The sequence below is a fragment of the Vanessa atalanta genome, chromosome 20, assembly GCF_905147765.1.
Source record: "Vanessa atalanta chromosome 20, ilVanAtal1.2, whole genome shotgun sequence".
Taxonomy (NCBI): Eukaryota; Metazoa; Arthropoda; class Insecta; order Lepidoptera; family Nymphalidae; genus Vanessa; species Vanessa atalanta.
Genome location: NC_061890.1, coordinates 8596723 through 8885080, shown reverse-complemented (window position 1 = coordinate 8885080; position 288358 = coordinate 8596723). Strand labels below are relative to the sequence as shown.

The window sequence follows — 288358 nt, the reverse complement described above, 5'->3', positions numbered from 1 at the left end:
TAAAAACAAGACGATATCAAGTAAATATATTCATATTGAACGATGTTTTTTAATAGTATTCAATAAGGCGCCTTTGACATAAAAAAGTACTTACCGCCTATTACACCGTAGCGTAATAAAATTATCCGAATATGGTTACGATATCGATATCACGGCTGTATGATAAATCGATTTTATTTACATTTATCGTTTTAATTTACATTTTCTTTTATCGATTACTAATATGTTAATAGTGTTAGTGATGTTTTTCTGATAATTAAATTATATCGGAATTTTATTGAACGATCTTTTACTTGTTAATACGTTTAATTGAATAGATGTTTTTTTTTAATTTTAATTAAAGTTTTTGTTATGTATGCATGCGTTCAAGTTACTTGTTAAGTTCAGCTGAAGTTTATCATCGTGAATTAAGCATGTATAATTACTTAAATGTTTGTGCGGCTAATTACCGAGGATGATTATTGTTTTTTTTTTAATGTTGTAATGGTAAATGGGGTAAATGGGCTAATTGATAGTTAGTTAAATCAATCAATCGATACATCGCCAATGCGTCACCAAACTTGGGAACTAAAATATTATGTCCCTTGCGCCTGTAGTTACACTGGCTCACTCACCATAAAAATACTGTGTTCAGCGGTAGAATATCCGATAAGGAGATTCCCAGATGGGCTAACATAAACCCCTACTACAAATTAAACCGTTTCTGAAACATTTTAGAAATCTAGGACTATATGATGTGATAATAATTCTAATTGAATATTTTATTAAGTCATGAATCCATTACTATACAAATTCAAACTAAAATAAAAAAAATAAAACTTCCGTGTTTCTTAACACCGAACAAAAAAAAACCTATAAAATAAATCTCAACATAGTTGTATCGAGTATATTATTTAAAAAAATATATTTCATAATCACATCACGGTGAAATGGCGGCGCTTATATTTAATGTCATTTCTATTGTAACATAATGCAAACGACAGGAAGACAGACGTCTAATTTGACATTTGACATAATTCCAGACAGCCATTATCTGAAGATTCTCTACTGTCATTTCGCTCTTTTCACTTAATCCAACGGCATAGAGTTCAATTTCCCGTAACGGAAACTTAGAGCAATTGGTCGCTAAGAATACCATAGGTAACCTTGTGAATTGTTTTTTTATCTGACAATGGCCGAGTTATGCAATACTAAAGTAATTTTGAGGGCAAAGATTTGCAAGGAAATTTTATCATTTGTAATTATTTACACATACGAATGTTAGTAGCGGTAATTGCGACTTCGCTTTTGGAAAGATAAAATATATCGATGCTGATGCTGATGGCTCTGTGACCAATTTTACCCATTCTTAGATAGAGAAGCTGAATCGAGTTGAGTTGGTGGAAATCAAACACGATCGTAGAGAAGGTGCAGGACTACAGCTCAGCTTAGCAAAGCAACATAAACCAAATTCATTTTAATTCCATTATAAACAGACCGAACAGCTCCTTTTTCCAGATGAAAACAGTATCAATCTATGCAGCGTTATCCCTATGAAAGTAACCAAAGAATACTAACCTAACCGGGTATGCTGCGGATTGAGTCTCCCAGTCCGGGACAATAAATGAAGATTCTGCTAAACTTCGAGTCTAAAGTGATTTTTGTAGTTTGAATTAGTCAAAAGGGCCGAGATGACCGAGTGGTTAGAACGCGTGCATAACTTAACCGATCTTAACCGACGATTTCGGGTTCAAACCCAGGCAAGCACAATTGAATTTTTATGGACTTAATTTGTGTTTATAATTCATCACGTGCTCGGCTGTGAAGGAAAACATCGTGCATATGTCTAATTTCAACGAAATTCTGCCACATGTGTATTCCACCAACCCGTATTGGAGCAGTGTGATGAAACCTTCTCCTCAAAGGGAGAGGAGGCCTTAGCCCTGCAGTGGAAAATTTACAGGCTGTTAATGTGAAATATTTTTTACATAATTAGCTTGTTTTCTGAAAACTTTAAAAAGTGATAAGGTATCTTCAGCGAACAACACAATATCATAACTGCCATTAAAATTAAAAGGAAGAACATTTATACATAACAAAAATAAAAGAGGACCAAAAATTAGTCCTTGATGTAAAATATTGTAAATAATATATACGAACTAGACAACGACGATATATTTCGCAAAGAAAAGTGTTAGATGTCATTAGATAAATATATTTTTTTAACAAAAGCGACCGCCTCAAACGAAAACATAGAATCTAAATCAAAATTATAATATTCTAAAATCATCACAAAATATTAACTTTGACATAATAGCCATTGAACTTGAGACGTTATCACTGTTAAACATCTCGTATCATTAAAAATTTTATATAGCATTACAAATGAACGACAGTTTTGCTTCTACTAAACCCAAGAAATCACCAATTAAATCTTATTCCGTAGATCATAAGGATAACTTTCGTAAGTAACGACATTTATAAATTGCATTTAATCGTGAACCTCGTCCATAATCACACATTATTAAGTGTCAACATTAGCGGCTCGTGAAATAGTAGATTCAACGTGAACGCTGTTCCACGGTTCCCACGACGAATGGTAGTGATTACAGAGATATTACCAGTTCTATCGCCAATTCGATGGTATCTTTAGCTGGAGGAGCGACTAAATGACTAATGTGAATCTAGATCACTTCGCTAATTACGAAACATGTTTTTGAAATTGCCTATGAAGCTGTTAAGTGTTCTTAAAACTACGTGTAATTAAAATTATATAAAATTGACATTTTGTAAATGTTATTCTATGAGAATTTACTCGTCGTTTGTGACTATGATGTTATTTCGAAATAAACAGTTTGGTACAGTTTATGTCTTCTTGTTTTTTTTTTATATTTAATCAAAATATATTTTATTTAAGTAGGCCCTTACGCTCACTTTTTAATGTTATTATTTTTGACCTCCTATGTTCTCCTTGAGGTTCTGACTATATACCAAATTCCATTAAATCCGTTCAGTGTTTTCGCCGTGAAATGACAGACAGACTGACAGAGTTGATTTCGCATTTATAATATTATAGTATAGATAGTTTGGCAGACCGCCAAATGGGCAGTTAATGGTAAGTCACCACTGCCCATCCACCTGTCACTGTAAAAAATCTTAACAACGTCAATCAACTTTGGAAACAAAGATTTTATATCTCTTGTGCCCTATACATTGGCTTACTCACCCTTAAAACAGGAACACAGCAGCACTAAGTATTGATGTTTGTAGACATAATATGTAATGAGTTGATGGTGTTGATCTAATTTAATCAGAGATGAGCTTCCCCAAATCATACACTCAAGTATTAAAAATCTGGACATTCTTTATTGAAATTTGCCCTTAAAATTTTCTATATAAAGCCAGATGATCAACTGTACATGGTATTGGAAAATAAAAAAAAACCTTGACGCATTAAACGATGAAACGTAAATTTCATTGACACGACGAAACGACAACTCTACAATTATAATTACGAAACAAATAATTTGTATATTAAACGATTTTCGTCCTAATTCCGTTGATTTAAGGACAGTGTTAGAAAATTCGGTGTATTTGTTAATATTGCTTGGCCTATGACTCACGGACTCAGTTCAAATGGTTTAAAATTGTCAGTTCCTTTTGAATTGACGCCAATTTGCATTATAGAGTTGTTCACACCGTTACATAGTGACACATCTTCTATCTGACCGAATTCCTGGGCTAGTCGTCTCAAAACACAAACATTTTTAAAGTAATCTTTAGCTGTCTGTTTTGAGAGATAACTACTATTCGCTTTGGATTCCATTGAGCGTTTAACGATAAAACTGTTATAATAATCGTTTAATTGTTTTATATTCTAAATAAAATTGTTCTTTATTCAAGTAGCCGTTTACAACCACTTATGAATCGTCTTTCACAGTATTATACTAAATTTAAAGTATCACCGGTTTGGAATGTAAATTCTACCGTCAACTAACCGGGTAGCCTTTTCCCCAGTAGTTGCTTCTTAATAAGCTCATAATAATAGGTATAAGAAAGTAAAATCTTGTTCCGCTACTAGGCTAATGGCTCATGAGTTTGGAGCATGTTCCCAATGTACCAATGCGGATTGGTAGACTTATAGCAGATTTCACTAAATTCATTTTAAACATATATATTAATACGGTGTGATACACTCAATAGTTACGTTGTACTATATAACTATAAAATTTCTTAGTTCATACTTGCAGATATAAAATACATATGAAAAAAATTAAGATATATGTTATTTTTTGCTTTATTTCAGGTCAACACAATGTAGGAGAAGAAGAAGTATACGAAGAAGAATTGGACGATTGACAATTTAAGAATTTTTTTTACCAATTCCATCGGGAGTTTTCGTTGGTTCATTATACACGTTAGATATCTTCAATACTTGATAGTTACGTAGGCTTAAGCAGCTTTTAGTTTTTTTTCATCTAACATCAGTAGGTAGACTGGCAAATGGTACACCAGATAATAACCACAGCCCATAAACAATGACGCCGTAATTTGTTTTAACGATTTTCCTCACAAGTCTTGAAATTTGAGATGTGAAGTCCCTTGTGCCTGTAGTTGCACTGTCTTACTCACTCTTTAAACCATAACACAACAATACTACGCATCGTTGCTTGTTGGTAGATTATATAATTAATGGATACCTACCCAGACGTATTTGCACAAAGCCCTAAAGCTAAATAAATATTAATTTAAGAAAATTTTGTACAGAACCAAAACAACTAAAACAGAGGTCACCCAAAGACAAGTGTTGAAATCTTACTCATACCGTAACACGATATTCGTCTCGAGGCAAATTGCGTTAATTCGATTACAGTTAGTATTCGGATGTGTCTTTTCCCAGGCTGTTAAACATGTTTACCTAGATTACTGTTCCAATGTTCCAATGTCAATTGAATGAAATCATTGAATAATAATAATAAATTAGTAAATGTAGAGACATTTTTAATTGGTTTAACTACTAAATATTTAAATGATGATGATGATGAATGTCCTATGTCCCCTAGATGGGGCAGAGGGCGTCCACAGATGTCCTCCATAGCGATCGGTCTTGGGCTTCAGCCTTCACCTCGCTCCACGTCATTCCGATGCTCGCCGCCTCTGCCAAAACGGAGCGTCGCCAGGTTTGACGGGGACGGCCACGCTTTCTTTTCCCTTGGGGATTCCAGTCCAAAGCTTGTTTGGGAATATAGTCGGGGTCCCTTCGGAGCGTGTGTCCAATCCATCTCCACTTACGACGCTTGATCTGACTGTCGATCGGGCTCTCATGGCATTTCTCCAACAGCTCTAAGTTTGAGATGGTCTCGGGCCAGTAAATACCGAAAATGCGACGAAGACAGCGGTTGACGAAAACTTGGATTTGGCGTGAGATGTTCTTTGTAACCTTCCACGTTTCGCACCCGTAAAGCAACACGGATTTCACGTTGGACCCGAATATCTTAAGTTTAATCCTTCGGGTCAGTTTCCGTGATTGCCAAACAGGTCTCAGCTGCGCGAAGGTAGTTCGGGCTTTGGCTATCCGTGAAGCGATGTCCTCTTCACTTCCTCCAGTCTCTGACACGACGCTCCCGAGGTATGTAAATTTGTGGACGCATTCCACTGCCTCTGTGCCAATCAGCAACGGTGAGCGATTCTTCAAACCAGTTCTCATCTCCTTGGTCTTCCGGATGTTGATTTTAAGCCCTGATTTTGCCGCTTCCTGACTTAGATCGTTTAGCTTAGCTTGCATATCGGCGTGGGTATGACTCAGCAGGCATATGTCATCAGCGTAATCAAAGTCTTCTAAGCTTTGGATAATCCCCACTCTATGCCGATATATTATAATATAAATATTTAAATAGGTTCAAGTATATGATCATGTCGTCTTGACCGATTTCAGCTCCAGCAGTTAATCTTATGGGAGTCTATTGGTAAACTCTCATAATCCAATGGAACATCAAATCTCACACAACCGGAAAAAATACAGGCGGAGGACCTACGTACTTTGAGTGTACACACTTCTGACTTCCAGAAGACTGTCTCTGAGAGTTTTTCGACAGAAAAACCCTACAACCTTTTATCAGGCCGACCCCATTCGTTCTACAATCCATTTATCAGGATTTCGAACCCAAGACCTTGGGAATCGCGACCTTACATCCAGATATTATATAAACGAAGCTCGTTGAAAAAACGTATAATGAATACCTTAAAAGTATATCTTTAATTAATTATTAATTATTAACGTAATCGCTTTCCATTTTGTATTCGCCTTTCTTGCTTCACTTTAATGTTTCGAGCGTTTCATCTAACTTTTGTTTTATAGTCAAAGCCTATAAATAATGATAAGGAAAAAGCCAGTCGTAACAAAAACCTTGACCTTGAGTAGTATCTTTATTATCGTGACCAACCGACCGACGCCTGATTTGTACACATCCTCAACTAAAGGAAACGATTACTGACTTGTTCTGTAAATGATTTGGAGCAAAATGTTGAACAAATGAAATGCATTGCTTTGTTAAGTTATTTTATAGTTAAGTTCTTAAATCAACACTAGTGGGTCGCCCGCGAATCTTCGCGTTTATTCAACCGATTTTTAGGAATTTCAAAGCCTATGACACTTTTTGTTTTTCATTGTAAGCTGACGACGTCTGTTCGTACGTTTTACATTTGTTTTTTTTGTATACAGCCAAAGCGCCGCTCTCTACCCTGCCAGTAACTATTCTGCTCTCTAAAATTAAATATTTGTTAAATCTTAACAATTCAGTAAACTGCAATCAAGAATCTTCTTTAATTTTCTGCACATCTACGATGTGCTCGCTGGAGCTCTTCAAAATAAGAACATAACCGATCGTCTACGTGCAGATATCGTCGTCATAATCAGGACAAAAATTGGCTAAAGGTATTAAGATTTATGAAATAAATGTGACAACAACCTAGTGGAAGCGTACAATTATAAAGCTTGCTTAATACAAAATTCGATTCAGTGGTTTAATCGCAAAAACGAAACAGATAAACAGGCAGACAGAGTTACGTTCGCATTTATAATACTAATAAAGATAAAAAGGCCAAAACCAAATATTGGGACAACTACTTTGCCAACTTTTCCTATCAAGAAATTTCCGAATTCCGATCCCATCGAATTATAACAGCGAGTTAATAGACAGTCCACTTACGTAATTACGCGCCAATAACAAGTTACTGGATGCAATAACCGAAATAGATCAAGAAGTCATAAGAGACCAGAACAATTAGAACCGCATATTGATTTATCAAAATAAGAATTGATAACATTAAGTACTTCAATATATACAAATATGAATTAAAAATAAGTCCTGTTTAAATCTTGACCGCGTGGAATGGTGGCAAGAATGCTAGCATTATAGATTAAACTAAACTTCAACTATTTTTAGAACATTACCTGCCTTCACTATTAACCAGTTACAAAACTCAGCCATTATATGGTACTGAGCAATTCCCGAATTGCTGTTCCATTTCGTTCAACTTTCATTTTTTAAATCATCCAATATTTCGCAACACACAAAACATCGAAACTCCATTACTTTAAGTATCTTTTCAAATATCTGAGATGTTATCTTTAAAGAAGTAGACAGGAAGGAAACCTATATTTGAATGGCGACAATCCCCATTATATCATCACGCCGCACCGACGGAGCCAGCGTTCCGTGTCGCCCTCCACGAACACTGTATTTTTGGTATATTCGCGTGTTTTATAGCTCAATGGCATGAGGTCTTTGATAATAATCAGAATGATAACAATAGTTTATATGCTATATTACCTATAGATAATTTGTTAATGTTTTTTGGAAATTGTTACAATTTTTAAAATATCTAAAACATGATTAGTGTTTTAAATATTGTATTTTAAATTAACTGAACTCTTTTGTTTAGAATAAATGTTACAAAAACTTTAATAAATTAATATAGATTCGAAATTAAAAAAAAAACTCGTTCATTGTAACATGACGTTCAATGATAATTGATATAAACACTTCACAATGTCGTAAAAAAGAATAGATTTTTAATTGATATGAGTAACTTTTTTCCTTCACAATGGATCAAGGTCTCCTATTCTAGGTTATGTGGCGTCTAAAACCCCATTAATGATATACCTCCGCACATATCTGAGTAGCTTACTTAGTACCAACCGCTCTCCAGATATTCCACCATTAAGCGGCAATGCTCATTATTTTTGTGTGACCATTTGGGTAGTCCAAGCGAAGGTATCTCTAAGGTGGGAAGATCCAGATCTTCTATGTTTTTACTTCTAGACAAAGGACTATTACAAAGCTTCGGATAACAATTTGAGTATGATCCACATGGATAGCTCGGCATATTCCAGATCTAAAAGTGTAACTTATATGACTAAGCACACATTGTGTATAAGCAACGAGAATACCATACGATAATTTATACCAAATTACAATAATACTTGCATACATTTCGATTCATTGCAATATTATTGAACGGCGGCACTCTTTACGTTTCTCTCAGCAAATTTTTTCTCCTCATTCCAGTTTATGAAATCCGTTTTTTTCATCGGCTTCCTATTCAACTTCATCGATTAGATCAAAGAGCCGCTCGTACAATTACGGTCAATATTCTACACTTCATTGCCTCCAATTAGTTGTTTTTTTAGTTCCACCACGGTCGGTTTCCCGACTAAATGATAATCGGTCGTAATCAATCAAACCCTCACCTTTGGCTGTGGCTAATGACACGTGACACCGCGGGACTTGGTTAGTTTAACATCAATATTACAATGGTAGGTGACGAGTTAACGATCCGAATCTATTGTTGGAAGTATTTGATAAGCGCCACGAGTATTCAAATTTAATTGTGATTGTTATCAAAATTATTATTCATAAGTGTTTTAATATCCGTAGAATGCCTTTTTGCGTCCCTTCTATTGTAAAATCGGGGATGTGGAACTGCTGGTCAAAAGCCAATAGTGGTTTGTATAGCGGAATCTAGCGCTGACACTTTCAACCCTGACTGAGCTCTTCTATAGCAGCAGGAGAAGGATATATACCGTTAAGTAGAAATTTGTCACCATTAATAAAAGTTACTGATCATTTGTAATCAAGGACACAAAGAAACGTAAGTATGACTTCCATTACATTATATATATTTTGTTTTATTTTGCCAGCCGTTTAAACAGTTGCACCTGCCGTGGTCTGAAGCTGATTGACTCAAGACGTATACAATGTACAAAATGGATGTACATTGCGAAAATTTTAAGTACAAGTAATGTATGTAGTTGAGAATGGAACAATGTAAGTCATGTAGTACGCCGCTTAAAATGCGAACATCTGAAGCAGTTTGCAGACCTAACCCTAACCTATTTGATGACTAATTTACCCCACAGCTTAAAATTATATAACCTCTTTTAATCAAAATATTTAGTGTATAGTATTGATCTTTTGTTCAAATCGTGAACGAATTACACGAAGATTTAAATCCGTGCAAGAATGATTCATTCTAATATGCCTCATAATATATGTTGAAATGTACATGTGATGCACATATACATATATAGTTATAGTTGAAGCCGTCTCCTGAAGAACAAAGGCACAAGATACAGAACATTTACAATCGAAATAATTAACAATACCAAAAAATCTTTGAGAATTATGAAAATAATCCAAAAAAACAACAGACCAAATCATCAAAACAAGCTTAACTATTTAAATAATACTAGGGGACCAGAATTGTAAAAGAGTTAGTCGTATGTAAAAAAAAAACTGGTATTGTTAAAAATAGCTCATAAAGATCAAACATCTTTCTACAGCGATAATATTACGCACAATTCCGCGAACGTTGCACAAGATGGCGTGGTTATAATGATAGTAATAAAAATAACAGTAACCGCGCTTACAAGAGGCAATTAAACATCGGTCGGATCGTGACAAACAAAAGACGTACGTGAAATTACTTGCCATTACTGGATCATTGAACTTATATTATGGAAGGGACATCTAGCGAAACACGCTTAATTTGACATGTATATTCTTATAAAATAACCTACTTCAATCACAGGAAGAGTAAAGACAACCTTGATATAAAAAATATGATTTGCTATATATATTTATATATAATAGGTATGGTAATAAAATTAATTGATCTTTAACTTTGAAATTCGCCACGACATACAACTACAATACATTGATAAATAAGGCTTAATATACCTTTCTCACTATTGTTTCTTTATTAACCTTAAGGTTTCCTGGGGGAGATCGTTGTTTAAGACTTTAAATTTATGTAAGTATATATTTATTTGTATACAATAAAGACAACTTTTTTAATTTGATTTGAATTAAATTTAATTTAAAATTAAAATGGGTAACCTACTGACATTCCTGTCGGTTCATCTAAATAGAATCTACACTCCAAACGAGTGGTAGTTTTAAATTTTATTTAACACTCTAACAAGACAATTCTAAAATGCTTGTATAAGTCTACAGTCTTAGGTACCTACTTAGAGTTCGTCGCAAATGCCATATCTACTGTACTATAAATTCTGTGAACGAAATCATCCGAGTGTGATATCAACGCGACTGATTCCAGATAAGCATTCAATTCTCTGATCTTACTTGATACTTGAAGCGGACGTGATTATATTATTATGTCATTAATTCAATTGAGGGCGCTATTGTCATAGGTGGCCATAAGCATCGTATATTATATTTTTTCTAGATTGTTCTACTGATAAGCAACCCTTTGCAAATCGGCCGAAAGTACTAACTTATGACTATGACCAAGATTCCTGCTATGCGTCAATTTTTTCAATATTTTCCCTTAACTCCTCAGAAAAATCATATCTACCATAATGATAATCAAAGTCACAATATACTCTTCTTCTTATCAATTATCAAACATACTTAATTTTATAAATTTCGGAATTACGAGTATGTTTGAGAAAAAATCGAGTATTCATCGATCAGATCGAGAAGGTACTCTCATAAAAGTTATATTTAAGTATAAGTGTAATATTAAGCACTGCAAGAAAATCGAACACAAAACTATACAAGAGAAGGTCCATTTGTTCATCTGCGACTGTGACCTGTAATATGTAAAACTTGATCGTCTTCTTGGTCTAATGGCTAGATACGGGGCTACGGCTCTTAAGGTTCTAGATTCAAATCAAGATAACGATATAAAGCTAATTTTCTGTCGAAATATTCAGTCACATCTCGGATTCTGGAACGGAGAAGAGTGTCTTAGTGCCTCGGAAATCTCGTAAAGCCATTGAACTGTTTGCGCACATACTATAATATATCCTGCGTAATTGCTTGGTCTCCTTTGGTCGCCGTGACCAAAATCGGTAAAGACGAGATCATTATCAACATTTATTAACGGATTTTTCGATTGTCAACAATCTAGATACTAATAACAATGCTACAGATTCCGATCCTGGTTTCTAACGGACAGTGAAAAACATTGAGGAAAGGATAGGAAAATTTAATGAAGTTACAACCTGTAAATATGTCTCTGCTGGACTACAACCTCCTCATCTTTTGAGAAGTTCTGTTGCTTACCACGCTGCCCTCATGCAGGTCGGTTCATGCAAATTGGACAGGATTTCTTGATAGGATCTGCCAAAACTTTAATTAAAGATTCACCACCGTGTTAAACCGTAAAAAATTCATAAGAATAAGTATATACCACCTGACAAAATTGACAAAGTATACATTACTTAATCTAAACAATAAAGTAAAAAAAAATTAAAAAGCAATGACTCCAATTGTCCCTAATGGGTGCACCGTTCAGCTTCCAAGTTGTGTTTTTAAAACTGATTTTCATTGGTACCCTTTGTAGCTGTGAAAGGCTGTAACAATCTATCTGTGTTACGAGTGTTACGACTTAAATAAATAAACATAAAATAATGATATTAATATTAAAACATTAAATAAAAATAACATAACAATAGTAACATAAATTAATAATAAATAAGAGTAATAACTTTTTGTATTGAAAATATGAACGGGCTGATTCTGAATTTTTTGTTTTAATTTTTGATTAAACGTTTGGTTCGCCTCGATATATATAGGGTCTCGACAATGAAATGATAATATAGCCGAACTCTACAAGTAGCGGTATTAAGAGGCAAACGGAACTACCAGACCACTAGTTTTTTTTCATTAGTATATCGATAGGTTATATCAGCTCTATCAGTAGCTAGTAATTATTATCGAAGATCTATTTTTTGTAATTGCTTTGTATTTAATTTAGGTACATTACACGTTCACTCAGGTGAAGCCACGTGAAAGAGTCAAGTTTATAAAAATATAGCACCAATTACGTGTACACAAGTATCATGATATAATCTTTTCCTGTTAGACCTAGGTCTATTGTTTCAGTCTAGGAAGGTGCAGTCTTGAGGCGGAATAATAAATATCTAAGCATTAATTCTTTAAGCATTCACAGGGTTACCAACGTAAAATATTCACCTGAACTTTGAAAAAAATAATTATATTATTTATCAGTAAACTTTGAAATGCTGTGTATATATAAATTCAGTAATTAAATTGTAATTTAATTTATTAAAAATTATTATTTAATAAACCACCCGACAAGGAGAGACGGCCCAGTGGTTAGAACGCGTGCATCTTAACCGATGATTTCGGATTCAAACCCAGGCGGGCACCACTGAAATTTCATATGCTTAATTCGTGTTTATAATTCATCTCATGCTCGGCGGTGAAGGAAAACATCGTAACCTGCATGTGATTGATTTCAAAGAAATTCTGCCAAATGTCTATTCCACCAACCCGCATTGGAGCGTGGTAGAATAAACCTTCTCCTCAAAGGGAGAGGCGGCCTTAGCCCAGCAGTGTGAAATTTACAGGTTGTTAATGTATAAACCACCTGATGGTAAGTAGTCACCCTTAGACTTTAGCACTGAAAGACGTCCCTTACACCATCAATGCGCCACCAACCTTGGATACAAAGATCTTTTTATGTGCCTGTAGTTACACTGGCTCACTCAGCCTTCAAACCGGAACCCAACAATACTATGTACTGCCACTTCGTGGTAGAACATATATATTGTTATTTTTGTATCTCCACAACAAGTTAACAAGTTATCCATGCCGATTGTATCTTATCTTTAATTTTTTTTGGCTGTGTGTATATTTTTTTTTACATGGCAACATCAAAATTTATAATTGAGGAGATGGTAGAATATCTGATGATATTTTCTCGTGTTTCATATTTTTATTGAGATTATTTTAATAATTTTGACAACCCTGGTGATTTAATACTACCTAATTATTCTACACTTTGAATTACTTTTTAAGACCACAATTTAATAGAATTGTTCTAATGTAAAATATTTTGTTACAGTTCACTTATTGTGTTAAAGTTACTAATGCAAGTAAAGGGTGGATATCTATCTATATAATGTATATTCATAAAAAAAACATCTCATACCTTAAAAGAATGATATTGATAAGAGCACATTTTGATTTTGATTTTGATTTGACACATCCATAGACATGAAGAAAATAAAATACGTAAGCATATCAAAAAAGACCAAGTACGAATAGAACATCACAACATCATCATCGATTACAAATAAATATTAATACATAAAATAATTCCAATTACAATTTGTTACTACTAAAAATATTAAAATGAACTAAGTATCCCCAAGAAATACCAGGATAAGGCCACTTTTGAGGACGCTTTAAGCTTATTCCACCACACGGCTCCAATGCCCGTTGATCCCTACACATGTGTCAAAATTTCTCCCAACACGTGCATGTTAAACACGAAATGAATTATAATCAAAATTATATCGTTTATAATATATTAATGGACAACATCACATACATTACTCTGATCCCAATGTAAGTAGCTAAAGCACCCAGACCCAAGACAACATAGAAAATTTGAACTTTTTCGACATCGACTCGGGCGGGAATCCGGTGTACACACTACTCGACCACGGAGGTCGTTGAGATCGATAGATTACGTATGTATTATTTTAAAATGAAAAAAAACAGTGTGGGCCACGTCTTCCAGGAAGACGACAAGCCTGAATTCCAGCGAAGATCTGCTGATGTTTAGTAAAAATATATAAAAGTAAAATGTAAAAAGGCACGGGCAACACGGGTAAAAGTACGAACCCGTGTATGTTGTAAATTAAATAAATAAAAAAAAAGAATGATAATCACATATCTTGAAGCACTTTAATTTAAATCGAGATATTGAACCATAAATGCTATAACCGAACAAGCAAAACTCGGTCAAATAACTCGTACACAATCAAACGCATCAAATCAGTCATTAGACATAAATAATAAGGTCATTACGAGCGCAGTCGTGTGAAATCACCATCATCGGTTCTCATGGGACGCACTTTCGAAGACAATTGTTCGTTTATATACCGGAAAATGTTAGTATAGTACAGGATCTAATCGCTGTCTTAATGGTAATCACGTGGTACCGCGGTTTTAATTATCGCCATAAAATTCGTACATGGCGAGAATTCGCTTTTCTTGGTCAAACATAAATTCTGAGTTCCAGTTTGAAGGATGAGTGAGACAGAGACAAAGAAATTTTAAAGTAAAAAATCGACTAGATCAAAAACCGACTTCACTCGGGTAAAATATATAAGACTAATCAAATATAAACATACTAACCACCGTACCTCTGCACGGTATTATTATTTGGAACACAATTTCTGAACGCACCCGTAAACGTCAAACATGGCCGCCCGTTGAACTGTTACCTATGTCGTTGATTTTCATGGATTTAATATCGAAATATCTCGATTATTTGAATTTTGCGGATATTTGTTATCGAGTAAAAAATAATGATTTTATAAACATCTATAATTGTGGATAGGTTTCGAACAGGTCTACCGTAGACCTGCACGAAATTATTAATATAGATACAGAAGCGTTACACTTGGTTGTCAAAATAAACGAATGAACGAACGAAATATCTTATAGAGATAAACTTTACCGAATACAATTTCGTGTTAAGTATTCCTAAAACTATAATTGGTAAATAAAAAATATTGATACGCCCACACCTAGATACAATAGCATCGATGAGACTCTTAAATTCCAAAGTACTTTATAAATATACACATATACAGACAATAAGTATGAAGATCCGAGATGGCCCAGTGGTTAGAACGCTTACATCTTAACCAATGATTGCGAGTTCAAGCCTATGCAAGCACCACTGAATTTTCATGTTCTTAATTTGTGTTTATAATTCATCTCGTGCTCGGCGGTAAAAGAAACGTGCATGTGTCTAATTTCAACAAAATTCTGACACATGTGAATCCAGCAAACCGCATTAGAGCAGCATGGTGGAATAAGCTAAGGGAGAGGAGGCCTTAGCCCAGCATTGGGAAAATTACAGACTGTTTATTGTATACTTTAAGTATTAAATATAATCGATCATAATTACTATGAATGCGACAATAATTTATCTCAGATCCAATGTATAGTCATAAGTTTAACAGTTTTGTTATTGTAAATCCGTAAACGCTAATAAGATTTAGTTAACTCACACTGTCTAAACAACATTTCGCTAAGAAGTTTAATTTCATACAGATAAATAGTAATCACGCGATTCTCGACCTTATTGCTTTAATAATAGCGCAAAGTATAATTTCGAGAGTTGATATAATTAGTTAGTGAAATAGCTTGGACATGTTAATCGCGATACGACAAAGTGATCTGTTATAAGGCTGCCTGTAAACAAGACAAGCGACATTTGTTTATTTAAAAAAAAAAAGAACAATGACGTTATGCTAATGACGTTTATCAATATATACATATTAAAAAAATTCATTCGTCAAACCATTTTTTTATCGTTACTTTATATTCGAAATAATCGAGTCAACCGCGGCATCGTGCTTCTTAGAGGTCATCCCTTAGAGTTCAAATTTTCTTCGTACGAAACATCATCCAATTCGATTCAGTGGTTTGGCCGTGAAAGAGCAACAAACAGAGTGACTTTCGAATTTATAATATCAGTATAAATTACAAGAAGTCCGGCTTAGAATTAAATCGACAATTCATTTAGAATACACACTTTTTTTTTTTAATTCAATCAGGTAATTTACGAAATATGAATTTCAATATCTAGATGAATTATAAATTGAGATTAAAATAATTTTATTTACACTTTCAATATCACTAACACTGCTTAAGCGTCGTTCCAAACGGTAACTTTAGATTAGGCCGCAGATTTGACCCCAACTTAGGTAAGTTACTTTAACCAATGAGGTCAATAATTACAAAAAAACAACATATTTGTTGCAAAAATATACCGATATACAATGTCAAGATTTTTTTGGACTATGATATGCATCTGAACAGCATTAAGACAATTGCAAGTCTGTAGTCAGCCTTATAACTGATCCTAATTAAATACACGGATGACAGTATCCCGGTGGAGCGGCGCTGAATGATTTAGGGTTCCGCAAAAACTAGGAATTATTGCCAGTTTCCTGGTAGGTGAGCTGGATGAGGGATATGTCAGGGAATATGTTCCACAATATGTTACCATGAGTTACGATTGACCAAACTCCTCTATTTGAGTTTAACATTAAGATAGTTGAATTTCGTGTAATTTTTATATCACAATTAAGAGATTATTTAAAAATACTGTCCAATTAATTTAATACCCTATACTTAAACTTTACCACGATCTGAAAACTGGAAGGAAAAAAAACACAGGTAACCAACCAAAATTTAAACTGCGATATCTTATTATAACCTAAAAGAAACTACAATATAGTTAAGAATCTAAACTGGTATATATACTTACAGATACTAAACACCCCCCTTCCCCTTTTTAACTTTATCTCGAAGAAAACACAAAGACAGGAGACATGTATAGTTTAACTTTAGTATTTGAGAGAATCCTGTGAATTTTGTGTTACCAAATATATAATATATTTTACTAGGGCAGGTACCACCTACTGCTCAGATATTTTTCCGTTAAGCAGTAATACTTCGTGTTGTGTTGTGTTGTGTTGTGTTGTGTTGTGTTTCGGTTTGAAGGTGATATTGATTATGAGTTTTGAAAGAATGGTTAATATTTGTTACAACGCCAGTGTCTATGAGCAGTGGTGACCATTTACCATCAGGAGGCCCATTTGTCCAATCTTACCAATTACATATAAAAATATAGATATATATTTCATGTAAATTAAATACAAAAAAATTGATATCTAAGATTATTTCAAATATTAAATCAGCTGATCGTCATATTGACATAGTACTCTGACAATTTTAATATATCTTACTAGCAATTAATTAATTTAGAGAGTAGAATGACTCGAGTGTATCAAGATCACCTCTACATCAGCTTACGGATGTCTCGTTTGAAATAATGGCTGTTTACCCAAACATATAAATCCATCTGCCGGTAGTGCCTTGATATAATGGACCAGAACTATTCCATACGGGCTATATTCGTCTTGAGAATTTCTTACTTTTAATATCTATCTTCTACTCGTGTAATTAATTGGTAATGGACTCTGTATGTGAATTATTTAACGAAATGATTAATTTGTTTGATTGTTGTCAGAAGAGATATAGGTATAATTTATAAATTAATGTCATTTTTTATTTGGAATTACACCGAAGTGTATTGTGTATGAGTGCATTTGAATGAAGTTTGGCATATATATTTTTTTTGGTTTATTATTGCGATATATATATATATATATATATATATATATATATATATATATATATATATATATATAGTGTTGGAAGTTTCGGGATATCTCAGTAGCTAATCCATATTATTTTTACCAAAGTATGCGGGTTCCAGTCGGACGGCGATTTTTGAAGGCACTGAAGGAAGGCTCATGAGGAAATCTGCAAGTGTACATAAAATTCTATCAAATGTGACATCACATCACAAAGACAATGCAGTGTCTTCGGCTCGATAGAGCATTTATAGGCCGTAACTAAATTGAATAAATAAAAACAATTCATAATTTAGATAATGAAATAAATCCGAAAATTAATAGACTTAATTGAAATGACTACATATTATGAATCACAATAATCACCAACAATTAACAAACAATTAAAAAACACCAGTCGATAATCAACGAAAAAGAAACAGCGATTAATTTAAATATAACAAAACATCAAGATGTCTCGATAGTTGAATAAAAGTTAACATCAAAACGGTTTCACAATGTGACCAGAGCAATTTCCTTTAGATAATTATTAGCTGTGAAGATTCCGACGATAAGTCTCACAATGTTGCATAGATCAACTTTAGATCGCCAATAGATCGATCTGTGGGCAGCGACGCGTACGCATTTCCTAGCATTGTTCTACCGCCTGCGACTACCACTGCCTGCATAATTACCTTTTAATAATACCTCTCATTTACCTTCCACATAGCGGTACTTATTTGATTATAACTAAATACAAATAACTCTAATCTTTTTTTAAAGGATTCTGTAAATAGCTCTACGCTTAATCAATAATATCATTATAAGAATACCATAGAAATAAGAATTTTACAGACATGATACACTAACTATAAAACTGAGGCATTGTGCCTTCTTTGGCACTTTTACTTCTCATTACATTTACATTACATTAGCAGCCTAAAATAATCCCATTGTTGGGCTAAGTCCTCCTCTCTCTCTGAGGAGAAGGTTTGGAGCTTTCATTCCACCACGCTGCTCAAATGCGGGTTGGTGGAATACACATGTGGCAGAATTTCGTTGAAATTAGACACATGCAGGTTTCCTCACGATGTTTTCCTTCACCACCGAGCACGAGATGAATTATAAACAAAAATTAACCACATGAAAATTCAGTGGTGCCTGCCTGGGTTTGAACCCGAAATCATCGGTTAAGATGCACGCGTTCTAACCACTGGGACCATCTCGGCTCCTCTTTACTTCTCTGTGTTGTTAAATTACAAATATTCTACAAATTTGAAATTGATTGTTGATTTGTTTAATTAAAAACAGTTCTTAATTAAATACAATCACTAGTAGACATTTATCTTTTACGATCTACGATGTGGTTTCCTACTTGTTTCCTGAAACATTAGCAAGTTTAAATTATAAATCTAATTTAGTATCTTCAATAGCTCCATAAATAGTGTGATTAGAATCTGAACGCAGCTTACTGGTGACTCAATAGAAAATCGGATGAGAATAGTGGCAAAAATTTTCAAAGAATTTTAGTAAGTCCACAAAGGTTTGTAATAACATTGTAATAGAAGATCGAATTATGATAAAAATAACAAATATCAGGATTGGATTTTAGATTATTATTATTGTTATTTTGAATAAGGAAGTGGTAGGTAGGCAAACAGATCCGGCGTGTCTTTAATAACACTGGCTCATTTGCTCTTACCAGAATACAACACGAAATGAATTTGTTTTTCTGTACAAAACCCTTCCCTCCAAAATTCGCATGGAATTCTGCATATAAGCAAATCTTATGTAAAATTCTGCAATCGTTTCTCAATCACCTGGTCTATAATGCTTCCGTTATTAGAACTAAATCAGAAATCATTTAAAGAGTCATTAAAGTCATTCAGCTTGCCGTTTCACCGTAAGCTACTCGAAAAGAGTGTTAACCATTTACATGAATTTATATTGTCACCTCTTCGGAAACAATCGGACAATTTCTATCACCACCATGACATCTTTGCCATCAATATCTTATCGTCGGCACAATTTTGAATCTTATCCCTGAAGTAATAAGGACAATGACAGCTTTTTAAACTTGAAATAGATTTGGCGTCGCTCCAAACGCTTGCACGTAATTTCGTTCTTCATTCTTTTGAAATAATAGATGAATAATAATATTGGATGCTCGTGTGTCTTTGCCACTGACACTTAAAATGTTCCTAACAAATAGAAAGGCGAAGAATTTTAAACTTTAATCCATTGGAATAAAGATAAAGTTCGATTTGTCAGCTGGCAAATATGTTTGTCATTCTAACTCTCGTTGGGGATAATGACGTCACGGTGCGTACTCTCAGTCGAATTAAAATGACATTACTAGTACTCCGGAACTCTTTTGTTGATAGTTCACGCCTCGATATGCAAAATACTATTGAGATTTAAAACTATTACCTATAAGTGCTAAAGAAAAATTTGAATCTAATAAATTGGCACTATTACAAAAAGATTGACCAAAATATACGTCATCAGTATTTCTCGTATTTTTCGATCAATTATGAAAATTATGGTTCTCGCGTATGCAATTCAGGTCGAATATCTTCCGACTGCAAATTTAGCTCATCATAAAACTAAATATAGTGGAATCAATGATGCATCAACTATGTAACGCGTAATAGACGGCCGGACAGCTGTTACGCTACCATCAATAAATGTCGACTGTCTATAGCGGTGTTAAGATGAAAATTGTATTATTCGTTGCATTTATAAGTGATGTACATGAATTTTACGACATTTAACGTATCATTTTACGTGCTAAGTGTAGTATTTAATTTATTAGTTGTTTCCGTTTTTCTCTAACTAATAACGTGTAACTTATTAACGATATTAAAGACAGCGCGCGGAATGTTCATGAGTTTACTATTTTTTTTAGTACCTATATGAAATTAATTCTTATAGAAATTAATTATAACTTATAAATCGCTGTTTATTTGCAGTTCGTTCTCGCGACGTTGCTCGCGTTTTAGGTGTTGGTCATCAAAAAGTGACCCTTCGGAATTCAAGTGTCGTCCATACAAAATTTCATCAAATTCAATGCAGAAGTCACACAGAGTTACTTTCGCATTCATAATATACGTATAAATTTTAATATCAAGTACTATCAACGCTTGCACGCTAACATACGTGCTAATATATTCTCTTTCTTTGTCACTGTCGCTTGTTTTATCATAATTACTTTGATCTTCATCGGTGTTATTAAGCAGTACGTCAGTCAGTTTAGTTCTATGTATTAATTCATTCGAATAACTTAAACTTTATGCTGCGGTAACACCATACGTTGACATCGAAATATTACAATTAGCGCAATGATCGGCTGAGTTCAATTTGATTTACATATTATGTCTTTTTGTTCCATATTAAGAATATGTTTCTCCATTTGACGGACAAAATGTATATTAAAGCATATGCTATCGATGATGCATCGGCAGCGCGTCTGATGATTTGTGTGCGACAGGTGCGCGCGGTGGAAATACACATCGGTTCCATTCGCAATTGGCATTTTGCTGATATTCCCAAACTTTAAGTACATTATTTCTGATGGGTTAGAGATTATATCTTAATCCCTAATGGAATTAATTTTAAAATATCTCTTATTTTAAAAAGAAACGTAAATTGTTATTTACTTGGTGTACTATTGAAGATCACTGATCACCACCCACTCATCTCATCTCTACTACAAAGCAGAAATATTTGGTATTTACAACGGTCAGTGAACCGGTGTGAATACAGGTACCAGCGCAATTGCGTTCTTGGAATAGTTAATAATTCTTAAATGATGTGGTCCATTTATGAATCTACCTCCATATTTATAATAAATTATGAAACTATGTTATACAAAGATATAAATAATACTTGTACAGCCAAAAAGTTAAAGACACTTTATACGTTTACAAGCGAAGTCAGATTCATTACAATTAATATTCTATTACAAACAGAAAAGAGAATATCGATCAACGTTCCATAAATTTGAAGATAACATTAAAATTTCAACAAAGTACTAAAATAATTATCGCGAGAAAGTTTTGGAAGCGCTAGTAAGAAGTTGCGTCGCGTCGATAAATCTATGAAAATGAACGCGTGTATAATGTTTCTGGAATGCTTTCATGATCTGACGTATACAGGGACGAATTCAGTTTATTTAAACCCAATTATTCCCCTATTTAATATATCGATCCCACTCATACTATTAATAAGATTTTTTTTATTTCTGACAATCATGCAAAAATAGTACACACATAAAAATAGTAGGAGAGATTTTTGGAAAATTTCGAAAAAAGATACTCAGCGGTATTAAGTCTCTTACACAGTGGAAGGTAGTAAATAAATTATATTTTGTTATAAAAAAATTTCAAAATAAAATTAGAAACAAAATCATCTACTATTGAAATAGTGGATTATTTGTTTAGTTTCATAAAAATTAAGGACGAACAAATTGAAAAAATCTATTTGCAAAATCCTGATTATATTTTTTATAAACATCATTTGAATACGATTATATGTCAATAAATATTAATTTATTTCTTTCTTTTAATATTAAATTTATTGCTGAGAGAATAATCGAGTTAAGGTCACTGTAAAGCTCTTTAGCTGAATTAATCTATCAATATAATGATTCAAAATGGAATGGTAGTGTTGACAGTTTATCAAATAGAGAGTTTACTATCAGACTAATTTCAATCGTGTTATTTCGCCTTCTATCCTTCAAAGTACTACAAGTATAACATAATATATATATAGCAAATTCAAAACATTATACAAGCCAACTCGATAGAATATCCCTTCGGAATTATTTTTGCAATAATTGCTTATTACTATTAAAAAGTCACAAACATTTAAACCCCTTAGGATGAATATAGATATACGTACTATAAATTATTCAACCGGTAGAGTCAGTCGTATTAAAATATTAGTAAGTAAATTTTATAGAAATTTCTTAAGGCCACCAATACTATCGTCGATATAACGACAGCCATTTTGTAAAGGTAAAGGTTAACTTGGAGGTGATGAATGATGATATACGACACTGTTTTACAACTTAACAATAACAATCATCAAGAGAAGGTTGGGTTTTATATGAATGTTGAAGAGAAGCTCCTCTTCCAGCTGCAGGTCCAGCTGGACCAATGGTGAATGGCTACGTCATTCATTGCAATTAATAATGTATGTTATGGTATACATAACTGTACAGTAAATATCCCACCGCTGAACAAATGTTATTGGATATAAATTAAGCACGTGAAAACTCAGTTGTGCTTACCCAGATTTGAATTCGTGATCTTCGCTTAAGATCTATGCGTTCCTTGCACCAGAGCATCTGCGCATAAAGATCTAAATCAAATCAATCTCGCAACATTTACGAAGTCCACCATTAATCATTGTAATATTCGAGTCAGCTGTTATTTTATCAGATATTTAATGATGTTATTATTTAGTCAAGTACGTTCTCCGAGTCATAACTAACAACTGCGACGGATCGAAGTGCGAGCTATATATAATCGCTTCTCGGAACATCGATGCGAGACGAATTAATCGAATGACTCGTTGGTGCACTACTCCCCTGAATATTACAGTCTTATAAGAGATTTATATAAATTATGAAAATTTTCCAAATACTTTGCAAGAAATAAATTAACAGTCTGTCTATACTCTTGAGGAAATGGTCAGGAGTTAATACCACCATGCTGCTTATTGATACACGTGGCTGGATTTAGTCTGACGCAGGTATCCTCACGATATCTTCACCGCTGAGCACGAAATGAATATTAAAGCTCATCGGTTAAGGTTCACGAGTTCGAACCATAAGGATATCTGGATGTAGAGCAATAAGGTATTCTTCACCAATGACCACTAAAGGAAATGTCGCAACGGCTCTATAAAATAATTATCTAGATTGTATTATTAATAAAATAATACAAAAATAACTTAGATTAAATTTCTGGTTAGTGGTAGGGCTTTGTGTGAACCCGTGTGTGTGTCTGTGTAGGTAGTTCTACCACCAAACAGTACTCAGTATTGTTGGTGATATTGGTGGCTGGTGATTGAGCAAATGATTTTATAAGTACCAGGATATCATAAATATATAAGTACATAAACGTCTTCAAAACAAAAGAGTTCGTTTAAACTCATTCAAGTGTCGCCAAAACGTCTGAAGATTTACTCAACAATTTTACTAAAACTATTTCAGATTTAAAAGTATAGTTAGGTACATTAACGGAGTCTATCTAGCACCTAGGGGGTGGCCACCCACCCTGTCGCCTTCGGAGTTCTTTTTTGCCGGCTCCTTCGTTCCGATATTAAGCACTAGGATAAACGCATTACTTTCCTTGGTACATTATAAATATTAAAAAAAAAATTACGCATATAATTTATACTTAGGTATATTAACATAAATATACATTTATACAACAAAGATTTCAATTGAGTATAACAATACAATAACAAATGAAACACATGTATACTTAATACTTACAAACACACCTACACTATATACAACAACTACCCACACACTGACAGAGAGAATAGATATAACCCATACATATACAGAAAATATTTCTTAAAATAGTTATATTGTGTGTGTTAAATGTGACCACAAATGCTATGTCAAAAACTGTTCAATACTAAATTGACAAGCAAATATATACGAAACATCATTCTAGATATTTTACCCAGAAGCTCAGTGGTTACAGAGACTTACAGTCTGAGTGAATTCCATACAAATTACTCTAAATATAATGTAGGGAATAGTTCACGTATGACGTTCCATGTAACGCATATTAGTGTTCGTAAAACTTCATTCTAAAAGCTAAAATAATACCTATTTAATTACTTTATATTCTTGCTAACATTTCATACGATATAAAATGTTTGAATAAAATATTAAACCTTATTCTGAAAATATTTTATTAATGAATACATGTTAAATTCAAAGTAATCTTGTATTTTATACTAACCAATACGTATTCCAGTCAAAAGGATTTCATTAAGAGTAGTTTTTAAAAGAAGATCGCGGGTACAAATCCGAACCGCAATACTGACTTTTCGTTTTAAAATACTTTTTTTTTATTGGTTACTCGGGGATTTGAACCCAAGACATATGGTATAGCTGTTGAGACATATTTAATATTGATAGATATCCAACCGTGGAGTGGAATTAAGAGGAGACGATCTGCAGTCGAGAGAACATTCACCTTTAAATTAAATAAATAACGAAACCTTACACCATTCCACAGAACAATTAAATTGACATTGGAAATAATACCTTATTAAATACAGGATTTTTTTTTTAGAATTGAATATTAAAAACATTTCAAATTTAGAATTCGAATTTTGATTCCTCATTTAAAGTTCGAATGCGAATTTCGAAACGAATAATTTTGATATTTATTTAAAATTAAATTAGTGCCGACGGGCAGACGCAACGATTTTTTTCACTAAGCGTATTACCGACGTCGCCCGTGCGATATTGCTTCGTAGTTGTATTTCTAGTTAACTTTGCCGTTAAAATTGAAATTCCATTAAGGAGATTGCTTTTTAGAGTGTCGACTATGTGGTGGGGTGGGGGGAAGACGGTCCTTCCTATTGGGGATTACTGAGTACATATATCATGCAATATTTTATTTATTACTACTTCACTAATATGAATTTAGCGTTCATTTTTGGGTCTTTAAAAATATAATATTTTATATTTAATGCTTTATGGATTCATTTAAGTTGTCTCTGCAAGGTAATTATTTAAAAATAATATGTACGTAAAATATTTAAAGCACAAAATAAATTCGAAAAAAAATATCACAAACAAAAAAACAAAGTTCGTTCAGAAGTCTATGTAAAAGGTCGTTGCCAATCGGCCTCCGTTTACGTAAACGAACACCCATGTACGAGAAAAAAGTCCTGGAAAATCTACGTGACGTAACACCGATAGCCAATGGCGGATCGAACCTTCGTTTTCCGAACACAAACTTCAATTGACCCCTCGAATCGACGTTAATAAACTTTATCCGTTTGAAATAAGAGCGAATTCAATAGCGGCAGGGATCATAATTATTTGGTAACAGTTCTATCGAGAACGAACGCGCGCTCGTCATTGGTTGATTGGTTCCGCGCGATTGGGCAGCACGGCGCACACTCGAACCGATACACGTTCGACGTTTGAATATGAGCTGAAACCGCCTTCGATAGGTATTTTACTGCGTCGCGATCGATGTAGGCACCGTTTGATTTGTGACGCGTCGTTACATGATCGGTCAATCAGACTGAGCCCACTGATTGGTGCGTATTGATAGCTAATATTCGATTTTCGAACTCTATTATTTTTTAAATATAGAACAAAAAAATCTTATTTAGAAATTAGCTATGAAAATTTAAATCTTTTTGTCATTGATTCTAAAAGTATGGAGTATAAAAATGTACACTAAATGACCCTTTTTTTAAGAAGAAGCCTATTCCACCACGCTCTTCCAATGCGGGCTGGCGAATACAAACGTAAAGATTTTTCCCACAGCGTCTTCTTTGGCAGCCAAGCGCGAGATGAATTATATTTACAAATAAAGTTGATGATTCATACTACCGCGTTTGGAGTCGCAAACTGAAGTTAAGATTCAGGTGTTTTCTTCACTGGGGCAACTCGGTATATCAAAAGCTATTGTTAACGCTCTTTCACACGTATTCCCTAATATTTAGATAAAAATATTCCATACAAGATGAATTCAATTCAAAAATGGAATCAAAACCAAAAGTTGCCAGTTTTAAAAATAAAAAATAAACCAATATCCATTCAGTTTAATAAGCGTAATGAATCCGAACCAATGAAAAATGGCGGGCGAAAAAAAAAAAAAAGATGGCGAACCCGCCTGAATGAATCCTCGCTGAACAGCCATTAATAAAAAAACCATCCTAGTTCACTGTAACCTAATATTTAACTAACAGATAAGGCAAATATATGCGCTTTTCCGTGTACTTATTTGAAATGTGAAAATATTTTTCCAACGTCGCTTGTAGGGTCTGAAAGACGAATGTTGCATGTGTAATTTATTTAATAGTGTCAAGTTGTAATGATATTATTGTGTTGCCATAACAAACGCTACATATGACAACTAAATAATATTTTGTAACTTTAACAAACAGAGTCATGTTTTTGTTTCTATTTGTGTTACATGACGATAACATTACGATTCCAGATCATTATGAATCGATTATCGAACACACATACATACATTCCGTAATTCACTCATTGCGCCAGCTTCAGACGACGAAACGATAGCCAGCTGCAATGACATTTTATCAACGCAAGTAATTTGGTTTGGTATAATAAATAAAATTAATAAATTACATAAGAATATAAAAATATCAGCAGCCACCCTTTGAAATCGGCGTCCGTAGCTAGATATTTGCCATTCGGTGGAGGCATCGCGCTGGTTCACTATTGATCTGACGATACACCGAGTTTTAACTATTAATTTACTCGTAGACATTACGTATTTATAACCAAGCAATACATCGACTGGTCCTGAACTATCAACCGATTACAACTGGTTCAATCCGGATAGCGAAACTAAATTTTCATTAGATTTTTGATATATTATCTTAGTTAAGTATTTTTAACTTGGTCTACTATAAAATATAAAGCTCATTTCAAAAGATAAATAAGGCATATTAATCAATACAAGACTATCTATACATATAATAACATAGGAGTGTCTGTTTGTAATATTAAAATAACCGCATATTACTAAATGCATATGTATGTATACACGGTACATACCTAGTTATATCTAAATAACATTTTTTACAATTTTTGTCTGTCTGTCTGTCTGTTTGTTCCGGCTAATCTCTGGAACGGCTGGACCGATTTTGACGGGACTTTCACTGGCAGATAGCTGATGTAATGAGGAGTAACTTGGCTACTTTTATTTTAGAATTATATGAAAAAAAAAATTAATAAAGTCACGCTTTTTTATTATTTTAAAACGCGCACGAAGTCGCGGGCACAGCTAGTATTAAATATAAAAAAGCGTGGACTTATTATTTATTTCAAGGAAAGATATATAAAAATATAACTGTACTTTACTGAGATGCTATGTAATTAAAATGGTGGAAAGGAATGACTAGTCAGTTTCTTGCCGGTTCTTCTCTGTAGAATCTACTTTCCGAAACGGTTGTAGCTTTACATTTAATTCAACATTCAAAAGTTATTTTATGAGCCTAATTGAATAAAGAATACTTTGAATTTGATTTTGAATGTATAGAATGAAATATGGTCAACCACGACCACCATCTGGCATGGTGAAGAGGATACCGTTGTCCAATAATGTCATATATAGGATTAGGTAAACACGTAAACAAAAATATGAACTAAACGGCAATAAAGTGTCAATAAAATAACAAGAAATGCCGCGAACGTAGATACAAGTTTTTTTTTTTTTATTGACTATGGTCAAGGTTCGTTTACAAGAGTTGGTGACTATGACCCGTAAGTATTCTTAATATCATTATTATCAAATGTTCACTTAAGTTATCGAGGCATACTCGACAGATTGATAATGTCGACCAACGACACATATGCTTAATACTATAAGATGTGAACCATAAATGTCGCATGAACCTGGGCTGAGGTCTCTTCATTTTCAGGTTTAAAGTGTAGAGCGTATTCCGCTTTGCTGCTCTTATGCAGGTTGGTGGATACATAAGTGATAGATTTACATGAGACACATGCAGGTTTCCTCATGATATTTTCCTTCATCACCAAGCACGAGATTAATTTTAAACACAAATTAAACACTTGAAACTTCAGTGGTGCTTGCTCGCAATCTTCAGCTATGGTTCAGTCACGTGTTCTACCCACTAGTCATAATATCACGTGACAACGTTACAATACGTTGCGTTTCAATCAAAGAGAATAAAGTTTTTTTTTAGATTTTTTTTTCGCTCGTTGTGTCACTATCACATACATAGAACCTCCGTCCGCGGTCGGTACACGCTCGATATACGCGTCGCTCCACTCGAACCCGCTGAAACTATGCTCGGCACTTGACATCGATATCGATGAAACTATCGATAAATATCTATCGATATAAATATACCTACATTCCAAGTACACAAATCTCTCGTAAGTAATCTGTTATACATGTTTTGTCTTGTAGATAATTAACAAAGAATTGTTATTATTCTTATAGAGTAATCTTATAATATAATAAATTTTTCGAGCATTCTGTAAAAAAAAAAAAATTATAAATTTTTAATGTTATTATATAAAATTTTATAAAAAAGTATATTATATTATAACACATCGATAAACTATTCCCATCACTATCGAACTTTCGATATTATATTTTATATTTAATGGTGATGAGATGCGAAAAATTCTCATGATGAGATTTGTATTTTAATGTTTTATTCGAATTAGTTTTTTTTTAATCTAAAATTAATATTTATAGTAAGTAGCTACTAGTAGTCAAACTTTATTTTATTTATAAACGGTAGACTGGCTGATAGATTAGCCAACTATTGTCACCGACCATGAACATTGTCTTGTAAGAATCACTCATTCCTTAAATCGCCAATGCACCACCAATCTTCAGAACTAAGATTTTATGTCTCTAGTGCCCGTACTTACACTGGCTCACTCACCTTTCAATCTGTAACAATAGCTCTATAGTCTTAACTATACAAATAGAGAAAAATCGAGAAGTTAGAACATTTTATTGCCACCTCTATTGCGCTTAGTCAATAAATCTTGCAGAGCGATTCTGTAAGATGTTGACAAGTGACTTAAGTGATACGTCATTTTAATATAATAATATACATACACGCTCGTGAGCTGCGGTGAGTTTCGACTCTCTTGTTACCGAATACCTCTGCTAGGTACATTTTTATAATAAAATTCCGCTAATAATTTTGACTTGGCTTAGATTGAAATATTTTATTGAAATCACTGTAAAGACGGTTAAAAGTGTCATATTAACATTTATTGATTTTGAGGACGGATGTAATAAACATCAGTTAGGTATACCTAAAGTTGACTGGACCCACTGAATAAAAATCTTCCAAATTCGGCACTCACATCTTGGTTTACACGAAGAAAAGGGACATAACTATGAGAATGAGTGAAATGCATTGGTTTCCTTAAAGTAAAGCCTTAACATTTTTTGATGGTAGGCTTTGTACAAGCCCGTCTGTGTAGGTATCACCCATTCATAAAAGATCCTACCGCCAAACAGTAGTCAGTATTGTTGTGTTCCGGTTTGAAGGGTGATCCGATGTAGCTACTGGCAAAAGGGACATATTATCTTAGTTCCCAAGATTGGTGGCGCATTGGTGATGTAAGGAATGGTTAATATTTCTTACAGCGCCATTGCTATGGGCAGCGGTGACCACTTATCGCCTATTAGTATTAATCAGCCAAAAATCCCGTCCATGTAGGACATGAGTGTTTTGTGAGGCCTTAGTGAAATAACTACTAAACCGCTATACATGAAACTTAAACAAGAAGACGTATTGCGTTTCAGAAAAGATTTTAGTTTTTAATATTGTTAGTGGTGTCATTTTATATTTTTTTCCGTTTTAAATTTATATTATTGACGTGGCAACTGTGCATTTAATGTTCTAAATGTATAAAATAAATGAACGCAGACAAAGTCGATAACAGCACACTATTCCAAAGTATTTTACAGCACTATATAATACGTGAGATGTTCGTAAAGAAAATTTTCCTCTTTATTTAAAGGCAGGATCGAGTTACCATAGCAAGTAAGGTCTGGAGCGAAATCGTAAATACAGCTATTTTTATGTAGTTCATAAAGAATGTGGAGTTAGCGGCGCACGTACACTTTGATTTTATTTAAAGGTAAGAGTGAAAATAAGTTTCACTTAGCGCGAGCGAATATTGAAAAATTTCAAATCGTGCTCGGATTTTCGGATAGATTTATGAAAATATAATTTGCTTAATAAGCGATTACGGCGAACCTATGAATACAAATAGAAGCATCTATTTGACTATGACACTTCATTCTACTTGGAGCTCTCCAAATTATAGCTATGTGACGTCATATACAATCCAACATGGCGGATATAACGGGGAAAAATGTGTCGAGAAAAAATATTGACATATATCAAGTTTGTTGTCAAATTAATGATTTTAATTTATTCACCCTAAAATGGTTTTTTTTGGAATAGACAAGACAGGAGAATTAGTCACGTATTGGTGACCAATCTCCATAGAGACTAAAGTAGCTGTAAATGTCCCAGTGTTGAGCTAAGGTCTCATCTCCCTTAAAGAAGAAGGTTTGGTGGATACACATGTGGCAGATTTTATTCTTTTCTTTCGTCTATCTCAAGGTTGCCTGAAAGAGATCGCTATTTTAATGACAAGGCCGCCTCATATGCACCGTTCTTGAATGTAATTTATGAATTTGTTTATTGGTGTATGATAAAGAGTATTTTGATTAGATATGAAATAGCCTTTGTTGAAACTTGGGGCTGCTACTGTGAATTTATTGACAGAAAACCCTCAATACCTTTACTGGTCCGTCCTGAGAATCGAACCCTGAGTTTCGCAGCTTCAAAGGGTACTCGACCAACAAGGCAGATCTGTGAAGATCCTGCGGCTACGAACATCGTTGATCTTCGATGTCAACTTAGCAAATAAGATCAACTACTACCAGTAATATGGTAGATAGTTAGGTTAGGTTAACTAAACGAGATCTAGTTGATTTTCCGTTATTTTAGTTAAATGTGTCAAAAACTGAAGAAATATTACACCTACCAAATTCGTAGCACTTCAGGATTATTTCATGAATTTCGAAATTCGAATCAAAGCTTTAATACTTGCTAGATAAAGCTTGACTTGAAAAAAAGATGGCGCGTTACAAAATGTTAATTCCAGCGCTCGTTATCGAATACACGTTGAAAATACCTTTTCACCTCACAAAGGACAAGAAGATCCACTAAATAACCCCCTTTGATAACGCGGAGTTTCCCGCGCTTCACTACGAGAGAATACGTTGCATTTTAACAAGTTTAAAATACTTTATGCATAGACATTACGGAGCTTTCTGTACGGGCGAAATTTCATCCGATGTAAAATACCAGCCGGCGGCAGCCAATAGCGACGGCCAATTTGAATATAGAACGCGCGCTCGGAATTCATAACGGACACACGACTTAAATGTTCCGTTTCGTTCGAATTTTGAAATTTTCTAGAACGTTTCTCTTGACGTTCGAACTACTTGTGTGTTCGAGTACGTTTATACGTTTTATTGTGAGTTATATCGATGTGTGCGTTCCGAGTAACGGAAGGCTGGGCGCGATTTATCTCTCACTCGGTTTTCTGTAAAAGATATGAAGGTAAGGTTTTATGTGAATCTTGAAAATAGAGATAGGGTACTATTTCATGAGTGTGCGACTTGGATACTGCAATTGTGATACACTACGATATCATATTATTCTATTATAAAACTGGAAACTTGTAATACTAAATTGCTAAATTCAAATGAAGTTTTATTTATAAAAGTTAATTAAGGCATATTCAATAACGCCGTGATAAAGTTAGTGTCGTAGATATAGTTTATGAGACAGTACATGAAATTCTGTTTAGCCTCTTAAAACCGCGGGTAGAATCGAATGTTTCATGATAGCTCTGTCTCATTCACTCTAAACTGCACACATCGATAAAAAAAACATTACGTACCATTTGACGGTAGATTAAGAAAGTATCCATTAGACTACCTTTAATCATAAATTCAGATATATAACATATAACGGAAATAGAGTAATATGAATATTAAAACAGTACAGTCATATTCCAGAAAAATTAAATTTCCATTGCGTTCACATATATTTTTTGCTGAACACCCTAATTACTGACCAGGGCATAAATCGCAGCTAAACGAGAAACTGTTGCGAAAATCGAAAAAAAAAAAAAAAAATTAAAACGCGAATTCTTAATAGCATATGAATATGAAATGTACATCCAAACTTACCTCGCCCTGTATACACCTTCCGTTACCACTACAAGCAACTAATAGTAAAAGGAGCACAAGTATCGTAATATAGTGCACCTGGTTTACCCCCTTAGGGAGAATCGTACGTGTGAAATGATTTTTAAAAATATACCGTGAGTTGAACGCTCCGTCTCCATTCGTTGGGTTTATAATTAAAGATTTTGATAAATGTGAAATAGGGAAATTTCTTTTATGAATTAATCTTCAGTAATACGTCGTGAAGTCTGGATGGTTGCTTTTATGTACTATATTTTACATACTATATTAATGTACTTATATATATGGGACGTTTTTTTGTGTTGCCTTACCGAAAAAACGATGTAAATAAATCTTAACTGAAGATTTACGTAGATATGATAATATTATATTCGTAGTTTAGTTTCGCAGTTTTGCTCGCTTTAAGTTTAGACTATCTTTTATTTGATCGTTAATTTTATCAAACGAATGTTTTAATATTCACTGTAGTCTTGTACTTCTATACTAATATTATAAGTGCGAACGTAAGTTTGTCTGTTTGTTGTTAACACGACCAAACTACTAAGCTGATTTTGATGTTTGGTGTGAAAGGAAGGTTGAAGTTGAGGAACGACATAGGCTAATTATTTATGCTAAGCAGTTGACAAGCAAATTTTTAAAACACGAGCGTATCCGCGGATGACAACGAGTATACTTTTGAAACTTCTGTAACTTCATTGTATTGAGTTAATATTAACGCTTAGACCATAAAACCTTAAGTCAATTTATTATACACTTTTCTGTACTTTATGTAAACCTACGAATTAATTATCAAAGATGTTTTGATAAATAATAAAGGGTGAGTGAGCCAATGTAACTACAGGCACAATGGACATAACATCTTAGTACCTAGTCTGTGGTGGTGACCGCTTAAAATCAGGTGGCCTATTTGCTCGTCCGCCTGCCTATACCATAAAAGAAAAATAAAAAAAAAAAAATCACATAACAGTAGATATAATTTCCGTAGAGGAATATGTGAGTTTATAATTATATGTATATCGTAGTAACGGCTTGTATCCCACAGCTGGGCAAAGACCTACCTACTCAGTGGTAGGGCTTTGAGCAAGCTTATCTCATCATTAAGTTTACAGTCAAAAATCAATAATTGTTATGGTGGTTCCGGTTTGAATAGTGAGTTAGCCATTGTAACTATATTCACTAAGGACATAAGACCTTAGTCACTATGGCGCATAAGCCATTTAAGTAATTTTGAATATTTCGTACAACGCCATGTGTTGGGCGGTAGTGTATGTCTGGGCGTTAGGGACCATTTCCCATCAGGCATATTTGTCCCGCCTGTCTATTTCATAAAAATAAAAAAAGTATTGATAGATACACTTGTAAAATAATCTTTCAACATATGAATAAATTATAAAAAATGTCTAAGTATATGAACATTCAGTGGTACTTACTTGTCTGGGTTTGAACCCGCAATCTTGCCAATTCGATAACTCTTATCACAATGCATGTACATAAAAAATTACTCATTAGTATATATATGTACACATAGTAGGTATTACTTTTGAATCAATTTTATGAGATAAATATATAAAAACATATACTATATAATAACGATGTCTTCTAGACAATCACAAGGAAATAGGTGCACTCTTTAAAATCTCACTCAGATAATCCAATGGGACGGTGAATAAGCCCGGAAAGAGATCAGGCGTATTACCCTTACGTGCTTTCTGAGGCACGGGGACGTATCTACACATTTCCAACTTCCTCTCTCTCAGCTGTTAAGGCTGTTATCGGCCCGATAACACTTGACACTGTCTTTATATATAGCTACTAGACCAAGGCAGTGAATATCATAACGATATATCTATATGTCATAGACATATATATATATGTTTAATATCGACTGTACCTCAGTAAGTAATTAGAAAATTCAAGTAATTAAACACGAACGCTGAAACAATACGTATACGTAAAAAAAAACGAATTAAATACAACAATGTAGAAAAACTTAAAACCCCGCTGGATCATAAGGTATTTTTCCGAACACACACATCCCTCCTCCCACCCGGCGATCTGGGAGCGATTGTGGGGGGAGAGTGGGGTAACAGAGCATTGATATTATTTGTAAAACACTTTTGTGAAAGAAATATATACACACATACATGTCTATATATATTATACTGAGCTTAACTGTAAGTCTATTTATTTAATCTAGATAACTTATATATATATACGTATAATGTATATGTTATATATTAATAATGTAGCTATTTCGTTGATAGTAAATTGCAGACGGCCCAATAATAAAAAATTGCTCAGTCATGTTTCTAAACAGAGAAATAATACTCTGCTCCTCAATCATTTTTAATAATACATATTTTACTTAAATACTAAAATTTTAATTTATTTTTATTTATTTAAAACAATTCAACCGAATATTTAAACACCCTTGCGCGTTTATATCAAACTACTCTATGCATGCAAAACTTCGACGTTAAAAAATTGTATAATTATTCGATTAAGCGTTCTCTATATTTCATTACACTGTACCCGTCCTGTGTTCCTTCGTCTCACCGATAGCCGGCGATGTGTGCGGCTTCGGAACGCTGAAAGATGCCCTGTGACGGAGCCTTCCTGAAAATGTATGCTCCCTCCCCCTCCCACCGGCCCCCACCACACCCAAGTGTGAAGCACACAGCTACGAGAAAAATCCACACTTAAAACTGCACTAGTGTGCGTCACGTGAAAGATTATTCCTATATATCTACAATAGATATTCAACTCGCGAAAGGTTCGACGTATGTGTGTATGTACAGTTACGTGTGTGCGTGTTTTGTATTTTTCGTCTAGATGTGAGTAGTATTGACATTTTTATATGAACTAGTGCTCGACACGGATTTGTCCGTAATGAATTCTCCGACTTCGGAGTGATTTCTTAACATGTTTGAACAACGATATTAAGAACGATAGTCCACGTTCCGTGTGTGAACTGAGATCTTGACTTCGCGTCTTTCTCGTCAAGTACGCTACAATTTATGTACCAGCAAGTATCTACGAGTACATAACGTAGGATTTTATATCGAAAAACAAGTTTACTCTTAATAAAATAAACTATTTACAATATTTATTGTATCTCGTATATATGTACCTATGTATGATCATAAATCTTTTTGTAATATGATTTCGACAACGTTTACGTTTCGCTGCTAGATGGCGCTGTAAAACATTAAGATCTATACCTTTCAACTGATCGCCGTAACAAATCTATATTAATATTTTAAAGAGGTAAAATTTGTATGTAGGGGTATCTCCGGAACTGATGGTCCAATTATAAAAAAGTGCTATAAGGTACAAATTATATTTATATCACATAAATTTGTTCATTGATTGCGTTCGTCTGAAACCGGGACAGGTCGCTAGTGGAAATATAAAGGCAGAGCATCTTCTGGATTTTAATATCATATCTCAAAACGGAGACTACATATATGTCCGAAGCACGTTATATTTATACCATATAAAAATAGATACAGTTTTGTCGACCATGTAGCTCCTATACCACTTAGTATATTTCGTACATTTTGAAAATTCTCGTTGTATTTTCTCTAACGGTCACTAAAGTATCGTTCCTCTCAAGACACCGCGAGTCTGGCTATATGACGTCACATTAAATTCAACATGGCGGATAAAACTTTTATTGACAGATATATGAAGTGCATCAAATTAAATTGGTTTTAATTCAATTTATGATTAATGCGTTTTCGTATTCTAGTTTTAAATTATGAATTTATTGCTCACCGTATACAGTTTATATGAACTGTCATTTGAATATGTATTAATTTAATTCCTATTAATAACGAAACGTAAGTGTTCTTATTTTAAAATAATAGTTTATTTTTAAGCATGAGTAATAACGTGAGCGTCGCAATATTTCGTTCCTTTATTTAGTATCATTTTACCGTTACTTATAATTCAATATGCAATCTTATTAACGAATACTTAAGGTCCTATTTAGCATTCGATATCCTTAAGGATGCCTTAGTAAATATATAGTATTATCTTTAACATATTCTGTGATATTCTATAAGATCGAACTAGAAATTACTAAAGAACACTTATATCAGGAAGCGATATCCGACTGTGACTATAATAATGAAAACATTTAGAGAATACGCGTATCGAATTAGCGTATTAAGAAGTCCACTTACGACACTTTACGATTGACATAACACAGCTCTGGTCGTTTGCAAAGGTCTTACCGAAAGGTGGGCAGCAAAAGAACAGTTCTTTATATATATATGTCATATGAAAGATTATGGAGAAAACTGCAGACTTTATTGTTGTGGAATGGATAGACAGAAAGGCTAAAGAAATATACGTAGCGTTAAAGTTACCTGTCAAATTCGATACGAACTTCCATGACAAGTTATTGTTATGTCTTTAGCTTTGCGCTTTTTTACCCAGCGCCCATAGTTCATGTGCTTAATTTAAGTCTAGATTTTAATTTTCTTGTGCCTTGCGATGTAGGAAAACCATCATGTGTCGGATACCACCAACCCGCATGGAGCAGCGTGGTAAAAAAAGTTCTGAACCATCCCTTTAAAAGAAGAATAGGTGTTATCTCAACCGTGGGAATTTTGCAGGCTAACTCACGATAACGTATTGATACTATTGCATTTTTAAATTATTAAGCTATAAGCTTTTAAAATGAGAAAATTTTATGGTAAACATTGTAGCAATTTTTGCCCTCAAACACGAAATATACGAACAAACAAAACTGACTCGTATAAAATATTAGTTTGACAAATATGATATATAATGATTTATATATGTATGTATGTGAGTTATATTTGTGTGAGTCAGATTACTCGCGATGCCTCCGATGCTCGGAGGATTTCAAATGGGTGTAATTAATGTGTTTCGAGTGCAAGTCCAATGTTTCTCGTAAATTTTTATTTTCCTTTGATATCCATATCTGTTTCGTGTATGCAATTATATTAATATACAACGTTACGATAAAGACTAAAAATATATATATATAATATCATAAAAAACATAATATCAAGTGTTTTACTTTTAAAAGAACTTTTTTGTCTACATTTTAGAAGTCACTTACGTCGTTATGTAATTTTTCTGGGAAATTATTTATCTGATTGAACAATCGTGAATTATCGATGGTCGATGGAGACTATCTATTTGCGTTAAAAATATTGTCGAGCACAAGTGAGTGCAAATAGGAAAACTCTATTTGCCTCACCCGGTTGGTCCATCACATCATGACACTCAAAGGCGAAGGCCATCATCGGTTTCCTATGTAGCATCGCCACCACAATTGCTCGCAGCTCGCATTCCAGTATTTAAGGTCAGTAGGCGCAATACTGACATAGTATTCCCTCCACGTTCGATCTTACAAATATGACAAAACACACAATTGTTAACTATTTTAGTAAATGATTACCAATTGTCAACAGTAATTTATACATAATAAAAAAAAAACATTAAAGAGCTTCAAACCCATTAAACAAATTTAATTCATATTTATGCTGTGAATTATTTAAATAATTATCCTCAAAATATATGAAATTCTATGTCATGGTTTTAAATTTATCCAGTTCATAAGTCCAATTTGAGAAGCTTTTATACGTATAAAACTACAAAGAGTGTACATATAGAAACACATAAACATGCATTCATTAGCACTTGACGCCCTCGACTTCGCTCGAGTTTTAGGAATTGGTTGTCAGGTGTTCGTCATAAAAAAGTGGCCTCTACCCTTCCCTGGACTTCAAGCTTGCTTCACAAAAAATGTCAACAAATTTAGTTCATTCGTTTGGCAGTGAAAGAGCATCAGACAGAATTACTTTTGCATTTATATTTTTTTTATGTTATCGTTAGGGGTAGAGGAAATGGGCCACCTGATGGTAAGTGGTCACCACCGCCCATAGACAATGGCGTTGTAAAAAATGTTAACCATTTCTTACCTCACCAATGCGCCACCAACCTTGCGAACTAAGATGTTACGTCCCTTGTGCTCGTAGTTACACTGGGTCACTCACCCTTTAAAACGGGAACACAGCAATACTGAGTACTGCTGTTTGGCGGTAGAATATAATTTTACAATATAAAATATTAGTATTACTAATTTACCTAGGGTTTACTTTTGGTATAAGATACTTACATAATAACATAGCGTTGTTAATGTCATTGTCTATACTTTAATATATCATTTAAAGTTTATAATGTGCAATGTGCACACTAATAAAAAAATATAAAAGCCGGGCTCTATACGGAATGAAAATAGTTCATGAATAATATAAAATTTACAACTAAAATTGAACGACGTTTCAAAGGTGACTAATTAAATTGGACGATAGAAAAGCGAATATATTCGCACGAGAATGTCATAAAATTGTAAATTTTAATACCGATAGCAGTCCGACTATATTGCTTGGAAGTGGGTCGCACCTCCCCCGGGCGAGGGGGGGTCGTACATCTCGATCCGGTACGTGATAATTGAGAAATTCCTACCCTTCTTAAGTACGGCATAATACGTCACACATAGGAACCTATTTAAATATATAATATGTTTGCTTGATACGTGGAGGTTTTTCAATGTATTTACTTGATAATACGACTCGTTTATTTAACAAATTATTCTTCGGACATAATAAATATATTAAAAATATATAAAATTCTATTATATTATTTTATAAAGTATAAAGCGATTGTGAAGCAAGGCACAAGAGCTCGTCGACATAGTATGTTGCAAGTATAGATAACAACAGATCACTAAATCTTATTACTCATTAAAATAATGCGTAGGAATAAGCTCAGGTCCCATCACATTCACCATTTTTTCAGCCGAAAGACGTCTACTGCTGGACAGAGATCTCCCCCAGAGAACTCGAGCCGCGACCTTCACCAGATCCTCAGTCTATCTTGTAAGGGGCCGCCCACGCTGCGTTTTCCATTTCGTGATCGCTACTCCAGAACTTTTCTGACCCAACGGCCGTCAGTTCTACGAGGAATGTCCAACGCAAGACTAATCAAGAACCATAATTGTGAATAACCTCATTGTAAATATGTTCAAAAAGGACCAATTATGCGAGTTTCTTCCCATTTCTTCTCACTGGATGCTGTTTTGCGAACTGTGGTGGTGCTAAAATATTTCTTTATTGATAAGTTTTCTTCAAGTAAAATATTGAGATAATTGATTTAATTGATATAGTGGTTTCTGAAATCTTAGCTTCAAACCTGAATCAGGTCAATAAAAAGTTTTTGCGTCGAAAAATTAGAAGAACTTAGATAGTTACTAATAGTCCCTTGTCTTGGACGTAAAGCCGTTAGTCCACTTGAACTTTTCCTAGTCTTATCGGAGTCGTCGGATAAAGGGAGTGAGGGAATAGATATGCTTTTTTGTAGAACATTAAAATCGATCGTAAGTTCACTTGAATTGTCACGAATAAAAAAAAAACGACGATTAAATACTGCAAGTAAGAGCCTACTTGAATTGTCTATTTTGATTTTTTTTTTAATCTATACGTTTGTGAAATAGACATCCATACTATATAGTTCTGATAAATTTCTGTCACTAAATCTTAACTATGAAACTTAAATCCCAACTGAAACTGCCAACAAAAATGACCATGAAGGGATTAGTTGCGTACTGCTAAGTGACCAGTATATGTCCCACTACTGGCATATAATATGCAACATATATTACATGACAAATTATTCGAAAATAATAAAGAAACCCTTGACAAATTAATGTTATAAAGTTAGTACAAATTTTAACCTTTATGAGTAAATAAAAAAATATATTGATTGATTGATCGACGACTTAAGCATTATATGAATAAATAAATATTGGACAACATCAGATACTCTGATCCCAATGTAAGTAGCTAAAGCACTTGTGTTATGGAAAATCAGAAGTAACGACAGTACCACAAACACTCAGACCCAGGGCAACATAGAAAACTAATGAACTTTTTCTACATCGACTTGGCGAACCCGGAACCTCGGAGTGGCGTACCCATGAAAACCGGTGTACTACTCGACTCGTAACATTTATAAATTTGGCAAATTACTCGTGACAGACTACGTATTGACAAAAGAGTTAGTGGAAACTGGTAACTAATTAACCCATTGTAAATTTATATAAAAAAATGAAATATTAAAAACTGTAAGAGTTTTACATGTAACAAGGCAATTATTTTTAAATACAAACTAATATATTATAAAAATGAAACTTTTTGATTATTTGTTATGCTTTATCAACCGAACAGAACAGAAAAAGTTGTACGGAAAAGGACATAAGGCATACCTAACTGTCTTGCCCTGATGGGGGGGGGGGGCTCGTGATACACACGAGTGAAACCGCGACAACTAGTATTAGAACATAATTAATTAAAAATAAGAATTTCATAGAATTGTATAGCATCCAGACCCGATCCCTAATAAGACTACCGTAGCAAATAAAAACATTGACGAATCGTAAAACAAAAGAGGACAGCCCACTCGAATCGTTGAAAAAAAAACTCTAAAACAATGGCGTTCGTCCGCTTTATCATAACGGAACAAAACATCTACCTAGGCACTCCTAACAGACCTAGGAGTCGTGACTCAAAGCGCGCGAAAGTAGAACCCTCTTTATCTAAGAGGCGTTGGGGGGGACGAGGGGGGGACAAGTGCATCTCAAAGAAATGCAGATTTTACACGTCGCTACACTTCGGATGTGTCGTGTGTAGTGTTGAGTTGGATGTACGGTTTGAAAAATAATATTTATAATATATTTAATAAATAAAATAAATATATTATTATTTTAATGCTTTTGTATGTAAACTAATAAAAAAAACATCAAATTACCGACAGCTAAATCTAAATATATATCATAAGCCGATATCTATAATTATAATTAAATTAAGTATAATAAAAATAATACATGAAAAGACAATAGACAAAAACTTAACAAATTTGATGGAAAAAAAAATCTTAACACTTCCTTCCTTCATATTGTTCTTCGTCTCCAATTTACAGGTCGATAAATCCAAAGCAGCATTCGATTTATCTAAAAACGAAACATCTAAGACCTATTCAAACATTAGGTACATATTTATTATTGTTACTGGAAAGATCACTATAATTTGTGTTAAATGAATTTACTATAATTCACTATAATTAAACAGATATCATCGTGAATTTCATCTCAGCTAATAGACGTCCTGCTGCTTTATGAAGACCTGAGGGATCTCCAGGATTGTTGATCTTGAATCAGTCTCATTCACATAAGAGCATGTTTAAAAACTAGCTAAAATATAAAAGTTTAGAAGCTAAAATAAATGTTCTTCTAAAGATCGTCTTGGTGGGGCAGACTGATATGGATTAGCTGCTTCCATAGATTTCTGGTGGTCAGGATGACCTGATAGTTTAGAAATTGGAATTCTTCAATCCGTATGACCATTTATGCTTGGCCTCGCAATCTTCTGTCCTGGAGAATAGTTGTCATATTGAGCTTAATGAGAATCTCGTCATCTCATCACTGGACATGCTCAAACTTTGGTACTATATTAAGATAGATATTTGGTATCTTTGCTGTGACAAGATAGACACGTTTGAGCTTATCCTCAGCGTGTGCTTCCAGCACCATAATCCAAATACTTAACTATCTTTGTTGTAATTGTCCATATATCCAGTATATAAATGGATTGAAATTATCAAGGAACGAACCAAGGTGACTCTTGCTGTTGGTGATAAGATCGCAATTTCTCAATATTCCGATCGAATTCTCATGGCACTTTTTAACATATCTCTCTATTTTTCGGTACACAGCCCTCATCGTTACATATATGTATATTTAGATGCGATAATACTTAATGTGTATAGATTGTATATCAACAATTTGCCAGTTAAATCAACTGTTATTTCTGTTTTTTTTTTGTTTCAAGCATTTCATGGATAATGGATATTCCGTATACGTAGAGTAGTATCGGATATAAGATGCAACACTGACGTACGTCCATACGTAGCAATTTTAATTCTACAGCTGACCTGTTGCTACGTAGGCTATATATATATTCTTATCTATACCGTCATTCCCTTATCAATCTCGCCACCAAGTCTTCACCTGGATTCCAGAGCACTTTCATGTAATTTTTACACTACATGTTTATATACGACAATTTATAACGCTTACATTTTAATATAGATCTACTCTATATAGTATTAAACAAGGATGCTTCCCGCCGTCTGTCCGGTTTAAACTACACAACGGATTTTAATGTTTTCATCAATAAATGATTCAAGAGGAAGTATAATACATCGATATTATAGCAGAGTAAAGCCGAGAATTTTAACTTTCGATGTTTGTTCTTCAATCTTGAGGTTGTGTAGGTATATAGATGTGTATACCTAATATGTAATAAATTACAATAACTGTAACAATTGTGAAGATCAACCTCCATAGTGAAACAACAACAACAAACAAACATAATATAATAATAATAATAATCAAAAAATTTAACAAAATGTACATTTATATTTCAGAATTGGCATCTAGATTTTACTTAGGATATTCTTCTCGCACTTTCGTCAAAAACGTATTATATATAAATATTATGATGTGACGCTACGCTCAAAGTTTTTGTATGTACACAACATGATAAGATTAATTTCACATAGTACTATATGCTATTTAAGACGTTCTTAAAATAAACAATGATATAAATAAATCTGTCACTCGTGACATAATAGAAAAATACATGATTGGGAGACATGGGTAGCGTGGCCGAGCGGTCTAAGGCGCTGGTTTAAGGCACCAGTCTCTTCGGAGGCGTGGGTTCGAATCCCACCGCTGCCAATAATATTTTTACTATGTACATAAACCTTTTATTAAAAATACGGAATATCATCATGATAATATTAATCACGACCTAAAAATAAAAAAACAAAACGTTTTACAAATTGGCTAAGCGCCAATTGTTACAAGTTACATAATTTTGTTTAATAAAAACAAAAATGACAGAAATGATTAAAACAAGCGATTTTTCACTGGAGGATGCGGGTTCAAACTCAGGCCGATACCGTTGAGTTCTCTAACATATTTTTGCCTATTCATTTCAGCGGTGAAAACATCGTGAGGCTACAGCTTGTATCGAAGATTGTCAACTGGAACTGTCCTAGAATAAGCTTCGAGAGGACCACTTCCGTGCCATCATTTATACACAGTTAAATAAACACTATTAACATATTCTGCCGACCGTCCGTTCCGAATATGACACTCATTACAGCGAGACGAAAGGATTTCTCTAAAATATTTCAAACGCGAGGCGACGTCGTGATTCGCGTCTTGCGTCTTTGTAATTACGTGCAAATACTATTATATGTTTTTTTTTTTTGTTTATTTTAAATAAACTATCATTATTCGTTAAACAACTAGTTCTTTTCCATACAAAATATTTTATAAAATCTTAAAGAAAAATCAAATTCCTTATTCGATTACAGGTAATACCTATGTCGTCTTATTAAGTATGTTTGTAATTAAAATTTTATTTATTAATCTCTATCGACAATAATATATAAATAATTAAGTACATACCGTGTTCAATACTAATTGTATAATATTTTTGCACAATTATAATATTTATTTGTGTATTTTAAAAACGGAGATGTCATATTAACTAAATTTAATGAGGTTTTTATTAAATTTGTTTTGAAGATTACCCCAAATAAATAGACAGACAAACAATTAATTGCAAACAGCCATTGGTATATTTGAAAAGACAGACACAGACAGACACTTCAATTGCGTTTATTCGAATAGATAACAGTAAGAAACGCAAAGGAACAAGTTAACCCGAAAGAGAATGAACGTGATATCAATTAGGTAGATGGGGGAATCCCCGACGCTGAGCGTATTGGAAATTTTCAATAACAATGAAGGCTGAACTTGGCACATTACAGCATCGTAATGTAAAACGATTAAAAGCAAAGTTTTTACGAAAGGGTGTGGTTAGTATCGTTACGTTGTTAACGAATTATACAGAGCGGTTATTACGGGTTTATTTTTGTAATTATTAAAAAAAAAAAAAAATAATATTTTTTAAAGTAGGGTCTTATGAGAACCTTTGTTTTGTTATTCTTTACAAATCGAATCAAATTTATTTTATTCTAGTAAACTTTACAATAAAGCATTTTGTGTCAATATTTTAATTCTACCAGCGAGACGAAACGGCATAAAATTCGCCAATAATGATTACAATGATGTTAGTGTTCACAGTAATTGTTCTTAATCAGTCCAGTGCTGGGACTCGAGCCTAAATCCCGGCGTCTTTATTCTATATATTTTGTCTTAATAACTTGACTATTGCCCAAAAACGTTCTCTGTACCGTATACAAGAGGAAAGCAGGGTTGTTTTATGTTTAGTATGAATAGTATGTGTATCAGCTTTTATGGAATATTTTATTTTCTTGCGTATGAACAAAATATTATCAGAACGAAGATTAAATATATTTTCTATCGAGTAATATATTTTAATAATCAATTTATTTTTTAACATTTAATTTTTAATTTTATCATTTATATTTCTAAAAAAGTCTTGAGGAAATTTACAATAGAAGCAAACACTTTGCCCGAGGACGAATGAAATGTTTTTCCGGAGACGGAAACCTGTTACAAGTTCGTCTTAACTCCACTATGAATTAATTAATCAATATTAGTATAATAATACATTATATTATACCAACAATGTTATCTGAAGAAATATTACCTTGGAGTTCAAGCTTGCTTCGTACCGAATTTTATCGAATTCGTTTGAAGAAGAAACCTTAGAACTTATTTCACCTCGCAGCTCCACTAAAGATAACGCATGGACCATATTTAGCGATTCATAGATATAGAGTTCTCGATGAATGCCTTCGTCATATTGGTAAAGAAATAACATAAAATTAAAAAAAATATATAAATAAAATACGAGACCAAACAGAAAGTATACCATCCAAAACAAAAACAAATTTTCCAATCGAAATTCTGACGGAACGAACTAAAAAAAAATCATAAGCGAATTGTCGGTTAAAAATTCAATATAAAAAAAAAACGCAGTGTATCTGCCTTGAACCGGGTTTCCTAACCTCAAATAAATACAAGACACGTATCTAAATACAAATTTCCAACTCTAAGTCGATCTACAATTAGACAATCGGCACATCGGCGGTCCGTGAGCCATTAGGGCTTTAATTGAAAATAGCGTAACGGCTGTAAATTGTGAGTGCACCCCGCTTGCACCCCGTCGCAATGTCCCTCTGTCCTCTCCCATGTAATTATTGCCCGAGGTTCCACTGTTAATATAAGAATGTCCGTATCTATCGTTTTAAAATATTTTCCTCGAGGACGTAGCAGTTCCCTAGTCTTATTTGACCGTGACTATCTGAGATGGTATTTCGGATAGATAGTGTTGATTTGAGATGCAGGTACGAGTTCCATAAAGCACCACTGTCTGCGTTCATGCGTGAAGGAAAATTAGGGTAGGAAACCTGAAAGAAAAACATAATTAAAAAAATACATATATGCACTCGTAAAGACATGAAGTAAAATCCACCAATCCGTATTGGAACTGCGCGATGGAAAACAGTCCAAAGCTGTTCCTCAGCAGGGAATACTTGAGTTAACTAGGCCTGACGGTTTCCTATGAAACGAAATATACAACTAAAAGGTAACAACCATAACAATTATTTAAACTCAAATTCTTTAACGATTCACTTTCACTACTCCGAGTACATATTAAATATGATAACAAAATCAACGACTTGTCTTATCATATTTAATAGTAACTACTGAGTTTCTTGATCCGGTGGTAGCTTCATTTAATATAGTTTTTAAAATGACTATCAAAAGTGCTTGTAAAATCCTATTATATGGTATATTTTGATTTTGATTTTATGCATCTAATTCTATTATATTCTACGATTACATGTCATGAGAAAGTCGCCTTAAAAAAATACGTTAAAAAGTTCATTCGACGTAACTATTTAAAAAAATGTAAATTAGGGTGAACGGCGCCTATTTGACCATCGAGGGTCCGAGGGTAGGGTCAATCGGTTGGTAATCGGCACTATCGCCCCGATCAGTTCGATTCCCGCGGGTTGTAATTAGATTGTTAGACACATGCGATATTAACGTGTCATTGAGGTGGACTAGACGATCTTGATACTTTTATAATAATTGATTTTTTTTTTTACATAATAAATAAAATTTGATACTAATAATAGCTTAAGCAATTCTTTTAACTATTTTTTGATGTTATCAAAGTAAACACATTTTAAATGTACAAGGTAAATATTATAATTATTTTATATTTTCGCAATAGGAAGTGTTTTATAAACAGACAATTCATAATTTAAATAATTTTAAAATTAAACAATGTGTTACTATGATTAAAATCATGATTAATATTTTATTTAATTATTTATACGAAGTCTAACATTTAGTGAGTTCATCTGGTGTTCACATACATATTCAATGCAAATATAACACAATATTTAATAAGTAATTAAAAAATAAATTGCTTATTGTATTTCTGTAAATTGCGCGGAAAATACTTTATATATTAAAATACATTTTTCAATCTTGATAGTTTGTATACTGGATCAACCTTATAGGATACTTCTCATCCCGAAAGCAATGAGTACGTCTCAGCTAAAGATCACATATGAGCAAATTTTTTTGTATTTTTAAATGAAACAATCAGTGTCGTTGTTATTATGTGTGAACCCTGAAGATTAACTTCAGATAAAATTAATTCTAAACACTGGGTTAAACTTAAATAGTTTCACTTTTCACCATAACTTTGCACCCGAATTCGTCATCTAACATTTACCTAAAGTATCAAAACTGTTCAAGGATCTATAACCACAATTTGATGTCGATAAGAAAGTCAGTTGAGAACAAACAGTATTACATACATAATTTCTTTTAACGTATCGTAGCGTGCCACACTCGATACAATATTAACAATAACCTTTATACAAAAACAAGTGAAAAAGACAATTAATTATTTGTAAAGGGCAATTACGATGTTTTATAATATAAATAACATTTAACAAAATGTGATATATCAGGGAGAAAGTTAACGGATACTCGTTGTGTACTCGTAAGTCGGATCTTAGTTTATGTTTATGCAACTTTTATTCCGATAGGAACGAACGCTCACAAATAAATAGCTTTTTCTTTTTTCTAATAAGTTTTTATATTGATTTATTGCGAAGGTTTTAATGGACTTTTAGTTTTTTTTTGTTTCCTGCCAAGTGCATTTTATACGGTCTCTAGTTTTAATTCAGTTCGAAATTCTGGACGACGGAACTAGGTAACAAAAATAATTTAAATATATTTTTGATATAGCACGCATATACTTTGATTATTTATATGTCTCGATAGACTGTCATAGCTGAGAACTCGTCTAAAAATAGTGGCCAACGGTTGGTCACTAAAAGTACACACACTAGTAAAGTACTATGACTGTCACGCTCACCAAAATAATAAAGTTGGCTTGTTGTTCAGTTCTTTTGTATTGCGACACTCTGTCTATACATGTGAATTACTTACTATGAGGTGTCCATGTGGAATAAAAATTTTGAAAAGGCAAAAGTATTTCCATAACATTGCCTTTAGACCAAAAAGAACCCACGAAGAGTAATCTTAAGAATTAGAAGAAGAAGAACGTGCTGACACCATCAATGTCTATAGATCACTCTCATAATGTTATACGACAGCAATTAGATCCATATGAGGAGTTCAGATGCAGGAGCAACGGGTTTAATTTTCGTGGCGTGAGGTCATTGAGAACTTATCGAATAAAAACTCACATTGACAATAACCTAGCTATATACATTGTATAAGAACGTAAAATACTTATTATGACGTCTTGACACCAAAATCTATCAAAAAAATTAGATTTCAAATTTGAAATAAAAATTGACTTTATTGCGTTTTCTTTTGTTTTAAAAACAATAATAAGTCAATCACAATATCAATTAATATAACGTAATATTAAAGCTAGTGCGTTAAATGTCATGATATCTATTAATAAATTACTACAAACGATAAAAAAGAACGCAACGTCGTCAGTTTTCAATCTAAAAATACACACCTACAAATTAAAAAGACTTCAACACCAATACCGATCACCGAGTAAATTGGCAAATTTATGCACTTCTTCATAGACAATTTGTATCATCAATTTTGGTACCTCGCTGTTAGAAGGCACTACCGGACCGTTACACCGACCATCACAACAATTGACATAAATTTATACAAAGACAGCACAGTATACCGGGCTCCGCTAATTATAAGTTAATCCACACGAATGTGTTCATCCGTGAATGCGTGCAAATGTTTTTCAATAATAAATAACAATCAGTTTAATGATGATAAACGTTTACAATAACACATAGGATTATGTGTTTTTTTTCTTAGGAGATCTTAACATAATACAAGATCATAGTTTGATTACATACATAATATAATATAGTTTTAATTGTCCGATATGTGCAAATGTATGCTATCAATAGCGAGACACGCTATTCATCTTGCTAATAAATTTTACTGCACGGTTTTAATTTTGACGACCTCCGTGGTCGAGTAGTGTGTACACCGGTTTTCAAGGGTACGCCACTCCGACGTCCCGAGTTCGATTCCCGGCCGAGTTGATGAAGAAAAAGTTTAGTTTTCTATGTTGTCTTGGGTCTGGGTGTATGCGGTACCGTCGTTACTTCTGATTTTACATAACACAAGTGCTTTAGTTACTTACATTGGGATCAGAGTAATGATGTTGTCCCATATTTATTTATTTTAGCGTAAAAGTAAGTAAATTTGGTTGAAGGCTTGCTTATCCTCTTAAGGAGGAAAGCGTTGGATTCAAGATTGTATCATATATATCAAATTTCGTACGTCAATGACATCAAAATTTTACTCGTGTTCTAAGCTCTAAATTAGTAATACTATTTTTGTTCTATTTTAGCGTCGCGTCCCGTCTCATAGTCGTCGAAATGCATACAGAGTTACATTTAAATTGAAATTTCAAAAAATATTTCATAGTTAACGTCTACGTCGCGAAATGAGTAACTATTAAAAATATCAATCGGTCTTATTGTAATAAACATACATTTATATTAATTACCTGTTTCATTGTTTTATCCTCGTTTTGGATAGGTACATTACTGTATTTTTGGAGCTTGAGGTTCTTGGTCTAATAAGACATAGCGTGAGATCTTTTTTTTAGGACCAGAAAAGTCTATGGCGATGGTGACTATTTACCACCAAGTTGCTACATGCAAAAAAAAAATAACTCTTTAGCTTTTTTTTAATATATATTTAGTAGTTCTTATTTTTATCGGTTATGATCTCGATTTAACTTCGTTGGTAGAAATACGGAAAACAACTGGACAGCAACGATTAAATTTCGAATCGATTTCGATAAAGTGATAATTTATTGACAGAATTCATGCCCTGGCGGTACTCACCATCATCCGCGCATTGGCGCTGTACATCGCCAAAGCGCCACCAGCCTTGGGAACTAAGATGCCGGAACACGATAATACTAAACATCGCTGTTTGGTACCATCAAAAGGAATAATATCTGATGACTAGGTCCAGATGGTCTTGCACAAAGCCCTGCCTTATCACGATCCCGACGGAGTTTCGGATGAAAGTTACGTCAATCGAATCGAAGTCGATAAAATGATGTTTCCATATTCATTACAAACGAAATCTTGTCGGTTATCTAAGTGAAATAAATTACGACGCTGTTAATTGATACAGTTTCGATTGTGGGGGAGTCGGCGATGCGTCACGCGTTATCGGAGGTTCGTCTGATGCGATCGAATTAATGAGGACCAGCAGATGTTACGGGCTGAAAGAAGACGTACATACATAAACACGAGCTATACGATTACATTTTACGTGTATATATTGTTAATTTTCACTATCAGCTCATTCTCTCGTCAGTTGCCATAATCTACATACTAGTTGTCGCCCGCGGCTTCGGTTCATGGGTTTGAAAGAGCTACAGACAGACAAAGTTACTTTCACATTTATAGTATTAGTATAGAAGTATACATAAAAGCGAATTAAACCACCAATTAATCACGAAATCTCAGATACAATAACAGCTACAAACTTGAAATTTGGCATGTAGGTTCCGTACATCGTGTAGACATCCGCTAAGAATTCTGAAACACCAGTTTTACTCCCTAGGGGGTTAAACTGGGTTTGGAAGTTTGTATTTAAGAAGCGAATATAGCCGTAGGTTATAGTCATAGTATATTTATGAAGCGGAAAATTAGTTTATTTTTTTCGGCTTCGAGAATAAGTAATCTGATTATTATTGTATATAATTAAAGGATAGACAGAGGATAACAATGTATGTAAGATTTGTTAATCTCTGAATTGTGCACAGAAAAGTTATGGAGCACATATTTTAGACTAGTTGTAGCCCGCGACTTCGATCACCTTTTAAGTGATGGTTGTCTGGTATTAGATACTAAAATAACCCTTCCTTGGGATTCAAGGTTGCTTCGCGTAATATTGAGTTCTAAAATTCAAGTTTTTATAAATTACTAGCTGGAACCGCTGCTTGCATGTCTTTATAATTGTCAATCAGTAAAAACACTGTTGATCATATTTCTTACAAGTTTTACTTAGGGGGCGCTCGTAGGTTTGCAGTCACGAAAAGGAGCCCTCCTTACACGTGGATCAAGCCGCGGACGTAGGTTTTAGTTATAAAAAAATCCAAAGTCCTTCTTTAGGTTAGGTTAGGCTTAACAGTAAAAGTGTAACAGACTGACAGACATACATACGATAACATTTATAATCTCAGTAAAGACTAGTTTACCTTCACGGCTACAATAAGGGTTTACAGATTAAAATGAATAATACGTAAAATTTTATTAGTTTACGCTCGCACACCAAAAAAAGCCAGGTCAGCATGACTTTTCTATTATATCTTCTATTCGACCATGTCAAATCCACAGCGCGATCTTCAAGGCATTTTCTGCCTCACAAAAGCACTCTGTAAAATCAGCTTCCGCCGGCGATTTTCCAAACCGAGACGACTTATGCACCTCCAAGAAAAGAGTCAACACATTCCTTAATCTACGGCAACGCAACTGCAACACTTCTGGTGTACATGAGCGGTGGAACTTTTCATCAGGTGAACCTCCTGTTTGTTTGTTGTCGTTTGTCACCTATTACATAAAAAACAGCCTATTTAGTAGTCAGTTCAGTTGACCATGCATTTTTATGGCCAATTTTTTTATTTAATTCTGCAACCATGCATTTGATTTAATTCTGCAACCTTGGCTCCAGACCAAGTAACTCAACGGTCAAGAGTATGGACACATTGACATGGAATTTTGATGATTGCGGGTTCAAACTCAGGCAAGAAAAACTCAATTGTCATGTGATTAATCTGCTTTTATAATTCATGTCGTGCTCGGCAGTGAAGGAAAAAATCGTGAGAAGTACTGCATGTATCTAATTTCAATGTAATTCTGCCACATGTGTAACCACCAACCCGCATTAATGCTGCGTTGTGTAGTAGGCTCCCAATCTTATTCTTAAAAGAGAGATGCCTTAGCCCAACAGTGGCACTACACATATAAAAAGCATATGTTTATTAATGTATTAACATGAAGTACTGACGTCACAGATATCAGTAAATAATACATAAAATTAATTACATTTCCCTATCATCGAATTGGATCTTTACCCACGATATTCTATTTTAACACAAGGTGTTAGGAATAATTTAACAATAAATTTCTAAACACAAACTCGATAATAATCAATACACGACATTTATACTCGTCAAAGTTCTCGTCTTTTGTTCGTAACTTCCTGAACGAAACCACAGTTTCTTATTCAACCGTACACACATACAGACCTCTAATTACATTCATATTGGTGACCACCTTAGCAGGTGCACGGCCGAGCGTAACGGCCGTCAGTGAAGTGGAACTACGACCCATTATCAACCTAAACAACATAAATTCAAGTTTCAAAATCGTCTGATAATTATCTTTTGATAGTCAAACAATAGTCGATTAATGTATAGGATTTATTGAGAACGATTTAAAGTTCAATTTCGCGTGTAATTTCGATTTTCGGTTGAACAATAACATTTCCCTGTAAGGTCAATAGCATGATGGGCGAATTTGGTTCGGTTAATTACTGAATATGTTTAGTGGTCGAAGCATTTTGGACAGACTATAAATTGATGGCAAAAAAGTGTTTACAATACATTGATGCTCATAAAGGCGGGTAAGGTAAATTATATGACATTTGATTGTCAATGCATGCTATTCATAGATGTAGCTGGATTCGACCGTCTTGATACATTGTTAAGAAAATGTATTGCGATTAAAAGTTATAAAGAAAAATTAACGGATCGTTGCGTCTCTGATAGGATAAGTACAAGATGGCACGTCAAGGATTTGAGTAATCGGTAAAGCGTAACGGATTCAAATATTAAATATAAAAGTTTTATATTTTTGATTTATTCCAGTTGTACATTTATTTTTACTCGGCATTTGATGAGAGTTTTCCTTCGATATTCAAATGATATATAAAATTCGGACGACGTTTTGGTATGTATATTCTAATCAGCGTTGCAGAACTATCGATAGTTTGACTATCGATAGTTGACCTCGAAAACTATTTAGGATATCGATAGTACTATCGATAGTATCGTATTCATCAGTACTATCGATACTATCGTTAGCTCTCCGTGAGCAATACTATCGATAGATTATCGATACTATCTCTAACACCTTAACTATCGATAATCTATCGATAGTCTATTGATAGTGGACTATCGATATGCAACACTAATTCTAATCTAGCTTTGGAATGCTGTTACAGAGTATTTACAGAAACCGTTGTAGATACAGTACATTATAGTTTCAATGATTGGTGACGTTTTGTCTCTACAGGTAGCCAAAGAAATTTTATTAATATAAAAAATAATAGCCTTTAAAAATAGATTAGAGTTTAGTACAAATCACATTTGATCACACACAAACACACACACACATAAACAGTTCACAGGGGATTTCATTTGGATAAGAAAACGTATGCACAACAGCTATGTACCAAAATCAATAGGTCGATACGAGTAGCTACAGAGTTTCTTACCGGTTCTCGATGAAATGAAAATTTCCAACAATATATTCAATACTACAACATTTTGAACAACAGTTAATCAACCATTGTTCAAAATGTTGTTAATTCGGTTTGATTAGCAGTTTGAATTTTGTGGCGTAAAAAGTCATGCATTATCTATGGAATATTATCATGGAACTGTTTATGTGGTACAAGTTGTTTTATCATAAGTACAATTAATCCATAGTGCAATTAGCGAGCACCTCCAGGGAATATCACATGTATAACGTCGCGTGTCTGTATGTAAATGGACAATTTAATCGTCGAGATGGTTTCGATGACAAATGGAAGTGTATATTAATGAACTTTAAGTTTTCATAGTTATTAGTTAAGCCGAGCTGATAGCTCAGAGGTTGGTGCCGTTGACGGAAGATTTCGGGTTCAAACCCAGGTAAGGGTGAATTCATCTAGAAGGGGCCGGATCTACCATATGGCTTTTTGTGTTTTAGCCTAGGGCTCCGTGGATTCAAGGGGGCCCCAGCTAAGTCAAGTCAAAGTCAAAAGTAGACGATAATGCGAAAGAATCCATAACTTTATTAAATTAAACAGATCGTATGGTTTGCAGCCCTATGAGTCCTGCAATTAATCAACACCATTCAAATAATTTAATTCAAGTCTACGTTCAGATATGTCTTAGGTGGGCCCCTAAGTAGTGTTAGTCCAGGGGCCCTACTGCTAGAGCTTAGTGATAAATTAAAATATTGTCAGGAAACCTGCATGTCCTCAATGCGCGTACATGTGTCATAAGAACTACTCAATGAAGTCGCTTGCTAAACTACCAATTCAATGTCAACTCGCTCGAAATAGACAACTTCCCACCTTATCTTATTTTTTTCCGAATTTAAATTGTAATTGATTAAATTTATGAATGATCTAAATTTGGTGATCAGATAAGTCACCTAATGTTATGTAGTCATCATCATCCCTTGAGTATCATCCCTATAGTTATCATCTTTCAAAACGGAACATAACATTTGCTGTGAGGCGGCAGAATATACGATGCCTGGTTGGTACCTACCCAGACGAACTAGCACACAGTCCTACCACCAAGTAAATATGTGTTGATTGGTTAATATATTAAAATATAAATGAGTTACACAATCTTCAGCCAATCACAGTACACACAGTATTTATATTTATTATTTATTTATTATTAATTATTATTATATCTATTATGTTACTGTAAAAGCTCGAAATAAGATAAATCTTAAGATTTTCCAGTAAAATCTAAGATTTACCGACATGAGTTGGTAAATGTAAGTATTTATCATAAAGGGACGACTTTTTCGGACTTTTACCATTCCAACCTAACACTTACCTAATACTTACATTTACCAACTCATGTCGGTAAATCTTAGGTTTTACTGGAAAATCTTAAGATTTACCTTAGTTCGCGCTTTTACAGTAACATATATACTTTTACTGTAGCCGTGTGAACCCGGGACGGATGGCTAGGATATATATACATAATAAAATAGTTTCATTATGTAAATGCGTGTGTGACAAAGCTATGCGTTTCCCCCCATCGATAATTAGTTCCTCGTGTTAAAGTATTTTTATCAAGTGACATGTGGCGTCCGAAACAGTTAATTACAATGGCGGGTTGATGGTGGTATCGATTTTATCGATGGCAGACGGTGGTAAGTGGTATGGTGGTGTTATCTTTTATATGGTATTGTAGCAGTTCTGTTTTATAACGTATTTAAATGTAACAATGACTTGCGCATGCGCTTATAAATTGTTTATGGTTTTATTGTTGTAACGTTAGATTAGTTTTTATAGTAAGTAACAAAACAATTTATAATAAATTAATAATTACAAAAAACAGTCAACCGGCTTTAATTTTTTGCGTACTTAGATATGGAATATTTTTTGTGTTGAATAAGAGTAACTACTGAGTTTCTTTTCGGTTCTTCTCACTAGAATCTCCATTCCGAACCGGTGCTAGCTTTACTTTAAATAGTTGGTTAAATGACGATTCAAAAGTGCTTGTAAAAGCCTACTTGAATAAAGTATATTTTGACTTTGTATTTAAATTTAAAATTTGAAATTAAGAATTTTAGAACAGTGATTTTTTTTTCAGTTCATTGGGATTATTCCTCGAGTCTTCCATCGTGATTATGATTAAATTTTCACCACTAGTATTTTAAATAGACGTTACAATAGGTGTCTGTTCGAGATACACTTCGATACTATTTGACTGATTACCATAAGATGTTATTTTTATGGAGTAAGTGTTCATAACATACATACTATATTTAAATTGATCACAGGATTTTGTGAAAGCTTATCTTGGTAGGTACCATCCAATCATCAGATATTCAACCGCAAAACAGCAGTACTTAGGATTGTTGTATTCCGGTTTGAAGGGCGAATGAGTATAACTACAGGCAAAAGGGACATAACGTCTTAGTTCCCAAGGTTGGTGGCGTATTAGTGTTGTAAGGCTTGGCAATATTTCTTACAGATATTTGTCAAGTAGCATATTTGACCTTCCGTCTGGTAATTCTATAAAAAGTCTATACAAAAAATAAATAAAACATAAATATATATATATACTAACATACTCTTTATTGTAATACGTCACTAGATGGCGCTGCTATCATATTCTATACCGTTCAATAAATGATCATGACGCTTGGTATAATTTAATGTAGAGATAGATTCTTAAATAAGTTAATCGTATAGTTTTTGCGAAAAACTCCATTTGAAGTCTTCTAAAAACCGACGCCATATTGATTTTTTACGATGTCTCTGTGACGTCATATGCCATTATTTTCTACTTATCCAATTAAGCTTAGCATATAAAACCATGTATATAAGCTAAATTCATCACACCTTTTAATCCGTTGCAGTCGAGTAAGAACAGATAATTTAAATGAATATCTAACAAATATATAATTAGAATTGACGTTAACTATGCGTGTGAAAGAGATAGCGAATAAATTAAAGATCGGAAGCCGATTGGCACGCTCCACTGCCAGTGACCAAATATGTTTTTTTATCACTAATTAAAAATACAGTCGATTTGATGAATGATATCCTGGTGTGGGTTCGAAGTCGGTTAGAGTTACTTTCTTTGTTTAATTTATTGATGTTATTATGAATACATATCTATATTCTATGCTTGGAAAATAGTTTTTTCTAACAGTCACCGCACCGCCTTAGTCGAGAAAACTGAAAATTTGGTATACTAATAGATTTATTTTATAAAGTAATGATTTTAACGCTTACGTTAACGTTAACGCTTAACAGAAGACCATAATACTTGGTAGTAGATCTTTGCAGGCACATCTGGTTAGGTACCACCTACACATCATATATACTACCGCTTAACAGCAACGTTTATTATTGTTGTGTTCCGGTTTGAAGGGTTAGAAACCAGTGTTATTACAGACATAACAAAATTCCCAAGGTTGGTTGTGCATGCAAGGAAAGTTTAAAATATCTTACGGCGCCAATGTCTGTTGGCTGTGGTGACTACTTACCATCAGGGGACCATTCTTTGTTATAAGTAGTCATACTTATAACGATACAACGCACTTACTGCATTTATACTACTCAGTCAATAGAAATTGTTACATTCTTTATTAAAAAAAAAACATCCGCGTAAGACGTAGAATACATTCTTAAATCAAGATACAAAATTTAAATTTCGAAAAGTTCAAATAGAATCCCCTTTTATAGAACTAAGTGCACTTTCATAAATCGAACCAAAAATAAACTGTAAATCACAATCATGCAAATGAACCCTTCAAATGCCATCGAAATTCAAATGACGGCCATAAAATCGGTATCCCAACAATATCTTCAATGTATTCAGGGACATTAACAAAGCAAACTTAAAACCTACGCCACTTACGCCCGGATTGGCTTTAGCGTCCATTAATGAGCTATTGAAAAATGATAGCAAAAATAATTCCCTGGAAAAAAATTATCATAAACCATTTTAGGGTTAACCTTTCCCAAGCTATCGTAACACGTGACGTTCGAATTTCAACTCTAATATCGAATAGGACGATTTAAAATCGATTTATTATTAACGTTCGATATTTGAAAAGAGCATCTAGCATTTTGCCTCATCTTTCATTTCATAATTACCTTCGAACTATCTTGAACTTTAAGTAATCGAAATAGAGTTCTAAATTCAATATTAAATAATCTGATGTAATCATATGATAATTTTTTTTAACCCGTAAATGGCGTATGCAAATTTCTATTCGGCTTGTATCGGATGCTTAGAGGGATTTATATGAGGGTTGAATTGGATTCAATATGGCGATGACAGATGTGAAGACGAGTTCAAAACATCGTATCGAATTACTTGATAATAATATGTTGTTATTTCAAACATTAGAAAGTGAACAAAACGTGTGAAGCATCGACATATCAAATCACACTGGATTAGAAAATAATAATACAAGTTTAATAACTAACATCGATAATGATGGTGATGCTGGTCACGGTAGCCATTCTTAACGGCAGCTACCTAACTATGCAATAGAGTCAAGTGTGTGTTACTCTCATAATCTGACGGTACAAGTATTCGACACGACCGGATGTCAAGTACAAGACTAATGAATACTTTCCAAGGTAGACCTGCCAATAACAAGGCAAATAATTCGGAACTCAAACCGTTTGTAAATATCTACAATCTCGTAAACGAGTCACTAGACCGCGACCGTTAAATCATATATAAAATAGTTTATATATTAATCCATAATTAATGTATCTGTGGAAAGTACGGTAAGGGTGTATCAGACGAAAAAGCAGGTGGACACAGCGAAGGTGCCAAATTAACGGATCCGAATGAAAAACATCTTGACTTTTATTATATTACGTTTTTATTTGAATAATATAATAATATATATTATATTTATAATTAAATTTATTATAATTTTATAATCAAACTTTCTACGTTAATTCAATATTTTTTAGAATAATATTACTGGTAATATTTATAAATACAAAATTATTATACGATGTATTTGGTTTTTTAATTTTTATTCGATTGTGGACGGGCGGGCAAATGGTAAGTGGTCATCTCTGACCGTAGATATTGGCACTTTGAGAAATATGAACCATTCCGCACATCAATGCGCCACCAACTTTGGGAACTAAGATGTTTTGTCCCTCTTGCCTGCAGTTGCACGTTACTCTTTGTCGGTAGAATATGTGATGAGTGAGTGGTACCTACCTACCCAAGCGAGCTTGCACACAGCCCTACCACCAAATAAAAGGTCTTCTTTCCATTCAGCAATCAGAAAGCTCTTGGGGCTTGGTTACCAGCTACCATGCGGATTGTGACAGTGCAAAGTGCAAGTTGTAGGTATTGATAAGTTATTGATGATTGTTAAGTTAAAGTTACTCTTTTTTCAAGCTGCACTTTTTGTGCCTTTAACACGCTTATTAAAAAAAAGTAAAAAAAAAAAACTTTAATTTCGTTTATTTGTATACAAAATCTACACTATAATAATTAATGTTTAGTTATTTAAAACACGTACTTACAAACGAACTTGCTTACAGTCGAGATTGACAGGTGGGTTGCGCTCCATCGACGTCGGCACGTGCCATCTGGCTTTCTTAATGATCGCCTTTATAATTTTTAACGGTTTGAATTTGCATGTTAACATTGTGTATTACTACACGATAATAAAACTTAACTGTATTTTACAAATGTTAAATATTTATTTTGTTTAAAAAAATTATTTGCCTCAATGGCAACATTATACATTTTGTTCAAACGTAGTTCGAAAACAAAAACAATAATTTGAAAAAAAGAACAATAAACTAATCGAAATAAAATACTATTTATAATTTAATTATTTTTAAAAATAATAAGAATTAAAATTATTGATATCAATACGAGCTTGTGTCACCTTGAAACCTTAATAAAGCCAGTTTTTGTTACAGAAATATTAATAATAAAAAAAGACTCTTTGCTACCGTATGTTGCTAACGTAAAACCGGTATAATTTAAACGAAGAATAGAATACGTTCGATTTTTTAAATTGAAAGTCGAAGATGGGACATGATTATTGGTTTCGAATAGCGCCCCCTCGAGACCTTGCACGGGTGGTCCGAGTCACTGACACACGAGGCTTTGGTAAGCACACAACATTCTGAGGAATATTTCGTCGTATGTCAAATTTTCACTGAAGATATTCTGAGGCCTGGTGCTGGACCCAAGTACATTTTTCAATATATTCTAAACCACATTTTTCTATTGGACATATTATTTAAAAATTAATAAATTTATTTGTGTTAAAACGGCATAAGCAATACCAAGAATATCGCTCAAAAATACACATATTTTATAAAACAATTACTATCAATTGCTTCTAACCTGAATGCCAATAGAAAGGGATATTGATAATGACCCTTTTAGCACCAGGCCACAGAAGTATTCGAGTATTGATGGGTTTCAAGGAAACTAGGAATACCATACACAAATAGCAAGAAAAGCTTTATCTATAGCAAATTGTGATAGATAAACCTTATCATAGTTTTGTCAACGCTAATATGCTTGCTTTCAATTCTAGTCTATATTTGCAATTAAAAAAAAATACATTTATAATGTCCGGTCGAGTCGTGTGTATTCCTCGCAGACGTGTTCATTTCATTATCAAAACGTCATTACATTTCCGGTAAGTTGAAAACGAAATTATTTTTTATGTAATGGAATAGTAATAAATTATTGTATTAACCTACCTCTATATAAAAGAGTTTTATTTATTTAAACAATTTTATTATAATGCAATAATAATCATTATATTATTAAAAATACTATTATACAATTCATTATTAAATACGATTATAAAAAAATAAATATCTTGATAAAATGGACATTAAATTCTATTTTTAAAATAATTAAAACGGAGACGGAAAATGTTTGGCAATAAAAAAAATTATTACTGTACATGGACCGCGCCGACCCCCGGTTGTCCACTGTACCCCATAATATAAAATATTTTAATAATAGTCTAAAACTAAGCCAAATGTATAAAAAAAAACTATTTATATTTTAGAATTAACAGAACATAACAAATTTATAATTTAATAAATTAAGCCAAAATCAAATTACTAAAGTTTAAATATTTAAATATCGAACTATCATTTACAGCGTGTTCTTAATTTAAATCAACGGTAATTAAAAGTATTCAAAAATAAAACATTCTTAAAATCGTTTAAATTTAGAACGACAATTGGCGTTAACTGTTAGAACGAATACTATTGTGTGGGATACCGTTCAACAATCAGCATGCAGATCCGTATCGAATATAATCATTAATTCACATTACAGTTACAAAAGGAACGAGTTAAATCGCTAATGGTTTAGTAATAAATGGCGGACAAATCGATAGGAAATCGGATCATCAATACGAATTACATGGTCCGATTATGAGGTGCTTTTGACATTTTATACGTAATATAAATGATATCTGGACGAATAAGGAATAAATTATGACAAAACCAGAATAAGGTTTGAGGGAGCAAAGTTACACAATAATTAACGGACGTATGTAAAAAAACAAAATCGGTAAATTGTTTAAAATAATAGGTGCGTGTACTTACATATATATCGGCGTAACAAAAATAGTTTTTTGATTTTATGAACATATATCATTAAGATAAAATTATTATTATTTATTCTCACTCATGTACACACATTTTTAAATATAAAATACAAAATATATAAAATATATTTAAAAATATAAAATACAGACGCCAACCAGTGGCGGGAACAGGATCCAAGCCACCGGTGTTCAGGGCCACAGAGAAAGAAACTTCCTCACAATACGCGCCGTGCCGAGGAGTACTACCTTCTGCATCAGGCTCTTGACCCAGCTGACTAACGAGAGCCTCTTAAGGTGTTGGTTTATAATTATTATTATGACCAATTTAATTTCTGCTCTTTTCTAACAATTACTCTAAGAATCAATCACAAATATAGATAACCTATAAATACAGAAGAAGAAGAACTCATTGGGCTTTTCTACCAGGTAATTCTCAATAGCAATCCGTCTGTGAAGTCTGGAAAATGACAGGATGTTAATCCTGTGCCTGAACTCTTTCCGGATTATAAGAGTTAGAGGAAAAGGAACGCACTTGTGTATGTACTTTCTTTTACCTATATCGTATTATATACAAGAAAATAAAACTCAAATATCATGTCAAAATAGTAGTAATTAAAATATATATACATCTCTATTTACAGATAAACATCTGTCCTTTCTTCTCTCTAAATAACAAAAAAGGACAATATATAACACTCTTCCTTTTTCCCATACATCAATAACGACAATCACATCGTACGCACGGTGTAAAAAAACAACGGAACTAGCATTCGAAATTCGAAAGTGGAGCATTCAAAAAACGAACCATCAATTAGAGTAACTCAATACGGTGTCACATTAAAATGACGAGTCGCACTAATGGATTTCCAAATTTGAATTTCAAATACATTCGAACGGTTCGCCATCGGCTCCATGGAGTATGACTTTTTTAATATTTTGTTTTTTAAATTGTTAACTGCGAGTTACAATGAATAACAAAGCAGATTATGGAATGAATTTAGGAAACTCTTTGAAAATTGATTTTATATTAAATGTATTTTTTTTTTAATTTATTTTAATTACAATTATTAAAAATAATTTTTATAATTATGTTTTAAACTTCATACTTCTTCTTACAAAAATAAAATATAGTGCACTCAAAGGTTTTTCAAACCAACCATTTTTTAACAAAAAAAAACGATATTTACTTTTTAAGAACATAACTTTATGAGTTTGAATGAATATATTTTTTCAAGTAAATCCATAAACAGGCAACCGAATAACGACCGCAGAATTGTAACCCTAATAGAAAGAAAAATTGTGTATAGACTATTTAAGGCCACCGCCCACAGACAGGCGAACATACAAACCGATCTCATTACTAACAATGCGCCATATATTACTCCGTTTCCGGTGAGAATTCGATGCGCTGTCTCGCTCTATCAGTCGAGATTCGTATCACCCATCTCTGTCACGATCGCTCGACGCATCAAGATCATTAGGAGGCGATACAGTGATTTGTTTAATATTTTAAAGGCATTGCTCTTTACGCTGAGATTGCGCTGCTTATTTCATTTTACAATTGTTAAAGTCCTTTTTTTATTACAAACACAGAACCTTAAGTAGCAAAGAAATATTGTATAAGGATAATATTTCGAACAAAATATTAATGTATTTATAATTTACCAAATAATATGCAATTTATTAAATAATAAATAAAAACAATTTAAATTTCTTGTTTATCACTATAGCATAAATAAAGACGATCGTCGTGTATTTTAAAAACAAACATCGAAAAATATTTCAAATTTCGAACAACGATATAAGAAAAATATTTCTATTATCAAAATGTTTAAAAACGTCACTAAAAATTCTAAAGCAATCCGAATTCAATTTAGTTGAACGCGAACCGTAAAACACAAAGTGACACTGCACCGAAAATCTGTTTAAAAAAATATCAAACAATGAGGCTGAATGCAACCCGTTCATATGCAAATTAAACCGAAAAATTTTGACATAACCATAAAAGATGGATCACATTATAGAATGAATGGAACGAATTCAAATATTTAAACAATGACTTCGATCTACATTCACGTTCGATTTTTAAATATTGAATCTTTTATCTGTGTGTTTTTTGTATACGTTCGAGTAGAAAGAGTTTAAGACGCGATTAGGGGCTAGATTAAGGTGAGTTTAAATCACATAGAAATAATTTATTATTTATGTTACAAAATATATGCGCGTTTGATTTGAAATGAACATTACTCAAGCCTCTCCACGTTAAATTATCGGTGCTTAAATAAAATAAATAAACAAATAAAATTTAATTTGTACTTTTTGCTCTCTATACTTTTATTCGTCTCACACACACTAAGACATCTTAATAGGTAATTCAAGAGTTAATATTGTTTTAACTAACTTGCAATAAATACTTAAAATTGCAAGTGTATAAATATTAAATGTATGTATAGTAGCTTTATAATCACTATTATTTAATTATAATTTTAAGTAAAAGTTTATCAAGAAACCTTACGTTGCGAGTTGTTGCCGTTGATTGATTTTAAGAAAAAAAAATTACAATACGACATCGAGCATAAATAACACTAACATCGTGTAATTTTTAATAAAAAAAAAAAAAAATCACCCGATCAAACTCTCACAATGGCGGGAATCATTAGAAGATTTGAATAATAAAAAAAAATAACTAGAGGGGAGTTACCCAGTGTTGCATAAGTAATTATAACAATTATTTTTTGATAGATAATAAATTATTTCTGACGGCGCGACGTTGTGTTGCCATTTCGCACCATATATAAAATCGGTTCAATAAATCCGAATAGGAAGAATATATTTTTCATACCACTTAAGAAGAATTACCAATAACTAAAAGAACACGTGAAACTGGTCCTGAGCCTGGGTTATTGTCACTCCAACTCCTAACACAAGCTTTTGGATTAATTAGGGAGAAAAAATAGCAATGTAATGTAAGTAATTTATGTAATGAACATATATCCTGAGGAAACCTGTACGTGCCAGATGAAAATCGGCCACATGTATCTCCAATCCACATTGGAACAGCGTGGTGCAATGATCTCTTAACTTTCCTAAATCGGAGAGGTGGCCCAGTAAAACATTTACCTAAATAACAAAATATTTAAGTATACCTATATATAATTGTTATATTTCAATTAGGTAATACCAAAAAAACTGATAAGTAAGAGTTACCTATGTAATAAATATTATCAATATTTAAACTTTGAATCTTATATTATTATTATGTAACTTTAAATTGGTATACATAAGTGTCGCCTGAGCCTTAATTAATATTTAAAAAAAAAACGAACGTGTTTAACACTTATGTAATATGTCACACCTTAACATAAGTCAAATCTTTGTTCGATCTGGTTGTAACTGTTTTTTTTTTTGTGGCCAGTTCGTAGTTATTAAATTGGAAGGAATTGTTATCTAAATGTTCGTTTAAGGAATTGAAACTATGTATCGATATATAAAATAATGAATATAATTAATGTTACAAAAAATATATTATCTAAACGATATAAACCGCACACGTGTGTTTTTGTCACCCCCATCATTTCCTCCCATTCTCAAGACAGATGCCTTTCTCATTCAAATCGAGTTATTATATTTAGATCTGTACTTTTTGTAACGACGCCATGTTGTAACAGCTGATTTGTGTTCTTTAAAAAAAGTTTCGTTCGATTCATATGCGTGTAGCTTTGATTTCGATTTTTAAATTTTACGAATTTATATTTTCGATATAAGTAATGGTTCAATCAAATTGTATTTTTAATCTATGCAACGAATTGTTGGGATTGGAAAAAGTTTTTTGCTTTAAGTACTGAGATTCTTGTCGGTTTTTTCTTTGAATGACATTAAATTATTTATATGTCCTCGCAGTCTGCTTAAGCTGAGAACTCGTCGAAAATATTGACCAACGGTTGACCACAGTCACGCACACTAGTAAAGTTTGACGTTTGGCGAGTGTCAAGCGTGAAGATAATAAAATTGGCTCGTTTCTTTTAGTTCTCTTGTAGTACGAAACTCTATCTAGATATATAAATAATCTAAGACATGTCATGTAGAGCACACTTGAATAAAGTATATTTTGATATAATCTGAAAATACTTTGTGCCTACATATTATGTTATTAATATAAGCAAATACCACTGTCCATATTTGGCACCTAGAAACAGATCGATATTCGATATGCTACATACTAAGTTAATAAATCATTGCGTTCTGTAGTTAGTCTCCATCCAAGCTTCGCAGTGTAATATCTTCGCATCAATTAAATACTGTCAAATTATAATACTGCAATACATATGTACATATAAACTCGATTGCCTTTCATTTCGTCGACAACAAATAGGAAACAGGCAAAACTTTATTTAGAAAAAAAACCAACCCATCTCTCAAGGTAAGACCTCAGCGGCGAACCTGGATTTGAACGTATAATCCCGGTTCATATTTCAAAGCCACTGGTCCATCTCGGTCCCATACCTACATTGGTGGAACCTACATTCAAATATAAATGTCAATTTATCAATGAAACAATGGTGAAGTGTATCAAGTACTATCGGATATTGGGTGCAAGATGCAGTTGCAGCGAGCGAGTGAGAACAGTGGACCCGCATCATCTACTTGTAATTATTTTTACGTACACACACTTACGAATGTATAGAATTGAAATTTTATTTATTTTATTTTATGCTCGTTAAGGATGCGGTAATTAATTAATTTATTATCAACCGTCGTGTTCTTTTTATGTATATTTAATGTTACGTGATCTGGTTTTTGTATATATTTTTTGTTTTTACTTATGGAGTTATTTGTTATAATAATAATTAAATATTGTACAACATAACATACATTACTCAGATCCCAATGTAAGTAGCTAAAGCACCTGTGTTAAGGAAAATCAGAAGTAACGACGGTACCACAAGCACCCAGACTCAAGACAACATAGAAAACTAATTAACTTTTTCTACATCGACTCGGCCGGGAATCGAGCCCGGGACTTCGGAGTGGCGTACCCATGAAAACCTTTGTACCTACACGATTCGAGGTTATTTCGATATTTTTAGTGATATTTTACTATCACATATTTTCTTTATATATTTTTAAGGCATAGGTGGCAAATCTGGGAGCCTCACCTGGTAGAAAGTCACTACCACCGGGAGTTTTGATTTATCTAATTATATTTCGCTTATGAGTGTAATTTATTGATTGTATTCTTTCATCGTTCATGAATTTCTAAGGGTCATATAAGTAGGCATTAAATTAAATTCACCATTTATTACAACACAGTTTTATGAGTGAATAAAATCCTTCAAATTCTTCGTCTGATCTCCATCCGTTCAGCCTAGATTGTAAATATTTGACTCTTTGAAAGTGAAGTCATAATGCGCGCACATATTTGTGAACTACAATATCTCCTGCAGTGATATTTTATAGACATAAGATCTTCGCGTATTGTTGATACGGGGTATGATTGAATGATTACTATCCCCGCAGTACCGCCTTGTAATGGCAGGTAGGTCACGTATGACGTAAAATAAAATCATATTTTTTTTTTTTTATAATGTCCTGTCTATCAAATTGTTAAGTCTACAAATACATTCATTAATACCAGAATCGTAATTTCTGTTATACATTTCAAGAATATAATAATGTCGATTAATTAATGATGGCTGATTGTGGTGAAACAATGACTGGCCTAAGAATTACTTGCATGGGGGCTCTGAGACGTTTTTCAAAAATGAACCTTATTTTAATGAAATACGAATCAAATTATTTCGTTATAAATTTGGTTGTGTTTATAATTACGAATAGTTTTTGACTATTTCCTTAAAATATATTCATACCGCCGAATGCAACGATACCTTGTATCGTAATGCTTAAAAAAAAAAGAAAAGAAAAATGCGCGCGAAAAAGTTTGGATGCATCGGACGTATAATTTCTGTGATATAGTTGGTTTTTGTTATTATTCATTTAAAGTAATTAATGTAATTGTCACATATTTATGAATGTATTCTTTTTAAGAAGCCTTTTTTATTGCTGGTACGTGTTCGGTAAGAATATTTACTCTACATATTATAACATCGAAATTATAATTGACAAGGAGGTATATGCAATATCCGAATCAGTTAAGAGGATTTTTGTAAACTCGTAAGCTTAAATAAAAAAAAATCTATATATATAAGACTTCAAATGGCAATCTGTACAAAGGGGAATTATATCTTTATTTATTTTCCTCTATATTTATTTATTGGTTTTCTTTAATTATTAATCCCTTCATCCCTTGACGGCTACATTTTGAATCGTAGGAAATCAAAGTTGTCCTCGTACAATGCTCTGTACTGTGCCGTCTTCTCATAAAGGCTTGGAGCTGATCGTACAATGGTCCTTAAATTAATGGAATGCCAGGTATATTTATGGAAGAATTTTCAAGGTTGGCAGCATTGGTGATGGAGGGAATGGTTAATATTTCCTGCAGCGCCAATGTGTAGAGGTGGAGTCCACATGGGAAAATTAGAGAGTCCGCCTATAAAAAAAAAGTATACAAATTAATCACATGAAAATTCTGAATTTTTTCCACTGGAATATTCATGACTATGACAAGATTTGAAGTAAAACGAATCATGATCCTGTTTGTATCTAGCTAGACCGTTTACACTACTGTGCCATCGGTAACTTCGAGCGATAATTACGAGTACAGCTTTGGAAAAGTGCAATAATGTTGGTAACATCTTGGATTCTTTGATGGCCTCGATTTGTATAGAACAATGATGACACAGAGCTTTTTAAGTAATATTATATTATTTTAGATGTATCTCCTTTGTAACATAACGTTGATATTTGAAATGTCAATATTAAAAAATTAGTTACATTTACATGAAATCAATTAAACTGAACGTTATCGTTATTCAAACCTGAACTTTTTTTAAGCGACATTAATTTAAAACTGTATAAAAAACTGTGTTTTGTGTTTATGGAAATTACTTATCTATAAAATAATAATAATTATTAGATATTTATTATAAAAAATTATAACAAATATAAGTTATATTTAGATTAAAGTTAAGTTAGATTAAAATTAAAAGACAGTTTAAGTATTTTTTTTTAACACAAACGAATATTTGTTTCCACGGCCCTCTATTCACATCTACTCTATCCCCTATTATCGAAATGCACATCGCGGTTTCCTAAGGGTTGAATATTTTCAGCTATTACTAACAAATTTGCACTCCATACCTCCCTATGTCGAAAGCAATAAGGTTCAGAATTGCTTATCTTTTATAATGTTGTAAATGTGTACAATCATGGCACCCATTCCTGGTCGCATTACCAAAATTGTTTGTATCTCCCGCGTACTGATGTTGTTTCATAATAATCCATATTCAATCTATACTAAAATAAACCTATATTTAGGTATATGGTATATATATCTAACCGTTGTAGATCTAGACTCAGTAGGTATCTATACGTTAGTCAGTCAGGACAAACGATTTCATAAATATATAAATAAAAGTAGATACATTTACAGTATATAATAATAACATTAATTTATTTGGGAATTAAAAAAATTATAACAATATATTTTAAATAAAATAAAATATTGATAAAAAAAAAACAAAAATCAAAAAAGTTTTTATTTAAAATTCAATAGAAATAATTGACAACTTAGAATAAAAACAGAAAATATATAAAGATAGGTGAATAAAACACTACACGTTACCAAACAAAGATAGTTTATTAATATGTAAGTATAATGTTATATTATTTCCTTTGACAAAGGATAGCTTGATTCAAAAAAACAAATAAAATTTACCACGCCATCTATTGATATATATAAAAACTAAATAAACATTAAAACTATATATATAAACTATTATTGAATTCCCAATTTTAAGGTAAATATATCGAATTATTTACAATGAATATTTGGATGATAAGATCTTTTTTTCAAGTTTTATTTTTATATATTCAAAACACAGTCAGAGTGAGAGACGAGGCACGTCTCCGCACCTTGTTGTTGACAACAAAAAACAACAACAATAGTTGACAAACGACAATCTTCAACGCACCCACTAGCGCGTATCTATAGTCCAAACATGTGTTCCAAGTAACCAGACGGTTAAGAACTATAAAATTACACTTATCTATACTAATATTATAAATGCGAAAGTAACTCTGTCTGTCTGTCTATCTCTATGTCTGTTACACATTCACGGCTAAATTACTGAACCGAATTTGATGAAATTTAATATGATTCAAGTTTGAGCCCCAAGAAAGGACCTTCGACTTAAAACTACTTACTACCTTTTTAGTTTAGTAAAAGTGAAAAGTCGTTACCTTTGCAAGTAAATATTAACATCAGAACTGTTAGCAGTGGCAAATCCAGGATTATCGTTCGGGAGGGGGTTTACCCTGCGGGTAGATTTTGGCGAACACTATAAAAGCTAACATCGTTTTTTTTGCTTTAGTTAGTTTATTCAAGGCTAAAATAAAATTAGGGTAATGGATGGTATTCCTCTTAACACCGATGCACACTGTAAGTACACTGGCACACTCTTAATAATACTATTGTGTTTGGCATTATGACCTCACAAAGTAAAACACTTTTGTACTATAATAATGTGTTGCGTAATTGCGTAGTCTTCCTAGAAATAAGTCGCTATAAATGTAATCGGTAAGAACGTCACAATTACAACCTTTCAACTGAATATCATAACAACAAACGCAAAACGCCAACGCTTCATCCTATGACTCGTTCCAGGAGATTCGATCAAAGCACCGCGACCGGCTTCTGGTACAAAAATATATAGTTCAACATAAATTATTTATGAAGGCTGAAGACTTTATTACGACTCGTCATGTTAATTTAGTGTTTAAATTATTTTTATAGAAGCAACGTCGCTGTGTTACGTTGAATATGTAAGGAACAACATGGACTGTGTTAACCTACCTAGGTTTTATATTTAGATATCAAATCGTTTGTAATTAGTGTACAAGTGTACGGTGTACCATTTATTGGGTGGATGGGAAGGTATGTCGATATGGCCGTTGAAAGATCAGGCGCGTAACTGAGGTCTATACTTGGTTTTCGTGTGTAACAGCACGTACTAACTCAGGATTGTTACAGAGAATTTATTGTTTATTTGTTTATTCTTAGTGCGATAATAATGTGTTATGTTATGGATGTATGAAGTATGACCCAAATCAAGTTAAATAAAAAGAAAAAAATGTTTTGGGTCAAACGCATTTATTATAGTTTTATAGTTAAAAGAAATAGAGTTCATTGATAATATAGACCCTTCGATTCCGACATATAGGTATAAAATAATTCACTTGTTAACATAAGATTCTTAATTTATGTTTACCAGTTATATATTTATATAAGTAATATTATATATTTTATTAGCATTCCATATGATCCATTTGCCTAATTATTGTCGCAAATCTTAAATAATAAAAAACTGAATCGAGGGAGAGCGTTGTATCTACATTAGAATTTAAAAAGTATCAAAATTAAGACACCAGCACACATGTCGAACGAAATTGTAAATTTAAAAAACGGATCTCATCGCTATAAATTGAAAACTTTTTGTTTAATTTAATATAAAATATAACCCCTTCACAATGAAAATCACGTTTACTTTAATTTATTAGAAAAAAAAATCCACACAGACTAATAAATCATTCGTAAATTAATAACTGATACCGTCATTCGGATGAGACGGTTCGTTGAAAACGAAATTCGAGTTTGCATAAGACACCCTCGCCTTGCTTTTACTTCCATTTCTTTAAAAAGTTTGCATTAAACAGGACATTCCGTTTGATTTAACGTTAAATAAAATCATTTTAATTTAATGTCAATCAAATCGATAAAAAAATGTTAAATTAAAACTTAATACGAAAGTATTCATGAACCTAATTATCTTAGAATTATTTTAATATTATATATTTATAAAAAATAAAATAAACAATTATATTTTAATCTGATCAATAAAACATTTTAACTATTTTATGATTTTTTTTATATTCATATAGGTTATATAGATATATGTTGTGTTATCCTTTAAAAACAAAAATTCAAAACTGAAAACACGACGCGACAGGAAGTAATATGCGACATTGACTATACACTAAAGGATATAAGAATCAAAATAGCGTGACGCGTAAGTCGACTTACGACATTTCACGAGTGACACACGATCTTAATTTTTACAACAAACAATGCTTGTCATTAAGTAATATATTTTTAAATATTTAATCATTTAATTGTGAATATGATTATTTTAATTAAAACGGCATATTATGGTGACATTTATATACATTTGATGGTACGTAAATCCATACTTTTCCGACTTAACCCTTCATTGATGGTATCGAACGGACCTCTACAGCTGTTTCGAGTCAAAGATACCCTTTTCTATTTGCACTTTTGGGATCTTTTTGTCGTCTTTGTGTTCTTTTATACATATTTTTTTAACGACAAGTAATTAAATCAAGATATTAAATAATGTATTTTTCTCGTGTACCATTTACTTGGAGGCTTTCGACTTAAAACCAACTGAGCTGATTGGTTGATTTTTCACCATCATAACACGGATTGGTACTTTGCAGCCATGGACTTTATTTGTGAATGCACTGTATACTTTATGATAAGAATAATAAAAAAAAAAGTCATATGGGTTAAGACGCTTAAGTCCACTCAACTCTGCCGAAAACACGCGAATAATAAAATCATAATTAAAATGATTACTACAAGCGGTTTTGAATCGTCATTTTTAAAAGAATTAAAGAAAATACCTACACGACTTTGTACCCATGCCCCTATAAATTTATTTTTATATGTTCCAAATTTAAATTTTCTAGAATGTTGTTTTGTCTGTGCATTGACAGTCAGGAGAAAATATTTTATACATAGATATAGTTGTAAAGGAATGCGATTTGGAATGTAGAATATTTATTACAGTAGTAGTAAATATTCTACATTCCAATAGTAATTTATAGTCGAATTTAGTAGCGTGGTGAAGTTACTACTTCGCTACGCTACTAAATCCGACTCAATTCGAGTTCGTGGACACCCATTTGATGGCTTAGCGCGTCCCAGACTTAAGGCTACTGGAAATTTCTCCGCAAAAAAACCCTATCATTAAAGCCCTATTATGATAAGAGTGAATTTCGATGTGTGTGTACAAATGAAAACTACACGATGAATTCGCTCGCGAAAGCGCTAATTAAGCGTCAACACGCTCGAAATAGACAAATTCACATCTTATATTATTTTAAAATGTTTATTTATTACAAATTTATGTTATAGCAGGAAGTAAAAAAAAGAAAAAAGTACATTTGTCATAATAATTATTGTTATTTCATTGCAAATTATTATTTGCATGCAATTAAAAACTATTACCAGAAATATATTAGATAATCCTCAGGAGAAGTCGTAGCCAGTACCCGAAGCAGTCGAACTTAAATATTATAAACACTTAGCTGAACCGCGACTTTATCCGCGCGAAATGTATCTAACTTTACCAATAGCATCTAAATAGGTTCAGTGATTTAAGCGTGAAGAGGTTAATGATTTTATGAGAATACACATAACATTAGTACAAGGAACACACACAACCTTGATACTCCTGTTACTCGACTGCATAGTCAGTAACTCTTTTGTGGGGCAATGTATACGGTTCTACAACAGGATCCCAGAAAGCGTTCAAAATGTGGCAACAGAGGTCAAATTTTAAAATTGTTAATAATGTTAAAGAACATTCGTGTGCGAAAGGTATTTACGAGGCTATTTTTTTATATTGAACATTATTACATAATTATAAATTTATTATAAATTATATTAAATAATTATAAGTTTCCAAATAGAATTGACCAGTTTTGTTCGCCGGTTCTTCTAAGTTCAGGGTATTTTCTTTTCCGAACCGGTGGTAGTAATTAATTTGACAATCAATACGTAAATGCTTCTATATTGAATAAAAGAATTTGATTTGATTTTGAAAAGAGGTAACAAAATTCTAAGTTTCATCCGCACCACCTGGATGTCCGAAAATTCACAACAGCGCGATTTTTAAGACATTTTCCGCCTCGCACAACCTCTCTGTGGAACCATCTTTCGCCAGCGGATTTTCTGAACTGATACGACTTAGGAACCTTCAAGAAAAGAGCGTACTCCTTCCTTAAAGGCACCCGCATCTGCAAGCCCCCGATGTTGCAGATGTCCAGGGGCGGTGGTAGTCACTTTCCATCACCCACATAAAAAATCCATCTACATAAAAAATGAAGTTACTTTCGCATTTATACCTAATATTCATATAGATGACGTCAAGAACAGAAACACGAGTAATTAATGCCAATTCAAAAGTCCATTTCGAAAGTGCACTCTGATTGTGAAACAAAGACACTAAATCGTGACGAATCCTAGCTCCGTTAATCTCTTACCCAACGCCATCATTGTACTGATATTAAAATTGCTTCAAAACAGTTCATTATTGCGGTGGCGATGAAATATTCGACCACCAGTGCAGTGGGTACTTTCGACTTTATTTTCTATAGGTAAGCATACTCCCCGATACGTCATAACCACCCATTGACAAAAGTACCTTAATTAAAATTATACATTAATATATTACAAATACTTTTGATTGGGTCTTTCGCAAGATTAAATAAATTATTACTGGCCAGTTCAAACTGCGAGTAAAGTTAATCAAATCAAATCAAAATATACTTTATTTAAGTAGACTTATACAAGCACTTTTGAATCGTCATTTAACAAACTATTTAAAGTAAAGCTACCACCGGTTCGGAATGTAGATTCTAGAAGAAACGGCAAGAAACTCAGTAATTACTCCTTTTCAACATCTAAAACTACAGTCATGTTAGTTAAATACAATTATATATGTATGTTATGTCTTTTGCCTGGAAGTCAAAAAGCATTAACGCCACGCTTTTTTTATCATCAATCAATCAATCTTGTATCGAATAATATGCCTTCTTTACCGATGTATTTTTTACAAATAACTTGAATCTATGAAACGGCAAAGTTAAAAATGTCTGCGGATTTTTATTATAGAAGTGTACTCCATTTATTTCTATAGTCGAAATTACGAAAAGTAATTTCTTAATAGATGCTTACATTACAAAACAAACCTTCGTTCCAAATTTGAAGTTTGTAAACTCAATAGTTCCGGCTGAGCGTGGTCAGTCAGTCAGGGCAAAGTATTCTATAACTAGAGAAGAATATTCGATTAAAAACGTTATCTGTAAACGTCACGACGACTTTCTGATATCGTTGTATGTTTTCACCGTCTATATTTCGTGGTAGAGGCTCACCTGATGGAAAGTGACTACCACCGTCCATGGACATCCGCAACACCGGTGCGTTGCCGGCCTTTAAGAAAGGAGTACGCTCTTTTCTTTAAGGTTCCCAAGTCGTATCGGTTGAAGGATTATGGAGCCAGCGTACAAGCACAAGGGAGATAACAGCTTATTTCCCAAGGTTTGATGCAAGGTTGGTCGTATAAGGAATGATTTCAATTTCTTACATTACAAATGCCTTTGGGCTGTGGTGCCCACTGACATCAGATGGCCCATTTGATGTCCATCAATAAATGATATAAAATACTATACATTATTACTATATATTATGACAACTATAAGAAAAACATATTTATTTTAGTAATTTAGTCCTGTGTTTTAAAATACTTTTGTTCCATATTTATTTCAATAAGATTTCCACTGATCTCATCCGCCGGGCGTCCCGTGCGACTTAAGATGTAACGTCCCTCGTGTCTGGAATTATGCTTGCTATAATCGAACGCAGTCACACAGAGAATTGATGTTTAGCGGTAATGTATGTGTACATACCCAAACTGGTAACACACAAAGACGAAATATGACCATAAAAAAACGACTATTTTTTTCAATTTGAATTATTTATTATACGCCTTAATAAAGATTTATCACAAGACTTATATAATAAGACTTTTTTTTAATTTAGTGTATACTTTCAACAACCTTCCTTGAAGCATGCATGATCTTTAACGTCACGTATCAACGTTCAATAGAATAAAACTATGTTTCTTTAAACAAATAAATGTAACCTAATTTGAAAATATGTAATAAAATAGTTTAAAATTATTTTCGATATTTCAAAATGTAATAAAATCAATTTTCGCGTGAGAAAATGCCGTGGAAATGTGAAAAGCGACGCGCAGCGCCATCTAGTAGCGAGAGGAGCTCTGCTTAATATTGGAACAGTACTACGGGAAGGAATTCGTGGAACATGCGAAACGAAATTTTTATTTATACTTAATAAATTATATTATTGTATTTGTATATGATTCTAAATTTAAAAATATTCAAAACGTTACAATATTATTTAACATGTTAGCTAGGTCATATTATAGTAATAATTAAATTATCAAAGTAAGATTAACTAAATGTAAAAATTGGACATTCAATGTCCGTAATATTTATCATGACGGTAATTATAATTGACAATCTTTTTTTTAGTTGTTGCAACAAAATTACATATCAATGATTTTTTAAGTACTTTTGTGTTTTCGCTGTAGAAAAATATAAGATAAGGTCATACTTAGGGTCCCTATTGTGATAAGGGATTCCCGATCGCACGAACAAACCTAGTAACCGAATTTCGGGTGGCGCAAAACAAAAACTGACCTACTTTAGCGCCCTACCGAGTTCAGCCACCCCTGCCGGCTGAGACGTCCCTACGCGTCTTGCCCTTTGCAACTCTGCACTTTCGATTATTTCAAGGTGAATTCCATCTAGTGCATTTGTTATGTTAATGTCATTGTTATATATTTTTTTTGCAATAAAAAAAAGTATTTTCGAAAGTATTCGTAACCTATCAAAACCACTCCAGTTCCTATCAGTATTGAAGTTAGGCAACGTTGTATTAGTAAACGTTTATTGTTAACAAGACGTTTGTGTCACTGATGTGTGTCAAGAAGTTCGCGAGATACATGTAAACAAACAAACGGCAGAGCCGAGGGCCAGGGCCGAGGGCCGAGGCCGCGGTCCGTGCGGCGGGCAGTCGATTGCGCTGCAAAAAAAAGCGCATCCTATTATCGACTACAACAAAAGGACTTGTGCAACGATACCTAAGTACACATCTCGATTCATCGTCTCGACTCGATCCGAACCGATCCTATTGGCGCGCCCCACTGTCGCCGCGAGCGAGCGGGACGGCGAGCGGCGACGGCGGAGCGAGCGACAAGGAGGGAGACGGTCATCTTAGCCGCCGAGTGGCGTCCCACTGGGCGGGGCCGCACCAAGGAGTGAGCCTCAGATGCGCGTAGTGGGGCCTCGGCCGAAGGATCGCACTGCAGTCGTCTGTCGCGGCAACGACGCGCGCCCGCGACCACGCGCCCGCTCGCGTCGAAGGATCTCCTTACGTAATAACTAATCTGATCGAACCGCTCATCCGATTATCGATTGTGAACAAGTGAACTTTACTTATCTGTGTGCGAGTTTCGTAAATTTTTTCGCGCCTCAAAGTGAACTCGTCTTGTGCGCTCTGTGTTATGTTATTGTTTTGTTTTCGCACAGACTCGAAACATTATTTTTGGGCGTAGCTGACTGTGTTTGATTTTGAAATATTTTTGTTGATGACATTGTGAGTGTTTCTCGAACGGCTCTTTCTTAAACGATTACAAAGTTTTGGTGATTTATTTGACTTGTAGTGTTATGTGGACGTCAAATTATCGTATCTAAAGTGACAGTAACTTTTGATAATTGTAAGTATCCCTACTTTTATTTTCTGAAATGTAGTGCACTTTGCGTAGATATCTCGATGTATTGTCTTATTAGCAAAACAAACACTAGAAAACAACTTCATTAAAACATTTTCAATCTTATTAGTAAAAAATATTAATTTATAAAAATTTACTCTTAAAATAACAAAAAATGTTTCACTTACAATCATTAATTTTAATAAACTGATTATAATATTACTTATAAATAATTGTTTAAAATATCAAACGTCTCAAATATAGTAACGTTACCATTAAATAAAATAATTTTGATTAAAAAGCACAGCTCATGATAACTTCATAAACTAATAAGTAATTTATTTTATAATAAACAAAACTTTTACAAATAAAAAAAGATAAAATAAAATTACAATATCAATAATTAAATAGATTACACGAAATTATATTCAGATATGAAGTGAAAGTATTTATAATAAACAATTTATTCGTTTTTTAATTGACGGAAAAAATATAAACGCGGCGGCAGAAGTATACGTGACATTGTTTTGTTAGTATCATTTAAGTGTTCTGTAATTAATAAGTATTCCGAATTGATTGATGTGATAATTTAACATATTTCTTTTTCTATAGTTAATTTCGTGTTTAATTAATTTCAAAAAAGTATATTTTCAAATGTGACGCAAACGCAAAATTAAATTAAGAATTGAATTTCTTATTCCGCGTAATTTATTATTTGTAATTTTTGTCATTTATTAAATTTGTTACGATAAGACGTCGGTTCGATTGAATAAAAAGTGATCAGTGCAATTTTTATAAGTTAAATAAATTTGTATCTCAAAATTCCAATTGGAATGGTTTACCGTAAAATTAAAATATTAATAAATTTCATTTGTAGTGATAAACACGGTTAATGTGTCGAATAAATTACAATTAAATAGTTTTGTAGTCAATTAGACATTGTTATAGGAACAAGTTACATACAAGCCGAATATATTTTATTATTTAATGATTACCGGAATATAAGTCTATTTAAAAAAATAAACGTTATATTCATTTCGTTATAAAATTAAATTAACGTTATTTAATAATATAATAATAATAGAATATTCTAATTAAATTAATAATTATTAATAAAGATGAATCAAATACATATATTAATAATTAAGAACGCTTGTCTTTTCGTAAAGTTTATTGAAATTCGTACAGATGGCGTCACGGGAGTTTCTTGACCCCTTAATCCATTCGTGTTATATCTATGTTTGTCTGTGTGTACTAAGTTTCTGGAAACAATTAGTTAGATAAAGTTTAATTTCGATCCTGTTATTTGGGACGCTGTATTTTAAGATAGTATTTTAATTTGTATCTAAATATTAATGCAAATACTCACATAGTATTTAACAAAGTTTTCTTTTTTAATACGAATGCAAATTTTAATACCGATAGAAAAAAAAAACATTTTAGAAGAAAACGTAACTAAGTGCGTTAATTATTGAAAGGTAATTACAATCGAGTTAACGTTAACACTGTACAATGTGTAATGCCATTGTCTTTAACTACTTGATTTCTTACTTCACTAAACATTATTACACACGTTAACGATTAGTGTATACTTATAAATTTATTAAATAAATAACAAAGTGCTTTGAAAAAATAATAATAGCAATTTTAAATATAATTTTATAAATATTGATAAATTAAATATTTATTCGTAAAAAAAAAACGGTTTTATATTTTTGTTTAAATCTCGCGTTAATAACGGATTTATTTTTAAATCAAATGGAACGATATAATAATAATTCAGTATGGATTTAAAATAAGATTTTTTATCGATGAAATCTAAAAACTGTTTAATACGAAATATAATAATTAATAAATATATATATCAATAAAAGTAATATGTTTAGTTAGTTATTATTAATAGAATAGTTTTGTAATATAACAATACCACAAAGAATAAAATCAGTTACGTTAGGTTAGTAATCTAGGTATTCATATCCTACCGGAGTATTCCACAAAGTAAAGTAATCAGGTACCTACTAAGGTACTTATACCTATTACATTCTATTTGAATTTATAATGTTTCATATAGAAGTAATATACCTACTTTAATACCTATCGAATTTGTACGATTAACTAAAGATCGTTTTATAATTATAGATCCGTGTGTTTGATATGATAAATTCTGTCAACTAGACACATGTTATCAATACATGTAGATATTTATGAAAACACTTAACACTACATTAATTTAACTTAAAAGGTATTAATACTTAATATCATTTTAATTAATCATTATGGAAGTTATTTGAAATGAGCGAACGTAATTTTTTTAAAGATTATCAGTGTGTCCGGCTGTACACTCAATATAGCTTGTGTTATTGAAAAACAACCGTTTCACTGACAAGCCAAACGCATTTGTAGATCGTTTTATATTTTTTATTATAGAATTAACGCGATGATAACTACATAGGTAGGTATGTTCAAATTCCGAATAAAAGTACCTATATTAATAATATCATAAAGAAACAAATACCGAATAAAAACAAAACCTTATAATGTATAAACATTTATATAAAAAATGGAATGCATATTAGCCGTAATAATAATTATTATTCAATAAATAAATTTGTTTATTGAAACATTGATTCTAAATTTGAATTCGAATTAAGAACGCAGTGATATAACTCACCTATATCTAAAAACGTATTTCAATTACATTTAATTCTTTTAAAATATATTATATTAATAAATTATTATTGTACAAAGAATTTACAAATAAATAATAATTAAAAACACGCAACATTAAAACGTGTCATCAAATTCGTTTCAATAACGACACACATGTGGACATAAATATATCTTAATATATAAAGTAAGTCATAACGCATATGGCGTTAATTGATCCACCGCATCCTGGACTTCCGTACATAATGATACAAGATTATTAAATACTAATATAACCCTGCCAAATATAATAGGTGGATATTTGAAGAGCTTATTAGCAAAATAACGATCTACATTTTTGGCTATACTAATATTATACATTCTTATTGATTTATTATATGGAATTTATTGTATGGAATATCATTGTTTTTGGTTTCGATATTTTTATAAGATGTAAGTCCAGTGGTTAGAAGTCATAGATTTAAAGAGTGTTGCACGGCTTCGTTGAATATTTCAAGTGGTAAATCTGTTCATTTAGATGTCAGATTAAGAATACGTATTGTGAAGTTATTGTATGTATCCGAATCGATTCTTAAGCTTTTTCCCAGCTTTGGGATATTTGCAGAATTTTACTATACAAAACCTTCTCTTATAAGTTTCTATACTAAACGATAGAAAAAAATACCTTCCAATGAAATTCAGTACTTGAACGCGCTACCTTTATTCTCTAAATTAACTCCACTCACTAACATCGAATATATCATCTACGCCCGCGGCTTCGCTCGCATTTACGGTTATAGGTTTAAGTTTAAAAAGTAGCCTAAGTCTTTCCTTAGAATTCAATTTTGCTTTATGCCAAATATCATCAAATTCGGTTTAGTCGTGAAATTAATATACTGACAGAGTTATATCAATATAGACCAATGGCGAAAGTTCGATCAAAATCGATACGTTTTATTCACAAGCGAAATAAAATTTATATTCATAATATAATCGTAAAATTTACGTTTATTGTTTTATAATTACACAAATAACATATTCCTTATCATAACTTAGGTGTTTAAGCTATTAGGCTTAATATATAAATAAGTTTAATTCACTCTATCTTAAGTTGAGATATAAGTATCAAGTTACAATGTTAAACAATCCGGAGTGAACCGTGAGACGAACTCAGTGCCGTAAGTCACATATTGACTGATAATGGTGGTATCATTTTGCTATAGTATTATATTATACAGAGTGTTCGAAAACATTTTATTGATATTAAAAAATTAAATTGGTTTTCGTAATTAGTGATAAAATCAGTCTAACAGTCGCGGCTTTGATTTTAGTCAGGTAAGAATTAATCAGTTTGGAGTGGATAGTGTTATTATGTATTTTTAAACTTTAGTAAAATAATTTGCTGACAATATAGTTTATTAATATCATTAACATTTATGAGTCAATAAAACTCAAAATCTAAATTTACTGTATTCAAATTATAATAATATATTACTTTATTAATTTAAACCTACGAACGGGTCTGAACTGACTTGAAAAATAACATACTTCTTTAACAGCGTATACGCTCATCTAGAAAGGATTTTTGAAAATTTCTACTTCAAGAGGGGATGGGGCGGAATTATTTTGTATAATGTTTATCCGTAAGAATACGAGTAGGACGACTTGTTAATATTTATGTACCTAATAAAAAATTAAAAAGTATTCGTTTCCAACGGTTTCATATTCGCTTAAATATCATAAATAATGTTATTTATTACCAATTTTAAATATAACGCCGATACTCCCATTTAATAGAATCGTTTCGAAATTTATCAAAGTATGTATAGATAGATATATAACGTAATTTATCTCTTAGGTATATATTTCTAAAGTTAAAACCAATAGAATCAAAGCAACAACCAACGTTTAATATTAAATACAATTAAATAATTACATTTAAATTAACGTTATAGTATGGTTCGCGGATATTATCGTTCAGACCGGTTAAAAATTACAGGCCTTACATCTTCAAACCCAAACCAAAAGGTAAATTCTTCTTGCGAGGCCAGTGTTTGGGAATTCGAGCACGTACAATAGCCCATTTGCTCTTTTCTTAATAAAATAAAATCTATAGGAACTAAGAGCTACATCAATATAGTTTTTGATTTTTCTTTACCGAAGTAGGAATATTAAAGTAAGACCTTCGACAAACACCGGTGAGCCGAGCCGAGCACTCTGTTAAATATTTAAAAACATTGGTACCAAAATCGCAATATTAAATCAAAATCATTTATAAATTAATTCGATTTTGTGCTATTTAAATTCAAATAGCAAATTTTTATAAAATAATAAATGTCAAATGAATAATTTACAAGTGTTCTTTTTTCAAAATTCATTAATCATTTTATATTAGATGACACTAGAAAGCAGCATAATTTTTTAAAATTGGAATCCTTTGGTTTGTTAGAATGTGTTCGAAAAATAGAATAAAGAAATTCCATATTATATTAAAAATTCTTGACAATACACATGTCGGTACATTTTTAATTACAAGAATAACGTTATTTATTATTAAATTGCAAATAAAATTTGTTTTCGCAGCTTGTCTCATTGAAAAGAAATTATTAACCGTTGATACGTAGTTATATTTTTGTCCTATTATAAGTATATCAGAGTTCTGAGTTTGACCGAGTTTACGGCTTCGTAAAATCAATCAATCAATTCGAACAAAGGATACGATTTGTAATAAAAATTCGCAGACATTATTTAACATTTGTCTGTTTATAAGTTTATAAATCAATAATAGAATATTATTAAATAATAAAAAATATTTATATAATTAACGAGACGATTATTACCAGTATAAATATTTTGATTTCGAGATATTACACAAATGCCTGCTACATTAAATATTTTACGGGTTATTTTCGGTAGAATCGAAAATTTGTATCGGCCTAAGGTGAGTAGCCTACTTCAATAAAGTAGGTATATTTTGTTTTCGTGTTATAGAGAAGAACAAAAACAGATGGTTGATCCGCCACCGCGATGGTCGTACCATTGTGACATTATGGGTAAGTCATAGTTTATTTTTTATATTTAAACAAATGAAAAATAAAAAACTATATTGCTTAAATTAACCATGTAGTACCTGTCGTTAGTAAGTGAGCCAGTGTAATTAGATTCGATTTAGCACTAGTATTTGTTCCATTGGTGATTGACGAAATTTATTTTATTTATTTATTACATAGGTCGCTAACAGAGCATACATTCATACAATTGTACATGCTAATAAACAAAAGAAGATCTAGACTAAATGATGCCCTAATTATAAGCAACACTGCATTCTAATAAGACAACAACATAATACTTAGTACTAATAGTTTAGTGAGCAACAAAAATTTTTTTTAAATAAAAGTTAGTATATGTACTCGAACAAAAATATAAGAATGTGTTTTTTAGTTATTACAATAATTAATTAACCATTTATAGAAGAATGAAGAATCAGGAATTATTAATATTTCATAGCACCTAGAGGCGATATTTTGCATATCCATTTTTAATTTAAATTATTAAACAATATATTGTACACGGAACATCCTGTATAAAATAAATAATTTTTTTAAAAGCTTATCTAAATTAAGCATAAGCACTAAGAATCTGAGACCGGATGCACTATCAATAACCCATACTGTTATAACAAACAATGATACTTAGAAGTACCTACGTTACAAGTCCTTGGGATAATATTGCCTCATATCATATAAGGTGCTGTGGCTCCGTGGTTAGATCCTCGATTAACCGAAGATCGTGGGACCAAACCCAATGAGGTTAGCGCTTATTTTTTTTATCATTCAGTGATGAACCTTTTTAGAAAACCTGGACGTGTCCGATTTTATGATGAATAATCTCCTAACCTGAAGTCTCTTTGTCAACTATGATACTTCTTCTATATATTGTGGTTCTGTATGGTTTTACTTGTATAGGATTAATTTTCACCGTAACAGACCGAATGTGTTATTTATTAAATAATGTAATTGAAAGTTCAATGAATTATAATATGAAGAAATAGATCTATCTACTGGTCAGTGGTGAGTCCTTATCGACAACATCCTTATCATCTCTTCGTAGTATAAAACAAATTCGCTTCCCGCCCTTCGTACGGTTAGATCTTTTAAACTATACAACGGATTTTGATACAGTTTTTTTTCAATAAACTCAATGATTCAAGATGTATGCTTCTTTGTATAATACGTGCATATTATAGTTGAGAAAAATTTAATTTTTAACCGGAAAAGTCAAGATTTTGTTATTAAAGGTATATATAGTCCCCTATTGTACCCGAGTGAAGCAGGGTCGAGTAGTTAGTATACAATTAAATACGCAATACTTTCGTGTGGTATCTTTGATAATTTTTATCTCATGTTAAGAACTACTCTATAAAACGCCACCCCTTTTCCAAATAATGACACTGACTCACTTACCCTTCAAACTGTAAGCAATAGAAAAAATTGATATTTCTCAGTACAATAATTGATATAACAGATGGACCTGAAAAAATCATTTATATTAAGCGGATATCTGTCTAGTTGTTTGTAGTGTGAACCTTAATGCTTGGTATTAATTGGTCGTATCGTCAAACAGATAATTCTCAAGCAATATAGCCAGATACTTCTTAATCGTACTTCTGGCTAGATACTCCTTGACTGTTATCAAAGTTATCAATTATGTGTTTATTTTGCTTCCACTACAGTTGACAAATGAAAAATGTAAAAAAAAAATTGTCATACTCTGTGTGCTCAAATAATTATCTGTACTTACTAGTAAATGAGATGTTGTTTAATATGTACCAGATGATGCAGCGCTGTTCCGTGAAGGTTTTAGTACATAATATGTTGTTGGTTCACCCGTTTTTAATATAGACTGTTAACAAGCGGGAAGTATGAACTTCTTGTAATTGTCATATTTAACATTGGCTATGTCTTAGTTTTTTTTTTACAAGAATCGATCTTGATTTTATGATATAGGTTTTAAAATATTGAGTACCAAATGTATTTTTTTTTTAATTTAGTCAAAGTGACCGCGAATTGTGTTTATAAGTCCAAAGATCAATAAGCTTAACATAGTGATTAATGACATCATAACATCGCGACTATCGTGTAACCTGACGCCATTAATTGATACACCAGAACAATTGTTTGCCTTTGCAATAATAACACGGTACACCGTGAGCCACAGGCGGACGGAATATTCACGTCACTCATTAAATCATTACGTCACAGTCACATATATAAATTTTGACTATGTTCAAATTTAATATTGCAGTACAGATCTATTCACTCACAAAGGCGCGCCCCTCTACGTTCATTTATCATTAGCGTGCATTAGTATGCGTGAGAAACGCTCGTCCTTATGAGGCGTCTTAGTGTGCGTGAGACGACTGAGAGTAGAGACAGCAAAAAAGTACAATTTGTTAAGTTAAACTAATTAATTTAACGCCATCACGAATGAATAGATATTTACATATATACTTATTGATAATCAGAGTTATAAGCATTTCAAGCTTGGAAAGAACCGGTCAAAGAAACTCGTGGGATGTCTGTGTTTTTTTTTTTCAAACTTTGTCATTGTTTGTTTTGTAACAATTTTTAATATTAGAATTAGTAGTCTGGAGACTCGTTACATTACCAAGTGTGTTTTTATATATAAATATAATTTATGTATCTTTGTTACTGGTTTCAAGGGCAAATGAGCTGGTGTAATTTCTGATTTAGTTATTTTTATTAAAACCCATAAAGTGTTTTATATACTCACTTCAATATATAGTAATAATATAAATATGTATTTATATTAGAAGTTCGGTCGCTCACGCCTACGTCTTATACCACGCGATTCTAAGCAACTAATTATAAAGCGCCATTCGGTGCTCTATGCGTGTGTATTAAAGTCTAATTTCGCTCGCAGAAACCGTGAGAATCTATGTCGAAAGCAATGATAACGGCCGATATGAAATACAATTCTCTATTTTTATATCGCTTATTTTAAAACTTTTTCCAAGTATTTAATTTACTTGCAAATTTATATTTTTATACGGCGCTGGAAAAATTTCACAATATTCGATGACGTTGTTAACATAACACCATGTATAGTGTCTGCTTTCAGATTTTTAAATAACAAACATTGACATGTTTTTTTTTCACTTACTTACGCATTCCTATTGCCAGTATAATTGATTAATCTTGGTTAAATTGAGAAATATAACAGTATTATTTTTTAAATTAAACATTAATAAAACTTATTGTTTTAATGCCCAAAACTACCGAAAATAAATTAACTAGTATTTTACTAGGCTGAATGATGGAAAACATTTGCCTCCATATGTAAAAAAAAACAAATCAAATATTTTTAGAACAATTAAAGTTATTCCAAACAGTTATTTTACAGCTTTCAAACAAACAACAACGTCTGTTTATTTACGAGTATATTAAAGTTCCCACACAATATAATATAAGATATCTATTAAAAACATACTGTTCCCTAGAAACGGAAAGTAAGTTTAAACAAATAAATACAACAATATAATTAAACTTTTATTCATAAAGGCCACCGATATAAACAAATAAGCCTAACCATGTGGCGAAATCGGTGCCGATGTCGGAAAAAAAAAAACAAAACATCTCCTTCTCTTTCCGCCGTATAGCCGCGTCCCTGTCTTACGTCACATGTGTTTCCCGCGTAGTTTTTTTAATTGTTTTTAATAGTTTTATCAACGGGTTAGGTTCATGGTGTTATTGAGCGAGACTTATAGAGGTTTTGTTTTGATTCAACCGTTGACCTTTCATTGAGTTGGTTCGACTAGGACTCGAAGTATTCTTGGGTATTTTATTTTATCATATAGACGATCAATTGAGCCTTATGGCAAGTGTAAATACCACCCATAGACATTTTCGCAGTAAAAATATTAACCATTTCTTAAGCAGCCAATGCGTCACCAACCATGAGAACTAAGATGTTATGTCCCTTGTGCCTGTATTGGTTACTACGTTTGAAAAAAAAGTCCACTAAAACTATTGAGTTTCGAATATCAAACAATTTCAATTACAATAAACGTCATTTTCTTTCAAATTTGAAATTCGAATATTGACAGTTTTAAATCTATAATGTCACATAAGTAAAGTTCTTTTATTTTTTTATTTCGATGACTTCTATGCTTTGTATAAGTATATCGACTTCAATTAACAGACTTATAAACTTTTCACATCTACACATTTTATTATTAATTAAAAAAACGTGACTACAATCGAATGATTATTAATTTCAACATTTATCTTCATTCATGAACTAAAGGTCATATCATACAAGCCTTAATGAATGAATGGAAATATCACATGTACACTGCTACTTGTGAAGATTGGCTCGCATTTTTGTAACAAAAACAAAAAATACATTTCTTCCTGAAATCAAAGTCAAAAAATTATTTAATCGTATTTTTTACCTACATTAAAAATATATAAATATGGATTCCAAAGCATTTTTTTTTATGTAAGTGGTCACTTCCATCCACAGACATTGGCGATGTAAGAAATATCAACCATTCCTGATATCGTCAATGCACCACCAACTTTAAAAATTATTAGTAACGTTGGCTCACTCACCGTTCGAACAGGAGCACAACAATACTGTAACACCCAGACATTCTAACATTCTACCAGCAAGAACCTGTGCAAGGAAAGCTCGCAGTAATTTGGTCATGTCTGACTCAGCCATAACGTTACTAGTATATACAAGAATGATTACGCTTAGCTCTGTATCACAGGTGTGTGCGATCCTTAAGTATTGTATCGACATAAATATGTCTCCAGAGACACACGATGATACGAGCACGCCATGACATTTCAGATCTGGCAAAGTATCAAGCAATCGAACCATTGGCAGCTGTCGTGCAGAAATATAACAAGTGACATAAAGTATTACTCATTTAGTTATATCGCACGTATAATAAATCATAAATAATAGATTTTCATCTATTCGTTATTATCTTTAAATAGATTAAGTGTAAAATAAATTATATCGTTTTCTAAACTTGGCATTTTAATTGTATACCATTGCTTGTTATTGCATTGCATAATTTAAGAGAAAAAAGAACATAGACATCCACAAAAACACACCAAGGAAGAGTCAACCTCTACTAAACTTAATTCGTTGGCGAAATAATCTGTGCCCTCTCGGCCCATAAAAAACTTAAATTTTTTTAAAGTGAATTTTGAAATAATTGACGTTTCTTTTTTTTTTAATTTGAATTTGGAACAAAATTTCATATTACGTATAATGTAATTGGTTGTTATAAAAAAAATAAAGTATCATTGTATAACGACACTGCATCTCAGTTCATCTGTTAACTGGGAACTAAATAACCGTCTTAAAATAACTCTGGGTTCATTATTCTAATCGATAAAAAACGAATCGTGAGTCTCCCCTAGATTTGTTGTGAATACGCCATTATAAAAATAGTGTCTCTCGTCTGACGATAGAAACATATCTTTGAAATATACAATTTAATTGATATATCTGCGTTCATTTGTATTGAGTATTTGGAATTTAGAATATTGAAATTATATTCGTGTATAGTGTTGACAGACCTAATAGAGATGCAATAAAATACGATTCTTTGAAGATAACTTCAAGGTCATATTTCATTTGTAACGTTTTCATAGCAAACGTTGTTACGTCACGTACGGTTTAGTTGTTAATAATAAACATTTAAAGCACGTGTTTAGTAACGGTTGTTTTTAAAAACCGAATCAACCCTAATTTAATGGATAGTTATTTAAAATTAATGTTAAAAAATATTACAGTTGTAGGACACTTGATGACCTAATGATAAAGTATATTAATTACACAAATATGTCTATGATACCTATTACATGTAATTCAAACAAATTTTGGGTCAGAGTTATAAATTAAAAAAAAAATTTCACCCAATAATTATAATACCACGATACCAATCTACGCCAACCCTACAAGGTGCTACTGCGGCCATAAACAATGTCATTTTTTTCCGTTCATAGACAACTTTTTTCTTTTCCGTTTTTTACCGCCATTATGTCATCTCACACGGTATGTCCCTAATGAATAATAAATAGTCTAATTACTCCTTGGAGAGCTTATTGATGTATTTATTACAATTAACTGTTAGAGGAAGTTACTTCTACGTATATTTATGAACAGTTTAATTATTATTTTTTTTAATTTAAGTCATACTTTAAACATTTGTCATAGATAATTTTTATGATTTTATTAGTGCAAATTACATCTAAGTCTTCCTTTGTGTGTTATTTAACCCGTGGTCGTTGCAAAACATCGTGAGGAAACCTGCATGTGTCATGAATTCTGAAAATAATCCTTAAGCAGAAAAAGGTCATTACGATAACATCTCTACAGTAATATTTTCAATTAATAAAATAACATATACAAAACGATCTTTTCTAATTCCTTTTTTTTTTAAATCTTTTATAGAATAAGCGGCCATCATTATCGTGTTATTAATAACTTTAAAGGCACACATGTGATCCTCTATTCCATTTATAAACTACGTCATTTTATTTCTGAGGACTTTTTTTATTATTATACTGGACTGAATACAAGATATCTTTTTATTATTTGTTTGTTTATTGATTTTTTTTATATGATGTATGTAGGCAGTCTGGCAAATGGGCCACCTGATGGTAAATGGTCACCACCATTCATAGATATTAGCGCTGTAACCATTCCTTACATCGCCAATACGGTATCAATCTTGGGAGCTCAGACACGTCTCTGTGCCGTCGTAATACTGGCGCACTCACCCTTCAACCGGAATACAGCAATATTAATTATTGCCGTTTGGCAGTAGAATATCTGATGAGTGGGTGGTACCTACCCTGACGGGCTTGCACAAATCCTCTTACCGGTGGTCAATAGTACTATTGACTATTTTAGATAATGCTTTCTTTGTTTTCTGAGCATTAGACAAAATCAAGGTATCTTCCAAGAAGCGCTTTCTGTCCTAGACTTCATCATTCAATACCTATAAATAACCATTAGATATAATTATGGTTACGCGTTAAGTTACATAACCAACAAAACTACAAAATACTATTAAAAAATTTAGAGCCCCTTCTATTCGATAATGATGTCAATCGCTTACAGACAGACCGACGGTAAATAAATTAGCGCTCTGCATTGTATGTTACAAATTAATATACATAAGCTCACAATCCATCACCGTTATTCCTAATCTATTAAAAAAAATGTCACATTTGACCCAAAAAGGGGTTTATTCTGATGTTACGCGGTATGTTATCGAACGTCCATCTGTTGTTTAATGATTTAAATTAAAAGGGTAAGTGGGATCACCTGCTTCTTAATAGGTCAAGAATAAAATCTTAGATTATGTCTTTTTATTACTTTTTTAATGGGGATTTTGTTATTTTTTTTTATGTTGCAACATTTTTATGATAAGACTCTTACGGTGTCGCAATTCAACGGTTATTTTTAACATACATAATATTTTATAATTATATAAGTACCCTAAGTTCGTTAGTAAACATTTCATACCCGAAATATTGGGGTTTCAGGGAGAAGAAAAATTAAAACCTTAATGTTGTATTTATTACTTAAGAATTATGAAGGTAATAGTCTCCAGACCCGTCTTAACCTAGTGTTCAGGGCGTGCAAAGAAACCTGGTCGGCTTTGACGCCGATTATGGTCAAGTCTTGGACTATAGGTGATGTGCCCTAGAAAGTCTCTAAATTATTTTTTAAGGCGAGGATAGATGGTCAGACTACTGTATCCAAATATATAACGTAATTTCATATAAATTCTCGTTTATTTATATCATTTATCTACTCAAAAAAACATAAAATCAAATATAACACTTCCGGATTAATTACCTTCCAATAAATTTAATTTAACGGCAAAATTATATTCGAATTCAATAACTATTTTATTGAACTCACATAACCATTTCCAGACAGGCAACCGGTCACTAATAAAAAACACGTGACATTTCTAATCAATTTTCGATATTCGAATATATCGTGTTAGATGGATATTAAAAAAAAAGTGTCGTCTTTATAGCACAATGAAATTGAAATTGTCAATTTCGACGAGTTAACATTTTTATTGCTTCGATTTCCTTTAATCGCCGCGAGTGATATTCGAGACGTTAGAATTGAGGCTTTATTGTTTTTTAGGTAATTTTGTGATATTTGATCTATTACTTAATTTTCTAGAAAAAAATATGATATTTGTTATCGATAAAAAAAATGTATGCGGTTTTTTTTTCATCGATAAGCTGGTTTCAAAATGAGAATAAGTCTTCCGTTTATTTAAAAAAAGTAGTACCTAATAAGAGATCAATACAAACTATGCGAATTAAAATTACAAATCCAATCCACGCTTAAGAAAATGTGCGCAAACGTTTATTTGAAATGGCGGTAAAAATTCTCCCTGTATTTATACGTCATGCACTTAGCACACGTTCAAAAAGCACTCGCGTTTGCAAACAAAGAGTAACAGACGACTCGAAAATCCATCAATCAAAGAACTGCAATGAAATAATCGAATTTCTGAACGTCGAGTGCAGTTCAAAGCACAAACGAGGAACCGCAACAGATTAAAAAAAGAATAAAAAAGGTACACCAAGTTCCGAAATATGACTAATATCTGGCACAAAGTTCAGTGTCGATAACGCGTCTATGGCAACAAAAGGAGGAAGGACGAGGGAAGGAATTCAAAAAAGGAACGCTCCGAACGCACGGCATTTGAATTTCGACGAGATAGATGCCGATTTCGATTTGGAATGCTTCCCATTCATACAACACAGATTATTATTGACATTTTGCAAACTGTCTTTAATATTTGTAAGGAAAATTTTCTGCATATCTCATATTAAATTATTCGAATAAAAAAATACTCAACTATTTAATAAGTCTTGTAGCGGTTTTTCTTGCGTTATGAAAATTTAGTTATGAGTAAATATATACGACCTCTTTGCATGAAAATAAATAATTATAACAGAATATAGGCCGTAAAAGAAACGTCGAACTAAAACGCATCGATTGAAAGCGAGTTCGCCAACTTTGTCACGAAACCTATGCACGATAGATTTTAACTGCCATTCGCTATTACATATACAAAATTACAATAGCTATCATTATAAAGAAAATGAGTCTTTACACGGTTGTGATAAGGTTCATAAATCTGGATGCGATTGTAATATTAAGTTAGGTATGTCTTCGATGTTTTAAAAGTTTACGCGTGCAGTGATCGGTCTGTTTAGTTATATTTATGAGTGTGATAAAATTGTTTGCGGCCGTGTTCAGTTCATTTCAAATCAAGCACCTGTCTCCGTTTTATCTTTATTGTCTATAAAATTATCGAAAGTATTCATATAAATCATGAACGTTTTAGTTATTGAAAACAAAGGTGTAGATACAGAAATATTGTGTACTTAAAATTTCATATTTGAATTTCGAATTTAGAAGAGAAATATAAGACCGTTTATTTATTAAAATATTCAAATCCAGATTTTAAAATATAATGGAACGTTGAACTTTCTAATAATTGTACCTACTATTAATGCTTCGTCCGTGTTCCATACACATATTCCAAAATTTATTTTTAATTTTAGTTCGTATAATCTTTGACTCCTATCAATAGAATTTCATAATTAAAAAAATAGAATAACACTTTTTAATTTTTCGAATTTAGAATAGAAGTCAATAAGAATTTTCAATCATGTTTACGAACACTTTAACACACACATACGCCTTTATTGCAATATTTCACAATTACGTCATTTGTAAATTTATCCACAAATGGCGGGAACATTCGAAAATGGAACTCGACGTCTAAGAAACGTGTTCGTAATAACAGTTACCAATGAAAGTGTCTAGTCATGCGACAATCGAGGAAAGCGGTAACGATCATACCGAATTCAATAAGGACCCTTCGCCACACGACAAATTTACAATTCTAATATATAAGTAATTTAAACGATTTATATTTCACGTATTACAAACACATTCGCATCGAAATATAGTTGTTAGGGCATAGTAGTAGTGACAAGCACGCAACTGGGGTTACCATGTCTTAGCACTATTTTAAGACACAATTAATCACTTTGAAATGTCAAGCTACTAACAGTAATGTTACATATTTGTGATTTATTCAAATTAAAATAAATTTGTTCGAAATTTGAAATTTAATTAGAAAATCCAAAGTACCTTGTGCTCTGATATGAATAAGTCAAATGTTTTGATTTCTAAGATTGATCAGAACTCAAACCACAGTTGATCGTACTTGTTTAATCGTTATACCAAACATTACTGTTGAAAGTTTGAATATTTATAACGGTTTTGTCTGCCCTTACTGCATTAAAAATATATATAAATCCTTCAAAAACGTATATAATGGTATCCCTAAAAGAACGCCTTCCTGATCTCTATCGATGACAAAATTACGACTTCATGTCAAAAATTCTAAACAATTGAAAATGTATTCTATTCAAAAAACATAAGGTCTAAATTATACATCCAAAGCATTATTACCGGTGGTAACTTACCCTAAGACGTTCGATTTTTAAACTGTCTTATTTAAGCGAAAGTTTTAAATTTTATATTTATGTAATCGACGTCGTATATTTTCATTCTATATTTTATTTAAATCACAAAAAAATATTTATAGCATGTCATTAAAATCTCAAGAGGATATATATTTGGTTGAGACCTTGACAATCAAAAACGATTGACAAATGGCGGGAAATTCTTTCAACTGTCACTTTGAGAGCCATCTTTGTCCACTTGGCCTCGGAATACGTCTTTATTCTTTGGGTCTGATATTTAATTTTGTAAAATAATATACTAAATCACTTTAATATTGGAATAGACATATATTTATAATTTTTACGCTTTTGAAACAATTATGCTCAAAATAAAGACGAATGCTAAAGGAATAAAATGATTTATTTATTTAGACACAATTTTACTATTAATTCATTTTCTATCTTATATCGATTGGTAGCCTGATAGATTCCTCTGAGATTGTACCAGAGGTATATACAAGTTATTCTAACGACAACAAGGAACTTTTTTATAGCTATAATGGATTCAGCCCACAATCATTCAGCCAAGACCATAAAAGGAATGGATTTTATTAACAATTTCTATGATCATAATTAAGTAACTATTGTCTGTCGACATTAAAAAAAGAACAATAAATTGTGTTAATTCAACGTAGAAAGTATCAATGTTTTAATAAGCGACCCACCCGTCTTATCTATCGCATCTGCAGTCCCCTACTAATGAATATTAACTAATAACAAGTTGAAGCGAGTGAAGTGGGAATTATTACTGTATGACTCACTTTTTTGATTATATAAGTAATTTTATATATAACCCACATGGCAGAGTGGTTAGGACATATTAATTTTGAACGAAGATTTTGAGTTCAAAGCTACTAAATTTCTCTTCATCTGGTGGTTGAATGTAAACATCGTGAGCAAACCTGTCGGCCAAATATAAATCATATATGTATTTGTGTCTATTATATGCTGCTTGGTACCAAAATTGGAGTACCGTGGAATGAGCTGCATGCTATCTCTTAGAAGAGAAGCCTTAGCTTAGCAATAGGACTGGCTGTTACTTTCTGAGTACGATATCCGTAATAATAATTTAAATTCTTCGCACTACCATAACACTTATTTAAAAAAAAAATATCTAAAACTCGAAATTCAAAATTAGAAATAGTCCTGAGTGACCACAAGTCAGTCGATAGACGGAATCGATCGGAGGCGGTTCGTGCTTGTAATCCTGTTTGCATATCGCCGCACGAAACTCGCACTTATCATGTTTATTGATTGACACGCCAGTAATTCACCGTTTCACCCTCGTGTAGTGTAAATTAAAGGATATAGCGAATAACTCATTTTGGACTTAGGCCTTAGAAGGAAGTCAATTACGAGCAGCCTGTATAAGCCGTACGATACATGGCATTTGAAAATATTTTTGTAGAAACAATTACATTGATATGATATCAACTATATTGGCGTGATGTAGGATGTTAAATCAAAATGAAATTCTTTATTTAAAAATGAAAATCGTAAATCATTTTGTAAAAAGTATTTAATTTTTTTGTCAAAGGTATTACCACCATTCAGCCTCAACTACAAAAATCGGCGATAATTATTTTTTAATTATGTATAATTCTTAGTTCATACTTATAATCTAGGTGTAACTCCTCCAGCCTGTGCCTTGCGGCCGGTGTCCAAGTTTTGAAATTTACAAGTGACAGTTTTACAACTTTTTGTTCGTGGTAACTTAGTTTTAGGCGTGTCCTTCTCACTAGTGTTTACTTTATTATAAATTAGTGTCTCGCGGCGCGTGTGATAATATCAAAATGTATTAAAATCAAAGGGTTTTAAGTAATTACATTTTAAAATTTAAAATTTTTAAAATTTAATTTTTGTAGTGCCTATGTGTAGGTTCATTAAAATTTGGAATTAATTTTTTTTTTCTATAAATGACTATTAAAAAAATTATAATTCCAAGCCTTATGTTAGTAATATGTTAGAAAACAGAACCTTTCTATTTTAATATTATACAGTTAATTATATATACATACTTCTTGCAAGCTCCATGTACCTACTTATGTGTACTTGTTCACTATCCATTTAGAAAGACTTATAATATATTCAGACATAATTATATTAAAATTCGAATTAAATTGATTCTTAAAAGTAACCCAAATTGTGACCCCTTTCATTTTCCTTTATAATTTAAAAACTTACATATTATAATAACTTAAAATGTACCTACTATACCTACTAGTACCTACTTAGGTATAGTGTTTTCTCTACGAAACAAAAGCTTCAAAAGCGTTCTCAGATCTAATGTCTCGGGAGTTTCAATAAATACGACCTAAAATACCTAGTAAGCAAACGTTAAAACGGCAGGCAAAAAAACGATTAAGGGCGTCGAAGTCTTGGCGCGTGTGAACCGACTACTCCTTTACACCGACCTGTCAATTTCCTTTCTTTTTCTTCGCGATATCAGCCTGAGCATCGAACATAACCAAATTAGTTTCGACACGAACACCCCAGTGGCCGATTGTCTGCCGGTTCACAATGGAATCGATATAAAACTTCCCCTTTCAATATTTCTTTTTTTCTATTTCAGGTCGTCGTCGTCAACACAATAAGAAACTGACGTTAAACAAAGAATCGGCACGCGAACGAAAAAAAAGAACAATTCAAATTCGAACATCGATACTGGCAATCGAAAAGTTTGATAAACTGGCCGCATAGAGAGAACTGTCGTCTATTGGTATGAAAATGTGGCGTTCGATGTTTGAATTAGGCGTATGCGCCTCGAGAGGGTGACGGGTCATTATGCGCCGGGAGTGAGCGCGGTGCGGACGTCCGGATGCACCCGACCGGCGCGGCCAGCCTGCCCGCCGCACCCGAGGCGGAGGTGCAAGCTATGCACTCGATGGACTGGCTCTTCAAGAAGGAAAGGATATATCTCCTAGCGCAGTTCTGGCAACAGGTAATTAAAAACGAAAAATATAACTAATCACTCGACTTCTAATTACAGATACATAATCCGTAGTCATTACAAATAATGGAGATACCGCAGCCCATCTCCATATTACGGCAATAACAAAAAGCAGTATACCCACAAAATCAATTAATAGTAACGCATTAGAACCGCAATTAACCTGTAACCGAGCGGGTCGGGCATTACGCGAGCCGATCTGAGCCTCCAAACAATTATGTCTATTGTTACAACAACCGTTATGCAAATATCTGATCGACTTTGAACGGACAGATACGATGTTTGCACACTGACGCACTCACAATAAATACAATATAACACACACATACAATAATACATGAATAATACTTTATATTCAATTTGTACACCAGACTTTTATAACATTTTCAAAACTAAGCCAAATGAATAAAATGCACAAAGATAGATGATGCACTGAGATAAACAGACGTGGCTTATTTTGAAACGAATGGAAATTCGAAATTTAAAATGGAATAGGAAATGGCGAATCGGTTATTCTCGAAGGCAATAGACACGGCTAATGTATTCATAGATAATTATCTCACCTCGATAGAGATGTAGAGGATGTTGCGTAACAATGAATAAGAGGAACTGAGCGTTTTAATAGCATCGAATGAATTTTTCAAGGTTCTGAAGATAAGATTTACATTCACTTTATGTAAGCATTCAAGATTCTTAAAACTGCTTTGAAATTTGTATAATATACAGCTTAGCTGGTTGTTGTTGTTTATTGAAACTTTAAACATTACATATTTTTATATTTCCTCATTACATAATTATTACATAAAATTTAAAGCCATATTTGTTGTCTAAATAAAAGCAGAATTCACTAAGAGTACTATGTTATTTGTTAAATAGATCTCGTAATGACCTCTGTGAGCAATTAAACTTGATGCCATATCTGCTAATCGCTGATCTATGACATCGCCATTGATTTCAGATGCTGTCAACTACAATTATGCCATTAAATGGCTGAACTCTAATAATTGCATTAAATTGCATTCTCGTAACATTATAAGATATAAACAAGTCATATTATGATTATATACAAACACGACCGAAATATCTACCTACTCATTTAAGCTTAAGGGTTTTACACTTGTGTCAAAATACCTTCTAATTAAAAAAAAAGACATTCTATATTTAAATACATCAACGTCATAGTTATTTCGTCTTCGTATCATAAGAGTAAAAACATTGCAGCAACAATTACCCGCACATTAGTTTTACAAGTACTAATCAGAATGCAAATTTGCAATATAAAATTCTAAAAAAAAAACAAGTAAATAGCTATAAATTTAACATTCAAAGCAGTAACTCCGTCTTAATTACATCATTAAGAGTTAATTGTTGTTTTCCAATCGATCCTGTACAGATATTTGGAGCGGAACAATTAGTGAGGAATCATTGGCAACGATCACCACTTAAACTGCCAATAATGCGTTGTGTCCAATGTTATCTGTGACTAATAATATCCCTATACAAATTAATAAAAAAACGCTAAGCATTACGCATCGACTGTTCCAATTTCAATTAAATTCGAAACATAATTATTTTCCCCGAACTAAACTTTCCATTTAAATTTCGAACATCAACGTTCGATTTTTAATTCGAAACAGCCATCCTATTCTGGAGCGACGCCACAATATTATTCGTAATAGCAACGAATATGAACAATAGGGGCCCATATTAAAATCGCGATGCGAAATAAATATTCATCCGCGTTCAAGGAACGGACCCCGGCGATGCGTCCCAGTGATACACTGCACATTTGAATGCTGAGTCCCGATAGTATTGTTTTAGTATTACTAGCAAAGCACCCACTAAGCCTTATATTGATTAAAAAGCATATTTACATTTAAATTTACATATGCCGTGCCTCGAATCGCACTTATCGATTACAAGTCGCAAGGACGTTTTGTTTTACCGTGGATTAAATACTGCTTGGAATTCTGCGATGTTTCTCGCTCGGAAAGCTGGGAGTGGGTGTTTCGCTGTAATGATTAACGCCTAATCGAAGACTCATTGACTTCGTAATGAAAAATCGCGGTTCGCTGAAGTCTGTAGATAAATATCTGTCCGCCGCAGGATGCATAAATATACTTCTTAACTTACGTTAATTATTACGTCATTATTTTTATTTACTTACGTATTTTCTGGTTTTATATACATAAATAGTTCATTTAAATTGTATAACATGAAGGATTTTGTACTGAGTGTAGGAGTCAAGTATTTACAAATGTCAAATTGATTTGAGGAGCTATTAGTAAAGATAAAAGCATATTAAAAGGCATTCGTAATTGCGACACATTTCGACCAGACAAAACAATTCTTAATTTATTAAAAAAAGTTCCTCAAAAGTGAATAAATTTATCGTAGCTGTCAATTTTTTTTCTGTTACAACAAGGACTTAGCAGATTGGTTGAGCACTTTCTATGTGATACGCGAAGAGTGTGAGTTAGGTTAGTGTTGTCATTGCAAAAAATATAATAAATAGAACAAAATCTTTAAAACTTATAAACTATACACCGATTGCATGAATTGTATGTGTAGTACGTCATTGCAATACCTTTAAATGAGGCAACCCCGAGTCAAATTGCAGCATGAACGTCGGTTTATAATTCCCAATTAAAACGAGTTCATACGTTTATTGTTCTCAGCGGTATCAATCGTTATGAAGCGCTCGTAAAGCGAAGTATCGCTTCAAAACCAATATCAATAAACGCGCCATTAGCCACCCATCTCGGGATGGAACGTTTAAAACCGCATCAAAAGCGATCGGCCGTTGAGGTAACCCGTTGGAGTTTAGTCCCTACTCGATTCTTCAGACCTTGTCGTTTAAATTATCTCGATATTAATAATGTTTGTAAAAGTATATTCATTGCACATTAAGAATATATTTTATAATACGGTTCATCAACGCCACACAGCAATACTTGGTATTGTATGTTCCGGTTTGAAGGATGAGTGAGCCAGTCTAACTACAGGTACACGGGCGATGACATCTTAGCTGCCAAGGCGCCCAAGGTAGGTTATTGGCGCTGTAAGAAATGATTAACATTTATTACAGCGCCTATATTTCTGGGCGGTGATGATCACTTACCATCAGATGCCCCATTCTCCTGTCCACCTACTTATAACATAAAAAAACACATTAATCAGACATTACAATTTAAAGAAAAATTTGTTATAGAATTTCGTATACGGTATCAATTACATCATAAGTAATTGATAGTTATATTCACATTGTACAAATCATTAAAACCGGTTTGTTCCGGAATAAAATAAAAAGATAACCAGCCTATAAAAAAGTACTAATATGAATAGAGCGAGCGGGGAATAATCCTTCGTTGATAAAACTAACAATTAACGTCTATAAACCGATGCGCCGACGTCGATCGTTTATTTATCCTCAGAATATGACCGCCGATAACATTCGATCGATTTTAAACAGTTCTAATTATAGCTATCGCTTTACGATCAACGGTAGCGAAACTTAAATTTGGAATGGTTTATTTCGAAGTGAGAGTTTTTTTTTTATTGTTGACGTGGTGGCGCCAGTATTTTGCTTTAATTTTAGAAAAACATACCTACAATAAGTGGGTTCTGTTAGTATAGTAGTAGTAATATATTTCGAATAAGCAATGTAAAAAGAATTGCATGAAAGTGCGCTAAAAAATTCGACATAAAGATTAAAAATAACGGACTTAATTAGGGCTGAATTCGAACCGATTTAATTAATCGACTCGATACATCGGTATCGGTTCGCATCGCACGCATTTCCCTACGGAATGCCATCGGTTACCGTAGTTCCCACAGCCGTGGTATGGAATGTGTACCATTCACGGGGCAAAGGGAAGGTTTTGGACAAAAAGTCCGCAGCTTTCCCATGCCGTGTCCCAAGGATAGACAGGCAGATTGAATTGTTTTCTTTTATTATTGTTTATTTTGGATATATATTTCGAGTTATTACCGTTTCGATATTACGAAATTTCCAGGAACTTAAAATCATTTGAAATATTTCCTTGAATCGTCAATATTTCTGCTGCATTTATTGAGCTTCATTACGATTGAGACTTAGAAAGAGTTTAATTTCAACTTTCTTCGACTATTAAGAATAATCTAAATATATTGCGTAAAGATACATTTATATCGGAAATGTTTGTTAAAAATGTAAATACAAATTTATTTTAAAACGTTAATCATCTAAGACGAACAAAAACGATGTAACACAGAACGTGGAATCCACAGCCGTGATCTCGGCCCGTACCAAAAGAACTTAACCTGTATTTAAAAATCGATTGCAACCAAAAAATTGTCACTGACAAATGATTCGAACGCCTTGCGGTTGAAATTACGAATTCAAATCTTCGAATTTCGAACAAAAAGCTCCATTAACCGTCGGTTGTTACCTTTTTTAGGCTGTCGATGATTTCGGGGCTAATCGTGTTTTTTGTCGATACGTTTCGACTAATCGATGCATTGGCCTCACTAATTCGATTTGCGCTCCACCCACCGCATCTATAAGTGGGCGTGACCTATCGATACTTTATCCGGATCATTACCCAACTACTCGACCCATTTAAAAAGTAAAAACTCGATTCGATAAATGCGAAGCACGAAATGCATTCGATATTTAAATACGGAACTATTTAACTACAACATTGAAGCCGAAGTCGACGAACTCGCGAATAAAAAGCGGACATTTCGAAGTGACACACGTCATTGTTACTTTTGGGATGTCATTTGGGAAGCATTCGAATCGATTCGGATAATCGAGCGTTCAGAATACCTCTCACTCGATAATTTAATAAAAGAAAGAAAAAATATATAATAAAATCGATTGTGGTCGGCGGCTGGTACAGTCGAATCATCAAGCGCTGATGGTTTTTTAATGATATTTTTCACAATCGGCCCGATCATTGATGGTTGTTAGGAAGGCGACGCGGACGCCTCGAGACACGGACGTATGCACGATACATTTTTGTCGAATAGTAATCTTTATGATTATTGCCTTGAGAACTTCAGCCTGTGAAGTCAATTACGACTTAGATGTTTATAAGCGATTTACGCCACTATTACGAGCAGCATTGCTATTGTTTTTGTTTAACCGTGAGATTAAAAATAACCGTGATTCTAATCTTTGTCAGTAGTAAACTAGTTCGGTAGTTAAATTTCTGTTCTTAACACATCCAGGTCATTGTAAAGAAATAATATTTATTCAATTCAGTTATGATTCTTTATATAAGTTTTTTTTTTAATGTTAAGCAAAGATCGTATAAACAACTACCTAACAAATATTGACAAACGATCCAAGGTGAAAAAAAAAACATTAACATTTAATAGAGAGATCATTAAGCGAACAAAGGAAACCTTCATCATTATTTAAGGACTGTGCCAAAAATTACTTCAAAGACAATTATTTTTTTTTTTGTTTTTTATTTACCTACAGCAAAAACAATCCTTACGTCGCTTCTAAGTTTTTACAAATCGCCTTAGATATTGTAAGTGGGAAAATCTTCAATTTGATTTTAAGCCAATGTAATATCACCGTCAGGTGTTCGACTAATGGTAAGGGAACAACTTCAACCATAGTCACTGACAGCGCTAAAAATATAAAGCACTACTAACTTTGATACGCTGACAACTATGAGACGTCAAATATTACAACTCGTATAATTATTAGACTCATTCGATACAATATGTAAGTACATAATACTAGTATATAACAGTATTATAGTGTTTTTCCAAAACTCTGTCAATAAATTTCCAAGTGTGAATAGTAATTTGAAAAATACTAAAAGATCATATTAAAAAATAAAAAACAACATCGATTAGAAAATCGCTATAGAAATAAAATCGATTAATTGATAGATCGTACATGTTCCGTGTGATTTACGATCGCGTTACAGACGTTCGAATTGATGTCTCGTGCAAAAGGTTAATTGGTCTTGAATTAAATATAAACTGAAATAATTAATTTAATCTTTATTTATAAGTTCAGTTAATTTAATTTTAATTTATTTGTTAATTATATTGAGCTAGAAAAGTATCTATTCGAATGCAACGATTTATTTTGAAAATAGAACACATTCTGAATTACCAAATCTAAATTTATTTTTCTCTTTATTCATTCACAATTAATTCGTATTTAATTAAAAAAAAAAAAAACTGGACAGCTTCAAGTACTAATACATACTAATTTTATATATTATAAGTAGTAAAAATATTTAATTTACAATGGAGAATAACAAGAAATACAAACTATTACCTTTCTCTGTCTCAAACACGTTTCAAAACTTAATAACTAAGTTCAGAACGTAGAAGCGATTATAGTCACAAAAGATACAAGCTTAATATTTACAATTGAATTATATTTATCAAACAAAATTATACCTTATGTCCTTTGATATAAGATGATTAACAGATTTTTAAATACGAAATTGTTTTTTGCAATTACTTAAATTTATTTGCGGATGGGAGATCAGTCGTTGAATTGAAATGCACTTTACTGCACGGTATTAAAGTTTTGAATTATATTTTAATGTTTAATTATTATTTGTTGTAAGTTTGTTTTTCATTGAAATGTCATCCCTACTGCGTGCTTTGAGTGATCTCTATCGAAAGTACAGTTCGCATAATGTAATCAACGAATACTTACATTAAATTTTTAAGAGAAACTTTATCATGAAAGTCTTTTAAAAACTGAAAACTCAATCTTAATCGAGAGTAAGTCAAATGACAGTTAAACGTTTCATTGAGTAACGTTCGTTCCTAATCCAAAGAAGACTTTAAATATTTTAGTATGCTGTTTAGCTTAAGTCTTTTCTACATATGAAATTAAGCCTATAGAGTTGAATTAAATAAAATAGAACACAAACCATGTTAATATTAATTATGACGACCGCCGTAGTCGAGTAGTGTGTACATGGGTTTTCATGAGTAGGTACTTTACTCTTAGGTTCCGGGTTCGATTCCCGGCCGAGTCGATGTAGAAAAAGTTCATTAATTTTCTACGTTGTCTTGTGTCTGGGTGTTTGTGGTACTGACATTACTTCTGATTATCCATAACACAAGTGCTTTAGCTACTTACATTGGGATTAGAGTAATGTATGTGATGTTGTCCAATACTTTCGCCGGCGGTTTTTCCGAACCGATACGACTTGGGAACCTTCAAGAAAAGAGCGTACTCTTTCCTGAAAGGCCGGCAACGCACCTGCAAGCCCCCTGGTGTTGCAGATGTCCATGGGCGGTGGTAGTCACTTTCCATCAGGTGAGCCTCCTGCTCTTTTGCCAACTTTTGACATAAAAAAAACTTATTTATTTCCATCCTTAATCGGTTCAGCGTTTTAATCGTGAAGAGGTAACAGATAGAGTTACTTTCTCATTTATAATATTAGTATAGATTGAAAAATGTACGGGCATCATAATAGTGCATTGTATTTAAAAACAAGCCGTCGCAATAAAATACGAACGACACTGAAAAGCGTTAATGAAAATTCCGAGCGACGATAATCGTCACATCAACACCTACAAGTTACGGGTTCACGAGGTTCATCCATAACATTAGAACACACTACACTATAAAAAAAAAAACACAGGTTAGACATAGGTCTGAATTTTGTGGTCGCATTTGTATGTGACGTAAATGTATAAAATTTTGTAATTATTAATTCTATCGTTTTTTGCTGACGCTACAAGGATATGGGTAAGGTTTAGTGCACATGTTGGTCGTTCCACTGTTCCGTCGTGATGTGATATCAGAGTTGCGAATGTGTTATCATTATTGAGACACGATTTTGCCTCGAAACGTTTAGTCGTGTCATAAAATACTGCAAATAAACGTTTACTCCGATTAAATAAAACACTAAATGACCTAAATCATCATTCAAAGATTGTATTTTATGATCTATCCGTTTGTATCACATAGTAGTAAACAGCGACGAAAATACAAAGAATGATGTTTAAATATATACACAGGGTGCATAATGGCGTGAAAATAGTTTTTTACGAATATTAAATAACACTGCGTTCAATAAAAAAAAAAACAATCCGTTTTCCACGATGCCAATGACATGCCCCAGCAGCCGTTCGAATATCGAAAACATTTCAAAATTAGAACGCGCATTCGAACTCTTTCAAAAGACGTTCTAGAATCGAAAACAGCGATTAGTTTTAAGTGTCGCTGTTCGAACTTTTAAAAATATGTCGCTCGTTCGGATTTTAAATTTAAATATAAACCGGGAGAATGCGTTCTATTTCGCCTCCACTTTACGATGTTTGTCAGTTAATGATTATCGTTACGAAACTTTAGTGTTGTGATATGAATTTATGCTCTCTGATCGGGAGCCGGTACTCACTACATAAAATCTGGACCGAAATAATATCAAGTATTTCATGTTGATAAATACCAATTCAACGTAAACATGTATTAAACGGTAATATATAAGAGATTCATAGAATTTATTTGATATTTATTGACCTTTTCTCTTTTAAATTATCAACGTTGCTCTGTTAATTAACCATCAAATTAAATCAAACTCATATAATAGCGAAGCTCAAGAGAGCAAAATTCCTATCTTTCATCTCGCTCATCGCTATATATCTTCTATTCCTGTTTCATATAATGGAATCACTAAGGAATACCTAGTTGTTTTGTTTTTTTTTCATTTACATGAAAGTCTTGATTTCCGTAAAAAGTTATATCAATTAAAATATATTCGTAACAAGCGGTTAATTTCACAAGGAATGCTATCCTGAACTTATCAGCTTGCTTGGGGTGACATTTTAATTCCGATGTCTTTGACATATCTGAGCGGCGGATTTGTATCGGTGACAGTTGTCACTGTGACAGTTGAAGCTATGAGCGCTATGGGTCCGTTAATGTAATCGGTTGAATTATTCAGTTTTAATTAGTTCGTTAGTGAATTCGATTGATATATTTCGGTCGTGGAAGATTATATATATTAAAAATAAAAATCGTGCCTACTTCATTTAAATATATCGAAACGAATTTTATGAATTTTCTTCCATAATTATTATCATTTTTACAATATAAAGTTATTTGTGCTAGTTGCGAGATGATAGAAATACATTTATTTCAAATAGCCATGACTGTCATTCATAATTCAAACGTCGGTTTTCGAACACAATGAAAGAAATAATAATAAATTGTTTTTGTTCCATTGACACTCACCCACTTGGCACGCCGGTTGAGCTATTACTATAATGTTTGTACAGAAAATATTAAAAACACGCTAGAGAGACGTAAATTACAAAAAAAAAAATATATATACTAAATTCGCTCGATTGGTGATAACACTTATAGTGCCTTACTCCGTGTGTACGTTTTGTGTAACCTTGTTGCTGCGTAAGTAACCTATTCTATGCTACGCACATCAATACTAAAGTTTATACTATCTGAAAATAAACATTCGAATTTTAAAAAAATGTTACATTTAAAAAATAGCAGAAACAGGAACAACACAGGTGCGTATTCCACGATGCGTTCTAAATTCGAATGTGGCGATAGCCCGCGGTTCGATGGAGTTCGATTTTCGAAAGCCAAAATGCGTTCGGAAATAGCGCGCGACAGCTGAGACGACATCGGACTGATTTTTTATTACCTCCTTCGTGTTTATGACCACTTTATGAGGTTTTTTTTCCATCTTCTATCACTTTCTCATCGGATATGCTCTTCTATTTTCAAATCACGGTATTAAGAAAGTTTACGATTTATGTCGAGGTTTTTAACGATTACATTTTCCGAACAAGTCTTGATTAAAATATTTTAATTTATTATATGTTTTAAAACGCGAAAAAATTAATTAGACCTTTTAAAATATTACTCGCTTACGTATTTACTGAAAAGTTATTTAACCAAATAAATATTAAAAATATAAGTGATTTTTGTAACCGTCAAATTTTATCTACAGTAACATTCACAATTTTTTTTAATCATAGACAACATAATATTATAATCTCAATAATATATTCATAATTCCAATAAAGTGTTTAATGATATTACTAGTCGTAACCAAATGTATACTTCCAAGTTCCAATATAAACAGTCGATAACAATGAAAGAAACACGTGAACGAACTCGTTGAGCTTAGGAATGGTTTATTCAGTCGGATCCATTTGATTAGATCATTCAATTCCCGATCGATAAATAAGCGATATCCTTTCCAAACGAGGTCACTTATCGAATGAATCTATAATCGAAATTCGAGCCTACTATATTTGAATTAACGATCGAGTTCCTTGCCGTATTGAATTTATTCAAATTAAAAAAAAAATAAAAGACGCCTATTTGCATTAAGAACGGAAATCAACCGTCGCGACCGATTGTATGAAGTGTGAAAGGATCGATTCAAAATGGGGTAGTTTTTTAATCCAGCTTCTGTTTATTGACATTTTATAAATTTTTTTTAAAGCGTCATTGTTTTAAGGCCAGTCTTAGTTTTTGGGCTCACACGATGTAATATTACAAGTGATTTAGACCGAGAAGTACCTACAGTCGGTAGTGAATTTGCTATTTTTTTTAATTTTAGTAATAACTAAACTGTTCCTAAATTTGGTTTGCTGTAGGTTTATCGACGAAAATTAATTAAAATACTTTTCAGTAATTAATATATCAAATAAAGTTTTAGTTATCTGCGTTTATTCGTGCGGATATTGACTGCGCTCGGCGCCCGCCCACACGTTTGACGTTTGTAATTACGTTCAGAAACATTTAATTATTTCCTATTAGTTATTTATATACCCGTCGTGGGTGAAGATTTTGAGGCCTTAAACGGTAAAACATAATTTTATTGTTTCTGGAGCGCGTAATGAAGTCGAATTAGGCATTTTCGTCGAGCCATCAGCGGGTCATAAAATTGTAGTAGAGGTCGGTATTGATCGGGCCGAGTAAAACTTATTTTATTATCTTTTTATTGTTATTTATAGTCAAATAAAATGTTTTTATTATTGTCATTGGTTCATAAGAGCAACTCGGATTCGGTGGTTCGTGTCTATCGCGGTGATTAAACCTTTGTTTTTTTAAACCATAGTTAAGTAAGAATCCACAAGCATAATTCTCATTAAGCGCGTCTCTGATGTATTTAATAGTTATATTAATTGCGTGGACATAAAAAACGAAGACATATTATTAACTAAATTACATTTTACGTTATTTAATCTCGACGGAACCGAAATAAATACAGTCCGTGGCTTGAAGCCAAAAGAAAACAATTATAATCCAGTGTTCAATTGAAATTTTATGTGACGTAAAATAATTCAAAAACCATAAAGTCGAATGAGCGTCACGGTATGAAGTATTAATTTTATGGCAAAGCCCGCATTATCCCGAACCATGTTGATTCTCAATACTTACGATAATCTTATAAAATTCATTTATATCTGGATTAATCCCGATTTTATTTTCAGGTAATTAAATATACGACGGAGCCAATAAATACAGTGAGTAGATTAAGAGAAATTATGTCACGGACGTTTTACGTTCTAAGATCACACGTGCTTTTTTTTTGAATGGCTGTCTAATTTGTCTCTTTCGCCCGTGGACACTGGCAATGAAAGAAGCATAGGATGCTTGTTACGTAGGATCCTTGTGCCTATTTTTGCCGAATCGAAAAATTGTTTGATGATTTATAGTTTAAAACAATGTTTAAATGTAATGTAATTTAAATCACACCAAAAAGTACCGATATATCGAAACACTGACCGCAATAGAAATAAATAAAAAAAAACAAAATGAAATAGCAACAGAGAGACAATTTTTTAACTTTAGTACTCCCCAGATGAATTTTGAATTTAGAACAAAACGAGATCGAACAAATGCCCCCAACTTCGTGGGCTCGCCGCGCGAAAATTAATTATTAATTTGTTACCATCGGCCGCGTCTCCAGGGGAGACGTGTGTCTCTGCCTTTTTATTTTCACAATTTATTTTTAACGCTTCAATAATAGCTAAGTTAATCTGTATCGATTGTGACTGTTATTTTTTTTATACATTTTTTTAATTCGAATTTCAAAAATGTCGATATCAATCAGCCATCATTAAGGCCATAATTATTTTTATGGTTAATAAAAATGGATGTCGCGTGTATTATAGTTTACTTTTTAATTTATCTATGAACACACGTAAGAGCACTTAAGATATCGAGCTATAAAATATATGTTAAAAGTACCCTACTGTGAAAACTCGATAATTATAAATTCAGGCTCTGAGATAAAACTAACGGACGTACCACAATCCCGCGGCCTAAGTATGTATTTCACTTAACGACAAAAATTGACAAAAGGTGACGCGGATCCAGTCACTCAATTCCGTCCCGGCGGGATTGTAAAAACATCAAAGCTCGGGATAATAGTGGGGAAACCGACTTTATTGACTCCGTGTGATCCTTTAACAGGGTGTTGCTGCTTTATGGAGGAAATTCCATAAAATCATAGACTACTGAATCATAGTGGCAGTTGTTACGGGTTATGTGATACAAAAATAGTATATGAATACATTGGGGATTGAATGGTATGGATTTTAATGTAACTGGCATGGTCAATTTGATTAAAAATAAGAAAAAAAAAATCTATGAGTAACCAGCCAATTCCTTAATTTAATGTTGTGTGTACAATGACAGACAGATTAACCTTCTGGGAACTGTCAGCAGCGACGTGAGTTTCTAGCTTTACATTTATTTAATATCGTAGATTTACTTTTACAAAATAAGAATGAGTGTTAATTTAATTAAATATATTATTATATTGATGATAATACAATAAAACATATGTGACTTCGTCTGCTTATTCCTTTAAAAATATTCTACGAATAACATACAAACAATGTCCTTTAAAACAAGTATAACTTTATGAAAAGTATGCAAAAGTATATTTTAATTATTTCAATTACCGTCTAAAATTACTCAAATGTCGCTTGACACGATCTTAATATCACACCTTTATATGGAGTCACTTAAGAAAAAGATAAACATTATTAAAACGTAAACATTTCAACAATTTTAATTCGATTCGTATAAAGACTATAAAATCTCTTTACATCTTTAATACACTGTATAAACACAACGCTTCGATTGAAAAACCGTGAGATATGTTTGGCATTAATATAATGAGTCTTAGTTTACATGGTTTAATAAAAAAAAAATTGCAGCAATAATTTTATTATCTGCCAATAAAAAAAAAAACAAACAACATAGACAATCACAAAACTCGATAACAAACACAAAAGAAATAAAAGTCAGAGGGAGGGCGAACTTCGAAGCGATTTCTTGAACCCGACCAATGTTTACAAGTTGAAAGGGACCCTCTTACACAGGTAAAGAGGTACTTAAGATGTTTTTTTTTTCGCAAACTGATCACGTTCGATGTCTTAAGTGAGCCATCTTTGTTTCCCGCCCCTCAGCGATTTACGCGCGAAAATTTCATTCCGCTTTATTGATTCTCGTCTTTGAGTTCGAATTTTAAAAGGGTTCCGAGGGATTTGAAAAAGTTTTTTAACTTTGTGGCATTTGATTACAGATGTTGTATATCTGTGCCCAGAAATGATCGTAAAATGAAACGCTTTTTTGTATCTGTGCATACCTAGATAATCCATATTTAAAGTTATATTATTAATTGATGAATAATATCATCTTTTGTCACTAAGGTAAATTAATTTTTTATTAAAAAAAAAAAAAAAACAAATGAAATCTTGATAAATGTAATATATTTTGTGACGTATTACGTAGATGATGTAAAAAAAAGATGAATCATTTAAATTTTAGACAATATTCGATATTATGATTTTATTATTACGTAGTGAGGAACCAATCACGCGGTGCTCCCGTGGCGTACGGCCAGTCAATTGGAGGCCTATTATCAGATAACTGATCAATCCGTTCTGATTGCAAAGTCGATAGTTAGCCAATTGAACCCGATTCACCGACCGACTTACGAACGAATACAAGCAAATATAACATTCATATGACTTTTTATATGTCATTAATGAACTAAAGTGTCGTTCATTCCGTCATTTGGTATTCGCTTTCACTGTATCTACTAAGCACCTGTTTGCTTGTAAAAAATATAACACTCTTTTTTTTTAAGAACGCAATTGACAACGAGGCAACGACGCATCGAATAGTGAAATTGTTATTAATTTAAAATGTTTTTATTAGTTTCCTATATCACAAGCACTATCGTAACAGAAATTCGTATTTACGATCGTTAAAAAAAATATATATTTATGTTTTCATTTGTGACAAAAAACAATAATTATGTGAGTTTTTGTGTCGTAAACTCACATCAATACGAAAACTGAGTTTAAAATCGATCGTTTGACAACAGATAGAGGCAACTACCGATGGGGTCTTAAAATTTTATGGGCAATAAAAAGCTGACTTATTCGGACACCGCTGGCACTTGCCACGTTTTCGACTAAAATCAAACATTAAAATTCGATATTACGACCGATAGTTCTAATTTTACGACGTTTTAAAACTGAACGATGTACCCTTTTTTAATAAATTATTCGATGAAAACAGATATAAAACGATGGTATTCCATTGAAATATGATTATAATTACTCGATTTGAATATTAATCGATTATTTTAATTATCCACGGACATAATTAACTGACATAAAGAAACTGTTGACAGTTGTTAAAGGAACTTTCATAAAACTTAAAATTCACCAAAAAGTATATATTTTATAAAAAAAAAAAACAAAGTCGTCTGAAATAATTGTATATCTTAAAAGTGTACAACTTGAGACATGTTAGGAACATTCGTTTGTGCGTAATGTTCAAAGAAATTAAAAATTAAACGCGGCATAAACAAGATCGCACAAAAAAACTGCAACCGAGCACAAATCAAACCGGTTCCGAATAAAAAGGAGGTTCTGTATTTCAAATTCCTGCCAAGGACACGCGGTCTCGAGGAGACAATGTGCGCGATGCGTAGCGTTTTAATTGTCAAAATTGTCGCTTTGAAGTCGCCGCCGACGCGCTCTCGTTCGAACGATCCGCAAATTCGATTTTCGATCGAACGGCGTTTTTGTACCGATCGTAAACGCTTCGTAAATTGTTTCATTAATGATCAGCTACCTGTTAAAAGCGTTTAATCAACTCCGGCACATTTTGCGAAGACAAAAACTATATAATTGTAAAATTTACTGCAGCTGATCGGCAGTGAAGCATGAAAATACAATTGCGAATTGCATTTCTTTAATACGTGTCTAAGTATCTACAAACAAACGAAAACGTTCGTTGCGAAATAAATGCAACGAGCAAAAAACTGTAATATTAAAAGTAATGTATAAGAGCATCGAGATCGACGCTGGATCATTACTCAAGGCGTAAAAACAAAGACGTGTAACAATAAAATTCGTGTAAGATAGAACGAATCGCGATTGGATAGGAGCGGAAGTGGCGTGCACAATTCGAAGATCATATCGGCCATGTTTGAAAAAGCAATATTTTTACAATGCGCGACTAATTCTCGTTTAAACGAGACACTGGGAAAACAATCGTTAGTCTAATATTGTAAAGATACAATATTGCTTGAAAAAATTTAAGGTTTACAGCTCACGGACACCGTACAATGTACCAAGCAAAATGAACATCTAAAACCCGCTGTAGCGAATGGCTCTAGCGACTCTCGAAACAGAGTGTATAATAGCGTGGCAACATATACAGTTATGATGTCATATAACATGTCACGTCATACAAGTCATACGTGCAACAGACGCTAGCGTGAGCGCATTTACTGTGGCCCTGACCTCGCTGCGCGCGCGCAGAGGAAGTGGGGGCTTGATCGATCGCCGTCTCGGATATAATCAGTTCTGCTGTTCGACTTTTAACTCTGCACGAATGTCCAACGCTTATGTAATGGCTCCCCGGATCCTCGCGAATAGCTTTATAATCACTTCTGGCAGACTTCAGATGATACTTTTATTAAGGAAAACATTACACACGACATATTTTTTTTATGTTTCATTCAATTATTGAAATACTTTCGAGATATTTTATCTCTATAATCTTATTTCCGTCACAATCATCACCAGAAAAGGGCTTGAATAACTTGTCACGTCATGTTTACCAAATAGTCTTGTGAATATTCCTAAGCGTACTACGTGAAACATAAAAACTGCCAAACAGACAAAAAGGCGGCTGCTGCCGCTAAATTTTGTTCTTTTAAAATTAACTTTAATCCCGAGAAAATTCACTGCAAGTTAAACAACTTTACATCTTCGCCCCTGCACGCTTTAGTTTTTTAACTGTGAAACTTAGTACGCAGTCAGAAGAGTCTAAATAAAGGGTCAATCGAGTTAGCCGAGTTTGAAAGTGTTCGTTAATTCGTCCACAATCTCGCACAGCGACGACTTTTTGTACGAATGCCGATTATTCTACGTGACGTTCCCACAGTGGCCGATCGTAATCCAGAATAGGCCCGCAGCGGAATTAAGACGAATTCCTTTTTCGAATTAGCGAATCACCTGTCTAATTACGCGCGCTTCTGGCTTCGAATTCGGAATTCGATTTTTAAACGTTCAATTTTTGGTCGACTTTTATGTTGCTTTACGAAGTTCGCCTTTGATATAGCGACTTCTTAATGTTCGTAGAGAAATTCTCCGCTGATTATTATTACAACATTTAATTTGTTTAAATTGAACTAACGACAAATTTCTCTCAAATATTGGTACGGCATTCTTACCGTTCAAGAGGGCTCCACTGAAACCGCCATTTGCAACGAAGATAAATAATACAAACAGACTATAAAAAATCACATCTCACATTAGCATAACAAAGTGTCAAAATCGTTTTCGGATCGACAATCTGACAAATTCGCGGCCGATCGGCACAAAAGTGCCCCTTTCGCATGCAAATTTCTTTTCTTCGACGATTTTTTTTCCCGAAACTTCCGCCTATTTTCCCGCTCGACGCACTTCCGGCGGGGCGCATCGTTCGGAAATCGGATGAGTTTCAAAGATACCTTCTCCCCCATTGGATCGTAAAGTGGTCATATTTTGTATTTTATATTGTTTATTGGCTTATAAGAATTGTATTGTTGAATTTATTCTCTGGCATCGTCTGTAATACTGTCGTTATGTCGTCTAACGCTATTGTGGAAATGAAAAACAAGTGAGATTCTTGCCGGTTCTTCTAAATTCTGAACCGAGTTGAGAATTTAATATAATCATACAAAATGACGAATTCAAAAGTAATCACGAAAACGTACTCGAATAGATATCGTATAGTTCTTTACGTAGGTACTTTGGTTATATAAACATGTTGGTTTTTTTTTTAATATCAAGTAAATGAATGCCTAAAACCCAATAATTTAAACGATGGCGTAAAAAACATAAACTTTCAATTAATAAAGTGATAATTAAAAACAAATTAAAGCATATACATTAATATTCATCGATTCGAAAGCATAGACTTAAAATAGAGCGATATAGCAGATGTCCCGTGTAACCGTCAGTGGGTTTGATTCCCGGCACCTGTTGTTTTCAAACTCTTCGATTACGCGCCATTAGCGTCAAACCGATATTTAATACGATTGAACTTTCTTCTTCCATTTATTTTAATATTGACTTTGGAAATTTATAAACTTAAAATATATTTGTTATATTAGAGAAACTCTGAATATATCATATTTGAAGATAAAAATAATATATTTTTAACTCGTATATAATAACAATTATTAAACCTCATAGCGATACGACAAAAACGGCATTTAGCAACTTCAAGACAAGATATCGAACCTGTGACCTTCGCCAGTCTCCACAATCATTAATCTCCAAGTCTTACTTCTCATAAACAATAAAGCAACAATACAAGTCATTACTTAAACAAAATAACGTTTTAAAACCATTCAAATTAAAGAACAAACGGACAGCGGCTTCCAACACAAACAGACAAATTATTTCACTTACTTACGAAAACAACGCCAATTAATATGACTATAACACCTCGTACATCACTCGAGAATTAACCTTATTGTAAACGAATAAAGTTCAGTATTCCCTGTCGTGTAGCAACCGTCTGCAGAAAGGGTCTAACTCAACAATAAAATACTTTTGGTTAGCCGCAACTCAATAAATACTTCATAGTATCGGTTTGAGGGTGCTGCCCGGATGTCCGGCCTTCGATCTCTTGCCCTCCGGGGCGCCCCCTACAGGCTAGGGTTACGTGCGATTTGAATTTCGAACTTAGATACGTTTCAATTTGAAATTATTACTCATTTCTAACATTCCATTGTGAAATTATTTCTAAAGGACCTTCATCAAATAATTTTTCATATACCGACTTATATATAAAAAAAAAAAAATTGCGTGTGTTTATTTTTGATTCAAAAGCCCTATAGCGCCATATTGGATTGTAATAAAAATAATGACAGACAGCTTTAACAAGAAGCATGACCTTGTCGCTATAAATACAATTTTATAATTTTCTTTGTCAATGTATTGGTTTGTCTACTTGAAGATGCTTAAAACTGTTTTTTTTTTTATTTTAAATTTATTATCGTAATAAAAACAATAAAGGTAATAAATATTATGCCTAATAAAAAGCTTTCATTTTGCTATTATTGTATTTTATTTAATAATTAAAATCTATGATTTAAATAGGTAGGTAAATAGGATTAATAATGATCGCTTTAGTAAGTACTCGTGATCGCGCTTAAAGTCATCCCGGGTACAAGGGTAAGATGTCCACTAAGAGGTGTTTTATCGGAATGATCCCGGATTACTTGCGTATCCCGTCACGGGCCATCGCCTTAATTGGGGTCAATAGTTCCCGGACAAGCAGTTAGTTTAACTACCGACTTTGTTAAATAAGGGTTTTCTAATTTGCCCTTCATATTAACCATAATATATTGCCAACTTAACCAAAAATCTTTTTAGGTGAACATCGTAGTTCCCTTAAAGTTATCGTTTTATTTTATGTCAAATAGCTTTTGCCCTTGGATTCGCCTGTATCTAGAGCGAGGTATTAGGTAGCTTTTAATACCCCCTGACAGCGTCTATGCAAACATTCACAAAGATCGGTTGAATAGTTGAAGCGTAAAAGCGGAACAAATAAACAAACTAACATCGCATTTATAATATTAGGATAATATTTACTCTGAAAAGTAATTTCTCATCTACCTATATTTTTTAAATCAATAAAAAAAAAACTAAAACGCGATTTATTAACTCGTAACATTTCCATTGATACCATTCCCGATACAAAAGGGCTTAACTATAAAAATCATGAAAAAATTCAACACATAAATTTATATCATCCGACGTTTAAATAAAGTTGATATTCGTCTAAATATTCGTAAACACGTGCAATACGTATGAAAGGTTACCGGATATCGCTTATTAATGTCGACTGGTCCGAGCTATCGCCAATAAAGATGATTTGACCTCGTAATGTGACAGCTATGACAATTACAATGCGATGGAATCAGTTAAATATATATTCTATTTTCAAATCGAGGATATGATATATTACAACGTCATTTTTCCACTGTTGGGCAGTAAGATGACTTTATTACTTTACAATTTTTTTTAAAACTTAACTAGTCAGTGATCGTTCGGATACAGCCGGTCTGGCTCATTTCAAGCTGAATTTACAAGACGAAAAACCTATTTCTAAATCCAAAAAAATATCAATTAGTATATTTAAGTCAAAATAAAACTTAAGATACCTAAGTTGTTGTACATTAAACTAATTAGCAATTCATTTAAAATCAAGGACTAACTTATCTTATGTGTCGAATATAAAAAAAAATGGCGAATAAATACATACAGTTTCGAATCACATAATAATTTGCAATTATACCTCATAATATCAAATTAAATTTTGATTAGTAGTCTGTATTTGTTTTATATTTTTCCATTTGAAATCTTTTCTTATCACGAGTTCTATGAAACAGTTAATAGAGTCGTTAGTGGAAATCAAAGCGATGCGGTTATAGTCTTAATTATGTGTACATAGACACTACATTGGTGTAAATTATTTCAGTGAATGATGTACGTGGAGCATTTAAAACGTTATTTAATGTTAATCAGTCAACACTGTGTCTGGGTGTGTTTCTATTGAGTCGTGTATAAAGTTAGTAAAAAATGTTTGTGTATCTTGATCGGTTTCATTGCTACATGCTAATGTTTTTTGTCTGTCTGTCTGTACGGTTTTATTACTCTTGGTATTGTTATATCTGATTCTATAATAATTAGGCAAGGGATTTTATACAATTGTATGTTTTAAAAAACAAATTTAAATAGCAAAGTCATGTGCTACTCTTCTTAATAGATTTTGTAGATCCGTTTTACTATGGTGGTAGGGTATGAAAGAAGAGTGGTAGGAAAGTCACACAGAACAGCGGACACGGCATCATCTCATGGTGACTGTGACCGTTGAAAAAAAGACTTACAGTTCTTGCAGTTTCAGTTTCTATATCTATATCTCTGTAGAGGTAGGTACCACCCACACTCATCAGATATTCAACCGCCAAACTCATTACTCAGTATTGTTGTGTTCCGGTTTGAAGGGTGAGTGTGCCAGTGTAACTACAGGCACAAGGGACGTAGCATCTTAGTTCCCAAGGTTGGTGGCGCATAAGGAATGGTTAATATTTCTTACAACGCCATTGTCTATGGGCGGTGGTGACCACTTACCATCAGGTGGCCCATTTGCTCGTCCGCCTACCGCTATCATAAAAAAAGGTAACCACTAAGGCGGCTATGTTGATCTGATGTCTACCATCACCGATGTTAACTTTATCCTTAATTTTTTATATTTAAATTACGACTTAAAAGTATTCTTAGTTTTTATTACTAAATTAAGTTTGTGAGAATAAAGTATAATTGAATGGTATTTGAAATAACTGTCATTCCAGAATCTAAAAGTTTAGTAAATAAACTTAGGTATATTAATAATCTGTTCTATAATATCCCCTAGAAATTGCAGCCTACACCTGTTGAAACATAGAGCCATTATTTTTAACTTTCTAATATTACGACAATCTCTTTGTGTCCAAGAATATCTGTAGTCTTAAAACGGCTCTAGATATATTGGTAACTTAAACAACCACTTTTATCCACCATACTAGTCTGATCTTCAGCAGCATCACAACTGTTACCCTTATCGTTCAACACTTTAGGTACACCTCAAATATCCAAATGTCAATATAACTTTAAAACTCATTACAACTCTGAGTGAACTTTTTACTATAACTCAAATATCTTTTATATGTGTTTTTTTTTTACTTTCTAAATAGCTATAAAAGTCACATATATCTATTATCAAAGAAATGTGAGTTCGTCGATATAATTAAAGTCCATATAGGTACACCTTTGAATTTATTTTACGATCGTCATAAACTTCAGAATTGTAATGTTATTTTTATAATTGTGTGTCCAGAATCAAAAAATACATTTTCTGTTATAACTAACGACGCGGACCGACTTTAAAATCGTTTCATCTCATAATATTTGAAGATTGTTAGTTAATTAGGTTCCTACTAACGGTAGACTATATGGAAGACTATTTATGTATGACGGTGGCAGCAATAGCACTAGTGCTGTTTAGTATGAATCCCTTAAAATATATCAAAAGTATGAAGTAAATATCACATAAATTCAATGAAACCAATTTGTAGTTATGACTACTTACTTTTTTTTAACTCTACTATGTCTAAATCCAAGTGTTTGAAACTCGAATTAATACACTCCGCCGTCAAATGTATCATTCATTATTTACGTTTAGAGATATTTCTAGTTCAGAAATAACACGTTGAGCTTTAAAAAAATATACGATACGATAAAGACGACATAATAAAATGCATCTGTGATTAAAAAAATGATTTATTTGTTTTTCTTAATTTCTGACTTACACCACTTCCGTCTTCGGATTGAGGTATGTTACAATTTACGAGCCGTTGTTATCTTAGTTTAGTTTAGACGTTATGGATTAATGGATAAAATATACAGACAGAATTATACTGGTGGTTATCGAAGTTAAAAATGAATATACTTAATTATTACTACTAAACATTTTCGTGTGGAAACATCTCAATTTAGTGAAAAGGATTCGTTCCAAACTGCGTTGCCTTCGAAATATATTTCATTGTCATATTTAAGATACCGTAGAAGGCGACCTCTAGCGAGCGAGTCGGGAATATTATTGCTTACAATTGAGAAAAGAATGCGCAGATATTACAAAGAAAACCCTGTCTTCATCTCGCGACGACAGGGACGCGTATACGCGAGGAGCATACGAGTGAAAAGGACAACGGCATACCCGATAACACGTCAATACATTCCTTGCTGTCATAACACAGGAATACTAGCCTTATTCACGATAAGTAAGGTTCAATTTCGAGTGAACTCGCTAATGGAAAACCGATACCGCATCAATATATTTTACCGCGCATACATACGAGCGATATTCAGAGTTGTTGTAATGGAATAAGGTTGAGAATATATTTTTTTGTGTTCTTAAGAAGGCGTTCTCGATATCTTGTAAGATAGTGAGGGCGTTCGGAACCGATCGAAGGTCGATAGATGTTATTGGAAACTGGTCTTTATTTTATCTGTGGAAGAGGCGACAAGGCGTGCCCGGGACACGCCCATGTCTTATATGACGTGAGGTTTTCTTCCAACTCCGATAATAGCCTTATTGGTTGATATTTTTATTGGTTCGAGGACTTTTTTATTTTACGAGAAAATGTCTAATGGAAAACCTCCTTTTTCAGGTACGTTATGAGGATGCTGTGTCTCTTTAAGGTAAATTAGATTATATGGCTTATGATATTTGTATTTGACTATTATCAAGAGGAGACCTAAACATTTCGCTTTTCAGTATATATCAGTATATATCATATATTATTTGTAATTAAATAGACATACATCTACTTACAGGATGGTTCTCCTATAATAGGTAGGTATAATCGAAAAATGTATGAGTCTGAATCGAAGCTAGGACTTACAAATCGCAAGCCCTTGTGTTGTTGCACTAATGGGGTTATTGAAATCCATTATAACGGTGTTCGAAAAATATAATCCGAAATTCAAATTCGAAAAAGGAACGCTTTGACATTTCATTTCAAATCGCTCTCCGTTAATTCGTATTGAATTACAACCGCTAACAATTCCTGCCAAAACAAAGCTATAAGCGAATAATCGGGATAAAACAATAAAGTACCTACTACATTTTAAAATAATCAAACATGCCTGCATTCTAGTTGGTGCGAATATGTTCTAATTTTAAAATTGAATGGCTAAGTCCGAAGCAGATTTCAAGCAGGGATCTTGACAAACACATTTTAATGGAATTAAAATGTATGTAACATACGTACCAATTTACCTAGATATTGGATCAATCGCAACACTCAATATGTATGTACCTAAGTACCTACCTAGCTAGGTACTTCCAATTAGAGGTAGTCTACGGTAGTCAATGGAATGACATCGAAATTTGTATAAGTTTAAATACCTATACTTAATAAATAAAAATCCGATTTCATCGATTTTGTAAAGAACCCTAACCGTTCGAGACTCAAATGAAGTGAAAGACGCCGATTAAGATTTTCGAAAAAAGAACGACCGTTCATTATGCGTTCAGATTTTAAAACAATACAGCCATTCAGGCATTGGCCTGTTTGAATATAGAATGTGACGGACAGTTCCGGGCAGGTTTTTAACAGTTTATTTTTTTGACAGTTTATTTTGGTTTATGGTCCAATTCTCGTTACCCTCCGGTATCGCCTGTTTTATTATTTAACTACGAACATCTGACCGATATACATATTAAATAATTGATAAAGCAATGCCCATTACGTATTACTTGTGATATGATATGATATTCGACCTATTTAAAGCCTTCGTAATATTATGTTTAATGTAAGATATGCTGGCGAGCTATACAAAATTAAAGGTAAAGCCAATTTTAACTGGTAGACATTTGCTTGCTCATGATTGGTTAAATAAATAATTCAATTAATGTTATCTTACTACTTATTAGTAAAAATAATATTCCTAGGTATTAAAGACTTAAGAAAGACACTGACTCTATGAAGTGTTAGTAGGTAGGTACTAATTGTTTGTGCTTCTCAGTACTTATATTCCTAATACAAAAGTAAACCTTTAAAAGTTTACCTACTTGTTTATTTTTATTAATAATTATTCTATTCGATCAAACTCGATCATTCTAATAAGATCGTGATAATAATAAATTTATACGAAGATATAGATAAAAATAGTGTACACATACAAACATATAGAACCGAGTGTGTCTTAGTAAAACTACCTATAGTGCTGTCTTAATATGACAAGTTTCAAACAATAACAAAGTGCCTTCATTTGTCGTCCAATAAATAGTTTAATAAAGATTTATTGACAACAAAAAAAAAATATCTCAGAACCAACAGTCCTAGGACTGAAAGATAAGTTATAAGTCACAATTCTACAACAATAGCAATCGACAAAAGGTGATCGTAACGCGTATTCAAAATGGAGTCATTTATTCGGATCCGATATGGCGTCGGAGCAATTTGTGGGCAACAGTGATTGATCCCGGCGATACATCACTCGCTTTTTTCTATGAAAAATTGCCATAATCGACTTTAAAACTCATTAGGGCCAAGACAAAGGAACCCGCCATTCGTCTAATTTGTTCCTCGATCGACTTGATTGAGTTTTTTTTTTTTATTAATAAAAAATTGAGCTATTTAATCTGTAGACGTTATAATGTTATTAATTTAGTTATATTTTTTTTAATAAGATCCGTGCATTAAACTTTTTAGGGATGTTTTTGTGTTTCATTGACAGATGCAAATTAAAAAAAAAAAACAATATTAATAATTGTCATGTATTATAACACCCGTAACAATGCAAGCGGATTGAGCTCTGGACTTTGACAGCTCATGCCACACTAAAAAACAAACCTATGCATTGTAGACTCGCGCGCATTTGTCCTCCATCATCGGCGCTACATTCACAATCGCTGACAGCAGGAAACGGCAATAATGCCGCACGGGGGACAGAAATCATAAACAATATTTATAATTCTTAAAAAAAAATGCGTTCCAAATTTGAATACGAAGCGATTAAAGGTGTGCTCCGACATAAAAGGGAAGTGGAAAAAAAATCGAATCCGTCACAATGCCTTCGATAATTCAAATTGGGATAGAAAAAAGTTTGTCGCCGTCACCATTCAAATTAGACGACGAGATAATTAGGGTTCCGTAGGTCAAGAATCAAAACTCGATGCAATTTTTTATTTTTTATTTCTTAAACTTGGAAATACGATACCTAAGCAGATGCGTGGAAAGATGCTTGATTATTCTTAATAATGACAAAAATTAAAAGTAACATTTAGGTACTCATCCCGTCAGAACCAAACCGACTCTTACTTATCGATATTTCGAATGTATCGCTTTGTATTTGAATAAGTGTTACATTAATATTCTTTTGTGATAATTTTGAATTCGGAACGCCCACGCGCTATTGTCTCGCGAGTTATTGGCTCATTAGTGACATGTCGTTTTGTCACGATTTGAATTTTTGATTTTCGAATCGAACGCAATTGATTCATGTACAGAGAAGGAAATGGAGTGAGTGAATGATCTATTTGTTTTGGGCGTGTGCCAGTGCGCGATACTTGGAGGTCACACGGTCATTCAACGTAAAGTTACATTGAACGAGCTTTTATGTTACGAAATGTGTAAGAAAAAAAATCTTTGTTATACATTCAAAGAGACTGTTAGCGAAATATTATTATTCATTGTTGTGATTGTTTCAATACTGATTATAATTTTGGTAACATTGATATTCATAAATAATCGTTAATATTATTACAAATTTAAAATTAAAAACTAAACATTGCAATCGACTCTCGAATATAATCGATCGACTGGATCCAGGGAGGTCTGACGGAAGGATCATCTACATTAGCATACGTAATTCTCGTCTTCCCCACGTGGGCGAAGGGCATTGTTCAAATATATCTCGGTTTTTGTGACCCTTCGGGAGATATGCGTAACACGGTAGGAATGAATGGATCGACGCTTTTGATTTATAAAAAAGTATAAGATTATTCGATACAAAGGGACATGTTCGTATTTTGAAATAAGAAATAAGCGTATTTTTTCTAATAATAGCGTAAGTACAAAGTACTGTTTTATAAGTGGCTTTACAAACGTACCAACTTCATTGCCTATGTTATGACGATTTAAAACTGTTTAACCAAATACTTCAAAGACTTGAAGTTTTAACTTAACTACTAAATATAAAGACAACGTTAAATCTATAAATATTAAACAAAACACAACATTTCAAGTACATTTCGTTAAAAATATAATATAAAAAAACAAATGTCGCATTCCCACTAGAGACATCATTCAAAATAAATCGTACTCGCGTTCCCCAACTCCCAAACAATATTAAAAGAACGTCAGGAACGAATGAACGAATGAAACCATGACATTACCGGTAATCATGCTTTATGAGTTCCCGCCAAAATAGACAATATGGCCGCCGTTGACACGTATCCTTGTGAAAAGTTAAAACTGTCCGACTCTCGTTATTGGCATTCGTATAACGTCATTAATGTGTTCATTAAATTTTTTATCGTTTCTATTCCGAGACGGCAGAATCTGTTATAAGAATATTTCGTTTACTTTTTACATTAATTTATTTTTAAATTGCAAGTTATTTTGATGTCGGATTTAGACTAGGAATTTTAGGATTCTGTAGCTAAACAAGCGCCATTGTTTCAGTACCGATCTGTGTACCCATGTAATGCCCTCGGTTGAGTTATTAGTTATTATTTATAGTTCATTGTCAAGTTATTTATTTAGTCTAGGAGTCGTATATCAGATATTTCCAACGTTATCAATGCAGACACAGACGTCCCATTATTAGTCATTATCGTTAATTTCCGTTCAATATAATAGCGACATTGTAACCGTCACAAAATATTTTATCAATAGCAACATTGCGATATTTCGTTTGAAATTAGAATCAGTACCGTATCCGTTTCCGTTCGATATTTAAACTGCGTGTTCGAATTAAGAACGCGTTCCAAATAGATGATAAGCGGGAATGAATTAGAAACAATTGAATTCCGCGGATGCGTTCGAATTTCGAAACACGTTTTAAAATTGGAATTTATTAAATTAGAATGAAACATTGTTATGAAGCACCTGAACCGTAGTGATTTTTTTTCGTTCGGAAACAAGATAGCAAGGGAAGAAGCAATAACCATTAAAAGCTTGCGGAGGGCCGTTCAAAAAGTTTTCTTTTCAATAACGCGTCTAATATTCAAATGAGAGGCACTAAGGCGAGGAATTCTTAGCGATATATCATCGAAGCTAATCAGATTTTTCCTTGCAACGTACATTTCGTAAATTTTCCGGAGATTAAATGGGGGGTAGTTATGGAGCCGGGATAATTTAATTGTTCCATTAAATTTTAATACAAATTATATATTGCATATACTTGCTAATCAATGTTATAATTAATTCCAATATTATAAGTAGGTAGGTAGGTAGTATTATAACTCACTAACCGTTTCATTTCATAAGTCACTAATATATGAAAAACCCTTTCGTGTTCCGACTCTATCTACAAAGAACAGCGCAAAAATAAAAATAATCGAATCGTCTTAAATTCTAAATTCGCTATCGGTAATTCAAAATACGAACACAATATCTGAAGCAATCCCCGACCAATCCCGCGTCACTTGGCGAACTCTCAATACTCCGGAGCGCCATAAAAAATAATTTAAATTGCTCTTACAGTGACTTCGGTATCGCGGAACATTTGCATACTAAAATAATGCAAAAATCTATGCGCGGAACGCACTCGCCTCGTTTCCTTTCTCACCCGACGACCGGCGCTAACAAATGTTGCTATGCACTTTGGAATATTTTGTCTTTATTTGTTCATTTAAATTGTAGATTTTTGTCTAAGCTGCTGTAGTTGTGCGATATTTAAATATTGCTATACATTTTGTAGGCATTAGTTTTTTTTTTTTGTAGATCAAAACGAAAGTTATGTCCAAATATGTATACTTTTTTTAGATACAAACCTATTTACTGCTAAGTTCTGGCAATTATTCAACTGTATATATTATCTAATATTTTATTTAAGTAAAAATTTAAAATACTAAAAAGTTATTTAGAAAAATAATTTAAATTTTGCTTTGATGTAATTCATCATTAAAAAGATAGATAAATTGACGCAATCTCTATCTATCGAGCAATGGAGACGAGCCTAAGCATTAGACGCGTGGGGCAAAGAAATTTTATGTGTTATTTTTTTCTTGTTTTGAAATATGCGCGCCGTTAGGTTATTTATGGCCTCCATAGAGGTTATATTTCGGGAAGTAATGAGGTTTCGTTCGGAAAGGGCAATTTGAATGTGCGTAGATTGAGTCGTTAGGCGCTCATCGGTTACAGCACTTAGGAGTTTCCTCGTTCCTGAACGTTCGCTCGATCGTGCGATTTAAAATGTGGCAGAACATTAAATTTATATTTTTCGAAAATAGAACGTTATTTAAAATGGATTCATTCGGTTAACGAATATAATATAATAAATAATATTCAATTTTATATAAACTAATAAATATAATTGTAGGTAGGTTAGGTATAATCTGAATCTCTCGGGATTATTCTTTAAAATAAGAAAACGTTATTTAATTAAACATTCATTATTGTCTAAAATGACATGGAATTATTTATTATTGATGGTAATAGTTATTATAACAATAATGATTCATTAAATCCAGTTATAAACTGAAAGTCATTATATCCGGACACGGTAGATAAAACACACCAAACCCACCAGATGAAGATCCGATAACGAGTTATAAAAAAATAACTTCAACCGTTATTTATTTTTATTAATTTAACAATTAAACGTTGCTAAGTGTACCGTGACAAGTTCAACGTACGCTTTCGATACCAGAGGGCCAAAATTTCATATTTCGAATGTTCGAATGTATTTTGAAAAAAAATACAAGTGTTCCGTATGATATTGTTTTATTTTTAAATTCGTTATTTAATTCATTTATATTTTCTTTAAAAAATAATTAAATACTGAAATTAAAGTTTAGTTTCTATTAGAATAATTTTATAAACGTAATATTTCGTGATTGTTTCACAGCCGTTTATTGAAACTCCACGCGGTATTCTAATCATAATTCGAATGCGTTAATTTAAATTTACGCCGCATGTAATTCTAAATTCAAAATTGTATTAATACGAACAATAACCGCTGAGCGCATTGAATGTCTGAAACAATAATTTTTCTCATAAAAAAATTGATCACTCGTTAACCAATAATGAACTTTAATTACAAAGATGTACGTCTTAAAATTGTTTAACGATGCGCTTCGTAATCGCGATCATAATACAGATTAATGATAATTAATTAAAAAATATGTATTCAAAGAGCTGTTGGTTTCCAAACTTGAAGCCAACGAATCGTTTCGCTTCATATAGAATTAGGCTTTTTTTATAATGTCATATTTTAATTAATACAATCACCTCATATAATATATATAAAATTATTAGAAATTATCTTTAAATTAAAAAGAGTTATTGACGGGAATATACTGAAAAAAAACTAAGTAAAAACACGTTTTCGAATTAATAATAATCTTAATTCAGTACCAACTATTAATCTCTGACGCATCAGTTAAAACTTCAAATCGATCCCATACTTTCTCACGTACAATATTAATATGCAAATAATTAAAACCGATCAAACCCTCACCTTAGCATGTAGGTCAATAAATTTAAAAAAAAAATTAAAACCAGAAACCAGTCCGAGTATCCGATCGTGCATAAATCTCTCACCCCCGATTGTTCTATGATTTATTCTCGAACTTGCATATGCTAATGCGGGATAAATATATTTTCTCAATAATTATTCGATATTATTTTCGAATCCGGTTCACTTCGGGTGTTTAATATGCGAATAATAATTAGTGTTTCCTCGTTTTTCTGTCTGTTTCTCACGAAAGGGTGCCGGATCAGTTGGAGCTCGTTGTTATCTGGGGTCATGTCTTGTCTAATTATTCAATAATATATTTAATATATGCATTTATTTTATATTTTAGATCCAATTCAATTAATGTTCAAATTTGAAACTTTTTTAATTTACTGGTTATAGTTAACATATTAAAAATATAAGAACTTAAAAAATATCGATTATTTTACAGTTCTCAAGTTCCTTTTTTATTTAAATAACAACATACACAAGCTCGTAGTGATTCTTATATTTACGTGCTTAGTATTTCGGAGACATTAAATTATTCCTGACACTTCATCTGCTCACGATCTATCGTTCTGTATCAAAACGCAGACATGAATGAGAAACGTCCCATTATTCATTCTTACGCTAGATAAGTAAAGGTGCATTATGAAAAAACCATTTCCGATATTCGTATTATTCACGAGACTAAACATCAATACATTGACATCTGGCCTCGAGGGTGAATTAACCCTAATCTTATCTGAGATGTATACAAAGACGCATCATATATTTAAACCTGTTTTACCGATTGATTCCGATATTAAATGTCGTGAATGGGGTCGGTTATTTGCATATGATTTCTTTGGCTATGCAAATGTTAGTTTCGAAGGAGGCACAGAGCTTGGGAGCGTTATGTTAATTACAGAGATAAGGAGCTATGCGTTTATCTGTGCGTCAGTTGCTCGCGCGCGTCTGATGCGACGAGGTGTTCGAATTTTGAACTTGTCAATCTTGACAGCGCGCGCTTTTCACAACTTTTTTTTACAACTGAAAATTCGGATACGCATATAAATATTTTTAAAAACTGTTACTTAATTAATTATTAATTCTCATGTTAGTGTATAAAGTGTAAATGAATTTAAAGTGCTTCGTACTCGAAAATAAAAATTATGAAAATTCGGAATTATTATATGGAGGTAAGTTTATATTTATTTAAGGTAATTCTGATTACATAAAAACTAAATTATTTTTAAATACAGCTATTGTGTTGTTTATATTTATTCTTATTACTTATTTTTTAAATTAAATATATTATTGATACATAGCTTTCATTAAATATAATTTTTTAAATTTTTAGACTGTGAAGACATGAAATCTTTATCTAAATTGGTTCACTAGTTTTTCAGGTCAACCAAAAATTAAAAAAAAAATAATTAAGCAAGTTTGTGTTTACACCGTTTAACATGGATATATAAAAATAAAGTCGATTGATAATTGAATAAATTTTTATATACGAAGTATTACATTATAAATAAACTTTTTAACTAGATGAATGCGTGATAATAGACAGATAGACCAATAAACAAACGACGAACGCTTTATCGATACTTATAAATGCGAAAGTACTCATGATTTTTCACGGCCAAAATCAAAATATACTTTATTCAAGTAGCACTTTTAAATCGACATTTTACAAAACTATATTAAAGGATCAAACCATTGAACCGGATTGTTGGAATTTGTTTTGAAGCAAGCTTGAACCACGAGTAAGGATATAAGATCCAATTTTGTATCTAACATTTAGAATCAAAGAAGTATCCATTAGTATCGATAATAATATAAAGTACGAATTAATGACACAGACACAAACATAACATGAGACTTATTCTAGGTACACACGATATTGCGACGCAATTATTTATCTCGAGATTTTATAAAAAATAGAAAATTATTTCATAACATAATATCAAGACATTATTTCGATAATAAAGCTTTACACTTTTTATATATATGTTATTAAAATCTTAACATAGAGTATCCTATGATGTTCTTGCTGGTTCTGTTCGATAGATTCTACATTCCGAACCGATGGTAACTTCACACAAACTTAGACATTATTTTTGTTTATGAATAAGAAACTTGAAACTAGAATCTATAAATCTTTTTATAAAGTCTAAAGCTTCCGTCGCGATGGTAAACCAAATAACTTTATGAACAGAGATAGAAATATATATAACTTAAAGTAAAGTTTTTCACAACATTATTACGTTACAATGAATTGTCTGTTGGTAGTGTGAATGTTAGAATGAGCAGATAGAGATTTGAATGAGTGATTGAAAAATTTAAGCAACTAGATAGAAGCTGTAACTTGTTAGTTTAGATCCTATTAAATACTTTTCGTCTTTACTTTACTTAAAATGTAAAAGTAAGTAAAATAAATCTTCTTTACTTATTTAATTTAAAAAAAAATCTAACGATGTATTCTAATTTTGAATATAGAACCAGGAAATGTGTCTCATGTTGTTGCTGTCGGTACAGCACGCAGTCAGCACGCATTAAAATTGATCAACACATAACGACGTTATCCACATAATGCGGACCCTACTCAGCGGTCACTTCGACAGCGGTTGCCAACCTTTTCCAAATTTCCTTCACCCCCCCTCTCATTTTCAACCCACTTTTTACGTCAATGTTTTTCTATAGAAGCCACGTATAAATGAATGCCGAGGGATATCAAAACATCTCCTATCGGGGAGGGAAGTTTTTAGGGAAAAGGATTATGTAGCGACAAGGATGCCCTTTAGAACGTGGGGTGGTGACTCGCCTAGTTTGTTTTTGATCGCTCGTTAGATTTATTGAAGCATAATTTGGACAAGTCATTAACTTACGATTTCGATACATCGACAAACACATACGAAAATGTATTATATGCTTATATAAATAAAACTTAATTTATGTTTAATTTTATCATTATACCTTATGCCCTTGATATTATAAACTGCTAGGAGATATAACGTCTAGGTTTCTTGCTGATGCCACTGGTGACGGTAGGGCTGGTACATTCTTGCCCAGGGAATTGGAGTAGCGGTTTATAGGGGAAAAGCTGCTAGTATTCTTGTCACCATTTCACGTAGTCTAAATATAAGTACAATTAATAAAAGTCTTTAATTAAATGAATTTAAGATATTTAAAATTGCAATTTGTATATATTCAAATCATCGAAGTAAATGATACAATAACAAATTAATATGAATATACTTAAGTTTACAACGTCATTTCTAAACCTCACTCTTTCAAACCTTGAGATTTTTCTGCTAATATTAATTCTTCATATTGACGTACGCTAAACTCGCCTCCGGGGTTAGGGTGTGAAAGGGTGACCGATGGGGGGGTGGAGGGGGTCAGATAACGCGGGAGACATAAAGCGTAGGAGATCGCTAATTCATCATAAGTTAAAGGGTTTTTATGTACGCTCTCTCGGACGATACTCTTTGTACGGTGTGCAAAAAAGGTTGGCGATGTCTGGAGCGATAGCATTCGGGATTAAAAAAATCGACGCCTCTCAAAGGCTAAACGTAGATGAGTTATTAATTAACTTTTAGGGAAATTTCAGGTCTAAAGGATTTAAAGGACACGGCAGAACTCTGAGTACCTACTCTCAGAGTGCATTGATCATTTTTTTACTGAAATTAGTAGCTCTTCCGGATTTTTTTGATAATCACCGATTAAACATACTTAAAAAAATAAATATATTTGAAATATCCTATTATTTCTTATATCATTTCAACTAAAGTCACTGTCAAGAAGGTATATACTAACAAGTGTCAAGTCAACATTTCAAAAGTGTCAGTGGTCACGTGAACTGATACCAAAAATTACGGTTCCAAGCCGGGCAAGCACGACCGATCTTTCACGAGCTTAATTTAAGTTTATAGCGCGTCTCGTACACACCGTTAAGAGGATATTCTATATGAGTTGACCAGCTAGCAAATAAGTCCCAAGCCTTCTCAAAGGGGGGGACGCCCTAGCCCAGCAGTGGAGTACTAACAGGTTGTTACGTAATATATACAGACAATTTGACTAAAACGACTGTTTCCGGCAACGTATAAATTGGCTCAGCCCCGTACACGACATCCCTCTCAGATCGAGTTTAAAATTTAATTTAATAAGTTTAAAAAACGTGAAAGTTACCCGTGTTGAATTGTCGACGTTCCCAATATCAAACGCACGGTTAAAGTTCGTACAGTATTCGTTTTTTTAAGTTTCAAACTTTTGCAATGCGAATCATTTCATTATTGCATTTCCGATACAAAATGCGACTGTTTTAGATATCGATACGCTGCTTTAGTTACGACTATGAAAATATTGCCTGAATCATGGTTTTTTTTTATGAATTAATGTAGAGTCATATGCAGCCTCAGGCGAATTTTAGTCCATGGTCCGAGGGGGAAAAAAACCGTCGCGCTTTGGGCGCCTCGCCGATATTGGTCAAGTCTTAGACCATTGATAAGGCCCAATAGCTCTCTTAAAAATCTTTTTTTTTTGGTAGATATCCAAAATACTGCCTATACCCCTTTGTTATGCTTAAGGCTATGAAGCGTACTTAATTATTTTCGTTAATATTATAAACGATGACTTAAACACCACCTCTTGTATGTTGAATATCTAAAAGTTTACGTAAAAGTACTCTAATAGTGTTAATTCAATCGGTTGAACCGATGAATCCAAACACAGATAATAAAAAAACTACATTAATAAAGTAGAATATCTTATCTTATATTTTGATTTTTATAAAATGTGACTTATTGTGAATTAATTAATGATCAAAATAGAACTAGCATAATCGAAGGTTAATCTTAGTTATTAATCAGGTATGTACAATAACCATTACACGACGGATGGTTTAATAAGGCCTGTCGTAAGTTCAAACCGTGGTGTGTCATCGATTCGCGCGCCGTTAGGAACGCGATCCGTTTCTAATTGGGTTCAGATTCTTGACTCAGTACGATACGAGAATAGACGGATTCTTTTTTTGTTCGACGCGTCTAGATGCTGTGCTCTTGATCTCTTTCTATCACCTGATAGATTTACTTAGATATTTGATTATCGATGTTGGATTTATAGAGTTTAAATAATTGCCGTTTTAAATTTTCGAATATACGATGAAAAAACTAAATACTGTGATATAAATCTGGTCGTATTTCGAGTTTGAATCATCTTCATTGTACGAACTTATATTTTTGAGATATATTTAATCATAATTAAATAATATATCATCACCCAAACTTAATACAAAATATCTTAACTCATCTTACTTTTACATATTCTCAAATATATCACACCAGAGATCGCCCCTTCCATTTAAAACCTTTAAGTAAGTCCCGAGTCGGCGAGTATTTATCAAAATCCATCCTCAATTAATTCTATTTTGTTAAAATCCAAAACTTCACTTTTAATCCGATCGATCCCCATTAATACCCCTTTCCCTACCCTTTTACGATACTTATAATTGCATCATAGTATATTGATTTAGTTACGCGAATCGTGTTCGAAGCAATTCGTTAGGGTGTGAATAGCTTGTGAAATTCATAATTAAATATTGTTTAATAAATTGTTAAATGGATTTGCATTTTGTCGGCTCTAATAAAGTTTAAGGAATACTTTAAAATGTGACAGAGAACGATATCTGTGTACTCAAATGATCGCTTTTAAAAAGTCTGTTTCAAATAGATTTGTCTGAAAACACTTTTCAAGTTTAGTGAAAGACATATCATATTAAAATATGTATAAAAATTAATTAGTAATACAATATTAAATAGACGATAAAAATACGTGTTGAGTTTGTTGATTTACATAAAATTCTATATAAATTTCATTGATCAATTATTTTTGGTTCGCTTTTAATATACATATTTGGTAAAAAATAATTGGAAAATTGTATTAATTTTGAAACAATGTGGTTTTTATTACCAGTAAATATTCTCAGAATTTTAAACTTTCAAGCCAATTCTCTGCCAAGCGTAAGATAAGAATCTAATTGTCTTATTATTTTTACCCTTCGTATAGAAATGTAATAATAACCGTCAATGCAAGGAAACCCGCGTGCGCGAACCAGTCTCGAGCCGAACCGATCTCCACCTTTGGGGGGGGATATAATTAAAAGGCTAACAGAAAATCGTGAGTAACTTAATTCTGATGCCTATTTGTATCTCATCGGCGCGCCCGAAGTTTCCGAAAGTTTACTCCAAGTTTTGAACTCTGTCGTTCGGTAATATTTGCAGCGTCGACTTTTAGTTCGTTTCGTTAATTTATAATTACACTTAATTGGTTATCTGTCTGTTTTGAGATTAGCTCCGGGGTATCAACGTCCCGTGACGTACACTGTTTCAATACGAATATTGATAAAATTGTCGGATTTGTTGGAATAAATGAAAAATATGGTGAAAATCGGATTTTCTTAATTTCATCGATACTTAACTGTACCCCAAGTGTGCCCAAGGAAAAGTAGAAATATATTTAATTTCTTCAGTAAGTATATAATTTTAAGGAAACGAAACAATAACTTTCTAAATGCTAATTCATAGTCACTCAAACAAACAAAAGTTTCATAATGTAAGTAAACAGATTAAGCATCGTTAATAAGTATAATACGGAACGATACCTAATCACCCCCTCTAAAACAGTACAAAACGCATACTCAATCAAAGGGTTAAAATTCTAAATAAATTCGACGATCAAAGAAACAATTAGTCGAGACGAAGACTATTTATTTCAGTGGATCGACATGCAGACGTTCGACCGTGGTGATGTATAGTGAATGGGATCCATTGATGCGCGTGCGCCGACAGCCGCGCGCTTGGACCGCTGCCATCTTTGTTTCAAATGTCGAATCCATTTGATGCGGTCGTGATTCGATTTTTTTTTGTCGCCCGTTGATTTAATGTAGGTTATCATAAAATTAGAATACGTTTTGATTTACTGATCATTCATTAAAGTGTATAGCTGTCATATTGAGTTTGTTGTTGTAATTTGAATTTAGAACGTCCTGAGATAAGTGCATACGTTTTAAGATTCGCGCACATGCAACTGCGACTAACCAAGAGCTTCAACATGTACTGTGCCTGTTATAATTATATATCGTTTACTTGGAAACTTAGGCAATAATAAAAATAAAAATCTATAGGTATAAATATTTTTTTCTTTTAGCTTATTATTTTATTATTGTAAGTAATAATGTCATTCCAATTGCTCATATAAAATATGACAATATTTCTCTTCCCTCAAATATTGCAATGTCGCGTTACAAAGGTGTTTCACAAATCAAACACCCCTGTGACGCGACATATTAAGATTGACACTACGTCAAATAAAAATCACCTTAGACATTCAAATAAAAAAAAAAACAAGAAAAAATATTAATAACATAAAAAATAAGTTCAAATGATATTATTTAAATCCTTACGTGACGATTTCTAAAGCCGCGTAAAGAAACTCAATCCAAGCAAATAATTTATAAAATATTGCCTATAACCGTAGACATGATTTGGGATAGTACAGAATAGTTAAAATTTTGAAATCAATGATAATAGCAAGTCGATAGAAAGTTATTTGGTGATGCCAACACTTGCTCATGCTGATTCGCTTCCCACCGAGCAGGTGACTGCTCGAAATAAGACGAATAAAAAAAGCAAATGACCTGTCAAGCCGACAATTTGCCTTCCTCAAATAAATAAAAAAAAAACAATGAGGGTTAAGTGCCTAGATGTAATTCTAAAGTGGGTTTAAATTAAATGTTCTAATTTGTTTAAACAAAAGCTTTATCAACAATACATTAGAGACTCACGCGCAACCCATGATCATTCTCAGATCGCATTTAAACAATATTTAAACCATCTCATTAAGATGCGCATCTTTTCGCACGCATTGTCTATGTACCGTTGCCTGGTTGGTCCAAGATTCGAATCTATCTAGCTACTCAATGTTACGCCCCGTCTGCCAGTCGAAACTTTATCAGATACAGCGCATCCGATTAAGGTCGGAAACAGTTTGTCTTGAAATACATTAATAGTTACAAATGTTTATTTTATTTTTAAATATATACCCATTAAGAACAAAGCTTAATCCAAAATATATATTAATTGTTATACCTAATATAAAATACACTGAATTTCAATGCTGGACGAACAAATTGATTAAGATTTAATTATACATCGATAGAACTCCAAAATAAAATCGATAAATGACATCTGTCATGTTAGAATTCGATAAAAAAAGAATCGCCAATTAAAATCTCGTTCCGTTCCCTCTATCGAGTAAGTTATCGTTCCAATATGGCAACATTTCTAATAAAACAAACAAACCTCGAATTTCGGTTATTTCAGAAGTTCTAACAATCAAATGATTGTCCCGCTGAGCTCGATGCGGCAACACCTATAGATTTCTGAACTTTGCCCGCCCAACCGATACAGCTATAGATTAGTATTATGTAGATATGGCAATGACAACATTAATACTAATGATCTTTACCATTAAAATAAACTATGTTAATAAAATTGCCCTAAAATCCAGATGCAAGATTAGTCACAATTAAAAAAGATGGGAATTAGGAATTTTAAATTTCGAACAAGATTTCGTTTCGACGTTTCTTAAGGTTTTGATGTTGTATTTTCCTAACTCTCGATTGTTTTATTTTACCAATAAAATTGTAACTTTTCGCACCACATTGCATACGTTTGCTTATCTCTTTGTTATGATTTTTTTTTTTTAAATGTCTTTGATTATATCAATTTATAAATGATTATCGAATTTCCGTTATAATTAATAATTAATTTCTTCTAATTGAACACATTATTTATTTTAATTGATAACAATAAATAGTTTATTAACTTAAAACGATGACTCCCAGAGGCAAAGGGTTTTCGGTACAAAACTAAACCCTCGTTGATCATTGACTTTATGCCAGCAGGTGCGAGGTTCGTTCGGTTTTATTGACTCGCCTCCACTCCACTAACTCAATATTTGCTTGTTAATGCACTACACCCACGCCTGCTCCGAGATTTCGTTCATATTTTGCATGTCGAACTATAGATCAGTATAAATGTGCAGATATACTGTTAAGGCTGTGTAGACTAATTTAAACGATATTGGCAATGATTTATGACTTGTAATGTTAAGTAAATAACATTTATGTTATTTACAAACTTAATGTTGACAAAGCCCTGTGACAACTTTTACACTAGACATCGAGTATCTCGCCATTACAGAAGGTGACATCGGTCACACTACATCAAATACAATGGCACTATTCCGTGCCGAAATTCGAATAACATCCGATTTCATTTTGTAATAACACATAAAACAAACCAATTCCAGAGATTGAACGTCACTAGTCAAACCGCGCGCGAAAATTACCGAAAACACACGAAAATTCAAATGTGGAACGCCCGAATCACCAATCGGATTATCGTTCTACATGTATAAAAGACGAAAATTCGCGCGAGTTCTTACCCCTTCCGTCCCCCCGTGGGGAGGCCGGGGAGCTAATGGCAGCGCCACTCGGATTCATTAGTAAATTAGAAAGCGGATGAGTCCAAAGTTACGAAAATTCAATATCTAATAATGATTAGCTCCGCTCTCCTAATACCTGTCTATCGCCAATAGACGCAAGTTACAAAGCGCCCGTTGAGTTTGTCAATCCGAGTTTGAGTTCGTTCCGAATTATGCCGAATTGAATTATTTAGTTTCCGATTGGATTCTGTTTGGATACTCGTTTGGGTTTTGTGTTTGCGATCTACCTGACTCCGGCTGACAAATTCATGCTTCGCGGCATTTGTTTGTGTGAATCCGAACGTTGTCAATGGCCCGAGTCCGTCGTGTGTGGAGCCGACATTAAACCGTATAGAATAGATGCGGTCAGCCCGTGTGCAACTAGCGCTATCCGCCTCGTATTTTTCATTCGATTTTCAAATATTTTACCGGCAGATTATTTCGTTCCGAGGCTGTCGAAACGCGTTTCCTTTGCGTTGTCTACGAAATGAGCTTCAAAAATAAAACTCTTGGAAGGTAATTCGATGCCGGCAGTAAATTAAAACTGACATTGAGAGATTAAGAGCTCGTACCTTGAGTGTGTTGTATCGACTGGAGGGAAATAGACAAACATTATTTTTTAATATCGTCCGAATTTACGGTAATTTGATTACGGGTATCTTTTCAATTTATTCTAAATAAGAAGCAGGCTTAGCTATTTAATTTGTGTTCGAAATTTAAAAAAAGAATAACGGTGATACACGTGTACTTTATATTGAGATATTTAATAAAAAGAAATATATTTACGGACACAGGATAATCAGAAATATAAATATAATTTAATATCTCGATATAATAATATAAAACCCTCTTATGATTCTTTTGAACGTATCTTTTACGATATTCCTCGTAATAAAGAATAGATACAGATATAAAGGATGGTCAGAGGGGAGCAGACAAAGGAGATATAGGTAAATAAAGTTGACGAAACATTTGTTGCGCTAAGAACATATAGACAGGACGTGACACCAATAATATTTATTAAAAAAAAAATACGATTTTTTTACAGCAGCTTATCGAAAATCCGCCAATCGGAGAGATGATTCAATTTAAAATTAAGAAATAAAATAAATTAACATGCCAGTGAAAGATGTTTGTTACGTCATTACGTCTAAAAACATAGTATTTTTATATTAAATATAAGCGCAAATAGATGCACTCATAATAAATCGATCATTAGTTAAGAATAATAATATAATATTAAATAAAAATATTCTTATTAAATGTGTTCAGTTCTATTTCGTCGTTACGTTGGATCGTGCTCAGTAGACCAAAACAGAGTCCCTTAAGCCTTAAACGATTTCAGCTAATACTTTAATAAAAATGTTCACAAAGACAATTGGAAAATTTATTCGGAATAACAATGATGGTTGTTTACTTTGCCCTCATATTATTTTATTTATAAATTCATCTTCGTTCATTTAGAATCCCATTTGTCACAGAAGTACATATGTGTAATATATCTCTTAAATTTACGGCTCGAAAACTCAAATCGGAATTACTTAGAAAGTATAATTTTAAATTTAATAGAATATTTAGTGCATTATAAGTACCCATCCATTACTGTTTTACATGTAAGAAGAGATTTATAAAAAAACAAATCAAGAGTTCATTGTTGTTACAGTGTAGGACTGAAGCCTATACTCGATATTAAAATAAAAAAAAAACGTATCGCGTATATAAGTACCTACGAGACCTGAATATTGGAACCCCAAGGGATATTTTTACCACAACTGTAGTTAAACCTTCGATATTCGTACATCAAGGCAAATAAAAACTCAATTAATGAAGCCATCGCCGGCTAGGTATCGAGGGTCCCTCCGGCCAAAAAACATCCTTCACGCCCAAGCACCATCCTTTATCATATTTATTTTATTTCAATTCCGTACAAATTTAATCCTTTTCCATTAATTAGTGACCGCTCCCCGTATAATGCGGGCCCCATCCTTCGAGCGTTAATTTTTCTTGGTTCCAAGGGTTACGTCTGGACGTCGAGTGTGGCAGGTCTCGTGTTAACGGTATCGCTTTATCTCGTCCATTGTGACAGTCTTTGGTGACTGACGAGTAATTAATAAAGCACAAACGCAATCAAGAAGAGTTATTTATTAAGCATTTCGGACTGAAGTGTAGTTGCATTTACAAATATTTCCTAGAAATCTCATTAATTATATAAATATTCGTCTCTGTCTGTTTGTTGCACTCAAATCTATTAGATTATTGATACTTTAAGTAAACTTTTATTTAATGGAGGGCTTTTTATTCAATTCCTTACTAATTCCAATCAACCTATTAATATACTTGGTGCCACAATATAAAAACAATCCAATACACTAAAGTTTATTCGTTTTAGTATAAAAAAAAAAACAAAAACTTGCTTTTAAGCTTAATTCTTTTTCTCATTCATAAACGAAAGCTTTTAAAGAACATACTAAAATCTAAAAAAAAATTTCTAACGTAACTCAAAGTACTATCACACGTATGTGTGTGTAAGCATTATGTTAATTAATCCAACAGAAATCACGAGAACGCAACAACGTTTTCATACATAACTGTTGCCCCGCTAATGTACAAATGTAATCTAAAAAACGTAGAGCCGAAATAAAAATTACATTTAATTAAGAGCGATGCGGCTCACCCAATTAATATGATACATGAAGATGGCTTCTGATAACGGTCTAGTCGTGAATTTCAATGAAACATCCGTTTCTAAATCATAATATAACGCTTTACGGCGATAATGGGGGCGATCGGATTTGGTGAGAGCAACGTAGGTTAGAATAATCATTGTAATTGAGCTGAACCGTGTCAGCACGTAAACATTTTTTTATAATTTTATGCGTTGGAAGACAATGTTTGAAATTCGCGATGGTAAAAGGAGCTCGGAGAGAGTCTGTCGTATGGTGATGGTCTCGAACGATTTCGGCCACGGTGCCCATTTTCAAACTTGAATAATCATAGATTGGAATGATACTAAAGAGTTCAGGTGTAACATTGCAAGTTCGTTGAGTCTACCTACGTGCTTTCATATGAAGTGTCAAAAATTTCACATCGGACTGCCAGTATGGCTATTGAATTGTGAGTATAGTTAGGTTTCATATCAAAGTCGAATATTTTTGGCAATACTAACGTATACGAACCAAGCTACAGGATATAAAAAATAAATATTTGCTTAATATTACTGACTAACTGTAACGTAATATCTGGACGATCCATAATGATTAAACCTCAATTTTCCCGATATGACGAGCATTCCTCGATAAACAACGTAAACGTATCCGGATCTTACCGATGGTCATGTATCGTTATTATTTAGTTACAAACGAGGATGTTAGAACAACATTTACAAAGTTCTAACAATTGAAGATTCTTTACCCGTTTGTTTTATTTATTGTTTGAAATGACTCACTCGCTGAAACGATGCCAATTCTGCGACGTTTATTCCGTTGAAACGTTTTATATCAAATAAGGAAATACTTCAAGACAAAGATACTGTATTGGGTGATGGTCTACGTTTACAATTTGGAGAATAGTATCTTCTAACTCTAGTTGCTCCGCCCGGTTTCACCTACATTACTTTACTGGCAGTAAAAATGGCACAGACAAACAAACACTTCACTAATAATATTAATATAGATTTGAGTTTTATACTGTGTTCAAGGTTACCGTACAGTGTATAAGAATTTACAATAGCTGAGGTGGATGAGTAGTAGTTTAAGTCCGAACACACACACACTTACAACTGAGTCTTAATAACCTCATTGTTTTTATAATTCATCTCGTGCTTAGAATTATACCATATATTCCAACCCGGACTGGAGGTCAAGACATAACAGACTTGTTCTGGATCGAACCGAATCTTCAGCTAATTTCGGTGCTCTAACCACTGGACCATATCCGCTCAGCATAATATTAGAAGCGAGTTAATCGCGTTAAATTCATTGAATCATTAACCAAATATACCGCTATTGTAACTACATCGTGAGAGTCTAATCTTTGGCTCAAACCGTATGAATTCCGTGATGGTTCATATAGATAACAATTCTTTGTTAAATTCGTAGCAAGTGAACGAATCTTTGAAGATATAATTGCTACTTATGGAACATTATTTTGATCTTCGCGTTCAATTTTTGTCTAAACTCGAACCAACACACGTGAGTTGAATATTGTCTAAACAAAATATTTTCACCGCGTTTATTGCCTTTGTATTATGATTTGAATAAATTAACGATTAATTTTGTATTTAATTATATTCTATTGTTATGCGTTATGACTTCGAGTGGTTGATGATTATGTATAAGTTCTTACAAAGTTAATTAGGAATCTCGTATCGACACAGACTGGAAAATGAACCACGTCATCACTGCCTATAGACATCGGCACTGTAATATTACCCCTTATTTCGACAATGCGCCACTGACCTTAGGAACTAAGATGTTATGTCCCTTGTGCCTGTAGTTACACTGGCTCACGCATCCTTAAATTATTGCTATTTGCAAAGAGGTTGTGATCAAATCATATTACAAGGATATATTTAACGACAGCTGACAATCGACAGTCTGAATAAACTGTGCAATCATGACAAAATAATAACGAAACCTTCGACGATTGAATTAAATGTTTGATTTAAACAAAGTGAAACGAAAACAAAACGAAAACGACGAAAGTTTGATTAAGCTATCCCAAATTTATTAAATAGAAGTTCGATTGATGAATTCCGATGAAAGGACAGAAATTAACACAGACGCCACGAGATCGGTCGTCGTATTGTTGGGACGGTATTGTCTGCGCTAATCGTGTTTAATTTATTTGCGCTACGATAAATGCACCCAAGCGCACCTTGAGATCTTAATTCGTATTTAGAAACATAATAACATTTCGTAATGACATAAAAAGCATGCTACTAAGTAGCACATGGCCCATGAAAACATTTTTGCATCAGAATCGTTACAACATCAAAAATACGTCCCAGGTTGTAAGTCACTATGTAAGAATTACAGTATATTTATATTTAATGAATATATATTTAATTTATAAACTGATTTTCGTAGATTTGAGGTTATCTAATAATAATTTCTATAGCGATTGATATGATATGATATTATTCAAAGTTTTTATTGTTATTCGCTAAGATTTATTTAAATCTAGAGATTAATTTGACGATGAGTGTGTGTATTCTCTACTTATATAATATTTTTAACAGAAAATAAAACTAAATTAATTATCTTAAAGGCTCCTAGATACTAAACCATAAGGGTTATTCTTATTTATTTCTCTCCCTTCTTTGCATCACTTTTTATTTCTTTACGGAAACCTTACCTATTTTTGGCTCTAGACAGCGTTCCCAATAATCCTGACTTTCGAGACGTATCATATTTATTCTTATACAGAATTAATTATGTTCCCTGTATGATATAGATGTAGAATATTGACATTTTTTTTTTTTAATTACAGACGCAACGGTCGCTCCGGATGATTCCGCATTCGGAACTATTTCAACTAATTCAGCCTCATTCCGGTCCGAGAAATCACTATTGTTTGTTAAAACTAAAATAAATCAATGTCTAATTACCATGGCAGTACTTTCGTCATTGTAATTTAATTCTCACATTAAACCAGCCGGAGGTTGTCGCCACCGTTATAATAGCAATTATAAAATTTCTTCTAATATTTGACGTTTCGGTTATTTTTAATTATCCGAAATTATTTTTATTGCATCTTTATGTTACAGTTCACACAATTAAACTCGCTTCTCGATCTGGACGTATGTAATTGAATGGGCATACTTGATTCTTAATGAATTACCGCTATCATTACTTGACTTTCGGACATTTTCTAACTTTCTAGTTGTAAACACGGAATTATTCGGTCGAAAATTATAAACGGTTTTTTTCTTTATAAGTGGATTAGAACGTATGCATTAACCAAGAGTGATTGTATTTTTTAATGTTTTCTCTCAAATATTATTTTGGTGTTATTAACGATTCGTCTGCGCGTGTGTTGTGTAATGTTACACGACTTACGTGTGATTAATGTCGTTGGTTTAGTGGGTGGCTTATGAGCTGCAGATTCGAACAGCCAGAGTTCCAATCCCGGACAAGATTCAAGACATTGTAAATAGTACTCCTGATGTCTTCTTCATTTAAATATCTTTGTGTCGGACTATCGTCCAACCAACGTAATGAGAGCTATGTAGAGAATATTTGTTTTGTGCTCAACAATAATACAACCATATCTTTTATTCGATTAAAATGATGGAAATTTCAATTCTACCTCCATCTTGCTTTTTTTTACTAGGATGAGAAGCATCTAACTCTTGATAATTCAATTAATAATTCAACATAGTAATATATGTAATGATAATTGCATGATTATAAAATGATCTCAAATTCCATCCCTCCCACATGACCAGCGGTATCCACGACCGTAGGCTGGATATTGTAGCACTTACGTAATTCTGATTCGCTAGACCAATTGTCTGTGATTGATCGCTGCTGTCGCCGTTGTCTGAATCATGATGATCTGCTTATGAGTTAAACGTGTCTCGAATACTCAGTCACCTCCGTAACTGACTATTAAACAATCTTCAAATACTGAATATGGGCCTTTTTTATCGAATTTCGGAAAGCAGTCAAGCAAATGGAATACCTGACAATGAAAGTCAACGCCCGTAGATTTTGGTACTGGACTGGTTGACATTACTTAGTCATTCGTGGTCGAAGCAAACTTTGGAACTAAGATTATATCTCTTGTATAATAACACTTAAATCAAAACATTGCATTGTGACCTTATGAATCTTTTGAAATAGTATACGTATAAATATGAAAACTTATTTAGATTATCGTAGAAACGAACAGACATTCACGATATGAAATAATGTCATGTAGAAAAAACAATCTCGGAATACACAACCCTAGAAATGTAAGAGAACACTAATTTCCTTATCGCCGGTATATTTTATTATTTAATATCTTCAATTTACATTCGCATATGGAAAGCGGAATTCCAATCAAATCATACAGAATGATACAAGCGAATATGATCTTAATGGTTTAGAGTTAAAGTTTATTTTTAATTTCAGTCCAAAAGATACGATGTAGCCTTTAAAACAAAGTAAGGAATAATCAAACAAATGAACTGAGCGATAAGACGCTAATTATCGAGAGAATCTCAACCATTAATCCGACAATCGTTGATTTCATCGCAACACGTGAAATGTGCGTGGACGCAGTGTCTGTAAAGCTTCATACAATTTACACACGATATTCCATAAATATTCCAAATTTAAAAATACAAGCTGTATTAGACTAACTGCTCCAGCTTGATGAGCTTTCAGGTGCAGCTAACTTCTTAACCCTGATTCATACTCTTACTTATTTATTTCTTCCAACGATAAATGTTCTCTTTTCGCTTATTTTCTTAAGGCTTAATTATATTTCATCTTGTCTGCCAGAGCAACGTTCTTCTCCCTTTAAAAGATCACAATTAAAATCTAACAGCCTTAATGTAAAGTTTAAACACAAAAAATTACGTGGCATTCATTTAAAAAAAAACCTTTAACCAGTCTACCACCAGCCTAACTAGACAGTCAGAAAGCGATACAATCAGTCAGCTGTACGCACACACGCAGACTGCTTTTAATATATTTTTAATCATTCACTATAATTACTGAAATCTGTTCTATACTCCGATCAAGAATTTCACCAACTTTATTGTTTAGACTAATTACTGTAACTACATACTGTATACGTAAAATGAATCTTAAGGAACAAGTAGTAGAATCGACTAATTTTGAGCCAGGGAAGCTGCAGGTTTAAGCTAGCTAGATATAGATATAGATAAAAGTGGCATTGTAATAAAAAACAATACAAATGAAAATGCAGTTTTAACCATTAAAGCAGGCAGAACTAAAACGGTCGAGTAGTTAGCGAATAAAAAAGAGATTTTTGTGCCGGCCAATAATCAACTCCACGCATCCGTTTTAATGAGATCCAGAGATTACCAAATGAACGGGCGATGAATGGCACAGGATGTGGCACAAAGGATTCTACGTCACCGGCCACAAGAACAAATAGGCTATGGGAACTGATTAATAATTAGATTAAACACAACACGTGGAAAAGCGAATGCGAATCGATGTTTCCTCTATTGCACCGCTAACTGTTTCAATCAAACCACGGCCTTTCGTTACGTGGTCATTAGGCTTAAAGTCCGATGCGTCCGCTTGCCCTGAAGCCCAGTAGCGTGAAGCCTCCGCAAACTGTATTTATAATGAGTAGTGACTTGCATTTAATTAAATTTTAATATTATACAATACAATGTCAATACTGGATATATTAGGATAATGATCCATGTTCTTGTTACATCACCAAGTTTATGATGAATCTAATATCATTTTCTCTTTGTTACAGCGAGCTACCCTAGCAGAAAAGGAGGTGACGACGCTGAAGGAACAGTTAGCCACAACCAGCCCGACGCCACTCCAAGCCACAGTCCCTCCTAAAACCAATGGCTCCCACATAGAGTCGACGAGAGACCAGGCAACAGAAACTAGAATACCTGAACGTTTTAGTCCAGATATTAAAGAAGAGAAACGAAGATCGCCAGATATTGATGAGGATATAGAACAAAAAATAGAAATGGCGGCAACTGCGAGGAGTAACAGCAACTCCTCCAGGAGCAGCCCCGTGGTCAATCAGAGCAGCAGTTTGGAGAATGAGTTGGCTGCTAAAGAAAAAGAGGTAACTATTGACAATATTACTTAATTTATAGATATTTTTTTTTTATTAAAAATAAATAGGACGTCCTGCAAATGAGCCACATAATAGCCGTAGACATTTACAAATTTACAAAGAAGTTTACTATCCTTTCAATAGTCATCGCGCCACCAGCCTTAGGAACCAAGATGTTACATCCCTTGTGCCTGTAGTTACATTGGCTCACTCATCCTTCAAAATAATATGATATAAAACCTATACAAATAGGTAAGTAGTATCAACCAATAAAAGTGACACTGGAAGATATTATCAAAATGGATATATCATTAGTCCTTCCCGTATAGGAAAGGATGATTTGTGTCTATGAGGTCACCCGGTTAACTGACTAGAAAATTACAGTTAAAGGATGCAATAGCCTTGCGGTTAACTGGCTGCGCCCGCGCAAGCCATCTCGTATCGAATGTAACGTACGATCAATAAATCAATTACATGTGCGGGGGCATCGTTGAATTGGATTTGACAGTTGGTTTGATCTAGGGACGTTGGCGTATCGATATCAAATTATCGACTTTCTATTTCTTAAGGAATTCCTTAATTATTTTTTACGATTTCTTAAGTGTATAAATAATAAAGCTATAAAATAACATACTAGATTACATATTAATAATAAAAGTTTACCAAAACGAGTTCATGAGTTTATTCTAAGTAAGTAACGTTTTGTAAATGTTTCACTGCTGGGCAAGTACCTCTACTTGAGGAAAAGGCTAGATAGAGGATAGAAGACAGACAAGAGCTAAATCCGACTTATACCGGTTTCCACACAATGGTTTCTTTCGTCTTTGGTTGGACTTAACATTAAAAAAAATACTAAACCGATTATTTGTCATCGATACTATCGACAAACAATCAAAACAACACTATCGTGGAACAGGATACATTCAATGGAATGATTGATCGGTACCGAACGGTAATCCTTGCACTAAATAAATATCACGTTGTCCGTTTGTACTCGCTACAAGAGTGTATTGTATATTATAATTAACACGATGTTTTGATAAGCAGCCATTCAACAGAGAAACAAATAAAACATTTGCAATTTATTCGGTACATATCAGAGATATGTAAATATTGTACTATACTGTAATTTGTTCCTTATGTTTCTAGAAAGTATTGCTTCATAAAACTTTTCTCTGTTATCTTGTTCTGTGTTTCTGATGACAGACCTCTGTAAGTCCTTAATTCCATGGTCGTCATATTTCGGGGTCAAGACTAAACAGAGGTGAACTCCTGTGTGAACAAACTCAAAACTCGTCTTAGAATACAATCGTGAAATGTCGTAAGTGATATGCGAATTTGAATACAATAATTATTACATATCAAGAACACACGTATCAAATTAGCATATCACCTTACGTCGTTGTTCGATATATCAATAGTTCAGAATAGCACTTTTCGTTCAAAATTTGTATTAAGCTAAATAAAAATATTTCGTAGTAAATAAATCGATCTTTAAGTAGAGTTAAGTACGGTAATTTATTGATAGTGGTACCATCAATCAATATTAACGATAACGCTGTATCATTGATTTATGTGATCACATAGTAGTCAACGCTTATGTATCGCTTATGTAACATATAAGTGATTATTCATATGACAATCTATGACAATTATAAATACGGATTTAGTCGCGTGTCCAGTATACTTCTACAATTATGATATGAACGCGCGTGTCTTTTAGTTTTAAATGTGCATTAGTCATTACTTCGAATCAATCTTCTCTAAAACCTTTAGATCGATTGATATTTTATAATATAAATATAAGTTCGTTGGTAATGTCTGCCTAGCAGTCCGGTGCTGCTTGAGGGCCTCGCGTTTCAAATATAGTTTAAATTTACCTTTTTGTTTTACAAAGGGCTTAGGTTTTTTTGTTGATAGTGGGAACATTTTTATTGTTAGTAGTAAGGCTTTAATACTGTCCACCTGAACAAGGGACGACGAGTACTGAGACTTGATTTGCAACGAGCTACCTATATGGTTTTTACGAAGACGTATAATGCACACTAATGAAAAACGGATTTTCCATCGCTTATATAAAAGTTATCTGCAAACGTATAATAGTATCTTGGTTATATTTATGAAGATGGATCTTCAATTACCGGAGCTTTACCTAACTAAAACATAAATGTTAAAAGGAGTTTGAAAATAGTCAAAAACGTCCGACTCATTCAAGCACCGCGTACGCCCTATAAAAGAACCGACTGCAACTGAATTCTTCCATTCACGGTCCGTCATTAGTGCATTCAATCGCCGAAATCTGCGTTATAGTGAATTGGAGGCTTTATTTCTCTCAATGGACTATTTTTGAATCCGTTGAATTCGTGAATGGCGAAGTCTTCACAAAATCAGTTTAGGCCCTAATGTAAGCTGAAAAATTCTTTTGGCTTAATTTCGTATATTGAATATGTTCGCGTACGTTTGGATTATTTTCATTTTAAAAGTCTTTGTAAAATATAATTTTGAAAATATTTCTTTTATTAAATTTTGAATGGAAAAGCATTTATATTGACTTTGTTATATTTACAGATAAAAAAGACAAATTATTTAAAAGGTGCGAAAACTAAAACATTGCGAATCCTAAATTCAAACGAACTCCGAAAAACACGAACCGACTCCAAAAAATTTTTCACGAATCATGAGATCAAGATATCTCTTATAGAACTTTTTCCTATCGCATCTACGAATAGTGACCAATGAAACAATGTAGTAAAACTATTTTGCTAAGCACAAGTTCCCCCTTTTTAAGTCAGATGTTATTTATTCAAGATATATAAATTGAAACCATAAATTCGAAACCAAATCCAATACATTGGTCATTTTTTTTATTTACGTTGCATGGCGTATTACACAAACCTTTATAGGTTTTATAGGGATATAGTTTGCTATTTTCTGACCCCATCCTTCTTGTAGTTTATGATAAGATTTAAGATAAAGAATGAAGGGTTTTATGCTGGTTAGTTTACTCATTCCTTGAAGGGCGGCAACATACCTCCAAACTCCAGAAGTTGCAGATGTCCATGGGCGGTGGCAGTCACTTTCCAGGTGAGAATCCTGCTCGCTTTTCACCTATGCCATAAAAACTAAAATGAACTGCCATCTCAAATTGGTTCTATTTAAACTTTATGGATTGGCATTTGAACAGAAAAAGTTCTATCGAAATATGTCTAGTACTTTGCTTGATTAACGTAAAAATAGACAATTTGCAGTTTTTATTTTGATTTCGAATTCTCATTTGTAACGAGTTGTCATAACTTTTCATAAACCTCATCGAAGTGACGAACTTTAGCTCTGTGATTTTTTTCCTTTATTTTCCCCAATCTCACTCGATTTTAATTAAGTTGGCATAGAAGGGTTGAAATGTTATTTCTTTTTGATGACAACCGATAAACGATTCAGTTATAAAAAAAAAACTTTTGTGATTATGGCTTCGTTGAATTGGTTTTGATTAGTATGAAAGGATTTTTGTTTTTTATTTTAAGTTTGACATTTCGAAAAGTTTCATAAAGTAATTTTAATGAGTTTTTTTTTTAATTCCTTACCTATAAGATTGGAAATTTATTTACATCTCGTGCACATAGATGGCGCTTTACTTAATACAGTACTAAATTCTTAATGTCACTCCGGCGCAGGACATGAAAGAGTGATGACGCTATTTTTGTACACTCCAAAAGGAAAACATTCGAAATTAGTTTATGACGACTGTCTGTCGTTCGATTTATTTTAATTTTGTTATTTTTGGTCGACGCACGCGTTTCTCTTATTATGTTTGGCGTCGTAAACTCACTGTCGGTTCGGCAGTGAATTATATTTTGAAATCAAATGACAAATGATGTACACGTGAATGGATTATACGATAAATTATTTTAATATTCATCGACAGGCCTTTGATATATATAAATACACAAAGTAATGAAATCCCTGAATTAAATGTAACCTTTAAATATTCTCGCAACACCCACGATAGTATTCAATTGCATTCGCATTTTGAAATGGAACTGATTCAAGCGAATTTATAACTTGTTCGTACGGAGTGATTGCCTTTGACCTCATAGACGTCAAACAAGACAAACGCGCATTTAATCGCAGTCAATCAAAGAGAAAGCAACGGATTCGAAACGTCGACAAGAGATGCAATCAGTCGCCCCATCAAACGCAAGCTATCATCTCTGAAATCGCCACGCACGATAATTTAATAACAAAAAAAAGGCTACAGGAAAACTGCCGAACGAATCGGAGCTCTAATGCCGAAGCGATAAGACCTCCGAATACCATCGATCGTCGTAATTACACACGAAACATGCGAGCGTACATGAAAGCAAATGTCAAACTTACATATTTATTTCCAAGTATTGAATACTGGGGTCGGTTTCTCAGAAGATGCGAAGTAAACATCATCGTGTCGATGATGAAAGCGATGTGATTCTTTGTACTCGATGCTGATTAGTCTAATTTTAACTTCTCCAAAAAAAAGTCTCTGTAATTTGGCCCAATCGTGACAACATAGCGTGTGTAACGTCGATTCTAAATTGGCTTTTTCCTATCTCTATCGGTTGTTGATACGTACAGATGAGAATCTTAGAAACACAGACGTTTTTTTTTATTGAACACACACAGTGCTTAAATTATTATTCTATTTAATGAAACAAAATTGTTGCTCATCTCTAAACACGTTTTAAGATATTGGAGACGTCATATTCATTGAATTTCGGTATAACGTAAGCAAGTTCTTTAATAACCTCATAATTAACTAAAACGAATTCGAAGCTCGCATACAACTCAAATTCGTTTATTTATACACACCGAGCGTCGATATTCAGAAGCCAACTCGATAGATTCATAGCAGTCGACATCAAAGGCTCGACATTAATCATAACTCGCATCAATCGCCGGTGAAACAGTTCTGTTTTTATTGTAAATCAGTATTAAAAAGCGACAGCGCGGGCGCATGAATCAAATGAGCGCCTCGAGACGTCAACATACGCGATAAATTCGTGAAATGTAAACAAAAAACTTGCGGCCCGAATAGACCACCCTGCGGCACACCTGTTGCATCTATTAGCAGAACGCGACGCTCGCGCACCGTGCGATCGTCGCGATCATATCGGTACTATCTACGATCTGTTATAGGCCAAGAACATTTTTCTGTCATATATTAAATCATCTGATGCGTTGAGAAAAATCATCACGATCACTAAAGTCGAACGCCGCTCACGTCGAGATTACAGATCAAACGAATTGGTCTCCTCGCAAATTGTCCGTGGAGTTTCTTTTTTAATTTGAACGTAAGTACGGCTCTAAGACGCGAAACTAATAAAAGTTATACTTCCTACGAAGTGATATTTATGTATGTACTACGTCTGGCTTCCATCTTTTACGATCGTCAACAGTTACATATTTAATGTTCGATGTTTATCAACATTTCTTTCTTATGCAGGTTTTAGTGGAGCAATAAATTATTTATCTTCAAAGACTCGCTTATTTTCAAACTTTTGTTTCTCTTTCAGCGTAATTCTCGGTTTTACAGCTGACGTCACTGGCGTTATTAATTAAACTTCACACAGGTCGATAAATAGTTAACAATATCTTGCTCATAAGAGTGAAATCGGTGTTCTTTAAATCACGTCTCCGGCGAGTAGGATTCAAAGTATTAAGAGCGACCTATAAATTTTAAGATAACATCATAAAGATAAGAGATTCGTCGAAGATGAAGTCGATTAAAGTATTCAAATGATATCATAATGTAAACTTAAGTCACGTTGTTAGTCAGCCGTTTACATAACTGAGTCAATCTGAAATATCTGAAAATGTGACACATCGTTTTAAAACAATTTAAATTACTATTTGATGTAAACAATCAAATATAAAGATCACGACGCTCCTCTCTCGTTCTATTGACTATTAAAATAACTCTAATACTCAAGAAAAAAACGTGAAAAAAGATGTTCTGTTGAAAAGAAAAAAAACGAAATAAGTTTACATTATAGAACATCTGATTTATATTTTATATTAAGACTTCATAGAACTTAAAATTGCATAATTTAAGTTAAAAAATGCATTTATATGACTCGTTCGCTGTGCGAAATTCAACGAATTGATACATCAATCACTTTCAACATTTTAAGATTTCTATGACATTTAAAAGATACGGGTAATATTGGCATCGACTCAAAAATAACACAAATTGTAGTCAAATGAATCTACAAGTGAAAGAATTAAAGAGATGAAGTATTAAGACGCTAATTAGAATAGGTATGAAGTGACTGTTTATTTAAGAATATTATAAAAGGTCCCTCAATCAATATATTCATTAGCTTTCAATTAAACGCATCAACGCCTCCTGGAACGTCGGCGGCCATTTATTGTAATACCTAATTAATATTGATAGACCTAATTCTAATACAGACGAGAATCCATTATATAGCAATACATAAAACATTATGGATCAAATATCATGAGAAAATATTTAACGTCTGACCTTATACGAACTTTCTATTAATTATAATATGAGACCCGATACTAATGTTATATTTATTGTTTGAAATATAATGACCATTGGACCTAGATATAATAAAAAATACTTAAAAGCAAACAAGCATCAATAAATGAACTCGTGCTGTTGATCGAATGCGAGAAATACTAATATTATTAAACATCTTGAAGAAACTTAACAGTGGAAGCATTAAGCGCCGATCGAAATAACAATCACTTCACATATTACACCTCTTATTAGAATACATAATCCACACGATAATGACACTTATAGTTTACAGCAAATTAACCGAAATACCTCTTAGGAATATTCCAATAAGACCTAATATTCGATAGCCTAGCAAATCTAATATTATCACCGGTTTATATAAAAGTGAACTCAATGATTATACAGATAAGGTTCAAATTTGTTTGAACGTAAATCACGCACGCTGTCATATGTCGGTACGCGTTAGTTCGTAGCAAGCAACACGTGTACAGAATATGTCAATTCATTATAAACTTTGTGTAGCGTAGAAGATGATTTGTGACATATTATCGGTATAATGCCCTATCTGTTTCTATGTTTCCATTAAGAGGGTTATTGTGTGATCGAGCGAATTCTAAGTAATTGACAAATTTCAATGGCGCGATATGAATGATACTACTGTACTCGATATTGGTTACATTTATCTTCTTCTTGTCCTTATTGTTATTTTTAATGTAATCAATCTTTGCCCAAGTATTGAACGTTGTAAGTACCCAAAAACTTCCTTAAATTCTTAAATCTGACATTTCTATATAATTCTTAATTTCCATCGTAACAGGCGATCGAAATTATTTTCCATTAAATAACAATGACTGTTCTTGCAGCGCCAAACTTCCTCTAACGCAATTACCCTGTCCGAAACAATAATTCGTTATTTTTATTGAAATTAATGCAAAAATCAATCAAACCGAACTTCCTACCCCCCGTTTCCTTTGAATGGTGGTACATTTTTCTTCGCACCCTCGAAAACCTTAGACAATAGGGATGGTTATTAATATTCCAATATAAAAAACATCGGTCCTAAACAATAGATGCTGTTAATTTACTCATTAAGGATTCATGGGGAGTCTCCCAGAGGGGGGAAACAGTTGCAAATTTAGATATAATGGAATCCTATGATACATTTATGTTACTGATATAACGTTGTTTATTTAAAATTATTTTTGTATTGTATACATATGTTTTGATCGTGTTATTTCTTAGCCGTAAAGTGTATTCACAGAATAACTAATTATTTTTGTATGAGTGATATATATATAATAGTAACATCCTGTAAATTTCCCACTGCTGGGCTAGTCTCTCCCTTTGAGGAGAAGTTTAGGAACATATTTCCACACTGCTTCAATGCGGGTTTGCTCAAGCTTAACAATACGATTGTTTTAATAAAGTCTTTGACAATAAAAATTAGTTTTTGAAGTATTCGGTATAGGTACCTATTGCGAAAGTCAAATTTTTCTTCGTCTGAGATTTCCCCGGAGAATGCCTGAAGCCATACTCCACAGAGCTGGCATGATTGATACGCAACTTGTTCCTTATTGTCTTCTCCTAGGTTTGGCGTAGTTTTGGAAACATTAATTTCTAAATATAAATCCACGTCTACAACCAGTTTTTCTATATTAGTTTACTGAGGCATCTAGCTGCCTCTTCATCAGCTGCCGATGAAAATAAATCATCAATTTTAAGGACATATAATCGAATATAACAACAAAGAACATGACAAAAACCGATAATTTTAATAGTATGAATGACAAAAACTTTCTGACCACGTGTCGTGGGGTCCGAACTGGTTGTAACCGGTTCCTCACAAAATACCATTCAAACAAATTCGTAATACAACCACAGAAGAATCTTTGCTAAAGGTTTTTTTTTTATGGAAACAAATATAACATTTATTACGTGTATATATGGATCATAATTCTATGATATATTTTTTTTGTATTATAAGACTTGTATGGTCGCACGCGTACACCCGTTCATGAACAATGCAAATTCGAATGACCAGCTGCCTTTAATCGGAGCTGATCTATTGATACGGGATTTTAATGGTTATCGCGCATTAGCAATAGCGAATACTTTTTATTATATCTTTTTAAATAGATTCATAGTAATAAAACCATTGATGTGTTTATTTTTAAGTTCAAAGAAACTTTGATTAACTCTCGTAACACTAAGTTTGTAAATAATGGACGGTGATTTCGATACGCTTAACAGAAGCCCGTGATCGACAGGCTCGTGTAATCGGTAATCACACCGCCACGATCAGACTTACTCACTCGAAGTATAGTAAAAATAGTTAGAGAGAAAAAAAAACTTACAATACAACGCGCTGATATAATTCAATTAAATTGAATATTCTCGCTTTCGAAAACAAAGGCGTCAAAAGAATGTCTCGCATAAATTATTCCCTTTTTTTTTCAACCACTTCATCGTTGAAGAATATCGTTAATATTAATTTTTTGACACGGAAACAAACGGATTTTAATATTCGAGTTATCCGAGCCTTTGTTATTGTAATTGTTTGTGTCGATCCATCAAGTGTCCTCTGGTTTGCAGTGGCGCTATTCAGAGGGACGGCTCGTTAACTCGTACTATCTGTGTACGTATGTTCGATTACCGCACCTGACGGATTGTATTGGTGCACATAAGACAGTTATTTGTTCCGGTCTGGGTCGTCTGAATCTTAAGATGATAGTGTATCGCAGTTCTCTATTGAGTCACCAATGTCGAACGTCAGAGTTCATAATTCGAATATTTAAAATAAATATATTTTTTAGGCTGAGATTGAACCGTATCGATCCTTACATCATTTATTTCCGTAATGACGCAAGTGATAAATATATATTAATCGATTTTGCCAAACATCGATCTGTCCAAAATATTCGAAGTCAATGGCCCACGTTATCGATACGGGGTCAAACATAACCGTCCACGTTAATAATTACGATAATATCAATGATTTTAAATATAGTAACATGTTCTCAAACTTATGAAAATATTTATATTGCAACATTTCTCTGTGACAAAACTTTGGGAACGAGTTAAGTTACAATATATGTTTCAGTTTTTTTTTAATTGTTTTTGTTAGGGTTTTTTTTGTTTAAGATACAAAGCAATGAGTTCTTACAAAACAATCTATTATTTCCTGAGAATTCACAAATATATTTTAAAAGTAAACGAACAATGTAATGGACGTAATGGTTGATCTTCTACACTGTTCAGTGAATACTTCTTCGTCACGTAAGAGTAGATGCTCATATGAACAGTTACGCACTTTTCCATTTAATTTATGAATATAATTAAACGATAAGCATAATTATATTTGAAAGTTTGAGAAGCAATTGAAAACAAATCGATCGATCCACGTGTAAGCACTAGTTGTGTACAGATAACTGATTACACAACAAATTCGCTTGTTGTTTTTTTTTTAATTTTCGGCACATCCAAGCCGACTGCCGTCGATATCGCCGGCTTCCTGCGATACCCCGGGTTAATAGGAAGTCGATAAATATATCGATAGAATAGTGTTGGGACGTTGGAGGTAAGTGTATCTATGTTTAAAATGATTCATTAATTTATGAATCATTTCTTTAAATGTTAAATCAACGGATGTCAAGTGACTAATAAATTCTTGAACAGCTTTTACAGTAAGGCGTAAACTGTAGGCCATATATTTTTTTTATTAAATATTGCCTCAAGTGATCTTTAATGTGTGCTCGTCTTTACCCGCTAGCTCAGTACTCAATATTAACTGAACCTTCCCACTTATTACAATTTTGCCGGTTCAGTTGAATTGTTACACAATTTTAGATTTGATTAAACAACCGCTTGCCTTAAACTATTTTAAACATATTATAATATACGTGAAACAAATTTTCTCTGCGAAATAAAACCTATTAAATAAACATATGAAGCTTATAACAGTATTGTTTAAATTATGAAACCAATTCAAGCAATTGAAACTTCAGTATCGTCTTCAGTAATAAATAAATAAACATGTATTTAAATTCCAAATACACAATAGCTGTACTTACCCCGAAACAAAACATTACTACACCATCCGTTTAGATGGCATTAAGCAATTTACCTAATGTTCTTCCCATCACGAACAATCGAATTCGAACCCTGCTCCCCTATCGATAAGATTGATATTCGATCGAAGATATTCCACATTAATTTCTTAACAGAACCCAACAACATAAGTCGCAACAAATACAAACGAAATCGAATTCTTTTTCCATGCTATTAAAGGTTATTTTCAATTGTTTATATTGTGATGTTAATACATTCTCAGCGTTATCTAGAAGATAGTTCCCGAAGGATAGTAGTATCTACCTAATGGTTTGCCGTTAAATTAATGCTACAATTTATGACAGTCGGAATTAGCCGAATGGATCTACGAGTTTCATTGATTGATGTCTTGTGATACAAAGGTTTACTTGTAACCATTTTAAGTTGATCTCTGAGCTCGTTCAGCTTTTCAAATGACACAACATTCTTCAACTGGTAGTCTGTTTGTTGTCATTGAAGCCTAAACTATAATACTACTTGAGAAAACTAACTTTTAAACCAACATCGAAAATTTTTCACACATTTAAAAAAAAAAAAATATTGTTTCTTTTAAAACTTTTGTATAAGTTTTTTGTATCGAATTTGTAAAGAGTAGTATAAAAATATGGTCAATTTGCTATGTTCGGTTCGCTTGAGTGCGAGTACCGTGTAGAATGACATGCCGTGGATAATGAGTTCGGTTCCGAGGGAGGCAATTTTCTTCAATGATTCGCCGATAAAAAAATAAAAATGATTTTGTGTGTTCTGTCGTGAATATATCTAAAAATCTCTGTTCTCTATGATTCATTTTATTTAATTTTTTAACTATACAACTTAGTACTAAGATATATATATATATATATATATACATACATATGTCAAGGTACAATCAAATTTGTACAAATCTCTCTATTGAAAGTCTAGTTCCCGCGAAATACATTTTGAGAAAGATTTTTTACAAACATTGGTCCGAATACTCATTGTTGGTTCCAATGCAAATTATTCAGTAACAAACAAGCAAAACCTTCGGCAATGAGGGACTTAATACCATCGATTATTTATGTAAGACTTTCGCCACCTGAGGCTTTGGACAAAAAACGAGTCAAGTGTTAATTAATTATTCCTAAACGAAACAATATTTCAATTTCGACCTTATACCAATAACAATAGTGCTGAAAATCGCTCAACGTACAATAGCAACCAATCGGTTTGGGATTTGTGGAAAAGAAAAAACGCTTTTCATTCGAATCAATTTGTTTTAGTACAAATATAATTATATTTAATGTAAGTAAGTTTTGCATGTACTTGTTATGTATACGCAAGACCAAATTACATATAACTTACTTGTATAATATGTTTTGTTTATATACTAATTGACGTTGATAACGCAGATAAAAAGAACATAAAAATATGAATTCAACAAATCTTGTAAAAATTTAAGTACACATATAAGCCAATCAAATCAAAACGACAAAGAGGCGACGCGGGTAAAACGGTATGTCTAAAAGAGGCGGTCGGGGCGAACCGATACACAATTAAAGGAAACACCGACTTGTACTACTAATGCTAAGACGAATGTTGCGGAAAATCGAACCCCCTACTCCCCGTCTGCAGGGACGTCTGATTTACGATATACCCCCGAACGGGGTGGGTTTTTTTTTTAATTTTAATACTCCTTGTTTTGTTAATAAAATCGTTTGAAACGAAACCAGTCGGCGTTTTTAATATCGCATCGAAGTTAATTATATCTGATTAGCGTGTGATATGGTGTTTAAATATTTTATTTTTATTTTGACAAAGGAAATTTTAAAAAGCCTAAGCTAATGTAAGTAACACGAAAGGAGGTTATACGTTACAAAATTTAAACAAATAAATAATAAAAAGTCGTTCTATTGTATCGTAAATTATAAAGATTATAAATTACCCATTTTATTACATTGACTACATAAATAATAGCCTTTAACCCACTTAGTTAAAGGTATAGGTATAAATAAATATATATTACAATTAGTGCCTTCGCGTGGACTTTAGGTACTATTTCCTGTTTAAAGCTTCGTTTTTTATATAACAAACAATATCCTTTGTTAAACTTAATGTTTATTAGCCTTATATGCGCCGACGCATCGATTGTGTAACTTTGTACAGTTGACATTCGCGTGAAAGTACTAGAACAGTATCAATGACCAATAGACATTTGCTTAAAAAAAAAACATTCTTAGTAAATTATATATGAATGATTTATATGCCCATGTATGAAACTGTTTTTAAATCTTTTAAAAAAATCTTAAAATTAACAACACCGACATTGCTCGGATGAAATTCAGACCCATACTGAAATATCGTGTTGAAATAAGATATTAATTTTATCATTTAAAGGTAAAGTAGTAAGCAGTTGTGAGCAAACTCATGGTCTGTTAATATATTTCAAACTATATATTATAAAGATACAAATCAACGCTTTACTAATAATGGCGGCTCACAATCAAGAAAACACCCCATACGATAATTAAAAAAATGCTTGTATCAATAAAAAAGACCCGAGTCACGTGACAACCCTGTTCCCTCAGAGGGTTTTCTTTCTCTAATTGATAATTCTTCCACGATCCCTCATCTGCTAGAATAATACAATTAATTCCCTTATGCCGGGCCTACTTATAAATTTCTTAGCTCAACCCTTATTAGGGACCCTTCACATGATCTAGAGGCCGTTGACAGATCGGTGGGTAGCGTCGAGTCGTGAGATGATTTAGTAAAGAAATTCTACCTTCAGATCACATTACAATACAAAACATCTTCAAACTTTATGTAATTACACATGTAGTCAACAAATTTAGATAAGTTATCCCATAGTGGAATTAGTACATCAAATATACGACAATTATAAATTGAAACCATTTTTAATTTTAGGTATAGGTTCATATCATAGTTATCATTTCTAAGAGTTATTAACACTGATATGATAAATGTTTAGTTGATTGATTACAATATGATCGGCAGATACGCAAAGGTGCTTTTGTTAGCTCAGATTCATTCGGAGTTACTTTCGAGACATTGGGACTTGCCTGGATTGGAACCAACGATCTACACATTTAAAACCCACGTGTATCTATCCAATATATAAATATATAGTATTGACGACCTCCGTGGTCGAGTAGTGTGTCCACCGGTTTTCATGGGTACGCCACTCCGAGGTCCCGAGTTCGATTCCCGGCCGAGTCGATGAAGAAAAAGTTCATTAGTTTTCTACGTTGTCTTGGGTCTGGGTGTATGGGGTGCCATCGTTACTTCTGATTTTCCATAACACAAGTGCTTTAGATACTTACATTGGGATCAGAGTAATGTATGTGATGTTGTCCAATACTTATTTATTTATTTATTTATAGTATTCCCGTGCATCTCGGCTTTATTATATAAGCTATAAAATCAGCGCGTTCCTTACTCCAGTGTGCATTCCCCACGCTCACCCTTGACACCAGACACTTGTAATTGCTCTCACAATTCGAGCCTTGTATCCTTTGTTACATGAAACAAACAAACATGCCCAAACGGTTACCGGTATGTATTCTTTGTAATAATTACTCGGTACATTTTAACTTTTTTTATTTCCCATCGTGTTCAAAGTTTTTCTATTTCCAAGGAAGATTTTTCAATTTTAAGCTGACTGATTTTTATATGGCTGTATAATTATTTCTGTTGTCAAATTTACTTTTTTTTTAAATTAATTTTTATATGTTAATAAGTCGTGGCAATACATATATTACTACGAGTATAAAAGCTAGCTTGTCAGCCGTAAGAAAATCTCATTACGCAAACGAATTGTCAGTTTCGTCTTACAATGTTTATATTTTATAGAAATCGCTCAATACCCATACAATTTAAATAGTACCCAGCTAACAATAGAAAGAGTTACATTACCGATAACGTCTTGTGCAGGCGCCTATTGTCCGGGTCAACTTTAATCGGGCGGGTTATTCGGTAATCGCCACCCTCTTTACAGATGGTTAACCGTTTTAAATATGGCCGCCCTGTTTAAAGTGACGTCACCAATCCAATCATTTAATGTACTAAGAATTTAACACTGTCTTCGTAAGTAATTTGTATTAATTTTCATATTTTTTTTTATTTCAGGTAAGAATAGCGTGTCTTCAGAATTATGTGAGTTATAATTATAAGTTTGATTAATTCTGTCAATTACTTATCGAAATACGTTACTCAGTGTGAGCATTAGACGTCACAGCTCCTGTATCAGTTGGAGGGAAACAATCGACAGAAACACTTAGCCATCGACTAATGGTTCGAATTTGTCAATATCTCCGATTGTCTAACCGCCGCATTAATACGAATAATCTCGAATGTCAAACGATTACTCGGAATCGCGCGCCTATTAAAAGGTTCCATTTTTAAACGGGCCATGTCGTATCGACTGTCAGAACACAGATAAAACAAACGGCCCACGAAACTCGTAATCCCTTAATATATCTTAGGTTAAACATCTTTAAATGTACATTATCCGTCGTTAATGTTACACGACTGGATTAAAAAAGTATTCTTTACCAGTGAGATGAACAAAGCGACAAATATCGAACCGTACTCGAAAAGCCATTCCCAGTTTCCGAACCATAAAGTGTCAATAAAGAAAACGTAAAACGACTGGCATCTGCATATTTCCGCCATTAAAAATCGCGAGAAAAAAAAAAACAAAATAGTATTTAGCAAGGAATTAATAACCCGTTCAGCGCTCAAGTATTTTTGCTTCGTTTTATTCCGCCATAACTGTTTCACGAGGATTTATCGATTTCGCATTATTTTGTGCTGTCATTAATAATTTTAATTAATTACGAAACGTGTAGGGTGTGTTTATAGAGCCGGCTATTGTCAGTACATCGTGTGAAATGATTTATGCGACGTCTCCGAACGTGCCTCGAATTATCTTACGACGACGCCTCATTGATTTTTGATGACGTTGGATATTTGTTCTAACGTATAATTATTCAAATAGCTTTCATTTCCACTAAGGACGAAAATCGTGATAGTGTTTTCTTTTACTTTTTGAGACCTCATCAGTGTATAGACATACATAGGTAGGTACCTACTTACATGTATTTTTAACTCTTGCAAAGAAGATTTCGTTTAATTCGCTTAAAAAAACATTGTTTAGATAATTTATAATAATAATATATCATAGTGAAATTATATTAATTTTTGTAACAAGATCCCTTGAACAAATATTTACGAACTCCACTACCCATATTCCAATGATTAATTACTCGCATTTATTAGTAATATTTCGGCTTCAATTTTACATACGGGTGGGGTTCAAAGGGTAGTTTTGGTAATGCATGCGCTATCGTGGTACAATCAAAATTATATTCAATATATAAATCGTAATAATTATATAAAAAAGACTTGTATATGACTCACAATAAGTTATAATTTGACTATTTAATTTATATTTTATAAACTATCGAAACATGTATAAAGTCCTCGATGAAAAGGTTCGACTACACGATGCCGACTTCGTAGGCACAAAACAAGATAACGATCACTAATTGCACTGCCGAAAAGCGAGACGGTAAACGAAAATTTGAGTGTGAAAACTACAGACAATTCCGTGTCAAACACAACGTGTTTCGGTCACGCGAATCCGGCTCGCGTTTTCCACCAGCGCGCGCTCGGCTGTCGTGAGCCTCAAATTTTCTTAGAACAAGTAACACCGTGCCGATTGTGTTTTTGATTCGAATGTAAATGTTATCACGGACCGCCATTTTGAATCTGCTAAATAATCGCCTGACGCTGTATAATAAAAGTGAATTATAAACTGACTATCGCTTTGTTTTGAGTTTTTGTTTGTCTAAACGGAGCGTTGGCTGGGTTAAGTTTAGTTTCCAACTGGGGCATCATATTAACTATTAATAGATACGTAATTATATATATTTTTTAAAAGTTAAACTAGACATCATTTATTATCTGTTTTACATTTTTTTTTAATTTTTTTTTTTTGTAATAATTAAGAAAATTTCGATGTCCAGCGGCTACTTATATACATTTGATAACATCAGCGGCACCCTTTGCAATATTTTAAGCAACCCTTCTACGATCGCACCCTTAGCGGCTCAGATCAATCGATCTGTCCACCCCCCATTATTTACTGATTTTTGTGTCACATACACACTTCAATATAATCAAATCAGACACGGGGCTTAATTTTATATAGGTCTAGTAGTGACACAACAAATTGTATATATGACGTGTTACATTCAAAATTACGTAAAAAAAACTATTTACTTCATAGTAAAAACCGTATTCAAATTTAGTCAAAGATCAAATTATTATTCTATTACCTAACTTGAACGCAACTTTCTATACAATTTTCAAAACCCACGTGGCAACATTCAAAAGGAATTCATACTTTTTAAAAACAAACTCCCTTATTTGTATTCGAACAAAACAATTCAATTAAAATTTGAATTTCGAAGATTATACCAAAAATTGTGTGACGAATAGATATTGTTTAAATACTGAAATATAACTTCATTTCTATTGTATAAGAATTTACAATATTTTTTATATTCGAAAATAAAAAGTAAAAAACATTATTTGAATTTCGAATATCATACCGATCAATTGTGTAAACAGCTATTCGGTAAGAACTCATATCTTAGTCTTAAAATGCTGTATGGCGACTGACGGTGATACGCTATATTGATGCGTGTATCATTTAAATGTTATTAATTATCATAGTCAATGTCGCATATCACGTTCTGACAATTTACATACAAAGAGAATAATGTACTCAACTTATATGTCCTACCTTAATAATATTCATATAGTGATATATACGTTAACTGTCATTAAAACTAAAAAATTTCTAGTCTCGAGAACTTGTCAAAATAAATGCACTCATTATCATTCCTATTTTTGTCCCAAGATTGCTATTATATGTATAATTAAAACATTTATGCTATTCATAAATACATAAAACATATAATTATCAGAAATATATATTACATCGTTAGAAAATCAGATTACAATATCTCCATCTATTTATCGATCGATATATAAATACATAGTTAATTATATAAAATTTTGACCCCTCCAAAGTTAAAGGGCTACATTGTGTAAGAATATCATTCGATAGGGTTCGATCCTTGATTTTTGAACGCCCCCATCTCAAATTTGGTCCCCAGAGATAATACCCTTATAATACGCACACAAGACTTGCACATTGCATCTGAATTATATATAAAGTTAAACTACCCCCGAGGGTAAGCCGGCTTTTGAGTAGGTAATTAAAAATATAAAAAAAATAGATTCTATATAAACAGGTTTTCATAGATCTTATATCACTTTTGATAATATTTGCTCTTTGTTTTATTTTTAAAACTAAAAGCACTTTAATATTAATGTCTATATTTTAATGGCAATATTGCAATTAATTAACTAAATAAAAACATCAAATAAAATGAAAATTACCAAAATCGACGATAAACGGCGATAACAATCTTTTAGCCTTAGTAACTCACTAAAGATATTTTAAAGAATTTGGTTCAAATTAATAAATAAAAACAAACGGCATAGCTTTAATAAAAAAATTAAAAAAAAAAAACAACTAAATCATTTAAATAATAAACAAAATATTTTGAGAAAAACTAAAATGTATCAAAAGTAACGAGTTAAATCATAAAACAATTTCAAATTGAGAACATCAAACAAAACAATACATACCATAGACAACGCAAAGCATTTTTAGCCCAAAAAAAAAACAAAGACATTTCTGGCACGCAATACCTCAAACGAATCGAATATATACAATCATAATCACGCAGTCGCTCTGTAATAACCCTTTCGTATAGAATTAACCCTTTGGTACAGCAAGGTGAACAACCCTGTTTAAAAAGGACCCTTCTTAAACTGGGCTTTAAGTTATAACGTCATAGCGATTTAACATCTTAAAAAAAAACAAATATTACTTACAATACTGATTTTTTTATATGAAGTGTGTTCTCACGTCAATCTGTTTAGATCACCTTCTTTGTTCTATATTCTGTGGCCGTTTACGGACGCAAAATTTCGCGCCTTTTAATGTAATTATGTAGGTAAGATGACATATATTTTATTTATTATTGATACCATAAAAACTAAACATTTAATTATTTATTATTCAGATACGTTATTTTCGTTTTATGCCCATTCATATAAATATCTAATATTTATCGTAACAATGATCGTTCATCGTATGTCCTTGCGCCTGTAAGTACTTGGCTCACTCACCGTTCAATTCTATGAAGATTATGGTGAGTGGATAATATCAAAACCGATGGCGCAGCTCTACCACCAAATAATATAAATCGTATGACCGTAATGTCCACAGATAAAGAGTTGAACCGCCGTATCTCATAAACTCGGCGCTACTCAGCAGGGCGACATGACGCGTGCTATCGAATATTCATAACGTGCTACTTTTTCATACTTTTCATAAAAAAACGCGTTCATTAAAAATTTGGATCAAAGCCAGGTTTCTTTGACGCTATATTTTATTAGTTTTAACATCGTTTGATTCGATTCAATTTTTTCAGTGTCGTATTTTAAAATGACTATTGACTAATTTCGCTCATTCGACAAGATATTTTTATTCTAAACTATCACGTTTTATTATGTATCAAATATCGTGAGCTAAAATAAAACATTCCTCGAAAACTGTCAGGGTGTACGTGTTAGTATTTTATATATATATATTTCAGAACACGGACAACTTTAGATTTACAGACGTCAACTAAAATTATTGTAATTCGGAATGTCATCTGTCGGGAATCGGGATCGTCTGATTGCTCCGGCTAGGGCTGTGATTGATTGAATATTTATATTTTATATACATATATATTATTCAAACGGTTAAGAAATATATAATTTCGAGAAATATTATCATTGTAAGTACTATAAAATTATGTACAATAATATAATCTCTAATTATACAACAGATAATAGTAAAATGGTTATTTATTAGAATGATCTCTTTAACTCTAATATATAATCGCGAACGAGATCTGCAACAACATTAATAAACGTTTGTAACAAATCAATAAATGCTTAAGATGAAATATCGTCAACACATCCCTATCCAAGAAAAGACACTACATTTACGACGTTTGACTTTGACAGCCCATTAATGATGGCTGACAGCGCGCCATAGACGCGAGCGCCATCTATACTCTGTGCCAATTCGATTCCACTCCGCGTCAATCAGGCGAAAATAGATTTTTGGACGCAATTTGTTTGCCGTTCATTTGTTAATTTCATTAGAAACATGACAGTCGGCATTTCGATCATTACTTCGACGTTTTATTAAAAATGGGAGTTATTTATGTATTTGTAATACTAAAAAAAACGAAACGAAACGAGAATTGTCATTTAATATACGTCTATTTAGTTAAAAGAAAAATTCGAACGTTTGAAAACTTATTTGAGAGCATCGTTAAAATTTAATTTTGGATCTTTGTATTTGTTTTCATTAAGAGACTTATCAAATGAAATGGGTTTAATTATATTTTACACGAGCCTGCATGAATTTAATTATCGAAATTACTAATGAATAAAATATCATGTTTCGCACACCGTATGTTCGGACGCAAAAATAATTTATGATTTCTAAAAAACATCCGCTGAATATTGTTTCATCTTCAACGCTTAATACATAAAAAAAAATTATAGCGACAAATTAAACAGCGCGTAGCGTTTAAAATTGGTGAATACTCCACAAGATGAATGCGTTAGTAAATAAGTGTTGACTTTGATTAAAAACCGTGTCATCATTTGATTTTGGAATACTTTTTTTTTTATTAACTCAGCGAAGGTGGTACACAAAAGGTCGCTGCTTCTGATAGCTAAACATAACTGAGAGTAAATTAATTCGGAAGTTGGCAAACAAAAAATAAATGGAACGCGTTGAAAACAATAAGACGAATTTTATGAAAGGAAACCTCACATCGTCGGAATATCGTTCATTAATTATTCTGTGCCATCAAGCGGAGAATCAGCCGTATTTATTATAAGAGCGAATAATGGGACACGTTTCCTACAACCGAACATGCGACGTTTCCAAAGATTAAAACATATTTCAAATCATTCGATATTTAATTTTCTATTTCGAAAAAGTTTAATTATCGTTCAACCTTCTTCGTCATAAAAAGTGACTTGTCTATGACCTTACCAGTGAGTAGTGACGCGCTCTTACACACCCCGCACGCACACAAGCAGGTATAGAATCGCACACAAATTTTAACGAAACTCATGCATATTTATAAACTAAATGTGTATATTATTTAATGTGTCTGTGTGCGGGGAGGGCCTTAATAACAGATATTCAATCAAAATCAACCCCTTTCCAGTCCGATATCTTTTGCCCGATGCGTCTCCCCTTGTACGCTTTGTTTTGTAATGGCCGATTTTATATGTAGATAAATATCATATTTTTAAGGTTTCCTTGTATCATTTTATTTGGAATAACTTTCATATTGAGGAAGTGTAATTGATAACAAATCAAAACTTGCAATACGAGGAAATCTCTTTGAACGGCCATCTTGTAACGAGAATTCCATAGTGCATGAACCACGGTTCAATTCACGTTAACTCTTCGAAAGTAATAATTACTTTTATAATATTTGTAACTAATAACAGACGAAATTCTTTTGTGTCGTTTGAATGGAATCTTAGATTTGGGGTTCGATTCGAATGGTATTTGCATATGAATCGGAATCGTGTTAAGGAACTATTATTAAAAAAAAAATTAGGTCGGAGATTATACAGCCAACAAAACTACTTTTTTTTCAGTCAAATACAAAGTAATATATTGATTTGACACACAACGTCTAAACATTAAATTCGAGAATAGTTAAATTGAAATTAATTTTAATTTGATTTATATCTCGATTGCCATTACACTGGAGTAGCGATTAAAACGTTTGTAACAAAACATAACAAGCCAGACATGAAAAAAAAAGTATTAAAATATAATGCATCCGAGTATTTGGACGGTATCGCGCGTGAAACGGGTGTAAATCTTGCGGCGTGGTGTGAGGCCGTCTGGGCTGGACCTAGCCCGTAGCCATGTTTATGTATAGGTATTTAAAATATTCCCTTTGATACGGATGATAATTTCGTTCGCAACACGCGCCACCGTCAGCAAACGCGATGCCGGAAAACCTAGGAGCAGTGACCCCTTCAAGAACGGTAAGGACATTGGAATTAATGACATTTTAACATAACTTCTATAACCTAGTATAAAACAAAATGCATATCTCTGTTTATTGCGGTAAATTCATAAGCAAGCGAATACAGTGAGCGATATAAAAACGAAATAGAATCAAACGTTGTAGGTTTCGAAACGTCTAATTTGAATTTCGAACGCATCAGTTCCGAAATGAATAACCGTTGACACGAAATTGAAACGTCGAACAATACATCGACAGACGAAGAGTCGGCAAACTTTTTCCAGCAAAGTTTTACGTCACAATCACGATTTGTAAGGATGCGTCGCTGCCGACCGTACTACGAATTTCGAATCGCTTTGATTCCAACTTTTAAGCATCTTTGACGTGGAATATTGCATTTCTGTGTATGTTTAATACGATATTTGTTTTAGTACGAGTGGAGAGTGTATTGGATTTAGAATTTCGTAATCGTCGGTCGTAAGTGCCGCGGTATCGCGAGTCCCCGGTCGACTATTTTCAAATACTGCCAAACAGTTCCGAGTTGCTTGTAACAATATAACTTTTAGCTTTGCAATAAAACTTGCTTTACGTTCACGAGAAATTTAAATTTTTACGTTATTAGCAACTGTATTATCGGCCGCGACTTCGATCGCCTAAAAATTAAAATTATCTATCTAGTTTAGGAAATGCTTACGACGATTAATTTAGGCGTTAAGGAGCGAAAATAAACATACATATTTAATTTTTATTATTGATTATGGGATACGATTATGCGTTATCAAAACCTACTAAATGTAGATGAAGCATGAAAATGTAACAGCGACGCGATCAAGCCAATAACACTCAGTTTCTAGTTATGCCCATTGTATCTCACCCCACAAGGGTAACCCTCCGAGAAAAAATAATAAATTATTTTAGTTAGTATGCAAATAAGGCCCGATATTTTAAGCTACACCCCATTGGAATCACGTTTTTTTTTTTAAATATCAACTCCGCAACCGAAAGATTTTGCGTCGTATCGAAATCAGTCACTAGGAAATACCCATATGTTTTAAAATATGAGATAATGGGACTGTTCTAAATTCAAAATTTAAAATAACAACTTTTCTTACCGCAACAAGAAGAATTTACTCAATTTTTAAAATAAAAAATGACATAACAGGACCGCTCCAAATTCAAATTGACAAAAATATCGAATCGACCCTTCTCCGTTAATCTAGATCTTAGCTGTGTGCTGCGGGTTTGCTTGTGTTGTGTGAGACGGGGCAATGATATTTAATTCGAAGGGTAGAATATTTCATCGATTTTAATTTTATGCGCGCATCCCATCTCGTGTATTATTTGTTTTTTATGTAAATACATTCGGATCTCTTAGCGGTGAGCGGTTGTCGTTCTTTTTATGAATTTTAGACGCGTTTAGATATTCAATTATGAGTTTTAAAATTCGCTTCGATATTTGAAATGTGGTTGCGTTTATACGTTATTTAAATAAAGTTAGTCTAGAAGTTTCGATTGTTATCAATCAACTTAATTGAATTTACAATATTTTGTAATATCAGTATGTTCAAAATATATGACGTAATTAATAAGAACAATTAATATGAACGCACATGTCATTAATACAAGTCTACAGGAATACCTTTCGATATTTCAACCCTTATAATACGGCCCACAAAATTAATATAACCGAGAGCAGCGTCAAAAATCATTATATTTTATGAGCGGACGAAATAAATGGTGCTTATATGGTATGACGGGAAGTTTACATTCAAATTTCACCTCGGTCCAGCATCTCTAAGGATCAATTTACATAAATTCACTGGTTTTCGTATTTAATGTTACATACATACATATCACTAAGTATTTAAGACACATCCTCTCTGCCGAAGATTCAATCGTATGGATTAAATTTTCCCGGCACTCGGGCTTAAATGAAACAATTTGTAGCTGATTTCGATAAAATCATTCATTACGATTCATTAAAATGCCAACGGATACCTTTTTTATTCAAATTTTCATTCGATATAATATTATCGAAACGTGACAGAAATATGCTCACGTAATTAGAACGCATTAGCATTTTTTTTTAGCATTAGCAACCTGTAAATTTTCCCACTGCTGGGATAAAGGCCTCCTCTCCCTTTGAGGAGAAGGTTTGGAGCATATTCCACCACGCTGCTCCAATGCGGGTTGGCGGAATACACATGTGGCAGAATTTCGTTGAAATTAGACACATGCAGGTTTTCTCACGATGTTTTCCTTCACCGCCGAGCACGAGATGAATTATAAACACAAATTAAGCACATGAAAACTCAGTGGTGCCTGGGTTTGAACCCGAAATCATCGGTTAAGATGCACGCGTTCTAACCACTGGGCCATCTCGGCTCAAAAAAACAAAAATAATTCGATTTTTAAAATTTTGACGCGTTCCATATTTACTAAATAATATTACGTTATTACGATTGACAGTTAAAAAAAATACGTTAACAGAAGCAAGCATATAGCAAAGTAACATTTTTAATTACGCCGCACAGACGCAAGAATTATTTACGAAACCTTCTGCTTTCTAATTACACGTGTGTGAACAATGAAAATTCCAATTTATACTCGTAACAAACTAAACGTGTAGCGACAAAGAAAAACTTGGTATATGTGAAAACGTTTGTTTGAATTCGAACCGCAAATTAATTTTCAGGAAGTCAAACGAACAAATTGAGACAAACAATGATTCCTATTGTACACACACACATATAAACGTATAAAACAATATATCATATACTTTAAATAATATTTGTTTTAAATATATTATGTATTTACTAATGAAGGAAAAATAAACTCATATCAATCTCACCCCTGTATTGTTTTCTCCCGATCGAAGTGACCCAGTGTAATCACAAGCACATCATGACGTTATCTCGGTGTAAGCATTGGTACCTATTTCCCAGTGCCAATATCTAGGTGAAGACATACTTACTGGGTATGTTTGCCACATGAATAAATAAAAAAAATTCTCTGCTCAATGGAAATTTTCATTGTAAGATTAAATATTACAAATTTTCCAAAACCATAAAATCTTCTTACAATAAGTTCAAATGTCCCTCGTATCTGTAATTAACGTTAACTGACTTTTGATATCTGGTCTTTTTTGATTCTCAGGCATACTAGGTCACTTTTTCAACAATTCTTGAAAATTTTATCGAAACATTCTAAAACACAAATAACATATTAATAACAAACGTAAACAGACACAATTGTGAGAATTATAATTCAAATAAACGTCCATTCGAATATCCTCGTCAGAAACGTATAACATTATATTAGTTATTAAAAGCGACCGCAAACAAAACTAGAAAATGAATTCCCAGACGAATCGAAAGCATTAATATTACAAAATTTGATTATCCCATAAAAGATTCGGTCCATAAAATTCTCTAGTTGCTATAGTGTGCAGCGAATGTACGAATTAGGAACCCTTTTGATCGTCGCCCCCCTCCACTGCCCCCCTGCCATTCATTTTCATAATAAAATCGTAACAAACGGGCCAGGTAACGAAATATGGAGAGCGAATAGAATTTATGCGAACGCGATATGATTTATCCGCAAGTGATGAAGTTGTGAGAAACAACACAAGGAAGGAATACCGGCTAGTTGTCTATCTCGGAAATAAATTATTTGAATTTAGAATGTTATAATGCAACAAAGGAAAGTATTTTATGGATGATGCATTGTGCATTCGAAATTTAAATATTTTTTTATTGATAACTTAATATTAATTATTCTATTTTTAAAATGAGCTGAGGACACTAAGTAGCATTACGTTATAGCAGAATTACGTTGTATAAATAATTATTTTATAAATCTCATTCCACACTATTCAAGATAGCAAGAGCCCAATCAATCTGTCTGTACGAGATACAAGCCTCTAAAATCTAACTATTGTTCACGAATAGGAAATTTCCATTTGGATTTATTCATTTGTCTAACTATTGTCGGGTGCCTTTCAATTTTGAGGCGCTTTCATAACACATCTTCGCGCCGTACTTTACTTGTAATTTATGTAAAAGCACAGATAACATGTGTAAATATCATCAATTGGTACAGATTAAAAATAGAGTCACTAAAAAAGTATTTACGTAACAGACGTGAAATGATATCTTAAGATGAAATTTATGGGCATCGATTATAGATTAAAACAGGCTTAATTGAATCGTAACCCAAAAATCCCGTTCGTTTTCACGCAAAGCGCTCCGGCATTGTTGTAATAAATTTAACGGAATACCGATAAGAATCGACTCGCAGACGCAATTTTCATAGATATAGCTCAATTAACAATTGGTTTCAATCGTGAAGACGTTCGGATATAATAAACTGCCTCCACGGGGGTGGCTTCGGGCAATCTTATATCTGTTTGGAATATTGTGGTGTCAATTCCCGTATTGAAGGAGAACGTGCAAAGCGGTACTCATATTGTATATTAATTTCTCGCGATCGAATACGGAATTGTCACTCCCTTTATGAAAGACGCAGTCGAGCGCTTTATTACGATGTTTTAATATAAGACATGCTATAACGATTTATTAAACACGCATTTCGTTGAACACAATTTGCCCTTTAAACAATATATTAATAATTTCCAATTTCCCGATGGATACGAAACCACCCTCGACTCGAACAATGAACAAACATACTCAAAAAAAAAAAAGATATACAAATAAAACTCGCAAACAAAATCACAATATAATCATGCACAATGGAATTACAATATCCGATTGTGGTCCCGTCAATTGTCGTATAAAAAAACCGCTACCCCACAACATTGAAACGCATTAATATCAATCTATCAATAATCAACAATATCGAGGCGTGATCAATGATCTTGATCAATAATAAAAAATTGCTTTCCTCCCCTCGATAATCGAATCGACGATTACCGATCGGCCACGCTGCGATGTTTTGATTGTAAACGACATTTAGAATATTGTATTGAGTCGTTGAATCGATTTTATTTATTTTGATTAGGGATCGACTTTGTGGCGATTGAATTGTAAACTTGATTCGATTAAAAAATACGTCATAAATTAAATTGTTGTTTACGTTCGAATAATTCGATTGAAATATCGTTTGATGAATTAAAGAGAGCGCTAGAAGTCGTCAACGTCTTATTCATATGTATTTAATTACACTCGACAAATACAATGAGCATCAATACGTTTCGACTGGTGAAGACGGGGGTAGGTAGGGGAGATAGGATCGTATGTTTTTGGATTAATTCGTTCGTAAAATCGTCTCCACCGATAAGAATGGCAACTGCTGTGTACTAATTGAATCTACAATTGCGCCGGGATGTCTGATTTCATTAGATGCCGATGTGTGAGTGCGGGGGAAGTAGGTATTGAGAAATTACTGCTTTAAGTACCGGCGAAAAATCACTCGTGTGACATAGAGGGATAATGTATTCTGTTAATTAACTCTGTATTTATTGATTATACAACAATATACTATTAAAAGAATATAATTAATTATCAGTTTTTTTTTTTAATATGAAAGCGGCATTTGTCGTTTTTTACTTGGTTTGTATGTGTGAAATAAAAAATCAATACGCAACGAAACATTCGAATATTCATGAGGCATTTGAAGTTTCTTCAAAACAACGCGACGGGGGCGAAAATGTGTATTGTTTCAGAATAATGGTATTTATATGCTACATTGGTTTCAAGGGAAATCACTCTGTGAATCGTCCATAACGTCTGTATCAGGCTCTTGCGCGGGTCGGACCGAAAGGTCCTATCAGCCAAAAACGCCAGCGTCTTTTACGACTTTGTAAATCCGAATGCGGTTCCAGAATTCGATATTACTTAAGCTCGTATTGAAATTTAGAGCCAGAGAGCGGCGAAGATTTGGTGGAATATTAAACATTCACGTTTATTAGTTTGTCCTCGGTGAATGTATTTGGAAGTCTAAACGGGGTAGTTCTCGATGGGAAACTTGGGAAGTGTGTTAACGAGTCCGCCCTTAGCGAATGTAGTTTATTTTCCTAATGGGGATTACGTTCAGTCAATTGTGCTGGTGTCGATAAGTTTGTTGCAAAACCATAAATCACGAAGGACAATTATTTACTTAAACATCAAAACTTTACAAACGCCAATGCAACCGACGACAAAGTTCCTACGGCAAAGATCGAGATATGTCACAAGTTTGGTGATGAGCTTCAGCGACACATCAAAGACGACAATATCATCGAACTCCGAACGAATGGTGATCATGTAAAAACTAGAAGAAAATTGGTATCGTGTGATCTACTTTTTATACAGATAAGTAAAGGGACCGCCCCACAAAGGCAGCTATCGGAAGGAAAACGAAAGGGTAATGCGGGCATAAGATGCGCATCGTCACACACGGCCTAATCACGACAACCCCCCACCCCCCACCGCCACCCCAACTTTTGCATATTGCCCAAAGTGCCCACGCTACCCCAGCCGGGTATACATTTTTGCTAGCGGGATCATTCTTTACCGCATTTTCCCGCGATCCGAAAACGCCATTCGATTTTGGTTTTTGTTGCGACACAATAAGTTCCTTGTTGATATTTACGAGTGATGTCCCGGGCAACGTTCCTACGGGATCATTCTTACGACGATTGCGTGTGGCGTGACGAACGTCATTCAATTTTGGACTCTACATCGTTATGATAAAGGCGATGATTATTCTTGCGGTCGCTGTTGCTCTGTTTAGAGCAAGGGTGCTATGACGTTTGAGGGATGCGTCTTAATTGTGAGCGTGTTCTGTTCTAGTATTGATTTTTTAATGTGTGTCTCGTCTGTAACTGTTGTGTTTGCTGCAGGCTTCTCGCTCGACTGGTTTTACCGCGAACGTACAGAATCGTAATTAGCCCTATTAAAAACATTTTTTTCTTCAATCTTTGACCTTTGTTCGAACAGATTAAACAAAAATAAAGAAACGAAATCATCTCGGTGATGATTAAACGAGTGATGATTAAAATTTTAATTAATCGAGCACATATCGAATAACAAGACAGCTGTTTGTTTTGTTTTTTTTTAATTGTAGAAAAATAGCTCTACACCGAGACAACAAACAGTCTTATTATTGCGACATTAAAAAAACACAGTTTCATTACGCGTTAAGGGAATTATTTCTAGAAATCGCTAACCTACTTTGAAAGCGCACGAGTAATTAATGTCAATTTTATTTATAATTACGCAGTGGTCGCAAGATGGGAATTCGTATGAAAAAAATGATTTGCGCATAGGACGGCGCGTCTCGAGCTATGCGAGTGTCAACATGCCTCGAGAATTCGCGGGCTTGTCCTGGAATGATAACAACTATGACGGCGGTCTCTTTCTAGCTCGTAATTATATCGCATACAGCCTTAATATCCTTTAAAACGCACGGCTCATAATTCGAGTGCCATTTTGTTCGAGTCATTAGGAACTGTTTATACTTAGACCTAATTGGTTGTAAGTGCAGGTCTATCCAATCAAGTGAGCCAGGAATCTCGGAGAAAGAATTGTTAATAAGATTATTATAAATCTATTTTAAGTTCTGTAATAAACCGTTAATGGTTCTCTGGAAAGTAGAGCCTTTATCTTAAAGTACAATCGATTGCCAAAGTATACACTCGGTGGTAGAGCTTTTTGCAAGACTTTCTGGGTTAGTAACACCCACTCATCACTTATTCTACTGCCAAGCAGCAACACTTTGTGTTCCGGTTTGAAGGGTGAGTGAGCCAGTATAACTATAGACACGAAGGACATAGCGAATTAGTTCCCTAGGTTGGTGACAATAATTCTGACAGTGTCATTGTCCATGGACCATGGTGACTTACAATCAGTTAACTGGCCTGCTTATCTGAAATAAAAACATTTATAATTGTAACTTTTAAAGTATCAGAATATTACAACAGGATTACTATATGACTAAGTCTCAATCAAAGGTCGTACACACTAGCGACAAAGAGAGAAAAGATAGCTCGCCATAGCTTCGCTTCACGTTTAGTTGAATGTTCCGTATAGCGTAATATCGTTTTCCATTCTCTTTATCTTGTCATATTATTTGCTTACGAAGCTTGCATACGGGTTGTTCACAAAGAAACAGGATACATGGAAACGACATGAGCGCAGTTTCTTACTAATATTACGCACGTTCAACACAATAATATATCAGATCGGCAAAAGGATAAATGTTTGGAATAATTGTTGTCATTCAACAAACAAATGTAACGCTATTCGATATTGCCGAAGCCTATATGTTTTCAATTTGAATGTACATAATGCTAAATTGAACAATATAAATACAGGCAATACATGGTAATATTTTTTAAAACAGAACATCACATATACACTATGCAATTGAGATACGTATATCGAGTCTTAAACAATATACATTGTAACAAATAATATTAAGAAGTAACATACGTGGTACAAATATGGATTTATTTTAAATAACTTTCAGCTCCAATCCTAAACATTTTAAAACGTCACATCCAGTGGCTCTACGTGCCCGTTTAATTCCCCTTCTTCATACTATTTGCACAACTCCTTAATGCTTTATTTCGTCTATTTGTTCAGTCTAATTAGAAAAGTCCGACTAATTACTAATATCGAATTTTGTCGCTTTTTCCGTACTTTCCTTTTATTGGTAGCTCCGTTTGTAATTATGTTATCTAACTTGGCTATTATATTATCACATGTAGTATATATATGTATTTAATCTGTACTACAACATACTATATGTGTTCATTCGTCTTCACTAGTCGTTGGGATTCTTCAGTTATATAATGAAATTATTACCAAAAATGTTTCCATGATTCCTACGTATTGTTAAATGATTTAGTGGTAATCTAAATCAACACTACAAGGGAGTTCGGTAGATTTACATGGCAAAATTTCATCCGACACAGACAAGTATCCTCACGATGTTTTCCATCATGAGCACGAGGTGAATTATCAACACTATTTCGTTACTATCGATGTTCTATCTATTAGGTCATACAATATGTATTCACTTCACTAGAGTAAAGGATACTTTAAGTTCAAGAGATTTGTCTCGAATTTATCGTGATCTGAATATTATCATCAAATTTTGTCCCGAGATGATCCAATCTCCGGAACGCGTCGGTTACGTCCTTCGAGATCGAAGAATATGTCTGAAATAGAGTCATTTAATTTACAAATAATATCTATTATATTTTAGTGTTTATTCATTCTATAAGGAGAAAACAAAAGCAAAGGAGATAGACATACATATCACGAATTGATTTATAATCTGTGTTGTTTCATTCTATCGTTATTAATATAATCTGTGACAAAAATAAAACGCAACTACTACAATACGTCATCTTCATCGTCGTTGTCAAAAATATGAATAATTAAAAAAACCCATCAACGAACACAGTATACTATTTGAACGAACAAACAAAACAAATATTTATTCATCTCAGCGAATCCCACAAAAAATTAAGTCTAATGGAACTTCAATTATTAATTCTACAAATTATTATTTAACTTTACAAATATATAAATAGAACTGTGAGTAAATCTCGAATTGGCCCGAATTTCGATAGCAGAGGAGCAATAAATACGAAACTGAATTAATATAATTACCTAGATTGCAATCCCGGACGAAACAACCGAATCAGCTGTTTATATCCGCTTTGCATTGTATTGTAGAATAATAAATACTGAGAGAATATTTCGAATTATTTCATTGCCAGATCTTATCTATATTTATAAAAAGCTGGAGAGTTTGTATGGTTGAAGGCGCTTATCTCAGAAACTGTCGAGCAGATTTGGGAAAATTATTTTAGGTTAGATTGCTACCTATATATAAAGCCATCATTGTGGCAAACTGTTGACGTTATTAATAATTATAAATATTATTTATAATTATATTAACTTATAGTTGTCTTGATTTCTACACCCAGATAAATGTTTTAGTAGATACATACTTGGTTTTCACTTTCTTAGTATCATTCGAAATACTTAGAGGTAAAAAGAGGAAAATATAAGATGAGTTTTTATTAGATGGAAAGATGATCTTTATTACCAAATAAAATGTATGTGCTTTAAGTAACTTTTGTTCAAAAGGCAGAGATATACAATATTTCCATATTTAAGAACAAGGCCCGTAAGATTCCATAATTAGAACCCATGTCAACGATATTATCTAATGTTATTAGCATTTACACCTTCATGACAAGTAACTAATTTGTTTGATTATACTCACTTATTGTACAAACTTAACGTTACCTGAATTAGAAATTATCAAGAAGCATCGGGCGCGCTACACAGTGCACCTTTTAATTGCCCCAACAAAACGATATTTTATAGTCGGCCGTACTTTTTTCCCCATTGCCGTTACTCAAAATAATCTAGACCAGATATCTTTGCGAAAACACCCAGGCAATGATGTATGCGCTCTGAAAACGTAAAAGAATAAAACTTCGCGAAAATTCTTTAAACAACCTCCACAACTGTGCCATACTAGCGTGTTGTACTCGCGTGCGGTGCGCTGACGTGTTAAGAGGTCTGTTACTGACGAAATTGGATCCTTCTGAGGTTATTTATCATGTCCTTATTTACTACTTAATAATCACCTACGACTAATATATGAGGGCTACAAAAATATCTCCTATTCGTTAAAAAAACCTTTGCAAAATGCGATGAGAAATTTCCTACGTAAATATTATGAATTTATAATTCGAACACCCAAACGATGCATACCGGCTTCCATAATGAGAACTTTATACCTATGAGAGAAACTTAGTTTCCTATTCTGTTTTATAACACAAACGATAGACAAGCAATAAATGAGGTTCCACAACTTATAATTGCTTAATTTTGTTGTCTGCCTCAAAACTACAGACAATTGCATTCCAGTTGTCTATGATAGCTCGATTTTCGTATCGGATCATGTCGAAAATAACCAGCTAACCAAAAAATCAAAGAGCATCAGCTGTCAGCGATGAAAACTAATCGCTGAACCTACTAATGGCTTGTCAATGCCTCTCAAACACGAAATCCGAGCGACGTCGAAAGTGCATAGACAAACTTCCCGCCAATTTCGCTGTCAACGTCAAATATGACACCATATTTGCAAAATTCGAATACAAAAATCGTCATCGAATTGTATGCCTTGTGTCGGCGCAATAAACGGCTATCGAACACGAGATCCGTGTCGGCTAATTTTTATCACACGAGGCTTTCTGATCACGCATGCTTGATTGATAGTCGTGACGTCTGTTGTCAATCACACCGGGTTTTATAAAAGCACCGCGACAATTGTTGTGAATATTTATGGAATGTTGCTGATGTCGTGACAATCCACTAAATGGCCGATAAATTTTTGCATTTTAATTCCTATAGTTGCACTGCTGTCAGTCTGCGAGTCCGTCATAATTCGAATGAAATGTAAAACGGATTGGCTGAAATCTCTTTTGGAGATTCGAAACTCGTGTCCGGCTGTTCAATCATTCACGTCATTTATCATTTTTCCCCAAAATGAAACTCGCTTCAAACTATACACTGTGATAGATGTGGAAAAAGGAAAACTTCGAGTTTCCGCCCGTAGAAGCTATCCGAGCGTCTTTTTGCTTTTAGCAGTTGGTACTGCTCGGTAGATTTCGGCGCTCGAATTCGGGAAGGGGTTCGTCGCCCTGGCCTTCTACGGGGCAGCGGGCCGATCACATTTCGCCGGCTAATAACGGTTGCCCGCCAATTCGCTCATATTTGACCAGTTTGACATATCGCCGACATGGATTCCACTTTGTGACGGCAAAATGGCGTATTATGCGTTTTTTATTCGCCCACTTGTCTTTCAGCACTTCTTTTGTGATTGAGACCTGTACAAATTTATGACGATGGATTGTCAGGGGCCGAATTGGTTCAGTTTTGTTACTTTATTAGAATCCCTGTGTATTGGTGATGATACATTGACATCCCGGCTTTCTGATCGCATTCTTTTTCTTTTAATACGAGTGTTAATATGGAAACGTCTGAATGAGGAAAGTTTCGATATTTCTGTTTGCTCAAAGATGATTGGTGGAATACTTTTTGTTGTTGTTTGCGTTGGACAGAATTGTTGTCCGACATTTCTCATTAGAACGTAATCCACGATTGCTGTTCGACTGATAATCTCGAATACGAGAGATCGCTAAATGACAGAAAACGGAAAAACAAGCAAACGATCGTTCGGCCGCTGATATTGCGATTGCTATATTAATGTCTCGATAAAGATCGACTTCACACAGAGCTCTTTCAATATTTTATGCATTTTACGATCACAAATACTGTCGTATTGTATTCTTGTATAAACGTTAAGTATCCAGGTGAAATAAAAAAAACTCTTTAATTTTGAAATGAATAATTCATTATTACATTCCAGACAATACATACATTTTTTACATATACAAAGACATACATTTAAATTTCAATAAAATTAGTTCAAGAACATTTAGTAGAGATTCAGTTATCTCGAACATAATGCATTGTCAAAATAAAGCCATTCGTGAGTTGTCAAAAGTATGATAGGGTCGCCGTCAGCTTATGGTGATAGATGGTACAAGCTAATCCAGATATCCTAGGCACATAATCGGTGTCAAGCTAAGTGTTTAACCATTACACTTAATAAATAACCTTAAGATAAGCGTAATAAGGTTCATAATTCGTTATCTCTCGGCGGTTATGTGTGGTACGATTGAAAGGCGACACGTGGCCGACACGATAACGAGCCGGAGACGTCACGGTAATTTATAGCTCAACCTAGTATTTTGCATTTTGTAACTAAGCAATTGAAAATACAAAAGAACCGCAGTTTAAAACGCTTTAAACGCACGCACGGAAAAGTACGACTGTATTTATAATACAAGTAGGAAATCTTTATGCCATCGCACGACTTTTCAAACAAGCCCGAACTTATCGGAATTTATTTCTACTACATCCGATAGTAAGATCAAAACGAAAAGCAAGCTTAACAAGTATAGATTTATATCATCAAAAAAAAATGGTAAAAATGTCTAAGTAAAAATTTACGTAGCATAAAAAACTGCCATTTCGAATTAGACTTTCGAATCGCATTATGTTTGTAAATAATAATTACAAAGAACGGTTAATTACAGGTAATCTGCGTTAGGGTCTTGTGACTCCATCAAACCTCATGGGCCGTTGGTCACTGGAATCACCCACGACGAAGTGTAATCACAATGCGGAGGCGTCCAAAAAGACGAGCAATTAAACTAAAAACCGGCCTCCAATAAAAACGTGTAACTGTGATGGTCGAAAACATAATTGTCCATAGTAATGATTGTAGGTAATTGTTGAGGGTCACCCTTTAACCCTTCAGAGAAGAAACCCTCGCTTGCCGCAAGTTGAGAGCGGCGGGAATATTCTAGAACACACTGCATACTATCAAATTATTTACATAGTTTTTGTTCCGGATAAATAATATCACATTATATCTGTTGCACATAACTCGAATACAAAAACGACACGAGAAACAAAAAACGTAACAAAAAGATATGATATCATCAAAATTCTATTATTTTATTTAATATAGATAATAAATTATCAAATAGAGGTAACGAATGAATTTTGAATTTTATAAATGTATTTACCAATGACATCATGGTAATATATATAAAGATTTAAAATAAACCAATAGTATTTTAAATACATTTTCCAGCGTGTTGATTGGTTGGCTTTCGCCCGCTGTCGCTCGTGTTTCGTTCCGCGCGCGTAATGGCGGTCAGCGCAGAGCCGAATTAAGACAATAATTACTCGCGGTTCTGTCCCGGGAAATTTCGTTTCGGCTAATACTTTTTATGTCTAGTATTTGAATGGGGCAAATATGTGTTTACAATGTTTTTATTGTACAGTTAACTAGAAACTAGGGGGCGTTGTTGCTGAAACTCTGAAACAGACTACAATGTCGTTTACGAGTATTTCCAAAAACATTATTACAATATAAGATTTTTGTATTAAATTAATTTACACTGGTTTTTTAATTAAATCGTTATTAAATATTTAAGATTCAAGGCTATTTAATTATTATATTACAAATTTAACGTAAAATTATAAACACATTTGGGTATATATATAATGTAAATAAATAAATTATACCAATTTAAAGCTTATGTTTGATTTCGTTTAAGGCTTATAGTAGTATTAATGGATCAAGAAAGATAAAAAGTGAGTCAAGCGTGAATAATGTTTAAATTATTTGATAAAAATACATTTTATTGCTTTAAGATTAATTTAATTTTTATGATTTCGTTATAATTATTATTTTATTTAAACATCTCGAATGAGTTGTTGATGAGTTACTTTGACTTCTTTTAGGTTTTTTTTTATATTTTATTTTAACTTACGTCAACTTCCTTTTTTTTTAATTTTGAAAACGTTCGATTTTTTAAACATCTATTTTATAAAGGTAATTTTTTTTAGTTTCAATATTTTTTTTCATTATTTAAGTTCTATCTGTTAAATGATTAATGAACTGATTGACCTTCAAGTTTAGAAGTGTACATTCAAACAATATTTAAAAATATGTATATAAATAAATACATTTAATATTATTTTTAGGAAAATAATATTAAATGTATTTATTTTTTATAAAACTTTAAAAGTGTCTTGTTTTTCTCGCATTATGTCAAACTCTCAAGGACTTGTCAATGTAACGATATTTACACAAGTAATGACTGAATTATTTCACTGATATGCACTAAAGATACATGTCAAAGCGATTTTCAAACGATTCTAGTCCCTATAGCTCTGTAATACGGTCCAAAAGAAACGTTTTTTATAATTATACTAACATCGTAAAGAATACTGAAACCCGATTATGTTGTCTATCATGAAACCCTCAGTTGTCATTAACAATAAAAAAAATCTCAATCTGAAATAAACCATATTTATAATGGCAAACGGTTGATTTTCCAACATCATACATCACTAACAAACCAATCTCGTATTATCCGAATTATGTTTACTTATGTATCATATTTGATATGTTTAATTGTACACTAAATATAAATATCACGCTTAGTTTATGAGTAATGATTTTATGCGCAATACGGAATTACAAATTGAAAAAAAATACAGTCTCATATCATCATGTCTCCCTGGTAAATTTCGACCACCTTGGTAGAAAGTAAGTCAGCCTACGCAGGATATTATTGTGCACGAGTATATATTCTCCATTCCTTCTCTCTCCGAATCCAGCGGAAAGACTTTAGGCATGTACAAGCTTTACTGGCCAAACCCAAAAATTTTAGCTCGACGACGTCTACGAGAGTAACCGATGCAAAATTGCGAATGAAAACGATTTCCATAATATACATAAACTTTATACTCCCAAGGTCATACCTACCGTTAACGATACCAGTACTTATTTACCGACCTTCATTGATTAGCATAGACGGAAGCGGCAGGATTTCCGTTGCATCCGAGATTCGAATCTTCACGGTCGAAGCGTATCGAAGGTTTTACATAAAAACTCCGATAATAGTATTAACACTAGCAATGCATACGAGAATACAGAAAAGCAGCCTGAGTGGTCCCGTAGATATGGAGACTCTAATTTGTGTCAACCACTTCATCCGCTTTCCTACGCCATCACCATATTCTAATATGATATCATGTCTCTGTAATTAAACTGGATTAACTTCAACTCCAACCTTAAAATACCAAAAATTTTGGCGTCATAACAAGTCAAGAATACTTGTACAGAAAAACTACTAATTGTAATTATATATGTAGTTGTGCCCCGTGGCATCAGCTGCGTTTAGATTCATATATGAATAGTAGATTAGATAGATTTCTAATACAAAATATATTCTTCGAATCGGAGGTGTTTCTGAAATTAGCGCGTTCAACACCAGTAGTCAACGTTAGTGTGGTTATAGGTTTCTAAATGACTCTGTTCCTTTCGAATGTCAAATCAATTATTAAGGAAACAGCCCTCGAATTAAATTTGACATCGAAAAAAATATAAGCTTCACTTTTCCTTCGGAAATCGTTGGGGTAATCTTCGATATTTACAACCTGTTGCATCATCAACCATCTTGAATTTTTGTTTCGATACCAATTTTTTGTCATTTTTTCTAATATAAATTTAATAAGATGTGGTACACATGTGAATTCGATCCAACAATCTCTGAATTTTTTATCTACTGATCTAACGTTATTCGAGAGTTTAGAGCAAAGCAATGTCAAGGTCGAGTGAGGAAGAATTGATACTTTTTAAATGAGACCTTCAAATATATCTTGTCTTGATTTCTAACACTAAAGTCACAGCGATTGCCGTCTTCGGCACGGATCAGTAATCCAGCGGCATCGCGATGATATAACGTATTCCCTTCCATATTATATCCCCCTAAGAGAACCTAGCCTAGGCATAAGTGTGTGCAAGCACAATTACATTCATATTCGCAGGCACTATCATAATGAGATAATCAAGCAAAGGTTTCACAGTTTAATTCAAACTTCTACAGAACTTACTCACTCAGGTTTGATGCCAAAAACATGTACTGATCCGACCTGGGATTCAAACTTAGAACCTATAGAACCCTCCAATAAATAACTAAGACATAGAATTATAATTTATTTTTGACACATAATTTTATTAACAGTCTATTTGCTAAACGCTTATCACAGCGCGATAACGAATAAATATAAATTTGTAATGATAATAATTACCGCAATAGAGCGTTATAAACACACCAATCAGATCATTTTATATATTTCGAGTAGAGCTAAGGAAATACCTAAACAAACTAATCATCTTTATCTTAATGGTTCTTTTTTTTGTGACGCAAATAGTTATAATTTAAAACCATTTTATAATTTAATTACTATATTTTTACGATATAATTATTACGGTCGGTTAATAAGGTTGTAGATATAGAATACATTCAGATATATATTGTTCAATAAAAACTCTAGCCTTCCTTGAGTCGATAGTCTAGACGAAACAATAAAAAAAAAAATAGTTTACAACATCAAAGCATTCCGCCAATAGTAAGGTTTTTTTTTTTAAATTTCATTTATTCCTTTTATTTCAGATTGCTCAACTAGTAGAAGACGTGCGACGTCTCCAAGCGTCACTTTCAGCGCTGCAAGAAGCGCATGCACAGCAATTGCAGCGACTGGAAGAAAGGCTGGATGAGAAGAAACAGCACATCGCCAGACTCGAAGCAAGACTGGACACACAACGAGACTATGACGACATTAAACGAGAAATCAGGTGAGTATACGATGATAGCAGGCGTCGTTCAAAAACCTGCGACTTTTAACATTTTAAAATATCAAATAAGTCAAAAAGCATCGCTACAGCGCTGTAAGTAGTTTGATCGCTGGTTGATCTAGCAGTAGAAACAGACAATACAAGACACAGCAATGAAAAAACTTAACGCTCTTAAAGCGATCATAACAGCGCTACAGTGTTGAAAAGCAATGATCCGTCGAGTAATAGCAACGAATATAATAATAACTACAAACTATAAAACTATAAACCGTAAATACATAATGCGATTAGCCGTATGTAAATTTTACACCATATACAATTAAAAGTATGAATTAAAACTGAAATATCTCGTCGCTCCCAACTAAATATCAATAAATAAACCAGTGATTTAATTAAAATATTTAAATGTAATCAAGATACGTCCGTCAAAAGGAACTAATTTAAATAAAAGCCGAGTTAAATTCAATACGTCTATTCCGAGTAAACTAAGATTTCATAACCTTTTAAGACATTATTATCCACATTCTAAATATAATCAGTCGCACTAATCGGCTATGCAAGACGCGAGTCGTAGATTCCCTTTGTTCTCGTTAACACGTCGTCCGTCGCCTTGGAGCTGAGGAGGCAGGATGTATTAACGATGATGATTTCATTTGCTTTATATTGATTAGCCATGTTATACTATTTATTTATAAAAAAAAATAAAAGACCTATTCAGATTCAAAACATTTAGATGAATTGAAAATTAAATTTGGTAGTAGAACATATTCAATTATAGATGAGAAATACTTAATATAAATTTACACACAATATCTGGTATATTTCGAACACGATTTCACTGTGAGAAAAATCATTTAAGCTATCAAAAACATTCATCAGAATATAAAAACAAAAAGAGATACAAAACAAGATCAACTTGTATTAATTTTACTGATGATTAATATATAAAAAATATATCTGCTACACAACTTGATATAAGTATCATAACCAAACATTTCAGCTTAGAAGAGTATAAAAGCTAGGCTAAAAGGCACGTGTTAATAAACTTGATAAGCTATCAGCAGGGCCGTTCACCCCGGTGTTTGAGATGATTAGTATTGTTTGCGCGTTGGGCAACCGCTGTAGGCCTTGAATGAGGATACAATGTTATATCTTCATACGAAACCTTTAAGAGCTGGAAGGAAATATGGCCCTTTCATAATTATAATGTAACATTAGATACGTATGATCAAAACATAAAGAAAACGATAATATTAGAGTCATTTATACATAAAAGAAAAACAAACAATAAAATAGTCCTAGTCCTACTGAATACTTGTAAGGCAGTAAATTCACGAACTATATGTAATATTAACAAGGCTCATTACTTCGAAATGTAATCAAATTAAACTCTAATAAATAATAAAAGTAAATTATACTTAATTCAATTATAACTGACCATTCCTGATGATACATCACAAACGTACATACAACAACAAATAATTAAGAAACATTGTTCAAACATGCAAAGCAATCTAATAAAACAAATTCTGATTGCAAAACAATGGAAGTCATCTTTATTTAGATCCAGCAAACTACAATATTTGCTGACCCTACCTTTGACTGATAAGCGAAAATTGTACGCTATTTATAGGCATTGCATACAGCCTTATTTGTAAACGTTTTGATTTTAATGAATCTATACAATCCGATAGTAAATCTAATTAACGAATTGTTGAAAAATATAAGGGCCTCTTAAATTTGGAAGGATTTAAAATAATGTATCTGCAAGAGTTTAGTCACATCTTTGCAATTGCAATTTACCTACCGTGTAGACCCATTCTACTTCCAAATCAAGATGATAAAAATACATGGTTATTAAAAAAAAGATAGAATAAAAGAATACCAATACATGGATAAGATATACAATTAAAAAAAAAACAATGTCACAATCAAATAACATACATAGCAATATACTATGTAATACATGCGCCTCGATGGCAAGACCTAAGTGAGAGTGTAGTCATTTGCCGTCACGACATACGAGGGGTAGGAACCCCCAAGACGCGCCAACAGACGTCTCACATCAAAAACGATATCAAGAATTACATAATCTGTTTCCTCAATTATTATACCGATAATTCTATTTATATTTCCCACTGATGGAACAGGAAACTCGAGAAAAAAAAATCGAAAGGTTCTCAGGGAGCGATTTGTGTATCAATAAATTGTCCAAACACGGGGGTAGGCCGCTAAATTCCTTATCTCGAATCGTTTAGCGAGTACATGTTAGTTTTTGGGACTTGTCGCAACTTCAACCGATTTTAACGGAAAAAAGAAAAAATCGGTATGGGACCCCCTCGATGTTGGTCATGTTGAACCTTTTAGTGGTGTGGAAAAAGGTGGGTCATAAAAATTTATCGGTAATAATTATCTGGTTAGTGTTTCAGTAGGTTCTACAAACGGAACTTATGGTAGCTTTACGATACACATTGCTGCAAGAACTTTATGTATGAACATACATTTTTGTTTAACCTTTGATAGGAACCGGAACTGTCGTGAAATCTCAGAATGTGTGACAATGGTCATAACAATTATAACATTCCAAAGACACCCATCAGCCAATATTTCGCGTGTGGTTATCGAAGTGAGTTCTTATTAACACTAAACGACTTAAATGTCTAGAAACAGTAGCACCTAAAACAAGGATTGATCGTTTCATAATACATCTAATCTAAAAACTCGACCCTGATAGAGTTTAACTATGTGTAATGTATACGATCCGAGAGGCAGGAAGTGTTTTAAGTTAGACGATAAGATTGAACATGATTAAACTAAAAATAAAGATGTTTGTAATATACAAGTAAATACAAGTCGTGGTAATTTAAATATTTCTACAGAAGTGGGCACATATTTATTAAATATGTTTAATAAATAAAACACATTACATTGCAATTATGAGCTAAATGTGAATAAATTTGATTATTATCAAGTTTAAATATTATCTTGATTGGATAATTAATTTCGCTTGCGTCGCGCAACAGTGAGCTCCGTTCGAAGTTACTGGATATTTCATAAATTATGAATAATTATAAAAATAATAGTGCGTAGTATGAGACTGAATAATACCAGTTAAATAAGACGCAATAAGACATTTCAAAACCCTCACCAGACAAACAAAATTTAATGTAACACTATTGATTTACAGAAGAACCGTATCCATCGTATCAAAATTAGCATTTTTGCTGAAATTGTTACTATGTTGCCGACATAGAATTGTATCACTTGTTGCTGTTCTATAAATATATAAATAAATTTTAATGAAGAACTTCATAGTTTTAATATTAACATTGTATTAACGAATTTTCAAGCTAGTATAATGAAATTCGTGTCTATTTTCAATTCTAGTAAACAAATAAAATTGACTAAACGTGTCTTAACGTCTTCCCCAAAATCATTAATCATTCGTCAACTTAAACTTGTCCATTGTAGTTCATACGTTACACATGTACAAACGTAACTAACATCTCAATCGCGTTGACAACGCCTTGATGGTTTTATATCCACAATATTTACACTTGGATATAACGTCGGTTAATACGTTCCAGCATTTATTGTTTTAAATCTTTTGGACGTTTTGGTGTTTTTATCTAACGTGTCCACAGAAACCGTCCGGTTCCCTTAATATGATGGTTATATAAATAAATTAACACGTATACATAGCCTCCTATAGGGTCTTTACTGAATGTTTAAATGCAATTTGATTTTTTTTTTTGTTGATGTCCAAATTTTATATTCAAGCATATCCAACGGTTCAGTAAAAAACACTTTTCTGAACATTTGACCAACCATTCGGTTTCGACTTATCACGGGTTTGCATAAAAAAAATTTAGGATCTGTGGTACGAGTTCTATTTCATCTGCCGGTAACTTTACCGCTAAGCATAATGAAGAAAGTGTAAAACTTCTTTTAACTTCACATTCTATACTTATGGATTATTTTGTAAAAGTGCCTTAAGAATATTAGACCGAAAAGTCATGTTCTAATTATATTACGATAGATATATTCATGTCAATATATTCTAACAATATTGTAAATTAATTAATTTGATTACTGGATAGATTCAAGATTCCATTTCGAAACTCATTTTCAGTCCACTCGTGTTTGTTTTATTCGTCTAAGTTGGCGATATCTGATGGAGTAATTACAAAGTTTTAAACTAAGGACGAATTCCCACGTATCATTTCGTTGCCGGAAGAAATCTATCAACATCCGCACTGATAACAAACAATCATTAATTATCTATCCTCCCTAACTATCCTCATTATCCTGTGAATTCATTTCACTTATCTTGTATGCACTTGTAGTATTAACATCCTGATTTCATCGGCAGATTGATTATTAATTTTAAAAAAAAAATCTATGACGTAACAATTGCTTTGATAAATTTGTTTTCAGTTAACAATTTAACGATTTTCTAAATATGTCTTTAGTAATTCTAATAGCTGTCCGCTAAACATCCAACCGATGTTTTCTATAGTTTAATGTGTTATTTTTACCAATATGGCGACCGATGAGCGGTGTCTTTGATCCATCAAAGGGTAAGTCGCATCAAACGGACCGACAGTCGCGACATAAAATCACGCCTGTGCAAACACCATAAAACAATCCGTTAAAGAACGACACTATTTATAGCGGTAATCGATCGATTACTCAACTTACAAACGCATGTGCCTGAACACATCACATCACATGTTCCTTTATCCATGGATTCATCTTCATTTCGAGATGACGAAGAAGACAGACAATCTAGAGGCTGAGCAAGGACTCGCCTTCCAATAAACTTAACAACACGTAAACATATTGGTTTAATAAAATGGGACAACTTTATTTTATTAATACCATTAAGTATTTCGACGTAAAACGAATGCAAATATTAAATCTATTTCCACGTAAACCAATCTCGCACGATATTTGGCCGTTATTTCAAGAATCGCGCACAAAAGATTGAAAGGTAATATAAAGCTTTTCCCGCGTCGTCGTTCGGAAATCGGACAAACTATCGACTTACACGACAAGCTGATAGATAAATGAGAAACAGAATAGAAAAAACTTCCTCGCCTCAATTATTGCGACCGGCACGCGAGGACATTTGTCGTTTTTCCCATGATCCGAACCGACATTCGATTCCTGAGCTGTTCCCGAAAAATAATCCTATATAATCTGTGCTTTATTTAATCTGCGCTCAATAGAAACTGTTGGAAGCACCTGTAGCGGTTTATTGCTTATTTATACCGCTTCTCAAGTTCGGATTAAGTTATAGCCAGCCTTCGAAGATTAAAGCTTAATAGGGGGTTGAATGGATTGATTTCTAGACGATGCCGCGCCAAATCTCGACTAATACGGGGATCGGTTGGCGTTCGCTTTCTGAATTTTGATTAAATTTGGAATTCTAAATTTAAATATCATGAACGAGCGTCATCTACGTTTTGATTAAAACCACAGATAATAAAAGTTCAACTTAATTTCTTAAGAAACTAGAGACAGATTAAACACGACGGCGTGTAAACATTTAAATTTTTAGTTGCCAGTCGTAAAATTACATGGAAATGATGGTAAATCTTTAAATATGTGTATGTCGTACGGTACACAATCAAAGATTCAACTCTTCAACTAACAGTGTTGACAATGCACTGGCTTTAAACTAAAAAAGACAAATAAGGAATGAAGCATCGCTTATCTCTTGTTTAATTAAAAACTAAGCACACAAGATTTACATATGCCCGGGGAAGCAAATATCCCGACTATGTAACGTAGAGCGTGTACCTCCTATATATCAATAGAGCCTATCGTGGACACCTGTCTCCATTTGCTTAGGCGATGTTTGACTTACATTTAACGAAAGTTTAGTCACACACAAATTATCAACTAATTTACGCTCCCCGACATTTTTTTCGTCCATAAAGAAACGTTCTAAGATTTTTACTGCGTCGCCGTGTTGACACAATACTCGCGATGCTTACATCTTAGAACTAGGAATCGTGCCTTTGTCAATAAAAACGTTAAAAAAAAAACACTCGTTTGACAGCTTGATTGTATACTCTATGGAGCGAAGTAAACGACGTCGGTCACTGGTTGAGAAAAACTAAAATATTGACAAGAGTATTTTTTTATCTGTTGTTCATACCTGTCGTATAGGCATTACATGTATGTATGCGTATCTATTTCGGTTCGTTCGGAAAGGCGTTAGTCGGTATTGACCGATCGATCGGTCGTGATTGGTCAACGGGTCGCTGGGCGGGGCGCTGTTATCGGCCGATGATGGGCTGATAACGCCGCTGTGACGTAACGTCATTGTTCTGGCAAAACGAAAAGACGTTAATTTTTTTATCGATTATATTTTCGATTGGTGCAAGATAACGTATCCGAATTCTAAATTTAAAGTACGCTATTTAAGCTTCCCTACTATTTATACATTGACACAGATTAAAAAATACCGTTGAAATAAGAAAATCCATTATTTTTTTTTAAATTCTTCGGCTTACGTACCTAAGTGTTCATCTTAATATATAATTTTGTAAATAATTACAATAAATGCATTTTGATATTTTATATCAATTTAGAATATTTAAAGTTATATTTTACAAAACATATAAATAATTTTAATAAACTTATCTATTAATAAGTTGCAGTGATTAATGAATTATCAAAGGGTGGAATTTGCCCTTTAAGGTTGTACCAAAGACATATTTCGAAAGGGGTGTATTCGATATTGATTTATAAGTAACAAATTCGTACTTCAAACGAGAATTAACGAAATTCAACATGGGGCTAAATTATTCCAATACTTTGCATACGAACAGATGATATTAATTTTACAAAGCGTTATAAAACGCAATATATTTTGCGACAAATTACAAACAATATCTCGTGAAGAAATTATTTTTATCAAGCCATAATTCATTTAAAACTTCAAACGTTAAATCTTCCATTGCCAAACAGCAGTACCTAATGTTGTGTTCCGGTAAGAGAGCCAGTGTTACAGGCAGAAGGCACATAACGTCTTAGTTCCCAAGGCTGATGGCGCATTGATGAAGCATGGTTAACATTTCTTACAGCGCCCAAATAACACTAGCCATCAGGTGGTCCATATGAATACGATAAACTACCAAATTATTTTAAAAATATCTACCGATATAAAACTAAAGTCTACAGATCTATAAGACGTACTAAAACAACTTATCATCGAGATAATTAAATACAAAAGTAGGATTAACATCACGCAAGAATCGTTCGCGTTCATCCCTAATATATCGATATTTACACTACAAAACCACGACATAGTCCGTAATTAATTCAAAAACTCCCTCCACGAGAAGTTTGCCTCGTAAAATATTCAGTGTGTTACAAGCCTTAAACTGAAGGCTTTTGGTCGAAGACAAAGATGCTTTTAAGCTTCCGCATGAAACAGCAAAAGGTTTGGAGAAGCTTTTAAAGTAAAAATATTGGGGGTTCAATGAGTTCAAATTTATTTTATATGTTAGATACAAGTTAACAAATATGTGATCGAAAAAAGGGGGGTTAATAAATTGAGATTTTGGTTTCCATTTATGACATATGTTCGCTGAGACGACACTATATATAACATACAATAGGAGAAGTCCAATTAGTCTCAAGATTTGTACAAAAACATTTAAAAAATTGTTACCTCTATAATAATACTTTAATGTCATAATTTCTATTTTATATTCATTAGTTACAATGTAATTTTTTTTAATGTATTGTAATAAACATGAGAATTAAAAATATAAATAATTAAAAAAAATACACTAGTATCGATATTTTTTACAACAGCGGAAAAATCGGGCAACTCCACGTCTTTCACCTCCATCAAGGAGGTTAAAACTAAACCAAGATGGCGGCCACTCTCGTAAAATATAACTGTGTCACCGACTCATCCTGACACACTTATAAGTAAAATTGCTAAACTTATACTTAAACTTTAAAAGATTTAACATATAAACATTACCTTGTTGAAATATGTTTGTTTCGTAACTAAATTTTCTATCGAGAAATCTTTCTTAGGTTTCTAAACGACGGTTTACATCTACAAAGATGTATTATTTATGTTAAAATAATACATTAAAATATATTCTACAATTTCAAATAAAACCATCAAAACTAAACGGTTCTACTATTCTATAATTAAATACGAAACTATCATAATAACCCGTTCCAACTATACACCAATTGTATAAGAAAACTAAACTTAAGTTGTATGAATTGAAACAATTAGCGTTCCACGTTCGAATCACCTGGGGACTCGATACAACGTTTAGTACTAACAATAAAGTAGCACGACCAAATCTGATCGTCAGTCCCCACGTATATAGCCAATGAATTCACCTGCTCCCAAATTTAGCGTCGTTGTCCCGATCAAAGGCTTAATTGGTGATATATTAAATTGTAATTAAGGTACAACCCTATTGTTGTAGGTGTGAAAATCTGAAGCTCGAGGCGGTTGATTTGTTGCTAGATTAGTTGGGCGACTGATCCAGTTTTCTGTTGGATAAATCAAATGAACTTATATTTTTTTTTTAGTTATGCACATTTATTTCTACACTTAGCAAAGACGAACGTACAACGAATGAATGGCTTAGTGATATTATTATCATTCAAAGCATTTTTTTATTATTTGTTGAGAGTTTTTATTTAATTTAAATATGAATTATACTTAATTGCTATTAAATGCAACTACTAAAATACTGATAAGTAGAACGAGGTCATTTTAATACCTTAATAAATTGAATAAAGGCATTGATTAAAACCATTCCAGGTGAATTAATTAAGTATTTTAATTAATAGGATATGCCGGTGTCCTTATTGGCAATATTCCTTTCATAAATTTATTGAGACACAGCCCTTTGAAGCGGCCCTATTAGCAGATAAGGTCCCCTCTGATAATATATATTCAACCGAACCATTCCGTATAGAAAATCGTATAAATATTATTTTAAATGTAAAATTATTTGATTTTTGCATGAACCAACTAATCTTCAATCTTTAAAGCTTGAATTTAATATATTTTTGTGTAGGTAAATTTTTATTCAATTTTACCTCGAGATAGACTTTACAAATCGAAATAAGAATACTAAAGTGTATTAAATTAATTACACGCCGAAACTGAATATTTAATTAGTCTTTTAATATTTAAAAAAAAAAATCATTCTCCCAAAACAGTCAACATAAGAGCATTTACCTAAAGTATGTATGGTTTATTTGGAAGTATTTAGTTGATATGTAAACGTGTTCTTATTGTTACAGCATGCTCCGTTTCTCGGAGCTGGGCCCTACCGAGAGGCCTCACTCACATACACTACCTAAAGACATATTCGGATCACAGAATCAGTAAGATATTACGTTGAAATACTTCTAAAATAAATCCTTTAAAAACTGTTTCCAATCCCTCACAACAAAGAAACGTCAATGAATCAATATAAATGTAAGCTTTCGTTGTTTCAGTTTACTCCGGTCTATGGACTTGGGTCCAAATGAGCGAGTAGAGCGCAAGGAGGCGCTCCGCTCGCCCGCTGCGCCCGCGCACCGCGACAGCTCCACCGAGCGAGAACGCAGCACGGAGCGACGAGACACCGGTACGTACCACTGTCGACTCGCGCGACAAGTTATTCTACGCCATCCTCCACATCTGCCCGACTCGAGCTTATTTCGCAATTTGTAAGCGACGTCCATCCGAATCATAATAAGATGAAGTCATGAGCTCTAGTCGGCTGTGTCTGCCGTGGTGTGCCTCTGTAATCGACCGCGCGCTCGATCGATGCGTATATCCTTAGCTAGTTCGTGTCGATCCGTGTAGGTAACCACCGCGCGATCCGCGCGGAGTACGGAGGACCCAGGTTCCCACCGTCTCCACGCAGATGCGGCTCACGGACGCGTAATCGCACCGCCGCTAGGCCCTGAATAACGATGCGAACTTGAAACACGCCGACTACGAGTCAATTTGTACGCCGTCGTATGCCGCTTACGGGCGTGCGTGTACCCCACCCCCCGTGCCCCTCCAACCTCCTCGTGTTCCCGCGTAACCGTGCTCTCACCGCAGGTGGCGACGAGTGGCCGAGCACACCGCCCCCTCTCAACAACAACACCACGCATCACAACAACAACGGGCCAGTTCCGTTGCCGTTGCCGCCGCCGAGCCCGTTCCGTTTCGAGGAGCACCGCCCGTACCGGTTCGCAGAGGACATGGGCCCCCTACCTCCTGGCGCACTCGTTGGCCGCCTCGGGGACTCTCTCATACCTAAAGGCGATCCCATGGAAGCAAGACTGCAAGAGATGCTCAGATACAATATGGACAAATACGCGAATTCAAACTTGGACACCTTACACATAAGCCGACGGGTGCGAGAGTTGCTTTCGGTGCACAATATTGGACAGAGGCTCTTTGCGAAGTACGTCCTCGGCTTGTCCCAGGGGACCGTGTCGGAGCTGCTCTCGAAACCGAAGCCCTGGGACAAATTGACTGAAAAGGGGCGAGACTCGTACAGGAAAATGCACGCGTGGGCCTGCGACGAGGCTGCCATCATGCTACTGAAGTCACTTATTCCTAAAAAAGGTATCTATTGAAAATGAATTCGTTTACAGTCGAGCTAACACCAATAATTAATTACGCGTTTTCACATTCTCTAATCAAAGCTGTCGTACAAGTTATTCCCTCGCGCCTTATTTCTCAATCATTATCTTTCTTACTGACTGAGCAAACATATATAACTGATCGAGTAGCAAAAAAACGTGAATACCTGCGTAATAGAATCAAAAACGATTGCATGTCTACGTTTTTGCGCTATTAATCAGCGAATCACAGTAAATATTATTGGTGTTGGCTCAATCCGCATGTTTTGATAGCGGAACGTTCCGTTCCATCAATTTCTCCCCTCAAGTCAATCTTCCGAACGGTTTGCCACGTTACCCGTTATCAGCGCTTGTCAAACAGCCCATCAATCATGAGAAGAATCCAACGGTAGCTATTTAACGTGATCCGGAGCTATTAGCCGCCGAGAACAAAAGATATATTTTTGGTTAACTTTAGTACGATCGAACTATGCTTACACTTTAGGAAGTTTAAATCTTGGATAATCATTTCTGTCTCATTTCTTAGTAAAAGGAATGATCGTCCAGATCTACGAATATTTAACCGCTCACTTAATCATTAGAAGAGTTGCCATCACTATCGAAAGAACTGAAGTCAAACGAAATTAGTATTTTGCACAAATAAATAACTGTTTTTAAATGTCCGACCTTGGTTCTTCCGAAGCCGCCCCTTCTATTTTTTCCAATGGTTCATATTTCCACCAGATGGCAGCTCTCGTCTCCGCACTTTTTTTTTGTTTAACACATGTTATTTTTATTTGTTCCTTCATCCTTATCCTTCCTCCATCCTCACCTCTTCCCGTGCGGAAACTAGCTTCAGAGGGTCAAGTGTCCCCTCCCTTGCTACAGAAAGGGGGGTGGGTGATAAGGGGACATGGTCAAGCCGGGCGTACCGCGACTTCGATTTATAGTTTTAATACGTGTCGCCTCTGTAAAGGCCACCCACTATTTCGTTTTACTTTTTAAAAAACGATACTAAAACGTTATCGTAGTAATATTTCGTACAACGTATAAATATAATAACTTGTCGATGTTCCATGCAAGCCTTTCATACGGCGATCTATAAAGCGGCTATAATTTTCGTCGTCTGCTGTCAAAAAAAGATAGGAATTGTAAAAAAGTGGCTCCGTATTACAATGCAGATCGCTCGCAAGCTCGACAAACGAGTAGACAAACGGACAAAAGTGTGGGGAGACAATGGGGAAGGAACTGGCCACACCTAGCCCGCTCGGCTCGCAAAACAAATGTTGCCATTACGTATCGTGATTCTAAACTCTGGGAAAAGTTGACATTTTAGATGGAACATTTTTGGATTAAAAATTAGGAGCGTTTTTATTTATTCTCCCTACGTAGTTCTTTACAAAATGAATAAAAAAACGTTTCGTTTCGTTTTATTTAATGATACAAATACAATAATTGATTAAATGTCAATCTGTAGAAATCACACCACTACAATAAAGATACACCTCGACAACACGACCTGGTCCACTTCGCTTCGTACTAAACCTTCATGTATTATAAGACAAATTTAACTTCGAAAATTAAATTAAAATAAATACACCGTCATACATCAAAGATATTCAAATACAAGACAAATTAAATAGAAGTACTACTTAATATATCGGCTAGACGGGCCCGCCGTATCACCTGTTTTAAATTTAGATCATAGATATATCTCCCTATACAGTTCGCCATCTTAGCTGACGTTTATTTATCGTTCAAATTTCCCATACTTAAGGTAATTACATAAAGTATAAATAAACATAATATCAAACAAAAAAAGAGTCGTACAAAACGAATAAATCGTTAGATATATTACACCGAATCCCCAGCTTAAAATACCGAGAAGGAACGTGTCATTCCAATTTCAAAAAACCAATAATGGCGTATTAATGAATTGACATAACCTCCAAAACTCTACACAGATAATACAGAACAAGGGCTTAAAAGAATCGTAATACTGTGTACACACTTGTAACAATGGATGTATGGCGCAGACAATGGCATGCATTAACCTTTCTCATTGAGGACCCGAATAGATTGGACAGATAATTGGGGTACATTTTCGCCTATTTTTAAAATACCTGCTATTATTCTATAGAATCAAAAGATTAAACTCGTGTTTATGTTTTAACTTATGTATTCTTGATCGTAGAACTTTCTTCCAGTCCGTCTGGTAAATATTTTACCGCCAAACAGTAATATGAGTATTATTGTGTTCCTTTCTCAAGGCGAACAGGCACAAGGGACTTCTTAATTCCCAAGGTTGGTGTATTGGCGATGTAAGGAATTGTTAGTATTTCTGACAGAGCCTATGTCTATGGGTGGTGGTGTCTAGATACCATCTGCCCGTCCGCCTAACTACAGCATAAAAAAAACTACGTTTTCACGGACGAATACTTTGTCACGTCGATTGTTTCTTCGATATCTGTAAGTAAAATTGCGTGTATTGGAAAGTGAAATTATTCATAATTCGTTTGTTTGTTGATCGTTCCATGATGATTGGAACAGGAAACGGAAAACAATATGGCGTGGGAATCGACAGACATACTTTCTTCAATATCTGATACTTCCACACTTTCCATTCGACTTTTATCCATCAAATTATCAAAACTGAGTTCTGTATCACAATCATTTGTTGATCAGTTACATAAACGGAAGTTTAATTTAATAAATATCGCTTCAATGACCTTATCAGATGCATATCGTGCTACGAGTTTTTTATAGATAGTTTGAGGTTTACTTGAGTTTAAATACATCTATTCTCAAAAACCACGTTTGGATTTATTTAAATAATCGTCAATTGACCATTGTAACAGATTAAACGCCCACTCAGCTATTCTAGGTAAAGTAGACGAATGTGTGTTTCTGTTTTGTCTCGAAATCAATCCGTTTCTTATAATCTCAATAAACCCTTATTAAGTTACGGTAACACGGGCTCGCTCATTACAATTGCTGTAACATGTCATTTCCCGGCATTTTCACAAACGGCCGGTTCTCACGCCGCTGTCCCGTGTTGCGATACCATTGTTCCTCCGGTCCCACGTTTATGCTTGGCCGATATGTAATCATCTATTACTGTGCCGAAAACAGTGTTCTCAAAATTACTATTACGCAATGTATCGGTTACTACGATATCGATTAGGTTACGGTCTCATTTAAAGCCGACATTAAAATGCGTAGTTTAATCGTTCATTTTGTTTCTCAGCTTCTTACAAGTACAATAAAAAATGTTTAATTACATGTAGTAGACTGATTGTAATAGCGCCGATCAATCATGTCCTAATGTGTTGTAAATAAAGAATAATGGATCTCGGTTAATTTACTTCGCATACATTTGTCTATTGAAGCGTGACAAATTCGCAATTTATTAATTATTGAAAAAAGCCCACATAAGCCGCGCATGTACCTACTGCATGCACAATAAAGTCAATTACGCGCGACCGCCCACACAATTTGTAATAGAAGCAGGCGGAAAAAAGGGCAAAAAACACGTTTATTAATTAGCGCACAAGGCGGAAACTGCACTGCCCTATGAGCGACCATTAACTTTTTCATCCAAAACTGCCAGTTGATTACAGAGTAGCCCGTAAGACGGAGAAAGTTCTAATTATGCAAAGGACGTCACTTATACGGACGTACTATCTATAAGTTCAGTCGTCTGTGCCTTTTACCTTTTCATTTGTATTACTGCTATTTAAAAATAGAACACAATTCAGACAGGTATCAATTCGAAAATGTTCCTTTTGACATTTATAAAAAGCACCATTGAACCATTCGCGTGCGAATGTGACCGAATAACGACGCTGTCTTTGCTAAAGAAATTGCAATTCGAAATTCAAAAAATCAACTTATTTTTAATTAATGGCTGATAGCTCACGCTGCCGGCTCGCATCCGTTGTTAATATAAAATTTAAACCGATATCTATCGTGACTACGTTCAATTTCCGAACGTCGAGCAAATAAATCGGTTACCTATCAACGTATATCAAACAATGAACACTGCCAGTTAGCGATATTGACTTTTTTTCACACCGACTGAGCTATAATGTAAGTTGGTGTATTAATTATTCAGTTAATCCTTCGGTCCAATTAAGAATAGTTATAGCTGTTATAATTGTTGTTCTTATTGCAATACGCTCGAGTGATAGAGTGTTCTGACATGTTTATTTTTGCTTTTTATTCGCAATAGAACTGAAAAATCAACCATAATACGGATAATTTAAGTTCCGATTCAACATAAAACCGCTCGTGTTTTTACACGTCATTGATAAATTACTAATTTAAGAAGACAGTTGTAAATAGGTCTTACTTAAAAACACGATACGCTTTTTAAAGTTACGGCGCGAAAAAAAAGCGAGAATTCGAAATCGAAAAAAGGTCGCCATGTTTGAACGCAGTCCGAGTTCGTTTTTTAAATGCGGTCCGGTTGAACGTGTGGGGAATTCGTGCACAATATTTAGACAAAGTTGGGCTCTCGAAAGCGCTTCAAGCGTAGCGTGAAAATCTATTTTCAATGGGCACTATCGGCGGGCGCAGGACTCTGGCAAAGGCTTTGCTCGCCAAGTTAAGCGTCCGATGTTATACTCTAAACTCCCCTAGTGCTCTCAGTTTAGCGCTAAGCAAATTTTAATATTCAATTGGGCTTTTGTCCGTTCTGAAATTGCTGGAAGATTGCGTGTAATGAAACGTTTCGGTATTAGCATAGATTATCTATGAATTTTCTATCCATTGCTCTTCTGACTTCGCTTAAAGTTTAATCCGATGTTTATATTCAATAATTTAGTATTCAGATTATAATTATATTTAAAATACCTACGGATTTTTTTATCTATATAAAAATTTAAAAATCGAAATTGGCAATCGTTAAATTTAACGGTAAAACATGCAACTTATAGAACCTCTTTGTATCGGGTTTAAAAAGTTAGTGAGTAGAGGGGTCACGTCCAGTAACTAAACAACTGTCAGAGGCGTTAAGCGAAGTTAACTCGCAAATGTATCGCAAAGTGGCAACTTGCGGATACTGGGACGCATCGAACGAAAATCCCTTTAGTCTGCGACTTCATGTATCAGGACGGGAATTTAATTTAAATTTGGAACGATATAGTGAACATACTTTTTCGTTTTCGTTGTTTTTTTTGTTTGCTCTTCAACGCTATAGAATTAATTTATACAGCCTTAAATTATAAGTAGGTATAATTATAATGACTTCTCGAACCCGAAAACCTACAGTAAGTTTAAAGGTATATGATGTTGTTAGCGTTAGTTAAACTAAAAATTCGAGGCGCTTCGTCATATTGAAAGCGCTAAATAAAAGTGTTCGATACATCATAAATCACAAACTTCCAAACAAACAACAAAATTTCGCAAAAGGATAATCACGCGATGATCATCCCGTGAACTCCGCCGGGAATCGAATTTCAACACTTTGTTCGTTATATTATACCAAACATTATAATTTTAACGATATTGTGTTAAAGCCAAGTAACGCCATCTAGCGGCAAGTGGAAATATTAATGTTTCTTTTCACAAACTCTTATTAGATTATATCGGTAATCGGGCTATATACGCAAACGAGTGTCTTACTGCAGACAATTATGAAATTACGATGACTTGAACAGACCTTTAATTTACGACGCAATTATTACTAAGTACCAACCTACTACAAAAGACATTTCCAGCAAAAACCCTCCCGACGGCAGCCACTTAGAAAGCGCCTTTGAAAAACTAAATAGCCGCTTAAAGAGCGTTTATGCTGAAATAACGCAAAAAACTTTAATACGAAAAAACGGAGTATGCGCCCAACAATGTACACGTAACGCCATCTGTTGTCGAGTGGCGGCAAGTGCGTCGGGTCAAGAAATAATTTCGCCAAGAATGCTCGCCGGCCCGCGGCCGCTTTGATGGCTTCCGACGAAGCAATCAGACCTCTTTACGGGCATATTTATGATTATAATACCGTGTCTCGTTATATACTTTATGATTTTATACCTAACCGACTGTCCGGGATAATAGCGGCAAAGTAATTGTTACGCGTAAACGACTCGAGCGAGAAAGCGAGAGAGCGGAGCCGGCTTCGCTCTCCTCCCACTTGTCCTTTGTTTATGATATTCCGCTATGCAACATCATAACTCTCTTATTAATTATAGTTTTTACAAAGATCGTGAAGCACAAAGTCAACAGAAGTATCGGCAGCCGGCACGCATCGCCGTCACCGCGGCTCACTCCTCACTCCTCATTCCCTCTGATATATTTACTTTGTGAGCGCATTAATGGATCTCGTATTAATTGGACAGAGGATATGGAGTTTCATATCGTCAACATTTCTCGCTTAACTTTATTAGGCGTTGAGGACTTTTTCTAAAAACAATCACGAGCTAAGAACAAGCGACCTACCGCGTCTAAGTAATTCAGTTACGTTAAATTGCTACAAATAAAGCAATTACGGTACGAGGCGTGAATTTATATATTCTGATGTTGCACTTAGGATTAAAATAACTTGTTGATTTTGTCTTAAGAATTGTATTGCTTGTAATTAACGTCCGCATAAATATACGTCCTAACCATAACGTCCGAAGTACTTTATTTTATTTGGAAATATTAAAGAATTTTGCAGTAATCATTATGCATAAAAATGTTCCGTGTTTTTTGGTCATTTAATCAGATCTAAGTAAAGGTTAACAGACTTCATAGAACACGTTCGTCTGCTGAATCGTGATTTCGTTATCAAATACATTTATAATTTTTCGTAAGATGTGAAAAATGTCAAATTTATAGTCACGGCAAATTGACTTAAAGTTTAAACCCTGGCGCGGGCTCATTTGGGGCAACAAGACAACATTGCAAGTGTAACAAAGACAATGACTTAGATCTCAAACTTCTTACATTGCCACATAAGTGGTCAGTTCTGCACATTAACTCGTAGTATAAATTAAAATTTCAAGGGCGAGTGTACTGACAACAACCTAGGGCGTATTATTCGAATGTTCTTGACAAGCTAACTGCCCTGAATTAATCTAGATATAAGGACTAAAATGTAGATACGGTTTAAACGAATTTATTATCGTGAGCTAGAAGCGAGATGGCTTGATTGTGATAATTTAGTGCAATCTTATTTTAGTCCGGTGTAATTGCCGCGGACGCTATCATGAGGAATTTTGGCATCGTATATGACAGCGTGCTTTGTCATACGCAACACAATAAAAAACTAATATGAATCGAAAAATGCGTAATATATATATATTTACTAATTACAAGTACCGTAGCGACTCTATCGTCTTGAGTTATCTTTATTTTGATGTTTCCTCTAAATACGGACACATTATTCGTCGTCCGTCGACCGGCAATTATTTTATAAAGCCGCTACCACACTATCGTAAACATCCACCCACGTCGTTTCGATTTCACAAAAGCGATCGTATTTGAAACGAATCCCGAAATCCGAATGAGAACAAAACAGATATTATTATTGCAATGTAAATCACTCGAAAAGGTTGATTTACTCAGAGTGTGCGCTGTGAGAATTATTGTAACCACATAAACTTGGCAAACGTCTTTTACCCGAAATATTTCGATTAATTTTATCGATTTAAATGGCAACACAGCAATGAGTGTCAAATTTAAAGACCGAATCCGTTGATATTGGCGCGACTTCTTAATCGTTCTCTGTAATTACTTTTTAGTTTTGGACGATTATTTGTATTCAACCGAGTATATACTGACATAGTATTCTTGATAAATTAATGACACACCTATCTTAAGCGAATGCGTGGTATAATTCACCGATCTGTCGCAGGAGATGGGCTGTTTAGCTTGTCAGTTTGTCGCGATTTGTGAGCGACCATTTCACATCTTTGCTCTCTGCCTCAAATAATTAGTCAGGATTAATGCTTCGGCTATGAATGACTTGTTATTGTGAAATTAAGGTCAATTGGCAAAACTTACTAGACGCAAAGTAAGAAATTATTAAGTAAACACAAATTTATTAAACAAATATCAGATACGCTATTTTGATACGGAAACAATTGTTTACTATCTGTTTCGAGGCCTTGCTTTCCACAGATAATATATATTATGGGCTTTTAATTACGGCTAATAAAGGTATTTCTACACGGGAACACTGAACCTCGCGTGCTAGACCGCCATCAATCGCCTTTACAATCAATAAACCTCTATGAAATCAATGCAATTATAACCGCGTCGTAGCGTGATTATGTTCCACGGTGAAACGGATAAAAACAGTCTGCAAATTATCCCTTTTAAACGAATATAGGAACTTTTTCGAAAAACGAATTTTCGAAGCGAACGTTTGTAACTCAACTACGAACTTAAACCAATTATCGCCACATAGAGCCACCAGACGATCAGGTGGGACTAACTACATAACGAACGTCCGCAGTTGACGAGAATCCCGTTATTTCGTTAAAAAACTTAGCTATCGTTAAAAGTTACACGATAGGCCCCCGTAGACCGATACGGGGTGGAAATTCACGATATTTAGACTTAGGAACATGTTTTACACGATTTGCGTTTTTAATAGTAATTTTCCCTGACGATTCCGCTTGTAATAAATATTATAATATTTACAACTCTGATTTATGTATGACATACAATTTTAAAATTAAATATTAACTTTCTTCATTTTCTTTCGGAAGCCCTGGCGGAGGCAGTTCTCGGCGGAACTCGCAAAATTGATTATCGAATCTAGTTACAAACTACTGACGTCCGCGCGATGAACGCTCTTAACATTTTTACCATACTCGAGGGACTTTTTGACGAATACCAACGAATTGTATAAAAAGGGATGCCGTAATTATATTTATAGTACTTTTAATCATCTTTGAAACATTCGACTTAACAATGCAATAATAGTTCAAACACTTTGATTATCTACTTACTTTTTAGGAAAATGTGTGTAATGATAAGTTTAAACCCTACTGGTTTCCGTTAATAAAATCAAATAGTAAGTATGGCTTTCTAACACTATCCTACACATTTTCCAAATACAATAAAACACATGATATGATTACCGTATGGTTACTTAAATAAAAACAGTTACCAATTCATAATAGGAAAACATTTAAGAATGTATTTGACAGCGGCTTGCGTTGTTTTTAATTGACAGAAGTTTTTGCTGGCTCCGGCGTTGAGGGCGATCATTCGGGCTCTCTAGAATCAATCGTGGTCGCTGCCCCCGGCTGATTGCCATCTAGCACGCGATACTGATCAGCCCCTACGCACGCACCGAACTTACTTCGGACAAAAGAAATTCTTGACGTAACGTGCTCTAATAACTCATGGGAAAGGCCGCAGGAAAGAGCCGCGCTATTGACAGGAATTCAACGGTTTTTATATTTAATGAGTTCGAAATCGTCTATGCGTTCTATTTCGATAGAGAAATGTTATAAAAGTGATATAGTATTATAATAGCGGTATTTTTTCTTATAAAGGCAGCAACGCCGAGGCTGCGCCGGCAATCATATCAAATATTATTCCTACAATACTTGGCACCTAATTTAACAATAGTCTGTTTTTATGCAACATTTTCTTGCATCGCATTAACAATTCAAATGCGGGCATTTTTTTCGTTTCCCGCAACACTTTCGAGCGGCCCTGACGTCCGCCTCCGCGGACGACTCTAATGCAAATGAGCATCGATTCGCGGCGTGACGTCTAACGCGCACTCTCACCCCTTTCTTTCTCCAACTACCCACCTTGATTTACAATCCCGGATACGCATTCCCCATTCGCCACGAGCCGATATGTGCCGCAAGTAAATTAACAGTATATTTTTTTCACTGTCACAGTGACACGATAATTTAGGGCGCCTTTACTTTCCAAAGCTTTTGAATATTCATATAACATAAGCAATCAATAACCGCTACAAAGGTATAGTTTTCGCGTGCACGCACGCGATACGTTGTCGCATAAACAAATAATTCTTACCTTTTATTATAATGGTGCAATAGAAGTATGCCAGCAAGAATGTTAAAATTGTTTAAAGATAATCTACCTAAATTGCCAAAATAGTAACTATCTTAATAGACACTGCAAACTTTTTCGTATAACACCACCAAAGGCGAGGGAAAATTATTAATTTAATAGAATTCATATTAATTTGACGTTATAAAAACTTAATAGTTCATAGCTTCCAAGTAAAAACACGTAACATTTTATATATAAGTATCTTTAATCAAACAATACGATAAACGAGAGCTCCGTGACCGGATGGCATTAATTGTGAACTCGTTTTTTACTCTCAATATCCATCAAAAATGCACATCGTAATGACCACAATAAACTAGTGATAGTATCGTGTTATAGTTTATAGCCTCGCAGCGAGATAAGAAACGAAAGTAGATCGATAGTAAGATTCCGCCATTTTGTGTACACGCACAAAATGGCGCGACAATGACTAGTAACGAGCGCAATTTTTGACGATATTCCGAAGCACGTCGTCGTAATTGTCCTCGTGCCGTATACAGAATATCAAAACATCTACTAAAAGATCAAAGCAATAATAGACGTGTGTTGAAATTTATCGACGGCCTCTGTATCGAGTGAATTTCTAATAAACTAATCGGTTATCGCCGTTCGGGCCTCATTTTGACGCTACATGACAGAAATTTAAATCTCCGATCAAAGAATATTGACATAACCGTATAGCTTTATAAACGACGATAAACGACATCGCGTGATATCAAATACAACTCAATTGAAAACTTAATATTTATTGAATATACATATCTATCGATAAATAAATGTCGGTAGTTGAACTTTTAATTATTCCATGATAAATATTAAGTTCAAACCTATATAGTTTAGCTATTGGAATACAAAACGAAGTTTCGTATTCATCAACAATGACCTGATATTTTTGATATGTCCGCGTTTTTAAATAAGTTACGTTAACTAAGTTGTATTATATGTCTACTATTTCATTTACTACTTAACGGATTATGATGGAAACTAATTTTGAACTTCTGGTACACTAAATAACGAGACAAGCTAAGATGGTTTACTGATATCAAAACGAGTCAACTTTCTTTACGTTTAATTAGTTAAAAATCATTAGAAGCTTCATTTTATTGTTTTTATTAAAACATGGTTAAAATATAACTCGTAACATTCGAATTAAATAAGTTCAAAACGGTTTTATTTTAGTATCCGTTCGAGGTAAAGTTTTCCATCACCGAACGACTGTAGCGTGCGTGACTCTGTCACAGAGACGGTTATGTTGCAGACGAATATTTATAAAAAAAAAGAAAGCTGACGTAACGACACTCACACAACGGATCTTTTTAAATAACAACTATTTATAAGCATCACATAATACTTTAATTCACACAAATAAACACCGAAAACATGAATTTTCGCAATTCTAAAAAACCGACAATTACAAGTGATTACAAGATAAACATATGTAATGACAGCGTAGCTGAGACGTAATCCGAACTCATGTCTCGAGATCTCCCGTCATAACGACAGTTTATTTCCTAAAATATTAGAAGCATAAAAATTGAATGCCCAATTAAGCGGTCATTAAAAAGTAAACTGGGCAATTATAAATCCAAATCACGTATATAGAGTTATTGTCTAACATTTATAAGTTGAAAACCGTGAACATTATGGTCATGAAGATGTAATCTTTGCGACGTGCCCGCCATCTTTGTAAATATATTTGTATCACGTTCTTAGTCATAAGTCGTTAAGTCTGTGAATGGAGATTTCACAAAAAAAGCGAGTTTATAAAAAAAAATAAAGTCTATAGAAGGACATGATTATGTCGCTTGCATACTTAACGAATATCGAAGTGGCACGTGAGAAAAAATGAGTGCGCCATTGCGACAATACGCAGTTGCGTAAACGGTGTTGCAAAGAAAATCTGCATAATATGATCTATGAAACGGCAGTGTAAATATTTTTACTGCTGTTAGCTCTATTCTAGCTTACAAACGCGATAAAACTGTAATCCCTCTACAAATACACATCGAGCAATGACAATAACTAGAGAACGCAAATACATCAATACACTTAGCCATTTATTGGTAAAAACAATTGTTTCTATTATATCGAATATAATTATAATTGTTTTGATACTTTACGTTTGTTTAAACATCACACTAAATTTATTTTAGACATTTCAACTGCGAAATACAATCTTGTGTTTCGACAGTTGAATCTTATCGACTGTTTTACGTTTCGATAAATTATGCCCTCTTTACATCCCTATAAAAACAATATGTGTAAACAAAACTACATCGCATTTTACCTTTTATTATGAATTAATCAGAGCACATTTTTCCTTGAATCGTCGTATCTAAAATAAACAAAATTACCGTGGAATCGTTGAACATATTGTCGGTTTTAAAATAAAATTTAAGAATGCAATTAAGTCTTTGTGATCTGAAAATTAATACGATACGTCTTGAAAGGCTCCCTTCTCGGAGCCATTAAGACACCGCATTGTAAATAACACTACCAAAACGTTCGAAAAGTATGCCGACAGATGTCGAGTGTCAAAGTTTGTTTTAGAAAAAAAAAAATGTAAGCAAATTACAGCTCGCCGTTTCCACCATTCGCATTCTCACGAGCCGCCGTCTAGTGTCGTAGTTAACGGTCGGTAATAAGCTCCAATCATTTGACTTTCAATGCTCTATTACACCAGGAATCAGACACGTAATTTGCATCGCGTTTTTCAAAAGCCAGACTTTACTTTCATGTTTTCTACTCGCAACGATCTTTTTATAGACAACACACACTAAATGCTACTTCTTATTACGACTATCTATTTGATGATTTGAAACTAATAAGCCATATTTAGTAAAAATTCATTGTATATCAAGTGTTTTGAGTATAAGATATAACGATTAAGTAAAACTTTGCGAGAGAAAATTAATTGCGCGTCTTAATTAGACTAATGAGTGCGTACATCGGCATCTAAATAGTGTCGTTTCATTGTGAATCCAGGGACAATATGTTGACGGGATGAATGACCAGAATATGGCAAGCGGTTTTCGCGCGTAACTCCGATTGTTTATGGTTGCGCGGGCGCCGTTTTAGGTTTACTGGCTTAGGCGACGAGTGGCCGGCCCCATTCAACGATTATCTTTAATGCGCCATCCGTTGCACTTCTGAGCTTTAATGACCTACCTAATTTCAATTGTACCGAATATAACTTCTTTATTTATTACTTGGCAAGAGAGTACGCGTGCAACACAATTTAACCGCAATTAAAATTGTGCTGGATGATGAAGTTATTGTACGCCTACCGGCTATAAATAAGAATAGTCAGAACAAAGAACAAACTAAGACCGTCGTATTAGAATATTCAAATATCTTCATAACAAGCATAGTTTATTTATGTTTTGAGCAAGTAGAACTTCTCAAGTAGTTTTCACTTCTTTATATTGCTTTTGCCTGAATTGCTTTTTTTTTTCTTCCAGTTGGGACAAAAGATGGTTCTGCAGGTGCAGGCTTCGGAAGGCCGGAGGGTGAAGGTGATGAGCGCCTCGCGCATATGCTCAACGAGGCTTCCCATATGATGAAGACGCCTACAGGTCAGCCTAACAATGATGACTCCAGGAGCAATGAAGACTCCAGCTCACCGAGAACACAGTGCCCATCACCTTTTTCTAAGGTAAACTTTGCTTAACATAATATTACGTTATAAAGCAAATAATATCCGTTTTATACATATTGTCGTGTGTCGTATAATTGGTGCTTTAACTGTATATCAGAATGTAGGTTAGGTACAAACTAATCTTATTATATTTTCTATTTCAGGATTCCAGTCAAAATAGACGGCTAAAAAAGTACGAAAATGATGACATTCCCCAAGAGAAGGTAGTCCGTATATACCAAGAAGAATTGGCAAAAATTATGACCAGGAGAGTGGAAGACATGCGTCACAACCGTGAAGGCTTTCCTGGGTATGCTTTAAATTACATTCATACTCATTAAGATTGTGTTAACGTTATATAAATTTAATAACTTATATATTTTTTCCTAATAAATTAAACGAGAGCAGCAAATCTAAAACTAACGTGTAGTGTGTTTCCTCCTTTTTTTAGTGGCGGTATGCCTCCGCATATGGAGAGGCCACCAGAGGACATACGCATGGCCCTTGAAGCGTATCACCGAGAACTTGCCAAAATTCAGCCGGGTGGCAACATTCCAAACCTTCATAATATGCCAGGAATGCCACCGTTTCCTAATCTTCTCGCTCTGCAGCAGCAAGCTTTGCAAGCGCAGAACCAACACATGAACGGGTCTGGAGCGGTCCAAGATCTCTCCTTGCCCAAAGATAAAAATACCAAAATAAATGGATTGACTGATAGTGATAAGGATAGATCTATGGACGCAGAGGAGGCTATTAGGCACGCAGGAAGTGCTTTCTCATTAGTTAGACCAAAATTAGAGCCTGGACAACAATCCACAGGATCGTCAGCATCCAGTCCGCTTGGCAACGCGATACTCCCTCCAGCGATAACACCAAACGACGACTTCAGCAATTCTGCTGCTGCTAGTCCGTTACAACGAATGGCATCGATAACAAATAGTCTCATATCACAGCCTCCGAATCCACCTCACCACGCGCCACCACAGCGATCGATGAAGGCGGTTCTTCCGCCAATAACACAGCAACAGTTTGATCTCTTTAATAACTTAAACACGGAAGAAATCGTCAAGAGAGTTAAGGAAGCTTTAAGCCAGTACTCTATAAGCCAAAGACTGTTCGGTGAATCTGTGCTCGGATTATCACAGGGATCTGTGAGCGACTTACTAGCGAGACCTAAGCCGTGGCACATGCTAACACAAAAAGGGAGAGAACCATTCATCCGAATGAAAATGTTCTTAGAAGACGACAACGCTGTACATAAATTGGTTGCATCTCAATATAAAATTGCCCCGGAGAAGTTAATGAGAACCGGAAATTATAGCGGAGCTCCTCGTAAGTTATTTTACTTTTTTCTTTGTTCCTAATAAAATATATGATTAGTATAGTATAGCTATTAAATCTTGATTTTTATCTTCTACAGCTTGTCCGCCAAACATGAACAAGCCGATGCCGCCAACTCAGAAAATGATCTCAGATGCGACTTCCTTGCTTAGCAAGATGCAACAAGAACAGCTTCTTAGTTCGGGTCATTTAGGTCACCTCGGCCAGCCCACACCCCTCCTTCTCACGCCGCCTGGATTTCCGCCACACCATGCAGTAACATTACCGCCCCAACACCACGAGAACAATAACAAAGAAAGAAAACCACCGCCGCCACCACAGCCTCACCACCAACCACCGGTGATGCGCGGCCTCCATCAACACATGTCTCCCAGTGTATACGAGATGGCTGCATTGACTCAGGATCTCGATACTCAAACGATCACTACAAAGATCAAGGAAGCTCTTTTGGCGAACAATATTGGTCAGAAGATATTCGGCGAAGCCGTGCTAGGTCTGTCGCAGGGATCAGTTAGTGAGCTTTTATCGAAACCGAAACCTTGGCACATGCTCAGCATCAAGGGCCGAGAACCGTTTATAAGAATGCAACTGTGGCTAAGCGACGCTCACAATATCGATCGTCTTCAGGCTTTGAAGAACGAGAGACGCGAGGCGAATAAACGGCGAAGATCGAGCGGGCCCGGCCAAGATAATTCTTCAGATACATCATCCAATGATACATCAGAATTTTATCATTCGAGCTCACCGGGACCCACTTCGGGCGTTCCTTCGGCAAAAAAGCAACGGGTTTTATTTTCAGAGGAACAAAAAGAGGCCCTGAGATTAGCGTTCGCGCTCGATCCTTACCCGAACACACCCACTATCGAGTTTCTAGCGGCTGAACTAGGACTCTCGACCAGAACGATAACGAATTGGTTTCACAACCATCGTATGCGACTAAAACAGCATGCGCCGCATGGCTTGCCGGCCGAACCGCCAGCACGAGATCAAACTGCGGCGCCTTTCGACCCCGTTCAGTTCCGGCTCCTCTTAAACCAGAGGCTACTTGAATTGCAAAAAGAGAGAATGGGTCTTGCCGGTGTTCCGCTTCCGTACCCTCCATATTTTGCGGCAAACTCAAATTTTGCGGCTCTCATCGGGCGAGGCCTACTACCTCCCGAAGAGCGCGTCAAGGATCCGACCAGTGGCCTCGACCTTTCTATGCCCCTGAAACGGGAGCCCGATGGCGACGATTTTGAAGATGATGACGTCGAGAGCAACCTCGGTTCAGATGACTCGCTGGACGAGGAATCAAAGAACGAGCCGAAGGCAGCTTCGACGCCCGCCAGTCGTTCAAATCGGAGGAAACCAGCGGCGCCACAATGGGTAAATCCCGACTGGCAGGACGAGAAGCCACGGAATCCGGACGAGGTGATCATCAACGGCGTTTGTGTGATGAGAAGCGATGACTTCCGGCGTGAGGCTGAGGAGACGGTGCGCGTGGAGCCGTCACCAGTACCCCGCGAGCCCTCCCCCGCCGCCTCGCCCGCCTCCCGCGCCTCGCGCGCCTCTCCCGCCTCGCTCGCGTCGCACGCGCGCAGTCTCGCGCGCACTCCGGACGTGCTGCCCGAGGACAAGATCAAGACCGAGGCAGAGGACGACCGATGGGACTACTAGGCCCAGCCGGCCGTGGGTTCAGTGCAGTGTTGCGGACGATTATTTATTGTAGGCTAAGTGAGCGATCCCCGCGCGACCGCGTGCAGTCCGCAGTCCGCGCGAGATGTGTTCTGTTATGATTCGATTGTAAGGCCAAAGACTCTGTAAATAGTGCAGCCGTGCGCGACGCGTCTCGCGTGTGGCGGAGAACTTACGATACAAAAGTTGCATTTTGCTTTAATTTTTATACACGACGGTACCCTGATCAGGTACAAATATCTGAGTATTTTTAAGTTACGGCTTAGTAATTTTTATTCGATTATTGTAAATAAATATACCAAATATGTATCGATGTAGCCGGAGAGCCACGATCCTGTATATATGTACGTAGGCTAGGAGTACGTTGTATTCTATTGAATAAAGTTTATCGTTGCCGATATTTAGGGCTAGAGGTTCATTTAATTGTTAAAAATTTGAAGTGCAATCAGATGTAAAGTTAAGCTATGGTCTATACTAAACCCCAGTTGAAAAGTATTATTATGTTTATATGAACCGGTGAGGTTTAAAATATTATAATTGGTTTACTCGAGTTTTACATTTAAATTATGAATTTTTATTTTAGTTCTATGTTTTTTTTTCTTTATATTATTTTATAAAGTACGAGAAAGCTTCGTCAAATGAAATTTTCCGCAGACACACAACTGTCTTAAAACTATTTTCTGTCCCTAGAGTAACAAGAGTTGTAATATTTTTTTTATATTTTTAGAGAACGTACAAATCTAGACAGAAATAAAATACATTAAAATTAAGCAAATGTTGTATTGCTTGAGGTTATAGTTTTTATTTTATTTTTAGCAATAAATTTGCTTTTAATCTAATTTCGTTTTATGTTGTTTTATTTTTCTTTTTCTTTCCTTTTATTTCGCCTTTTTTTTTTTAAATAGGAGATAGTGTAAGTGTATATTGAAAGGAACCAGACTCCTTGCATCAGTGTATATAGTTACTTATATATTGTTTTTTGTAAATACGAAAGCCACATTTAGATAATTAAATAGTTAAGTAGGAAAATAGAAATCAATGATTCCACGTGTTGTCTGGAATTATATTGAAGTTATTGACATTCTGAAGTGTGACGAAACTTAACTTGAATATAGACGTTAGATCCTAAATACGGAAATTAACGCAAAGAACCGTCAATATTTAAAACAAATATATAATTATGAATGAACTTTTCAACGATTATTCAGTTTTTAGTATTACCGAACACCATACATATCGATGTTATATAAAAAGTATATAAACGAATAAGTTATATAAGATTAGCGAGTAATAGTCAATATAATGAGACCCTTTAGGCTGTTTAACAGTTATTTATTATCTTCATTTTAAACTGGTATGTTAACTCTTTGGAGATAAATATCATTTCAAAAGTTGCTTTCTTCTAAGTTTTCGATGTCTATAGCTTTGCTTTATGATAAATATTTATATAAATTTATAATACTGTTATGATCTGAGTAGGTACCGAGGATATTTTGAGAATATTGTTCTTTATTTATAGCACAATAATAGTTCCAGTTGACGGATAATAAGTTTTCAATTTCAAAGCAATTTGTCAATATTGATAATTTCGCAGATTATATTTCATTCAATACTGTTACAGATTATATAAAACGAAGATATTCTTTATTCAACATTTTAATAACATTATAATAAAAACAATATTTGTTGCTTTGTTTATATTCAAAGTTTAAATATTAACATATCAAGACAAAATATTATAATAAACGGTAAATTTATGACAAACGCAAGTTTTTTGAACGTAACATCGTTTTATTCTAATCTGTAAATCTAAATAGACTCTGGCTAAGGAATGAAATATTCGCGGTCCCCTTAAAATTGTATTTTGGCCTCTTATATTTGATTATTCTGTTGAAAATGATGTAGCAAATGAAACTGTACATAAGTACTGTAGTGTCTAGGCGATTACGTGCGTTATCTCCATTATTATAATATAGGAATAAAATTATAGCGATAATTATTATTGTTCATATCATAATATTAATAATAATGACGCTGAAACCATTGTCTTCTTTCTGAACAATTTCTAAAGTTATTAAATTAAAATAAAGAAATTGCTAATCAATGTTTGTTTTATTTCTCAATACATTTATTAAGAACACAACGAAAACACAAAATTACAACAATTAAGTTTGAACATAATAAAAATGCTCTGATTGCTATTTATTCATAATGAAAAAAATAACAAATAGAGGGGTTTAAACTCGCCAATTTAGTCCACTTCCTCGATAACTGGGCCGTCATTGCTAGCGTTCTGTTGGGACCTCGATCTAACGCCATGTAATTTCTTCATTAAAGGAGCACACACAGCAGAAACTTCTTTCATTTTGTATTCATATTCATCTTTCTCCGCTAGGGCGTTTACTTCGAGCCAACGTAAGACCTCTTCACATATTCGACGGGCCTTAGAGCTCTCTGCGTCTCCTAGCTTAGACCCAGCCTCATCAATCGCCTGCTTTATGCCAAAAACATAACTTTCAAGCTTATTACGAGCTACCACACGATCTCTTTGCTTCATGTCATCATCTTTAAATTTCTCCGCATCGAGTACCATACGTTCTATATCAACTTGAGATAGTCGCCCTTTATCATTCTTAATGACGATATTCTTAGTCTTTCCTGTGCTATTTTCTTTAGCGGACACATTCAGAATACCATTGGCATCCAGATCAAACGATACGTCAATTTGAGGTACACCCCGTGGGGCTAATGGAATGCCAGTCAAATCAAAAGTTCCAAGTAAATTATTATCCTTGGTCATAGCCCTTTCGCCCTCGTATACCTGAATCGTGACCGCCGGCTGGTTGTCAGAGTAGGTTGTAAATGTTTGTGAATGTTTACAAGGAATTTTCGCGTTACGGGCAACAATATTTGTCATAACGCCGCCAGCGGTTTCGATGCCCAAGGATAGTGGCGTGACATCAACGAGTAAGACATCTTGAATCTTGGAATGACGTTCACCACTCAGTATAGCAGCTTGTACCGCCGCTCCATAGGCAACAGCTTCATCAGGATTTATTGACAAACTAAGTTTTTTACCATTAAAAAAATTTTGCAATAATGATTGAATCTTCGGGATACGAGTTGAACCTCCGACTAATACAATATCATTAATGGAATTCTTACTTAACTTGGCATCATTCAAGGCTTTCTCTACGGGCTCTAATGTTACTCGAAATAGATCGGCATTGAGCTCTTCAAATCTTGCTCTCGACACTCTAGCAAAGAAATCTATACCCTCGTGTAGGGCATCTATTTCAATATTAGCTTCCGTGCTCGAGGATAAAGTGCGCTTCGCTCTTTCAGCTGCAGTCCGTAAGCGACGTAAAGCTTTAGGATTAGAGCTTAGATCTAATTTATGCTTTCTTTTAAATTCATCACAGAGAAAATTAACAAGACGACTGTCGAAATCTTCTCCACCGAGATGTGTATCTCCTGCGGTGGCTTTAACTTCGAAAAGGGAACCTTCATCAATGGTTAAAATGGAAACGTCAAAAGTACCACCTCCTAAATCGAAGATTAAGACATTTCTTTCACCTTTTAAATGTTTGTCCAACCCATATGCAAGAGCTGCTGCGGTTGGTTCGTTTATAATACGTAGAACATTTAGACCCGCTATAGCGCCAGCATCTTTTGTAGCCTGTCTCTGGGAATCATTAAAATAAGCTGGAACAGTAATGACTGCTTTCTTTACTGTAGTTCCTAAATAGGAAGCAGCTATGTCTTTCATTTTACTTAGAACCATACTGCTAATTTCTTCTGGAGCAAACAGTTTAGTTTTACCCTTAAAGGTCACTTGAATTTTTGGTTTCCCATTATCATTTATTACTTTAAAAGGCCAATGTTTGAGATCTTGCTGAATCTTGGGATCGTTAAACTTTCTTCCTATAAGACGTTTAGCATCAAATATTGTATTACAAGGATTAAGTGCCACTTGGTTCTTAGCACCATCACCAATAAGACGCTCCGTGTCGGTAAACGCTACATATGAAGGCGTTGTTCGATTTCCTTGGTCATTGGCTATTATATCTACATTACCATGCTGCCATACACCAACACAGGAATATGTCGTTCCTAAATCAATTCCAATCGCAGACATTATAATTAGCCCGTTTTTTTAGATATTTTTAATTTATTTTGCCACAAACAATAATTTGACAAATTCTCATTTCAAAAACCTAAACAAACGGCATTTGATCTCAAAACGGCCTTAAATGTTAATTTATAAAACGTTTATTGCTGAACATTAGATAAAATAGAATTCAGAATATTCATTGTTTCCTAATAAAAATAACCATTTTCGTAATACCACATAGTTACCAATTAATTTAAAATGCTTTGCTTTCGATACCTTAGAATTTTTCTAAACGTAATAATGCAGTCAAAATTGATGATAATGACATTGACAATTGTACTACAGGCTTATTTTCCTCTTTCAGTTAATGATAATTATTATTTAAATAAATACATATTAAATAACTTATGAAATAAAACTATTTAACTTCATAATTATATATGTATTTTAAATCATTAGTTTCTGAAAGCTAAAACTTTAAAGCGATATTATTTATCAACATAACCTTTATCACAGATTTTAAATAATAAGGCAAAATGCGTTACGCACAGTTGGTCGTAGGCCCCGCAGGCAGTGGCAAGGTAAATAATATACAATTGATAAGGAATACATAAACTACTAAGAATTCCACATGTCAGTTTATTTAATCATTTTTTTTTTTTGTAATGAAATACAGTCGACATACTGTTCCACAATAGTAAACCATGCTACCGATACAAATCGAGTAATAGAAGTGGTTAACTTGGACCCCGCGGCGGAGCATTTCGATTATCAGCCACTTGTGGATATCCGAGAACTTATTCATCTTGATGATGCTATGGAAGATGAAGAACTTCAGTTCGGACCAAATGGAGGGCTTGTATTTTGTTTAGAGTGAGTATCACGGTTTGGATCTTAAGTGTTTCTCTCTCTTTGTTCTGTTACTCTCTTTAAAGTTGAAAAATTCAGCAACATGCACATATATCTTCATTGAATATTTGTATAAAAATAACAACAATTGACAAATAAACTAAAAAAAATCCGTTTCATATATCTGTGTATTTAAAGGTTTATTTTATTTTGGGTTATATCTTGATTTACAGAACCCTCTTGGAAAACTGTGACTGGTTAGAGGAACAGCTTGGTGATGTTGATGATGACTACATACTGTTTGACTGTCCGGGTCAGATAGAACTGTACACACACCTGCCTGTTATGAGGAAGCTAGTTGATGCCCTTCAGCGGTGGAACTTCAGGATATGTGTTGTATTCATGATAGATTCACAATTTATGATTGATGGTGCTAAATTTCTATCAGGTGTGTTATTTAAATTCCTAAATAAATAATGAGTTAACTTAAATAATCTTGCAGTTCACTTTTTATAATGTACCCTTCATAAGTGCCAGACATAAGTCTGATTAAATATTAAAACTGGATTTTTTTTACCAAATTCATGTACTGATGGAGCTGAAATTTTGCATACGAGTTTTGTGTATACAATTGAGTGGACTATTAAGATTTATGAAAACATTTTTTATAGCTTATATAAATCTGCAAGATGCTAAGTAGCATTTAAATAATAATTTTAAAAACATATTTAGTTATATTCTTTTTTTATATGATTAATGTTACAGGTACAATGGCAGCTCTCAGTGTCATGGTTAATTTAGAACTGCCACATGTTAATGTTTTAACTAAAATGGATCTACTTAGCAAGTCGGCTAGGAAACAACTTGATAAGTGAGTATATTCAATAGTAAAAAAAAAATTTGGGTCATTGAAACTTTGTACATATACACTATAGGTCCTAATCTATATTTAACCAGTGTTTATTGTTGCTGGAACTGTATCATATACCCAGTAAATTATAGCTGTGCGAGGGTTATACACATTAAATTTATTAATGTTTTTATTTTTTAAATGTACGTTACATATGCTTAAGTCAATTATTCAATTTTTTTTTTTTATTGCTATATTAGTATACTTTGTCTACTAATATGTGCTGTTCCAAATACATTGACTTTTATATAAGAGGGAAATTGGTTCTTTTTTGAGTTTCTACAGACAATTTCAAAAGAGCCTATACAATAATACTTTAACATTTATTTCATCTATCTCGTATTAAGTGATTCCATTAATTAAATAATATGTCTTTTCCTTGCAGCTATTTAGATCCAGACCCCCATATATTACTTGCAGACATGAGAAATAGTAAATCAAAATGGCATGAGAAGTATGCTAAACTCACGGAGGCAATTGGTGAAGTTATAGAAAACTTTAGTCTTGTAAGATTTTACCCCCTCAACATCAAGGAGGAAGAGAGTATAGACAACATACTGTTAACCATAGACAATATCATACAATATGGTGAGGATGCAGATGTAAAGGTTAAAGATTTTGATGAACCGGATCCAGAAGATGATGATTAGTAATAAATGTTGGACATGTTAAAATATTTTTATTTTATATTCCTACAGAAAGTAATCTTATTATTTGTTTCTCATGTAGGTATGCATATTGACTCTAAATTCTAAGAATAGTAAGACAATTTCTGACAACCTCTTTTATGAAAAGGAAATAAACTTGCTCTATATTTATTTATTAATACTTTAGCAAAAACATCCAGTTTTGTTATGTATGAATTGATTAAGATTAGGTTATACAGATTATTAGCTGGACTATTGATTAGTTTAAAAGCGCACAGATCATGAGGTTCTTCTTTCAAATACCAGGCTTATTATAAGTGTTAAATAATTCCACAGCTATTTTTAACTGGACCTATTTAAAGAAAATCTTGTCAATTTTTTTTATTGATTAAATGTTACTCAATACAAGATTATATGTAATGATAAATAAGCGTTGACTTAGTACTTGTTGATTTCCAAGCAGGATTGATATAGCTTTAATTGAACAACCACTCTGTGGAACCAGCTTTCGCCGGCGGTTTTTCCGAACCGATACGACTTGGAACCTTCAAGAAAAGAGCGTACTCCTTCCTGAAAGGCCGGCAACGCACCTGCAAGCCCCCCGGTGCTGCAAATGTCCATGGGCGGTAGTAGTCACTTTCCATCAGGTGAGCCTCCTGCTCGTTTGCCACCTCTAACATTAAAAAAAACTATTGCCATTAAAATGGCGGAAAAGAGTAAATACTTTCATGCCGGTTCTTCTCGGTAGAATCTATTTCCGAGCCAATGGTAGCTTTTTACATTTTATTCAACACTAACATGACGAACGAAAGTTTTTTTATGAGTATACTTGTAAAATAATATTTTGATTAGACTTTCCATCAAAACATTCTCAGTAGCAGACAAAGTAAAGCCAGTACTTCTATGTTTGAATTCTACAATTCTGTTGGTTTGCAACAGAATTGGAGAATTCTGTTGCAAAAACAAATTATAAATATGATGTCATAGAAAGTTCATCCGAATGCAGCTGTCAGTTAGAACCGATCTGCAGGTCATAAATACTGAAAAAATATAATAATATAATTATTTTTCAAGCATTCTGATTTTAAATTTGAAACCATTCATCCATCACAACCACTAAAACAACCAATAAAAACTCATAATGTGTCGTGCGTTAAGACAGAATAAAAGAAAAGTTTAATCATTTAATGTATATATTTAAAAATTTATTGCAGTTCCTTCACAATATCAAAACAATAGAGCATATTTTGTAAGAACAAACTCATAACTGTGACTTTGCTAGAACACTATACCAAAATAACTTGCCATTGACTGCTGATTATTGCTGTCCAGAATTACCTTAAACAACCTAAAAGGTATTATATACATTAGATTTGAGGAGAATTAGGGTTCAAATGAAAAAAATATATTAATATCATAACTTTATTTTAGCAACATGCCATATTCGGTAAAGCATAAGAATACATTAAGATACAAAGCAAATATTTCAACTCCCAACTTTTAATCCTAATAATCTAAATTCCAAATTTACAACTAACGCTAACAAATCAGAAATCTAATATCAAAAGCTTGAACTAATGATTCTTATCTATACTTGGGATCTATATAGTATTTTATTTAGTAAAACTGATTTTAAGGGCAGAGTTATAATATTCAGACTACACTAAATACAGTGTCTTGCTTAAAACAAGAGATCATTGCTATGAATAAAATGATTACTACTCTAAATATATCTTAAGCCGAAATTTCAAATAAGCGGAACTATATACCACTAATTTTAACTATAAGTCTATATTGATGAGTAATTACTTAAAGGAACATATTTATTATTCAAAAGTAAATTAACAACCAGACAAAATTGTACCACCAAAGGGTTCTCCGGTTTGCATGGAAGTTTGCATGAAAGGATTCCAATCAAAGAAAGAATAACAATAAACAAACCTTAGATTTACCCATACCATGCATTGAAATAAAACTAGTTTTTTAACGGATTTAATCGCGTATATTAATTATTTTATTTTAACATCCCGACGTTTCGAGCACTTTGCAGTGTTCGTGGTCACGGGCAGAGTCTGCCCGTGACCACGAACGCGATTAAATCCGTTAAAAAACTAGTTTTATTTCAATGTGTAATAATCGCGAAAATCTAAGACAACATTATGTGAACCATACCATGCAATTAGCTATATTGTACACTACAACAGTTCTTGATTAATATATTTCTATTTAAAATATAACACTATTCCAATTAACTACTTATATCCACTTTAATTTTACTTCCAAAGGTTCTAAAACTGCTTAATCGACGTTCAAAACGTTTGTGCAAATCCATAAAGAATATCATAGAATATTGAAGCTATCTGCCGTCATATAGCACCAATACATTAACAATTTTGTTTATTGGACTCTTGAACTTTTCCTCTTGAAATAGGCATTCAGTGTGGTATGAACTATATTGGAATATGCTATACCAGTTTAATTTACTAATATCAAATAATGTATTTGTTATAAAAATTAAAAACAAATTGTCTTTAAAACTTTATGATATTACTCTCACAGCAACCAACATTGTCGATTTAGGATGCGACCTCTATTAAAACTATTTATTAGGTATATAATACAAACTAAGGAAATTAGTGTATTTAATTAGATATATGTACAGTTCAGCCGTTGTGGCTCAGTGACTTAACCACTATTTACTGAGTTTCTACATACCCTAATCATAAGCAAAGATTGTCATTTTTGGGCTGTTAATTTACTAATTTTCTGTTGCTCACTATATGTATGCGGATATGATTGTATATTATGAAAAATGTACTGTATATTTAATTGCTGCTTAAACTATTTAATACATTTTAAATTATTTAATTTGAATTATATTTAAGAACAATATCATACCTGGTATTTCGATTGTTAACTTGTGTGCCAATTAGAATGAGAATAAGTTAATGTTGAAAGAATATTATTTATAAATTATTTGTCTAAAATTCGAAATTAACTAAAACTCATTGAAAATAGACACAGGAACATTATTATGTATATATAGGCATATTCATTCATTGAATACAACATATCAATACATTACAGATACTCAAATGACAAAGGAAAGTTTTCTTCAAAGCATTAGTATAATTTTAATCATCACCCATTCTTCCCAATGCAAAATCAGGACGAACAACTAGTATATATATAAAACTACTAAATACCACCATCACACCACTAGACACTGTCATTCATCACAATCCTCGGCCACACTGGCTACTTCAGTTTCCGGTTCACTACAAAGATCAGCGCATACGCCACGATCGTCTCAGAGAGCGGGCTCGTCGAGCGCCGGCAGGTGCGGGAACGTGTCGTGGTCGGTGATGCTGAACACGTAGAGGCGGCAGCCGAACTGCAGCAGCGCGCCGTGCGCCAGCAGCGCCGAGCCCTCCCACGCCGCGCGCGCGGGCGGCGCCGCGCCCGAGCAGCGGCAGCCCGCCTCGCGCCCCGTCGGCGCCGTCAGCGACCCGTTCACTCTGGAATTGTACTCTCGTTGAATATTGTAGCAGGTAATCCCTGCTACAATATTCAAACTAACAAAAATAGACTTTTCACTTATTTTGAAATGATCTATCCAAATGTCTGCTCTTAAAAGTACAATAAGGAATATACTACATGATCCTACAACTTTAGATTCACCTAACAGGTGCGTTTACAGGTTGACAGGCACCGGGGGTGCGATAAAAAAATGCAAAAATAAATATAAAAATTAGCGAAAATGCAATTTGTATGTATTGTATATGTTGTTTTTGATTATCAGTATTACAACCACGCTAGTAGCTTAGGTTAGTATTAACCTGACCAGTGTATATAACGTTAGTGACTTTGATGTCGGCCAGTCACTAAGAGCGGTTTAAAGCGGGTACCTCGGCGGCTTCCCGTGGCGGCGGCGCACGACGCGTCGCAGCGCGTCGTCGGGCGGCGCCAGCACGTGCGGCGCCTCGCGGGCGCGCGACACGTCGCACGCGAACATCACGCCGTTCACGAGCGAGCCCCACTCCGAGTAGTTGATCAACTCGAAGTGACGCGTCACCTGCATCCACGGAGATTACTCGCATTTAATAATTAGCATTTTATTTCATATTCCTTTCACTTTAAATTAGCCTTTTTGGTCATTTGATATACTCATACAAAAAACTTAAAACAAATATATAAAATTGAAGTGTCAGTCTGTGCTTTCCAAATAATTGCTTTTTTTTTGTTGATTGAAAACCAAAACAGCGATTATTTTTGTCCGATATAATCTTTAAGGCTTAAAATTACAAATGAAAAGTACCGTTTAGTTTTTTATAAATTTCATGTAAATCGGTGGCATTTATCTAAAATAAAAACTCCAAAGTTATACTATATAAGTTTTAGGTAAAAATCCATTTATTTATCTTTAATCGATATATCGATAATATCATTTATCAGCATTGAGCAATGACATTAAATTTGTTTTAGATTTATATTATTATATAAGAGGTATATATACTTTCAAAGATAAAGTGAATCTTAAAAACTGTAATGTATAACATACAATTTTGTAAAATAAAAATTTGTGGGGGGTTTTATCATACTCGCCTCATCGCAGAAGATGACGGCGTGTCGCGGCGACACGCGCCGACAGCGCGCGTCCAGCACCACGTCGCACGCGCTGTCGCTGCCCACCGACAGCGCCGACAGCCGCATGGCCACCGCCGCGCCCAGCGACGCCTCGCCCTCGCTGTCACGACAGACGCACATCGTTACGATCGATCGACTCGACGCGATCCCGCAGTCGGACTAGACTAGACGCACTAACCCGTCGGGGCGGAGCACCTCGCAGAGCGCGGCCTTGACGAGCGCGTCGGCGAGGTCGAGGCCGGGCGGTGGCGGCAGCGGGCGCGGCTCGGGCGGCGGCGGGGCGGGCCCCCACACCAGTGCGGCGATGCGCTCGCGATCGGCGCGCGCCAGCAGCTCGGAGGGCAGCGCGCCGCGCCGCACGCCGAGCCGCGCCAGGCGCGCGCGCGACGCGCCCCGCAGCGCCGCCGCCGCCCGCGCGCCCCACGCGCCCACCGCGCCGCGCCGCCAGCGCCCCGCGCTCGCCTCGCCCGCCGCCACCTGTTATACGACTACCTTTTAAAAATCATATTTACCTGTCGGTCATTTACTTATCGTTCACCATTTTAATTTGGAAAAATGGCAAACACCAATTTGCTTAAAAAAAACCTGTCATCTATTCCAATCAATGGAGAAAATGTAAATAACCAACATTAAAAGATACCGAAGGAATTGTTTGGTGAATAAGTCCATGATAAAAAAAGATTATTATTTTGAAACAAAATCAAAAGGAAAAAGATCGGCGGCGAATGTCTTCAACCAACCTGCAAAGTGACACAAGCTTATGTTGCTATGTAAATAATATAATAAGCTTTATTTATAGTTTTCATTAAGATAGTATTTTTTTTTTTTCAATAGAACTCTTATCGTCCAGTATGTGACGAGTAAGCTTGGGTAACATTGTTGTTACCAATCTAAATAGGATTGGAATATTTTTTTTTATTCACTATGTCTCTTTGCACGTTATAGGCGTAAAAACAAAATTATCAAAGATTCAATTATTTTTCCTTATTTTTTGTAGATTAATAAAGGAATAGCGATAATAACCTGTTGCAATCGTTGCCAAGCAAGCAATTTGACGAGTCTCTCGTCCAACTTTTTGAGTTGTTCCTCGACAGTGGCCAGCAGCTCCTCGACGCCCTCCTCCGCGCAGAGCTCGAGTCGCTCGGTCTTTGTAGACCTTTTTCCTGGGCTCTTCACTTCGCTTTGAGATACCTTCCGCTTTTTGACTGTAGTAGTTAGATGCTCAAAGTCGGAATCTGAGAATTCACTGGAATCACTATTTTTTTCAGCCTGAAAGAAATTTTTATTTTCATCACATTTTAATAATTAAAAATCTTCATCTAAAAAATCAAATTCAGACTAAAAAATCAAGTCAGCATACGACAACTATACGAGACGTGTTAGGGACTCACCTCGGGCTCGTCCTCGGGCTCCGCGTGGCGCGAGCAGGCGGCGCGGCCGGCGCGCAGCGGACACTCGCCCTCCCCCGAGTACTGCGGACACGACAGGTTCATGCATATCTGGTGCTTCGAGTCGCCGTCCTCCGCCTCGTCTTCGTCGTCGTCGGTGTCGTACGCTCCGCCGGCTTTTAGGTTCCTTATGACTACAATGTGAGTAATATAAAATTAATGATTATTATTATTTTATTTCTCCAACAAATGCCTTCTTAGTAAGCTGATATTGAGACAAACAGTTTTAATGATGGATTAAACGAGTAATTGAAACGAATAAATTGGATTTAAAAGTCTTGAGAACAAATAATAGCCTGCTTAAAAAATAGAGAAGAGGAGGCCACTAATTTTTATTTAGCAAATGAATTTGACCAAGTTATTGCTGTCTGTAAGGTTTGTCAATTTATTTACTCTTTTTATCGGTAACTTCTAAAGCAGTAATTAATAATATTATTATAACTTGACTATTTACAGATATATTACGTAAAAAAAATTGCTAAATTGTCAGATTTATGCGACTCTCTGAAGTTGCCGTGATTGCCGCCCTCCTCTACGTGCAGTACGTACCGTCGCGACAGCGCACGTGGTCGCGGCGCGCGGGCAGCAGCGGCGGCGGGCGGCGGTAGTGGTGGCGCACCATGCGCGGCACGTGCACGCGCCCGCGCGCGCCCACCGGCACCTTCACGCTGCGACACGCAACGCGCAACACTTTACAATTTGACATACATATTACATTTGAATTGTAATTACACCAGACCCATTCAGAATCCGTGTGAATAATTGTAGATTTTATTACAAGTCAATATTTAATTGAGTAGATAGTAGTAGTTGATAGTACTAGAAGATACTTGCTAGAGCACATAAATCTTAATCAATTAATATTGTAGGTTCAAGCTAGCCTCTAGGAAGATGTGTTTATAATTCATCTTGTACAAGATAAAGAAAACCATCGTGAGGAAACCTGAATGTATCGAATAAACATCTCTTTTCAACCAGATACCATGAGTGTGTCAACATAAGTGGGTCCCTGCCATGTAATCTTTGTATCTACCGGAAGGAGGGCCTGGGGTTCCGCGCGCGCCGTATGAAGTCGACCTTGAGTGCGTGCTGGTCGACGGGCCCGCTGAAGCGCTCCCACAGCGCCACGCGCTCCGTCGCGCTCACCGAGCGCACCAGCTTCCAATCCTGAAGCATCATTACAGTTTTTGTGATTCCAATTTTATACATAGAATAATTATTATAAATGAAATAATATTAATCAATTATAAATGAATAATAATTACAAAGTATAAGAAGAATATATAAGCAGATATTTCATTTTATTAAAATCAAGACTAAAATTTTGATTCAACATACGATATACTGCTCAACATGGTTGGGACACATCCAGCGTCCAGTGGGGAGAGCCGTCAGTGGTGGATCCAGGCAATCCTATGAAATATTTTTTATTTATTTTATGCACAACTTCCAAAATTTTTATTTACAAATACAATTGAAACTACGGCAAGTATCACCTGATGAAACAATAGTGGACAGTAATCGCACTGTAGCAGTGGTGCCATCTTGCAGGTGCCACGACACACGAAGCATGATTTGGCGGGCAACGGCACACAGCCCCATGCATCCACCGTCACCAGACCACTGCCAGCTTTACTACCTTCTGTAGCAAAAAGTATAATAGAAACAATTTTTTTTCCTTAGGTTGAGGTCCATCTGTGACAAGGTGTCGCAACCACTTGACCAGCATATATGACCTCTGATTATAAGTTTTTATTTTAGTAAGCAAGCAATACTGGTTCCTAAAACATTTGGTTTAATAAATTTTTTCAATGAATAACTCTTATTAAAAAAAAAAAAGAGTTCTGAGGTGATCAAAGTCAAAAAAAAAAATTTAATAATTTTTTTTTTGTTATTAAGTATAATATAAAGATTCTTCAATCAAATTATGTTTACCAAAAAAGTATTATATAAAACCTCAAGAATCCTAGTTAGTAATTTTCTGTGTCATAAAAGCAATTTAAACTATTAAAATGCAATTAATAGTTAGTTTTGGTGGACATGATCACAATCTTCTAAGACCACTTCACCTGAATTTTTATAATGCTAAAAATTATTAAATATTCTGCTAAAACTACGAAAATTGAATAAATAACTCAAATGAATACCCTTTTCAGTGCCAGGAAATATACAAGGAATTCTCATCTCCCTTGGGAGCTCAAACTGCTTTGGATTCATGACCTTTGCTGCTTTCACTAGGATTTCCATAGGTGATAGTTCCTTTTCCGACTCAGTCTCCTTGGTGTCTTCTTCCTCTTTATCTTTGCTATCATCTTTACATTTCTTTTTAACAAGCGAATTAGCACGACTGTTGCGTAGTGATCTAAAAATTATTAGATATATTATATGTCAATTAAGTGAAAATATAATGAGAATAACATGCCTAGTTAATTTTAAAATATTTTCCATCAAATAAGTAAAAACTTGTAAATAATTATATCATCTGGCAAATCATATATTAACATAAACAAAAGAAGCTTCTTTAAAAGTACAGGTGTTTACAAGTTTTTCTTTAACTCACTTTCAATTCTCAGAATACAATAAAATAGTCAAATTACTGAACTTTACCTGGACTTTTTATCTGTGTCAGATTTATAATCGATGGGAGATTGTGCTCGGCTAGAACGTGTACTGGCTGGCTTGTCATCACTTGCGCGACATTCGCGGCACAGCCAAAGCCCCGCTGGAATATCATTTTCGTCCAGAGGTGGATCACTAAAAAGAACATTTTAAATTTTATAAAGCAACTAATTAATTTTATATAAAATGTCAAATAAAAATTTCATATGAACTTACTAGCATCCAAGGTGGAAACTGGCAGGACATCGGTCGCAACATATTAAATCTCCGCCTTCCCCGCACGCGTCACACGAATCGTGATTGTGTCCCTTGCCAGGACGTTTGTAATAGGGATGTTGGGGTTTCTTAGGTTTAGTAACATTCAAATCTTCGTCTGGTGGTTTAATTAGAGCGCGTATAAGCTAGAAAGATAAACATCCAATGTATATCGTTGTCATTCCAATGTATATGTATTATGTAAAACCTAAATTCTATTAAATCAAAGTAAAATGGCGCTTGTGGCTCAAAAAACTTTCAAAGAAATTAATATTACAGTACTTACCGGCATAAGCCCGCCAGATGTATCGAGGTCGTAACCAACGTTAGACATATTAAACTATTCCTTTATCTCTTTTATGAAAGTATGCACAAGATATAAACAAATAACGAAATAGAAAATTACAATTTCGAGTTAACTTTTGTTTATAATATAATCGAGCTTACTAAATCCAATGTCTATTTATTACATTTTTCCTTCTGGAAACAGTTAAACGGCGTGTAAACACTCAAATTTCTAAACTTTATAATACATATATCATTTGAGATTAAGAATAACAAACAGTTCGAAATACCGACTAGAAATATGGCGGCTTGATCGCCATGCCTGACATATTGACATTTGACAACTGATTTTTTATTTGCTTTTGGTAAGTAAAAGGTATTGCACCATTCAGCCAAAGAACAAAATATTTTTTTAATACAACTGGTTACAAGATTTTAGCCTTTTTTCTTAATTTTATAAATACATCAAAAATAAAGACTTAATACATTTTTTTACTCGTAGTTATTCAGTTTTAATTACAAAACGAATATATTTTTTCAAACTGCATGTGTTAAAACAAGCGCATGTAGAGGTAAGCAGAACGTTTAAAAATTGTGTCATCTTGTAGAAGTGTAGAATTTACATAACTACATATGACCGTTGAAGACCAAGCAACGACGTATTTCAAAAAAAATTACATTCAATGACAAACCAGGGTCTCGATTCAAGAAACATTAACGAGAACTTTGACTTTGTCCTTTTCTCAAAATTCATTCGCTGACTATCGATATTCCAAAATCATCGATACTATATAGATAGTATAGGTAATAACCTATACTATTGCTTAGCGATACTATCGATAGTTTTCAACGTCAACTATCGATAGTTCTACAACAGTTTTAAAGATATTATTAGGTATATTAACGCTTTATGATCGGAAATAATGAAAATGTTGTTTATAATATATTATTTAATAAATAAAAATATAACTTAATGACCGGTTTACACTGTGTGAGCTAGCGTGCGAATCAGCCAATAGCTGAAGTGCAGCAACTCGTAGTGTGGACAAATCATAAGAGTTAATTGCAATTGCGAGTAAGTAATATAGGTTTGGTATTAGAGTTATAGCTCGCTTCCCAGTAACTTGTTTGTTTTCAGCCGCCTGCTCGCCTTACCCCAACCTTCGTATGGTAGCTCGCCCATAAATTCCGTGATCATACGGCAGTACTTCGCCAGGCAGCGCAAGAATCGTGGAAACAACTAGAAATCCAAGCTACCAACACACAAGCGCCTAGCGCCTAATGAAAACAGCTGTCAACATTCTAGTCAGCAGCTCGCATCGTGTTTACTAAACGTTGTTAGAACGTTGTTAATAAGCTGTAAAAGGAAGTTTGTCTATCTCATTTTATCTTCATATTTGTGAAAAACGTTTTAAATAAATTGTAATTATTTTTTTTTGAATTACCCTTTAATTTTGATTTTTTATTATATTTCAAAATATATAATAATATTTTACATAATAAATTATACATTTAAATTATATCATACGAATAAAACGTAAATTTGGTTCAATTTAATAAATATGTCATCCAAAATGTTTTGACTGTAAAAAACAAATAATATCTTAAATAATGTGTTCAGACAATAAAACTACAGCTTGGACTTTTGAATTTTATTATTAGATTTACACTGTCATTTACAATAAATTTCCATGTAGATGGTAGGACATAAATCAATATTGCATAACACTAAGGCTAATTGCATCAGTATTTTTTGTGGATATAAATTAACAAAATATATGCAATATTACAAATTCAAATAAAAATAACGCTAATATCTTACTCGGGCACGCACTTGCTGCACACTGCCATGCCGCACTAGTTCGGAGTTTGAACAAACATTGGCCAGATATTTAGTTTTATCATAGGTATGAAGATGGAATGTCTTCGAGTTGCTCGGCGCCGGGCGCGCGGGCTCTGCGGCGCACGGGCGCGCTGGCACATGTGCTCCGTGCGGGGCACACGTGCTCCGTGCGATGCACGGGCGCACGGGAACGCTCGCACCGCAGGCCGCCGAGCGATACGTCGCAAATAAATAATTTCCCCGAGTGCATAACCTTAACCTAGCACAACTTTAGAACTACCGTTTGTCCTGTTATAATTGTAGAGATGTAGCGCTACAGCGATATTTTCGAGAAACATGCGAAATTAAAAAATAAATTAAAATATACAAAATCTCTATCACAATACTCGTAAGTAATTAAAGCGATTCAAGTGTGAATACTCCAAAAGTTGTAATACGAACGAAGCGCGGACACATCGACAATGTCTTCGACGACAAGCTCAGCCGGGCCCCTCCCGTCGAGTCTCCAAAACCGAACGCAAATGAATCCGCTCGAAACGAACCATAGTACTACACAGTAGTCACGATTTACACGAATTTGTTGCGATAAATACGAGTACGTATGCTCGACACGATAGATACATAAAGACCAACAGGGTGACGCCACTATCACTTAGCTAAATATTGCGAGTAACTACAATATATCATCTAATAAATGTTACCGTTTAAAATATATCAATAAACGATCAATGTATACAAATGCAAGGCGCGCGGAAGACCCGCTCGCCGCGACGCAGCGCCGTGCAACGCGACGTGACCTCGCCGCGACATTAAACGTCCACGTATAAAACGACTATTTGTGCAAACCGAAATCGACACTGAGATACGATGCGAAATGATACCGAGTTATCTATTACATCCACATAATACATACACTTCACTATAGTGTATACAAATTAAATATATTATTATTATTCAAGTAAATGGATTCGTCGCTATGGTGCTCGTACGATGTGAGTTACAACGGAATTAAATACATTAATTTTACACACGGTATAAAATACTTAGAAAATTTACAATTCCCACCTTAGTAGAGTAGACGTTAGAAAGATGGAAAAGTCTATCAGCGATCGCTACGATATAGTATAAATCCCTGTTGGTGACATCTAATACAACGGCTGCGTGGTTACACGCGAAGTGATACAGTTGCCGGAGCAGAGAAAGCTAAGTTAACATTAGAGATCAATTTAAAGTGAACCGTTAAGAAAATACATTCTTAGAACATACAGATAAAATGCAATACCAAAGTACTTTTCTTAAACATTATATATTTTTTTTCTCGTAATCGAAAACGAAACATTGAATATATCAAAAGAAGTACATATTTAAAATGTATATTACTCATAGATAATTTGACACGATACATAAACGAAAGTTGCAATGTACGTTGAGTTCGAATGTAACGGCCAATTTACTCAGTGTATGCATGCGAGTAGTTTGAGAACGTCCCGGAGGCGCGTTGCTGGGATACCTTACAACCGGTTGTCATTGAGGGCTGGGTCTTACATGATACTATAGTTATTTTTTTTATTATATTTAAATAGAATGTTAAAAAGTATTACGACACGTCCTGATCTTCGACGTCCTGTGCTTGTTCTTTCTGTTCGGCTTCACCTGCGATGAAAAATATTACATTAGTAAAATGTTTTGAAAACTCTTCATACTATTTAGTTTCGTACAATCTTTGTTCATATACGAGTAAAACAAATGTACTCACCGGACTCGCCGTCGCCTTGCATGTCGGAGGTCCAAAGCGTGAGGTTGTCGCGCAACAGCTGCATTATGAGCGTGGAGTCCTTGTAGCTCTCTTCGGATAGTGTGTCGAGCTCGGCGATGGCGTCGTCGAAGGCGGCCTTCGCGAGCCGGCACGCGCGGTCCGGACTGTTCAGGATTTCGTAGTAGAATACCTAGACGGACAAAACGAACAAATTATATAATTATCCGTGAATTGTGGACTTCTAAATCATTGTATGGTTAAGGTCAAAAATCTAAAAACAAAATCTAAAATTAACATAGAATCTATGGTAACAATCTATTTATTATGATTTTTTAAATTCAATGAACATTAAATTGTCCGAAAAAGCTTCGCATGTGAATCGACATAAAAATGCGTTACGATTTTGGACTTGCGCCAAGTAATAGTAACGTTATTCACGCATTCGCGTTTTTATAATAGTACCATTAGTATGTAAGAGACGAAATAAGTTAATGTGTGCGAAATGAGTGGAGGTCTCTTTATTCAATGACATCAGCGTGTGACGCATTCGTCCGACGCGGTAAGCCTGGTGATTAACACCTCAAATAGCTCGGCGTTTATTTGGAGACTGTCTATACCGGAGGTTTAAACTCTTATAATGATCAAATCATCAAATTCCAAACCACGTTTGGAATATATGTACAACATTTAAATAAATGTCATTTCAAAAGTAAAATTTATTCTTAATACTATTCCAATACAATGCAATGAATAGTTATTTTGAAATATATTGTAAAAATAATGAAACAAGTATGTATTCAATGATTTAAAAAAGTACAGACTTATTCTTGTTTCTGTGTATTTTCTTCTTAATTATTTAATTTGTTGAAATAAAGATAATAAATGAAAATAAGATAATTTACAATGAAATGATTCCTTTTTTATTTCAATTGACCTTCATAATGTAAAAATGAGTTATAATATATTTTAATTAATTATGAATTAAAAACCATTCACGTAATTTCACCTACATTGGGCATACTATATAACAGCAGAAAATGGTCCATACATTAATTATTAATTACACTTCTTAAGAAGTCATAGTGAGCTAACATTTCAAGGCAATTTACTTCAAGATATCATAAGATAGTATATCGACAATTGGTCAATATGGTTAGTTACAAATACTTGTCAGTGGTGGTGAGATTAATGCATACAGAAGATATAAGAACTTTACGTTACATTCCTCGTCTTTCTATTGTAAGTAATGAAATATAATTTTGTATGCTGTTAAGAGGAAATGCAAGGTGTACTCACTGAGAAGTTGAGCGCAAGGCCGAGACGGATGGGGTGGGTGGGAGGCAGCTCAGTCATCGCGATGTCGGAGGCGGCCTTGTATGCGACCAGTGAGTTCTCGGCCGCCTCTTTACGGTCATTGCCCGTCGCGAACTCGGCCAGGTACCGGTGGTAGTCACCCTGTAAATGGAAATAAAAAAAAATCCTTATGATATAATGCCAAGAATAAAGGCTAGGATAAAATAAGAACCCAGATCTTATTTAAAAATAGAACACAGTAAATTTTAAATTGTTGGTTTCATTTAACTTAGCAAAACCAAGGCACTTCCGTCAAAAGTATAGTATTTAATAATAGAAATGCAGATTGGTCAGAAGACATTTGATATAAACATCATCTATCACTTCTAGAAAGATCTTCTAAAATATCCTTCAAACCCTACTTGCACTAGCAAAAAATAAATCAGTGAAACTGGTTTGATTATTAAACTAATAGTATAATTTTTTTATACAATGATTTTATCCTTTAGAATCATTTTAAAGCGCTTAAAAACCACTTCATTACCTTTTATAGGTGTTTTTGAGATAAAACAAGGTTGACTTTTATTTACATTATGATTTTCATACTTGTTGTAGAAGGAGTCCATAACCTAACAATAAAATCGATCCAGTTTTCGAGATCAGCCATAACAAACAGATGGATATTGTTTTATATAAATACTTTCATATGCGTTTAGTAAAAAGGCGATTTCTTTTTTGCTTTACACACAGAGACACTTCAATTTTAGTTATTTGTATTGGTTTAAACATAGCACAGGTTTTTTGTTTTTTATGATAAATAATCGGAACATTGTCACAGAGCACATGTGAAATAATTAATATTATTCTGCAAGTATAACTGCCAGAAATCCCTTACATAGGATAATTATAAAACATCAATGAAAATCACTAATCATATATTAAAGAAACATTAAAAATAATATGTCATAGTATATTTCAATTTCTTGAGAACAAAATGTAATTTAATTAAACGACAGTTTACTATTAGACTTTTCATACTATGTTTGCATGCGTAATAAAAGCGCTTCGTGAACCCCTCGGGGATAAACGTACATGCTCCCCGGTTCCATAAAGGTAAATCATTGGTTGCATATTTAATGTACAAATATTGCTTGAATATTTCTAACTTCTCTCAGAGGAATCTAATAACAATACGTAACACAATATGGAATTTACTATCATTTATAGCGTAGAATAAACTAAAACAAATGTACCAAAAATGCAATTTTATTATGATATACAGTAACTGAAGATTTTAGGACAATAAATTACGATTTTTTTTAAACTATATTACATCTACTATTTCTTTATCAAATTGAAATTTAATTACACTTTAGTTTTAGAGTTGATATTATATACATAGGATAACCGTCTAATATACATTACAATTTTTACAAGTAGATATCGCTAGAGGAAGTTAATGCAATTATTTCAATGACGACGTTGGAAACAATCCAGCTGCCGATGGAAATTTATTTTTTGGTTACGAGTTACGTGAAGGTAGTAACGAGCGAGGCAGGATTACATAAGTGGCGAGCGTGCCAAAGCCTCTTCACGCGTATTGATTATCCTAGTTTTGAGTCACGGCGAGTGGCGGGCTCGTACAACCTCGTTCATCGGTTTGCCAAGCGTGACGTCACAGACGTAGTCGAGTTACGCGACGAAGTCGTAAACGGGGATGCATTATGCAAGGGGTGCGGTCTAAAAAGCTGTAGTTTCTAGAATCTAGACGCAACGCAAAAGTGTTTTTCTATCGTGGATATGAAATAAGACTATCTCCAGTTGCCAACAGTCATTTCTAGTAAGATAAATTCTATGGAGTATTGCCAAAATGATTTCTTTATTAAGCGCCATAGACTCAGAAAGTAACGCCCGATTTCATCAGAGATTTAAGTGCTATTCATGTTAGTCATAAATAATAACTTACGCGATTTGGGTAAATAGTGTAATTTTTACACTTCTACGAACTGTAAGTCTTATGACTATTTATTTTATAAATTGGTCAGATACATGGCACATTGTAGTGCTTATTTATAACTTCAAGCAAAAAAGATTTTTTTAATATGCTCAGTGCGCACTTGTTCCGCTTTCTAGACTACATGTTTTAAAAACCTCTAAATAATTAAATAAATTATTTAAGTGGATTAAGCAAAGTGTTCTCGCTAAGAAAATATACAATATGACAGCGGCTCGTGCGCTCTGAATTATATTAACGGCACGTGACGTTCTTAATGAGGAAATACGTCGTCAACCTCATTAGCGCTTATTAACAATCAAGGTACCGCTCTGGCGGTGATCTATCACAGCTCCTTTGTATCTCCTTCGATTGTTATGTCGTTATGACACTTGTTTTCATATCTGTTATCTACCTGTACCATGTAACTGTCACTCATCACTTTTCGATAGCGTTTAAGAAAATAATACATTTCGAAGAAAATCTATTATTAAAAAAAAATCCCCTTTTTTATAGTTTAAAAAACAAAATAATGAAGCGGTAAAAATAATCGCATTTCTTGGAACCGATTTAGTTTCTAGGTAACTACGTAGTTAGCGAATATCGATTGGTATTATTGAGGCTCGAATACACGTTGACCTGCTGTTACATAATAAAATAAATTAATAGTTATAAATTATTTACTAGAATTACCTTCATTTTGTAATAGAAAACTTTGGACTCGCCGGTCTGCGAGCTTGGTATGAGGTGCTTGTCGAGCACGTCGAGGATGTCGGAGCAGATGTCGCGCAGCTCCTTCTCCACTTGACTGCGGTAGGCGCGGATCATGTTCAGCTTGTCCTCCGCGCCCTGCAACCACACAAACATCCTACTTAGTAAAACCTTCCTACAATCAACTCAAATGTCTGTCTCTAATAATAGACTGTAAACATATCTATAGTTAATCATTAACAAAGAAAAAAGTATATAGGCATCGAATTGCCCGCATGGCGCATGTGTAAATCGACTGTTTGTGTCATTGAATTGCACGCCGTTTTTATCAAACTGTTTTTTGGATGGTTTTACGTTTCACTTTAATTCCGTTCATTGAAACAAAACGACCATAATTTTATTTTATCTTAATTAAATAAATTTCAATGAACTTAATTTCCACGAAATTATTGGACAACATCATACATTACTCTGATCCCAATGTAAGTAGCTAAAGCACTTGTGTTATGGAAATCAGAAGTAACCACGGTACCACGAACACCCAGACCCAAGACAACGTAGAAAACTAATGAACTTTTTCTACATCGACTCGGGACCTCAGAGTGGCGTACCCGGTGTACACACTACTCGACCACGGAGGTCGTCCTTAATTATGGAACCTATTTATAAATAAATCCTTATATATACTACAGCATAATTCAACAGTCATTTGCGTTGAACGTTTAAAATTCATTTTTAAAGTGGCATAGGTCATAGGATGTCAAAGGAATAAATCGGATTGTCAACACAGCTTGATATAATCCACGGCGCAAGGCAGACTGCTTCAAGTTAGACAAGAGTAATACAGCTCTCAGAGATCATAATAGCTCTAAGTAAAGCCATAAAGCCGTCAAACTGCATTAGGATCAAACTCACATGTTTTAAACGAGATGTACAAAGCATTAAATTTTAGTATTAATTATAATCTTCTAGTGACAGACAAGTAATAATCTCATCACACACAACCTCTCCTTATTTTCGAATTCGATTCGAATCAAATTTATATCATTTCTAAAGTTTAATTTATACTCAGCAAAACAATTTTCAAGAAACGAATGAATCAAGCTTTTAAAATATATCGGCTTTAATCTGGAGAATTTACTTCAAATATTACTTTCAAGCGTTCATTTAGCAAATTTTGATTATTTAGATATGCCTGTACACGATGTATATTTTTTTTAATACTGTAGTATTTTGGAAATAGTTAAACTTTACATACTAAAACTTCAGCCTACAGCACGAATATAAGTACCACATATATTTTTAGTCTTCAGTCAATATATACATCGAAATTAAAGGCAACATTCCGGAAAGTTTCTTAAAAAGGATCGCGAACAGTAATGTAATATGTGAGTGAGGGTGGTCCCTGGCTAACAGCAGTCGCTTTTAATGTAACAATCTATGATTATATTTTTAGCATTCACCTGCAGTCGTGGTAGTTGTTTTTACAATGTCTGACGAAGCAGTTACATTGAGCGAAGTGATATTGATTCAATTATGTTATATACATAAAATCAATGAAATTTGCGAGGTTGCGCATTGTAATGCTCAGTTCTTCCAATTTACTTAAGTTATGTTCGTATTTGAAGGGTAACAATACTCCCGGTGAGGGACTGCACTAAGACTTGGTATTTAACATATTGGTATATAACCTATTCTAATGGCTTTACTCCTAAACCAAGCTTGGTTATTTAGGTTTTAGGTTATTCACATATTCCATGGGATTTTCCTACAGCCATCCTTTATTATGCACTACAACAGTTATTTATTTAATATATATTTATTTTCGTATTCTGATAACAACATCACCGACATATACGCATTTTTTTTCACGAATCCGCAATAAATACTATAGATTATTTCAAATATCGACTATGAATCTATGGATGTCATCATATCAAATAAAATTAAAATTATTTAGTCGTCATCACCCCTTCTGCCATCGGAATAGGCTATACTTTCTAATGACCTAATTACAAATCGTAATTAATAAATGCACTGAATTAAATTATGCATTTACACGAGTTACACCGCCGATAAACGTCTGACGGCCAAAGAAATGGTAACGAGAAAATTGTATTTATTTCGTAACCTACATTTGTTCGTAATTGTATTTCATTATAAATTTATTTTGTCTTTTGTTTCAAACATTGCAAACGCATAAAAGTTACGCAACTTAAAAAAATATATTTTCAATTGACAATTTTTGTATCAAAGTCGATATTACGGTATATAACATGTTATAATTAAAAAATAAACATCACATTATGTTCTATGTTAATCCTCGTCTGATATATTTAGTGTCCCGTATCAATATCCGTATTTCGCACGTTTAAATTATTATTCGAGTCTAAATACATTACATATTATGTAATCTTTTCACAACAACGCTTAAAATATATATAGATAAAAGTTGACTATATTCATCACAATTTTAAATATTTAAATAAAAAAAAATCTCAATCTCAAAAGTGTTATTTATTTGATTAGAATTCTTATACAGTATAAGTGTTATACTTTTATCTTAAAATTGAAAAAGGACAAATTATAATACATTTATTTTAAAAATATACTATAATTTGCTTAGGTATCGGTATCGAATAATGTACAGCCAACAAGTGAAAAATGAATTATCTAGTTTCTAACCCTTATTCCGCTTTTAGAGGTAACCTTTCCCTCGGATTTAAATAAGAATCTAATTGAGCAAAACCAATTGTCTAAATCTGTTCAAATTGGCGATTATATTGCGTTACAAAGGAGATTGGGCATTTTTGGTTTCACTTTTATACGCGTATAGCCATTTAAGTAAATGTATAATTCATGTTTATTATTTTAAATGTTTTATAAATGAAATTCATTAAAATCAATTGTGGGGTTTATATTTGCAATCTAATTAGTATTGTATTTGTAATATAATTAATTAACTATGTCGCTTGCCACTATAGTGAACTTCTTGTCTGCTTTTACGAAATCGTTGTCCATGATAAAAGTAATTTACAGAATTTGTAATATAATGGTTAATATAAGTAAATCTTACAAAAACAGTTTCGAAAACTAATATATAACACAAGTAAACACATGCAAGCAAACGAGATTTACGAGCAACTGACGTCATCCTAAGCCCGACCGATCAGGAGCGTTTTCTGTCACGTGACAAACGCTTAAAAATATTCATTTTTATTTCCGGATTTATGAATAAATGAAGTATTATTTTTAACTTTTGTGATTAAAAAACCATTTTTAAACTCATAATATATACTAATGGCAGTAATTAACACTTTATTTTTCGCATTGTCAAATAGCCTATTTTAAAATAAAACGTCATTGTTTTGACATATAACATAACCTTCATACTTTTTTTCAATTTTGTTTTTTTCAAAAACCCCACAAAATATTAAGCTGTAATTGACCTTGTTTTAAAGTAGATAAATCCTCCTTATTTACTTCCAATTCTCGCTGCTATACTGTGTTAAAAGTAACGCAACCGAGCGCCATAGTAATTTGCCCAATCTCCTTTATTTTACCCGAATTGGACGTTCTTTTTGAAATCGAAAAAATACAAAAGATTTTTTGTATTTTTTCGATGATTGTGGTGATAGAATTACGATGTAATCACAGCATGCCACTCCTTCAAGCACAAGGACCGTGTGTTCAAGGGCGCAATTTTTATAAATCTTCCTAACAAATAATTTTAAATTCAATGTGTAATGTGATCGTATATTTAAAAGTAATTGTTCATTAACAGTTTATGCCCTTATACTCTGCACACAAAATTGTTGTTGTAATAAAGATAAGATTCGCAACTGTGGTTTTTGTTTTATCTTATCGGCTACGTAGCTCCGACGTCTATTGTGACGTCGCGATTGCTGTTTGAGTAGTATAATCGTTACATTTTCACGCCTTAATATAACATACATCAACACACAATCGCCTAAAGTATTTCTACTAAATAGCTTTTTGAACAGATTCCTAAGAATGTGACGTCATGTCGTGACAGTTTTAAACAATAGTTAGAATATATTGAAATACTACCGTCTTATTTAAAGTAACCTAACAACGTAACTGTATAAATTAATTGCTGCTTTTAATAGCATTTCATACTCCTAGATTTCAAGGTTATAATTGCGCCTCCGTGCCGCGCACACACTTTCTTCATACGTCTACTTTGCTCTCGGTTCCGATCTGTTAGTGACTGCGTGGGTCTGTAATGCTCATTTTGCGTCGCATTAAAATGTATAGAGTTTGATACCCAATATCTAAATCTTTTTTTTTTTCAAATAAAACAAAAACTGACACCCGTTAATCGAATTCCGCATTTAAACGAACAACAAAATTATTAATTTTTAGTTACTTGACTATATTATTTGGACCAAATCAAACTCGGAACTTATATATCCATCTTATTGGGTATTGAATTAATATGTCGGGATATTATATTTTATTAGTTTAAGAGAATAAACGGAGTCTAAAGTCGCATAGTGTAAAGAATACTACAACAATGTTATTTTTTTTGGGTACAGTTGACTGTCGCATGCCAACTTGCCCGCATCACGAAATTTAGACACGAAAACCTGTGTATGAAAAAACAAGCTACTTGTAATCGATAGCAAGATAAGCTCAAGAATGCATTGATTACGTATCTTGTCCTCGATCTTGATTGGAATATATTAATAGGATGGGTACAGAAATTTAATTTAAATCTTTCTAAACAATAAACTTAACCTTATTTAGAATTGGAAGAAAGATAAGTAAGCAGGTCAAGGTTTATCACATCGGTTCATACGACTGGTACAAACTAAGACGATTTTTTAATTTCAATTTTATTGCGGACACTTACTTGTTGCTAAGTAATTTGAGCAAAATGTAATAGACATATATATTGTAATGAATTTAGACCAACGTATTGTGATTATTTTTTATAATCTATGTTTTGATTTTAATCATATCAGTTTATTAAATAAGATAATTAGTTGATGAGCTTATTTTTGAATTGGTCGACTGTATATAATCGAATCGATAAAATATAATCGATAGATACGTTTCCACATCGACTTTATTTCAAGCATAAAGCTTGCAAGATGAATTTATACGCACGTCGCACAGACTTTATGTCTTGTCGGTCAAGTTTTATGATGATTATGTCCTTCTGACCGACTTCGGTCACAGCGGCGAATGTTGATATTAGCCTAGCCGACTACGCAGGATATATTATAGTGCAAGCGTGTGCACACATAAGTGTACTCTCTCACTCTCATAATTCCATCGGATTGCAAGTCGAAACGTCGGGAGAATAAACGGTTGTACGTACTTTAGGTAAAGCAGTACAAACCCAGTACAACCATTTTTATTAGACACAACCGGGATCTGAACCCAGATCCTCAACTTAATACAACAAATAACAACTGGAATTATGGGTGGTACCACTGTTATACATTACAGCCTTAGCCCACTCAAACTATCTCTTTGCAAATTTTATTAAGACTCGATGTAGTATTGCACGACAGGGAGGCACGACATGTGAAATTTACTGAAAGTTTTAAGGGATTTTTTTCCACGTCGTTTATTCGACGCTATTACGTGAAAGTTTCAACACCCTAAAGGAGTTTCATCCTAAAATATGCTCCCCTTGTTGGAAGATTTTTTTTCTTATATAGGTTACTTTCATGTAACCTCATTCAATAAAACAGACGATCTGCGATGATATCGCCAATGTTGATGATATCAACTTAATGAGAATATAAACATATTTTTAAGAAACTTAAAACTATTACGGGTACGAGGCGAGTAAATAACGAGAAAAAATACACATAAGACACATGAGGTGAACATTATAAAACACAGGCTTTTCTTGTTTCCGATTATAATGACAATGGTATTATACGATATAATTAAGGTTATAACAAAATCCTTTTGTAAGTTTTAAATTAGGACAGGTCAACCGACAGTTGGAAAATTCTTGATCAATATGCAAATCGGGACAGACTCGTGCCGGCCTTGGCTTATATTTGACCTCAGCACCAACGGAACCTATTTTTTTTTTTCGTACACGTTTATAACGTTTTCCGTATTACAATTTAAATTCGAATGAATGTTGTTTGTGAAACCGTTTCGTGAAAATTGCGCATTTGGCAATTGGCATTTAAAATGAATTAAAAACTTTTTTTTTGTTACGATTCGCCCTTATTACGTTTCAGTGTAAGTATTACGGTTTACCGTGAGAACAAAAGTAAGTTTTACTTCAAAATCGATATGTTCTAGGTATAACGTACTCGTGAGCAATTAATTGTTAATAAATAGATTTTATACATCATGCAAATTTAATTTGATTTTGAGTTTTTTTTTTTTAATTAATATGGAAGCATTATAGAAAAGGTGGTATTGTAAAATTCAAGCTAATCCTAAATAACATCTTGTATCATATGTTTTAATACCCATCTCACTCACAATTCATTTTGGAAGTGTTTTACGGTATAACAAGTGGTTAGTGGTCGATACCCACCCAGACGCGACTCGCACTAAGTTCCAAGCACTAGTAAGTGTTATGTAACCATAAAATTTAAGTTGGACCCACTTTTAGGTTTTTGTATTATGAACATAAACTCATACCATAGTACGCAAAAATAACAACTTTCTGCCGTATATTTCTCTACCATAAAAATATCTATGTATGTATTTTTACTATTTTCAAGGACATAATTCCATTCTTCGTTATACTTTATCGATTATGGTATGTATTGTGAAGCATTTGCTGCTTTTGCGAGTCCTTCAATTCTGCAATTTATATTCATATAATTTTGAGCCGAGATGGCCCAGTGGCTAGAACGCCTGCATCTTAACCGATGATTTCGGGTTCAAACCCAGGCAGGCACCACTGAAATTTCATGTGCTAAATTTGTGTTTATAATTCATCTCGTGCTCGGCGGTAAAGAAAATTATCGTGAGGAAACCTGCATGTGTCTAATTTCAACGAAATTCTGCCACATGTGTATTCCGCCAAACCGCATTGGAGCAGCGTGGTGGAATATGCTCCAAAACCTTCTCCTCAAAGGGAGAGGTGGCCTTTATCCCAGCAGTGGGACATTTACGGGCTGCTAATGCATAATTTTAATCAATACGTAAAAGGTATGAATGGGTCTTACGGACCAACGATGATACGTTCTTATCGGAGTTCAAACCCAGCTCATTTACCTTACTTATTTTTGCTCTTAAAAAATTTACTATAGAAAGTTTCTATTTAATATTGAAATTTTCATGTATAATATGACACAAGCTTCATACAAATAATAATTAGTGCCTTATATCTAACTTTTATTATATTTAAGTTTGATTTTTATAATCCTTGTATTATAAATTAAATATTTCAATTTTAAAAAAAATGTGATGATACTTCTAAAACCGTGCCGCACACAGTACCAATGCCAGTTTCGTTAGGTAACATTTGCTTGTTATCCAGAACGAAATAATAAATTAGTTTGATAAGTTTAGTGAGGTGTAAGCCTTTGGAAGTATAATAGGAATTAGCCAGGTCCTTATGCTATAAATTTATAAATCTATATATTCTAAAGAGAATTAACTTATTAATACAAATATTGAGCTGTAGCTGATGGTACTAATTAGTTCTATAACTGCAAATTTTTAACTTTTATTATTTAATACTCATAACCTATAAACAAACCTATAAAATAAACTGTCCTTACAAAGCTGGATTCTGATTTTCTTTGAAATATCCACTAATATGGAGCATAAAGAATCTACTAAATGTAGATACACTTAAAAATTATCATGTTAGTCCAGAATATGAGTTATCATTATTTTAATATAGTAAATATATGTATGTATATATATATATATATATATTCTATCATGTTTCTCCACTGCAGGTTCCTTTATTGACGAGCACAAGATGAATTATAATAACAAATTAGGCACTTGGAAGAGTGTCAGTGGTGCTTACCATGTTGGCTGTCTACAAATTTAAAAAAGGTCATTAAAGAAACTTGTGTTACTTAACGTCTCCTTTACTCAATATTTTGCAAGGCTCAGTCACCAGGTTGCTGTATACATGACATGTATCATGCTACAAAATAATTATTCACACCTGGGAGAGGATGACTGATCATACAAAGCACAGACTATTCTTATAATCCAGCAATCTTTGTTAACTTTATTTTTACCTAATTTATCCTCTTGTCTAGATTAATGTTTATCATATTAAAGATATATCATTTAAAACAATGATTATGTAATTTGTTAAAGATATTCTAGGTGTATCTTGTTCTGTTCTTATTCATGTTTCAAAAGGAAATAGAGGAATAAATAAATTAACATTACAAAACAATTAATCATTTAAATGAAAAAAAAAAAATCTGTGGTTTCAGTGTGTACATACTAGCTTACTTTTTAAAGTATTAATGAGGAACCAAACAGATAAAGAAATGTTTCAAAATTTATATTGTTCAAAAAACTAAAGAAATTGTTCAATTTATTTTATAACTGGTTTATTTCATAAGTTGCTTGTTAAACTGTATTATAAGTTTAAGGGATTCCCCTGATGATTGTTTATATAAATTTACCAATCAAAGTCAAAAATATATTTCTTAATCATATTTTCAAATTCAGTTTTTTTTTAAAAGTAATACCTATTTATCCATAACAATCAACCTTTCATTAAATAAGATAAATTAATCTACATTTTCTTTAAATTAGAGAACTTATCTTGTTAATGTATAGAATCACTTCAAAGATTTTTTTATTGATATCTGTAACCACATGGGTGTGGCACTTCACATTTTGTACCAAATTTCATCACTTGGATTTGTCATAAGGCAAATTTAATAATAAGAGTAATGAATAAGATAATTTCCATCATTTATAATGATAAAAATCTAGTCTCCATTAACTTCTGTATAAATCAATAATTTGTTAAATTCCTTTTTAAGAAATCCCTTCCATTATAATGGTTAAAGAGAAATAATGTACGTACTTTTGTTTCTTCCTTTTGTTCAATTGAGGATATAATCCTCCACGAGGCTCGGCGGGCGCCAATCACATTCTTGTATGCGACTGAAAGGAGGTTCCTCTCTTCAACTGTGAGTTCATTGTCTGAGACGTTACGTGAGGCCACATTCTTCATAGCCTCCACCATTTCTAGAAATAAAATACTTGTCATCAAGAAATCATTGTACTAAGACATATCTTGAGAACTTTACTTAAATTATTATAAGGTACAAATTTCTTGGTCAAGGTAATACTTTATGTATGAACATCATTGGTTTATGGTCATTGTTTTTATTAACATTCACTTATTCCACAATGACAGACCAAATAGGACTTTTTTGACATACAATATATCACTTAAAATACAGAAAATACAATCGATTTTTAGCATGAAACTGCTAATTTACCCACTATACTACTACTACTAATAGAGTTTATAAATAAAACATAGAATAATGTGAAATTTCGTTTATATAGCATATTTTTTTAAAGTTTTTCCAATTCATTAAGAGAAAGCTGTTAAAATATAAGAATATTTTAATACTTACAACGAAATTCGGTCACGAGTCATATACATTTATAATTGTAATTTATATTCTTAACAACGGCGTAGACATTAAGGTCAGCATTTTTATTCAGTGAATGAATTAAAAATAATTATTATTTAGTGTACATGTAGTTTTTTTCAAAATGTAAGTGATTAGCTTGTGCACTAGATATTACGCCGCAAGAGTTTGTATGAATCATACATGTGAAAGTTTAGGCGAGATTAACCTTTACAAAGAACTTAACTCTTATCGAGATACAAAAGACGTGAATGTGTGATAAAAGACAGAGATATTCACATCTTATGTAGAATCTTTAACAATAGGTGAAAATCTAGCTCGAGCTGAGCTGACCTTTTACCCTAAAATCGAGAACATTCCAAATCTCTAAACGGCTGAATTATCCAAGGTAGGCTATGCATGAATGAACTCTGTGACATCGATCGAATATTACTACTGAGAAGTAATAAGGACATTTTTTTTATACATTTGTCGAGCAAATGTCACTCGCTTATCAGAAATGGATATTTCGTTAATAAGAATTCGGAATTTTGATTTTTCGGAATGCTAGTTTGCATTTTCTTTTGGAATTCTCATACTTTTATCACAGAATAAAAGGTAAAGGGCATCCCACCGGCGGATGACGCATCGATCGCTGACCAAGCCTAACGAATGCCATCGATTTATAGGACTTAAATTAATAATGTCCTCAAAATTTATATATTGTACATATTTGTAGGCTAAAAAAGAGATTCCCAGTGGAGATGATATGTTAAAAAAATTTGAAATACGAAGAAATCTTCTTTCAACTGTCGGCATATATACTAAGGAATTTAACGTCCTAATACTTAAGATATACCAAAAATATGTACTCACCATCGTAACGCTCGGCCTGCTCGGCTAACTTAGCTTTATACACATTATCTTCCCTTTCCGACATTGTGGATGACAAATGATTTTTCACTAACTAAAACCGAATCGCCAGGTCACTAATTCACCAAGATGGCCGCGCCCGCCAACCGAATCCAAATTCGATCTTCAACTAAACTCCGCCCATGACGTCATAGAAATGGCAGTTTCCGCTCTTTCGATGTTGCCATTAATTTGGTCATGCGTAAAACGTCCACAGTAAGTTAATATTAATATTACATGCAATTTTTCTAAAACTTATCATTCAAAATACATGAACCTTCTAAAAAAATAAACTGTTTAAAAAAAAGCAATGTCAATTTTATAAACTAAAAGGTTTTGTAGTTTTTACAAGAAAACTATTTAATAATTTCAAATAAAAATTGTCCAACAATATTATTTCATGAAACGATCATATTACAAATAATATTACTGGATACATGGACAGAATGAATTCAGAAAAATCAAAAATTTCCATTTTTTATAGCCATAAATTACTGATATATAGAGTATATAGTCAAAGCCCTTTTTTTCAAACTTAATCATAGCACATATTGAAAAAAACTAAATAATGATGCATACATTTTTTTTTAAGTCTAATTGATAAAAACAATGTTTAGCGTTATTAGAAATACGCGTCTATAAACTATCAATCTTTGGGCTGTCATCTTTAGGTAAAAATTATTTGTATTTTATAATTATAATTAATATACTTAAGGTTAAATAAATGAACTTATCATAGAATATATTTTTATAAAAATACAGAAAAATGTGTTTGCTAAGATTATTGAATTGTTTAATTTGATGTCTACAAAAATAAAATAATAAAATAATTATTATTATTTTTACGCTAGGTTATAAATGGTATATTATTAATGTAAAATGTTGGCGTCTTAACACATTCCATCTAATATATTAAATCTGTATACTCTATGCCTTGAAATGACAACTGTCAGCAATATTTATTAGTAAAAAAAAAAATCAATCATTACTAGATGGCGCCACGTTTTGTATCAATGTGAATATCACAATCTGATAACGAAATAAGATATATTTAACCACTCGCGAGTTTTGACAAAATCAGATCATCGATATCTGATAAGTTAACAGAATCGATAATATATGAATATTTGCAGATTGTAATTTTATATCGAGACTTAATAAAACAAGCTTTACAAAATATTATATTTTATTGCACAGGGATATCAACTTATTATAGTTAACATAGATAACAATGAAACTATAAATACATCGTTAATATTACAGATAATATAACATATTTAAGCTTTGTACATGCTATCGTGTTTATGTTAATGAAACTGAAAATTATGTATTCAAATAAGAATTTTACATGTTGAAAGTTACTTGGATGTTAACACTGAGACGTAACAACAAAATCTAGGAAATTGTTTAATACAATATAGAGTGCCAGCTCGGGGGTGAACGACTCGGGCATTAGGCTCAAAAGTGCGCACATATCTAAGCTGGCCCTGACAATATATTTATACATTTAATATCAAATAATATATTTAAGACAGCTCAATCAGTGTGCGTATTACGATTTATTTAACGTTTTGGGTATTTCAATTCGACGCACATATCACTGTTCACAATTTAACTATGAAATTATTTTCTATCTAATATTTCGTTATTTTACTAGATTTTTCAAGCATTGTACCTTATATAATTAATATTAATTTTAGTATCGTTGATATAGAATGATTTAATTGAAATAAATAACAAGAAAATAAAACTTAAGAGACTATTTAAATACATCACATTACTATAATAGATTATAAAATATTTAGAATATTATATTTGTATACAGATATTCTTATTTTAATGATTAGCAGCAATGTTTTTACATAAACAGTCGAAGTTGAAAATGTTAAAATAATTTTAATGATTTAATTAATATCTAAATTTTGCTTTTGGTTTGCTTTTATACGTCATCCTGGTTCAATCACGAATATATTTTATGGTCCTTGTAAGTATATAAAAGTACATGAATATTTTTAATACTTGTTGTGTTTTATGGAATGCTATTTATGTAAATAAGTAAACATATAATATTAAGTCACTGAAACATAATATTAATGAGGATAAACATATGAAATTAAAGTGAATATACAATAACAAAATTGCTGCTAATATTTCCAGTTAAATCATCTTATAATAAATTTTGAGTTAACCTACGAGCTATAGCACATCACATTCATTTATTCTATTCAACTTCACATCAGTCTCCATTTAAATATACAGACAGTGTCGTATAATGATACGACACACGATTATGTAAGTAAATAATTTGCGAGTTTTGATCAAGTTTCATAATGTATGTTAACATATCACATTTAATATAACTATTTTATGACTTCCGTTTTAATTAATTAACTTAATTACTGCTAAGCTTCGAAACGTGTAATTCATTAAATTTATTTAATTCTAAATTTAAGTTCACACAACTTAAAACGCAACAGGAAGAAGTAACATTTTGAAATTTTATCACAATAATATATTTGAAAGTTTCAAAACAACAGGAATGGTCGATTTGACATAAAAATAAAATTAACAGTCGAGTTTAAATCGTATCGACGCAAGCTAGGCGATCGCGCAGGCGCGGCCGAGGTCGTCGTCGTCCGGAGGTGGAGGCGCGCGGGGACCGGCGCGCGCGTGCGGCACGTACGCGTCCGCGCGCAGCCCGCGCCGCTCGTAGAACAGCAAGTAGGCGGCCGCCGCGTCCAGCGCCGGCGCCGGCCGTGCGGGCAGCTCGCGGCACGAGCTGTCGTTGTAGCACAGCCACGCGCCCGACGGGTTGCGCGCGTACGCCACGTAGTGCCCGCCGCTCAGCTGCCCCGAGTGTGACTGTGGACACGGGACGCAGCTTACAACTAGTAACCAGGTAAACGTTGACATATTCATTGTATATATTAAGATGTAAAACAAAAGCCTATAGACATATTATTTGGGCGGCAGTCCATTGTCAGTCTACTTACTTGCTAGATTCGAGATAATATTAAATGATTCCTGATTACGGGTACTAGCACAGAATTTGTGGAATTTTAATACTAATAAATAGCAGCAATTTTTGTTAATTTTTATATAATAATGTTTTTCTCACCACGACAGCATACAATCTATATTTTAAGTCGAACGGATCTTGTTCGGCTTTGAGGTGGTGCTGGTGGTAGTCCACAAGGTTGTCGTCGAGTACGGGCGTGTTCGTCAAACTCGTCGATTCAAGTCTCTTTCTCTCCTTAAACTCAGCCGGCTCTCGGTTCTTCCTCTCCATGTTGATATCGCTTCTCGCTACTCCGTTCGGCATAACATCTGTCGGTTTCGAGACTTCATCATCAGAATTATCAGTATCACTCTCCGATATATGGTCGTCCACGTCGACGAACATGGATGATCGTCGTTTGGTCACATTTTTTAGTTCCATATGTCGGAGTATGGTCTCCTGCGGTACCGAAGCGAGGTAGGGCGTGGGGTCGAAGTCTTGGAACGGGAAGTTGACAACTTTATGTGATTTTATCCATTTGTTATTGACGTACTGGAAACGCTTTAGATGGATGATCTGGAAAAGCAATGTATCAGTTTAAATAAATATACTAAATTGTCGAGCTTTTAATTTTAAGTAAATTTCGGTCTGTCATTTGTCCAATAAAAAAGGTGGAGTGCTTTCTTGGTATCTGTGACATTGAACTCACGATGACGGGCGGTAGACGCCAGATCTGCAGCTTCTTGGTGGCGGGCTGCTTGGCGCGACAGCGGGCGCAGTGGTAGCGTTGCTCCAGGCGCTCCTCGCGCGTGAAGGCGCGCAGGCAGCTGGCCAGGTCCACCGGCCGCGCCGCCGCCGCCGCGCTCGCGCTCACCGACCCGTGCTCCACGCACGCCTGCGACGTGCGACGGTTATTACACTGTTAATACATTCGCACAAATACCCTTTAAATGTACGTAACATTTAAAGGGTGTTTGAGCCAATTTATTACAGTCGTCAGGCATATCTTATATCCCTTCGTTAGTCCGCCAACTTTTTTACATATTACTAACACCGGCAAACTTACAAGACAATACGGTGGCACAATTTGTTAGATTTAATTAATTTACAGCTTTCATACATAATATTTATACTAGACTAGGTAATACAGCAATGAATACGCCCTACCTTTTCTCTGGTAGCCTGGTACCGTAGATGCAGCGCGGTAGGGTCCCAGTCCACGGCCAGCATCAGACGACCTGCACCCAACTCGAGGCGCCGCAACGAGCCACGACGAGAAGTATCCTGTTTAAGTAAATATATAATAAATCTTTGAACTCAGTTTGTGTATTGCTTGTTCTGTCAGAGTAATAAAAGATTTGCAAAAAATACATTTAAACTGAATCTTGTGTTTAAAATTTGAGCAAAAATAGGTATTTTGTTAATGTGGATGACACTGACGTCGTTGTCGTCGAGACGGGAGCTGGTCTGTCGGTTGAGCTTGGCCTTGGCGATGGGCGAGTTGGAGTCGGGGGCGTCGCCCGAGCGCGCACTCAGCGACCGCTTGCGGGCACGTATGGTCCCTAGACGTTACAAATTTACTTATTACAGAGTTTAACTTAGCGGTTGAATATATGATGAGCCTTACCTTACCATCAAGTTAGTTTTTTTTAAGTGTAATAAATGTTAGGTCTTGGCCCACTGGCCATAATTAATTTATTTAAGGTAATTAAGGTAACCCTGAGTATCACTATACTATTCTAAGGATACCGCATCATTCATTCAAATCTGTTCAGGTATTTAAAACTAATGGCGACTTAAAAACACGACTACATACACGAACCCCGAAAACATTAAGCCCCTTTTTTGGTCATTTGTGTAATAAGCGAATCCAAGACTCGTTTATCTAATAAACGAATAAAGTGCGCGGTTCGCTCACCGTTGCAGGACACGAGCGGTCGGTCGTCGCAGGGCAGCGCGCAGCCGCGACACAGCGCCGGCCACGCGCAGCGCGCGCACCACAGCCCGCCCGCACTCGCGCTCACCGCGCGCAGCGTGAACGGGAACTCGTAGCCCAGGCTGTCGTCGCTGCAACACGCACACGTCACGTCACGTCACCGTCAGCGTCCGGGCGGCGGGGCGGCCGGCGGGCGGCGCGGGACTCACCAGTCGGTGGCGTGGTTGGCGGTGGCGGCGGGCGCACGCTTAGTGAGCAGGCGCGCCAGCTGCGCCCACACGCGCGCGTACAGCTCGCGGCCCGACGCGCCGGGGCTCGCGCGCACCAGCAGCGGCACGCCGAACAGCGCCACGCGCGACCGCTGCCACGGCACGAAGTACGCGTCGACGCCCACCTGCTTCCTGTGATACCGAGACAGACGGTCGGTCAGACGGGGGCGACCGGCCGACGAAGGCTGGGCGGGGCGGAACTCGCCTGTGCACGGCGACGAGGTAGCGCACGTCACCCGGGGCGGCGGAGGAGGCGGCGGGCGAGGCGGGCGAGGCGGGCGACGCGGACGAGGCGGCGGGCGAAACGGGGCGGCGCGGGCGGGGCGCGAGGGAGCGCGCGCTGGGCGAGGGCGAGGGCGGCGCGTGCGCGCGGGGCAGCGTGTGTCGCGCCAGCAACGCCTCGGAGCGGGAGCGCTGCGCGAGCGGGGAGGAGTCAGACGGACTGCGATATGCACGCTAACGCGCCGGCATGACGCCGGTGCTGCGTTGTCGATGGATGTACAAAGATGTAAAATTTTTACTTAACTCCTTGTATGCTATAATTCATAATCTCGCTACTACATTAATACATTAACAACAAAATTAATTAAGTATTTTCTACAAAAAATAAAATGCAAGTCATAAAAAATAAAGCAAAACACTTGAAACTATTTTAAATTTGTCGGAAGCTCACTAAATTACTATTTACAGATGCACAAAATATTTACATAATCAACTTCAATTCCATTACCATAAAGTTTTTTACGACGCACACAACTAGCCAAGTTAACAAACTTTTGAAAACAATCGTCGCATAATAATATCCATACACATTTTAATATTAAACCTCACTTAATAAATAACTATATTCATATGCAGAGATTGTTTTCAAACAATCTTAAAAAAAAAAAAAAACTAATCTGCTTCTATGTGTTTACAACTTTAAATATTATAACTTTATTTTGATTTAAAAGTTCATGCGATTTCGGATAATACGTTTTCAACGGTTTAATTTTCTTTATTTTAGTTATAATATTTAAAAGACATTGTGCATTGAGCGGTATTTGGAGGTGTTAAGTTTAATGATGTAAGTAAATGTAGAAAAAAAAATATGTTTAGAATAATTCTATTCGAGGTACCTTTTAGCTTGTATTGTATAGTCTAGTCGTCTGTATCTCACCTGAACTATTTAAGCTTATTTTTTTAATAATTAATTAATAATTCTTTTTATCAAAATCTGTTGTCATCTAAATCTGTATAAAAGAATACTTCATCATTATTTACAAAAAATATTTTGAACAAAAGAAATATAAAATTTAATATTACTTTTTTTTGTCACATTTATTTCAGAAATATATGAAAAAGTTAGTGTCGGTGTGTAGTGTGTGTGTGCGTTCAGTGTGTGCGCGCGCTAACCTTGAAGCAGAAGAGTGCGGGCATGCAGAGCGAGGAGGAGGCGCGCGCGTGCGCCACACTCACCTCGCCGCGACCCGCCTCCGCTTCCGCCTCCGCGTCCGCTTCCAGCTCGGCCTCCGCCTCGCTGCCCGCCGTGCCGTCCGCCTCGCCTTCGGTCACGCCGGAGTCTGTTTCGTCTAAATCTATTCCGAAATCTGTAATTGAAATTGTGATACGACTATTCATAGTTGGTCTAACAAGCTAGGTTTGGTTTCAATGCGAGCACTGGTAAGGAAGCCACTGACCGCGGTCCAGCGAGTCAGCGTCGCTGTCGTCGTCGGCGGGCGGCAACTCGTACGCGTAGAGGTCGTGCGCGGTCACGCCGCTCACCTTGTCCGCGTCCCGCAGCACGCGGCCCAGCAGCGCGCCGGACAGCTCCGCCAGCAGCACTCTGCGGACACAAGACATTCGTTCGGCATTGATAGCAACGAACACGATATTGTCTTGACTTCATTTATTTACTCTCCGTCTCGTTTATTTGTAATAAACTATTAGATGTTAGATAAACTCACGATTCCGGAGGTAATCCGCACAGTTCCGACAAATTTTTCTTAAGGTCTAAGTACGTTCCTTCCGAGTTCACCCTCACGCCATACTTGACCGGAACAGATCCGTCCAGTAATATGACTGAAATTGGGAACAAAATAATAGTTAAAAGTAACCTAATACTACTATTGTCTACTACCGACAACGGTATCGATTCACTGATTGACTCGTGCGGAAAATTTATATGCATATTATAGTAGAGAAAAGTCACGCCGTAAAACAGAAGAATATTTATTTTTGTGTTTATTCTTTAATCTAAAAGTTGTCTATGGATCATTGTAACCCAGTGGAGTCGGAACAAGTAGCTCGGATATAATATTTAAGACGTTAAGCTCATCTATCGAAGCGAATACCTCTGACGGTGACTCGCACGTAGGACTCCATGGGGAGCGGCAGGCTGAGCATGTTGAAGGTGTCAAAGCGCACGGACTCGTGTCCGCACGCACTGCAGCGCACCTTGGACTTGAGCTGTCCGTAAAACAGCTCCGTCATGATGGACTGGTTGCGCTCCGTGAATGCCGCCCACGCCTCCGCCGCCAGGACCTGTCCCGCGGACGAGACGACTACTAATATTTCATGGAACTTTGAGGGACGTACACTGCATGAGTATCGCAATGTGGGGTCACCTGGTCGGGGCGGGTGTCGCAGTCGGGCGCGGGCGCGGGCGGAGGGCGCGGCGCGGGGGGCGCGGCGGCGCGGTTGAGGTCCTCGTGCAGCGCGTCCAGCAACCACGCCAGCAGCTCCTGCGCGTCGTGCTGGCCGCCGCCTGCCAGCGCGCGCGCGTGCCGCGACACGCACCAACGCACGCGCAGCGGCGCCACCGAGCGCGCGCTGCACGACCACACCTGCAACCGCGGCCCTCTGCTGTTATCTCGCTGGACGCGTGGGGTTGAGAGAGACGGACCGCTCCGTTTGCGATTTGTTTATTTTCATATTAGCCCTATGCGAAGATTTGAAATCTTCGGGTATATTAACTCGTCAAACGTTACCTCCTTGCAAAGTTCGCCGAAGCGCATGGCGAGCATGCCCTTAGTTCCGAGCGGGTTGGTCGTGTTCACCTCGTACAGGTGCATGCCAGAGTTGAAGTACTGCGTTAGCGGACTAGTGTTCCAGACCTGGAAGAGGATCGCCAGACATATAAATATCGTTATCATATATAGAAAATTCTACATTTAGTTTTACTATGTCAACAGATTGACGAGTATTTCCGAACGAGTGTCGTGTACTCACGCTCTGCAGCGCCGCGTTCATGTAGCAGGTGTTGCCCAGGTTGTGCAGGCCCGTGGCGCCCGCCATCTGCGGCGCCGTGAGCGTCTCGCGCCGCTCCACCCAGCGCGCCGCGCCCACGCCGCCCACCGCGCCGGCGCTGCGACACGAGCACACGGGTTACGGCCGCGTCGCGCGGGATCTCACATCATACTAGCGCGTGTGTACCCGAGGGCGCCGATCTCCTCGGGCCAGGTGAGGTCCGCGTTGCGCAGCTCGAGCAGCAGGCGGGCGCGCTCGTCGAGGCGCAGCGCGGCGAGCGAGGGCCGCTCGTCGTCCAGCAGCAGCGCGGCGCCGCCGGCCGCGCCCAGCGCCCACAGCCGCACGTCCTCGCGCGCCAGCCCCAGCGCGCCGCACAGGAACTCCGTCACCTTGGGGATCGCGGAGCATATTTTATACGATTGTAGCTCCGACTGTTCGACGATGCTCTCAATAAAAATAACAAAGAAAAAACCGGGCAAGTGCAAGTCGGACTCAGACACTGAGGATTCCGTACTACCACCATTTAATTGCTTTGAAATTATATCAACTTTAACTTGATACCTAATACGCGTTCTTGAGAAAAAGGGTCTTAACGACACACAGACGGACAACTAAGTGATCGTAGAAGTGTTCCCATTTTCCTTTCGAAGTACGGAACTCTAAAATAAATGCATGTTTCTTAATTTTTTTGTTTTTCTCACCTGCTTGACGGTGGCGAGTCTCGAAAAGGCCGCCGTGTACGCGAGCTGACGCTCGGGCGGCGCAGGCGCATACAGTGCGCTTGGGCTCGTACCTGTACCCAGAGCGCTCAGCGGACTATTTCCTGCATAAAGGTTTTTAATATGACTAATGTGTATATTCTTTACGCAACTATATTAGAATCTTCGTTGCAGCTGAATACTGAACATAAGCAATGGTAGTCAATAGCACATCACAATGAATATAATCAAAATCTCACTCTGTGTGCTGGGAACGTGACGGAGGATCTTCAGCTGCAAAGGGTAGAGCTCCAGCTCCACGTCCGAATTCGGCGGCCTTATGACCTGCGGGCGAGAGAGTCGTCAGTATGGGCGCACGTGCGCACGCTGGGGCCGCGCGAGCGAGGGCCCTACCTGTCGCGGCAGCGGATCGGGCGCGCCGTACCACAGCGCCAGCGCGCGCCACAGCGCGTCGGGCACGAGCTCGAAGTCGCGGTGCTGCGCCAGCGTGGCGTCGCGCCGCAGGTGGCCGCCCTCGCCCGTGAGCGTGCGCACGGCGCCTCCGCCCGCCGCCGGCGGCGCCAGCAGGCGCGAGTTGTCGACGGGCCCGGGGTGCGGCGGCGCCCTCGCTCCCGCGCCCGCGCTGACGCCGCTGCTGCCGCCCGCGCTGCCCAGCGACACGCTCTCGGCGCGCCACAGGAGTGAACCCATGGACTCTGCCGTGTAAATTTTACTGTAATTATTCTCTTCGGCTCGACTGAAGTATGTATAGAACGAAGGCGCGGCTCTCACCGGTGGAGTTAGTGGTGAAGCTGTCGTCGCACACGAGCTCGTCGAGGCGCGGTGCGCGGCAGCAGGAGTGGGGCGGGGCCGACGCGTACAGCAGCCAGGCGCTCCACCAGTCGGCCGCCACCAGGTACCAAAACTGTCCAACGGCCAGCCCGCGACAAGTCTCGCGTCGTAACCAACTCAGCACTGGCAAGAAACAGACGGCTTATTTTGGTATCCTAAACTTGGGACCGGAACCCATTTGGTTTTGTCGTAAGTCCTAGCCTGCCGCTATTAACTTTTTTGTGGTAATACTTGATACATCTTTTATTGAAACTACCCTGTCTGTGAACACAGAAACCTGAAATCTGATCAGACTAATTACTGTAATATAAATTATCGTGAATAATTGTGTGTAGTGTAGTTGTGTATAGTGATAACTCACCGACATCTCGCTCGCGATGTCTGCACTGCGGCCGTAGGCCGAGCACCACGTGACACACGTCGAACAACAGCTCGAGGAAGGGCGCCACCAGCGACTCCGCGCTCTCCACCGCCCAGATGAGGAACTCCTCGGCACGCAGGGCACGCTCCGTCGGTACCTTGTACGAAACTCTTTATTTAAAATCGTACGCATATAGTATAACTACGTCCGCAAGAGGATGTTATTATACCTTATGAGTGCGTATTTTTTTAAAGTCGACGGATCACCGCAATTTAAAATATAAATAGTGATATGTTTTGTTACCCAGTCAGATCTTATATCTTCTTCGCTTGGTTCCCTTACTTACTTCCCTGCTTCCCTGAGTTAAAAATTTATCAATACACCTCAAATCTAAACTTATGATCAGCGTGCGGGGCCACTCGAAAACTTAACTTTCCTAAGCTATCGCGGTAGATTAATTTCAGTTTTCAGCTGATTTAAGATCGGTTCTGTACCTGATTCATTGAGTATTATTATTATTGTTCGACAGCTAACATTTGTCGGACTTGGTGGAGCTTAGTCCATAGCTTAGAAGAAGTTAAAATAAGTGCTCACTATAAATCGATTGTCCCTCGATATTTTTCCTCCTTTAGATTATTTCAAAGTCACGTATATTCATTGCTCAAAATGACATATTAGGAAACTCTCATTGTTTAAGTCACTTGATTTATGATGAAGAGTAACCCAAATTATATCAAATTTAGATACAGATTGAGAGAATTTAAGTAATAAAACAAAAATACCAACATTATTACTTTTATGCAAATACTTAAGCACTTAAACAATATTTACTTCACCGATCAATGAGTCACACATACACAAACTAAAATAATATTTGCTAAGGCGATGGACTGCAAATAAATGAAATGACGTAGAAAACTTACCTCACTTAACATCACGATGTCTTCGCCACCCGTTGGTCCGAGATGAAACACAGGCTTACCGCCTTCGTCGGGCACCACGACCAGCTTGTCCCTGAGGTTCAGCAAGATGACATCTGGATCGAAACCTTTGTCGGTATCGGGCTCGGCGTCGGAGGGCGTGGAGGATCGCGAGCCCTGGTTCTTTATGGCCTCGTTGGCGACTGTGCAGAGTATGTCCACCATATCGTTTAGCTCCTTCTTGTTCAGGATCCCATCTCTATCCATGTCGAAAATCTTGAAACAGACTGTAAAGAAGGAAGGCGAATAGTCATAATACAAATAGATTAAATTTAAATTTTAAAATTAAAAAATCTAGTGGTTTTATGTTTTTGTAAATGGCGATTAGCGCGTATTTTAAAGAAAAATAACCTCTGATTGTATCCCAGGTGATTTGATTATAAAATATACTTTAATCTAGAAGAATTTTACAAGCACTTTTGAAACGACATTTTACAGAACTGTAATCTACCACCGATTTGGAATATACATTCTGACGAAAATTATCAGCAAGAAGTTCAGTAGTTACTTTTGACCAATTGGGATAGAATTCATTTCATAAAATGCAACAATTTATCTCAAACGAAGTTAATCAATACCAAATGTCCATAAATAATGCACCATTTTATCGTTTTCCCGATAGTGCCTGGTAGCCAAACCAATTATTAAACACGGATTTAGAATATACAATGAACTGTATCTCGGAGTTTGTGAGACACTTATTAATAAAAACTGATTACTATGATCCTGTGCGTTTGTTGCGTGGAATTAGAACGAGCACAACACCACGTTACCTAGTGTATCCTACTGTTGAGCACACATCCTATATTGTTGTAAGAATAGGGATTTTGGAATTTAATGCATGTCTCATCTCTATTTTAGGTTAGTCGAGACGTATTCCGTCTAGGATATGTGTAAAATGACCACTTTACTTTACTTTATTTGAGTTTCATTAAACCTTTTTCAATTTGTAATCGTTATTGAAATAAACTAAAATATATATAAGTTAATTCACATAAGTATCATAGCATACGCTCTCCGCTTAAAATGGTTTCAAAAACTATAACAAATAATATAAATAAATAAGCGTGTCGTGTAATAAAAGTGACCTCTGAATTTTTTCCTTTCTTTTCCTAAAATATATATTACAAGGTTTCTTTAAAAACATCGAGTTATTTTTATTATTATTTTTTAAATTATAGTAGCAATACCCCAGCCTAATACATGAGCCTAAAGTTGGTGCTAGGAATCGGGAAAACAGTAGCCAAAGGGTTCAGGAAGGAACCTGCGATTTTTTAAATCGTTTGAGTTATTGACGCTTTTAGTTTTGCAACATATCTTGAATATTTGTAACAGATATACATAATTGATGCCCGTAAATCGCGATTCAATCCCTCTTTTACTTAATAAATCAGTACGGGACGAGACGATACCCAGAACAGATATGTATCATATTTTTTACAATGGTAAAGAAAAGTAAGGTGTGATCTCTTGTCTACTGACTGTAAGTAACGCCCAATCAATGAGAGCAAGGTGAACAATGTATGTCTACTACGATTACTTTTAAATACACTAATTTCGCATATAAGAAAGTTTGTTACGTAACGCGATTCTGAACTTGTACTAGTCTTTGGTTAAGGTCCTTGTGATCAACTATTTCATAACCATTTTGAATTCTGGGTTTTTGAAATTTCTTTACTATGAACCCAACAATATGCCTTTTTACATACATATGCTATTAATTTTATAAATAGATTATAATAAAATATATTAATAACTCCGATATAAATGGAATTCATGGATTAAATCGAGTAAAATTGGTAAAATATCAAAAAATATATACAATGAATGGGTAAATCCGATATTCATACATAAAGTATTAGTTTATCAAATAAAATACCTATTACCTACGTTTTTTCTAATAAATCGTGTTAATAGCTTTATCATTGTCATATTGTATATTTTATCTGTGATTATTAAACGCGTTAAAGAGGTAAAATGATATTTTTTTAACATTCTTAATTCAAACTTAACAGTTATGTTCAAATGAACAGTTACCGAAACAAGCGTAAACGGACAGGGCCGGATATCCGTTGTTTTTGTCGCTAGTATAATCTATATTATGCAAATATAATGAATTAATTACTATGTCAATGGGAAATGATCGATCAATTTTATTGGTCGCTTAATAGACGACGAAAATGGATATGAACTTTACTAATTGAATAAATATGAATTAAATGTTCTCTAAACAATGAATCTTATAAAATTTTGCCATCTAATGATCATGGATAGTTCGTTAAATACTCCAAAAAATGGCAACTTTAGTTTAATTAATTGATTTCCTCGTGAGTCAGATTGTGGACTCTGGTACGGGTTCTAAGACTAAAACATGAAGTTTGAGAGCAATAAAAAAGGAAACTCAAGATTTTAAATGGTTTCACCATGTATCAAATTAATGTATGAAATATTTACTATTTTTTTATTATCCGGAGATTCACATGATTACACCGTTGTGCAAAATGACAATAAACCTATTAACAATAATTCCCAAACATCAACGAATATTCCACTAGTGCGTGTACATAGTGGCCACGCTGCACGCATTTGTGCGTAAAACACTATGACGTTTGACGAGAATCAAGCGTAGTTATCACGAAAACCATGTTTATGAACTTGACTTGTTTATTTTAGTACTTTTGTAGTGCACACTATCTACATAAATAATCTAAGATATAAAACTATGATAAAAACCTCGGAATTAGTATGATATTTAGATTTCCATACATAATATATAAATTGAATTATAATAATAAATATAGTTGAATATGAAATTAATAATAATGTCATTTGTGAAAAGAGCAACGTTGAGAATCTGATTTTCTTGCCTGAATGTTCTTCTCGGATGAATCTACATTCCGAATCAACTAAAGCTTCAAATTCAATTTAAACTGACAATAGGTACCTACTTGAATTAACTACATTAAAACCTCTTTTTAAAATCTTGAGAAAATGATCGTCGTCGAGAGACCAATGAATTATTTTATAAATGGTTTTTTTTTTTTCTTTATCGCGATAACATAATCAATGTCACAGCGTCAAATAAATAATAATAAATACGTGTGACACATCGTCCTCGTTAGAATATTATAATCGACAATCGTCACTATCTGTGGATTAATTTACGTCGTATTGAATTGGGAGCAGATATAGCTCAGATAAGTTATCAAACTTGCGTACTTTGAGATATATTTTGCAAAATAATCATTATTGAATTGTTTGTTTTAAGCAAATTTTTACTCATAGTCTTTATACTACTACTATGTTAGGTGGAATGGGGTTTGTGCAAGCCCATCTGAGTAGGCGTACGCAACAGTAGAGTACACGACCATCACACTCCTTTTGGAAAAGGATAATTAATATATCTTATAATTCCAATATCTATGTGCAGTGGTGACCACTTACTATCAGTTGAACATTTGCCAGTCTACCTATGATAGAATCAAATGATTTAATATAATAAACATTTATGATCTATGAGTAGTTTCTACTCTGTATTATAGATTGTACGTTTAATCTGTGCATGGTATACTTCTGTTGATATTGTCAATCAGTCGACATGAATATTTTATCTACAGTCTGAAGATTTAAATCGACCTAATATTTGTACCGAACGATACATACACTTTGAGCTCGAATAGGGAAATTTACTTTTACTGAGCTACCGATGTCCGATGTGTGATTTGATTTGATTAATATAGATTGATACGGCCCTTTACAGCATGTAATTTTAAATGGACATTTTCGAAGATATTACAGATTTAAAATGCAGGGTCATCTCAGTTTGTATTGTCTAATCCCATTAAAAACATAAATGTAAAAATGAGAGCCAAGTTAAATATTATGATATATACCTTGGTTGTTGTCTTCAACGACAAAAGAAGTGAGATCTAAATATGTGCCAAGTTAAATAGTCCTTTCTGAAATTTATTTATAACTACATAAAATATCATTTCTTCTTATAACTTGGGATAATATATTGTTGCCTAAGGTCTGACTTGGTTAGTTCTCATATACGAATTATATTATAGCTTTCGTAAGTTCTAAGCCTGTTACAAATGAATTATAAACACAAATTAAGCACGCAAATATTCAATGGTACTTGTCTGGATATGAACTCGCAATATCTGGTTAAGATTCATGTTTTCTAGTGACTGGACCATCGTTGCTCTTAATGTATGTTAATACTAACTAAGCAATACTGAGCTATCCTTCATTCTTCTTAGATGTTCTGAGTTATAATTTGTATGTATGTATTCTAAACACAAACTACAATTTGTGTTTATAAACATATAAGAACTAGCCAAGTCAGACCTTAGGCAACAATATATTATCCCAAGTTATAAGAAGAAATGATATTTTATGTAGTTATAAATAAATTTCAGAAAGGACTATTTAACTTGGCACATATTTAGATCTCACTTCTTTTGTCGTTGAAGACAACAACCAAGGTATATATCATAATATTTAACTTGGCTCTCATTTTTACATTTATGTTTTTGATGGGATATCACTACTTTTTGTATATAAATTATTAGTAGGTACTTATTAATAACAAAATGAATACCAAATGGTTTTTGTTAAACTATTCTGTTTTCCTAAGTTTACGGGGTATAATTGTCTTTTTTTTTATACGTTCTTATTTTTCTTGTAGGTACCTCTCAAATGTTCGAGTGAATGGCACATTCAGTGTCCGGTTATTTTTTTACGCGTTTTCTGTTTATACCTAATTTGGCCAAGTCGGGTGGTATAACGTGCGCAGACGGTTGTACTCTACAATACTACAATACTCTTCTGTCTTGATTTAACTTGGACCTAAATTTATAAGACGTACTCCATCTAAGGTTTTAACTCTGGAGAGGCTAACGTAAGCCTGCTTTTTACTTAATATAGAGGAGCCTATGTCGAATAGAGCACCGTCAAGGCGAAGGCCTTGTGATTTGTGTATAGTAGTAGAATATGATAAGCAAATTGAGAATTGTTTCCTTTGAACATATATGTACATTACTTAATATCTGTAACATGGTTTGGACTTCTAGTTCGCAAATTAAATTATGTTTAAATTGAATTGTTATTTTACATGTGCTATTGCTGTTGTCGACGTTCCCAATGTCCTTCTCTATTTTTCCATTGGACCCATTCACAAGTTCTTTGCTGACATCAGCATGCTTGCTCGATACTGTTCTTCCAAGCAATAAGGATCCCCGTTTATAGCGCTTGAGTACAAACTTAAATCATTACAGTTACGATATACATACTCTACTACAGTCTCACGAAACCTATTTTATTGTTGTATAATAGTATACTCAAACAAAAAATATGCAGTCGAATAGACTAGGCAGCTTCCATCGGAAGGCATTGAAATAATTTTTATGAGCGCGGTTGCCACTCGCTCAGACACGTCCGCGTTAAGGTTTAATCGCAACGCTCCTATCCCGTTGCTCCAGCGTCGCGTCGCGCGCTGTGTACCGAAATGCCTATTATTATTATTTTTTTAAGTATAATGATTTTGCACCATTGATGTGCGCTAAATGCTAGTTAATAACGTAATAAATACGAAAGTCGGCTATACTCATAAGTAATAAAACGGAAATATTTGGATTTAAAAAACTTAAGGGTGGTATTCAACTTGTTATATATTCACGTGAAGACCTTAAAATCCACATTAAGACCGGCTGTCATAAGTTTTGATTGCTGGTTCTTACATCATTTTTTTTATTACAGTAATTACAGGAACTAAGTATATGTATAAGTGTTCCTAATAGACCCAATAAAATGAAAAATTATAATAAAATGATAAAAAATTACCAGTTTCAGATTTTTCCCTTTATATTGGCCTAATTATCTACCTGCATGCCAAATTTCAACTTTCTAGGTCACCTGGAAGTAGGATATAGTTTTGATCTATAGGTCAGTCAGTGATAAAAATGACGATTTTTAGACGTTAATATCTAAATAACCATTTGAGATGCGTTTATGAAATTTGGAACACATATGTATCACGCGAGTCTCAATATATGAGCCAAATTTGACACATTTATGTCAAATAGTTTTTGAGATATGAGGAGGTCAAAAGTGACTCTAAATGGTTCGTGTAATATTACACACGGTGCTGCTCGCCAGTTCTGTTACTAGAACTTGGCTGACACGCTACCGCGTGTCTAGATGACAAAGAGTCTGTTAACGTTGTATATAAAGACATTCTACAGAATGTAGAATAAGCAATACTAATTCTATATATGTATATATAGAATTAGTATTGCACCCTTGCCAAGACGGGGATGGTCCTAGCGACCCGATATATGATAAAAATTTAATCAGTTACCAAGTAACCTACTATAAGTATATTGCATAAGTTAGTATAAATAACTTCTCAACGATTAAAAACCATAATTCGCAGAATGAAAATCGATATTACCAAAACTGCCTGGGATACAATCAAAGGTTACTTTTTTTATATACTCGCCAATCGTCCGTTAAAACGTAGGGTTGTCAGCTACAAAAGCATTTCGTACGGGCGTAATAGTACATGGAGCACCTGATGGTACGTGACCACCGTGCACCGTCTGTAAACATTTGACGAAAGGAATATTAACCATTCCTTACATTTTTTTTACTACCATTTTTTGGAACTACGATGTTATCTCGATTGTGCTTGTATGGTTGCTCATTCGCCTTCCAACCCGAAATTGTAGTGTAAAAATGTATTGCTGTTTGTTGTTAGGATACCTGATGAAGTAGTCTGGTTCGAATTTTGTGAAACATGCTAATTACCGATAATTTGATTTAAAAAAATATATATATATATATATATTAATCCAAAATACATTGGTAAAGAGGGCATATTATTCGATACAAGATTATATTGATGATAAAAAATCGTGCTTGTTGACTTCCAGGCAGGAGACATAACATACATATATAATTATATTTAACATGACTGTATTTTTAGATGTTGAAAAAACTACTGAGTTTCTTGCCGTTTCTTCTCGGTAGAATCTACATTCCGAACCGGAGGTAGCTTTACTTTAAATAGTTTGTTAAATGACGATTCAAAATTGTTTGTAAAAGCCTACATGAATAAAGTATATTTAGATTTTAATTTTTGATTTTGACAGCGCAGTGAAAAAAATAAATCAATTTAATCGGATACTGTTTGCAACCCTGTTGAATAAACATCTCCGCAAATAAGATATGATTAGCTACATACATAATAATACATTGTGCAAACTTAGCTTATGGTTATAAATATCGCAAACTTGGCAGATATTTCATTAACTTTATGGTGGTAATATGTGGTATATATAGTATATATATAGTGGTGGTATTTTTTTATGGGCAAATGTTGGGCCACTTGGTGCTAAGTAGTAACCAATGCTCATATACATAAGCGCTGTATGTAATTTTAACCATTTCTTACATAATCAACGACCTTGGGAACTGAGATATATCGTCCCTTGTTCCTATAGTTACACCACTAGCTCATTTATCTTTCAAACCCGATTATAAAAATACTAAGTATTTCTATTTTAAGCAACTTCAAAATGGAAGTCGTTGTATTACATTACATTAACAGCCTGTATATATCCCACTGCTGGGCTAAGGCCTCCTCTCTCTTTGAGGAGAAGGTATGAAGCATATTCCCCCACGCTGCTCCAATGCGGGTTGGTGGAATACACATGTGGCAGAATTTCGTTGAAATTAGACATGTGCAGGTTTCCTCACGATGTTTTTCCTTCACCGCCGAGCACGAGATGAATTATAAACACAAATTAAGCACATGAAAATTCAGTGGTGCTTGCCTGGATTTGAACCCGTCGTCGTTGTATGTTTCACAGTAGTACTTCTGAATACATGCGTATTCGCTGATTACCCGTAAGATAAACGGCTAGACAAATTTTGATGATTCAAACGTCATTCTATTGAGGAATTCAGAGGACATACAACGCAGTATTTCGAAAAGTGACACAATAAATCCTTAGAGTAATTTCTTCATTATATAAAATTCACTTAATGACGTCGATATTAATTAAACAATAATCAACAACAACAAAAAAAGATAATTTATCATTACTACAAAACTGCACGAAATCGGAATTTCATTGATTTTTTTTTTGTATTCAATAAAACTTTGTAATTTCCGCTTATAAACAACATATAACTACGTCACAATAGATTATTCTAGAAGTATACTGAAGTGCATTGTTTCGTGAACATTACTCGGAATCACGAGTAAATGATGTATCTCGCAGACTCCCGTATCTTAACAGAGAATAGATTAGCTCATAATTAAGGATATCTTAACGATGTATTGTTTTTAAACATTCTGAAGTTTCTGTTTATTTTAAATATACATATTTTTAAGTTTAAAAATAAGAATGCATTGGTTAGTAGTACCTATACTGATTAGACTCAACTTGAAGTCATTAAAAAGTTTTGGGTATTTCCGTCGAGAATTCCTTAGTAACTTTTTTTTAGATTTATAATAGATAGGTGGACATTGAACATGGGCCATTTGATGGGGAATGGTCACCACCATCCATAGACAATGGTACTGTACGAAATGTTAATCATTCCTTACTTCGCTAATGCGCCACCAGCGTTGAGAACTAAGACATTATGTCCTTTGTACTAGGAATGGGCGATATCCGATTTTTGTGACATCGGTTGTGTAACGGATATTTGGATTACATATCGGTGTTGACATCCGATTTCAGATGTCGCCCTGTCTTTGTTTAACTTAAGATTGTACGATATGTGAGAAAGAGATGAAACGGATGTAATATCGAAATCGGTTTAACTTTCGCTTCATCTCTTTCTCGCTTATGGTTTACTGTAAAGTTAAAGAGAGATAGGGCGAATATTTCATGTGTTTAATGTTATCGTACTTTGAATGCTTTGACGTACCAAAACGGTATACATAGTTTTTTAGATGCGGTGAAAACGATTACTCGTCATGATCGATGACATTTGATGTTCCGACGACATCCGATTTTAGATTAGTTTCGATATATCGGACACATATACATTGTACTTCAGTCACTCTTTCAATTGGAACATAATAATACTGAATATATATATTTTTTTATATTGGACAACATCACAAACATTACTCTGATCCCAATGTAAGTAGCTAAAGCACTTGTGTTATGGAAAATCAGAAGTAACGACGGTACCACATACACCCAGACCCAAGACAATATAGAAAACTAATTAACTTTTTCTACATCGACTCGGTCGGGAATCGAACCCGGGACCTCGGAGTGGCGTACCCATTAAAACCGGTGTACACACTACTCGACCACGGAGGTCGTCAAATATTGCCACTGCCCAAAGGGGCTTGCGAGCCCTATCACCAAGTAAAAGCTGCCTGAAGTCAGTAAATGATCAGTGTTATCATTGCCTTACTTCGTACTCTAATTTGAGCTGAAGATTGCCGTGCAGTGGGGGCGTTTACTTATCAGTTATTCCATCGGCGATTAACTAAACGTACACTAATATAATGAAGAGATAACATTTGTTTGTTTGTCCGGAACTAATGATCCAATTCTAAAATCGATTTCACCATAAAGATACATTATTCTTGAATGATATCGTTTATAAAATATATTTATATCATACCATTTTTATTAAGGAGTTTAAGGCAAAGGTCCCGAACATTTTCGAGAGGCAATACCAGCTTTGGCAAAAAAAAACATCCATATTATACCAAGGATATTGTTAATTTTTTTGTTTTTTTGTTTGGTCCCTCGACACGATACCCGCCTGATGATTTTTTTGGGACAACCTGTACATACAAAACCCGTTTATACAAGCTTATTGATTATTCAGACCAATAGTGGATTTCACGATAGCGCCCAAAGGCATTTGTGACATACTAATTAACTCAAAAAAAAATTCAAAATTATAAAATTGTAGTCCGTACTATCCTCACTTAGTCTTCGTAAAGATCGAAGAAGTCAATTGCAAAGATATATTTTTTATAGTATAGGCAGGCAGACGGGCAAGACCACTTACCATCAAGTGGGCTACTTGATGGTAAGTGGTCACCACCGCCTATAACCATTAACTAAGTAAGAAATATTAAACAATCCTCGCATAGCCAAGGCGCCGCCGCCCAACCTTACATCTAACACAAGAATGCTAAGTATCGCTGTTTGGCGGAAGAATATCTGATGCTGGTACCAGCCTAGACAAAGCCCTATCACCAAGTATGTACGATTGTACTCCTCACGAAGTGGGACAACCAAATGTAATATTTATTTAATAGGGTCCGACCGTATCAGTGAGGACGATCAGATAAAATATTAGAAAGAATAGCTTATCTCCCGATATTGTATCTCGGAGTCTGTTGACGTCATCACTAATATCAAATTCAAGAAAAGTCGCTAACGTTGAGTTTTATTACTGAGAGTTCATTGAATACATTGATCATGGAATAATACGTAAGACTTTACGATATAATTATGCTCTTTTATAAAACTAACTAGCGACCCGCTCCGGCTTCGCATGGATTCAATGAGGATATACGACAGAATGTCTCAAGCGTTCCCAGTTTTTCAGTTATTAGACTATACAAACCGCTATGTCCCTGCGTTTTAAATCTGTAATATCTTCGAAAATATTCATTTAAATTGCACGCTGTAAAGGGCCATATTGATCTATATTAAATGCACAATGTATTTAAGGTACTTCATTGGATAAGGATTGGCTGTATTGCTTTAAACCGCTTCGAAAATAAGCCATTATTTCTCCTAAAAAGTAAGGGATAAAAAATGGTTGTTGTGGGCCATCCCTAAGAGACATATACCACCACGGAGTTTTTTGAAGACCTTTTTTAGGTGTTAAATACTGTATAACATTATTTTGATCTATCTCGTAGTGTTCAACCAACATTTGCAATACAAAAATTGTATTTAATTACGACATCACTTCAGAAACCTCTAAAATTACCAGTGTTTCTCTACTATATTGTGCATGTATTAAACATTCCTCTTGATCAATTTATCTATTAAGAAAAACCGCATCATAATCCGTCGTGTAATTTTAAAGATCTAAGCATACACAGGGACAGACAGCGGTAAGCGACTTTATTTTATACTATGTAATGATAATGATGATCGAAATGGTCAATGGTCGAAGTGCGAGGTAATCAATATTAAAAACAAGAGTAAAACATGTATAAATTCTCGCAGTTTTTTTGTTGAAAACATTAAAGGTGCGAGTTTTACGAATTTACTCGTATACCGTTAAGTAAATTTTACTTTTAAAATTGTCAAAATATCCTAAAATATTACCCGCGCTCACAGTGAAATACTGGAAACAAGTAATCACGAGCGTTAACGTTATCACTGTCGAATTCTAGTCGATTTTCGAAGTAAAAACAACTCAACTCACAAATTATGATTTCAATTCTGTTACTAAACGGCGCTGATTTTTTTCCATAGAAATCGTAACAAACTTCAACGCGATCGAATAAGTAAAAACACACGCACGAGACACACGGTTTTGTGTTTGCCTATTTGAATATAGATTCGACGATAGTATTTAAATTGACATCATTGGAAACAAAGTCGTCGTCAGAATGATATGATTGCCATTATTATTTTAAATGAACGAAAATTGTCCTTATTACATTTCAAACTCTTGCTTAATTTTTTCCACGCATCTATATCCAACACATCCGCCTTAATAAAACAAATCACAAATATTATTTTTACGAAGTAATATATTAACTATTAACATTACGAGCAGAGCAGAGCAGAACCATCAAATGTCAAACTGTAGGTGTCGTAAAAATGGGCTAAGGGATTTTTACGACCAATCTGCAATAGAGTTCGTAATCCATCAACCTCAGCCACCCGAATAATAACAGAACCCACAAAACCATTCCCAAGGCAGAAATCCGGCATGCAGTTAAATCTACTAGGAATATATATTTACTTAAATATGTGGTTGACAGGCGATACCTACAACTTCCCGCTGTTTTCGAGTCTACGAAAACATATATATACATTTATCATTTTTATTTTTCGAATATCTTCAGACCAGCTAAATAGATTGACTTCAAAATCTATTCAGATCCAAGTCTCGATGAATGCTGCGCAGATCTTATGAAAAAGAACTCTCAGATTCTATGAAGAAGAACGGCAAAGTCCCAAAGAACTTGGAATCAGGGCAGGCATAATACCGTTCACTATTAAAATATAAATAACATAAGAAAATAGTTTCGATGACAAAACTTCAATAAAGACTTACATTTGAGCCTCTCTGTAGTTGGTCCCCTGCAGGCGGCGCTGAGCCCGCAGCACAACTCCTTGAAGTCGATGTGTCCATCTCTGTTCTCGTCGAAGGCGAGGAACGTGCCCTCGAAAGCGGCGCGAGGCAACGGCGGCGTCAGAAGACCGCGCAAGCTGGACGCGTCCAGCTCGCCCGTCGGCGCCGAATTTCGGAGACACCAGAAGCATTTCTCTAGCTCTATTATATCCTGGTAAAGATAAATTTTACAAGCTGATAAGAACTAATGCACGGGTTTTATGAGCTTATTTTGTATTGGGCCGAGGGATTAAATTTACTAATTTATTATTTTTAATAAGGTTATCGGAAGTATTTGAAAGCTCTATAACTTATCGTAAAAAAGTATACATAGTTATCTCTAGCTCTAGATAAAGACTGCAGTCATTTATAATTTTAATATTTTATATCTGATTATCGATTAATTCGAAAGTATAAAAGTTATCCGACTTATTAAATATTCATCCACTATTCAGTTCTATATATAATAATTATTATATATAGAACTGAATAATATAATAATATTCTATATATATAATTTTTAAAATTGTATAATATATTTTAGTTTCAACTTAATTTAAACTTTATTTTACATGTTGACACCATACACTGTGAATGTTATGTACACTTGTAATCGATGTACATATCAGAAGTTGATTTTCTTTTTTTGGATGTTGTGTAAACCATCAATTAATATGTATATTGTTAGTGTACTTATTAAATAAATAAATAAATATATACATAAGATTGTATTATTAACTGCCGTATTGCCTATCGTCAAACATTAGATTAAAATAAGATTTGTTCAAGTACAATTGCAAGATTTCGACCACCTAAACCCATTTTATAAATACTATAATGAGTTTGATTCTTTGTTTGGTACAATCAGATCAATACAGGTGACGTGTACAGAAAAGGACATAAGGTACCTAGCACCTCATATGCTCTCATACGCACGCGAATCCACGGATAAACACGGATAACATTATAACTGGTAAAGTTAAATAAAAGCTAGTTAAAGAAATACTATTCGCCATTGAAAATGTTATAAACTAGTCAAAATTTTTCTTTATCTATGTACATTATAAAATATATCTTTCCACTCACGGAGGCGCGCTCCTCCCTCCACGTCAAATTAATACATTAAAAAAACAACCTAACAAATATAATGTATTTTGTATTGTTTTGCTATCGTTACTAGTCATTTCACGCACACTAACACATATTGCAAGCACAAGCGTCACTCACTAATACTTATGCAAGTCGATATTAAATTAACGTGGAGGGGCGCGTCTTAATGACTAAAAAATACTATTTCAATTTTCAGCCTTTTCTAATCGAAGTAGGAGTACTCAAACTTAAACTCAAATTCCTTTATTCAATAAACAGGCATTACACTTACTAATTGATAGACAAATTAAACACTACCACAGGTTCGGAAAAGGAAACAACCTGACCTGAGAAGAATCGGCGAAAGAAACTCAGCGGGTCTTTTGTTTTTTATCAAACTAATTAAATACATATATTGAATATGAATATAAATAGTCAGGAGGCGATCATTTCATTCCCAAGGTATGCTATCAATCATAAACTCACTAATTGTATAGTAACGAACTTTCGAACACAAGCGTTTTTTAATTTGGCAACAGAAGCATTTTGAACGCTTTCTGGGATCCTGTTGGAGAACCGTATACATTGCCCCCACAAAAGAGTTACTGACTCACATAAATAAAGTTAAACAAACCTTAGATTTACGTATATCATGCGTTTCGTTAATAGCTCAACTATAAAGTCACTACTAAGTCAAAATATATCTTTAATGATAATACATACATCACTATTTCACTTGACTACAATACTTATATCCACTTTATTTTTCCTTCCGATAACTGTTTTGTGAACGTTCAAAACGCTTTTTTTCGTATATCCATAATGAATATCATAGATTAATCAAGCTCTTGACCAATGGTATCGCATAAATTCGCTGTCAAATGTTGTTTATTTGGCTTTTGTCTTGTAGTTGGAAAATACTATATATATAATATATTTAATGAACGTGTGACTAATCCGTCCGTCATTTCGTCATACAATCATTAAGATTATACAATAAAGAGATTAAGGAGTTTACAATTAGTTTGAGGAACTTCATTCAATAACCATGCTCATATAAACTGCCTTGTTTTTCTAGTGGCTAGTTTACAAGGTTGCGGATCTCGAATCTTGCGTCTGTGTTCTCGATCTCAAACTCTACTTTTTGGGTGAAGGAATGGGGTGCATCTGTGTTTGCGCATTTATGCAATATATACTTTTTATGATATATGAGCAAATGGGCCACCTGGTGGTAAATAATGACCACCGCCCATAAATAATCGTGCTGTAAGAAATATTAAACATTCCTTACATCACCAATGCCACCAACCTTGAGAGCTAAGGTTTTATGTCCCTCACTCACCCTTCCAACCGGAACACAACAATCCTAAGCATTGTTGTTTGACGGAATAATATCTGATGAGTGGGTGGTACCTACCCAGATGAGCTTGTACAAAGCCCTACCACCAAGTAATATCTCTTGCTCTGCTAAGGGGGAATATGTTTATATGCATAATCTTACTTGCACACTAATACCAAGACATTCAAACCTATAATCACGGATTTAGATTGGGTTAGATACCGCATGTTCATTAGATAATATTGAAATCCGAGCGTGTCATCTTTTTATACCTACCATGACGACACCACAGCCGTACTTAAGACTAAGTAATTACAGCTATTTGAGCAACAAAATAACTTATCGATGGTATGTAATACCTGAATAACACGAAAACAGTTTTTAACACGAACAAAAACTAAAGTAGTTGAGTGTAAAATTTTTAAACAGCACTTCGGGCACGGTCGGATTGCTCGTAGAATCTAGTCTATTCTAAATCTATGTCTTTAATACATTTCAATATCGGGGAGTAGAGATTCATATACATTCCATACTATTTATCATGTTGTTCTTTATAATTATGTAATATACGTGTCACTGCCAACTGGTTAAATTAGACATTTAATTAACTGCCTAGACACTTAACTAAAGGGCGCCGTTCAACCAGCGTCGTGAATGACACTCAGCCAATTCATATTCCGTTCATAGAAATATGGTAAATTACTTTAGACGTAGAAGACCGACTCTCTAACTCTATTTTGTCTTCTCGGTCTGACCGCTAAACAAAAATTAGTTTTAAAAAAAAACACTATAGTCTAGTACTCTATTGTAATCTTTAAATATTTTACTACAGCCTTTTCCAATAGAAGAAGGAATGAAGATTAACATACTTTAGATTTACGTAATCCATGCGATTTGCTTACAGCTCAGCTACATTGTGCACTACTAAGAATTCTTTATTAACATATTTTCATTTATAATACATCACTATTCCACACAACACCTATATCCACTTTAAATTTACTTTAGTTAAGAGTTTCTTCGACGTTCCAAACGGCACTTTTTCGCAAAACAAGATCAATACAATACCAATGATTTTGCGTCAATTCGATGTCAAATGTTGCTTATTCGACTATGGACGTTCGCTCGTCATTTGTTTGTCTTTCTATGCACAGTTTTAAAAGGTTAGGTTAGGTTAGGTTAGGTTAGGTTAGGTTAGTTTTAAAACAAACAAATGATGAGCGAATTCAAAAAATAAAAACGAACATGCTTTTTTTTCTGTCGCGCGATAAAATCCTGAGTAATTACATAAAATTTAATTAGACATCGGTACGCGACGAAGGTTCTTTGCAACCACAAATATTTGCACCGAAGGAAAAACCGAAGCTAACATTATTTTGCTTCTATTTGTAATTCAAATTGTTATTCATTTTTAAAACCTTTACGTGTAAGTGGGTATTCCCTTACACTGTTTTTAATAAATGCTTTTTATTGGTCTTCAAGTACATTAAATTCGTGCTTGTCACATGAACAGTATAAATTTGGAACGTGTGAAACTGCGAAGCGCAGCTAGTTAACATAATAATATTATTAAAACATCCAAAACGCGCTACATCTTCTGCTATTCATTTTATGTATATTGGTTTAGTATTGTTTCAGTTTCCTCACAAAAAAAGTGTCTACTTATTAATGAGTAGATATGTTAATCCAGTTTGCATGCAGTGGAAATACGTAAAACAAGCATTTTAGCCCAGTAGCGAATAATGAAAGTACGTTAATGAATATTTGGAATACTATAATCTAAACCAAAATTCAAGGAAAGGAAATTATATTTGTAATACAGTTCCATACCAGACGTTCTTTGAAGGAAAAACATTAGGAAAATTTATATATGTATATATCATATTATGTCACATGTCTCAAGATGTGGTGGAGGAGTAACTACCTTTATCTCTGTAACCTCTACTCAACAGTGGGACAACCATTTTTCAAGACACCTTATAGTAATACTACAAATAATGTTTAAACGTTATAAGCCTTAGGATGTTCTAAGAAAGTACGTTATCTCACTGCAAGGCCAAGATGAGTTATTATTTAAACGCTTTGTTTGTTTGTCACACACGTACTTAAGTCGTTGATTTATTCAAATGTATGTCATCCGATTTAATTATGTAACGTTTTAACATATTTAATGTCATATACATACGAAAGACTATTTTAATTTAAAACTAGCGACCCGCTCCGTATTCGCACGGGTGCAACGGGTGCAATTTTTTATCATTAGACAATACAAACCGCGTCCCCGTCCCTGCGTTTTAAATATGAAAATATTCATTTAAATTACATGCTGTAAAGGGCCTTATTGATCTATTTACACGATACTGACGACACTCAATTTTTTTGTCTTCTGGAACCTCTCCAGTAGCACTTGAACTTTATGGTATATCATTAAAGTTCAAATTGATTTTTAAGTATTATTACGAGTCGTTTGTATGAGATTATAGAAAAGCGTTGTTTTTAGACTTTTTCGGGTATTTTTTTTTTAATTTTTCTCTGCGTAAAAACCAATATCGTACTTGAAGGAATATTCTAAGCAAAATTAGCGAAATCGGTACAGTTGTTCTCGACATATGAGCTTAGCAACATATTCAGTAATTCATTTTTATATTATACATAGACCGCCCATAGACATTGGCACTCAATACATCCCATACATCGTCATTTTGCCAGCAACTTGGCAACGAAGGTATTATATACCTTAAGCTTGTAATTACACCAGACTTTTGTAAAAAATTACTAATCAAATATCGTCTGATGTTCTGGGTCGTAAAATAAGAGTAGGTATAAGATTAGAGCTAAGCGTACTAAAACAAGATTTCATATCATGGCTTCCTTTACAAACTAATTAATGTAACGAAATACAAACTCTAGACATACAAACATATAGATCTTATTTTTTGGGGTTATAGTTTTAAATTGACAAATGGCTGAATATAATTTCTTCTTTCTTGTTTTCTAAGGTGACTTTTGTGTAATATTTATATTTTTCCTTTTGAGCTAGATATGAAATCCCCATAAAGCCTACAGGCGCGGTCCGAGAGAGTGAGAGGAGGGTTGGTCAAATACCCTTATACGCTTATAACGAGACTGATCATTTGTTGATACAGATTTCGCAAAAGGCGACCAGTAAGCGTTCAGTGTTCCTACTTTTCAGAAACTGGAGGCAAAAAGGAAACGGTTTCAGGGTGAGACTAATTACATAGGCACAAGAGACAAGCCATATTAATTTCCACGCTTGGTACAGTGAAACACAATCGAAAATGCATTAATTTAATTCATTTGTTTGACATATCGTAGCAACTATATTGAATAATGTTACGCAAAACTTAAACGTTGAAATTTAAACAACTGGTAAAATTGTAAAATGTTGGCATCGAAGCGTGACCAATGAAGTTTTATATTTCTGTGTACCATGTGAATAAACTTGGTCGTTCCACGCCCCTAACAGAACCCTGGCTACGCTAATTGTCATTGCAATTTGTAACCAAGAAAATTACTTAGGAAATAATCATAACGATCTATGCCTGTAGTTAACTATTACATATTTCTGAATGTATATTTGAAGTATCTTGTTATGCAACTATATATACTTGTCTTTAAATAATTGTACGACTGTAATGTTAAATTAATATGATTTTTTCAAAACAACGTGTAGTGTATCGTTCAAAATTAACGTATTATTAATTCAATTAAATATTAATACTGTGTTAAATCGTTTCACCTAAAGTTATAAGTGTACTAATGATAGTGAAGTTTAATGCAAGCTGCTTCAATGTAACAAGGAAATTATTGCACACATTTTGCCCAAACCTTACTGTATATAAAGGGTTTAAATCAGCGAAATCGCTTGTCAAGTTATAAGTAATATTAAAGTTTGTATGTGGATGTTCTTTGCTCATTTACGGAAAAACAGTTCGACGGATTTAGATGAAATTTGAAACGGAGATAGCTTATACCCTTAATTAACAATTAACACGCGCCGTCGAAAGCTAGTTGAGAAATCATACAAGATCCATAAAAATTGATGATATGACCTTTCTATATTGTACATCATTGAATATGACCTTTCGTCATTCATACGCCAATCATTGATAGTTCACCTATAGTAATATTATAAATGCGAAATTAACTGTCTGTCACACAAATTGATAAAATTTGGTATAAAGTTTAGACTACAAAAAGGACATAATCTACTTTTATATACGTAACACTTGATGACCAACCCCTAAAACGCGCACAAAACCGCGTGCGACAACTAATATGAATATATGAGATACCCGGAAGACCTACCTCAATAGAATATAGTTTAAATTATCCAAGACGACCTAGAAGTTTTCCCGTAATCGGTTAACGTGCATATATAAGAAACATGTGCGTCAAACATGTAAACTCCTTTTTTAGAAGTCGTTCAAATATTTACCCGACAAGGCCAACTTCCTAGTCCTTTTATTAAAAAAATTATAGAGCGCTTATTTCAATCTATAGTGTAGTTTCCTTATATATACTAGGTCGATACCACGGCTTTACCCTAACGTTATTTATAAAACTTTATAGCACACAAACCTTCACCTTCATTCACGAAATTATACGAAAATTCACCTAAACCGGTGCAGTGGTTTAAGCGTGAAGAGGTCACAGACAAAGTTACTTTCGCGTTTATAATATTATATTACACACTCTATTTCAACCGTAACAGGAAAAAAGCCAAATAAACAACATTTGACAGCAAATTGACGCGTTATTATTGGTTGAGAGCTTGATTAATCTATGATATTCACTATGGATTCGCGAAAAAATGGCGTTTAGAACGTCGACTAACCTATTATCGGAATTTTGAAAGTAAAATTAAAGTTGAAATAAATAGCTAAGTGTAATAGTGTTGTATTATAAATAAAGATTTATTAATCATAAACTCTTAGTAGTGCACAATATAGCTGAGTTATTATCAAATCAAACACAAAAAGAAATATTCCTGTTAATTCCGGCAAGGCAAGTTGAAATACTCGGTTGTCATCAACAATAATTACTATTATGCATATAAACCTTTCACTTGAATAGCTATTGATGAAAACTGCATAAAAATTCGTCGCGAAGTTTAAAACATCTAAGCGTTCAGACGGCGAGAAGCGACTTTGCTTTATACCATGTAGAGATTGTACAGGCGACCAGTTCTCAGAAATATGCGGGAGCAGACGGCGATCAATAATATTACTTCGGTATGTATCGATGTATGACTACGTTTATCGACTGGTGCCCGACGACCAATCAATATAATCAATTAACTAGTCGGTAGCAATGTTGATTCAATATCTATTAACCAATCGGTAGTTAAGTTGTGAGCTTTGAAATTTAAAACCGAAACGTAATTCCGTCTGAATTATTATTGTCTAGTGATGTTTTGTGTCTCATAAATATCCTACTTTTGACCTTTGTCCATTCCGTTTGGCTGTTAAGTATATCCCAAGCTGCATTCATATTGTTAGAAATTCATCACACGGGCAAATGGAAAATAACATTGGCGCTGTATGAAATAATCAATTCTTACAGAATGTTCCACAAAACTTGGTAACTGATATTTTATTTGCCTTGTGCCTGTTGTGCCACAACAATAAGTATTGCTACTTAGGGGTAGAATATATGAGTGGGTGGTACCAATGAAGGTCAAGAAGAGATTAACTATAATTAAAAATAAAGTATGTTAAACGTCATATAAATCAGAAAGAAATAAATAATACAGAATAGTATTCTCTCTACTGGGCCATTCTGAATACTATCAATTTATTTAATTTATTATTCAGATAAGATATGTAGATAGCTAGTCAGTAAGTCAACTACCCGAGTATAAAGACTATGAATAAGAAGCTACAAATAAATCTTTACCAATGATTAAAATAAGTACAATCATTTATTTTTATGTAAAACATTTCTTGAATGAGTTATTCATTATGAGGATAAAATGAATATTCATGTCATTTTGTTTACTAGTTTCAACCGGTCTCATCCGGTTTGCGGGGGCATCAGGTATTTGGAACTCTTATGTTTTTTTCTGTCATAGTTAAATTTTTCCCTGACATTGTGATTAAAAAAAATAATGTACACTTTATTTCAACCACAAGAGGAGAAAAACCAAACAACATTTGACGGCAAATTGACGCGATATCATTGGTCGAGAGCTTGAGCTATCTATGATATTCACTATGAATTTGCCAAAAAATTTAATCGTCGACGAAACTGTTATTGGAATTTTGAAAGTAAAATTCTAATAGAAATAAGTGGTTACGTGTAATAGTGTTGGATTATAAATAAAGATATATTAATCATAAACTCTTAGTAGTGCACAATATAGCTGATTTATTAGCAAATCGCATAAAATACGTAAATCTATGGTTTGTTATCTTTTTTTTTACTTCCTTATTGGAATAGGCTATATGTATGTGTGTTTCAGTTGAGGAGTTAAGATTTGAGAGCCTAAAAGGCAAGTAAACTGACATATTTATAATACTAGTTGGATTATGAATTATGCACAAGGCCATTGGAAAAACTGGAAAAAGAAACGTATAACTATTACCGTGACTTTTTTTCCAATAGCGTTTCTTATTTTTTATTTATTAAATAGGTAGGTTAGTTGTCACCACTCATAGAGGTAAGGAATGGTTACATCACCAATGACGCACCAATTGGCTCACACACCATTATGGTGGTACTTTAAACTGGAACAACAATACTAAGCATTGCTGTTTGGCTGTAGAACATCTGATATAATTTCAGTATATTTGTATTGTTGTAAAGTATTCAATATTTAAATTCATTATAAAACATAATATATAATAAATATATCGTAGTATGTACGACTTCATAATAAGATGAATGTTAACTACAAAACAAAAATATTCTTTATTAAATCTGGATCCTACTTTTTTATATTGACATTTTAGAAGATTTAATATAAAACTAAGCTAAGCTATGTTGCTTAAAATCATATATATATTTAAAATAAAGTTGAATGTAATAGATTTAAAAAAACGTTTAGTAATTACAACAATCTTTATATTTAAATGAAAATGAAATTACATTTCTGACATGTAAAGACGATAATAATTTCAAAATAACTGTATATATATATAATTACACATCAACCTATTTTAGAACAAGATTATTCACCTGAAAGACAATGTAATTTAATATAAGAAAAATATCCCATTTGAGGTTATTGGCATATAAATAAACACAGAGATAGCATAGAAAGATAACACAGTGCAGCAGATATTACAAGTTAGGTAATTTATTGCATATTAACCCAACCCTCTATTATACATCTTATACATATATAATTTGTAATCGTTTTCATTAAATTGATAATTGATTTATGTAATATTTTGCAACTTTGTTAAGTTTCAACCTTGTATTTATTATTGTATTGTAATAGGTATGTTTTTGAATTGGGATTATATTGAATACATGTAAATTAAAAATAAAAACGTTCTTACTTACTCTTTCTTCCAAATGTGTGACACCAGCTAAGCTCTGGTAAAATGTAGGTGTCTCCAAGTCTTGTACGACATTGCTTCTATCATATAACAGCCATTTTGACAGCACTGTGGCATCCTTGTGTATGAGCAGCCAGGAACGGAACTGATCAAATGTCACCTTTTCTCCACTACCAAAGAGACTTGTCAGAATCTCAATGGTCCCATGTGCTTCATTTATCGGTAGCGATGTGTTTTCCAAATGCAAAGCTTTAGCAAAGTCCCTTTTATATATGTACGTACCATTTTCACTTTGATTATTCACATATAGAGTCCAGAGGAACCTGCGATTAATCAAATTGGATTTAAAATTTAATTAATACAGTTCAAGAATATCATTTAATTAAAGAATACGTCATCAGTGTTCTTAATTAAAATTTTTAATGTTGTCTAGAAATATAATATAAATGTAATAAATAATTATAAATTGGTGGGAAAATGTATTGTTAATGGTTTTCTTGTTTGAATTTTAGATTATAGGGTGACTCTTACTTAATTTTTTCTTCAATGTTTCCTTTAGTTAGAACAACAACACCACAGAGTAAGTCCTTGAAATTAATACCGCGCTTGGTACCCCCACAAGCCTGATACAACCACTCTGCCACTTCGTAAGGCACCCCATCACACAAAACTTCATGGACGAATGCTTCCAAGCTCAAGGTCGAGCCGTTCGCTCCGGCACATCTCTTAAACGCTTCACGAATACGCCTCAATTCACTATCAGACACTGCAAATCAAATACAACATTGATGATATTTTCCGCAACATACAACGCACTTATTTTTAATTACACTGTATACCTCGTTTAGCTGCATCGTCATAAGATATAAAACTAGGTTTTGAATCTTTCGCACCCATATTCACGTATTTGCAATGATCATAACATTTTTAGGCGTAATAAACACAAAGAAACAAAAAAATTATTACAGCTGACAGCTCACGTCGTATGATCTGTAGCCATATTGAATATTTTTATTTTTTTCCACAACATTCCTTCAATTCACGATCGGATAAGCACTGATACTGCATTCCTAAAATTATAATAAAATTATTTCTTGGTTAAAAAAAAATTAATGTTGTAATTTTTTTTTGATGCAAAATTACTACTTTGAACTAATTGTAATTCCATTCATAATAAAATAAAGTAGCATAATTTCAACATTATTCAACAGTCACACCTACGATTATAATAATGACCCATCATAATCAAACCAAAAATGCCTAGATGTACATTATAAAATGATCCATATGTGCAGTAGAGTGTGCCAATAATTAACAGTGGTAATAAAAACGGCTTTTATTAAATTTAAAGATGTTAAAATATAGTTAAAGCTATATCTATATTCTAAATAGGTACCAGGTTTTAAAACCAGAGCTTTGCTTTGAAGATTCATTTACGAAACCATATAGTGGAAATCGATCCGTGAAGTCTTATATATTAAAAGCACAATCTAATTTGCAAATGAAAAACGTACTCGAAGTTCGTACTTTAAAAGTAAATTTATTTGCTATACAAATTTTTGTCGCCTGATAATTTGTGTTGTTGAAATATACAAGTTTTCCTTTTTTCTTTAGATAATAGATATTCGCACAATTTTTGAAATATCTATCTATCATTTTTGAACTCGGCTCTATCGAGAAATTATTTTTTTAAATATTTTGACTAATTGTCAAAAAAATATTGACGAAAGTCTGACGCGAACATTGATTTTGTTCGTGACAACTTCAAAAGAAAACTTGAAAGCAAGTCATCACATAATTTGACGTATTATGCTAGCATATTAAGAAGGTATCGCATTGCAAACATAGTTGGAAGTCTTTATGCATTGTCAAACGAATAATGTAAACATGAAACGATTTCAATTTTATCGAACATCTGTCATCTATTAAAATATAGTAAACTTGTTTAATTTGTAAAGTAGTAATTTAGTAGAATATATATCTTTATCGCAATTGGCGTTATTTATGTATTAAATTATTTGTACACTTAAGGCAAATAGTAATACAATTTGAATAATCTTATTTGTAAAATAAATAGAAACTAGAAGGAGATGTTATGTCGTGACAGTAGTTCTTTGTTGTGAAACACTTGCGTTTGCGTTTTAAATGTCTGTATCTTTGTGCGTTTTACGGATAGAAATAGACGAAGAAGTGACTGAAATGGGTGATAATCCAGTTGAAGTTGGTAAGTAATAACTTTAATTATATCTCACACACATCAAACAAAGGATCTACTATTAAACTACCTTCGATTTTATACTACATTAATTTATAATTAATTTGTACTACTTACGATGAAATAACGAAATCTTTAATCTTTTAGAACTAGCTAAAGAGCAGAAGAAGAAAGATAGAGGTGCCCGCGATTCAAAGACCATAACTGTGGAGACATATGCTAGTATCGTTATGGGACCTAACAGTGTTTCCGGGATATTACCCACAAGTTCACGCAGATCCCCGTTAGAGGGTAGCACATCGGAAGATGATAACACCATCAGCTTTTTTTGTGGTAACCCATTGGTGGAAGTTACAAAAGGTGTCCTACATTTGTATAAAGAAAAGTATGTGAATTAATATTTATTCCTAATAAAATTTGTAACCTTCGTAACATTTGAAAGTACAATTTGTTTTTCAGTGAATTAAAGGAAGCAGAAGAAGCTAAGACTCTGTGCTTGCTATCCGTGCCTGGTGCTTTAGGGGCCGCTGACCTATTGGCTTTTGCGGCAGCTTGTCAGGAGGATATTTCACATGTCAGGGTACTACGGGATGGCTCGCCTGATCATTATATGGCTCTACTCACGTTAGTATTTAAATAATTTTATGTTTGTTTATTTATTATTACAGTAGAATCTCTAGAGGTAAATTTTCATTTGAGACCAAAAAATATTGTGCTATACAGGTTTCTACATCTAAATGTTTCTGTAGGCAAAGGTTCAATTCAGAAACAGAAGTAGAGTCAATCCTACGTAATTGCTGGTTAAAGAAGTGAAATAAATACACAAACAATAATATAATTTGGTATTCCTCTCCTGTACTTACAATTGGTACACCTATTTACTGCACATATTTTTAATCTTTGAAGAGTTTGCTACAATTCAAAGAGTCCTGTCTAAGTTACAGAGGTTTTCGCCTTCAATCTACTAGACATTCAATTATAACAGATATACCTTTTAAAAGTAATTTATAGAAATATATGTCAAGTGTTATTATTAAATTATATCAATCTATTTATATATTTATTTATTAAAATAGGTGATAATTGAACATTGGTATTAAATTATGTAACTATGTCTCTATAACACAATGTCTAAAATATTTTTATATTATTAAATTGAGTTACATAACTATTAATTTAAATAAATTGTAATGCTACCGTAAACTATAATATAATAATGCTGGCAAAATAAAATAACAATGAATTATTAAAGATAAGTTGTACCAAGGGCATAGACAATATTGTGTCTGTGCCTGAGATACAAGTATAACAATGAAAAATCCTATTAATCTGTATACAAAAACAATCACATATTATATATAAAATTAAATTAGAATCAAATTACATTTGAAATATCAAGGTCATAAAGTGCATTTACTAAGATGTACTAGACATTTTTTTCATTTTATTAAATTTTATAAAACTGGAGCAAATAATACACGAAACTCTGCAACATGTGTATTCCACCAAACCTTCTCCTCAAAGGGAGAGTAGGCCTTAGCCAGGCAGTGGGAAATTTACAGGCTGCTAATGTATGTAATGTAAATAATACACACTAATTATTCATTCTTGAAATAAATCAGTGTAAATTTTACAAGTTGTGTGCTCTTTCAACATTAAGAGACCACAGCTTACAACATAAAAATGTAATAACACAGTTATGATGGAAAGTTAAATCATTATACAGCATCAAAAAATGTAATTAAAGACTTAAAAACTAGCATAATATGAAGAAGTTGACTGATATAACACTTTTTTTTTAATTTGTTGAATATTTTAATGATATTCTGAACACAACAAGTTGTAATAGTGACCATTAAGATCATGTTTATTACTGAGAATGTGTTTTAAATTTTTTTCAGCTATAGTCCTGTCTTCTTTGGTTTAGCAACTTATTTACTTATAAGACATATAAAAACAAGGGGAAAATCTTTACAACTTTAACAATTTTCTTTGAAATAGTTTTTTATTGTTTCTTAAAAACAATTCATCTTTAAATATAATGTATTGTATCCTTTCCTAGGTTTCGAACATGTCAGTCAGCGCGGGAGTTCCATTCTGCATTTTCGGGTGTTCCCTACAGTAGCCTAGAGCCTCAAGCTCTGTGCCATATGGCCTGGGTGTCTCGTGTGGAGTGGGCTCGACATGGTGCTGCACCTCCTTCACACACCGAGTTGCCTACTTGTCCCGTTTGCTTAGGTATGTTCATTTATGTTTTTGTTGTTTTGTTTTACATATATTTTTATATTTTTGAAGATATTATTTCAATTAATTAAATTTATTTTAATACATAATTAAAATATAATATTAATATGTCGAATTTTTTTTTTTTTTTCACATTTTACTGACCAAGGTCGTAATTAAAATATTTAAGTAAAATATTGCTTTAATTAATGTTTAGCATAATAAAAAAAACATTAGGAAACTTTCGCACACAAGGTGATGTTTAATCGTTATTAATACATATATAACATTACTATGATCAGTGTATCGTACCATCCCGTGATTCAGAGCGCATGGACGAGAGCGTGGCGGGCGTGCTGAGCGTGCAGTGCGCGCACGCCTTCCACGCGGAGTGCCTCGTGCGCTGGCGGGACGCGCGCTGCCCCGTGTGTCGCTGCGCGCAGACGCCCGAGCCGCGCGAGCGGGCGCTCTGTCTGCAGTGCGAGAGCGAAAGAGGTGCCAATTTAATACTAGATTCATATCCACCAGAACACAACTGAAAGATGCTGTCTACGATCATTCAAATCTCAAACTTACTGCGAATAATTCAAATTTATATCTTTTTTTCGAGTTCACGTACACGTAATCATATTTACTAAATATGTGAATATTCGGTATTCAGGTGAATATCCGGAGGGCTAATGTTAGCTGATGTGAGTCCGAATGGAGATGTTACACAAATGTGATGGTTGTGTGTGAAAAAATCATATTCATTGATAATGTTTTTGTTTCTGTGCTGCTTGTATGTTCGTTTCTTTTCTAAAGCACATTCTCGGTACAGAGGGCGAGGACACGGCGGAGGGGGAGGACGAGTGCGCATCTGCGGGTGAAGGGGAGGGGGGTGAGGGCGCAGCGGAGGGACTGGACGCGGGTTCGCTGTGGATCTGTCTCATCTGCGGACACGTCGGCTGCGGCAGGTCGGTTGACTCCTTTCTCCTATTTTAACTTATCTTACACTGCCTTTGGATGCATTATAACATTTTGTAATTATCTCCTTGAAGCTTTTTTTCTTATCTTCGGCTGCATATAAATATATACAAAAATAAAAATCAGTATGTGATGAAATAACAGTTAGTAACACAATAAATAGTATCTCACATAGGCTATGGCCTCCTCTCCCTTTGAGGAGAAGGTTTTGGAGCTGTTCCAATGCGGGTTGGTGGAACAACATGTGGCAGAATTTCGTTGAAATTAGACACAGAGGTTTCCACACGATGTTTTCCTTCACCGCTGAGCACGAGGTGAATTACACACACCAATCAAGCACATGAAAATTCAGTGGTGCCTGCAACTCAGCCCAACGAACTAAAAAAAACATTTAATTTATAAATGATTTTTATAATAACAAATGTAATTGCAGATACGAAAAAGGGCATGCCGCTAAACATTTTCAGGCGTCAAATCACACTTACGCGTTACAACTGGGCTCGAACAGAGTGTGGGACTATGCGGGTAACGTATTAATGTACTACAAATAATAAGTTTATTTGAGAAGCCTTTATTTCATCCATAGAAGAGAAAGTATATTTTAATATATTAGCGGGAATAAAGGTAAACGAACCTTAGATTTACATATTCGAGGTAAATTGTTAATAATTCTGCTATATTATGCGCTAAAAATAGTTCTTGATTAATATACCACGAGATGTTGTCGGTTTTATGGCATTTTAATTTTATAAAAAAAAAAATATGTTTATGACTTTAAGGAAATGAGAGAGAGTTATATGTGCAAATTTGGGGTATCTGAGGATTTATGCGAAATAATGGCGTTTTGAATGTCGACGAAACTTTTATCAGAACTTTGGAAGTAAAATTTTATTTTTAATCAGTAGTTAAGTGGAAAAGAGTTCTATTATAATTAAATATATATTAATCAAGAAGTATTTATAGAGTTGAGCTTCATCAAATCGCATGAAATACAAAAATCTCACGTTTGTTTACCTTTATTCCTTCTTTGATTGGAATGGGGTGCAGTTACTTGTTTTCTCAAACGAGTGTCAGTCGAGGAGTAACGGGAGTGGCGCCCACAGGCGACAACTTCGTGCACCGCCTCGTGCAGAACAAGGCGGACGGCAAGCTGGTGGCCGCCGACGGCGCCGCGCACGACGACAAGCTGGACAACGCGCAGCTCGAGTTCACCTACATCCTCACGCGCCAGCTGGACGGCCAGCGCTCCTACTACGAGGAGAGGATCGCCGAGTCAGTCTTCCCTTTGTATATAAAATTCTCAGCATCATCTCTTGGGTCTTGGAAGCACGTAAAGCCGTTCGTGATGCGTCTGAAATGTTTCCGGTCGTGTCGGATTTGCTGTCCCATCGGATTATGAGAGCGAGGGAGTGCACCTGTGTTTGCGCACAGACTTGTGCACTATATGCCCTGCGTATTTGCTTGGTCGCTCTTGGGATTGTCCGCCGGGCGAAATCGGTCTGGACGACATTAAATAATTGATGAAAGAATCCCATTACAAAATAATCGAATATTTTGTCGAACTAAGAATCTATTTTAATTATAATAGTTGAGTTACTAAAATTAATAAGGTTTGATTTGAAGTTTATTTCGATATCTCTATTTTGAGTCGTTTCTAATTATGTCGTGTTTAACTATAATAACCAAACGTTAGCGCAAACGTGCCATACACAGCACGTTTTATACTATATATGGCTTCTATAAACATAAACACTCAATTTCCACGCCGCCGAGACGTCACCGACGTCATCAAGAATGTTACACCTGTAGACTGGAGCGCACGCGGGCGGCGGAGCGCGGCGCGGCCGAGGCGCGCGCGGCGGGCGCGCACGCGGAGGCGGCGGCGCTGCGCGAGCAGCTGGCCGCGCTGCGCCGCGAGCACGCCGCGCTCGACCGCCGCCTGCAGCACGTCACCGCCAAGTGAGCCCCCTGGGGAGCGAGCGACAATGTTTACAGTTTACGGCTTACGCGCCGATGTCTATGGGCATCGATGACTACTTGCCGTCAGGTGGGCCGATTGCCCAGCCGTTACAAAAATGCTGCTTATATCCCTTTAATTTTTCCGAATCCCAGAATTCCGATAGCTACTTCATTTACATTTATCTCGCCATTTTTTACTGAAATCGTAATCAATACTAAATATCAATTGACAAAATGATATCGCGTCAGTTGGCTATCAAATGTTATTCACTTATCTTTACTCCTTTAGTCCTTTAGAGGTGGGAGTAGACTATAATTATATATATTACTAGGAGGACTTTTGTTACCTCTGAGGCCTAAACTAAAAACGAGGCAGCCGACGCTACCCATGAGAAAACGTCTGGAAGAAAAGGTTATCTGTATGAGACAATCAAGGGATTTCTTGTGGTCCTTGTATGGCCTCATAGAAGAAGCCTGGGCAACTAATTAGCCCGGTCACGGAGTAACTTCGCCCCCCAGGGTGTCCACGCTGCAGAGCGCGCTGTCGGAGGAGCGCGGGCTGGCGGCGGCGCTGGCGCGCTCGCACGCGCAGTGGCAGGAGCGGGCCGACGCGCGCGAGCAGGCCTTCGCCGCGGAGGTACGTTCAGACCTACGGCCTCATGATACTGAAACTTATGTACATGCTAAACATTACAGCATTCAGTCTGTGCGACGATACCTATGGTTTTTTATAATAATTTCAAAAGTCAATACCGGCGTTTTGATTATTTCATTGTTTTATTTCTTACAACCTCAGTTATGAATTCGCTAAATATATATACGCAATTTTTAAGGTGGCAGATCTCAAAGAACAGCTCCGCGACGTGATGTTCTTCGTGGAGGCTCGCGGGCAGCTGGAGAAGACTGAAGGCGCTACGCAGGAGGAAATCGCGTCCGCTAGCGTCACCGTGCAGGCGCCAGCTAAACCGCGCCGACGAAGACGATAACTGTCATATGTTTTCTAGAAACGATTTATTGGTAAAAATCCGAAGCATTCAAAAAATATAACACGAAAATGAACCTTTAAGAAAGATTTTTTATTTTGATTTGAATCTGAAAAAATCAATAAATTTGTCTTACATTATATTATCAGAAAAAATAGTTTATAAGCTGTTATTGTAAATATTCATGAATGTTAGAAATTATCGATGTAAAGAAATCACTTACTACTTTAAAAACATTGCCATCATAGAATTATAGTTTTTCAAATAGTACTTATGGTGGCTATTCTTTAAAACACGAAGATTATCTAGCGGAGCACGTTTCGTTTCTCACAATTCTGCTGCAGATTACAAATTGCGATATACTGTGATATAACTTAATAATAAAGAATTAATTTTGGGTCGATCTTTGTTTTAATTTTATACATAGTTTTCTATTTTGGTAGTCCAGTAGAGGACAAAAAAGTGCAGGATACAATGTATAGTCTTTTCCAACCATAAGAGGACAAAAGCCAAATAAACAACATTTGACATTTGAATTGACGCAATATCATTGGTCGAGAGCTTGAATAGTCTATGATATTCATTATGGATTTTCCAAAGATTGGCGTTCGAACGTCGACGGACGTTTAAACGAAGTTTAAACTCTATATAAGTAGTGGGGTGAAATACAGTTGTGTTTTAAATAATAATATATCGATTAAGAACTATTAGTAGTGCACAATATATCTGAGGTATCAGCAAATCGCATGGAATACCTAAATCTAAGGTTTGTTTATCTTTATTCTTCTTTCTTTGATTGAAATAAAATATGTTATTAGACTATTGTTGACGGTGATGATTGGTCACGGAACGGATTGAACTATAGTTCAATCTAATACTTCAATACAAAGAATATTATTGATATGAGATAGTGTGGTGGGTACACCGTTACTGTCACCATGATCTCGTCTTTAGCGCAAGGCCAACAACACCCACAAAGCTTGCAACCAGACTGCAATAAGGACATTTGGATTTACAATATATCACAGGCTCTCTTTCTCTCTCGTCTGCTAAAAAAATTATTAAGGTCAAAGGTATTGGTTCTTTTAAATTTCCAGTTAAATTTGTTATAAAAATATATTTGATATAAATTTTAGATCATACATTGAATATATATAGTTCAATCTTACTCTTTCCTAATTGCAGTAGTGTAAATTGGTCAATGTAAGTTGCTAGAATGTGAGTTATATTGCTCCACTCAGAGTATAGGCATGCGCTTACTAAATAACAGAAAAGATTCATGATATTAAAAAAGTATTTTATTTACAATACCTCTCCACGGACTACTTAGAATAAATTTATTATGATGATGGCAACACAATTTAGCATGTAAAACATCCATAAGCATAAAAATATTGAATTATATCAGGAAAATAATTATGTACCTAATGACGATATCAAAAATACGATTTATTGAAAACAATTAGTGTAAATAAACAGAAAATGGAAAATCAATAATTTTTCAATAATAATCAAATATTTTTCAATAAGACGTAACTCCATAAATAAAAATAAGAATATTTTACGACAAAGTACTAGAGCATTGCGCTGGCGCAAAT

The 288358-nt window shown here is 34.1% G+C and overlaps 8 protein-coding genes and 1 non-coding gene across 14 annotated transcripts; 4 read left to right on the top strand and 5 right to left on the bottom strand.

Moving 5' to 3' along the window:
- Nucleotides 1-5038: 5038 nt before the first annotated feature.
- LOC125072128 lies at nt 5039-5764 on the bottom strand. Its single transcript, XM_047682640.1, has one exon. The coding sequence runs from the start codon at nt 5762-5764 to the stop codon at nt 5039-5041; it is 726 nt and encodes a 241-aa protein (XP_047538596.1).
- A 37718-nt stretch (nt 5765-43482) lies between these two features.
- Trnal-aag lies at nt 43483-43564 on the top strand. Its single transcript has one exon. It is a non-coding gene; the product is annotated as a tRNA-Leu (tRNA).
- Nucleotides 43565-76880: 33316 nt separating this feature from the next.
- On the top strand, nt 76881-211659 carry LOC125071869 (homeobox protein cut). 4 transcript variants are annotated; one of them, XM_047682286.1, is made up of 11 exons: nt 76881-77276; nt 96114-96482; nt 144252-144581; nt 183460-183641; nt 192945-193028; nt 193143-193273; nt 193738-194250; nt 207731-207924; nt 208071-208216; nt 208358-209238; nt 209327-211659. In XM_047682286.1, exons 2-11 carry the CDS (start codon nt 96360-96362, stop codon nt 210901-210903), a joined length of 4161 nt encoding a protein of 1386 aa, XP_047538242.1. In that variant the 5' UTR covers nt 76881-77276; nt 96114-96359; the 3' UTR covers nt 210904-211659. The 4 variants fall into 4 exon arrangements, with proteins under 4 accessions (XP_047538242.1, XP_047538241.1, XP_047538243.1 ...); XM_047682285.1 differs by having other exon boundaries at nt 208337-209238; XM_047682287.1 differs by lacking the exon at nt 192945-193028 and having other exon boundaries at nt 208337-209238.
- Nucleotides 211660-213171: 1512 nt separating this feature from the next.
- Nucleotides 213172-215129, bottom strand: LOC125071871 (heat shock protein 68-like). Its single transcript, XM_047682289.1, has one exon. The coding sequence runs from the start codon at nt 215057-215059 to the stop codon at nt 213173-213175; it is 1887 nt and encodes a 628-aa protein (XP_047538245.1). The 5' UTR covers nt 215060-215129; the 3' UTR covers nt 213172.
- A 245-nt stretch (nt 215130-215374) lies between these two features.
- On the top strand, nt 215375-217462 carry LOC125071837 (GPN-loop GTPase 3). Its single transcript, XM_047682235.1, has 5 exons — nt 215375-215616; nt 215712-215908; nt 216118-216332; nt 216650-216755; nt 217180-217462. Exons 1-5 carry the CDS (start codon nt 215572-215574, stop codon nt 217442-217444), a joined length of 828 nt encoding a protein of 275 aa, XP_047538191.1. The 5' UTR covers nt 215375-215571; the 3' UTR covers nt 217445-217462.
- A 2980-nt stretch (nt 217463-220442) lies between these two features.
- On the bottom strand, nt 220443-227016 carry LOC125071993 (PHD finger protein 12). Its single transcript, XM_047682447.1, has 14 exons — nt 226697-227016; nt 226372-226556; nt 226144-226290; nt 225684-225898; nt 225033-225178; nt 224875-224949; nt 224570-224703; nt 224086-224204; nt 223480-223670; nt 223112-223357; nt 222267-222565; nt 222047-222188; nt 221350-221516; nt 220443-220959 (listed from the first exon to the last, which is right to left on the bottom strand). The coding sequence occupies exons 1-14, from the start codon at nt 226742-226744 to the stop codon at nt 220752-220754; spliced, it is 2322 nt and encodes a 773-aa protein (XP_047538403.1). The 5' UTR covers nt 226745-227016; the 3' UTR covers nt 220443-220751.
- Nucleotides 227017-228332: 1316 nt separating this feature from the next.
- Nucleotides 228333-244925, bottom strand: LOC125071675 (14-3-3 protein epsilon). The gene is made up of 6 exons (XM_047682001.1): nt 244749-244925; nt 243314-243477; nt 234274-234429; nt 231591-231749; nt 230295-230484; nt 228333-230191 (listed from the first exon to the last, which is right to left on the bottom strand). Exons 1-6 carry the CDS (start codon nt 244810-244812, stop codon nt 230136-230138), a joined length of 789 nt encoding a protein of 262 aa, XP_047537957.1. The 5' UTR covers nt 244813-244925; the 3' UTR covers nt 228333-230135.
- A 1053-nt stretch (nt 244926-245978) lies between these two features.
- On the bottom strand, nt 245979-279395 carry LOC125071690 (ubiquitin carboxyl-terminal hydrolase 32). 3 transcript variants are annotated; one of them, XM_047682027.1, is made up of 27 exons: nt 279254-279395; nt 278946-279180; nt 278419-278737; nt 268404-268632; nt 256050-256333; nt 255127-255283; nt 254706-254888; nt 254328-254629; nt 254174-254258; nt 253917-254038; nt 253402-253604; nt 253198-253333; nt 252957-253082; nt 252594-252812; nt 252424-252510; nt 252321-252393; nt 251934-252048; nt 251667-251812; nt 251383-251576; nt 250193-250401; nt 249928-250119; nt 249701-249849; nt 249223-249344; nt 248950-249066; nt 248492-248677; nt 247903-248358; nt 245979-247646 (listed from the first exon to the last, which is right to left on the bottom strand). In XM_047682027.1, the coding sequence occupies exons 1-27, from the start codon at nt 279309-279311 to the stop codon at nt 247383-247385; spliced, it is 4968 nt and encodes a 1655-aa protein (XP_047537983.1). In that variant the 5' UTR covers nt 279312-279395; the 3' UTR covers nt 245979-247382. The 3 variants fall into 3 exon arrangements, with proteins under 3 accessions (XP_047537983.1, XP_047537982.1, XP_047537984.1); XM_047682026.1 differs by having other exon boundaries at nt 252321-252510; XM_047682028.1 differs by having other exon boundaries at nt 251446-251576; nt 252321-252510.
- Nucleotides 279396-280291: 896 nt separating this feature from the next.
- Nucleotides 280292-287161, top strand: LOC125072011 (BRCA1-associated protein). The gene is made up of 11 exons (XM_047682477.1): nt 280292-280638; nt 280777-281014; nt 281089-281253; nt 282692-282867; nt 283180-283347; nt 283673-283808; nt 284252-284343; nt 284922-285090; nt 285628-285777; nt 286297-286414; nt 286611-287161. The coding sequence occupies exons 1-11, from the start codon at nt 280560-280562 to the stop codon at nt 286761-286763; spliced, it is 1644 nt and encodes a 547-aa protein (XP_047538433.1). The 5' UTR covers nt 280292-280559; the 3' UTR covers nt 286764-287161.
- The last annotated feature ends 1197 nt before the right edge of the window (nt 287162-288358 follow it).

Excerpts from the sequence above, each read along its gene's own strand:
- LOC125071837 (XM_047682235.1), top strand. The coding sequence starts at position 215,572 with ATGCGTTACGCACAGTTGGTCGTAGGCCCCGCAGGCAGTGGCAAG. Across the intron at positions 215,617-215,711 it reads GCCCCGCAGGCAGTGGCAAG|TCGACATACTGTTCCACAAT; the intron begins GTAAATAATATA and ends AATGAAATACAG. Across the intron at positions 216,333-216,649 it reads TGGTGCTAAATTTCTATCAG|GTACAATGGCAGCTCTCAGT; the intron begins GTGTGTTATTTA and ends TTAATGTTACAG.
- LOC125072011 (XM_047682477.1), top strand. The coding sequence starts at position 280,560 with ATGTCTGTATCTTTGTGCGTTTTACGGATAGAAATAGACGAAGAAGTG. Across the intron at positions 280,639-280,776 it reads TGATAATCCAGTTGAAGTTG|AACTAGCTAAAGAGCAGAAG; the intron begins GTAAGTAATAAC and ends TTAATCTTTTAG. Across the intron at positions 281,254-282,691 it reads CATTATATGGCTCTACTCAC|GTTTCGAACATGTCAGTCAG; the intron begins GTTAGTATTTAA and ends ATCCTTTCCTAG.
- LOC125071690 (XM_047682026.1), bottom strand. The coding sequence starts at position 279,311 with ATGGGTGCGAAAGATTCAAAACCTAGTTTTATATCTTATGACGATGCA. Across the intron at positions 256,334-268,403 it reads AACTACAGAGAGGCTCAAAT|TCTGTTTCAAGATTTTCGAC; the intron begins GTAAGTCTTTAT and ends CCTTCTTTACAG. Across the intron at positions 254,259-254,327 it reads CCGATCCGCTGCCGCGACAG|GTCATAAGGCCGCCGAATTC; the intron begins GTAGGGCCCTCG and ends TCTCGCCCGCAG.
- LOC125072128 (XM_047682640.1), bottom strand. The coding sequence starts at position 5,764 with ATGCAAGCTAAGCTAAACGATCTAAGTCAGGAAGCGGCAAAATCAGGG.
- LOC125071871 (XM_047682289.1), bottom strand. The coding sequence starts at position 215,059 with ATGTCTGCGATTGGAATTGATTTAGGAACGACATATTCCTGTGTTGGT.
- LOC125071869 (XM_047682285.1), top strand. The coding sequence starts at position 96,360 with ATGCACCCGACCGGCGCGGCCAGCCTGCCCGCCGCACCCGAGGCGGAG. Across the intron at positions 193,029-193,142 it reads ATATTCGGATCACAGAATCA|TTTACTCCGGTCTATGGACT; the intron begins GTAAGATATTAC and ends TCGTTGTTTCAG. Across the intron at positions 208,217-208,336 it reads AACCGTGAAGGCTTTCCTGG|TGTGTTTCCTCCTTTTTTTA; the intron begins GTATGCTTTAAA and ends ACTAACGTGTAG.
- LOC125071993 (XM_047682447.1), bottom strand. The coding sequence starts at position 226,744 with ATGTCTAACGTTGGTTACGACCTCGATACATCTGGCGGGCTTATGCCG. Across the intron at positions 223,358-223,479 it reads AGCCCGAGGACGAGCCCGAG|GCTGAAAAAAATAGTGATTC; the intron begins GTGAGTCCCTAA and ends AATTTCTTTCAG. Across the intron at positions 222,566-223,111 it reads CTTGGCAACGATTGCAACAG|GTGGCGGCGGGCGAGGCGAG; the intron begins GTTATTATCGCT and ends GTCGTATAACAG.
- LOC125071675 (XM_047682001.1), bottom strand. The coding sequence starts at position 244,812 with ATGTCGGAAAGGGAAGATAATGTGTATAAAGCTAAGTTAGCCGAGCAG. Across the intron at positions 231,750-234,273 it reads TTTTCTATTACAAAATGAAG|GGTGACTACCACCGGTACCT; the intron begins GTAATTCTAGTA and ends TTCCATTTACAG. Across the intron at positions 230,192-230,294 it reads GCAAGGCGACGGCGAGTCCG|GTGAAGCCGAACAGAAAGAA; the intron begins GTGAGTACATTT and ends TTTTCATCGCAG.